At 44.8% G+C, this 288358-nt stretch overlaps 5 protein-coding genes across 5 annotated transcripts; all 5 read right to left on the reverse strand.

The window, feature by feature from the left end:
• Nucleotides 1-22214: 22214 nt before the first annotated feature.
• On the reverse strand, nucleotides 22215-148697 carry LOC115075644 (IgGFc-binding protein-like). The gene is made up of 19 exons (XM_029576218.1): nucleotides 148397-148697; nucleotides 134870-135443; nucleotides 128225-128817; nucleotides 120363-120930; nucleotides 118232-118827; nucleotides 116778-117357; nucleotides 111665-111864; nucleotides 102696-102837; nucleotides 100365-100705; nucleotides 99072-99167; nucleotides 90823-91396; nucleotides 74606-75198; nucleotides 68416-68983; nucleotides 57786-58381; nucleotides 55916-56495; nucleotides 45371-45570; nucleotides 36390-36764; nucleotides 31927-32213; nucleotides 22215-22484 (listed from the first exon to the last, which is right to left on the reverse strand). The coding sequence occupies exons 1-19, from the start codon at nucleotides 148679-148681 to the stop codon at nucleotides 22475-22477; spliced, it is 7758 nt and encodes a 2585-aa protein (XP_029432078.1). The 5' UTR covers nucleotides 148682-148697; the 3' UTR covers nucleotides 22215-22474.
• Nucleotides 148698-150170: 1473 nt separating this feature from the next.
• LOC115075646 (IgGFc-binding protein-like) lies at nucleotides 150171-173656 on the reverse strand. The gene is made up of 6 exons (XM_029576219.1): nucleotides 173299-173656; nucleotides 171156-171751; nucleotides 169702-170281; nucleotides 164603-164802; nucleotides 150644-150887; nucleotides 150171-150178 (listed from the first exon to the last, which is right to left on the reverse strand). The coding sequence occupies exons 1-6, from the start codon at nucleotides 173648-173650 to the stop codon at nucleotides 150171-150173; spliced, it is 1980 nt and encodes a 659-aa protein (XP_029432079.1). The 5' UTR covers nucleotides 173651-173656.
• Nucleotides 173657-181254: 7598 nt separating this feature from the next.
• LOC115075647 (IgGFc-binding protein-like) lies at nucleotides 181255-188201 on the reverse strand. The gene is made up of 3 exons (XM_029576220.1): nucleotides 187802-188201; nucleotides 181352-181747; nucleotides 181255-181259 (listed from the first exon to the last, which is right to left on the reverse strand). The coding sequence occupies exons 1-3, from the start codon at nucleotides 188199-188201 to the stop codon at nucleotides 181255-181257; spliced, it is 801 nt and encodes a 266-aa protein (XP_029432080.1).
• Nucleotides 188202-203445: 15244 nt separating this feature from the next.
• On the reverse strand, nucleotides 203446-225028 carry LOC115075648 (IgGFc-binding protein-like; the record flags this gene model as incomplete). The annotated part of the gene is made up of 4 exons (XM_029576221.1): nucleotides 203446-203453; nucleotides 203924-204167; nucleotides 217942-218141; nucleotides 224542-225028. Coding segments are annotated over 4 exons (939 nt in total), but the record flags the coding sequence as incomplete, so codon positions are not given.
• A 1664-nt stretch (nucleotides 225029-226692) lies between these two features.
• On the reverse strand, nucleotides 226693-228752 carry LOC115075649. Its single transcript, XM_029576223.1, has 2 exons — nucleotides 228462-228752; nucleotides 226693-227007 (listed from the first exon to the last, which is right to left on the reverse strand). The coding sequence occupies exons 1-2, from the start codon at nucleotides 228750-228752 to the stop codon at nucleotides 226693-226695; spliced, it is 606 nt and encodes a 201-aa protein (XP_029432083.1).
• Nucleotides 228753-288358: the final 59606 nt, after the last annotated feature.

A 288358-nucleotide genomic window follows, 5' to 3' on the forward strand; every position in this document is an offset into this window, starting at 1 on the left:
CCCTCTTCACAATCTTTTACAATGAATGTGTTCAGCAAGCTTCTGATCACCCAGAACATGAAAGTGACTCCAAATCTGAGATTCCTTTCTAGTCCCCCTATACTGCTTGTTTACTGCAGGGGAACCTTGTCCTTAGAAACACCACTACTAGTGGCACTAGTTGGCCGATGATCAGATGGTAAAGGGGTGCCGCACTTGGTTTTTGCACTCTTTCTACCATCTGCAACTACATTGCCATTGCCATTGGTCTCATCCACCTCAGAAATCTGAATACCTGCAGTTAAAGCCTCATTTCCTTCCTCTTCTGCCTTGCTAGCAAGTTCACTCAAGATAGGGATAATGATATCATCAGATTCATCATCAACATCTGGATCTGAATGTAAGATCTTATCTAGAACTTCTTTTTGGTCAAAGAATAAGGTGTATTTACTGCACTGCACAAATTTGGCTTTTAGATGTACTTCATCAGGTTCAAGTATTCCTTCCTTGCTGCTGACGAGTCTCCAAACAACCTTGATCTTCATCCTCCAAACCTTCCAAAATAATCTCAGTTTCTTGCTAGGGAGACTTCTTCATGGTGCCCATAGTCCTAGTGCCTAATATTGCTGCCTTACTTCCCCTTTCAGTACTCTTGCTACCATATTTTATCACCTGCCCAGTACCACATTTTCTTCTCAAAGGAAAAGGCATGATTTTATATAGAAATGACGGCAGAAAATGACCAATCGGCCCATCCAGTCTGCCCAGCAAGCTCTCACACTTATTTTCCCATACTTATCTGTTTCACCAACCACCAAGTTCAGGGCCCTTGTTGGTAACTGTTTGATTCAAATTTCCTGCCACCCCCTGCCATTGATGCAGAGAGTAATGTTGGAGTTGCATCAAAGGTGAGCATAAGGCTTAATGGTTAAGGGTAGTAACCGCCGCATCAAGCAAGTTACCCCAATGCTTGGTTACCCAGACTGCACAGATCAATGCCTTGTTGGATGTTGTCTGAATGTAAATCCTCTTTTCCATATTTCTCCCTGCCGTTGAAGCAGAGGGCAACGCTGTATATGCATTCAAAGTGAAGTATCAGGCTTAATTGGTTTAGGGTAGTAACCGCCACATTAAGCAAGCTACCCCCACGCTTGTTTGCCAAGATTGTGAAGTTCAGTCCTTGTTGGTTGTTGTCTGAATGCAAATCCTCTTTTCCACATTTCCCCTTGCCATTGAAGCAGAGAGCAGTATTGGAGTTGCATTAACCTTGTGAAGGCTTATTGAGTAAGGGTAATAATCACCAGGTAGTAGCCTCCATTCCAGCAAGCCACTCCCATCTTCTAGCCTTTATGGTCATTCCCATCTTCTTTATGGATCCACAGTGTATATCCCATGCCCCTTTGAAATCCTCACAATTTTAGTCTTCACCACTTCCTCCAGAAGGGCATTCCAGGCATTCACCACCCTCTCCATGAAGAAATACTTCCCGACATTGGTTCTGAGTCTTCCTCCCTGGAGTTTCAAATCATGACCCCCTAGTTCTACTGATTTTTTTCCAACAGAAAAGATTTGTTGTTGACCATGGATCATTAAAACAATGACCATGATGTAGTGTTCATGCAATTCATGTAGGAGTGGGCAAACACAGAAAAAGCGAGAAAATAAAGATTTTTTTTCACACAAAAAGCTAAAAAGAAAGAAAACAGTACACACACCCCATCACATTAAAATAATTTGCAGCATACACAGAGTCACACTAACAGAATCACTATAAGCAGTGTGAGCAAACCCTGAAGTGAGTTTTGTCTAGTGCTTCAGGATTAACACAGAAAAGTGAGTGATGATTTAACCAAAAAATATCCAATAAGGAAAGAAACCCACAGGCTGTCACTGAAACAGTATGGTGAACCTTAGTCTGCACTCTGCAGAGGCCAAAATTCTGACTGTGATTGAAATAATAATGAAATTATGACCCCCACTGCCAATACTACACTGAAATAAGACTGATGTGCACTGCACCCTGAATTCAGTGGGCTTCTGGCCAAAAACCACACACCAGAGCACCAATGCACATACAGTGATAACTTAGTATAGCAATGATACTCCCTCCAATAGCAATGACAGCAAACGCTAAACCAAGAAAAATTAATTTTCACACTAAAGGCAATATATGTACCCAGTGTGAGAGCAGTCAGATCAGATGGAGAAGGAAAAGCAACAGTGAGTATAAGAGGGTGCCTACCTGCCAATGCGTCACTGCGACCATGTGGTGTATGTGGAAGGAGAGGTGCTCTTCAATTAATTATTGAGAAAAGAGAACTGGCACTGGGTGTAGCAGTGTGAACCCACCACCAGCACCATCACTGAGATATTATCATCTGGAGCACTCTCTGAGATCAGGGGGCCAGAGGACAGAGGCCAGGCCACAAAATGGAGGTCAAATACACCCACTGACGCCTAGCAAAGTATGCGTGATACACTGATACTCCCTCCGATAATCTCAATGATGGCAAAACAAAGCATAAACCAAGAAAATTTAATTTTAACATTGAGAACAATGCATGCAGCCAGTGTGACCAGTCAGCAAAAGTAAGGGTAAGTGCCAGTGCACTACTGCTGCTATGTATGTTGTGTATGTAAATGAGAAATGACAACTGACAACTGGAACTGTGTGTGGCTGGCTGCATGAAGTTTGCAGTGAAGTATGAACCTGAGATGTTATAAACTAGAGCACTCATTGAGGTCAGTGGGCCACTGGCCACAGTTGCCAATAACCAGAGGACAGAGGCCAGGCCATATGACCGAGAATAAACACACATACAGTGGGCTCCTTAGTGCAATGGAAAAGTTTACCATGAGGACAACGGAGACAGTGTATTTCTAATGATCAAAAGCCTTTATTTCTTATGCGCATAAGGAAGTCAGCTCCTAAGTTTGAGAGCTGACTTAATCAGGTATCCAATTGACTTTACTTAAATACACTTTTGCCCAGGAGATTAGTACAACCCTCCTTTGATTTAAGATCACAAGGTGAAAAACATTTGCTGACATTAACATTCCTAAGTGTAAGTGTCCTGAGAAACCTAACTAACCTTGAAGACATGCATTTTTTATAACTCTTCATTGTGTTGCCTAAAACTACAAAGAGATACATTTGTCTTTCTGTTATCTAAGTGTGAGACAGTTTCAAGACCTAGAAGTGCCTCCTGGAACCCTTCTGGTAAATTTCCATTAAACAGATGCCCCTAATAAATTTTATTATCACAGTCCCTCCTTTTGGTCCAGGGGGCAGTGCTTGTCTTAAATGTCTATTATACCTTTCACCCATAGTGCATAACCTATTACATTCTTCATCTGAGGATACATTTTGGGGCACTGCAAGTGTGGCTGAGACCATTACTTTTTTGGAATACTTCTTTTACACAACACAAAAAAGGTATTGTACAGATACACACAGAATAATTTATTTATTTATTTATTTTCAATTTTTATATACCGAAATTCTTGTAAGAACTACAAATCATTCCGGTTTACATAAAATGATAAACTGCCCCACAGAGAGAGGGGCTTTACATAGAACCGTAGAACAGATAGAACGATATAATTGGCTTTACATAGAACCGTAGAACAGATGGTACAATATAACTGTATGTTAATTTAACATAGTAATAAATAAATATTATAGTTTAACATAGTAATAAATAAATATTATAAATACAGTTTAACTATTTAACGTAGAAATATTGACATATTAACGCTGCAAAATAGATACAATAAAATGTGATGAGCTTTTGGACTCAGAGATTGTTGTACAGTTGCAGGGTCCTGAAAGTAGGACTTGGTGCGGTGTCCATAATTTGGAGATACTTCATATTTAGGATGTTTTTCTGTCTGAGTAGAACTAAGAGTTTGGGAAGGCTTGTTGGAAAAGCCAGGTCTTCAGTCTTTTTTTGAATTCTTGATGACTGGGTTCGAGTCTTAGATCTGGGGGGAGCGAGTTCCACTGGAGGGGGCCTGCTGAAGATAGTGCTCGTTTGCTCAATGATGATTTTATTTGTGGTGCATGCAGTGTTCCTTTGTATGCGCTTCTAATAGGTCTAGAAGATGTGTGCGGTTGGAGTTGAGAGCTTAACATAATAGGAGCTAGTTTGTTTATCGCTTTGTGGACGATTGTGAGTACTTTATAGAGTATCCTGTGTTTAATAGGAAGCCAATGTAGGTTGCGAAGGATTGGGGTGATAAGAATAAGAAGGAATACTATTATTATTATAAGTAGTATTAATAACCTAGCACCATACGATTATCTAAAACTATTTCTTTAAGAGACTTAACTTCTTGTTGTATTAGTCCCATAATCTTCATTGTCTCATTCATTGTGACTTCCACAGAGGCAGAAAGATTTTTTAAAGTACTTTCAAGTTTAAAAACTCCTAAACCAGGAAAAAGGGTTCTCAAAACACGATGAAAGGGATCACTGTCCATCTGAAGGTCAAGTAGTGACCTGCGCCTTGTCTTAGGGGTAAACCAGTTCTGATGATGCTTGTTTAGGAAAAACAATGGTACAATGTATCCGAGCAGGTCCCATGGATCTTTTTCCCAGCCTCCATAGGGCACAGCTGGCAAACCACATGGACTGACTGGCTGCTTTTACTGTAGTCGCAACAAGGTAAAGTCCTGTTGAAGCATGAGAGATAGGTGGGACACTTATGTTTATAGTCTCCACAGTATGAAGGATGTGCCCCGGGGAGAGCCACCACCTTGTTGTTGACCTTGTACAGATGAACAGTCATGTTTAGTTCATGGTCAAAGCATTCATGCACAAAGCTCCACCATGCAGACAAACGATATTTCACCACGCAGTAATAACCCTTCTTATAGGTGACGGTCATCATGTCGGTACAGTTTGTCCAAGGTGTGGCACCGTCCAGTTTAAAACATCACCCTTCCTGTTTGGTGCGCAGGGGTAGGGCATAAGGGTTAGCGTGGGTAAGAGAGACAGCAGTAGGTGCAATATAAGTATCCCGATTGATGATTCATGAAAAGGTACAGGAACAAATGCAGAGCCATCCGGCTTTAAATGATAGCATAGCCAGCAATCTGAAAGACTGAAAGATTTCTGCAGTGTTTTAGTATGGGCCAGACAAGTCTGTACATGGGGCCCCAGACAGGGCCGTGCCTCTGTGAAATGCAAATGAATCGGAAACAAAAGCAGCATCGTCCTCGTGGGAGAGTTCTATGCCCCGGAGCTTCCTGCTGTTGTAGTACTGTAGGCCGTTTTATGGTGAGAAAGGTGTACCCAGGTAGGGTGTCCTCTAATTTTACTGCGGAATGTGAGGTTAAAAGTACCTGATAGGGGCCCAAGAAGTTCTTTCATCGGAAAATCCGTAGAAAAACAAAATCACCTGCTTGCACACGCTCAGTAGGCGCAGGGTCCACTGGAGTAAAAGATGCTCGTACTTTCTGCCAGTGTGAAGTCAGTGGACTCGGAGAGAACATCCTAAACCCCCTACTTACCCTGCCTGCCTTTTCCCCTGTTCTCCCTGACCCCTTAACCCCTTTTTTTGTTTTTCGACTTTCCTGCTCTCCAGAGCAGCAGTAAGTTGTGCGGGAGGACTGGCTGCCAGCGCGTGCTCCTATTGGCCCGCCCATGCCCTACCCAGACCCCACTCCGACTTGCCCTGGCCCACCCCTTTTTTCAAAGTTGGCTGTTCTGCATGTGCCAGGAGATAGTCACGTGGCCACGGTGCTTTGAACATGCGCACGGCGCATGCGCAGCCCAGGCACGCATGTATCTCCCGGTACTGGCGCACACCAGCCTTTTCAAATTAACCCATTAATGTCCAAAAAAGAAACTGTAGTGGAATGAAATGAGGCTGAAAAACATAATGTTTGTTACATGACTTTAGCCAGTCTAATAAAAATAGAAGTTTCAGTGCCCTCCCAAATTAAAAATGTATCAGCAATATACCGTAGCCAGATTTTGATGAAGGGCCAGAAAGCTAAGGGATACAAGGTTCCAGTATGAAAATCAGTGACATACAGACAAGCAACATCGGGGGACAGAGTGGCCCCATGGCTGTACCTTTAATCTGCTGCTATACGGTCCCACAGAACATATAGATAGACATGGTTTCATGGGACACAGCCAAAATGGATTTAAGCAAGGGAAGTCTTGCCTCACAAATCTGCTACAGGGTGAATAAACATGTGGATGAAGGTGAACTGGTAGATGCGGTGTATTTGGATTTTCAGAAGGCGTTTGACAAAGCTCCTCATGAGAGGCTTCAAGAAAAATAAAGTCATGGGATAGTATTGGGATCTAAGGCTTCGCTATCTGTTGAGGGTCACAGGGCCTTGCAATCTTCTGCAATCTGGCTCCAGGCCTGATTGATAGGAGAGTGTGAGCCCTTGGGCCACAGCACAAACCCAAGGTACATGCTGTGGTCCGAATTTTAAAAAGGTTATGCGCTTAAATCTGTAGGATAGCCAGCTAACTCTGAATAACTAATCCAATTACTCACAGTTATACTCCCAGAATGCTGCAAATGAGAAAAATAGGAGGAGTTTGGGGCCAAGCTCACAGATTTGTGAAGCCATATTGCATGGCTTTAATTATGTTGCAAATGCTGTTTAGAGAGAGAGAGAGAGCACACCTAGCTATAATGCCCTCATCCTAGCTAGGTATTTATATCTCTATAGGAGGCCCACCTAGCAACTCGAGGTGAAGTTTAGGTATTAGTGTAGGGGTTAGGGGCCACTTTGACATTCAAAGTGAGATGTATAAACAGAACAGTGCTCTCTTGTGAAGATTTGATGACCTTCAGAGTGAGGAAACTCACCCAAAGATGAGATTTGTGCAATGTTCTCTCAACCTAGCTTGATGGAATCTCTACCTGGTGCAGCAGGAAAGGATCCTGTAGCAAGGACCTGCTCTCCAGGTGATGCATTGTCCTTTCACATCGAGGATATCTCCCCAAGGCCTACTGCCCAGGAGGGAAGGGTTAGGTCAGCCGTCATAGTTGGTGATTCGATTATTAGGAATGTAGATAGCTGGGTGGCTGGTGGGCGTGAGGATCGCCTGGTAACATGCCTACCTGGTGCGAAGGTGGCGGACCTCACGCGTCACCTAGATAGGATTTTAGACAGTGCTGGGGAAGAGCTGGCTGTCATGATACATGTGGGCACCAATGACATAGGAAAATGTGGGAGGGAGGTTCTGGAAGCCAAATTTAGGATCTTAGGTAGAAAGCTTAAATCCAGAACCTCCAAGGTAGCATTCTCTGAAATGCTCCCTGTACCACATGCAGGTCACCAGAGGCAGGCAGAGCTCCGGAGTCTCAATGCGTGGATGAGACGATGGTGCAAGGAAGAGGGATTCGGTTTTGTTAGGAACTGGGAAACCTTTTGGGGAAGGGGGAGTCTCTTAAGAACATAAGAAATTGCCATGCTGGGTCAGACCAAGAGTCCATCAAGCCCAGCATCCTGTTTCCAACAGAGGCCAAAACCAGGCCACAAGAACCTGGCAATTACCCAAACACTAAGAAGCTCCCATGCTACTGATGCAATTAATAGCAGTGGCTATTCCCTAAGTAAAACTGATTAATAGCCATTAATGGACTTCTCCTCCAAGAACTTATCTTCTGAAGGAATGGGCTCCACCTTAACCAGGGTGGAACCAGACTGCTGGCGCTAACCTTTAAAAAGGAGATAGAGCAGCTTTTAAACTAGAACAAAGGGGAAAGCCGACAGTCGCTCAGCAGCACATGGTTCGGAAAGAGGTATCTTCAAAAGATACTAATTGCGCATTAGAATTAGGGCATCCTGACAGTGAGGTTCATATAATAAGAAAAGAAGTCCAAGTGCCTGTAACTAAAAACTCTCCTGAGCTAAAAAGATTCTGCAAACAAAAAACAAACTTTGAAATGTTTATATGCTAATGCCAGAAGTCTAAGAAGTAAGATGGGAGAATTAGAATGTTTAGCAGTGAATGATAAACCACAATTTGAACCCTCCAAATCAATTTTATAACAGGTATATGATCTTCATAGACCCCAATGCCGGGTGACACATTTCAAACAGCGTGTGAACAATATTTTATGATGAAAAAAGTTTTTTAGGAAAAGAGAGGAACTTTTCATATATTGATATCATAAATCCCCCAAAAGGGTAATATGATTATAATTATAATCATAAACAAACCTCCCCCATCCAATGTTTTTCTTGAAAAAGATATGAAACACCAAGTGTGAACCTCTCTTGTGTTTTTTTTTTATAAAATCTTCATTGTTAACGACGGTGAAAATTCACTCCATCAATCATGAAAACAATAAATATAAGTGTCCCGGTGGAATTGTAATAATCCCAAAAGGTATTTATGAGTACTTAACTTGCTTATGTAGGACCTATCAGGCATAAGAAAACATGAAAAAGGCTTAAATTCTAAGCTCCTTCAACATCCCGACTTATCTGATGTTATCAATGGATAACCCGGATAGAGTCATTCGACTCATGTTTGAGACCTCATAAAAAATCTATTAGGCAACATCTCAACACCCACCGACCGAGGATTGAAGGAGGACAAATTCCCTGATGAAAGGTCCCTGGACGGACTTGAAACGTAGCTGCGTCGGTCATCCATTGATAACATCAGATAAGTCGGGATGTTGAAGGAGCTTAGAATTTAAGCCTTTTTCATGTTTTCTTATGAGAGAGAGAGTAACTCTCTTAATATTTTAATATTAAGATTAAAAAAAATTGGCCTTATAAATAAAACCCTTGATTGGATAATGTCTTTCTTACAACAAAGATCCTTTCAAGTGAAAATAGGAAATAATTGCTCCGATAAAATTCAACTTCAAACTGGTGTCCCACAAGGGTCCGCTTTATCGGCGACCCTGTTTAATATTTATCTTCTTCCAGTGTGTCATCTCTTAGCAGGTTTAGGTCTAAATTTTTGTATCTATGCCAACGACATTCAGCTTCTTATACCTATTCTTGGCACTATTGAACAAACATTTAAATTAATAAACATCTATCTCGGAGCCATCAACCAATTACTATGCCATATGAAATTAGCCCTAAATATGGAAAAAACGGAAATGATTCTCCTTGACAGAAAAGTAAAAGACAGCTTCGCTAGTACCCTTTTATTACCCAATAATATTAAACTAGTATTATCTGAATCAAAGACTTAGGAATTACCATCGATTGTCAGCTAAATTTTAAAAAACATATTTCTCTTAAATTACGAGAAGGATATTATAAATTGTTGGTGTTGCGAAAGTTGAAATCGCTTTTAGATGTTAATGATTTCCGATTGGTGCTGCAAGCTTTGATATTTTCATCCTTAGACTATTGTAATTCCCTTCTCTTAGGCCTTCCACAATCTACTAGGGATGTGAATCGTTTTTCAACGATTAAAATTATCGTCCGATAATGTTTATATCGTCTTAAATCGTTATAGAACACGATACAATAGAAATTCTAACGATTTATCGTTAAAAATCGTTAAATCGTGTTAGTGCGCACTAACTCGAGTTAGTGCGCACTAACTCCCCGTTAGTGCGCACTAACTCGATTTAGTGCGCACTAACTGAAAATGATACAAATAAACACTTTCCAGGTCACTGAAGGTCAGTTAGGAATGAATATGTGTTCCTATTGGCTGGCTGCCCTCTTATCTATTGATATTACCAAGGTTACCACTGAGGTGATGGTTGGGGAGATGGGAAATGGAACTGGAAACTAACGAACACCAACAGAAAATGAAACAAAGTGTTCACACTTCCCAGGTCAGCAAAAGGTCACTTAGGAATGAATATGTATGTATGTATTCCTATTGGCTGGCTGTGCTCTTATCTATTGATGTTACCAATATGGTTGGGGGGATGTGAAATGGAAACAGTTGGAAGCTTGACAAAAAAAGTAATGTAATGATCAGCACTCACGTGACTAGAACTTGTTTGTTTATTATTTTTGTTAGCAGGCACCTGAAATGCTAGTGCATGTTGAATTTGCCAATCACTGTGCATTTTAGAAAGGTGGTCCTGGCTGGAACTGTACACAGTTCAAATATATGTAATTGATTGTTGGTAAGTGTATTTTTTAAGTAGCTACACTGGCACCAGTATGTTTACTTTTCCTCCTACTTAACTCACTAGCTCAGCTTTGTAAGAAGGGCTTCTCTGCTTGTGTGTTGTTTTTGTTTGGTGTGAGGAGAGCAGAAACATCAGATCTTTATTCAATCTACTACAGTCATCTCTTACAGTGCCCTATCCCTATTAATACCAGGAGTGTTGTGATCTTCCTGCACACAGTGCCCTAACCCTGATACCAGTCTGAGACAGCTCCCTCCCTGCATTACTAGTGAGAGGCTGGCTTCACAGACAGGGGGGAGCTGCCTGACCCTCACTCCTGACTTCCCCCATGTCCCAGCTAGTGAATGGTGTGTGGGTGAGGGGGGGGGGGGGAGGATGGTGAAGTCTGAGACAGCTCCCTCCCTGCATTACTAGTGAGCGGCTGGCTTCACAGACAGGGGGGAGCTGCCTGACCCTCACTCCTGACTTCCCCCAGGTCCCAGCTAGTGAATGGTGTGTGGGTGAGGGGGGGGGGGGGGAGGATGGTGAAGTCTGAGACAGCTCCCTCCCTGCATTACTAGTGAGAGGCTGGCTTCACAGACAGGGGGGAGCTGCCTGACCCTCACTCCTGACTTCCCCCATGTCCCAGCTAGTGAATGGTGTGTGGGTGAGGGAGGGGGGGAGGATGGTGAAGTCTGAGACAGCTCCCTCCCTGCATTACTAGTGAGAGGCTGGCTTCGCAGACAGGGGGGAGCTGCCTGACCCTCACTCCTGACTTCCCCCATGTCCCAGCTAGTGAATGGTGTGTGGGTGAGGGGGGGGGGGGGGAGGATGGTGAAGTCTGAGACAGCTCCCTCCCTGCATTACTAGTGAGAGGCTGGCTTCACAGACAGGGGGGAGCTGCCTGACCCTCACTCCTGACTTCCCCCATGTCCCAGCTAGTGAATGGTGTGTGGGTGAGGGGGGGGGGGAGGATGGTGAAGTCTGAGACAGCTCCCTCCCTGCATTACTAGTGAGAGGCTGGCTTCACAGACAGGGGGGAGCTGCCTGACCCTCACTCCTGACTTCCCCCATGTCCCAGCTAGTGAATGGTGTGTGGGTGAGGGGGGGGAGGATGGTGAAGTCTGAGACAGCTCCCTCCCTGCATTACTAGTGAGAGGCTGGCTTCGCAGACAGGGGGGAGCTGCCTGACCCTCACTCCTGACTTCCCCCATGTCCCAGCTAGTGAATGGTGTGTGGGTGAGGGGGGGGGGGGGAGGATGGTGAAGTCTGAGACAGCTCCCTCCCTGCATTACTAGTGAGAGGCTGTCTTCACAGACAGGGGGGAGCTGCCTGACCCTCACTCCTGACTTCCCCCATGTCCCAGCTAGTGAATGGTGTGTGGGTGGGGGGGGGGGGGGGAGGATGGTGAAGTCTGAGACAGCTCCCTCCCTGCATTACTAGTGAGAGGCTGGCTTCACAGACAGGGGGGAGCTGCCTGACCCTCACTCCTGACTTCCCCCATGTCCCAGCTAGTGAATGGTGTGTGGGTGAGGGGGGGGGGGGGGGATGGTGAAGTCTGAGACAGCTCCCTCCCTGCATTACTAGTGAGAGGCTGGCTTCACAGACAGGGGGGAGCTGCCTGTCCCTCACTCCTGACTTCCCCCATGTCCCAGCTAGTGAATGGTGTGTGGGTGAGGGGGGGGGGGGGGTGGATGGTGAAGTCTGAGACAGCTCCCTCCCTGCATTACTAGTGAGAGGCTGGCTTCACAGACAGGGGGGAGCTTCCTGACCCTCACTCCTGACTTCCCCCATGTCCCAGCTAGTGAATGGTGTGTGGGTGAGGGGGGGGGGGGGAGGATGGTGAAGTCTGAGACAGCTCCCTCCCTGCATTACTAGTGAGAGGCTGGCTTCGCAGACAGGGGGGAGCTGCCTGACCCTCACTCCTGACTTCCCCCATGTCCCAGCTAGTGAATGGTGTGTGGGTGAGGGGGGGGGGGGGGAGGATGGTGAAGTCTGAGACAGCTCCCTCCCTGCATTACTAGTGAGAGGCTGGCTTCACAGACAGGGGGGAGCTGCCTGACCCTCACTCCTGACTTCCCCCATGTCCCAGCTAGTGAATGGTGTGTGGGTGAGGGGGGGGGGGGGGGGGGGAGGATGGTGAAGTCTGAGACAGCTCCCTCCCTGCATTACTAGTGAGAGGCTGGCTTCACAGACAGGGGGGAGCTGCCTGACCCTCACTCCTGACTTCCCCATGTCCCAGCTAGTGAATGGTGTGGGGGTAAGGGGGGGGGGAGGATGGTGAAGTCTGAGACAGCTCCCTCCCTGCATTACTAGTGAGAGGCTGGCTTCACAGACAGGGGGGAGCTGCCTGACCCTCACTCCTGACTTCCCCCATGTCCCAGCTAGTGAATGGGGTGTGGGTGAGGGGGGGGGGGGGGGAGGATGGTGAAGTCTGAGACAGCTCCCTCCCTGCATTACTAGTGAGAGGCTGGCTTCACAGACAGGGGGGAGCTGCCTGTCCCTCACTCCTGACTTCCCCCATGTCCCAGCTAGTGAATGGTGTGTGGGTGAGGGGGGGGGGGGGGTGGATGGTGAAGTCTGAGACAGCTCCCTCCCTGCATTACTAGTGAGAGGCTGGCTTCACAGACAGGGGGGAGCTTCCTGACCCTCACTCCTGACTTCCCCCATGTCCCAGCTAGTGAATGGTGTGTGGGTGAGGGGGGGGGGGGGAGGATGGTGAAGTCTGAGACAGCTCCCTCCCTGCATTACTAGTGAGAGGCTGGCTTCGCAGACAGGGGGGAGCTGCCTGACCCTCACTCCTGACTTCCCCCATGTCCCAGCTAGTGAATGGTGTGTGGGTGAGGGGGGGGGGGGGGAGGATGGTGAAGTCTGAGACAGCTCCCTCCCTGCATTACTAGTGAGAGGCTGGCTTCACAGACAGGGGGGAGCTGCCTGACCCTCACTCCTGACTTCCCCCATGTCCCAGCTAGTGAATGGTGTGTGGGCGAGGGGGGGGGGGGGGGAGGATGGTGAAGTCTGAGACAGCTCCCTCCCTGCATTACTAGTGAGAGGCTGGCTTCACAGACAGGGGGGAGCTGCCTGACCCTCACTCCTGACTTCCCCCATGTCCCAGCTAGTGAATGGTGTGTGGGTAAGGGGGGGGGGAGGATGGTGAAGTCTGAGACAGCTCCCTCCCTGCATTACTAGTGAGAGGCTGGCTTCACAGACAGGGGGGAGCTGCTTGACCCTCACTCCTCCGGGGTATTGTGATCTTCCTGCACACAGTGCCCTATCCCTGATACCAGGGGTGTTGTGATCTTCCTGCATGCAGTGCCCTATCCCTATTAATACCAGGAGTGTTGTGATCTTCCTGCACGCAGTGCCCTATCCCTGATATCGGGATGTGTGCAAGAAGATCACAACACCCCCGGTATCAGGAATAGGGCACTGTGTGCAGGAAGATCACAACACCCCCAGTATCAGGAATAGGGCACTGTGTGCAGGAAGATCACAACACCCCTGGTATTAGGGATAGGGCACTGTGTGCAGGAAGATCACAACACTCCTGGTATTAATAGGGATAGGGCACTGTGTGCAGGAAGATCACAATACCCCTGGTATCAGGGTTAGGGCACAAGTTCTAGTCACATTGACTGATCACATTACTTGTTTTGTCAAGCTACCAACTGTTTCCATTTCCCATCCCCCATATACTGTCAGTAGGAAACTTGGTAACATGAATAAATAAGAGGGCAGCCAATAGGAATACATATTCATTCCTAAACTGACCTTAACTGACCTGAAAAGTGTCAAATTGTATCATTTTCAGTTAGTGCGCACTAACTCCCAGTTAGTGCGCACTAACTCGAGTTAGTGCGCACTAATCGGAAAAAAACGATTTTTAACAATTTTTTAACTAAAAAATCGTGCCTAAGACGATTTTCTTGCCCTGCCACACGATTTCTATCGTTAAGACGATATGGAAAACGATTCACATCCCTACAATCTACTTTGCACCCTTTACAGGTGCTTCAGAACTCTGCAGCAAGGGTTTTAACTTGTAAAAAATGTGAACATATCACCCCTGTTTTAATCAATCTGCACTGGCTGCCAATAACACAAAGAATACAGTACAAAACTTGTATACTACACAAAGCGATTTATGGACAAAAAACAGACTGGCTGAATTTTCTAATCCGGTTACATGTCCCGCAGAGATCCTTAAGATCGGCGAATAAAGGACTGCTTCAAATTCCATCTGTGAACTCTGCCCATCTTATATTAATCTGAGAGAGATCCATTTCAATTGCCGGTCCATGCATTTGGAACACTATACCTGTGGCATTGTGTTTAGAGACAGAGTTTAAAGCTTTTAAAAAAGCTCTAAATACATGGCTTTTCGAACAGACATATTGATTATCTTGAAAAAAAGGACTAAGTGGTTTAAAGAAACATTATTTTTATCTTTGTTTTATGTTCATTTATTAATAATTGATTAACAATTTTATTTTTTATCATATTTTACTGTACCTTTTAGATATTTTAGTGTGATTTTATGATTTTGTAACATGTAAACCGTTGTGATGTATATTATGAATGACGGTATACAAGAATCTTTAAATAAATAAAAATAAATAAATAAAATCTCCAGAAAGGCTTTATCCGACCATGAAAGTCACCGGCCGGCGCAGATTTTTTTTTTTGTGGGGAAGAAGGACGGTACCCTACGTCCATGTATCGATTACCGAGGTCTAAACGAAATCACGATCAAAGATCGTTACCCCTTGCCATTAATCTCGGAACTGTTTGACCGAATGCAAGGGGCCAAGATATTTTCAAAGCTTGATCTGAAGGGGGCCTACAACCTCATTCGCATTCGGAGCAGCAATGAATGGAAAACAGCCTTCAATACGCAAGACGGCCACTTCGAGGATCTTGTAATGCGTTTGGATTGTGCAATGCACCCACCATTTTCCAAAATATGATGAACGACATCTTGTGGGATCAACTGTACAAGAACGTTGTGGACTACCTGGATGATATACTCATCTTCTCCCAGGATTTGGACACCCACATTGCAGACGTTAAGCAAGTACTCACCGTCTCCGTGAACACCAGCTGTACGCCAAACTCTCTGGTGAATTTCACAAAGACTCAGTGCCTTTTCTAGGCTACATCGTGTCCAAAGAAGGTTTCCAAATGGACCCTCACAAACTTGAAAGTATCAAGAATTGGTCCCAACCTACCAGCTTGAAGGCTTTAAGGAGATTCCTGGGGTTCACCAACTATTATCGAAGCTTCATAAAGAACTACTCTTCTTTAACCATACCCTTAACTGCAATGACCCGCAAGGGTGCCAACGCTTCAAAATGGTCAGCAGAGGCCATTTCCGGTTTGAGAAACTGAAGAATGCCTTCTCAACAGAACCGTGCTTGCGGAATCCAGACTCCAATAAGCCTTTTATCGTCAAAGTCGATGCTTCAGATGTGGGTGTAGGGGCTGTGTTAAGCTAAACAGGAAACTTGAAAGCCTTACATCCCTATTCGTTCTTCTCACGAAGGTTTTCTCCTGCCGAGAAAAACTATGGGATTGGCGATAAAGAGCTCTTGGCAATAAAGCTTGCATTTGAGGAATGGCGGCCTTGGCTCAAAGGCACTCAACATCAAATAACCATATTCATGGTTCATGTATTCATGTAATTCATGCACAACGCCTGAATTACAGACAGGCCAGATGGTCCCTATTTTTTAATAGGTTTGACTTTGTGCTCAAGTTTCGCCCTGGAGATAGAAACACCAGAGCAGATGCTCTGTCACGTTCGTTTCATTCAGAGGATGTGCTCGATGAACCACAGCACATAATTGACCCGAAGAAAATCCTCTTGGCATCCACCCAGTCTGTACCCACTGGGAAAACTATCGTTCCAAAGAGACTCAGGAAGAAAGTGCTCTTTTGGGCGCACGATTCTAAGCTGGCTGGCCATCCTGGCCAATGCCGTACCATGCTCAAGATATAGGAGCTGTATTGGTGGCCTACTATCAAAAAGGATACCTATTCCTACGTGGCATCCTGCACCAATTGTGCTAAGAACAAATCTGTTTCTGGACAACCATGGGGTCAGTTGCAACCTTTGCCAGTTCCAGATCGGCCCTGGTCGCACATCGCTACTGACTTTGTAGTCGATTTATCTACGTCTGGAGGAATGAACACCATCTGGGTGACTGTGGATCGATTTAGCAAGATGGCAAACTTCGAGGCACTCCCGGGCATACCTTCAGCCTTGGAGCTTGCAAAGCTCTTCATAAAGCACATATTCCGCCTCCATGGCCTACCTTCACACATCATATCTGACCTTAGGTCCCAATTTACGGCACGATTCTGGAAGGCCTTGTGCAAATTGTTTGACATTACGCTAGACTACACTTCAGCCTACCGTCCGAAGTCGAATGGCCAGACGGAACGGATGAATCGTACAATGAAGCAGTTTATTCGAGCCTATGTCACGTCACGACAGAACAACTGGGCCAAATTGCTTCCATGGGCTAAATTCGCCATCAATTCTCATCCAGCAACTTCTACTGGATTGTCACCGTTTGAAGTGGTTTATGGACGTTCCCCAACACTGCCACTTCCACTTAAACTCGCAGTGACTTCCCCAGCAGCCCAATCCACTGCTGATGATATCCATAATCTGTGGGTTCAGCAAAGGACATGCTAATCAAAGCGAGTGACCGTGCTAAGAAGTACTACGATGCACACCATTCGCAAGCGCCAGTCTTCAAGCCAGGAGACAAGGTCTGGTTGTCAACCAAGCACTTCAGACTTAAACTACCCTCCTCTCGGTTTGCTCCTTGCTGTGTGGGACCATTCCCAGTCCCTTCAATGTACTGGCAATGTCACCTACTGTCTGAAGCTACCGCCTGCGCTCAACATTCATAACGCTTTCCACGTTTCACTTCTGAAACCACTCATTCTCAGCGAATTTTCTTCCAAGTCTCAAGATCCACCTGTCACACTGGGCAACAATGAAAGTGTTACTGACCTAAAAAGGTCCTACTCTGCAGTATCTTGATGTGCTGAACATGAATATGACCATGAAAAGTTTTTATTGGCTCTCGTTTTGGAGATATTTAATATAGTTCACTTTCTATGTTTAGTCATGTAAATTTATCCAGTAGGTCTGTAAATAAGCCTAGAATGATGTAATATTGCATCATATTGCATAATACCATCATGCATACATCATCCAGAGTTTATTACATCATTTTCTGATGCAATGCAGTTCTACTGCCATGCTGCTGCTGAGTAAGCTGACGTCAGCAGTGTACTATATGAAGCCCATTCAGAAAGGGTGAGCATTTGAAATATTCATGCTGGCTGACTACTGCTGGACACTCCGCAGAGATGCTCCCGAACAGGTGTACAAGAGACAAGCAAAGAAATCTAAGGCGTAGTCTATGACTTCATTTTTCAAACGGTATTAACCGTAGGTCTCCTACTATTGGCATACAGTTCAAGATGTATTTATATTATTGCATATTACAAAAAAACTAGAGCCAATTTTGCATTTTCACAGTCACATTCATGTTTAGCACATGGAAATGTATAAGAATTGACTAATTTCATTTCCGTAACATGACTTTTGTGAAAATGTGTTGCCCAGTGGATCATCAATGCAGAAGATGACTTAGAATTTAAAGTCAAATAGGTCCTGGATGTTCGTAAGAGAGGCAATACCTTTGAATACCTTCTGAAGTGGTAAGGTTTCCGCCCCGAAGAAAACTCTTGGGAGCCTCAGACCAATATTCTGGACAAAGAGATGCTTCATCAGTTCCATCTCACGCATCCTTCAAAACCCAAGACTGGTACCTGCAGAGGAATTCACCCTTTGAAGGGGGGTACTGTTGCAACCATCACTGCCCGATGTCTCCACTACACCAACCTTACCGCTTTGGTGACTCCCTCTTTGCCTGTTGGAAGTTTGGCTGCTGCGGCGTCCTCATGCCGTCCTCCTCTGGTGTCCCCGGACTGGCTAGACGCTGCATACCGCCATGTTTCCCAGGAGCCCTAACTGAAGTACCAGCAGTGGCGCAAACCTCAGGGGCGTCCCCCCTGAGGTGATGTCATCCTCACTGGATATTTAAGGTCTCTGAATTCGCTAACGTATTGAATTAGCAAGGGGAAATCCTACGGGATAGGGTTACTCTACCTAAGCTACTCTGCCTCCTCGGACTTACCAGGGGTACCCGCTCCTCGGGGGCCTCACTTTATCTTTGCCTTTCAGATCGCAGTCTGGAACCGCTACTCGTACCTCGAGGGCTCTCGTTCCCGGACTTACTACTGAAGACCACTTCTGCCAGGAAGTCTTCGCTGCCTACAAACATCAGTGAGTTACTCTCTCTCTCAGAGCGTTCCCTGGAACCAGGGACTCGCTCCTCGAGGGCCTACTCCATTCCAGCTCCTGGGCTGCTTCCAAGAGACTATTGTGTGAGTGTTACCATCAAGGTTCTGTTCCTGAACTCTGCATACCCTGCCTACTCACTATATTCAGTTTCTCTACAGCTCAGTTATCCAGGATCGCTGTTCCAGTATCTGAAGGACTACAGCCTAGCCGGGCACTCCAAGCTCGCTACTGCCACCTCTGGTGGTTCAATATACTGTTTAATAAAAGAACTAGTGTGTGTCTGTCTCCATACTCTGACCCTGACCGGTGGTCCCTCTCGGGATCTTCCCCCGAGGGCGTGGTCATCTGCTACCGGCCAAAGGATCCACCCACAACTACCTTAAACACCAACATTTGCATTCAGACAACAACCAACAAGGACTGAACTTCACAATCTGGGCAAACAAACAAGTGTTTGTTACTGTGCAGCCTCTTCCCTATCAATTGTATACACACATCCCTCTAAGACACAATCTCCTCCTGCCATTGATGAACAGGCTCCCATGTCAAAGGCGATCCCATCAGCAGCTGGCAGCAGAGGCTTAAGTGAACATTCAGAAATGTCAGCCAGGTGTTACCTCTCTGAGCCAGTTGAGAACATGGCCACAGGTCCCTTGGTATATTGGCATACAAGGTTTGAGTCTGGCCTGACCTTGCTTTCCTGCTCACCATAGGGATGTGAATCTTTTTTTGACGATTTAAAATATCGTCCGATATATTTTAAATCGTCAAAAATCGTTAGAGGCAATATTTAATAGGAATTCCCCCGATTTATCGTCAAAAATCGTAAATCGGGGGAAGGGGGAGGGGAAGGGGGAGGGCGGGAAAACCGGCACACTAAAACAACCCTAAAACCCACCCCGACCCTTTAAAATAAATCCCCCACCCTCCCGAACCCTCCCAAAATGCCCTAAATTACCTGGGGTCCAGTGGGGGGGTCCTGGTGTGATCTTTTACTCTCGGGCCTCCGGTGCGTTGTAGAAATGGCGCCGGCGCTACCTTTGCCCTGTCATATGACAGGGCAAAGGTAGCACCGGCGCCATTTTGTTTTTTGTCCCCCGACGTCAGGAGCGTAGGAGATCGCTCCCGGACTCCCGCTGGACCCCCAGGGACTTTTGGCCAGCTTGGGGGGCCTCCTGACCCCCACAAGACTTGCCAAAAGTCCAGCAGGGGTCCGGGAACGACCTCCTAAACTCGAATCGTTTTTCCGTACAAAATGGCGCCGGCCATACAGCGTATGGCCGGCGCCCGGACCCCCGCTGGACCCCCAGGTCCAGCGGGGGTCCGGGAGCGATGTCCTACGCTCCTGACGTCGGGGGACAAAAAACAAAATGGCGCCGGCGCTACCTTTGACCTGTCATATGACAGGTCAAAGGTAGCGCCGGCGCCATTTCTACAACGCACCGGAGGCCCGAGAGTAAAAGATCACACCGGGACCCCCCCACTGGACCACAGGTAATTTAAGGCATTTTGGGCCGGTTCGGGAGGGTGGGGGATTTATTTTAAAGGGTCGGGGTGGGTTTTAGGGATGTTTTAGTGTGCCGGTTTTCCCGCCCTCCCCCGATTTACGATTTACACGATATTTTAAAAAACAAAACCGCGACGATAAGATTCCCTCCCCCCCCCAGCCGAAATCGATCGTTAAGACGATCGATCACACGATTCACATCTCTACCAACCAATGTGCCTAGGGTATTTTCTATAGCAGGGAATATTATGAGTTCACACCGCTCGCATTTGTCTCCAGGGTTGGTAGAACAATTAAGACACATTTTAAAAGCTGTGCATATGCCAAAACTTGGAGATATGTGAATACGTCAGGCCGGCGCATGCTGAGTGGATTTTAAATGGTGTGTAAGTCAAAAAACAAAAAGGATTACACAGATCAGTGGGGTTTTAAGGGGAGAAGGGAGGCTATTAAACTAGGGAGGTTAGGAAGTTCTGTCCCTTGCCTGGGTGATTTGGTAATGAATTGGATAAACTGGCCCGCGTGTCTATCAAAATCCCCACTTATGCGCACATAGGCACACATCCACTTAAAATTGTGCACACATGCACGCATTCAGCCTTTTTTATAACATGCGTGTATATACGCATTTATGTTATAAACAGAGCTGTGTGCAAGCCAGCAAATGGGTGCACATGGGTGCCTGCTCACCTGGTTTTCATGAAAAAGAACTTCCTTTCCCTGGTTGCCCAGAAATTCTCTGTGATTGGAAAAGAGGGCCGAGGGTAATTTTCCCAGCGCTGGCAGCGGCATGTAATTACTGATGATGACATACCACTGCAACATGTTTCCTTCCAAATTGTAATGACCTACCCTTCTGAAGTTCCTGGGGTAGAAATCTAGTCTTACATCTGTCCTCTCCATCCTAAGCCTCTCATGATGGATCATTCTCCCTCACATCTGTCCTGGCCCTTCCTGAGTCCTTTGGGATGGAACTCACACTCACACACACACACTCTCACACACACACACTCATACTCTCACACACACACACACTCTCACACACACACACACTCATACTCTCACACACACACACTCTCTCACACACACTCACTCTCACACACACACACTCATATACACACACACACACTCATACTCACACACACACACACTCACACACACATACACACACACACACATATATGAAATGCCTCTTCCTTAGTCCTTTGGGATGGAACTCACACTCTCTCTTACACACACACACACACACACATATGAAATGCCTCTTCCTGAGTCCTTTGGGATGGAACTCACACACACACACACTCATACTCTCACACTCTCTCACACACACACACACACATGAAATGCCTTTCCTAAATCTCTTTATGTTGGAGCTCCCTCTTTCTCATATATGAAATGCCTCTTCCTAAGTGTTTGGAGTGGAACTCCCTCTCTTTTCCATCTGTCCTGTCCCTTTCTGCCCTGCAAATCTAGGGTCAATGGGTTACAGACTCAGTGGCCAGAGCCCCAGAATAGTTTCTGGACTGTGACACTGTCCTTACCCTGAGAACCCTGGGTCACAGACTCAGAGCCCAGATTAGTTTCTTGACTGTGAGTCTGACTCGATCTCAGTCCTGTGATCCTTGGCAGTCATTTCAAGATTCAGGAGGATCCTAAAAGTAAGTGGGAGAACCCTAGGATGATTTGGGTGTTAGATGGAAGTCAACTCAACCCTCCTTATTACTTCAGTTGGTTGGAAGAGTGGATTTTGAGTGCTAGAGTCAAAGCCAGAACTGGCAAATGTGAACCTGCTTTAGAGTTGCCACTCAAGGAAAAGTCTGCAGACGCTCATTTGTATTTTGTTCAAGAAAATATTTCCAATTCCATCTTTTGGACTACATTCCTTATACACAAGCCTGAAATTATACTGAAAGCTTTCAATACAAAAATACTTTCTTAAGCTTGAATAACATTATACTTTAGTGCCATACACTGACATACATAACATGGCAACGCTAGCTGAATTTCTGAGATAGGCTGGAAGTCCTCCCTTATGATCAGATCCACCCCGAGAGGAGAGGAGCCCAGAGAAATATAAGCAGCATACACCCAGCTGCCCACAGCAGAGAGGAGATGGAATCTGAAGGTCAGGATGTTTTATCTGCTGCCCTGCCTTTTGTTCTGACCCAGGACACAGGACAATATATAAGGACACAAGACAATGTTCGCTGCTATAATTTTAGCTACAATGAATCCAGATCACTGAAAGCCCCTTTACCAATAAGCAGTTTATTGTGGTACAGAGTTATGCAGATATATGCACATATTTCTTTCCTCACACTGAACATTTTACAACTCTCATTTTGTTTGTAAAAGCTGCATGGCGGAGGTCCTGGGATTTTTATGCTTGATATGCAGTGGATATAGGGACGTCCACATCATAAACCAAGGCTGGAAACATTTAATGCTCACTATGATAAAGAAGTTTGCTGATACGTAGAAGTAGGAGGATGTAGAAGCTCCAGAAATCCAGAAGGTAACTGTTCAAATGCCACTGAAAGAAAGGAAAAATGAAAGACATAGGGTATCAGTTTCTTGACAGATTAGAACTTGCTAATGGCAGAATTATAGGCTGGCATGCTGTAGGATTGGGTTTTATTCTCAGCTCTGGCTTTCACTCCTTGGGCCAGCAACCTCCAGGAAGAAGAGCGTCCTGAGGAATCCACACTCTGTGCTGTTGTGGTGATGTTCCAGCTACGTGCTGGTGGTGTGTTTGGGTGTGTGTGTGTGCGCATGTGTGTGTGTGATCCTCAAGGGAGATGCAAATGAAGGCTTCTGGCTATTGTGATGCAGTACAACCTGGCCAGAGGCAGAAGCAGCCCAGACATAGCAAAACAGAGGCAGGCAGTACCAAACATGTACACCAGAGGGCGAGCAGGAAGGTGGCAAGAACTACAGTTCCCAGGTTCCCTGAACCGTCACCTGACCCCTGGTTTGGCAGCAAGCAAGAACAGGTGTGGGAAGTGGGGACTGATGATTGAGACTCAGCAGAGTCTATGGAGCTGGAGGAAGAGTGGTGGCGTTAGCCACAAAAGCCCAGCTCCTCAGAATCAGAGGCGGAAGAGATGGAGGTAGGATTGGATGGGGAAAGGTCCACCAGCTCTTCCATGGAGGTGGAATGACTGTGAGGTTGGGGGATGGTAAAAGAATGGTATTTTAAAAAGAATGTTTTTGAGGAAATGTGTGAAAGCAATGTTTGGTGTAAAAGCTTTTCAAACCGCGTTTAGCTGAGGGGTTGTGAAAGGAATATTTTACTAGAAGGGCAGCGCTCCTCAGGCACGAGGAGCTTGGCAGAGGAAGGCCCTAACCGCGCACAACGAGGAGAGTCAGGGGCGAGTTGTGTGTTTCCCTAACAGGCAGCAGTAGTGGCTGGCTAAGGATAGCCTGAGTGTTTGAGACTTGTGCTCGCGAGAACAGCCAGGTATTACCATATGGGCAGCAGCGTGTGAGGCTGGGGAACTGCATTAAGCCTTGTTTTGATAAAGACTTTATGTTGTACTGTTTGGGGAGTGTCGGGGCTAGGCCTGGCACTCTGACTAAAGGAGCCGAGGGAAGCGGTGCAATAAAGGGCCGTACGAGTGGACAGGAAGGGGTGCCAGGCTGAAGAGGTATCCTAGAGCCAGGACGAGCGGCCTAGAAGAGCTGGGAGGAGGGCGTAATCGTGACACTATCTGTTTTCTATTGTTTATAGTACAGACAATCTGATGCCTGAGGAGCGGACTCTGTGATACTCCTGATGCAGGCCTAGATGCTGAAACAGGGCTATGCTGGGTTTTCAAGATCTTGTGTTATGTAGTTATTATTAATTTCTGAATGTTTTTTATGTACATACACATTATTTATTATATGATCTACTTATGAATTTGTCTACCAAATTGTTATAATAAATACATTTTTAATTACGTTAATGCTCAGCACAGTGTTCATTATCTTTTTAAAGTATTTTGTTTCACTACATTTATATTCCTTTATAGCACCCACTCACTATCTGTTTTGTTATCCTGAGCTTTCCTGAATTCGTTTACTGTTTTTGCTCTTTCCATCTCCACTGATTCATGCCTCCAGTGCCCTCCCATGAAGAAATATTTTCTGCGGTGCCCGGAATTTCCTTCCTGAATTGCTGCATCTCTGGCTGTATTCAAGATGCATCTGTGTGAAATTGCTTGTAAAAATCTCTCTACTTGATTTTTATCTCTCCCGTTAAACCTTGTTACCACAATACTTGTGATTACTACAAATAAGTTGTCTTGTCTGTATGTCCCAACCAGATTGTAAGCTCCCTGTAGTAGGGGTGGTCTTCATGTTATGCCTGTTCAGTGCCGCCTACCTCTAGTAGCACTATAAACATGTTAAGTAGTGCTAGTGATAGTAAGCCTGTTCCCCTCACATTATGACCTCTTATTCTAGAGAATTCTTTCCTCGGAAAATGTGTGCTTCTTATGCCTATGTACTTTTGTGGTATTTGTCATTTATTTATTTACATATCTGATTTATATTCAGCCTTTTGGTACTTCAGAGCAGATTAGGTATTTCCCTAATTCCAGAGTATTTACAATCTAAGGGGGTTATTTTCAAAACCCTTATCGCGTGCGTTAGGGCCTTTTTGCATGAGATATGATGCAAATTAGGGGGAGGGGCGGAGTCGGCGGTGTTTTTGCTGCCGGCGATAATGTTACTAACATTATCGTCGGCAGTAATGCGCCGAATAACTACACCTTTTATGGCGTCGCTACTTGCTGGTGCAAAGGCTGCGGGCTTTCGCAGGCCCCCCCCCTTGTTTTCGCAGGGTTCACCATTCTGCGAAAGAATGGTGAATCCAGGCCTAAGAGTCCACTATAATAACGTGTGCTGACAGGCCAGCTTTTTACTCCCATTTCAGTAGACAGTTTTCCGTGGTCAGTTAACGCTGTTATTTAGCAGGTTTTTAACTCTGAAAAAATGGGCCGTAAAACAGGAGTAAAAACCAGGGCTACGATTAGCATGGGTGCATGCAAATCCCACGTAAAAGAAGGCCTTGCTTATTCCCCAGCAATGCAGGGAGGCGCAGCATAGGGCAGACAGCTCAAAGCCCATTTCCTGAACTCCTGGGTCAGAACTGGAGTCCATCTTAACTCACATATCTGAGAGCCCTGTTACACTATTGTGTGCAGCTGCTTCTACCACACTGGGCCCAGCAATAGAATAACTTTGGCCACCAGATATGTGAGTTTACCTCAGATCCAGGAGCTTAATTTTCAGTGTAAGCTCCAATGCTGGGCATCTACAGCGGAGCAGAAAGCTGGCACCGTGCATCACCCCAGAGACCTCACACTTTGTTCTGCTAGCTGTACCAGTTGTCCCAGAGAGTTTACATTTAGATTTTGCTTTCCAGGCCTTGCAAAAATAGAATTGCATGTAAAACTGGTGCTGTATCTCATCCTTTGGGCACATCCAAGGCCATTGTGGCAAGTAAAATCCAAGTGCAAGCTCAGCCAGCTAAACCTACATGTAAGCTCTATGGGATGGGCACCAGCGGCTGAACAGTATGCACTTTGGTGCTGCACATGTACTGTTCAGTTGTTAAAGAAAGCTGGAAAACCTGTGACTGGCACCTTTCCAAGAGAGCTTATGCTACAAATTGAACTCCTGGGTCTGAACTGGAGAAAAATCAGATTTCTGTGGCCAGTGTTCTCTATTACTGTGCCCAGGGTGGTTCTCCACTTCCGACCCAGGAAAGAGTTACCTTTCTTTTCTGACCACCTCGCGATGCACAACATCAGATGGCTGTAGGTGCCCTCCCCAGAGTGCTTACCCTTCGATTTAACCAGGCACGCCTTGTCCAAATTGCCATGCATGCAAGGTTGTGCTCACGGTGGGATGCCTAGCAGCAAGCTTGCATGCAAGGCCATTTTGCTCACACTCCTGTTTTAAAATCAGGATAGCAAAAGCTCAAGTGGAAGGAAAGTGAGGTGACAAAACATTTTCCAGAAATATCAGGGAAAGGAAGAAGGCCAGACCCAGTACTTTAAGACTGAGAGGAGACAACGGTCACTGGGTGGAGAAAGATGAGGAAAAAGCAGAAATATTAAACAAATATTTCAAAAGGATATGGGATGAACACGGAGCACCCTAATGGCTACAGGATGGCAATGAAGAGCAGGGGTAACCTCCATGGAGCGGTGGTCACTCTGCCAAAACCTACGTTTGCTGGGCAGACTGGACGGACCACTTGGGTCTTTATCTGCTGTCACTTACTGGGTTGCTTCCTACATCGGTGTAGATTTTCAGGTCACATTTTTGTGGGTTTGTATGTTTTTTTATTTACTGCACATTTTTTTTTTACTCCTGCTTAGTTTTCATCTCATTGGCTTACTGCATACTGCGGGGTTGCATGTATTTACTGTGCAGATTTGATAAAGCCCACACTAAAATGCAACTCCTGTTTCAGCATGAGTTTTATTTCATTTTTTACTCTGGATCTATAATTGATTGCATTATACGCCCTTGCTAGTTTGACAACCGACGTAATAGGCAGTGTTGCATACTCGTGTAATGGACCCTTCGTGTAATGGACCCATTATCATTAAGGCCCTGATTAATTCCCTTAGCCAGAGCAATGTGGGTCAGAAAATGAGGGGAGAAACCATTCATTACAGCCTTCCCTTTGAGGGTGCAGGGATGGCTATTCCCTTGGGATAGCAGAAGTTGCTTACCTGTAACAGGTGTTCTCACAGGACAGCAGGATGTTAGTCCTCACAAATGGGTGACATCACAGGATGGAGCCCGGCAAGGAAAACTTCTGTCAAAGTTTCTAGAACTTTGACTGGCACCTACTAGGCATGCCCAGCATGGCACTAACCCTACAGCCAGCAGGGGTCCCCCTTCAGTCTTGTTTAAAAGCTAAAGTAAGTGCGAAAAATAAAATAAGAAAACATAACAAACCCAACACCGCAGGGTGGCGGGCGGGTTTCGTGAGGACTAACATCCTGCTGTCCTGTGAGAACACCTGTTACAGGTAAGCAACTTCTGCTTTCTCACAGGACAAGCAGGATGGTAGTCCTCACATATGGGTGAGTACCGAGCTGAGGATGCCCGAGCAAAGCACCAAATGTAACCAAAGGCATGCAATAGGCACCACAACTGGGGTGGAATTTGATAAGGGCATCCTGAACCCCACCGGGTAGGTGGAAGGGTGTTGGTACATCAAGTTGCAAATAGGTTGTGCAAGACAGATTGACCGAAGATGGAATCTTGTCTTCCAGCCTTGTCTAAACAATAATGGACTGCGAAGGTATGGAGAGAACTCCAGGTAGCAGCCCTACAAATATCAGGGAGTGGCACCGAGCGTAGGTGCGCTATTGAAGCTGCCATGGCCCTGACAGAGTGTGCTTTAACACAGTCTTGAAGCGGAATGCCTGCTTGCTGATAGGAAAAGGAAATGCAATCCGCTAACCAGGAGGAGAGAACCTGCTTACCCACAGGTTGACCCAATTTGATGGAAGCGAAAGAAACAAACAATTGAGTGCCCTTCCTGTGGGTAGCTGTACGGTCTAGATAAAAAGCTAGAGCCCGTTTACAGTCAAGGATATGCAGAGCCTGTTCTCCAGGATTGGAATGGGGCCTGGGGAAAAAAGATGGGTAGTATAATGGATTGATTAATGTGAAAGTCAGATACTACCTTAGGCAAAAACTTAGGGTGAGTGCAGAGTACTATCCAGTCGTGCAGAAGTTTACTGTAAGGTGGGTAGGTAACTAGGGCCTATAACTCACTAACTGTGAGTAGATGTGATTGCCAACAGAAAAATCACTTTCCATGTGAGATACTGAAGATCACAGGAATGGAGAGGCTCAAATGGTGGTTTAATGAGCCGACCCAAAACCAGGTTAAGGTCCCAAGAAGGGGCTGGAGGGCGCAGTGGAGGCTTGAGGTGGAGCAAGCCCTTCAGAAAACGTGTTACAAGGGGTTGTACTGAAATGGGTACATCCCCGACACCTTTATGGAAGGCGGCTACTGCACTGACATGCACCCTGATGGAAGAGGTTTTTAGACCTGATTCTGACAAGTGCCAGAGATAGTCTAGAAATTTTGTGGTGGAACAAATGAAAGGATCAAGGGACAGGGAAGAACACCATAACTTAAACCTGTTCCATTTGTAATAAGTTTTTCTCGTGGAAGGCTTTCGTGAAGCAATCAAGACACCGGAAACTGGTTCCGAACGGTTGAGTTGTTGAAGAATTAACCTTTCAACATCCAGGCAGTTAGGGACAAGGCCTGAAGATTGGGGTGGCGTAGGCACCCATCGTTCTGATAGATCAGAAGTGGGTCCTTCCCCAGGGGAATGTGCCTGCGGATGGAGAGGTCCTGAAGAATCGGAAACCACACTTGGCGTGACCAGTGAGGGGCTATCAGGATCATGTTTCTCTTGTCCTGACGTAAGATCATGAGAGTCTTTGAGATAAGCAGAAGTGGAGGGAATGCATATAGGAGACCAGTGGCCCATGAGAGGGAGAACGCATCTCTTGGTGGTGAGTGTTGGCTTGAGTGAGTGAGCAAAAGTTCTCTACTTTGCGGTTTTGAGGTGACACAAAAAGATCTATGTGAGGGTAACCTCAACGTTGGAATATTGAGTCCGCTACTGTGGGGTTGCGAGACCACTCGTGCGGTTGAAAGGTGCGACTCAGCTTGTCTGCCAACACATTGTCCACTCCTGGAACGTAGGTGGCCTTGAGGTACATCGAGTGGGAAAGAGCTTCCTCCCATATCTGTGCAGCTTCCTGACATAGGAGGTAGGAGCCCATTCCCCCTTGCTTGTTGATGTACCACATGGCCACCTGGTTGTCTGTCTGAATCAGGATGACCTGGTTGAAAAGGCGATCCTGAAACACCCTGAGAGCATATCTGATTGCTCGCAGTTCCAAGAAATTTATTTGGTGTTTGGCTTCCTCTGGAGACCAGGTCCCTTGAGTTTGTAGATTGGCAACATGTGCTCCCCAGCCGAGGTTGGAGGCATTTGTTGTCAGGGTTATTTGAGGATATGGAGTCTGGAAAGGAAGGCCTTGGAGAAGATTGGACTGATTTTTCCACCAAGCCAGAGACTGGCGAAGTGGGTTTGTGGTGTGGACAACGGCTGACAGTGGTTGAGATGATTGAATCCACTGTGACCTTAGAGTCCACTGCATGACTCTCATGGCGAGACAAGCCATTGGAGTGACATGTACCGAGGATGCCATGTGTCCTAGCAAGATTAGGAATTGATGTGCAGTTGAACGTTGTCGAGACTGCAGTTGATGGGCGAGAGAAGTGAGAGCACATTCTCGAGGAAGAAATGCTTTTGCTTTGAAAGTGTCCAAGTCTGCTTCTATGAACGACAGGGTTTGTGTGGGACTAAGCTGGACTTTGGGTAATTGATGAGAAACCCTAAGGAGATCAGGATATGTAAGGTAAGACGTAGGGATGTCAGAACAGCTTGCTGGATGGGAGCCCTGATCAACCAATCGTCGAGGTAGGGGGTAGACGTGGACCCCTTGAGTCCTGAGGAATGCTGCTACTACTATGAGGCACTTGATGAAGACTCGTGGAGCAGATGCCAGGCCGAATGGTAGCACTCAATATTGATAGTGCTTTGGACCTACCAGGAATCGCATAAATTTGCGATGAGACGGAGTTATTGCGAAATGTGTGTAAGCGTCCTGTAGGTCTAGAGAGCAGAGCCAGTCTTCCCTTTGCAGAAGGGGAAGGAGGGAACCCAAGGTTACCATCTTGAACTTTCCTCTTTGGATTGCAAGCTGGCTAAAAGACAGGAAACAGAGAGTAGGATTAAATGGGCAATTTTCTCAGTGGAAGGGAGTGGATAGTGGAGTGCCTCAGGGATCTGTATTGGGACCCTTACTTTTCAATATATTTATAAATAAACTGGAAAGAAATACAACAAGTGAGATAATCAAATTTGCAGATGACACAAAATTGTTCAGAGTAGTTAAATCACAAGCAGATTGTGATAAATTGCAGGAAGACCTTGTGAGGCTGGACAATTAGGCATCTAAATGGCAGATGAAATTTAATGTGGACAAGTGCAAGGTGATGCATTATAGGGAAAAATAACCCATGCTATAATTACACAATGTTAGGCTCCATATTAGGTGCTACTACCCAAGAAAGAGATCTAGGTGTCAGAGTGGATAACACATTGAAATTGTCGGTTCAGGTGCTGTGGCAGTCAAAAAAAGCAAACAGAATGTTGGGAATTATTAGAAAGGAAATGGTGAATAAAACGGAAAATGTCATAATGCCTCTTTATCGCTCCATGGTGAGACCGCACCTTGAATATTGTGTACAATTCTGGTCGCCGCATCTCATAAAAGATATAATTGCGATGGAGAAGGTACAGAGAAGGGGAGTTAGTATAGCTGTATTTAAAAAAGGATTGGATACGTTCTTGGAGGAGAAGTCCATTACTTGCTATTAAGTTCACTTAGAGAATAGCCACTGCCATTAGCAATGGTAACATTGCTAAGGCAAGGAGTATCCTTGTCATCTATTCGTCCTCTGCAACTTCTCCAGAATGCGGCTGCTCGCTTGCTATCCAACATAAAGAAATATGATCATATTTCTCCAGTGTTGATGAAGCTGCATTGGCTGCCGGTTCAGTCTCGCATTCACTTTAAGTGCCTTACTTTAATTCACAAAGCTATATATGGAAACAATTCTGAATGGCTTAATGCATCCCTGCGTATTCACGTCCCAGTACGAAATTTGAGATCACTTGGGCAAGCTCTACTTTCAATCCAGTCACCCAAACTAGCCCACTTAGGTTCCGTTAGAGAGAGAGCATTGTCCCTGGCTGGTCCTGGGTTGTGGAACTCCCTTCCGGTTGATATTCGATTGGAGGAGAATATCAATAGCTTTAAAAAGCAGATTAAGACCTGGCTTTTTCAATGAGCTTTTAATGAGGTCAATTGATTCCTTCTTTCTCTTACTTTGCTATTGGATGACAATAGGAGATAAGGGTTCACTGGGATAATAAGCCGTAAAACAGGACAAGAACTGCCAAGGTTTAGGCCTGGTTAATGATAGAGGGGTAGCTAGAAGGGCTTAAATGGGAAAATGTAGGTTTTAAGACTTTTATTTTGTCTTTATGTTTTAAGTTTTTAATCTAATGGATTTTATTTATTTTTAGCTTATTACTATATTGGAATCAACTATGTAATTTTTAGTAAGTTACCTGTTTTACGAGTTCTTGGTTTTTATGAATTTTGCTACTGCAAGTTCTAATCATTGTTAACCGCCTTGATATTATTTTGAAAGTCGGTATATAAAGTTAAATAAATAAATAAATAAATAACATGGAATAGATTTAGTTTTTGGGTAATTGCCAGGTTCTTATGGCCTGGTTTGGCCTCTGTTGGAAACAGGATGCTGGGCTTGATGGACCCTTGGTCTGACCCAGTATGGCATGTTCTTATGTTCTTATGTAGGTACTTGTTTAAGGCGCGAAGATCACTTATTAAAAGAAATTGGGAAGATTACTCTGACATGATCTCCATTTGGTAAAGCCATGCTGTCTCAAATACTGAATTCTGTTGAATTCAAAGTATTTCACTATCCCTTCGTTTAGCAGAGTGTCCATTAGTTTTCCCAATATGGGGATGAGATTAACTGGTCCATAACTTGCAACCTCCTTCCTATTACCACATTGTTGAAAAGAAATGACTTCCATTCTTATCCGGTCCCAAGAAGCTATTCCAGCACCCACTTTTCACCTGCAGTTGCAAATTACGAGGGCTTTTTGTAACCTTGGTGAGTGCCTGGCCCGGAATTTTAAAGAAAAACTCAGTGGATGTTTCCCTTTGTAAATGAGCTTGCTGGCCCATGACTACTCATGGCCTGCAAGCTCCCCACATTTTTCCATTATTGCCCTTCCCAAGATTAAAATCAAGTGCTCAGGAGAAGCCCTCACCAGCTGGTTAAGCCTGGAGCCTTCCAGGGGCTGAAGACTTGAGAGACGTCGCCACCACTTTTTCCACTGTTGAGCTTCAGGTCATCAGAGCTGTCACCATTGAAGTTTCCACAGGCTCCGCACGTAGCATTGGCCATGGCCTCTCTCACTCTTACTGTCACTTCCCCGGTTGTGCTGAAAAGCACCAGCACCTTGTTGGATTGCTCTATCGCCACTCCATTTTCCACCTCCTTCGCAGACACGGAATCTGACACTTGGGCTGGAAGCTGTACCTTATGCCCATTCACCTGAAACATGGAAGTTAGTGCATTAGCATGGTATGATTGGATTAAAACCGATCAATCTTAAATCTCCTTTGTTTAATTGTTTTATTTACTTTTTTATTCATATTTGCTTTCCTACCTTTACATTCTGAGAATCTGAATGCAAGATGCTGGGCTTGATGGACCCTTGGTCTGACCCAGCATGGCAATTTCTTATGTTCTTCTTAATAAGAAATTAACAATTCAATATACAATAATATTATGAATGTTGAAGAAAATGAAAAAAAGAAACAAGAAAAAAGGAAACTCATCAGTATAAAAATAACCTGCAACAAAACATAAGAATAGCCAAGCAGTTCCGACCAACCCAGGCTAAACCACCATCCTGTTTCTGACAGTCACCAGATGAAAACCAGACTTCATTTAAGTGCACTCTGACGGAGAAAAGAAACCTATCAGGATAAAAACCACATGCAACAAAACAGATTACTGGTTCCCCCTCCCTGATTATACCCTCTACCCACTCATAATACTCTATACCCTGGTTATACCCTCTGCCCACTCACAATACTCTATAGCTGTGTTTAAAAAAAGGATTGGATAAGTTCTTGGAGGAGAAGTCCATTACCTGCTATTGTTTAAGTTGACTTAGAAAATAGCCACTGCTATTACTAGCAACGGTAACATGGAATAGACTTAGTTTTTGGATACTTGCCAGGTTCTTATGGCCTGGATTGGCCACTGTTGGAAACAGGATGCTGGGCTTGATGGACCCTTGGTCTGACCCAGTATGGAATATTCTTATGTTCTATCCTTTAATATCTACACTCCTGTTGGAGTTAACCAAGGCAAATTTGATTCTAGCCCATATTAACATTAATGGATACTGGGTTGTAGGAAGGATATTACTGCAGAATCAACAATGGTGTCCGATCTCAGAACAAAATCAAACATGGGTAATAACACAGGACTTCCCAAACCAGACTTGAAAACCTTGCAGTCAGCTGGATTTTCAGGTTACGCACAATGAACATGCATGAAATCAATTTGCATGTGCTAGATCTCCACTCTATGCAAAATAATCTCATGCATATTCATTGTGGGTATTTTCAAAAGCAGATTAGCAGTGGAATCCCTAAGGGAAACGGGTTACAGGGGAGAAACAGAAGGAAAGGAAAGCATCCAGAGTTTAAGAACATAGGAAGGGAGTGCTGGATGAGGTGAGAGGCAGAACAAAGTGAAACAGAGAGAAAAAGTAAGAAAGAAAGATCAAACAGAAATATAAATTCACTTGCTTCTTATATCTTAAAGGAGAAGCAGAATTCCAGTCTTTGCTAAGAATTTATTATATTTTTGGGAGTAATTTGCTAAGGTATTCATGCACATAAAATCCATTTTATGCACATAAAAGGCTGGGCTCAGAATCCAGAGGGAGGGCGGACACTGCTGGGGAAGAGCATTTAAATATTGAGAAAATAGTTTCTCGGAGGATTAAACGATTATTCACTGTTTATATTGTGTGCTAGTTTTAAGCTTAATATTTGATTGTCAGTATTAGATTTGTGTGTACTAGGAAAATAGATTTTGATTAAGTCCATGAGCTAGTAAACGTTAGTATTTGTTGTTCCAGTATTAGAATTATGTATGTACTGAGAAAATAGACTGATTAGTTCTTAAAGCTAGTAAACGTTAGTATTTGTTCCAGTATTAGAATTATGTATGTACTGAGAAAATAGAATGATTAGTTCTTAAAGCTAGTAAACGTTAGTATTTGTTGTTCCAGTATTAGAATTATGTATGTACTGAGAAAATAGACTGATTAGTTCTTAAAGCTAGTAAACGTTAGTATTTGTTTTCCAGTATTAGAATTATGTATGTACTGAGAAAATAGACTGATTAGTTCTTACAGCTAGTAAACGTTAGTATTTGTTTTCCAGTATTAGAATTATGTATGTACTGAGAAAATAGACTGATTAGTTCTTACTGCTAGTAAACGTTAGTATTGGTTGTTCCAGTATAAGAATTATGTATGTACTGAGAAAATAGACTGATTAGTTCTTACTGCTAGTAAACGTTAGTATTGGTTGTTCCAGTATTAGAATTATGTATGTACTGAGAAAATAGACTGATTAGTTCTTACTGCTAGTAAACGTTAGTGTTTGTTGTTCCAGTATTAGAATTATGTATGTACTGAGAAAATAGACTGATTAGTTCTTACAGCTAGTAAACGTTAGTATTGGTTGTTCCAGTATAAGAATTATGTATGTACTGAGAAAATAGACTGATTAGTTCTTACAGCTAGTAAACGTTAGTATTTGTTTTCCAGTATTAGAATGATATATGTACTGGGAAAATAAACTTTGATTAGTTCTGAGATTTAGTGTGGCAATCTTGGATGAGCTGAGGCAGACAGAGAGATACATTGATGAGACCTTCAAAATTAAACTCTGGAATTTGTTGCCAGAGGATGTGGTTAGTGCAGTTAGTGTAGATGGGTTTAAAAAAAGGTTTGGATAAGTTCTTGGAGGAGAAGTCCATTAAATGCTATTACTGGTATCAGGAGCATGGGATCTTCTTAATGTTTGGGTAATTGTCAGGTACTTGTAGCCTGGATTGGCCACTGTTGGAAACAGGATGCTGGGCTTGATGGACCCTTGGTCTGACCCAGTACGGCAATGTCTTATTTTCTTATGAAATTATCCTCCCTAAGACTTTGTGCTGAGAATGCATTACTGTTTATGTTTGATTTGCGTTTTCCAATGGTTTCTCAGACATAGATGTCTTGCTAGGTCTGGATTTGTAAATAAGCACTAGACCTGGGCCTTGTTTGGAAACAATCTGGGTGGGCGGTAGATTTGCTGCCTCCCAGGTTTGCTGAATTTTACTCAACAAGGAAGACATTTCTGCTTCTTTTTCCATCCTCTCACAGGCATTGTGCAAAGAACAGAAGAGCAGGGGCTAGGTTGGAGGGGACAGAACAGAGCAAAGGAACGCAGCTCTGTTCCTTAATCCAGCCCCTCCGCATCCCAGGCAATGTGCAGAGAACAGAGTAACACCTGAAGGGGCAGAGGAGAATATGAAAACACTGCTCGCTCTATCCCCTCCCCTTTTGTTCTATTCATGCCATTTCTCTGCTTGGCAGGATCAGTTGCAATGACAGAAATATGAAGTAAAGATGAGGGGAACCATGTGAGAGGGGGTGGCAAGCTGGAGAGGAAGGAGCGGGAGAGAGATTATTGCGATGGGGATAGAGGAGGGCTTGAGAGATGGACCATGGATGAGGGTTGAGAAGGGGACTGGGAGTGTGTGCATGTGTGGGAAATAGAGGGAGAGAAGGAGAGTCAGTGTTTGAGAGAGGGAAGGGTGAATGTGTGTGTGCAATGGGGTGGAAGGTAGATGGGCATGGGACACCTCTCCTTCCCTCTGCCTCCCCGCACCCTCCCTTTATCTTAGATCCATTCCTTCCTACCTCCCCCTTCTCTCTAATCCTGGATTTACCTAGCTTTCTCTGTAAAAATTACCTGGGGGGAAATTACTCAAAGAGATTTGCACCTGCTTTTTCTGCAAAATGGTTTTTCCCGTGAATACCTAAAATGCAAAAGTATGAACATTGTAGCCTTCCCTGAAGTGACCCCACCGCTGAGCCCCTGGGGTAAATGTCTGTGCATTATTGATCCCTGCACATTCTTTCACCTGGGGAAAGGCTAGGCCATTCACATGGGTAAAAAGCTGGGGAGGGAGATTTTAAAAGCTTTCCCCGCATCTCTTTCTTTGGGGAAAAGCCCTGATGAATATTCCCCACTTCTTCAGGGCAGGTAAAAGGGGCTGAGTCATGGCAGAGGGACACCAGGGGAGAGTCAAGCACACTCTTTCCATGGGCACATCTGTATCGCCACTGATTTACAACAATAAGGTATTGCACTTCATCATGGCAAGAAAATAGTTCTGTGGGAACACTCTTGTAACACTATAGTTGTCCAAGATGTGCTTGTTATCATTCTAGGGTTTTGGGGGGGCATCATAGGCTCCTGTATGGGAAAAGAACCAGAGATTTCTGTTCTTCTGTACGGTCTTGCCAGTAGACAAGACCGTTGGGTCAACAAAGTTGACCCTGCTTGTTGCTTTGCCCCCTCATTTGCTTTTACCACTGACCTCTGAATCTGCCATAAAAATCTGCAAACTTTAAAATAATTGCCTTACCCATGTAGCTTTGTTTTTGAAGACTGTGATGATAGTGTTCTGGAATGAAATGCGGACTTTCAGTGCAGCAGGCGGCCTACCAGAACAGGACTGAATGTCAACAAAGACCCTGAACCAGGAGGGCGACTTCACGTCACAGAGGGAAGCCATCTCAAAGAGTCCAGTGGTTGTCACTTTCCCAGAGATGCCATCAAAAGTCGTCAACTGAGTTTCTTTGGTTAGGGTGCATTGACCTTCCTTCTTGAAGCAGCCGTATACTCCTTCTTTCAGCATGCAAGTCTCTTTATCCTGACAGTACGTTATCTCACACATAATACCAACAGCGGTGCAGGTACATCTCTGCTTGCATTCCGATGATACAATGCTTTGTCCAAACTGAAAGATCAAATGGAAGAGAGTCAACTTCTTGAAACTGGGAAAAATCATGCATTCCATTCTGTTGTTTTCAATAAACATTTGTGACTCCAGTAAAGATACCTCTTAACTGGGAAGCTAGCATGATACAGTGTATTCCTTTCATGTTGTGAAACTTTTTATTTGATCGCTAAATGATTTATCCAAAAATGTAATACATAAACTTTTGAGACCATATGGGGACATCTGAAGAGGTTTTGAAGGTTCAAGCTTTGAAAATTTGCGGGTTTTCTTGGTATACATACGTGCAGAAAGTTATATCTGCTCCTCAGCAGGTGTAACTTTCCCCATGTATATTTATGTGCATTCTTTCAAAACAGAAAATATGCATGTAAATGTTTTCCCTGCCACACCCCCTCCCCCCAATAATTCTCTTCCTTGTGCAGGTAAAAGCACATGCAAAATGGCCAACACCCTAATAGAGTTTTAAAATGCCACTTTTGCATATAAAACATAGACTTATGCATGTAAGTCACTTTGAAAATCAAGCCCATAAAGTATCTGTTTGCCTCTTGATATAGTGAAATAATCTAATTTTTCTTATTGAAAGGAATTTTAAGGAACCTAAGGGCAAATAAGAAGATGCTGATTCAGGTGGTCCAGTGAAATTTGAAAGGATTCTTGTGCATCTGTCTTATTATAGATTGATGGAGAAATTGTCAACCTGCCAGTGATTATGCATGATAGAAAAGTACGGATCAGCCAGGAAGACAACAATATCATCCTGCAGGCGGACTTTGGCCTGAAAGTCCTTTAAGACACCTGGTATGTGGTCGTTGCAATCCCCAGCTCCTACAAGGGTAAAGTGGCTGGTTCCTGTGGCAATTTCAATGATGATACCAAAGATGACTTCATGCTGCCCAACAGTCAAGCCACCAGAAATGTGAATGAGTTTGGCGCAGCTTTGAATGCCCTGATAGTTGTGGTTGCAAATGCCCAATCCATGACAACTCACAAATGGATCCTTACTAAAGAATGTCCTCAGCAGGACCTTTCAAAGAATGTCGTGCCAAAATCAAGCCTGGGAGCTACTCTGACCACTGCCTTTATAACACTCGCACTGTGTAGGGGGCGACAGACGTTTTCCGATGGAGCTGCATGCCAGTCTGCAGGAATGAGAATTAAGGAGTGCAGAACACCTTCATCCCCCTATAAGCACCCTTTGCCCACAGAGAAAGTGGTGTAGTCTATAGATTATAGATTCATGTCAGGGCTCCTAAGTTCCTAAATTTCCATCTTCAGCTCTGCCATTGACACTTTCTGTGACATTGGACATGTTGCTTTACCTTCCTTTCAGTCAGCTGGAATCCCAGCTTTCGATTCTCTGTGCTTAGGCCTTCATAAAGTCACTTTATCTGCGCCTGCAGCCAGCTCTAATAATGAATCTTCTCAATTCTCATCTATTGCATATGTATACAACAAGTGCACTAAATCAGCAGAAAACAGCCTGTATTAACATGGTAGTGCAATTCAATAATATGTTAAGCGATTTGAAAGAACATGGCTCCATGCTGATGAAGGCTTGTGGGTATGATTGGAAGTGAGACTATTTCTCAAACTGCCCACCATGTTTATCCAAAACCATGGCACATTACTATCTCGGAAATATATTCACTCATGTTTTATAATTTAATATGTGTTTCAGAAGGCATATATTATAGTAGAATGGTTATTGCATGCAAATTTGGAGAATAGAGAACCTAGGAAAGAGAGCATTGCTCAGTGAGTACCGAGGCAAGACGCCTAAGAGTAGGGTTGCCAGCTAAGTCCCGGACAAACGAACAGCTGCACCATTGCAAACATGGATTTCTAGCTCTGATTATCTGCTTGGAAAGTTCAGGCTATCCACAGGGCTTGGTTGAAAATTACTCTCCCCATTCTTAGATAAAATATCTCTCTGGTGATGAAAGTGAAAGCAAACGTCTGGGTGACGTAAATGAGTCCTGAGAGAAACAATGTTGAGCAGGAAGCTGAACACTGTAAGGTCTCATTCTCACACAGTCTCTTTTCTTCAGTGGAAAACAAGTAAAGAACTACAGACCCGTTTCATTTTCATTAACTAGGAAGTGCATCAGTTTACTTATTTCCTGCCACTGGAGTTTGGATTTCCTATTTGAATTCAGAAAAGTGTTATCGCTTTACATCATCATAGTCTGATACCCCTAAAAGGTATGAACATGATGGCAGCCCTGGGCGAAGTGGACAATCATCGTGTGTTTTGCCTCGTGTCCCTGTCATGGGTTTTTTCCATGATAAATATTGCAGGGAGGAGCCAAACACTACGGGAATGCCCCCTCCCTCGCAATATTTCTCCTTTCCTGCTGTAAAATATAGCAGTTGAATAAATGAGCCCCCCTATGAGGATAATCATCCAGGGCATTTCAGTGGGTAAGAGAGTGCTTTACCTTTTATAAAACGCCGCCTGATATGCGGGTAAATGTATTCTCATATGTCCTGTTTGCATGCAAGTTCACCTGCACTGAGGGGAGGAGTTCTCAGGGACAGAACTGGGGAAAGGTTTGCACTTATGCACATATTTTTCGATTTTCCATATGAAGGGCCTGATTTTCAAAATAATTTACACCCTTACAATGCGGAGGGGGGTGGACATGTGTAACTGAACTTTACCTGTGTACGTGGGCTACAATCTATGCCATTGAATTGTCAATAGGTTTTACCCAAGTTAGATGCACTTTACATGGGTAACTGGATTTTGAAAATTGCTATATTTACATGCGAAACTCCTTAGAAAATTCTCCTCACTGTTTATAAGCGAGGCACACAAAAACAGAGCAAGTTAAAGTCGCCCCCAATATAACAAGCAAATCTGAAAACAGGTTAAAGAGAGAAAGGTGTATAAAGGAAAATTGGTTCTTATTTGCTAATTTTCCTTCCTGTAGTACCACAGATCAATCCAGACTGTTGGGTTTTGCCTCCCTTCCAGCAGATGGAGACAGAGAAAAACTTGGAGCACCCCCTCTTAATGTGGTGTGCTACCTGCGAACCTTCAGTATAAACATTACCAAAGCATAGCAACCGATTCAAAACCAATGGTTAGATCAAGCAAGGACAATAGCAATAGTAAACTATTTACAGGCAAGAAGTAATATTGGAGCATTATTGGAGGGTTCTATTATCTTCGGATGTAATCGTCCATTTAACCTAGACAGAAATTGCTGTCAATGGAAAAAATCGAGCGGACTCTGAATACTAAATAACCCTCCCAATGGGCAGGCGTCTGGATTGATCCGTGTTACTACAGGAACGAAAATTAGCAGGTAAGAACCAATTTTCCTTTCCTGGAGAGTCCCGCTCGAATGACACTGCTTCCAAAACCGCCAATGCCCAGTGCCTAGACGTCGAAACGATAATGTCTGGGAAAAATGTGCAGAGACTTCCAAATCACTCCTCTGCAGATTTCCTGTGGTGACATAAACTGGGTCTCCTCCCAGGAAGCAGCTTGTGACCGGAGCAAATGAGCTTTTAGGCCATCCGGAACCAGTCATCCGCGGCAAATGTAAGTGGAAGTGATACGGGCAATGGTAGCTTTAGATGCCTTGTGTCCTTTCATAGGACCACTCCACAGAACAAAAAGATGATCCGAAACCTGAAAAGCATTAGTGACCTCAAGGTAACACAAGAGAACCCATTTAACATCCAGACACCATAATTCTCTACCATGAGGGGAATCTCACTCTAAATCCGGAAAGGCCAGAAGTTCCACCGACTGATTTACATGAAAAGCAGAGAACACCTTCGGGAGAAAAGATGGAACTGTTCTTAGCAATACCCCGGAATCCAAAAACCGTAAGAATAGCTCCCGACAGGAGAGGGTTTGAAGCTCAGAATCCTCCTAGTGGAGCAGATAGCCACCAAAAACACTGACTTGAGAGTTAAATCCTTCAAGGTAGCCTTCTTGAGGGGCTAAAAAGGAGGTTTACACAATTCCTGAAGCACCAAGTTAAGTCTCCAAGAAGGACAAACAGAACGTACCAGCGGGTTCAAATGTTTTGCACCTTTTAGGAAACGGACCACATCAGGGTGTGCTGCCAGAGACTCCCCTTCAACTTTGCCTCAAAGTCAGCCCAAGGCTGCAACTTGCACCTGGAGGGAACTAAAGGATAACCCTTTACTGAGACCCTTCTCGAAAAAAGCAAGGATTAGTGGTATCGAAGCCATACAAGGGAGGAACTCCTGCTCACTACATCAAAAATCAAACACTTTCCACACCTGGACATAAGTAAGAGAAGTAGAGGTCTTTCATGCCCCTAAAAGAGTGGATATGACATCCTTGGAATACACTTTCTTTCTCAATTGACTCCGCTCATAAGCCAAGCTGCTAGACAAGAGTGATCCGCCTGATCTAAAAATACCGGACCCTGATGCAGCAGGTTTAGAAGATGACTCAGGCACGGCAGGCGTCCACATCCAGGTTGATGAGATCCGCTAACCATGGTCTCTAGGGCCACTCCGGAGCAACAAGGATAACCCTTCCTGGGTGAGTGTCTATTCTTCTTAGAATCTTGCCTACAAGAGGCCATGGGGGAAACACGTAGAACAGAACGTCGCTAGGCCAAGGAAGGACTAGGCCATCTATCACTTCTGCCCCATGTTCCCTTCTGCGACTGGAGAAGCGTGGGGCCTTTGCATTTTTCTGAGTCGCCATCAAGTCCAAATGAGAAGTGCCCCACTGGCAAGAGAAGAGGGTCATTGCTTCCTCGGATAACTCCCACTCTCCGGGGTCCAGGCTCTGACGGCTCAAGAAGTCTGCTTGTACATTGTCGACCCCGGCTATGTGACAGGCCACCAACAGAGCCAGATGGCGCTCTGCCCAGACCATCAATAGGTCCACTTTCAAAACTACAGGACGACTTTGTTCCCACTTGACAATTGATGTAGGCCACCATTGTCGCATTGTCGGACCCGTACCACCCAATGGTGGACGAGAGGAAGGAACTTCCGCAACGCAAAGTACACTGCTCTTGTTTCTAAGCGATTGATGGACCATTGCGCTTCCTGTCGTGACCACCGGTCCTGGGCCGACTGAGACTGTCACACGGCTCCCCAACCGGAGAGACTGATGTCCGTGGTCACAATCACCCACTGAAGAACCTCCTGTCCATCCCTCGCTCCAAGCGGTCGATCATCAGCCACCAATCAAGACTGGATATGACGGACACCAGGACTGGTAAAGGAACCTGGAATTCTTCTGACATTGGATCCCAGAAGGAAAGCAAGGCTCTCTGCAAAGGTTACATATGAACAAAGGCCCAGAGGACCTACTCCAAAGTGGATGCCATAGAGCCAAGAACCTGCAAGTAATCCCAGACCCTGGGTACTGGCAGTGACAACAGATGTTGAATTTGAGACATCAGCTTGACTATCCGTTCATGCCTGAGGAATACTTAGTGATTCGTGTATCGAATCGCGCACTCAAAAAGTCCAGGACCTGTGAAGGAATCAGATAGCTCTTGGGAGGATTGACGATCTGAGGGAGTGGAGGTGATGCAACACTTTGTGTACCGCCAGTCTGCAGAGGTTTTTTGACTTCGCCTGAATGAGCCAGTCATTCAAATATAAGTGAGCCAGTACCCCCTCCCACCGGAGGGCAGCCGCCACCACCACCATCACCTTGGTGAAGGTACAACGGGCCGTCGCCAAGCCGAACAGAAGGGCCCAAAACTGATAATGCCTCCCGAAGACCATGAAGCGCAGAAATCTCTGATGATCCTTGCAGATTCTGATATTTAGATATGCCTCCGTCAAATCCAGTGAAGTTAAAAAATCTCCATTGCGCACGGCAGCAATGAAGGAGTGCAGAGTTTCCAAAAAAAATGTGGCACCTTGAGAGCTCTGTCACCTTCAGGTCTTTCTGCTGGAAGGTGCCCTCTTTCTTGAGGACCACGAAATAGATGGATTATCTCCTGGTCCTCGTCCGGGGGGACCGGAACAATGTCTCCCAGATCTTCCAGCCGACGGAGGGTCTCGCCCATTATCTGCTTCTTCACTGGGGAGCCGCAGGGAGAGACCTAAAACAGGTCTCACAGAGGCCGAGAAAATTCTAAAGTGTAACCATGTTCTAAGATGTTTAGAACCCACTGGTCCGAAGTTATATTGACCCACTCCTCGTAATACATGGCGAGCTGTCCCCCTATAATTGGGACGGAGGAAAGGGTCGATGCTATCTCATTGGGAGGACTAGGGCAATGAAGAGCCTTGAGCAACTCCGTCGCGGGAAGATCTGCAACCGCGAAAGGCATGAACCCAGGCCTAGGATCTCGCAGTTTATGCACCTTATTATCTCCCAAGGACTTTGAGCTACTCCAGATCTTCTCCAAAAAGGAACTTGCCCTTAAAAGGGAGTCCTCCCAGCTGAGACTTGGAAGACACATCGGCAGACCAGTTCCAGAGCCACAGGAGCCTCCTGGCCGAAACTGCTGATACCATAGTCCGGGACGAATTACGGAGAAGGTTGTATAAAGCATCTGCGTCATACGCCACTGCCACCTCCAAACGCTTAGCCTGCTCTTCTTCTTAAGGAGAAATATCCCTAGCACTGAGAAGCTGTTGAACCCACCTCAGGTTCGCCAATTGCATGAGACTGCACCAAACAGCCGCCCTTACACCGAGTGCCGACACCTCTAAAATCCTTTTAAGATGGACCTCGAGTTTCCTGTCCTGGAGATCCTTAAGAGCCGCCACTCCTGCCACCGGGATAGTTGACCGTTTGGTTACAGCCGACACCCAAGCATCCACATTTGGCACCTTGAGAAGCTCCAAGGACTCCTCGGGCAGAGGATAAAGTTTATCCATTGCTCTCCCCACTCGCAGGCTGTCCTCCAGAGTATCCCACTCCTGGAACATAAGCTGCAGAAGCATCGGATGGAAAGGAAAAGTCTGAGCAGGACCACGTAGGACTGGTAGGACAGGGTCCGCTGAGATGGGACACGGGACCTCCTGAGGAGGCGTAAGCCCAGCTCTGCTAGTATAGGCAGAATTAACAGATCCAATTCATCCCTCTGGAACAAACAGAGTACCCTTGGATCATTACCTTCCACTGGAACTGATGTCCCCAGTTCCTCGTCCTGATCGAATCGCAGAGGATCCAGAAGCATGGGTGACAGCGGATCCAGGGCTGGGAGATTCAGCGGGTCCGAGACCCCCAAGGCAGGACCTCCCTGATCTCGGTTTTTCCGAATCCGAGTAGCCTCCTGCGGATCTAACCGACTGGGTATCTTCCGAGGAGGATGCTTCGCTGGAACGGTAAGTGCCTCCATGCCGCCTGACTCTGGGGAAACCCCCACATGGGGGTCACCAAATCGTCAGGAGAGGCATGAAATGAACCCTGAGTACTCTTCAGACTCAAGTCGGGAGGGGAGAGTGAAAAAGGAAGATGCCCTCCCCCTGCTGATCGAATCGCCACGGCAGCCAAAGTCAAAATGGCCGCCATTCCCGCAGGAATGAGTCAGGCAGACTCTCCCGATCTGGCAGCTGTTGAGCCGCACCGCAGGATCTGCCTTAGGGCCTCGCCGCTGCACTCCTTGCCATCCTCGAAGGACCCTCCCGCCCGGGGAGGCTTCGAGTCCATAGGCCATCGCAGGAGAGCCTTGTAGCCAGCTCCCTGCAGGCCAAACATTGCGTTGCGTGCGGCATGACTGGCTGAGGGAGAGGAGAGACTGCAAGAAAAAGTGCCTCCGGAGCCTGGGAAAAACCCATAGGGAGCTGCCCCGACAACTAAAAACAAAACTGTCTATTTTCTTTTTTCAAACGGCCTCACCAGAGGAATGCCGCCTCTCTGTGAACACGGGGGAGGGATCGGACCACCGGTAATCTCGCGCACGGGGCAGTGCTCTCCGGGTACTAGGGCTAATAGGATCAACAACCCCTAGCTCTGCCTGCAACCAGGGGGGATGGTCCCACAGGGACCTGCCTACCCCCTGGGAGGACAACTATACTACTTGCCTTTTTTTTTTTTTTTTTTAAAGTCCTGCTTGATCAAAACTTGGCTAATGGAGAAAGAAAATTTCTTCCCCTTTATTTTTTTAATTTAGCCAAAACTGCACCTTCATCTGCTGGAGACAGAGAAATACTGAAAGGATGCAGGGGGTGCTCTTCAAGGTTTTCTCTGTCTCCATCTGCTGGACTGATCTGGGTACATACAGGGAATAGCACTTAATAGAAAGGTACATACAGTCAGCAGGATACATCTTAGTGAATGAACCTTCTCCATGTCCAGAAAGGTCCCCAAATAGAATCATACAGGTCGCTCTTATCCCTAAGCATAAAAGTGAGTTTGTCCAGCAAGGCAATCAGAGCAAGAATATTACACCAAGAAGAAATTTCGGGGCAGATTTTCCAACCCTTATGTACATTTTTGGCACCTACTTTAGGCAGCTGTTGAAAATGATCCCCTATGTGGGTGGTATGTGCTTTGTACTTTGTGAGACACCTAACTGAAATGTACCCCTTACAATATGTAAAAAACATTATTCTCTCTGTCCAATATTAGGAATGCACAAACTCTGAAAATTGTGTCCAGTCTAATAAAATAATGATCGGTTCTTTACCCTGTAATATTTTCCACTCTCGAAGCACCCGCAGTTTTCTATGGGTATGCACTGCTGTCCATCGAAGAAAAACCCGTCATTGCACTCGCAGCCCTCCGCACAGGTCGTGGGGCACTGGGCGGGGTCGTTCAGTCCAGCACATGTCATGGTGCAGGTGTCTGCGCAGACTTTGTACTGGCTGTTGGCAGGGCAGGCCAGAGCTTAATTTGACAGGAAAACAAAACAAAAACAAGAGTGAGATGCAAAACCATATATTAGTATAACCTGCTTGTAATTAGAGACCGAGGGCTAAATTTATTTTAAGGGAGAGTCTGCTTACTCAGTTTTGAAATCACAGCTTTTACTCAGCGTGTGGCCATGATTACAACTCTTGTGAGAGAGCTCAGTAGCAGAGCAAGACAGAGAGAAGCTTTGCTGCTGCTTTATTGGGGTCCAGTCAGTGAAAGAGAATCAGGATGATGGATACTGAAGCCTGCTCAGGAGAAAGCAGAGGAGATTGGCAGCCAAAATGACTTATAGCACCAGGCTAGAGGGATGGCAGAGTGCTGCCTGTGGGAAAGGTGACGTCAGGGGCACTTTTGGTAGCCATCAGAGAGCTCCTAGATATGAATGGCAATCTGCTGCTTCTATGCCCACCCCGAGCGGATGCAAGAGCTGATCATGAGAGAGCCACGGTGCTGCTGCAGCCAGTCCATGATCTGGTGAGTGTATGAATGTAGCTCTTAAAAAAAGATGAAAGACAGAGAGAAGAGCTGACGAGAGGGCAACAGAACGAAGGTGAAGCAAAGTAAGAGCAATGTTAAAAGGAGCAATGGCAAAAGGAGGGGGGTGCTAGAGTGCTGGAAAAGATCAGGGGTCATGGAAAAGAAAAGGAGGCCTGTGGATGGGACTGATGTGAAAGGAGGAAGAGAGAGAAAAGTTTGGTGGAGAGATTAGTGGAATTATGGAACAATGGAGGTCGCCCCGTAGACCTGTGCTAAAGTTAGATGGGCTTACTTAACCTGCCAAATTTAGGAAAGCTAAGTTAGCGGGATAAGTTTATTCAGGTAAGTTGTCGAGATCCGCAAAGTGGTCAAATATTGACCTCAAAAGAGTCCAAGAAAATGTAGCAGAAATATGATATATGTATCATCAAAACTTCTAAGGTATCTACGTTTTAAACAAGTGAAAAGACTCGGGTCTTCATACAAAGGCCAACCTTCCAAAGATTCTAGCAGAGGGCTGGGTTATATGATGTAATCATAACATGCTTAAATAAACACTTGTGAAGCTTGCCAATTTCAAAGTAACACCCCTTGAACCCAATATGTCTATCAGAAAATAATGGAGTAAGTAAAAAAAAAAAAGGTAAAATAAAATATTTCACAACTTCACACTGTGAATTCACAACTCATGGACTACATCAAAAATCACGCTATCCTCCACGTTTCCCAGTTCAGATTCCGGAAACACTTCAACACGGAATCATTACTCCTCACTCTAACGGACCACCTCTTTAGGGGTATGGGCCAAGATCATAGCTACCTCCTTGCATTCTTGGATATATCCGCAGCCTTCGACACCATTAGCCACAATCACCACCTGGCCCATCTGGAAAGCATTGGCATCTCAGGCCTTGCCCTCGCATGGTTTAGATCCTACCTCTCGAATTGGAAATTCTCAGTCAAAATCTGTGACGCCATTTCCACCCCGCATTCCCTACAACAAGGAGTCCCACAAGGTTCTTCGCTCTCTTCCACCCTCTTCAACATCTACCTTACCCCCCTCTGCCAGCTCCTCTCCGAACTCAAACAAAATTTCTATCTCTACGCTGATGACGTCCAGATCATCATTCCCATTCAAAACTCCATCTCTGATGCCCTGCAGCACTGGGAACACTGCCATGCAGGCATCAACTCCTGTTAATTAACCTCCACCTTGCACTCAATACCAACAAAACTGAACTTCTACTTATCTCTCCACACTCCACACTTATCTCTCCACACTCCCCCCTCCCCCCCTTTGTCTAATGATCGCACGATTAATATTCCTCTGGCTAAAAGACAGGAAACAGAGAGTAGGATTAAATGGGCAATTTTCTCAGTGGAAGGGAGTGGACAGTGGAGTGCCTCAGGGATCTGTATTGGGACCCTTACTGTTCAATATATTTATAAATGATCTGGAAAGAAATACGACGAGTGAGATAATCAAATTTGCAGATGACACAAAATTGTGCAGAGTAGTTAAATCACAAGCAGATTGTGATAAATTGCAGGAAGACCTTGTGAGACTGGAAAATTGGGCATCCAAATGGCAGATGAAATTTAATGTGGATAAGTGCAAGGTGATGCATATAGGGAAAAATAACCCTTGCTATAATTACACGATGTTGGGTTCCATATTAGGTGCTACAACCCAAGAAAGAGATCTAGGTGTCATAGTGGATAACACATTGAAATCGTCGGTTCAGTGTGCTGCGGCAGTCAAAAAAGCAAACAGAATGTTGGGAATTATTAGAAAAGGAATGATGAATAAAACGGAAAATGTCATAATGCCTCTGTATCGCTCCATGGTGAGACCGCACCTTGAATACTGTGTACAATTCTGGTCGCCGCATCTCAAAAAAGATATAATTGCGATGGAGAAGGTACAGAGAAGGGCTACCAAAATGATAAGGGGAATGGAACAACTCCCCTATGAGGAAAGACTAAAGAGATTAGGACTTTTCAGCTTGGAGAAGAGACGACTGAGGGGGGATATGATAGAGGTGTTTAAAATCATGAGAGGTCTAGAACGGGTAGATGTGAATCGGTTATTTACTCTTTCGGATAGTAGAAGGACTAGGGGACACTCCATGAAGTTAGCATGGGGCGCATTTAAAACTAATCGGAGAAGGGGGCGCTCTTGCGCAACGATCAAAATGGCCGCCTAAGTGTGTAGCTCCGTTCGAGATTTTTTCATTATAGGAAGGAAATACTACTTTTTGTGCGTCTCCAGCTTCCTTTTTTTGCCGATTCAGCTTCGCGAATGTCCAAGCTCCCGATGGCATCCAGTAAACCCGGGAAGATAGAAGCGGCGTTTGCGGCGTCGGCAGGCACTAAAAGATCCAAGGCCGACCCTCCTTCCCCTGACAAGGTCCCGCCAACGAAGGTAATGGCGTCTGCCGATGTTGTTCTCACCGAGCTGCGCCAGCTAAAAGAACTGATAAATGTTAATATTGATGCTACTAATGCGATACGAGGGGAATTAGTAACAGTTTCGGCTAAACTGGAGTCTTACCAATCCCGACTCGATGATGTGGAATCTCAAGTCTCCTCTTTACTGTTAACTACCGCCTCCGTTCCTCAGATAACTAAAGAGATGGAGCAACTTCAAAATAGTATTGAAGACTTATCTAACAGGAACAGACGAAATAATGTTCGACTACTTGGAATTATGGAGGGAGAGGAAGGCAATGATATAACTGGCTTTCTCGTTAAGTTGCTTACCAACAGCCTCAGCGTAGATTTTCAATATCCGCTGGAAATCGAGCGAGCACACCGAGTTCCATTCAAGCCACCTTCTAATCCCAAATATCCAAGACCGATTATATTTAAATTATTACGCTACCCTCAAGTACTGCAAATCCTGGCGGCTGCCAGAACTCAGGCACCTATTCAATATCAGGGCCGTAATATAATATTTGTGCCAGATCTGGCTAAAGCTACTGCGGAGCGCCGGAAGGCCTTTTTGGCGATGCGGCCGAGACTTCAGCATATTGGAGCGAAATATGGTCTCCTGTACCCCGCACAGATGCGTGTTACCTACAACAATCAAACGTGACTCTATCAACAGCCCCAGGCTCTAGAGGATTTTCTTCACACTATTGATATTACGCCTGCTATGGTGACCTGAACAATTAATGGCTTCTACGGAGGTCATGATACTAGCTGGAGACGCTATACGTCGTTGTAAGCACAATTTTTTTTGTTCATTTTTCCTTATCCGGAATCATGTTTCATTATCTTTCTCGAGTGATGAGTTCCACTTGGACTGGCCGTTGGTCCGCCTAGGGGCCCACTAAGTTATCCCTCTTGGGATTCTACCCTTAGCACAGTTAGTGCTAACACCGTTTAGGTCTCTCTTGTCTTATCCTCTTTTTCTCTTCTTTCTCTCTGTTTCTTCTCCCTCCCTTTCTACTCTTTCCAATTCTGTTTTCCCTCTTTCTGTTGCACTTGTGCTTTCTCTTCATCCTATTTCTCAGACGATATCAGTACTACGGTATCGGATATTGCTTGATTTCCTTTTTTCTTTTTTCTCTCTTTTTTCTTCTCCTTTTTTTGCCATATGACTAATATTAAGGCCTCGTTTACAGTGACTTCGTTAAATGTTCAAGGTTTTTCGCACCCCATCAAGCGAAAAAAAATCCTCACTTATCTCCAATCTTTGCATTCTGATATCGCCCTTATACAGGAAACTCGATTAACATCTACTGAGGCTCAAAAACTAAAGCAGCAATGGGTAGGGCAAGTTTATTTTAGCCCTGCTGTCCAAAAAAAACGAGGAACGGCCATTCTCATACATAAAAGACTAGACGCTACGGTGACCCAACAAGCTGCGGACACTGATGGAAGGTGGAATCTCATCCAAGCATCCATCAATAATGACATCTATACGATACTAAATATATATGCTCCGAATCTGGATGAACCTTCATTCTTCCATGATACCTTTGCCCGCCTTTTAGCTCATAATTCTACATCTACCATAGTTGGAGGAGACTTCAATCAAGTCCTGGACCCTTTCATAGATAAGAAAACATCTGCTCGTTTGACTATCTCTAAATCCAGCAAGACACTCAAGCATCTTATGTCTTCTTTTGGCCTATCGGATCCATGGAGACTTCTGAATCCTGCTGAAAAGGAATACACCTTCTTCTCTTTCCCACACTCTTCCTATTCCCGCATTGACTTTTTTTTAACATCTCATCATCTCATATCACAAATTCAATCCGCTTCCATTGCACCCATCTTAGTATCGGATCATGCGGCTATTACTCTACAAATTGACTTGCAATCTCCAATTATGGCGGACAGATTGTGGAGATTTAATTCTTCCTTACTTTCTGACCCGGAATTTCTAGACTACATCAGAGACAAAACTACTGAATATTTTTTGTATAACTCTTCATCTGAAATTTCATTGTCCACTCTCTGGGACGCTTATAAAGCCACTATACGTGGTGATATCATCAGTTTCTCTGCTCATCAACGGAAATTACGAAACGCTGAACTTGATCGTCTCCTACAATCCATCGTTTCCCTGGAAACAGCACATATTCGCTGTCCGACGTCAACTTCATTAGCTGAGGTGCTTAAAGCTAAATTTCAATACAATCAGCAGCTAAGTGCTTCGGTTCGTTTAAATGTTTTTCACTCCAATGCTTTATACTATGCGGAAAACAACAAAAGTGGTCATTTATTAGCTACCTATTTGAAAAAACGAACTGAAAAAAAACGCATTACCAATCTCACATCGGCCACAAACCATACTTTGACTCAAGATGCAGATATCTTACAAGCTTTCAGGGACTTCTATGCGACATTGTACCAAAACGAGGTTGATGTCTCTGAAGCTGAACTGCATTCCTTCTTTTCTTCACTTTCGCATCCCTCAATTTCTTCTACTCAACATCAAGAGCTCGAATCTCCGATTACTGCCCAGGAAATTGACCTCGCCATCAAGTCCCTTCAGACCGGGAAAGCCCCCGGTCCGGATGGCTTCACTACAGATTTCTACAGGGCTTTTAGTCAAGAACTTATTCCATACTTACAAAAAGTGTATTCTATTGCCCCCACTCAACCACAGTGTTTTCCCACATTTTCTGAAGCATGTGTGGTGGTTCTCCCAAAGCCAGGCCGTGCAACAACGGAGGTTGGAAATTATAGACCCATCTCTCTATTAAATACTGACTATAAAATCCTCACTAAAATATTGGCCACTAGATTGTCTAAAATAATGCCACATCTCATTCACCCAGACCAATCTGGTTTCATTAAAAACAGGCTCATCGCCAATAACACCAGACTTTTTTTTCACATTCATGAAGCGGTCCACTCAAGTCCTCTCCCTGTTATTGTGGTATCACTAGATGCCGAAAAGGCTTTTGACCGCGTTGAATGGTCTTTCCTCTTTTATGTCCTCCACAAATTCGGATTTGGCTCACAATTTGTTTCCTGGATTCGGCTCCTATATTACTCCCCTTCTGCATTTTTATATATTAATAATCGCAAATCCCCGAGCTTTTCACTCCATAGAGGAACTAGGCAGGGGTGCCCCCTCTCTCCGTTGCTTTTCAACCTGGCTTTGGAACCCCTTCTTATTGCAATACGTCAAAATTCTCACATTACAGGTGTCTCTATTGGATCTGAAACTTATAAACTATCGGCATATGCTGACGATGTATTATTATTCCTTACTAACCCTGAAGTCTCATTATCTCATTTATTGCAATTAATCAATGTATATTCCTCTTTATCTGGATATAAGATCAATTGGCACAAGACGGAACTATTACCCCTTAATGTCATGGGCTCTATGGTTGACTTATCTACTTCTGTCATACAAAAGGTCCCCCAATGTATTAAGTATTTAGGTGTATACTTTTATACCAATCCTACCTTAACGATTTCTAACACAGAATCTCGTATTTTACAATCCCTTAAGGACTTAACTTTGGGTTGGTCTCCTCTTCACTTGACGTGGTGGGGGCGGTTAGACACTATCAAAATGGTGCTTGCACCGAAAATCATTTACGCTTTGTCAATGATACCGGTTTTTTTCTCCCCCGCTTTTTATCAAAAGGTAGACAGAATCCTTTCCTCCTTTTTATGGAAAAATCGAAATCCGAGAATTGCCTTGACCAAACTAAAACTTGTTAAATCCAAAGGGGGAGTTAATTTCCCTAATTTTCATGCGTACCACCAAGCTTTTATGCTCCAACAGGCCTATCATCATTTTCAGGAGGATACTGATGAATGGGAACAACCGAGGTGGCTAGCCATTGAACGTTCCCTTTTGTCTCCTATCCCACTGTCATGTTTTCCTGGTATGAAACTTCCAGTGAAATATGCCACTAATCCGATACTGAATTCTTTACACGCAGCTTATTGTCTCTGATTCCCTTCGCCCTCGTCAGATATGTTCTTGGAGCCACTCCTGTATGGCCCCCATTTGGTACAACTCATTGTTGCTCATTAACGGTAGTTCTTTCCTATGGCCACTATGGCATACTAAAGGAATATGGTTTTTGTCTTCCATTTTAGAGGATGGTAATCTTCTTCCTTTTTCTACTCTACAAAGCCTTTATGGGCTCCCTAAAACCCAATTTTATGCATGGCTACAGCTTAGGAACGCATTATCCTCCACCCCATTTTTATCCAATCCACTTACTGCTTCTCCATTTCTATTACAAATTTTTCAGGAGTTTGGGACTAAAGGTCATTTAGCTTCCCGCTTATATAAGACTATTGTTGCAACTAATATTAATAAAAATTTTACTAAATTATACCCAATTTGGACACGGGATGTAAACGTTTCTATCACTGCTGCTGAGTGGAATCATCTGTGGTCCATCACCACACGCATCTCACTATCTTCCAGTTTGACGCAGTCCTCTTTTTTCTTTATGCATAGAGCTTTTTGGACTCCCTGGCGGTTGCACCGAGCTGGCCTGCTTCCCACTCATCAATGTTGGTCATGCTCTACCCCCAATGCCACATTTGAACATATGTTTTATTCTTGCCCATACATACATACGTTTTGGTGCCAAACCTGGTCTATTATTTCCTCAATTCTTACACTGGATTCCCCTCTTACATTTGCTATCATATTTCTCCGGGGATCCAATCACTCTTTCCATCTATCATTACCTCACCGGAAATTGATGGATTTCCTCTGCGCTGTTGCGCTTCATACCATACTATCAAACTGGAAGCGTAGTGATTTGCTATCCGTGACTTGGTGGTGGAACTCAGTCTGTATGTATTATAAATATGAAAAAGCAATGGCTATTAAGAGTCATCGATTGGCCTCGTGGGCGCAGGTATGGAAACCTTTAGAAGATTATATTCTTGCTAATGTACCTTGAATATTTACCTGGTATACGAATCTGTCATATCGGCTTCTTCCTCCTCTTTCTGCTCTGATCTCTTCTCTTTTCTTTCCTTTCTCTTTTACCTTCTTTCTCCTCTCTTTTCTTTTCCCTCTATATCCTTTGCTCCTCTAGTCTCTCTTCTCGCTCTTTTCTTCTCCTTTACACCCGCTATCTTCATATTCCATTTACAGCTTCGGTAGGAAGCATTTCTGATTCATTTTGAACTAGCAATCACAGCTGTTTAGTCAGAGTTACCATTTTGTACAAGTTTTGTTGGCAATGTCTTAATTGTCTGTTCTGGGGCGTGAATTTTATGACCCTCAACAATTCATATCGGTTTCGTTGTATATGCTCTTACATCTTCATTTTCTGTTATCAACTGTATATATATGACCAGTTTATGTAACCATGTGATGGCTGTATTGTGAAACCTTTCTTTCAATAAAAATATTGAAACTAAAAAAAAAAAAAAAACTAATCGGAGAAAGTTCTTTTTTACTCAACGCACAATTAAACTCTGGAATTTGTTGCCAGAGAATGTGGTTCGTGCAGGTAGTATAGCTGTGTTTAAAAAAGGATTGGATAAGTTCTTGGAGGAGAAGTCCATTACCTGCTATTAGGTTCACTTAGAGAATAGCCACTGCCATTAGCAATGGTTACATGGAATAGACTTAGTTTTTGGGTACTTGCCAGGTTCTTATGGCCTGGATTGGCCACTGTTGGAAACAGGATGCTGGGCTTGATGGACCCTTGGTCTGACCCAGTATGGCATTTTCTTATGTTCTTATGTTCTTATTCCCACTGCTCAACCTTTCGTAAGGGATCTTGGAGTCCTCATTGATCAACAGCTAAACATGAAGAAATACATTAACTCCATACTTAAAGAAGGTTTTTTCAAACTCAATATCCTGAAAAAACTCAAACCTCTGCTATACACACAAGATTTCCGTACAGTGGTTCAAGCCACCATCTTTGCCAAACTGGACTACTGTAACGCACTTTTCCTAGGGCTCCCCTACTCCTCCATAAAACCTCTACAAGTGCCACAAAATGCCACAGCAAGAATCATCTCAAACACCCGCAAATATGAACATATCACCCCTATCCTCAGTGACCTTTACTGGCTCCCCATCCTCTCCCGCATTCACTACAAAGCCCTTACAATTGTACATAAATCCATGTACGTTCACAACTCCAAATGGCTAGACATTCCCTTTAATATCCCCAATACCACCTGGCCCACCAGATCTGTCAACAAAGGCACTCTAATCGTCCCCTCTCTAAAAACAGCCCACCTTGCATCCACACGTGATCGCGCCCTCTCAATTGCGGGCCCCTCACTCTGGAATTCCCTGCCTCCAAACTTGCGCCTTGAACCCTGTCCTATCAAATTTAAAAAGAAATTAAAAACCTGGCTATTCAAACATGCATACCCTGAATAGTCCCCTACATCCAATGTCTTTCCTTGCTACGATGCTCAAAGAGCTCATCTCCCTACTGCTAATGATCGCCAGGTTCATTTGATGTTATCGTTTTTTAACCTATCTTCCTCGCTGCACTCTTGTTATTCCCCTCCCAGTTGCCTCTCCTTGTTAAAATGTAATTTCTAACCTGATGTTCAATTGTAAACCGGTGTGATGTGCCTACTAACTCTGGTATATAAAAGACTTTAAACAAACAAATAAATAAATAAATAAATAAATAATCTCTGACTTTCATGATGCCACACTATTAAGCAATCTTCAGAAAAAGTTCCTTATCAACCTTTCTGAAGATTGTTTAATAATATGGAATCATGAAAGAAAGAGATCCATGCATATGCCATGGCCAGGTGGAAAGTGCAGGGTCAGAAGTTGGTGGTTGAGGGGAAGGGTAAAGATGAACAGAGGTCACAAGGAAAGGGCATAGTGAGACAGAAGGTAAGAGGGATAATAAGGAGCTGCAGAGTGTATGAGTTTGTAGGGAGTAAGAAAAGCTTGAAAGGATGGGGACCTAAAGAAATGACTTAACAAGGTCCTAGTGAATTTGAAGGAAGGTAAGTGGTACAACTCAGTTTGGAATCGATTACAGTGGAGAAAAATGGGTCAATAGGAGGCCTGCCAAACATTGTAAAGAGCAAGATGAAATAGTCACGGTGGATCGGTATTTTGAAAGCATGCTCATACTTTAGCAATGTTATAAAGGAAGAACTGCCATGCTTTAAATGTGCGAAGAGAAGGAAATAGAGGCATCAACAGGAGGATGAAAACACCATCTACAGAAATAGAAATGAGTCTTTGTAGAATACCCTATTGTGTTTCGAAGTCTTTTGAGTTTTGCCCTTTGCACCATCACCACTGTTTTGTTTTTTTTTTTTTGGAACAATTACTGTTCTTGAAAATAAACAGGATAGTAACAATTAACAGTAGCTTTTGAAGTCTGACCAAACTTACTGCAGAAAGATTCACTCCTCCAAGGTTGGATGGTGATGTCTGCAGCCTGGCATGCAGTCACATAGCTCTGGATGTTATGGCACAGTATTTTGTTGTCTCCATTGCCCATGCAGAGATCATAGATGCAGTTGTTGTAATAGAAATCAGGGCTAACTGTGGCGTAGCAGGCACTGAAGGGGCCATTCGATCTTTTAAGAATGCCACAATAGTTGTCATTCTGGAAGACTTCCTTCTTCTTGTCCTCACAGACAGGGCAGGCATTGCCAGGTGCTCCACAGCCATGGTCACAGGTCACCCTGGCAATCTGGACTTTCCAGGCAGAGCCAAATGTGGTGGCATCAGCAGCCAGTGTCTTATCAGGCAGCTGAAACTCATCTTTCTTGTCCCCATTGTAGTTCCCACACAAGCCACCCAACTGGTTCTTGTAGTTCCCTGGGACAGTGACCAGAACGAAGTAGACCAAGTCATAGCTCAGTTCCAGGTTAAAATTGGTTCTCACAATGATGTTGTGACCATGCTGATAAGCACGGATCTTTCCATCTTCAATGGTAAGGGGGAGATTATTGAGCACCCCATTCACCTAAAAGAGAGAGAACATTTTGGTTGCTATTTTTTGAGCTGTGACATGTACTCAGTAGTGAAAAGGCATATAAGAGAGATACTCAGTCCACTGTTGAAGCCCTGGTGCATACCCTGAGATCATCTATGGATTGTATTTCTTATTGCTCTACCAGAATAAATTGCATGTTGTTGGATATTTTTTATTATAATTATTCAGGCATGTGTTCCCAGTGCTTAGGTTCTTTCTAAGATCTGCAATAGCAGAAAGATGCAGCACTATATTAATAGCAGGGGGATTTGTCACATCTAGGGCTATGGAGAAAAGAAGTGGGTCACTCATTGAGCAACTGAAAAAAAAAGGTTTGTTAAGAGGAAAGATTTTTTTAGAGGCAATTTTAAAACTTTTAGCAATGGGACAAAGATCAAATCTACTTTTTATCTGCGGGATTTGCACCAGTTCTTAAAGTGGAAATCTGAGCATACAGATACAAAGTACAGAGGATCACTTGCACCTGCTTTTAGTGAGGACAATTTTCAAAGTGTTTATGCTAATAAAAAGCATTTGGCCACATTCAGTGTTAAAAGGCCATGTGTAGTTGCAATGCACAGACCTTTAGGGCGTGTTTAGGTTGGAGATGGAAAAGCACGTGCACAGATTGCACTTTCAAATCTGTACACTTACCTTTTCAAGTCAACTTCTATTTGCATGAACAGCAAGTGCAAGGAACTGCATGGGCTTTGTAACTGTGCCAATTTTCAGAGTGGCCATGCTTGGATAATTTATCTTTGAAAATTAGAGCAAAGGCTGCGGATTGAAAATTGCCCCCTCTGTGAGACGTTCTTGCCTCTGACCTGAGCAGACTCTTCTCAATGTACAATCATTGCGGAACAACGTGCACACGTTTAGCTGATTTAAGGAAAGGCTATTTCCAGACAGCCGAGTAACACGGCTAAAATGCTTTATTCCCAAATAAATTGCTTTGAAAATGGATGGCTTTGTGCTGGGATTGATTTAAATTATGGAATAGGCAGTTTCAGAGGCATCTTTAATATGTAATCTGGATAGGACCTTAGATCAATGCCTCACCCAAAAGCCCAGCATCCTCAGTGGACTCTATCATTATGATGGCTCTTTGGTTGAGTTCAGACTCAGCAGGAAAACTATTCCCAATGAGTAAGCAAAACCAGCTCATAAACTCTTAGAATAATAGGGCCAGAGGGGGCACTCTAGAGGGCATTTGGTCCATAGCCCTGCCTCCAGGCAGGATCCATTTCCCTCAGCCCAAAGGACATCCTTTCCATGGCTTACCAAGATGAACCCTTTCTTCTTCTGAAGGAGAGTGATTCTGTAACCATAAACGTCAATGGATACCAGCTTGGTGACTGCTACTTGTCCATTACCATACTTCTCATTTTCCACATTGATAGCAAAGGGGACCAGGTTGCTGCTCTCAGTGATTGTCTTTGTTAGCGTGTACGTACAGGTGCCTTGGAAATCATAGGCCAGACCATCGTATGTCAAGTAATGTGGGTCACCAGCAGCTTGGCACTTCGCTGAGCCAATTGGTTGGCATTTCTGGATGCCATCTATCACTTTGCACTCCTCGTTGGGTCCACAGGAGAAGGCCTTACATTCAACGACTCCACCAGCCTTGCAGGTGCATTGCTGACTGCACAAGCCATTGGGAAAGAACATCTCTCCGGATGCGTAGTAAATACCATTGTAGGCATATCCACACTGGGCCATGGGAACACATTGGCCACCACTAAAGACAAACCCTTCGTCACATGTGCATCCTTCTTTGCAGACAGCACTGCATGCAACTGGGACCAATAAGCTGGCACACGAGGGGGCACAGCCACTTGGGCATATTTCATAATGGCTGTTTTTAGGGCAGCTTCGACCTGTAATTAAAAATTAAAGACATTATACGCATGACTAAAGTACTTTCACCAGCAGAAGCATGGCTGTATCTTGGACAGAACATATGCTATTAGGATGCGGAAGATAAACCATGTATGTGAGTACTTTCAGTTTTCAAAAACATGGCATGTAAATGTTCATATGAAGATGTACACCTGCTTCCTAGCCTTTGCCGCACAAGGCTATGCACAGTCCTCTAATTTTCAGCTCACGTAAGGTCTGCTTTGAACGTTTGGGCTGAAGTCCGCTTGTACTTTATATGCGGGGACCTTCGGCCCTAAGTTTGCTGTTGTAAATTGGCCTCTAATTGTGTAGCTATGGTAGAGATGTTGGGCGTCTGGTTTCCATATAAATAAACTGAATTATAATCTAGATTAACGTCTGGCACCAGTGTGATCTATGCCTCTTTCTCAAAACAGTGTTTTTGTGCATTTTTAGTAATTGCTCTGTGAGCAATGAATTGTGGATATTTTTGTGAGTGGTCATATAATTGTAATTGGCTATACGTTGATAGAAACTGACAAACCATATTTTGCTATTATAAAAGGACTTTTCATGATGCATATTAGGGATGTGAATCGTTTTTTGACGATTTAAAATATCGTCCGATATATTTTAAATCGTCAAAAAATCGTTAGGGCCACGATACAATACCAATTCCCCTGATTTATCGTAAAAAAATCGTAAATCGGGGGAAGGGGGAGGGCAGGAAAACCGGCACACTAAAACCCCCTAAAACCCCCCCCCGACCCTTTAAATTAAATCCCCCACTCTCCTGAACCCCCCCCCAAATGCTTTAAATTACCTGGGGATCTGGCGGTGGTCCAGAACGGCGGCGGTCCGGAACAGCCCCCTCAATAGGATCGTGTTGTCTTCAGCCGGCGCCATTTTTCAAAATGGCCGCCGCAAAATGGCGGCGGCCATAGACCAAAACGATTCGACGGAGGAGGTCGTTCCGGACCCCCGCTGGACTTTTGGCAAGTCTTGTGGGGGTCAGGAGGCCCCCCCAAGCTGGCCAAAATTATCCTGGGAGTCCAGCGGGGTTCCGGGAGCGATTTCTTGCCACGAATCGTTTTCGTACGGAAAATGGCGCCGGCAGGAGATCGACTGCAGGAGGTCGTTCAGCGGCGGTCCGGAACCCCCGCTGAATGACCTCCTGCAGTCGATCTCCTGCCGGCGCCATTTTCCGTACGAAAACGATTCGTGGCAAGAAATCGCTCCCGGAACCCCGCTGGACTCCCAGGATAATTTTGGCCAGCTTGTGGGGGCCTCCTGACCCCCACAAGACTTGCCAAAAGTCCAGTGGGGGTCCGGAACGACCTCCTCCGTCGAATCGTTTTGGTCTATGGCCGCCGCCATTTTGCGGCGGCCATTTTGAAAAATGGCGCCGGCTGAAGACAACACGATCCTATTGAGGGGGCTGTTCCGGACCGCCGCCATTCTGGACCACCGCCGGATCCCCAGGTAATTTAAAGCATTTGGGGGGGGGGGTTCGGGAGGGTGGGGGATTTAATTTAAAGGGTCGGGGTGGGTTTTAGGGGGGTTTAGTGTGCCGGCTCACGATTTTAACGATTTTTCACAATAGTTTACACACCCAAACGGCAACAATACGATTCCCTCCCCCTCCCAGCCGAAATTGATCGTTAAGACGATCGAGGACACGATTCACATCTCTAATGCATATAATTGCGATTGGCTATACGTTGATAGAAAATGACAAACCATATTTTCTTATTATAAAAGGGCTTTTCATGATGCATACTTTTATTGGTTACCTGGCTAAATCAAATCCATTTGAAAAATGTCCTTCTTATGTATCTTGGTAAAAATAAGATCTTTGGGTTAACTATGTGTGGGTAAGCACTGACTTCCATGTCAAATCTATTAAGTGCACTGAATATATCTATTTTGAAAATATACAGCTATGTCATATTCACATTTGAAAATTGCATAACTGCCCTTCCAAATTCTAGCCCTCGAAAAGGACTGTGACTGTATCAACACCAAAGGAAAAGAGTAAATAAATGTCACCTGCTAATTGATAGGCTAGTCTATTATATAACATGAGAATGTACCTTCCAGCTTTTCTTTCATTATGGGAATCCTAATACATCCTATGATATCACAGAAGGAAAAACACAACAAAGTATGGTTTAAAACCAGAAGGGAGCTTGCAAAATATCTGTGGACCTGCAAGCAAATTTGTAAACTTTGTATCTGCTTTATAGCAGGTGTAAAATATGCATGGAATATTATGGGTGAAGTTTCAAAATGAAAGCCTCTATCTCCCCGACCTCTCCCACAGCTTTTTCTGTATTAAATTTAGCTTCGTTGTGAAATTTGGTGGCTATATTTAGCTGCTGAGAGGAGAGAAAATTTCATTGAAAATTGTCTTTTCCCATGGCGTCTTATCAAAAACTTTTTTTTTATTACAAAGCACTTTAACAACAGAAGGTGTAATTAATATTAGGTTGAAGCTCTTGTTCACTGAGGATTTCTCTCTTCTAAACTAATATTGTTTGACACAGAGAATATAAAGAAAGCTATAGACATAATAGACACAATTTCCTAACATAACCTAAAAAGTCTATCAAATTCCTTCACTCACTACCCAATCTTCAATCAGCATCATTCATTCATCTGCCAGCATTCAATCACTCAGAACTCATTCAATCTCACTAATCTTCCAGCTTTCTTTGCCCGGACATTATCTAACCGTCATACATCTTACCGCCCTCAATAATACATCATCTTTCAACCTTATGCAACCCCCAACTTGCATTACCCGATCAACATTCATCATAAATCAACCTAATTTCAACCCAACTCAACCTCTTTCTACTATTAGCAATCTTCACTCGATTCTCTTTCAACCTCCAGCAACTCCCAGCTATCATCAATAGGTCATCATTCAGACTTCAACTCATATCTGATTCAAGCCGTCACTGTCGCCACTACTGCTATTACTGCTGTGTTACGAGCACGCGCGGGCGTCTCGGGCGGGTGGTGAGCCCTTGGGCCACGGCAGGACCCCAGGAGGAGCCCAAGGCCACACCGTGGGAGGTGAGCTGAGCAGGCATGGTGAGCCAGACAGGCAGGAACAGAAGTAGGGAGTCCGACCCTCAGCCGGACCTGCATGCCCATGGTAGCCAACACGGGGAAGTTGACTAATGAACGGTCCTCCGACTGTTCCCGGCCCTTTCGGACCTGCCGCAGGGAACGGCAATGGGCAGCAGGCCGGACAGAGGCAAGGGCAGACAGAGTCCTTAAACAGCAGACATCAGACGGGGCAGAAGCAGGCTGAAGCAAGACGGAGACATCAGGACAAGGGCTGAAACGAGACACAGGAAAGGTCCAGGCGAGCAGGAACTCCGATGCTGGGATACTCACATCCGAAGCCCCCTCGGCTGGCAGAAGCTCAAGAGCCCGTGGGACGAATCCCTCCTGTTGGCCACGCCAGGGCCCAACAGGACAGAAGGCTCAGGAACCAGGTCAAGGCAGAGACAGGAAGACATCCGGGCAAGGGCTGAAGCAGACACTGTAGACAAGGCTGGACGGGAACATTGCACTGTCCATCAGGGCGCCCTACTCAGCCCACCCGTGGGACTGAGTCGCGGACCACCCTGTCCCAGACGCGCCCTACACAGCCTAGGAAGGCTGGTCGCGGACCACGCTGAGAAGGAGGGCGCGGGGAAGACCCAGGCGAACAGGATCTCCGATGCTGGGATACTCACATCCGAAGTCCTTACGGCTGGTAGGCACAGGAACAAACATCTAGGCAGAGACACTGGACAGGGATCCATCAAGGCAAACATCAGGCAGCGGATATCCAGACAGAGACAAGACAAGAAGCCATCAAAACATGGAGGACCTGTATCGGCAAGGTTACAGGCAACTGTAATGCACAATCCGAAGGCCAAGACACAGTGAACAGAAAGTCCTTAAGTACTGGAGGTAGAAGGCAACTCCCTGGGAGGAGTTTGCCAGGACCGCCCACCGCTGGTCCTATAACTAGGGTAGAGAGCTGCGGGCCAGCCCCTAGGGAAATGGGCGTGGCTGGTAACAGGAAGTCCAAACGCTGAGGCATGCAAGCCACAGGCATGCCTCAGGAGCAGCTAGGCCTCTCAAGCCCTGGAGCAAGTCCCGGATGGAACGTAGGCGAGGCCCTGGCTTCAGAGCGGCCTCTGGAGGAAGGTAAGAGACCTCCTGCAGTGCAGCAGCAGGGGGGATCGTAACAGTACCCCCCCCCCCCTCAAAGAATCCCCCCCCTCACAGAGGGATCAAAACAAAAGCCAAGCAAGAAAAGCGCACAACCACACACCACAGGCAAGCAAGCAAGCAAGCAACAACAACCACACACCACAAGCAAGCAACAACAACCACACACCACAAGCAAGCAGGCAAGCAAACAAAAACAAACAACCACACACCACAAGCAAGCAACAACAACCACACACCACAAGCAAGCAGGCAAGCAAACAAAAACAAACAACCACACACCACAAGCAAGCAGGCAAGCAAACAAACAACCACACACCACAAGCAAGCAGGCAAGCAAACAAACAACCACACACCACAAGCAAGCAAGCAAACAAACACGACGAGAGACCAACCAAAACCAAGGAAACACGGGACCACGCGAACACGAGACTGAGGGAACAAGAGACTGAGGGAACACGAGAGCGACCGAACGAACGGAGACCGCGCGAGCAGCGACCGAACGAACGGAGACCGCGCGAGCAGCGACCGAACGAACGGAGACCGCGCGAGCAGCGACCGAACGAACGGAGACCGCGCGACCGACACACACAAACAAAAGAGGGAGCAAGGGAACAGAGAGCGAGAGAGCGGCGAGCAAGGGAACAGAGAGCGAAGGAGCCCAGGAGCGAAAGAGCAGAGAGTGAAAGAGCGGAAAGCGAGAGAGCGAAGGGGGAAAGAGCGAAGGGCGAGAAACAGGAAGCAGGGAAGAAAACGCGGGAACGAGGAGGACGGGAGCCCACAAGTGGAAAACAACAAGCGGGAACAGAACAGCACAAACGAAAGACAGAAAACAGCACAGACGAGCAACACAGGGAAAACAGCACAAACGAGCAACACAGGGAAAACAGCACGGACGAGCACCCACGCAGCACACAGCACAAACAAGCACCCACGCACACCCACAGCAGAAACAAGCACACCCACAGCAGAAACAAGCAGAAACAGGCAAAAGCAAGCAGAAGCAAGAGCAAGAACAAGAGGGGGGGAGGGCGGGCAGAAACTATAGCAACATCAGGAGGAGCGCAGGCGCCTCCTGCAGGTCGTGGAACTCCATCCTGGGAACAAGGAAACAATGGTTTGGGCGCAGGCGCCTCCTGCAGGTCGTGGGAACCCAAACAGCTGGCGCCTCCAGCAGGTCGTAAGCAAAGCAGAAGCTGGCGCCTCCAGCAGGTCGAGAAACAAAAGCAGACAAGAGAAAAAATCCTGGAACTAGACAAGTCCATCACGAGCACAGCTCACCGAGCTCATGGCCTTCGGATTCTGTTACAAGCACGCGCGGGCGCGGTCGTCTCGGGCGGGTGGTGAGCCCTTGGGCCACGGCAGGACCCCAGGAGGAGCCCAAGGCCACACCGTGGGAGGTGAGCTGAGCAGGCATGGTGAGCCAGACAGGCAGGAACAGAAGTAGGGAGTCCGACCCTCAGCCGGACCTGCATGCCCATGGTAGCCAACACAGGGAAGTTGACTAATGAACGGTCCTCCGACTGTTCCCGGCCCTTTCGGACCTGCCGCAGGGAACGGCAATGGGCAGCAGGCCGGACAGAGGCGAGGGCAGACAGAGTCCTTAAACAGCAGACATCAGACGGGGCAGAAGCAGGCTGAAGCAAGACGGAGACATCAGGACAAGGGCTGAAGCGAGACACAGGAAAGGTCCAGGCGAGCAGGAACTCCGATGCTGGGATACTCACATCCGAAGCCCCCTCGGCTGGCAGAAGCTCAAGAGCCCGTGGGACGAATCCCTCCTGTTGGCCACGCCAGGGCCCAACAGGACAGAAGGCTCAGGAACCAGGTCAAGGCAGAGACAGGAAGACATCCGGGCAAGGGCTGAAGCAGACACTGTAGACAAGGCTGGACGGGAACATTGCACTGTCCATCAGGGCGCCCTACTCAGCCCACCCGTGGGACTGAGTCGCGGACCACCCTGTCCCAGACGCGCCCTACACAGCCTAGGAAGGCTGGCCGCGGACCACGCTGAGAAGGAGGGCGCGGGGAAGACCCAGGCGAACAGGATCTCCGATGCTGGGATACTCACATCCGAAGTCCTTACGGCTGGTAGGCACAGGAACAAACATCTAGGCAGAGACACTGGACAGGGATCCATCAAGGCAAACATCAGGCAGCGGATATCCGGACAGAGACAAGACAAGAAGCCATCAAAACATGGAGGACCTGGATCGGCAAGGTTACAGGCAACTGTAATGCACAATCCGAAGGCCAAGACACAGTGAACAGAAAGTCCTTAAGTACTGGAGGTAGAAGGCAACTCCCTGGGAGGAGTTTGCCAGGACCGCCCACCGCTGGTCCTATAACTAGGGTAGAGAGCTGCGGGCCAGCCCCTAGGGAAACGGGCGTGGCTGGTAACAGGAAGTCCAAACGCTGAGGCATACAAGCCACAGGCATGCCTCAGGAGCAGCTAGGCCTCTCAGGCCCTGGAGCAAGTCCCGGATGGAACGTAGGCGAGGCCCTGGCTTCAGAGCGGCCTCTGGAGGAAGGTAAGAGACCTCCTGCAGCGCAGCAGCAGGGGGGATCGTAACATGCTGCACGTAAGAAGAAGGCCTCCGCGTTCAGCTGTTTAATCTTAAACCTTTATCCAAAATGGATCACCCCAAGTGCTACAAAAAAATCAAAAAATCACCTAATAAATATCCCACTTCTCAAACAAGCAAAAAACCTTCTCTACCTCACTTTCCTCCTGATAAATGCTCAATCGCTAACAAAGAAACTAATGCTCATATCAGACCTGATAAACACAAAGAACCCTGATTTCTTCGCAATAACTGAAACGTGGCTTAAAGAAACTGATACGGTTCTCACAAATCAACTAACCAACAATGATTATGACTTATTCTCCATCCCACGAAAATCATGCAGAGGTGGCGGACTTCTACTCCTTATAAAAAAAAAAACATTATAACAGGAAACTGATACCTCAAACCCTCCCTTCAAAATTTGAAATTGCACTACTGGAATCGAATTCTCTTCAAATCTGCTTGATATATTGCCCCCCAAAACTCCTTGACACTGAGATCTCCACCCTGATGGAATTTCTCATAACCAATATCAATGTTAAAAAACCTTCCATTATACTTGGAGACTTTAACCTCCACACCAATAACTCTCCCAGATCCCAAAATTATCAAACACTTCTTGACATGCTCTCCAGCCTCAACATGACTCAAATTATAAACAACCCTACTCACAAAGCTGGTAACACCCTAGATCTAATTTTCACCAACCATTACTTTTATAATCTTACTACATCTATCAAACCCATTCCTTGGTCTGATCACTTTCTCATTAAATGTAGTGCTCAAATTATCTCAAACAATTTATCTGAATACAACACACCACTATCTTTCAAATACAGACCCCCCTTCCAACTCAACTCCCTCAAACAAGAACTGGGAAAACAACTCACAAATTTAGACTTATCCAGTATCCATAATGCTACCCAGTCCTGGTTTCATCTAACAAAACAAACTGCAAATAACATAAATCCAGAGAAAACAAAAATTATAAAACACAACAGAGTAAAAAACAATCCCTGGTTCAACTCTGAACTCTCGAATTTAAAATCTAACCTCAGAAAGTTGGAAAAAGAATGGCGCAAATCCAAATGCCAAACAACCATTCAAAGATATCATTCAAAACTCTCTGAATACAAGAAAGCAATCCTAAACGCCAAACGTGATTATTATAGCAGAAAGATCAAAAACGCCACAAATAAATCAAATTCCCTCTTCAACATAGTAAAGAACCTCATAGAAAGCAGCAACACTAGCAAACCAACCTCCAATACTAACAACCTGAGCCAAGACCTAGCAAAATTCTTTAAAAACAAAATTGACAAAATCTCAGACTCCTTTAACAACACTCCTTCTTTTTTATTATCCCTCACAATACTTCTCCATCAACTTCCTGGTCAAAATTTGAGCCAATTTCCAGCATTAAATTAGAAAAGATGCTTCAAAAAATAAACCCAGCTCAACATGAACTAGATTCTATTCCTACCCGTATTCTAAAGGAAATATCACATATTATTTCTCCACACTAGCTGCAATTATTAACAAATCACTTGAAGAGGGTCTTCTTCCATCTAATCTGAAAACTGCAACTATTACTCCTATCCCAAAGAAAAAGAACCTAGATCCCAATGATCTAAACAACTATCGACCAATCTCAAACCTTCCTTTACTTGCTAAATTGAGAAAACAGCTTTGCTTCAACTAAATGAGCATCTTGAATACAACAACATACTTCACCCTGCTCAACATGGCTTCAGAAAGAACCGCAGCACTGAAACCCTTCTGTTAAACCTAACTAACAAATTAATAAGAGGCTTTGATAACAATCTGAACCACTTACTAATTATGCTCGATCTATCTGCTGCCTTCGATACAGTCGACCACAATTTACTAATATCAAGCCTTGCCAACATAGGACTTGCCGGAAATACCCTTGATTGGTTTACTTCATTTCTAAAAGACAGGTTTTCAAAGTCACCTTTAATAACATATCATCTGATCCCTACCCTCTAGATACAGGAGTGCCACAAGGATCTGCCTTATCTGCCATCCTCTTTAATATTTATTCTACCACTCTGTCATTTCATCTCCAATCTTGGCATCACCTTCTTTCTTTATGCTGACGATATTCAACTACTTATCCCCATAACATCTACCATTGAAGAAGCAATATACCTCACAGTAAAATACCTCAATTCAATCGAAATTTTTCTCAACCAACTAAAACTATGCTTAAATATGAACAAAACTGAATGGATCTTAATAAAAAGAAACTTCTCAACTCATTCTTCTCAAATTCCCTACATTCAAATCGACAACTCCAACATTCAAATGAAAAATCCAATAAAGGATCTTGGCATCTGGATTGATTATGATCTGAGTCTTAAGAATTGCATAGCTATAAAAACGAGAGAAGGCTTTCATAAACTCCAGATCCTCAAACTTCTCAAACCATTACTGTACCCGAATGACTTCAGAACAATTCTTCAAACCCTCATTTTCTCAAGCCTAGATTATTGCAACGCAATTTTCTTAGGACTACCTAAATCCTCCCTAAAACCACTACAATTACTTCAAAATGCTGCTGCACGAGTGCTCACCAGCAAAAGGAAGTTTGATCACATCTCCCCAACCCTAAAAAACCTTCACTGGCTACCAATTTCACAGAGAATTAAATAAAAATCCTTAACCATTCTACATAACGAAATTTACAAAGACAACAATTCATCTCTGGACAACATGATTGCAATTCACAAATCACCCCGCCCTTCAAGGTCTTCTGACAAATTACAGCTAATCATTCCTCCTCTCTCATCTGCGAAACTATCCTCTACCAGACATAGAGCCTTCTCTATAGCTGGACCAACAGAATGGAACTCTATCCCAGAATACCTAAGTTCCATCAAAGATTCCAAAACATTCAAAAAAGAACTAAAAACATGGTTGTTTAGACAATCATTCACAGACTGATATGATCAATTTATATATCAATATCAACCTTCATCTTGAACTCTAATACTTCTTTAATAAGTTTCTTCTAAATTAAGCCTTAAATTGTCTCATTCTAACATGTTATACTCTGCTGCTGCCGATATGTTATAACTATGTTTATATTGTGTTATAATTTATAACCTGTTCATTGTATGAAGTTGTTACACTGTAAACCGGGGTGAAGGCACTCAGCTATACTTCGGTATAAAAAAGAATATAAATAAATAAAATAGACTACTCACTGCAAAGTTTGACAGACCTCCATGCATAGACAGTGGCACCAGCATCTTGGCAAGCTGCGGAATAGCTGGAAATGACTTTGCATATAGCATCTTGACGACCTTTGTAGAAGCAATAGTCATACACACAGTCTTTGAAAGAGCCCTGGGGATTAATTTTGGTATGACACTCCCTAAAGGGGCCATCCTTATCCAAGAGGATTCCGCACTCCCCTTTGCTTTCTCTCTGGCGGCTTTCGACTGAGGCCCTATCAGAGCAGTCTCCCTTGTCTTCCTCTGAGCATCCACGGACATCTTTCATCTTCCAGCTCTTCCCAAAGACAGTCGCATCTGTTGTGGTAATGCCGTTCTTCATGATCAGGTCATTGCCTGGGTCTCCATTGAAGTCTCCACAGAGACCACCAACAGCCCCGGCGTAAGTGCTTGGGATGGTTACTGAAACTCGAGAATCATAGTTGAAGGTTGTTCTGAATCCAAAGTTAGTCTGGATTATTGCATCGAATCCTTGTTTGTAGATTATGATTTCCCCATTGTTGATGCTGTATGGCAGATTAATCAGCAACCCATTCACCTGTAGAAAATAGCATTGAAAATCTAAGTCAATCAACATATAGGGCTGTGCAATGACATACTAAGGACGTTTTCCAGAATCCAGAAATAACAAAAAACTGTTCTTTTTTTTTCAGACTAGTGATTTTTGTGTTTGTGATGTTGTATGTATTGGTTTTATGTTGTTTTAAATTGTGAATGTTCTTTGTTTTGTAAGCTGCCTTTAGACGTGTGAAGAGCGGCATATCAATAAGAGAAATAAAATCAATTGGGGAATAAACACTCTTTTATGTTTATGGTTTTCTAATTGATAGAGTGGCAGGGGTAATTTTGTATTTCTAAAAAGGGAGCAATGGCTGAACAAATTTTGTTATACTGATATATATCAATGCTTGAACATGATCACAATGATGGACCGCTATCTCTTACCATTGATATCAGAGCTCTTCGACCGCCTCCAAGGCGTGAAAATCTTCACCAAACTTGATCTCAGAGGGGCATACAACTTCGTACGAATCAAGGTGGGTGACAAGTGGAAAATGGTTTTTAAAACTCAGGATGGCCACTCAGAGTATTTAGTCATGCCCTTTGGCTTTTGCAATGCTCCAGCAGTTTCAAAAAGATGGTTAATATCATCTAGGTACACTATACTTGTGTAGTTGTGTACCTATATGACATACTAATATTCTCTCAAGACCTCCGCACAGTCCTGCAACGCCTGCAAGAGAACAACTTGTTCGCTAAGCTGGAGAAATGTGTTTTCTTGGGGTACATCATCTCACTTAACAGATTCCACATAGATCCTGACAAAGTAAAAGCAATCAGAGATGGGCCTCATCCAGTAGGGCTCCGTGCACTGCAAAGATTCTTGGGATTTGTTAACTATTATAGCCAGTTTATCCCAAACTATTCCACCATAGCCGCTCTTCTCACCGCTCTCAAATGAAGGGTGCTAACACCAAGGATGGCCCTTCGAGGCCATAGAGACATTCCAAAGACTAAAGAACATCTTTTGGAAGGGTCATGTTTGCACTACCCAGACCCATGCAGCCATTCATCCTGGAAGTTTATTTCTCCACCCTGGGCATAGGAGTAGTCTTAAGCCAACATTCACCAGAAAGAGTGCTTTGTCCCTGCTAGTTTTCCTCACAAAAGTTCTTGCCTGCAGAGCACAATTATGGCATTGGTGACCGAGATCTCTTGGCTGTGAAACTGGCTCTTGAAGACTGTTGGCATTTACTTGAAGGAACTCAACAACGTTTCACAATATAGACAGACCATAAAAACTTCAAACATCTTCACCAAACTCAGCAATTAAATGCCTGCTTTGACTTCAAACTGCGGTACTGCTCCATGCTCAAGAACCAATGGGCAACTGCTCTCTCTCACTCCTTCCAGACTGAGGATACTTCAGAAAATTCCAGGCATATAATTCACCCTGCCAAGGTACTCCTAGCTACCTCCATGACCGTCCCTATAGGGAAGATGGTCGCACCATCCTAGCTGCATGAAGTTATTAAAATGGGCACATGACTCCCGTGTCTCAGGTCACCCTGGATGGCTTGGACCTTTGAGATGCTTCAGCACTACTACTGGTTACCTCAGATGAAGCAACACATCAAAGTCTATGTTGATTCATGCCTAACCTGTTCACAATGAAGTAACTGGATTGCTGACCCTGGGGGCTGTTACAGCTGTTGCCAGCCCCCAGGAAACCCTGGATCCACTTGTCATGGATTTCATTATAGAGCTTCCCCTCTCCAACGGTGCCACCATGATCTGGGTAGTCATAGATCATTTCTCTACTTTATCCCACTACCGGGCCTCCCATCTGCACTCAAGTTTGCATGCATCTTTACTCTTCATGTCTTCCATCTGCATGGCATACAAAAGCATATCCTGTCAGAGGAGTACAATTTACAGCAAAATATTGGCGTTACCTATGCAAGAAATTTGGCCTTACGCTAGATTTCACGATTACATAAGGAAATGGGCAAGTGCAGTGTACCAACCGGACTCTCAAAGCATTTTTCCATTCATCCAATGAGCACCACCAATGAGCACCAGGACAATTGGGCCACTCTCTTACTCTGGGCTGAGTTTTCCCACAATTCCCAAGTTAGCACAGCTACCGGATCCTCTCTCTCTTTGCTGATCCACAGGAAACAACCACTGCCTCTGCTTCCACTGCCGGAAACCGTGCCTTTGCCAGCGGGCCAAAGGTCGGCCCACTGATTGCAAGAACTATGGGTATGAGCCACCCTCCTAATCCAGAAGATTGGCAGGCGCCCACAAAAGACCAGCTCTGCAGTTTAAAACAGGAGAGAAAGTGTGCCTCAGTACATATCATCTATACTTGCGAGTACCCTCCATGAGCCTGGCTCCACGCTACATTAGCCCCGTCCAGTACTGCAAGAATTACTAATCAATTGAAGCTGCCAGCAACTCTCAAAATGAACAATGTATTCCATTTCTCATTACTTATGCCCTTGATACTCTCTTGGCTCTTTAGTAATTTAGCAGAACCTCAAGAGCTAATCATTGATTGGGAAACAATATACGAGGTCAAGGAGATCCTGGACTCCCACCGCAGGGGTAAGAAACTTGAATATCTCATCATCTGGAAGGATTACGGCCCAGAGGATAACTCCTAGAAGCCATCTTCCAACATTCTAGACTGTAATCTACTGAAGGAGTTCCATCTACACTACCCCAAGAAATCCCGAGCCTCAGTCTTAAGAAGGGAGAAACTGTTGCATTTGTCAGTTTGCGGGCTCCTCCTGTGAACCGTCACACTCACCTTTCAGGCTGGGCCTTTCCCCTTATGCCAGGATACCGGCAAGCCGCCTCAGCTTCCAGTAAGGCAGGATGCTGCTAGAGATCCCCACAGCAAAAAGCCGATGACAAAGTCGGGCTCCGCTCCTCCTAAAGCACACGCGCATCCAATCCAGGAAAGAGAGGGTGCCAGTATGACCATTTGGCTAGGGCCTACAATGTTCAAGGGGCCTACTTTTGTTGGGCAAAATTTAAAAAAAAGTTAAATATATCTATTTCTAACATGTATAAATAAAAATTTCAATTGTAATTGAAGACTTTGCTAACAAAAAAGCTCGTAAAGCCTTTTTAAATAAATAAAAATTATTTGGGAAATTTACAAAACAATTTCTCTTATTAAGTATCACATCAGAACCTTACATAGGGGCCTACTTTTCTTAGCTGGCACGGGCCTAATTCCTGCTATGTTTGGCCCTGCGTGCGTCCGACGCCCCTATTTTTAAAGGGTTAGCAGTGGGAAAACCCAGCAGGCGCCCTCTGATAACATCACATTCCTTGGATTATATAACGCCACTGAAGACATCTTTCCGATGTCTCTGCAACAGATCTCCCTACAGCCTAGTAGGGTGAGTTGCCTTAGTGGTCCTGTTCCTGTATTCTCCAGTTCCAGTGTCTTTGGTCCCAGTGTCTTCGTTATCCTGCTCTTGTGGTCCTCGTCTCATTCGTCAGTCCCATGCTCAGTTCTCCAGTATGCCTTGCCTCCTCTGCTGTTTCTTGCCTTCCTGCCTTGCCTCTCTGCCCCACTTTTTCTATGGACAGACTCCCAGTATTGACCTTGGCCTTTCCTCTGGACCTCCTCGAATGCCACCTGCCTCTGACCATTGCTTGCCTCCTAGACATCTTTGCCTGCTGTCTGACACTGACCCCAACATGCTTCTAGATTCACCTGCAATATCCATCAACCTTGATGGATCCTCTGATCAGCAGCAGAGGCCCCTACCTAAGACCTGCTGCCTTGGCACCCAAAGGATCAACTCAAGGGGATTGTGGGCAGGTATAGGTGAAGCTCCAGTTAGGCCCCTACCTCCTCCAACTCCGCATGCCGATGGTGGGGACCTGCAGGGTTCCTCCCTGTAATTTGCGCCAACTCCACCTGAGTCCAAGGGTCCTCGATTCCAACAGGTAGATAAAGTTAAAATCTTACTGTTTAAGGTTCTATACTGTAAAGTCCTCTCTGTATTATTTATTTATTTATCTAGAGCTTTTTTATACCAGTATTAGTAATTACATCATACCGGTTTACATCATAACTGCAGGTTGAAATTACATTAAACAGGTGCAGGGTATGGGACTAGAAGGAACAAGAGTGATAGCGAGGAGCTAACAAACAAGTGCAGAAACAAATGCAAAGACAAGTGATTTATGTGCCTGCTCATCAATTAAGATCACATCTTTCTGGGGATTTTGCCTATGTGAGACAAGAGAGCGTGTGTTCACAGTAGCAAGTTAAACAATTTGCAGCTCATTGCTGGAAGAACTGCGACAAGAAGTATGCATCAAAACGTTCAGGAAAAAAGTGAAGTTCTGATTTATGCAGGCATATAAAGAGTAGTGGAATGAAAAGGATATTTGATTAATAGACATTTGCAAATTAGAGCACAATGTTGGAAGGCCGCTTGAATAATTTTGCTATGTATTTTGTTTTACATTTTTGGTTAAGGAGCCAACTCATCCTCATATAGGAGTGGGGAAGCCACAACCAGGGAGTGCTCCAGCTCTAAATCTCAAGGCTGGGTCAGGGAGAGACAGGTTAGGCTAAGGGTTGGCTGTTATCACAATATAAGTGTGGGTCAGCCCACCCAGCAGCCTCTTCTTTGGGGCACGGTAGGGCACGGGTATGGCACAGTGGCAGTGGCAGAATACCAAACAGTCGTAGCTACTGCGCTGGGGTTGACTATGTCCAGGGGCACAGCAAGGAATGAAAAGTGTTAAAAGCTGGTCGGGCAGGAAACAGCAAGTAACCAGACTTCCTGTCCTTACGTTGCATGGGTGGGTGAGAGCTGAGTCTAGTTACCTGTCACGTCTTTGGCTTTGACAGGTGGAAATGGTCTAATCACCACCTGGAGATCATGTTGCATATTCATAAATGACTCCTGCGATGTCACTGCACTGCAAATAATGTTTTACCTGGTAATCAAGGATCAAAATGCAGGATAACTTGAGATTCAAGGTTTTGATGGCTCTGCATCCCAGACAGCGAAATGCTGGAATGGGGGTTGGCTTCAACGGTCAACCCTGTGGCAGCATGATGCTTATTGTTTGTGAAGTGAAATTTCAGCAGATGAGGGTGTGGTCACCCTATGGTTATTTGAGACGTTGCTGGAATATTTGATTATATTCAGTGATTAGTATCACAGTAACATAGTGAATGACGGCAGATAAAGACCACAACGATCCATCTACTCTGCCCAGCAAGTTTTTTATTTTATTTTTAATTTAATTTTGTTTTTTAAGGGTTGTAGCAACTGCTGCTCTTTGCAGGGTAACCCCACGCCTTCTGTTAAGGGTAGCAGCAACAAAAACATTTCACCAAATTATTGAATTATTGTATGTAATTGACCTATGCTGCGACCATATATTTCCATTAAAGATCATCATTCATGAATAGTGGTGCAATATAGAGATCATTCCTAGGACCATTTGAAAACAGAGGTAGAGGGGGGAGGGAGACTGGGAGAGGATGCAAGTAGTACCTGTCATAGCAATCTCACCTAGGATCAGAGATAGCATAGGTTAAAAATATTTAAATAAATAAACCAGAAAATAAATACATAAAAAAACTACACAACAATTGATATTTCTAACTTACCATCACTTTGTCAGGATTCGCTCTTCTGAGTATGAAGTCAAAATTGAAAACTTGAATTTGAACAAGAGTGGTATAGGACACAGCTTTATTGCCTCGGTTGTCATTCTGGACATAGACTTGGAAGTCATTCAAGTCTTCGCTCTTTCTCAATAGCCCAGTAAGAAGGTAGATGCATGTACCTTGAAAGTCATATTTACGATTGTCAAAGGTGAGATAGTGAGGGTCTCCTGAAGCTGAGCATTTACCGTAGGTCATAGGATAACAATCTTGGATGCCTTTAACCACATCACATTTCTGGTTGGCTTTGCATTTGGTGGCCTTGCATTCTACTTTCTTGGTCTTTGGGTCACAAATGCACTGCTTCTCACACTTCTTATCTCCCCAGAATTTCTCATTGGCTTCATAGAGTCGGCCCTCAAAGATGCAGCCGCAGATGCTCTTAGGAGCACATTTCCCCTCATCCAGCACAAAGCCATCGTTGCATTCACAGGTTTCCACACAAGACTCAGTGCATTTGACTGCATCATCATTACAAGTGGTCGGGCATGCACTACCACAGATCTTGTACTGGCTGTTGTCAGGACATTGCATTGCTAGGAAAGAAGAATCAAAAGAGGGTTCTTGTGAACAAGATGTCTTCTCAATCATTTTAAGACAGGGCAAATTAACCAGATTAATACATCTCCATCAGTTTCACTACCTTTGACTATATCCCCAGAAGAATCTTAAGCCAGAATTCTTAATTGTGTACAGCAAGCCGAACAAAAAACCATAAATTCATTGTGAGATTCCCCATTCTAATCAGCAAAGGTTTACACAGCTTAGGTGAATGATGATATGCTTGGGAGGAACAAGTCTTGGTTTCCCACACATTTCTCCATGTCTTACAATCTCCCTTAGCTGTGGTGTCATGAGAATACTATTTATTTATTTATTTTATTTAAGAGCTTTTATATACCGATGTTCATGTACTGGTACATATCACGTCAGTTTACATAGAACCAAAGTTGGAAATTACATAGAACATTCTATCGAACAAGAGGGTACAAATAACAGGTCTAACATCATGAGAACTTATTGATAACGCTGAGAACTGATAGGTAGAGCTGAGGACAACTTAGAATTTAAGATTTAAAATTATAAAATTATTACAAATAACAATCAACAAAGTCGGAATTACAACCAACTTAATAAGCATGGGTGCATATTGAAGTAGAGTAGAGCTAAACAGGAGAATTAAGGGCTACGGTGACAGACTTCTAACGTGGTGGGGTATGAAAATGAGTGAATCAAAAACCTAGGAAGAGACTGTTAAGTGAAGGCTTTTGTAAAAAGCCAAGTTTTTAGCTTTTTTCTGAACGTTCGACTACAGGTTTCTAGATGAAGGTCTGTGGGGAGGGCATTCCAGAGAGCAGGGCTGGCAGTCGAGAAAGCTCATTTCTTAAGTAGTGACTTGGCTGGAGGTGCATATAAAGTGCCTAAGTAGCTGGTTCTGATAGGTCTTAGTGATGCGTGGGGACGAAGTGGCTCGCTTAGATCTAGCGAAGTTTGGGAATGAATGGTCTTGTGGGTTATGGTTAGTACTTTGAAAATGATTCTATGTTTAATAGGGAGCCAGTGAAGGTTTTTTAGTATTGGTGTGATGTGTTCACCTCTCCTAGAGTTAGTTAGAATCCTGGCAGCCGAGTTCTGCAACATGTGTAATGGTTTGGTTGTGATAGCTGGTAGGCCAATTAGCAGAGAGTTGCAATAATCGATTTTTGAGAATAGAATTGTTTGGAGGACTGTTCTAAAGTCCTGAAAATGGAGGAGAGGTTTCAGCTTTTTCAATACGTGTAGTTTGTGAAAGCATTCTTTCGTTGTGTTTTTTACAAATTGTTTGAGATTCAGCTTATTGTCAATGGTGACGCCAAGGTCTCTGACATGTGTGGGTGGGATCCAACATGGTGTGATTAGATTGTTGGCAGCCTGAAAGTTGTCATCAAAATTGATCAGCATAAGTTCTGTTTTTGAAGTATTGAGAACTAAGTTGAGGCTAGTGAGGAGGGAGTTTATGGACTGAAGACACTTGTTCCAGAAGTTGATGGTGTTGGATAAAGATTCAGTGATTGGCAGCAGAATCTGGACGTCATCGGCATATATAAAGTGAGTGATCTTTAGGCTTGAGAGCAGATGACACAGGGGGAGAAGGTAGATGTTAAACAGGGTTGGGGAGAGGGAGGATCCTTGAGGGACTTGACCGGGTGAGAATCCTTGTTGCTTATTCTAACCTTGTATGTCCTGTTGGTAAGGAATGATCTAAACCATTCGAGGGCTGATCCAGAGATGCCAATGTCTGAGAGCCAGGTGATGAGGATCGAGTGCTTTACGGTACTGAGGGGTTTGCGGAATCCGAATTGGGTTGTTGTGAGAATCTTGTGGTCTTCTAGGAATTCTGACAACTGTTTATTAACTATTCTTTCCATAAGTTTGGCGATAAACGGTAGGTTAGCGATGGGGCGAAAATTGGTTGGGTCTGCTGGGTTCAGGTTGGGTTTTTTGAGGAGAGGTTTGAGGGTGGCTGTTTTTAGCGTGTCTGGTACTTCTTCTTGGGTTAACGAACGGTTGATGATCTCTGCTAAGGGCTTTGCAATGATGTTTGGGATGGCGAGTAGAAATTTGGATGGAATGGCATCTATCAGATGATTGGAGGGTTTCATCTTTTTGAGAATAGATTCAATTTTGAGTGTGGAAGTGGGTTCGAAGGATTCTAGGTTTGCTTTCTGGCTGGAGGGGGGAGATAAGAGAGAAGGAGGTTCTGTATTATGCATAGCCAGCGGTGCTATTAACTTCAGGATTTTGTTTTCGAAGAATTGTGCAAGTTCAGTGCATCTGGATTGAGCTTGATTGTCAGGGATAACTGGGGAGGTGGGTTTAGTGAGCTCTGAGACATATGAGAACAGTGCTTTGGTGTCAAAGGAAAAATTGTGAATTTTATGGGCATAAAAATCTCTCTTTGTGCGAAGGATGTTATTTCTGTAACTGTGCATCAGTGTTTTGTATTCATTTAGTGTAGCGTTGGATGGCCTCTTTCGCCATGCGTGTTCTTTTTTTCTCAGTTCTAGTTTGATGTTTTTTAGTTCTTGAGTGAACCATGGTTTTTTGTTTTTACAGGATGGGTCAAGCTCTTTAGTTTTTAAGGGGCAAAGTTTTTCTGCCACCTTGTTTGTGATGCTGTGCCATGTAGAGATGGCTGCTTCTGCATCTGAAAGGTCAAGGTTAGTGAGTTCCGATGATAGGTGAGAGGTTAGGTTTTCCATAGAGCAAGAGTTCCTATAGTGGATTGTGGTTTTAGTGGTTGTTGACAAAGGGTTGTCTTTGATACAGAGATCCGTTGTGATCATTAGATGGTCTGACCATGGGATCGGGGAGCAAAGAGGGGGGGAAGAAGGTGTAAGGCCAGAGTTTATGAATATAAGGTCCAGTGTGTGCCCCGCTTTGTGCGTGGGGCTTTTAACGATTTGTGAGAAGCCCATAGCCTTGAAGGAAGATAATAGTATTTCGCAGTTGGAGGATAGGGGGATCACATCAATGTGCAGGTTAAAGTCTCCCAGGATGACATTTTTTATGTGTTTGGCAATGAGCTCGATGAGAGGAGATGGATCAGAGTCTAGGAGGCCAGGCGGAGCGTAGAGTAAACAAATTTGGAGATGTTTAGAACTAAAGAGGGCAAATTCCAGACGTGAGGTATGTATAGAAATCTGTAGGGATAGACTCAGCTCTTTTTTTGCAGCTAAGCAGAGTTCCCCCCCCCCCCTCTTTTTTTAGGTCTCGGAATTGAATAGATATCATAGAGGTGAGTGGGTAGTTGATTTATAAGGGCTAGGTCTGTGGGTTTCAACCAGGTTTCAGTTATTGCACATATATCTGGTTGTGAGTCCAGGAGATAGTCGTTGATTAAATGTGTTTTTTTCGAAATTGTGCGTTAAAGAGTGTTAGTGTGAAAAATGAAAGCCCAAGGAATTGAGTGAGTGGGGATGTCATAATTGGTAACAGACGCTGAAGTTGGGGGACTGTAGGATCAGAGCGTTTTATATAGCGTTTTCACACAAGGTGAAAAGATTGGAATATAACCTATTAGAAAATGCAGAAAGATACATCCATGCTTTATTTTATTTATTTATTTATTTATAGGTTCTTCTATACCGCGGTACGTATAGTAATACATCACCTCGGTTTACAGTGAAACATTAATTTAGCAACAGGCTTTACATGAAACAGTATAAAATAAACAGTAAAACAATTAATAGCAACAGGCTTTACAGAGAAACATGGGTTTCAAATAATATGCATAAATATCGCACAATAGAATATTAATAACCATGTATTTGCAGGAGTAAATAATCTGTCCGAGGCAAACCAACGTCTCATTATATATAATCGCCTGAGTTGATAAACCAGGTGGGGGTATGGAGTTGCAGATAGTAAATACCATTGTCGAGTATAAGAACTTGGAGAAGGTAAGGAATCATATGGTATAGCTGAAATTTAGGTTAGATGAGATTCATAGTGTGAATGCTTGTTCAAACAACCATGTTTTAAGGTTTTGTTTGAAAGTTTTGTGACAGGATTCAAGCCGCAGGTCCAACGGCATGTTATTCCAGATTTTTATACCAGCTATGGAGAATGATCGGTCTCTGGTGGACACATGTTTGATGTGTTTTAGTGGATGGACAGTTAATTTCGCTTGGTGAATGTTTCTAATTGGTCTGTTGGAGGTGCGAAAAATGAACTGATCAGAGAACCATTGCATCTCTTGGTTGTGAATTGATTTGTGGATGAGTGAGAGAACTTTAAAAGTAATTCTAAATGATACGGGTAGCCAATGTAGGAACATTAGTGCTGGAGTAATATGCTCATGCCGTCGAGTATTAGTGATTAAACGAGCAGCGGCATTCTGCAACATCTGAAGAGGTTGAATTGTGCTTTTAGGGAGACCCAGTAGTAGTGCGTTACAATAGTCAATCCTTGGTAGAATTGTGGCTTGTAACACAGTCCGGAAATCCTGAGGATGTAATAACTGTTTAATTCTTTTCAATGTATGTAATTTGAAGAAGCCATTCTTGATTGTGGTTGAGATGAAATTATTCAAAGTAAGGTGATTATCAATCATGACCCCAAGGCTGCGGACTTGCTTCAGCTTGGAGTGGTCTGTTGTTGAGGAAGGATCAGGTTGCGAGTTTGTTGAGGTGTTCTTGTGTGGCGTTATGATGAGTAGTTCGGTCTTATTGGTGTTGATTGCAAGAAAGTTTTCCATAAGTAGATTTTTTATTTCAGTAAGTGCTGATTCCCAAGTTTCCATGGCCTTGGCAAGTGAATCCTTGATTGGTATAATGATCTGTACGTCATCGGCGTATATGAAATGACGGAGATCCAATTTCTTTAGTAGTTTACAGAGTGGAGATAGATAAACATTGAAAAGCGTTGAGGAAAGGGCGGATCCTTGAGGGACACCTTGTGACAGATTTCTCGGTTTTGACGAATGGTGCCCCACTTTGACGCTGTAAGTTCTATCTTTCAGGAATGATTGTATCCAGGATAGGGCAGTGCATGTGATTCCAATTTGTGAAAGAAGAGAGAGGAGTGTGTTGTGGTTCACCATGTCAAATGCTGCGGAGATATCAAGTAGGGCCAGAATATAAGAGTTACCAGTATCCAGGGATTTTAGAATGGAGTCTGAAAGGGACACTAGTAGTGTTTCAGTGCTATGGTTCTTCCTAAATCCATATTGCGAAGGGAAGAGTAAATGATTTTCCTCTAGATAGTCAGTTAGTTGTTTGTTTATGACCTTTTCTAGTATTTTTGATAATAGTGGGAGGTTCGATACTGGTCGATAATTCGCAGGTTCAGAAGGATCCAGGTCTGCTTTTTTAAGGGTAGGCTTAATAATGGCATGTTTGAGTTGTGTGGGAAAGACTCCCTCTGTTATAGATGTGTTAATGATGTTGGTGATCGCCGGGGCTATTCTAGTAGGGATAGCCAGGAGCATTTTTGTTGGCATAATATCCACAGGGTGTAATGCTGGTTTAATTCTTCTTAGAATTGCTTCAATCTCCGATACAGTAGATAATTCAAAATTTGTGAGTGTGGGTGAATCATTTTGGGGGTTTGTTAGTGCTGGAGTTGTTGGTTGATCTGGAGATGAAAAGCGAGCCATGATATTTGATATCTTGTCCTGGAAATAGGTGGCTAATTTCTCACATTTATTTTTGGTCTCAATATCGGGGTCGATGTTCGTTAAGGGGGAGATTAGATTAGACACGTATTGAAAAAGGGCACGTGGATTAAACTGGTATTGATGAATTTTGGTTGAGTAATAGTTTTTTTATTGCTTCATCGGTTGATTTACGGTACTTGTTGAGTAGGGATTTGAATTTTTGTTGCTGAGACGAGTCGTGGTTTTTGATCCATCTTTTCTCCATTTTACGAAGCTCATGTTTCATCTTTCTGAGGTCAGTGGTGTACCAAGGTTTCTTGTTTTTCTTCTCAGAGTTGATCTCTTTAGTTATAAGCGGACAAAGACGATTGGCGATGTCACTGGTGATTTGATGCCAGGTCATACATGCTGAGTTGGTGTTCGAGAGATCTAATTTGTTGCTCTCATCCGTTATAGCTTCTATAATGTCTTCCATTTGGCATTTCTTCCTGAATTCAATGGTTTTGTTTTTAGGGTATGTTTGGGGTATATTATTGCTCACGGTACATCTAGTGTCAACTCTGAAGTGGTCTGACCATGGTATGGGAGTGCATTGAGGAGGGTCTGATATTATTAGAGTGTTCGTGAAAATTACATCTAGAGTATGGCCTGCTTTATGAGTTGGGCCTGTAACCTCTTGTTTAAATCCCATTGCATTCAAAGAAGATAGTGTTGCTTCACATGCTGAGGTAAGGGGGGTGCGGTCGAAGTGCAGGTTGAGGTCACCTAGTATAATGGTGGGTGTATTAATGTTGATATATTTCGTAATATATTCAGTAAGGGAGGATGGGTTTTTTCTAATATGCCCGGGGGAGCATAAATTAAACAGATCTGGAGGCTCTTTGATTTAAAAAGGCCAATTTCTATTTTGTGGGGTGGATGGCATGGTTGTAGTGTGAGTTTAAAAGACTTCTTTGCTGCTAATAGAAGTCCCCCTCCTTTCTTTTTGGATCTTGGTATAGAGAATAAGTCATATGACTCTGTAGGTAGTTGGTTAATTATTGAGACGTCTGTGCTTTTAAGCCATGTCTCTGTAATGGCACAAATGTCAGGAGACTCGTCTGTCATGATATCTCCTAGTAGAATGGCTTTTTTTAGAAGAGATTGTGTGTTCAAAAGGAGAATGGAGAATGTCATTAGACCCATTATTTGTGTCAATGGAGAAGTCATGATGGGAATGAGAGAACTGTAGCATGAATTGACTGTCTTCGATCTCGTAATAGTGGAGGTGAAGTTCGAGTATTTTAGTACTGGAATGTGGGACACAATCATGCTGATGTTTGAAATATGTAATTGTACTAGCTGATTGAGTGCTGGGTGATTGTTTGCTGGTTGAGTGTTGGGTGGTTGTTTGCTGGTTGAGCGCTGGGTGTTTGTTTGCTGGTTGAGTGCTGGGTGTTTGCTTGCTGGTTGAGCGCTGAGAGGTTGTTTGCTGGTTGAGCGCTGGGTGATTGTTTGCTGGTTGAGCCCTGGGTGTTTGTTTGCTGGTTGAGCGCTGGGTGGTTGTTTGCTGGTTGAGCGCTGAGTGGTTGTTTGCTGGTTGAGCGCTGGGTGTTTGTTTGCTGGTTGAGCCCTGGGTGTTTGTTTGCTGGTTGAGCGCTGGGTGCTTGTTTGCTGGTTGAGCGCTGGGTGATTGTTTGCTGGTTGCTGGTTGAGCCCTGGGTGATTGTTTGCTGGTTGAGCGCTGGGTGATTGTTTGCTGGTTGCTGGTTGAGCGCTGGGTGATTGTTTGCTGGTTGTGCGCTGAGTGGTTGCTTGCTGAATGCGAGGTATAGTATTTTAGGTCAGATAAATGTCTAATTTTATAGTCACTTCCTATCTTCTTCAGATCATTTGCTAATTAGCAATGACGACTGGGTTGTGTAGGGTGAGATCTACTTGCGTATGTTGAGCAATGTGGCAGTGCTGTGTCACTAGCCTAGTAAATGGCTAGTCGTGCGGGTTACCTAGGTCTCCTTAATAGCAGGAGAGATAATAAAGAAACATGCCACTTACAGTCTTGTTGATTCAAAGTCTGCCGTACATGCACATTAGCGGCGATCTGCTGGACTGTCTGAAGGGCTGCTCGAAGGGGCGCTCAAAGGGGCAGGCCCCTTTTTCGCGCTCCTTCGGCGCGTGACGCCTAACAGGGCATAGATTTGAAGCCCATCCGGGCTGTAGCTGGTTGGCTGGCTTCTGGTGTAGGGCGGGACTTGGCGCGGTTCGCGGGGTTTTTTTGTCTGTTTTCGCCGCGTTTCTTTGGGCGGATTATGCCTTCAGACTGCATTAGAATAGCATATCTGAGTGGAGAAAAAGGAAGACACAATTTTATATGACTGACAAGCTACCATTTAGTCTTTGCCTTGTGCAGCAAGTAATCATACATTTAAAATGCTTGAAGAAATTAAAGTACAGGAATTTTGAATTCATTCTTCTATCCCTAATTCATTGTGGTGTGCACTGTTTTTTTTTTACCAGTGCCATTTTGTATTATTGGACCAAATTAAAAGGAACTATTTCAAAAGCTACAAATCTCTGTAAGAAAAGTATTCAAGAGAAGAGGAAAAAGGAACCGATCTGATTCTCAAAGCAGTTGGCTAATAAAATAAAGGCAAAAAGAATGGCATCTGGTGAAACTGAGAGAAACAAGGAAAGCAAAAGGACAAGTGGAATAAAAGATTGCGAAAGAGGTAAAGTGAGGTGACAAAACAGTTTTCAGATATATTAGTAAAAGGAGGAAGACCCAAGGTGGTCGAGTACAACTGAAAGGACACAAGGAGCAATGTGTGCAGAAAGATGATGAAATGGAAATATGGGCCAGGTCACTGCTGAGAGATGATTTACTACTCTTCAGATTGTCAATCAGGTCTACCACATCTTCTAGGTTCACCGTGATTTGATTCAGTCCATCTGAATCATTACCCATGAAAACCTTCTCCATTACGGGTACCTCCCCAACATCCTCTTCAGTAAACACCGAAGCAAAGAAATCATTTAATCTTTCCACGATGGCCTTATCTTCTCTAAGTGCCCCTTTAACCCCTCGATCATCTAACGGTCCAACTGACTCCCTCACAGGCTTCCTGCTTCGGATATATTTAAAAAAGTTTTTACTGTGTTTTTGCCTCTACAGACAACTTCTTTTCAAATTCTCTCTTAGCCTGTCTTATCAATCTCTTACATTTAACTTGCCAATATTTATGCTTTATCCTATTTTCTTCTGATGGATCCTTCTTCCAATTTTTGAATGAAGATCTTTTGGCTAAAATAGCTTCTTTCACCTCCCCTTTTAACCATGCCGGTAATCATTTTGCCTTCTTTCCACCTTTCTTAATGTGTGGAATACATCTGGACTGTGCTTCTAGAATGGTATTTTTTAACAATGACCACGCCTCTTGGACATTTTTTACTTTTGTAGCTGCTCCTTTCAGTTTTTTTCTAATAATTTTTCTCATTTTATGAAAGTTTCCCTTTTGAAAGTTTAGCACGAGAGCCTTGGATTTGCACACTGTTCCTCTTCCAGTCATTAAATCAAATTTGATCATATTATGATCACTATTGCCAAGAGGCCCCATCACAGTTACCTCTCTCACCAAGTCCTGTGCTCCACTGAGAATTAGATCTAAAATTGCTCCCTCTCTCGTCGGTTCATGAACCAATTGCTCCATAAAGCTATCATTTATTCCATCCAGGAAAGTTATCTCTCTAGCGTGACCCGATGATACATTTACCCAGTCAATATTGGGGTAATTGAAGTCTCCCATTATTACTGCACTACCAATTTGGTTAGCTTCCCTAATTTCTCTTAGCATTTCACTGTCCGTCTCACCATCTTGACCAGGTGGACGGTAGTATACCCCTATCACTATAGTCTTCCCCGACACACAAGGGATTTCTACCCATAAAGATTCAATTTTGTATTTAGTCTCATGCAGGATGTTTATCATGTTGGACTCTATGCCATCCCGGATATAAAGCGCCACACCGCCTCCCAGGTGCTCCTCTCTGTCATTGCGATATAATTTGCACCCCGGTACAGCACTGTCCCATTGGTTATCCTCTTTCCACCATGTCTCTGAGATGCCAATTAAGTCTATGTCATCATTCACTGCTATACATTCTAATTCTCCCATCTTACTTCTTTTTTTTTAATTTTATTTTTCTAATTTAACATTACAGCAAGACATCATCTTACTAAAAGAAAATGGATATGCAAGTTCAGTACTTAACAAGAAAAATAAGGAAAGAAGAAAACAATTTCACATTCATCTTATTACAGAACAATTGCATTTCCCCTTAAAGAAACTTTGACCTGAGGGCTGAAAAATAATTGGAGACTAATAAAGCAGAAACATCCTTAACATAGGGCTTTAACGTGTCACAAGAGCTTATTACTGCATGATCCACTCTAGTGCTAATTATTAGAGGGAGTTTTAACTACCCTCCTAGCATTAAGGAAAGATTTTAATTGTTCCGGATAGAAGAAAATAAAGCATTCTGTTGAAGACTTAATTACGCACTTACAGGGGTATTTTAACACAAATGAAAACCCCAAAGAGACTACTTGGTCTCTTAGTACTAAAAATTCTCCTCTCTTCTCCTGTGTTACTGGGGCAAAATCTGGATATATACGAATCTGTGTACCCCTAAAGGGCACTGCCATATTCTTAAAGTATCTTTTCATAGTTTCACTGACATCCCTCTCAGTAATAAATGATACCATTAACGTAGCACATTCATAAAATTCAGAAGTTGAGTCTTCTAAAAATTGTGTAAGGTTCACTTTGGCAGCAATACTTTGAGAAATTTCACGGTTTTTAGCAGAAACTGGTAAATAAAAAAGCTTATTAACTGAAGGGATTTCTCCCTCCTGAAATTTCAAAACCTCAGAAATATTTTCTCAATGAAACATAGGGAAGTTCTCCCACAATCAGGGAAATTTATAGTCCATGCAAGATGGCGGCGTGAACAGGTTGTGTGAACGCTGAGCTCCTATTTCTGCAATAAGATTTTTGGTAACAATGCCTGCAAAAAGGAAGGGAAAGCTCCGTGTCTTTCCTTCGGACCCAGAGCTAACGACTCAGCGGCTGATAACATCTTACGCACCTGTGAACAAGCTTCAAACGGGAGGTGAAACCCCTGCTGCTGGAACAAGCGGTGGAGCGCTTGTCTCGCTGGGGGAAATCACGCTCAGCCCCCCGGATCCTCGTAAGCCCGTGATAGCAGCTCTCCCTGACCTCTCTCAGGCAGTTGAGTCACTGAGCTCCGAAGTGACTCAGGCAGACCCGACGAAAGGATGCCAGAGAGATGGAGCAACTGTGACTCCGATACAGAGCTCTGAAGAGCAGGAAACACCAGGGACAGAGCGTCTGGCCCCGGTCTCCCCCCCCTCCCCCCCGAGTCAACACCTACCCGGGAGAAAGAGGAGGAAGCTTCGGAGAGATCAGTTGCTGGAGCTGGGAGGAACTTGCTGGCTGGAATTTCACCTGTGCTGAAAGTGGGTGAGTTTATCCAGCGTCCCCGCTTCCAAATGCCGTTAAAGCCAGCTACAATCACGCTGGATGCTATATGGGACCTAGTGACTACATTAGGGAACGTTGTGAGTGAAATTAATGATAAAATGGATATTTTTGCTCAGAAGATAGACTCACGTGATGTACAGATAGAAGAATTAAAGCCGCGAATGGAGACACTGGAAGCAGAGTTGGTGAGGAATCAGGAATATAAGGCCAAGATGGTGAAAGAGTTCAGCGCTGTATCATGCAGGCTGGAACACTTGGAAAACCACTCGAGACACTTGAACTTAAGATTTATAAATTTCCCTCCCATCTTACTTCTTAGACTTCTGGCATTAGCATACAAACATTTCAAAGTTTGTTTTTGACAACATGTAATGGTAAACGGAACATACTCTGATGAGAGAATGGTGTTATGTGGAGTGCCTGAAGGATTGTTTTTGAGACTGGTTCTGTTCAATGTCTTCGTTAGCAACATTGTGGAGGGATTAGAAGGAAAAGTTGCCTTTTTTGCGGATGATACCAAGATATGCATCAGAATGGACATGCCTGAAGGAGTACAGAGAATGAAAATTGATTTAAGAGAGCTTGAAGAGAGGTCGAAGATTTGGCAGCTGGGATTCAGTGCCAAGAAATGCAGAGTCATATACCTGGGATGCGGAAATCTAAAAGAGCTATATGTGATGGAGGGTGAAAGACTATTGTGCACAGACCAGGAGAGGGACGTTGGGTGATTGTGACTGTTGATCTGAAGGCAACGAAGCAATGTGACAAGGGGTTAGCTAAAGCCAGAATGATGTTGGGTTGCATAGAGGAATAACTATCAGGAAAAGGGAAGTGAAAATGCCCTTGTACAGGTTCTTGGTGACCATATCTAAAAAATAATAGATAGGAATGCCTTCCCAGAAGAGGTGGTGAAGACAAGAACAGTAAATTAATTCAAAAGGGCATGGGACAAACACTGCGGATCCCTAAAGGCTTGAGATTGGAAATGAAGAAAGGGGGTGGTGTAACATTTCCACATAGGGGTAACTTGCCTAGAGTGGCAGTTACTATCCTTAACAGGACTCATGGGGGTAACCTGCACAGAGCAGCAGTTGATACCATAAGCAAATTGCTGGGCAGACTGAATGGACCATTTAGTCTTTGTCTGCCATCATTACTATGGTTACTATAAATCGAGACAAGACCAAGTGGAGATCACCCCAGTCTATGAAGATACAGAAGAAGGGATAAGATCATAGAGAGTAGGCACAGAGTTAGAGAAGAGGGAAGAGAACTCAGGAATATTTTTAAAAATATTTAGGCCGGAGTTGGCTTTTGGTACCTTTTTAAAAGAAATTAACTGAGGCAGGGAGACTTTGCCCGCCGATGTGTCGAAACAAGCGCCCAGAAACTCCAAGATTTGAGATGAGACCTGCTGGCTATTGGCATAATTGACCACCCAGCCTAGCGAGTGTAGACGGCGTATGACCGACTGAACCGCCTCCTTGCAAAGATCTGCTGATTTCGCCCGAATGAGCCAGTCATCCAGCTACAGGTACACTAGGATCCCCTCTCATCGGAGGCAGGCCGTGACCACTACCATCACCTTGGTGAATACTCGGGGAGCCGTCGCGAGTCCAAACGGAAGAGCACAAAGCTGGTAGTGCTCTCCCAGCACCATGAACCTCAGGAAATCTCTGATGGTGCTCTTGAATTTCTATATGAAGGTAAGCTTCCATCAGATCCAAAGAGACCAAATATTCGCCTCTGTGCACGGCCGCTATGACGGACCTTAACGTCGCTATATGAAACCAAGGGACTCGTAAAACCTTGCTGACCTCCTTTAGATCTAAGATAGGTCGGAACGTGCCTTCCTTTTTTGGAACCACGAAGTAAATGGAGTATCGACCGGTTTGACATTCCCATGGTGGAACTAGAACAATCACTCCTAGGGCCTTCAACCGAGTCAGAGTTTGAAGAATCAACTGACTTTTTGCTGGCACCCCGCCGGGAAACACAAGAAACAAATCCCAAAGAGGCCGAGCAAAATCCAAAGCATAATCGTGATTTATAATATCTAGTACCCATTGGTCCGACATGATTTTGGCCCATTCCTCGCGAAACCAGGACAGCCGTCCCCCTAGCCTCGGGACGGAGGAATGGGCCGGCTCGTCTTCATTGGGGAGTTATGTTGGCGGTGAAACTCTGAGAGGAGCCATCCCCCCCCCCCCCCCCCAAAAAAAAAAAAATCAAACCTGGTACCCCAGATAGGGAGTAATAGAGCGAGGACCAGGACCACAGGTTATGTCTCTCTTTCATCTGCTGGAGTCAGAGATATACTGAGGGATTGCAGGTGGCACAGCAGGTTATATAGGGAGTGTCCTTTTGGTTTGTTTCTCTGACTCCATCTGCTGGAAGGGAGGCATAACCCAGCAGTCTGGACTGATCCTGGTACGTACAGGGAAATAACAAACTGGATTTCATATTTTGTTTCAAATGAAAGTGCCTCCCTATTGATTCATGGAAGCACAAACCTACTTGAAAAGTTACAGCAAAGTGGTAAGGAGAAGGAGGTAAAAGAGAAGGGGATGATTATAATAAATGCTAAGACCAGATTTAAGACTCAGACGAACACATTTTCAAACTTCTAACCATTTTGTATGTCTCCATCGCTTTTGTGTATGAACCAAATTTAAGACTCTTGCCAAACAAATCCCTCCTTAAAATGAGTCACTGAAAATTGTGCGAAAAAAATCTGCAAAATTTCCACAAAGCTTTTATTTTATGGAATTCTGAAATAGTGCAGATTTTGCTTAAGGCATAAATTTGGAGCCAGCAAAAGGCAGCATGCATGTTAAAAGATGTACATAGGGTGCTGCTGGACTGTTGCCTACTCCTCTGATGTGGACCATGGTCCTTTCTGGCCAATGTAACCCCAATATTTAAAAAAGGCTCCGGGGCGATCCGGGTAACTATAGACCAGTGAGCCTAACTTCAGTGCCTGGAAAAATAGTGGAAACTATTCTCAAGATCAAAATCGTAGAGCATATAGAAAGACATGATTTAATGGAACACAGTCAACATGGATTTACCCAAGGGAAGTCTTACGTAACAAATCTGCTTCATTTTTTGGAAGGGGTTAATAAACGTGGATAAAGGTGAACGGGTAGATGTAGTGTATTTGGATTTTCAGAAGGCGTTTGACAAAGTCCCTCATGAGAGGCTTCTACGAAAACTAAAAAGTCATGGGATAGGAGGCGATGTCCTTTCGTGGATTACAAACTGGTTAAAAGACAGGAAACAGAGTAGGATTAAATGGACAATTTTCTCAATGGAAAAGGGTAAACAGTGGAGTGCCTCAGGGATCTGTACTTGGATCGGTGCTTTTCAATATATATATAAATGATCTGGAAAGGAATACGATGAGTGAAGTTATTAAATTTGCGGATGATACAAAATTATTCAGAGTAGTTAAATCACAAGCAGACTGTGATACATTACAGGAGGACCTTGCAAGACTGGAAGATTGGGCTTCCAAATGGCAGATGAAATTTAATGTGGACAAGTGCAAGGTGTTGCATATTGGGAAAAAATAACCTATGCTGTAGTAACATGATGTTAGGTTCCATATTAGGAGCTACCACCCAGGAAAATGATTTAGGCATCATAGTGGATAATACTTTAAAATCGTCAGCTCAGTGTGCTGCAGCAGTCAAAAAAGCAAATAGAATGTTAGGAATTATTAGGAAGTGAATGGTTAATAAAACGGAAAATGTCATAATGCCTCTATATCGCTCCATGGTGAGAACACACCTTGAATACTGTGTACAATTCTGGTCACCGCATCTCAAAAAGATATAGTTGCGATGGAGAAGGTACAGAGAAGGGCAACCAAAATGATAAAGGGGATGGAACAGCTTCCCTATGAGGAAAGGCTGAAGAGATTAGGGCTGTTCAGCTTGGAGAAGAGATGGCTGAGGGGGGATATGATAGAGGTCTTTAAGATCATGAGATGTCTTGAACGAGTAGATGTGACTCGGTTATTTACACTTTCGAATAATAGAAGGACTAGGGGGCATTCCATGAAGTTAGCAAGTAGCACACTTAGGACTAATCTGAGAAAATTCTTTTTCTCTCAACGCACAATAAAGCTCTGGAATTTGTTGCCAGAGGATGCGGTTAGTGCAGTTAGTGTAGCTGAGTTCAAAAAAGGTTTGGATAAGTTCTTGGAGGAGAAGTCGATTAATGGCTATTAATCAAGTTTACTTAGGGAATAGCCACTGCTATTAATTACATCAGTAGCATGGGATCTTTTTAGTGTATGGATAATTGCCAGGTTCTTGTGGCCTGGATTGGCCACTGTTGGAAACAGGATGCTGGGCTTGATGGACCCTTTGTCTGACCCAGCATGGCAATTTCTTATGTTCTTATGCCTGAGTCACTGAGTCATTTTCTCATGTAAAATGCCTGCTATTATACACTATATTTAATGCTTTACTCACGGCATCCAGCTGTTTTCCTCCATTCATAGATGGTAATGTTCTTCCTCTGGCAGGCTTCCCCATATGTCTTCAAAGCCTGGCACAGGCTTTGCTTGTAGCCATCAGTCATGCACATGTCGTACACACAGTTATCCAGGTAGATTTTGGGGTCAATCACAGGATGGCACTGCCTGAAAGGACCATCCACCTGCTTGGTGATCAAGCCACAGAGGAGCTCGTTCTCATACTTCTTCTGCAAATCCTGGCTGCACGTTTGGCATTCTCCATCGCAGTTGTGCCAGCAAAACCTGTCACCATCTTCTACCTTCCAGCTTTTTCCAAAATCAATAGCATCGGGAGCTGCCACCCTCTGTGGAGTCATAAAATCGTCATTAGGGTTCCCGTTGTAGTTGCCACACATGCCGCAGATACTCTCAAAGTAGCTGCTGGATATCTCCAGTTTTAAGTGGAAGTACCAGTCAAAGTACACTTTCAGAGTGAAGTCAGTCTGGATGAGAAGAGAGTCCCCTGTCTGGTAAAGTTGGAGTTTCCCGCCATTCAAAGTGATAGGCAAACGCAAGAACTGATTGTCCACCTACAAGAAGAAGAACATACCAATGGCCATTGTCAGCTTCTGTAGTGTCACAAAGTTGATAGACTGCATGAAAACTTGCATGCATTGCACATAGCCATTATTTTGTTATGAACAGCATTTTAATCCTTTGCCACTGCAAATATCTTTACTAGTATCTTTTTTTTATCCCCCAAACATTACCATTATCATTATTATAGATATCAGGTATCCAATATAACTGTTATTCACTGAAAGGGGTAATTTGGTAACAGTCTGTATAAAACGTTGGCACAAATACACACAAGATAAGCCAACTTACATGCACATTGCTGCTTTGAAAATGAGTCCACCAAAATTGCTAATTTGAATGCTGAAATTTTTCATGAAAATGTAAACATCTTTTGAAATATGCAAAAGTATGTATGTAAATGCAAACCCCTCCCCAACCCCGCCCCCCGGGAATTCCTCTGCTGAGTCTGGGTAAATGTCCATGCATACAGGACATTTGAGACCATGTTTACCCATGTATTAGGCAGGAAATTTTATAACAGGCAAAGCCTAGGAATTGCCAGATATCTTTTACACACTGGGATTCTGGCCAAGTATTCAGAGCAATAGTTTTGGACGTGTCTAAGCTATTCCTTCCTTAGAAACTATGTAGCCTAAATAATTCACTTCCTGACATAAAAGTTTGCATTTAGTAGATTTTAATTTCAGTTCTGTTTTTGTCAATCATTAGAAGACCTGGTCTGTGATCTAAATAGTTCTCAACGTTTTTGGTGAATACAAGGATATCATCTAGGTAGAGAAGAAGTATATTAAACATACAGTCATTCAGGTGAGTTCCATCAACCTCTGAAATATCGTAGGAGCATTAGTCAAGCCAAATGGCATTTGAGGCCACTCAACTGTCTGAAAGGAGTGGTCATCACTGTCTTTGCCTGATCTTGTGGGTCCATTGCCACCTAGAAGTATCCGGATGTCAAATCCAGGGAAGAGAACCATGTGGCTTGACGTAGGGCATCTAGGGTTTCATTGATCCATGGGAAAGGATAGGCATCTCCGATTATGATCTGATTTAGCTTCCGATAATAACTGCAAAAGTGTATAGAGCCATCCTTTTCTTAATAATAACAGCAGGTGAGGCCCATGGACTGTTATTCTTTTGTAGAATTATTTGGACTGCCAGATCATGTACATGCCATTTAAATTCATCGTACATGTGTGGTGAAACCCTTCTATATATCTGTTTTATTGGTACCTGATCATCGGTCTTTATTGAATTTTATTTTATTTTATTTATTGTTTTTATATACCGACATTCAACATATGTCATCACATTGGTTTACATATAAGAGTTGATAAAGAAAAACAGAAAAAAGTTACATTGGAATAGAAAGTGGTAAATGAGAAAGTAAAACAAAGGGAGGGATATTTAATTAATAGATAAGGGAAAGAAAGAAAAATAGAAGAAGCAAATAAATTAGGTAATGAAAAGATTTGAGAGGGAGGTTTATCTTATGTGCTTTTAGGTGTGTAGAAGAGAGGTATTCTGTGTAATTTAATATAGGATTGATGTAGGAGTGCATTAGACAGATTGGGATGGATTTGAGATTGGATATATTGTGGAAGAGATAGTGGTGGGTATGGGAGAGTTGAGTGGTCATTTTTCTCATTATGTTGTGAATGCCTTTTTAAACAGCCATGTTTTGTTTCTTTTTTTTGAAAGTTTGTGATGTCTGCTCAAGTCTTAGGTCACTGGGAAGGGTGTTCCATAGCAGTAGTCCGGCTATTAAGAAAGCGCACTCTCTAGTTGAGTTGAGGTGGGCTAATTTTGGGGAAAGAGTAGTGAGAAGACCAGTGTGTTGCTGCCCGATGGCTTCACTCCGCCTACCTTTCTTTTTCTGCGAATCTTCCTGCTTCTTGTGGACGTCTGGCTGCCATGGCGTCTGCCCGCCATATCCCTGGACCGGCTTGGGCGCTGCCTCCCGCCATGCTCCTCAGGGACCTTAGGGAGTGCGCGCCGCGCAGCCCTCATTCTTATTTCTTCTATGGCGCGAACCTCAGGGGCATCCCCCTGTGATGACGTCACACTGCCTGGATATTTAAGCCTACTGTTTATTGCTAGCCATTGAGTTAGCAAGGGATTTCCTAAGGATGGGATTCGCTCTCCGTACCCATCTACTCTGCCTCCAACTTCTATTGGACTCTTTTCTGCTAACGGGGTACCCGCTCCATGTGGACCTCTCTGCTTCTTTCAGGTCGCTATCAGGAACCGATACTCGCTCCTCGAGGGCCCATGTTCCCTGACTCGCTGCCTGTGTCCATCTCCTCTTCTACTTGAAAGAATTCACTACAGACACCATCTGTGAGTACTACTACCATCTACTCCTCAGAGCTGTTTCCCTGGAACCAGGTACTCGCTCCTCGAGGGCCTGCCTCCATTCCAGCACCCTGAGGAATACTAGCCCAGCCAGGCTCCATCTTCTATTCACTGCCGCCACCTCTGGTGGCTTCACAAACTGTCTAAATAAAGATATAATCTGTGTTTGTGTGTCCAGAGCTGAGCCTGACCTGTGGCCCCTCACGGGACTTCCCCCCGTGGGCGTGTTCAGCTACCACAGTCTCCAAGGGTCCACCCAAACCTTACAAAACATAATAGATTGCTAACTCCATGGATCCGGCACAGCTCAATTCTCTGCAGGCCATTCTGGGCCTGGCCTTGCGCATTGCTGAACAACAAGACGCATTGGGGAAACTCACTTTTGCGTTCCATCAGCTACACGCACAGAAGAATCAAGGCGCTGCTTCCAGTAATGAAGGTCAGTTACCTGAAGTAACTATAAAGACTACTGTACCTCTGGCTGCTCCAGTTCGTTTCTCTGGAGAGATTCAAAAGGACTAGAGGTTTTCTAAATCAGTACTGCATGCATTTTGCATTACAGCCTTCTCGCTTCCCCACGGCCTACACCAAGACTACTTATATGCTATCTTCTCTTGATGGAAGGGCCTTGTCTTGGGCCTCAATGCTGTGTGAACATAAGGATTCAATTCTGCAGGATATTGACGGATTTTTGGATTTAAGTCTGTTTTTGACGATCCTGCTCGAGTGACTGTTGCTGGTTCTACAGTGGTGAACCTGAAGCAAGGCAACCGACCACTGGTTGATTTTGCAATAGAGTTTGACTCTTGCTACGGAACTATACTGGGATTCCAAATGCCTGAAAACCCTCTTCTTCAGAGGTCTGGATACTCACTTGAAAAATGAGCTGGCCGCTAGTGAGACACCTGACTCGCTGGATGAACTAGTGGCTTTGGCTACTAGAATTGACCACCAGCTCCATGATAAGGTGAAAGAACTCAAGCCTACCACTAGACCGGTTCAGAAGGAGGTTCGTGCTAAACCTGCTCTCCAGATAGTCCCAATAATACCTGTTGCTAGTGGAGAAGAACCGATGCAACTTGGTCGCAGTGACCTGACTTCAAAAGAGAGAAGACTTCGGAAGAGGCATGGCCTGTGTATGTACTGTGGACAGACTGGTCACGATGTCCCAAGTTGCCCAACTCTTCCGGGAAATGGACAGGCCTAAGTCCTGCGGGAGGACTGTTCTTAGGCCTTACCATGACCTCTCCTCTGCTCTCTCTCCCATTCTCCCTGATCTGCGGACCAACAAAAGTTCAAACTCTTGCCCTGGTGGATTCAGGGGCAGGAGGCAATTTTATACTTCGACGCCTAGTGAAACATTTGAGGATTCCCCTCGTCACTTTGGAAGTTCCACTGCTCATATCATCTATCCATGGAGAGCCTTTGCTGGGTGATGTGACCTCGCAAACCGAACCGATAACCCTTCACACCGAAGCCCTTCATAGTGAGTACATAAGAACATAAGAACATAAGAAAATGCCATACTTGGTCAGACCAAGGGTCCATCAAGCCCAGCATCCTGTTTCCAACAGTGGCCAATCCAGGCCATAAGAACCTGGCAAGTACCCAAAAACTAAGTCTATTCTATGTAACCATTGTAATGGCAGTGGCTATTCTCTAAGTGAACTTAATAGCAGGTAATGGACTTCTACTCCAAGAACTTATCCAATCCTTTTTTAAACACAGCTATACTAACTGCACGAACCACATTCTCTGGCAATAAATTCCAGAGTTTAATTGTGTGTTGAGTAAAAAAGAACTTTCTCCGATTAGTTTTAGCCCTATGCTAACTTCATGGAGTGCCCCCTAGTCTTTCTACTATCCGAAAGAGTAAATAACCGATTCACATCTACCCGTTCTAGACCTCTCATGATTTTAAACACCTCTATCATATCCCCCCTCAGTCGTCTCATCTCTAGAGAAGACTATGCACCCTATCGTTCTGGGGTTACCTTGGTTGCAGTCGCATCAGCCTCAATTCGACTGGAACCAGTGTACTCTCCCACTGGGGCCCAGGTTGTCATGGCAAGTGCCTTAAGGAGATTTCTCCTATCCTCTGCATGCTTACAACTCCAGTGATGCCAGGACTGCCGCCTCAATACGCATCATTCAGTGATGTGTCTCCAAAGAAGCTGCTGACATCCTTCCTCCACACAGATCTTATGACTGTGCCATAAGGCTGAAACCTAACACTGAACCTCCTAAAGAATGTGTCTATCCACTCTCTGCTATAGAGAATAAGCCTATGTCCGAGTACATCGAGGAAAATTTACAGAAGGGATTCATTAGACCATCAAAGTCTCCAGCCGGCGAAGGTTTCTTCTTCGTGAGGAAGAAGGACAGTACCTTGCATCCTTGTATTCCTATCGAGGTCTGAATGAGATCACGATCGAAGACCGATACCCCCTGCCTTTAATCTCAGAGCTGTTCGACCAGCTTCAAGGTGCCAAAATATTCTCGAAACTTAACCTGAAGGGGGCCTACAACTTAGTTCGCATTCGCAGTTGTGATGAATGGAAAACAGCCTTCAACACTTGAGATGGTCATTTTGAGTACTTACTAATGCCCTTCGGCCTGTGCAACGCACCTGCCGTGTTCCAGAATATGATGAATGACATCTTGCGGGACCTGTTGTACAAGAGTCATGGTGTACCTAGATGATATCCTGATATTTTCTCAGGACTTGTCTACCCATCTAGAGGATGTCAAACAAGTACTACGAAGACTACGAGAACATAGGCTCTACGCCAAGCTATCCAAGTGCGAATTCCATAAGGACTCTGTGCCTTTTCTTGGCTACATTGTGTCTAAAGATGGCTTCCAAATGGATCCCCAAAAATTAGAGAGTATTTAAAATTGGTCCCAACCTACCAGCCTAAAGGCCCTGAGACGATTTTTGGGGTTCACCAATTATTATAGAAGCTTCATAAAGAATTATTCTTCTTTAACTGTGCCCTTAACGGCAATGACCCGGAAGGGGGCCAATGCTTCTAAATGGCCTGCGGAGGCCATTTCCACGTTCAAGAACTTAAAGATTGCCTTTTCGAACCAAGTCTGTGTCATCCAGACCCAACAAGCCATTCATCATGGAGGTCAACACCTCTGACGTCGGTGTGGGGGCCTATGTGAGTTGCCGTCAGAATAACGGGGCCGAACTGTTACCATGGACTGAATTCGCCAATAATTCTCATCCAGCAACATCCACTGGATCAACACCTTTTGAAGTGGTATATGGATGGTTACCATCTCCGCCACTTCCACTGAAGCTCTCAGTGACGTCCCCAGCAGCTCAATCCACTGCTGATGATATCCATCAATTATGGATTCAGACGAAAAAATGCTACTCAAAGCGAGTGATCGAGCCAAAAGATGTTATAACGCTCACCATTCAAAAGTGCCTATCTTTCAACCTGGAGACAAAGTCTGGATTTCCACTAAGCACATTAGACTGAAGTTACCCTCCACTCGATTTGCTCCTCGCTACGGTGGACCATTTCCAATCCTCTGACATCTTGGCAACATCACTTACAGTCTGAAGCTACCACCTGGATTGAACATCCACAACACTTTTCATGTTTCACTTCTGAAACCACTCATTCTCAGTGAGTTCTCTTCCAAGTCTCAGGAACCATCTCCCATCAATGCAGAAGATGACCTAGAATACAAGGTCGTAGCCGTCCTTGATGTCCGAAGATGAAGCAAGACTTGGGAATACCTTCTTTCATGGGAAGGTTTCGGCCCCAAAGAAAATTCTTGGGATCCTCTGGAAAATATCCTTGACAAAGAGAAGCTCCATCAGTTCCATCTCTCATATCCTTGGAAACCAAAGCCTGCTACCTGCAGAGGAGACCACCCTTTGAAGGGTGGTACTGTTGCAACCATCGCTGCCCGACGACTTCACCCCACCTACCTTTCTTTTTCTGTGATTTCTCCTGCTCCTTGTGAATGTCTGGCTGCCACGGCGTCTGCCTGCCATCTTCTCCGGCGTCCCCGGACCGGCTTGGGCGCTGCCTCCTGCCATGCTCCTCAGGTACCTTAGACGTGCGCGCTACGTGGCCCTCATTTTTATTTCCTCTATGGCGTGAACCTCAGGGGCGTCCCCTGTGATGATGTCACACTGCCCGGATATTTAAGCCTACTGTTTATTCCTAGCTGTTGAGTTAGCAAGGGATTTCCTACGGATGGGATTTGCTTTCCGTACCCAGCTACTCTGCCTCCAACTTCTATTGGACTCTTTTCTGATAACGAGGTACCCGTTCCTCGGGAGCCTCTCTGCTTCTTTCAGGTCACTCTCAGGAACAGGTACTCGCTCCTCGAGGGCCCATGTTCCCTGACTCGCTGCCTGTGTCCATCTCCTCTTCTACTTGAAAGAATTCACTACAGACACCATCTGTGAGTACTACTACCATCTACTCCTCAGAGCTGTTTCCCTTGAACCAGGTACTCGCTCCTCGAGGGCCTGCCTCCGTTCCAGCGCCCTGAGGAATACTAGACCAGCCGGGCTCCATCTTCTACTCACTATCGCCACCTCTGGTGGCTTCACAAACTGTCTAAATAAAGATATAATCTGTGTTTGTGTGTCCAGAGCTGAGCCTGACCTGTAGCCCCTCACGGGACTTTCCCCCGTGGGCATGGTCAGCTGCCACAGTGTCCAAGGGTCCACCCAAACCTTACAAAACATAACACAGTGTTAGTGGAGCATAGATTTCTCTGTGAAATTTGGAAATGAAGTACTACATCCATCCATTCCATTTTGTTGTTATATAATGCTTTATGGATGAGGAATAAAGCTTTATATTGAACTCTTTAGGGGATCGGTAACCAATGTAGCTCCTTGAGAATTGGAGTAATGTGGTCAGATCTTTTGCTGTTGTTGAGTGACCTTGCTGCAGCATTTTGTAGAAGTTGAAGTGGTTTAATAGTGGAAGCCGGTAGACCATCAGGGATGCCTTCATGGAGTCCCATGTCACCTCTTGCAGCAAGCGGTAGGAGGTGTTGGGGACCCTAGAGCGTTTCCTCACCCTGGAGGCCATTGTTCTCGTGCTGCCTCAGGAACGGGGACAGAGGCGGTACTCTGTATACTTTGTGTTTCCGAAAAAGGAAGGTACATTTTGCCCCATACTTGACTTGCAGAAGGTAAATTGATTCCTGCGAGTTCCGTGCTTCGGCATGGAAACCCTGTGCACGGTAGTGACCGCAGTACTCACGGGACAGTTCTTGGCCTCCCTGGACCTCACGGAGGCGAATATGCACATTCCTATTCAACCGTACCATCAAATGTTCCTTCATTTCATGGTACTGGGGCAACATTTTCATTTCCGAGCCCTTCCCTTTGGTCTGGCAACGGCTCCCCACATTTTCACCAATCTAGTTTGGAAAACAAAAGGGCTTGTAATAGGGATGTGCAGAGCAAAAGTTTATGTTCATAAGTCCATAAGTCGAAAAGGGGGTCCCATTTGCGGTCAATATGGACATATGGAGAATTCCATAAGTTGAGTCTATGTCCATATGTTGCACCCAAAAGGAACTTTTGGCCAGCTTGGGGGGGCCTCCTGACCCCCCCAAGCTGGCCAAAAGTTCCTTTTGGGTGCAACGAGGGTCCCCCGGAGCGATCGCGTGGGGAATCACGTGACGCCGACGTCACGTGCTCCTCGCAAAGGAGTTCAGAAATGGCGTCCTGACTCCCTGCTGTACCACCAGGGAGTTTTGGTAAGTCTTGGGGGGGGATTAAGGAGGGTGAGGGGTTTAAATTTTTATTTAGGATCAACAATCGCGATTTCCAACTTATTCAACATAGCTATGTTGAATAAGTTGGAAATCCGATCGTTTTCGCCTCATCACTTTTTTAAGTTAAAAAAAAAAAAAAAGTTGCGTTTTACATTTAAGTTCAAAACGAATGCACACCCCTAGCTTGTAATGCTATACGATAGTCTTGAGGGTGTAGGAGGGGTTTGATCCTCTTTACTACTTGAAGCTTCTAGAATCCTTCTTTTATTATGTTATTGATATGCTTCTTAAAGTTATTTAGAAAGTATGTGATTTACATTAGAGATATGTTGGCACCAGGAAACATGATGTGCCTCTCAAGGGTCAGCTTGGCATGCTTTTGAGAACTGTTGAAGCATGCGTTGCATAGAAAGCACACAAGATTATCAGACATACAACCCGTGGGCCTGTTCTGAAAAAATCCCCTGGGCTGATATTTTCCTACAATCTGCCCCTGTTTGCTGAAGTTAACAAATACCTTTCCACAAATTTAGATGAATACTCCCAAATTTAGATGAATTGAGTCATCATTGCAATTATAGTCCAGCCTGGTTTTCTAACACTCATCGACTTCATTGACTCTCATTGTCCTATAAAATGCATTAAGACAAAAGCTAGAAAGCAAGGCCTGGACCAAAATCTCATGATAACACTGAATTAGGTTGCTAACCAGGCATTCAACTGATATGAAGGCACATCTCTTCCATATAAGGTAATGGTGTGACCTTTCTAAGGACACGTTAGAAATGCAGAAATTATAATTCAAAATACAAAAGAACCAAATTTTTTTAACCTTACCCGTACTAGACCGTTTTCAAATCTCACTAACGAGATGGTGTATCCATAGATGTGGACTGTCACAAAACTGGTATAAGAAACCTTAGTGGTACCCCGGTTCTCATTCTTGGCTACTATGTTGAAATCTGGAAGTGTGGCATCATTCCCACAGTTCTTGGCGATGGTGTAGGTGCAGGTGCCCTGGAAATCAAAATTCTTGCCATCGAAGGTGTGGTAGTGGGGGTCACCCCAGGCCCAGCAGACTGCTTGTGATTCTGGCACACACACCGGCTGACCATTCACCATCTTACATGTCTCCTTCTTTCTGCACCTCACTGTGTTGCAGGAAGGCACAGGTTTACCTAGAATAAAATGTTTAGAAAAGCAGGTGTGAAAAAGAGAAGGTAAAAAGCAATAGTATGACCATCCAGCAATAGCAGTGATTTGCAGAGGAAAAGTTTTCATTTTGGTTTCTTTATTCATTTCATAGGCCATAATCATTCATTTGGTTTGTTTCAGATAAAAAATGTCTTTGTAATTATTCATTCTATTTGTTCATTTGTTTCTCATTAATGTCAATGAGGTCTTCAAAATTGGGATTTTCTAATCAGTTCTAATAAAATGTATGGGTAGATATCATCAGACGTGAGAGGAGCACTCCAAGACTGTGTCTAAGAGCGTGAAAAGTCTCATGAATAGCCCAAAGCATCGTAGGGGTAAAATGGTATCAAAAACGGCAAGAACATCCCAAGGTACCATGAAGAGGAACTAAAGCAGCAAAGGTGGCAGAAAAATGCCAAGGCACTGAGACAGGGTTAAATCAGCACAAAATGTCTCATGAAGACCCCAAAGCACCATTAGAGGTGCAGGTCAGCCATTGACAGTGGTAGGAACATCCCAAGGCTTCAAATGAGGTGCCAAGTGCACCAACCAAATTGGTACAAAAGCCCTGGGTAGGAGGTTTATTTTGATCATGATGTACAAATTGGATTTCAGACCTGCATCTATACAGCACAAAAGAGTAACTGAGATATCTAGAAGCAGGGAGATGGGGAACTTACTATCCTTGGGTAGGAAGAAGTTAGAGGAAATCTTTCAGGAGGCCGGTGGTGCTCCTGATGTGCAAATCAGACTTCATACCTGCATATAATATATAGGGCAAGAAACTAATCGAACCATCAAGAAGCTAGCAGATGGGAACATTACTGACCCTGGGGAGGGAGAAGTGAGAGGAAATCCCTGGAGAACACCTGCTATAGTTTTCATTTGGCATCATTTGGGAAAGGGGCAAGGGGTTCAGGCTTGGGGTTGGTCTTCCATTTTCTGTGGTATAATCCATCAAAGGCTAATTTCAGGATAAGACCAATAGTAAGAACGGTGAGGGAAGGATTGAGAATAGTCCAAGAGGGCATGAAACCATTAAACATAACTCAGTAAGGTCCATGTAAAGCATTCGATTGTCACAAATACCATAGGGAAATCTGAAAAGAACCTAGAACTCAGCTGGAGCAGAGGTAGAAATACTGAAAGGTCCAAAGAGAGACTTGGAGCAGCAGCAGCACTGGCAATTTAAACCATAAATTGTAGGTGTAGAACAACACAGCAAGAGGAATGGCATCAAAAGACTAAGGCAGGAAGAAGACAACAGGATAAAGATCATATAAGAGATTAAATGCTCAGTAGAATCTATATCAGGGGTCGGGAACCTTTTTGGCTGAGAGCCATGAATGCCACATATTTTAAAATAAACTTCCGTGAGAGCCATACTAACTACAACCCCCCACCCTGCTGACTCCCCCAAGACCTACCAAATTATTTTACTACAACCCCCCACCCTCCTGACCCCCCCAGGACCTGCCAAAAGTCCCTGGTGGTCCAGCCGGGGCCCAGGGCTCGCAGACAAATCTTTAATAAAAAAGTAAAAAATCTAACAAAACCCCCCACCCTCTGATGCCCCCCAAGACCTCCAAAATTAATTTACTACAACCCCCCACCCTCCTGACCCCCCCCCCCAAGACCTGCCAAAAGTCCCTGGTGGTCCAGCGGGGGTCCAGAAGCCATCTCCTGGACTTGGGCTGTCCGCTGCCAGTAGTCAAAATGGCGCCGACGGCCCTTTGCCCTCACTGTGTCACTGGGGTCGACCAATGGCGGCGGCAGCCCCTGTGACATAGTAAGGGCGAAGGGCCGTCGACGCCATTTTGATTACTGGCAGCCGACGGCCCTTCGCCCTTACTATGTCACAGGGGCTACTGCCGCCATTGGTCGCCATCTCAAAGAGTCCACTGGTTGCCACTTTCCCAGAGATGCCATCAAAAGTCATGAACTGAGTTTATTTGGTTAGGGTGCATTGACCTTCCTTCTTGAAGCAGCCGTATACTCCTTCTTTCAGCATGCAGGTCTCGTCATCCTGACAGAACGTTATCTCGCACATAATACCAACAGCGGTGCAGGTACATCTCTGCTTGCATTCCGATGACACAATGCTTTGTCCAAACTGAAAGATCAAATGGATGAGAGTCAACTTCTTGAAACTGGGAAAAATCATGCATTCCATTCTGTTTTCAATAAACATTTGTGACTCCAGTAAAGATACCTCTTAACTGGGAAGCTAGCATGATACAGTGTATTCCTTTCATGCTGTGAAACCTTTGATTTGATCGCTAAATGAGTTATCCAAAAATGTGATACATAAACTTTTGAGACCATATGGGGACATCTGAAGAGGTTTTGAAGGTTCAAGCTTTGAAAATTTGCGGGTTTTCTTGGTATACATACGTGCAGAAAGTTATATCTGCTCCTCAGCAGGTGTAACTTTCCCCATGTATATTTATGTGCATTCTTTCAAAACAGAAAATATTCATGTAAATGCTTTCCCTGCTACCCCCCCCCCCCCCCCCCCATAATTCTCTTCCTAGTGCAGGTAAAAGTACATGCAAAATGGCCAACACCCTAATAGAGTTTAAAAATGCCACTTTTGCATATAAAACATAGACTTATGCATGTAAGTCACTTTGAAAATCAAGCCCATAAAGTATCTGTTTGTCTCTTGATATAGTGAAATAATCTAATTTTTCTTATTGAGAGGGATTTTAAGGAACCTAAGAGCAAATAAGAAGATGCTGATTCAGGTGGTCCAGTGAAATTTGAAAGGATTCTTGTGCATCTGTCTTACTTTAGATTGATGGAGAAATTGTCAACCTGCCAGTGATTATCCATGATAGAAAAGTACGGATCAGCCAGGAAGACAACAATATCATCCTGCAGGCGGACTTTGGCCTGAAAGTCCTTTAAGACACCTGGTATTATGTGGTTGTTGCAATCCCCAGCTCCTACAAGGGTAAAGTGGCTGGTTCCTGTAGCAATTTCAATGATGATACCAAAGATGACTTCATGCTGCCCAACAGTCAAGCCACCAGAAATGTGAATGAGTTTGGTGCAGCTTTGAATGCCCTGATAGTTGTGTTGCAAATGCCCAATCCATGACAACTCACAAATGGATCCTTACTAAAGAATGTCCTCAGCAGGATCTTTCTAAGAATGTCGTGCCAAAACCAAGCCTGGGAGCTACTCTGACCACTGCCTTTATAACACTGGCACTGTGTAGGGGGCGACAAACGTTTTCCGATGGAGCTGCATGCCAGTCTGCAGGAATGAGAATTAAGGAGTGCAGAACGCCTTCATCCCCCTATGAGCAGCCTTTGCCCACAGAGAAAGTGGTGTAGTCTATAGATTATAGATTCATGTCAGGGATCCTAAGTTCCTAAATTTCCATCTTCAGCTCTGCCACTGACACTTTCTGTGACATTGGACATGTTGCTTTACCTTCCTTTCAGTCAGCTGGAATCCCAGCTTTCGCTTCTCTGTGCGTAGGCCTTCATAAAGTCACTTTATCTGCGCCTGCAGCCAGCTCTAATAATGAATCTTCTCAATGCTCATCTATTGCATATGTATACAACAAGTGCACTAAATCAGCAGAAAACAGCCCGTATTAACATGGTAGTGCAATTCAATAATAAGTTAATCGATTTGAAAGAACATGACTCCATGCTGATGAAGGGTATTATTTAAACATTTTATTTATTTAAACATTTTTATATACCGGCATTAGTTGTGGACATCATGTCGGTTTACAATAAACAGGTTAAGCTTGGAAATTACATTTTAACAGGGAAGTCAAACTGGGAGAGGGGATAGTGAAAGATAGCTGAGAAAGGATAGGTATGATTGGAAGTGAAACTATTTCTCAAACTGCCCACCATGTTTATCCAAAACCATGGCACATTATTATCTCGGAAATATATTCACTCATGTTTTATAATTTAATACGTGTTTCAGAAGGCATATATTATAGTAGAATGGTTATTGCATGCAAATTTGGAGAATAGAGGACCTAGGAAAGAGAGCATTGCTCAGTGAGTACCGAGGCAAGACGCCTAAGAGTAGGGTTGCCAGCTAAGCCCCGGACAAACGAACAGCTGCACCATTGCAAACGTGGATTTCTAGCTCTGATTTTCTGCTTGGAAAATTCAGGCTATCCACAGGGCTTGGTTGAAAATTACTCTCCCCATTCTTGGATAAAATATCTCTCTGGTGATGAAAGTGAAAGCAAATGTCTGGGTGACGTAAATGAGTCCTGAGAGAAACAATGTTGAGCAGGAAGCTGAACCCTGTAAGGTCTCATTCTCACACAGTCTCTTTTCTTCAGTGGAAAACAAGTAAAGAACTACAGACCCGTTTCATTTTCATTAACTAGGAAGTGCATCCGTTTACTTATTTCCTGCCACTGGAGTTTGGATTTCCTATTTGAATTCAGAAAAGTGTTATCACTTATCATCATAGTCTGATACCCCTAAAAGGTATTAACATGATGGCAGCCCTGAGTGATGTGGACAATCATCGTGTGTTTTGCCTCGTGTCCCTGTCATGGGTTTTTTCCGTGATAAATATTGCAGGGAGGAGCCAAACACTACGGGAATGTCCCCTCCCTCTTCTTTCCTGCTGTAAAATATAGCAGTTGAATAAATGAGCCCCTATGAGGATAATCATCCAGGGCATTTCCGTGGGTAAGAGAGTGCTTTACCTTTTATAAAACGCCGCCTGATATGCGGGTAAATGTATTCTCATATGTCCTGTTTGCATGCAAGTTCACCTGCACTGAGGGGAGGAGTTCTCAGGGACAGGACTGGGGAAAGGTTTGCACTTATGCACATATTTTTCAATTTTCCATATGAAGGGCCTGATTTTCAAAATAATTTACACCCTTACAATGCAGAGGGGGGAGGGATCATGTGTAAATGAACTTTACCTGTGTACGTGGGCTATAATCTATGCCATTGAATTGTCAATAGGTTTTACCCGTTAGATGCACTTTACATGGGTAACTGGATTTTGAAAATTGCTATATTTACATGCGCAACTCCTTAGAAAATTCTCCTCACTGTTTATAAGTGAGGCATCCAAAAACAGAGCAAGTTAAAGTCGCCCCCAATATAACAAGTCAATCTGAAAACAGGTTAAAGAGAGAAAGGCGTATAAAGGAAAATTGGTTCTTACCTGCTAATTTTCATTCCTGTAGTACCACGGATCAGTCCAGACTCCTGCATTTTGCCTCCCTTCCAGCAGATGGAGACAGAGAAAAACCTGAAGAGCACCCCCTCTTAATGTGGTGTGCTACCTGCATCCCTTCAGTATAAACATTACCAAAGCATAGCAACCGATTCAAAATCAATGGTTAGATCAAGCAAGGACAAAAGCAATAGTAAACTATTTACAGGCAAGGAGTAATATTGGAGCATTATTGGAGTGTTCTATTATCTTCGGATGTAATCGTACATTTAACCTATACAGAAATTGCTGTCAATGGAAAAAAACGAGCGGACTCTGAATACTAAATACCCTCCCAATGGGTGGGCATCTGGACTGATCCGTGTTACTGCAGGAACGAAAATTAGCAGGTAAGAACCAATTTTCCTTTCCTGGAGAGTCCCACTCGAATGACACTGCTCCCAAAACTGCCAACGTCCAGTGCCTGGACATCGAAACGATAATGTCTGGCAAAAGTGTGCAGAGACTTCCAAGTCGCCGCCCTGCAGATTTCCTGCGGCGACATGAACTGGGTCTCCTCCCAGGAAGCAGCTTGTGACCGGAGCAAATGAGCTTTCAGTCCATCCGGAACCAGTCGTCCACGGCAAATGTAAGTGGAAGTGATATGGGCAATGGTAGCATTAGATGCCTTGTGTCTTTCTTTGGACCACTCCACAGAACAAAAAGATGATCCGAAACCTGAAAAGCATTAGTGACCTCAAGGTAACACAAGAGAACCCATTTAACATCCAGACACCACAATTCTCTAGCGTGACTGGAATCTCACTCTAATTCCGGAAAGGCTGGAAGTTCCACCAACTGATTTACATGAAAAGCAGAGAACACCTTCGGGAGAAAAGATGCAACCGTTGTTAGCAATATCCCGGAATCCAAAAACTGTAAGAATAGCTCCCGACAGGAGAGGGTTTGAAGCTCAGAAATCCTCCTAGTGGAGCAGATAGCCACCAAAAACACTGACTTGAGAGTTAAATCCTTCAAGGTAGCCTTCTTGAGGGGCTCAAAAGGCGGTTTACACAATTCCTGGAGCACCAAGTTAAGACTCCAAGAAGGACAAACGGAACGTACCAGCAGGTTCAAATGCTTTGCACCTTTTAGGAAACAGACCACATCAGGGTGTGCTGCCAGAGACTCCCCTTCAACCTTGCCTCAAAGTCATCCCAAAGCTTCAACTTGCACCTGGAGGGAACTAAAGGATAACCCTTTACTGAGACCCTTCTGTAAAAAAGCAAGGATTAGTGGTATCGAAGCCATACAAGGGAGGAACCCCTGCTCACTACATCAAAAATCAAACACTTTCCACACCCGGACATAAGAGAAGTAGAGGTCTTTCATGCCCGTAAAAGAGTGGATATGACATCCTTGGAATACACTTTCTTTCTCAATTGACTCCGCTCATAAGCCAAGCTGCTAGACAAGAGTGATCCGCCTGATCTAAAAATACCGGACCCTGATGCAGCAGGTTTGGAAAATGACTCAGGCACAGCGAACCATCCACATCCAGGTTGATGAGATCCGCAAACCATGGTCTCCGGAGCAACAAGGATAACCCTTCCTGGGTGAGTTTCTATTCTTCTTAGAATCTTGCCTAGAAGAGGCCATGGGGGAAACACATAGAACAGAACGTCGCTAGGCCAAGGAAGGACTAGGGCATCTATCCCTTCTGCCCCATGTTCCCTTCTGCGACTGGAGAAGCGTGGGGCCTTTGCATTTTTCTAAGTCACCATCAAGTCCAAATGAGTAGTGCCCCACTGGCAAGAGAGGAGGGTCATTGCTTCCTCGGATAACTCCCACTCTCCGGGGTCCAGGCTCTGATGGCTCAAGAAGTCCGTTTGTACGTTGTCTACCCAAGCTATGTGAGAGGCCACCAACAGAGCCAGATGGCGCTCTGTCCAGGCCATCAATAGGTCCACTTCCAAAACTATGGGATGACTCTTTGTTCCCACTTGACAACTGATGTAGGCCACCATTGTCGCATTGTCGGACAAGACCCGTACCACCCAATGGCGGATGAGAGGAAGGAACTTCCGCAACGCAAAGTGCACCGCTCTTGTTTCTAAGCGATTGATGGGGGGCGACCATTGTGCTTCCTGTCGCGACCACCGGTCCTGGGCCGACTGAGACTGTCACACGGCTCCCCAACCGGAGAGACTGATGTCCGTTGTCACAATCACCCACTGAAGAACCTCCTGTCCATCCCTCACTCCAAATGGTCGATGATCAGCCACCAATCAAGACTGGATATGATGGACACCAGGACTGGTAAAGGAACCTGGATTTCTTCTGACATTGGATCCCAGAAGGAAAGCAAGGCTCCCTGCAAAGGTTACATATGAGCAAAGGCCCAGAGGACCAACTCCAGAGTGGATGCCATAGAGCCAAGAACCTGCAAGTAATCCCAGACCCTGAGTACTGGCAGTGACAACAGATGTTGAATTTGAGACATCAGCTTGACTATCCGTTCATGCCTGAGGAATACTTAGCGATTTGTGTATCGAATCGCGCACTCAAAAAGTCCAGGACCTGTGAAGGAATCAGATAGCTCTTGGGAGGATTGACGATCCAACTGAGGAAGTGGAGGCGATGCAACACATTGTGTACCGCTAGTCTGCAGAGGTTTTTTTGACTTCGCCTGAATGAGCCAGTCATCCAAATACGGGTGAACCAGTACCCCCTCCCATCAGAGGGCAGCCGCCACCACCACCATCACCTTGGTGAAGGTACGGGGGACCATCGCCAAGCCGAACAGAAGGGCCCGAAACTGATAATGCCTCCCGAAGACCATGAAGCGCAGAAATCTCTGATGATCCTTGCAGATTCTGATATGCAGATATGCCTCCGTCAAATCCAGTGAAGCTAAAAACTCTCCATTGCGTACGGCAGCGATGATGGAGTGCAGAGTTTCAAAAAAAAATGTTGCACCTTGAGAGCTCTGTCACCGTCTTCAGGCTTTTCGGCTGGAAGGTGCCCTCTTTCTTGAGGACCACAAAATAGATGTATTATCTCCCTGTCCTCGTCCGGGGGGACGGGAACAATGTCTCCCAGATCTTCCAGCCGACGGAGGGTCTGGCCCATTATCTGCTTCTTCACTGGGGAGCCGCAGGGAGTGACCGAAAACAGGTCTCGCAAAGGCCGAGAAAATTCTAAAGTGTAACCGTGTTCTATGATGTTTAGAACCCACTGGCCCGATGTTATATTGACCCACTCCTCGTAATACAGGGAGAGCTGACCCTATAATTGGGACGGAGGAAAGGGTCGGCGCTATCTCATTGGGAGGACTTGAGCCCTGAAGAGCCTTGAGCAACTCCATCGTGGGAAGATCTGCAACCGCGAAAGGAGTGAACCCAGGCCTAGGATCTCGCTGATGCTTGCTGCTGAGCAAAAGGCGGTGCCCTGTTCTGACGAAAATGGCGCTGACCCCGAAAATGGGAGCAGGAAGGAACAAAATTACTGGAGGCCTTAGGCTTGTCTTCCAGCAGTTTATGCACCTTATTATCTCCCAAGGACTTTATGAGCTGCTCCAGATCTTCTCCAAAAAGGAACTTGCCCTTAAAAGGGTGTCCTCCCAGCTAAGACTTGGAAGAAACATCAGCAGACCAGTTCCAGAGCCACAGGAGCCTCCTGGCCGAAACTGCTGATACCATAGTCCGGGACGAGTTATGGAGAAGGTCGTATAAAGCATCTGCGTCATACGCCACTGCCGCCTCCAAATGCTTAGCCTGCTCTTCTTCTTAAGGAGAAAGATCCCTAGCACTGAGGAACTGTTGAATCCACCTCAGGTTCGCCAATTGCATGAGACTGCACCAAACAGCCTCCCTTACACCGAGCGCCGACATCTCGAAAATCCTTTTAAGATGGACCTCTAGTTTCCTGTCCTGGAGATCCTTAAGAGCCACAGCTCCTGCCACTGGGATAGTTGTCCGTTTGGTGACAGCCGACACTGAAGCATCCACCTTTGGCACCTTGAGAAGTCCAAGGACTCCTCGGGCAGAGGATAAAATTTATCCATTGCTCTTCCCACTCGCAGGCTGTACTCCGGAGTATCCCACTCCTGGAACATAAGCTGCAGAAGCATCGGATGGAAAAGAAAAGTCCAAGCAGGACCATGTAGAACTGGTAGGACAGGGTCCGCTGAGTCGGAAACCGAGACCTCATGAGGAGGCGTAAGCCCCAGCTCTGCTAGTATAGGCAGAATTAGCAGATCCAACTCATCCCTCTGGAACAAACGGAGTACCCTCGGATCATTACCTTCCACTGGAACTGATGTCCCCATTTCCTAGTCCTGATTGAATCGCAGAGGGTCCAGAGGCATGGGTGACGGCGGATCCAGGGCTGGGAGATTCAGCGGGTCCAAGGCCCCCAAGGCAGGACCCGCCTGATCTCGGTTTTTCTGAATCCGAGTAGCCTCCTGCGGATCTAACCGACTGGGTGTCTTCCGCTGGAACGGTACGTGCCTCCATGTTGCCTGACTCTGGGAAACCCCCACGTGGGGGTCACCAAATCGTCAGGAGAGGCATGAAATGAACCTGAGTACTCTTCAGACTCAAGTCGGGAGGGGAGAGTGAAAAAGGAAGGTGCCCTCCCCCTGCTGACCGAATCGCCATAGCAGCTGTTGACCCGCGCCACAGGATCTGCCTTAGGGCCTCGCCGTTGCATTCCCTGCCGTCCTTGAAGGACCCTCCCCCCCCCCCCCCCCCCCCCCGGGGAGGCTTTGAGTCCATAGGCCATCACGGGACAGCCATGTAGCCAGCTCCCTGCAGGCTAAACATTGCATTGTGTGCGGCATGACTGGCTGAGGGAGAGGAGAGACTGCAAGAAAAAGTACATCAGGAGCCCGGGAAAAGCCCACAGGAGCTGCCCCGACAACTAAAAACAAAACTGTCTATTTTCTTTTTTCAAACGGCCTCACCAGAGGAATGCCGCCTCTCTGTGAGCACGGGGGAGGGATCGGACCACCGGTAATCTCGCGCACGGGGCAGTGCTCTCCGGGTACTAGGGCTAATAGGGTCAACAACCCCTAGCTCTACCTGCAACCAGGAGGGATGGTCCCACAGGGACCTGCCTACCCCCTGGGAGGACAACTATACTACTTGCCTTTTTCTTTTTTTTTAAAGTCCTGCTTGATCAAAACTTGGCTAATGGAGAGAGAAAATTTCTTCCCCTTTATTTTTTTAATTTAGCCAAAATCGGAGTTTTAGACCAGGACCGCAGGTTCTGCCACCTTCATCTGCTGGAGACAGAGAATACTGAAAGGATGCAGGGGGTGCTCTTCAAGGTTTTCTCTGTCTCCATCTGCTGGACTGATCTGGGTACATACAGGGAATAGCACTTAATAGAAAGGTACATACAGTCAGCAGGATACATCTTAGTGAATGAACCTTCTCCATGTGCAGAAAGGGCACCAAATAGAATCATACAGGTCACTCTTATCCCTAAGCATAAAAGTGAGTTTGTCCAGCAAGGCAATCAGAGCAAGAATATTACACCAAGAAGAAATTTCGGGGCAGATTTTCCCTTATGTACATTTTTGGCACCTACTTTAGGCAGCTGTTTAAAATGATCCCCTATGTGGGTGGTATGTGCTTTGTACTTTGTGAGACACCTAACTGAAATGTACCCCTTACAATATGTAAAAAACATTATTCTCTCTGTCCAATATTAGGAATGCACAAACTCTGAAAATTGTGTCCAGTCTAATAAAAGAATGATCGGTTCTTTACCCTGAAATATTTTCCACTCTCGAAGCACCCGCAGTTTTCTATGGGTATGCACTGCTGTCCATCGAAGAAAAACCCGTCATTGCACTCGCAGCCCTCTGCACAGCTCTTGGGGCACTGGGCGGGGTCGTTCAGTCCAGCACATGTCATGGTGCAGGTGTCTGCGCAGACTTTGTACTGGCTGTTGGCAGGGCAGGCCAGAGCTTAATTTGACAGGAAAACAAAACAAAAACAAGAGTGAGATGCAAAACCATATATTCGTATAACCTGCTTCTAATTAGAGGCCGAGGGCTAAATTTATTTTTAGAGAGAATCTGCTTGCTCAGTTTTGAAATCACAACTTTTACTCCGCGTGTGGCCATGATTACAACTCTTGTGAGAGAGCTCAGTAGCAGAGCAAGACAGAGAGAAGCTTTGCTGCTGCTTTATTGGGGTCCAGTCAGTGAAAGAGTATCAGGATGATGGATACTGAAGCCTGCTCAGGAGAAAGCAGAGGAGATTGGCAGCCAAAATGACTTATAGCACCAGGCTAGAGGGATGGCAGAGTGCTGCCTGTGGGAAAGGTGACGTCAGGGGCACTTTTGGTAGCCATCAGAGAGCTCCTAGATATGAATGGCAATCTGCTGCTTCTATGCCCAGCCCGAGCGGATGCAAGAGCTGATCATGAGAGAGCCACGGTGCTGCTGCAGCCAGTCCATGATCTGGTGAGTGTATGAATGTAGCTCTTAACAAAAGATGAAAGACAGAGAGAAGAGCTGACGAGAGGGCAACAGAACGAAGGTGAAGCAAAGTAAGAGCAATGGTAAAAGGAGCAATGGCAAAAGGAGGGGGGAACTAGAGTGCTGGAAAAGATCAGGGGTCATGGAAAAGAAAAGGAGGCCTGTGGATGGGACTGATGTGAAAGGAGGAAGCGAGAGAAAAGTTTGGTGGAGAGATTAGTGGAATTATGGAACAATGGAGGTCGCCCCGTAGACCTGTGTTAAAGTTAGATGGGCTTACTTAACCTGGCAACTTTAGGAAAGCTAAGTTAGCGGGATAAGTTTATTCAGGTAACTTGCCGAGATCCGCAAAGTGGTGAAATATTGACCTTAAAAGATCCAAGAAAATTTAGCAAAAACTTCTAAGGTATCTACATTTTAAACAAGTGAAAAGACTCGGGTCTTCATACAAAGGCCAACCTTCCAAAGATTCTAGCAGAGGGCTGGGTTATATGATGTAATCATAACATGCTTAAATAAACACTTGTGAAGCTTGCCAATTTCAAAGTAACACCCCTTGAACCCAATATGTCTATCAGAAAATAATGGAGTAATTAAAAAAAAAAAAAATCATAACTTCACACTGTGAATAATCTCAGACTTTCAGGATTCCTCACTATTATTTTTTTATTTTATTTCTTTAAAAAGTTTTCTATACCGTCGTTTAGAAATGCACCATCACAACGGTTTGCAATTACGCACGTAAATAAGTCTGGTTTGGTTAATGAATTATCTAGAGGATGCCAATAAATTTTTCTGTTACATGTTACAATATACTCTATATGGGAAGTGGATTGGAATTTCCATTTGTATGATTAATAGGATAATCATATACTTTTTATACTGTCCTCTTAAATTAATACTTAGTTATAATAAAAATATTAAAGAAAGCAATTACGCTTTTAGGTGACTTTCAGCTGTGTCTGTGTTCTTACTCATCGATCTCACTGTGAAAGGCTTTTTTGAAGAGTTTTAAATCTTTCATAATCTTATTTCGAGTGGCATTGTGTTCCATAATATTGGACCCGCTAGAGATAGTGCTCTCTCTCTCTAACTTGGGTCAGTTTTGTTGTTTTGACTGAGGGTATGGTTAGTAGAGCTTTATTGGCTGATCTGACATTTCTTTGGGGGACGCAGTCGTAATGCAGTGTTTAGCCAATCAGAATTTTCGTCATTGATGTTGTGGAGCGCTAGGAGAGCGATCCCACTCCTGGGTGATGTGTGTCCTTGGGCCACGGCTCGACCCCAGAGGGCTCTGAAGAGGTGCCGAGGGAGGCGTGGCATGCCCGAGCATGGGCTGGACGGGAGCAGGGCTGGAGTGACATGGAAGACAGGCCCTCCTCCGGATCTGCACGCTTCGGAAGACCCAACAACGCAATGTTGGTCTTGTGAACAGTCCTCTGACCGATCCTAGCCCTTTCGGACCTGCCGCAGGGTACGGCACGAAGCGGCAGGCCAGATGGAGGCCAGGGCAGCGAAGACTGGAACATGGATTCAGACGAGACTCAGGACCGACGTAGACTCAGGCATAGACGTGGACTTCAGGAACAAGGTGCAGGATGCAAAGACGTGGACAGGCACAGACGTGGACTCAGGACGAGGTACTGGATGCACAGAGGTGGAGTCAGGAACGAGGGCTGAAGGAAGACATGGGCACTGTCCCTCAGGGCGCCCTACTCAGACCACCCGCGGGACTGAGTCGCGGACCACCCTGTGAGCGGGAGAGCACAGGGAAGAGCAGGTTGCTGCACTCCTGGCAGCTTCGAGGCAAGGATACGCTGCACTCCTGGCAGCTTCGAGGCAGGTTAAAGCATCAAGATCAGGAACAAGGATTAAGACAGACCTCGGTGCTGGAACAAGGACATCTGGAACAGCGGGAACACGGATACTGGAACAGGAGACACACCTCAAGGCTGGAACATGGACATCTGAAACAGCAGGAACATCAGGACTGGAACACAAATACTGGATCAAAAGACAGACCTTGGGACTGGAACGGCAAGCAGACATCAGGACTGGACGAGGAGCTCTGACAGGTAACATGAAACACAGGACTTTGCAGAAGTGCTGGAACACGGACGACTTCCTGGAGCGAAGGATCTCAGGAGTGACCAACTCCTTGCGAAGGCAAACACAAACTGAAAGCTGAGCCCTTTATTAGAGCTGAAGTGGAGGCCAGGGAGGGGTCAGCAGGACCCAGGAAGGGGTCAGCAGGAGGCCACACCTGGCTGGCCCTTGAAGAGGAGCAGAGAGAGACACGCGCTCACGCCCTAGGGAGCTGGAGAGAAGAGCTGGAAGCTGGTGGCGTCCTCAGCCACGTGGAAGGCCAGGGAAGCAGTGGAGCAGCCCTGGGCTGGAGCTGGGTGAAGGCAGGTCAGTGGAGCAGCTCCCAGCTGCAAGGACAGAAGCAGGAAGAAGCAGAGAGAGGTAAGGCTGGCTGCAGGCACCGGCAGAGAGAACAGAGAGCTGCAAGGACTGAAGCAGGAGAAGGGCTGACTGCAGGAACGGCTCCATGCCGTGAAGACAGCCCCAGGAGGAGAGGTAAGACTGCAGGCAGAGCAGAGAGCTGTAGCAGGCTGCAAGCACGGCTTCCCAGCCAGGCAAGGACCCGGGCTGTAGCAGGCACCAGCAGAGACGGCCTCCCTGCTGGCTGAAGGGCCCAGGATCACAGCAGCACGTCGGGGGAAGGCAGGAACAGAGGAGCCGGCCGCATGGGAACAGCTGCGGGGACAGCCCCAGCTGATTCAGGGAGAAAGCAAGCAGCAGCGTCAGCAGCCTGACTGGCTGTCTGTGAGAAGGTAAGAGCCTGCCCACGTTTCTTGCGGGCAGGAGCATAACAATTGATTAGTTTATGAATTGAGCGTAGCGTTTTAAATTGTACTCTTTGCTCTATTGGCAGCCAGTGTAAATCGGCAAGTGTTTGAGTGATATGATCCCTTCTGCTTTTTCCAGTAAGTATTCTGGCAGCCGAGTTCTGTAGTATTTGTAGTGGTAACGCTAGGAAAAGTGTTTTACAATAGACTGTGCTAGCGAATATTAGGGATGTGAATCGTTTTTTGACTATTTAAAACAATCGTCAGATATATTTTAAATCGTCAAAAATCGTAAGAGCCGAGATATAATAGCAATTCCCCCGCTTTATCATCAAAAAATCGTAAATCGGGGGAGGGCGGGAAAACCGGCACACCAAAACAACCCTAAAACCCACCCCGACCCTTTAAAACAAATCCCCCACCCTCCTGAAATGTTTTAAATTACCTGGGGTCCAGTGGGGGGGTCCCAGTGCGATCTCCCGCTCTCGGGCCACGGCTGCGTTAATAGAAATGGCACCGGTGGCCCTTTGCCCTTACCATATGACAGGCCAAAGGTAGTGCCGGCGCCATTTTGGTTCCTGTCACCCGACGTCACGAGTGCAGGAGATCACTCCAGGACCCCCGCTGGACCCCCAGGGACTTTTGGCCAGCTTGGGGAGGCCTCCTGACCCCCACAAGACTTGCCAAAAGTCCAGCGGGGGTCCAGGAGCGACCTCCTACACTCGGGCCGTATTGCCAATATTCAAAATGGCGCCGGCGCTACCTTTGCCCTCACCATGTTCCTTATCAGCTTTTCTGAAGGTTGTTTAATAATATGGAATCATGAAAGAAAGAGATAATTTAACAATGTGAAGTTATGAAATTATTTTTATACCTTTTTTAAAATGTAATTACTGAATCAGGATGTCTATTCCATGCATATGCCTTGGCCAGGTGGAAATTGCAGGGTCAGAAGTTGGTAGTTGAGGGGAAGGGCAAAGATGAACAGAGGTCACAAGGAAGGGCGTAGTGAGACAGAAGGTAAGAGGGATAATAAGGAGCTGCAGAGTGAATGAATTTGTAGGGAGTAAGAAAAGCTTGAACTATAAGCGGAAAAGGATGGGGACCTAAAGAAATGACTTAACAAGGTCCTAGTGAATTTGAAGAAAGGTAAGTGGTGCAACTCAGTTTGGAATCGATTGCAGTGGAGAAAAATGGGTCAATAGGAGGCCTGCCAAACATTGTAAAGAGCAAGATGAAATAGTCACGGTGGATCGGTATTTTGAAAGCATGCTCATACTTTAGCAATGTTATAAAGGAAGAACTGCCATGCTTTAAATGTGCGAAGAGAAGGAAATAGAGGCATCAACAGGAGGATGAAAACACCATCCACAGAAATAGAAATGAGTCTTTGTAGAATACCCTATTGTGTTTCGAAGTCTTTTGAGTTTTGCCCTTTGCACCATCACCACTGTTTTGTTTTTTTTTTTTGGAACAATTACTGTTCTTGAAAATAAACAGGATAGTAACAATTAACAGTAGCTTTTGAAGTCTGACCAAACTTACTGCAGAAAGATTCACTCCTCCAAGGTTGGATGGTGATGTCTGCAGCCTGGCATGCAGTCACATAGCTCTGGATGTTATGGCACAGTATTTTGTTGTCTCCATTGCCCATGCAGAGATCATAGATGCAGTTGTTGTAATAGACATCAGGGCTAACTGTGGCGTAGCAGGCACTGAAGGGGCCATTCGATCTTTTAAGAATGCCACAATAGTTGTCATTCTGGAAGACCTCCTTCTTCTTGTCCTCACAGACAGGGCAGGCATTGCCAGGTGCTCCACAGCCATGGTCACAGGTCACCCCGGCAATCTGGACTTTCCAGGCAGAGCCAAATGTGGTGGCATCAGCAGCCAGTGTCTTATCAGGCAGCTGAAACTCATCTTTCTTGTCCCCATTGTAGTTCCCACACAAGCCACCCAACTGGTTCTTGTAGTTCCCTGGGACAGTGACCAGAACGAAGTAGACCAAGTCATAGCTCAGTTCCAGGTTAAAATCGGTTCTCACAATGATGTTGTTACCATGCTGATAAGCACGGATCTTTCCATCTTGAATGGTACGGGGGAGATTATTGAGCACCCCATTCACCTAAAACAGAGAGAACATTTTGGTTGCTATTTTTTGAGCTGTGACATGTGCTCAGTAGTGAAAAGGCATATAAGAGAGATGCTCAGTCCACTGTCGAAGCCCTGGTGCATACCCTGAGATCATCTATGGATTGTATTTCTTATTGCTCTACCAGAATAAATTGCATGTTGTTGGATATTTTTTATTATAATTATTCAGGCATGTGTTCCCAGTGATTAGGTTCTTTCTAAGATCTGCAATAGCAGAAAGATTCAGCACTACATTAATAGCAGGGGGATTTGTCACATCTAGGACTATGGAGAAAAGAAGTGGGTCACCCATTGAGCAACTGAAAAAAAAAAGGTTTGTTAAGAGGTAAGATTTTTTTAGAGGCAATTTTAAAACTTTTAGCAATGGGACAAAGATCAAATCTATTTTTTATCTACAGGATTTGCACCAGTTCTTAAAGTAGAAATCTGAGCATACAGATACAAAGTACAGAGGATCACTTGCACCTGCTTTTAGTGAGGACAATTTTCAAAGTGTTTATGCTAATAAAAAGCATTTGGCCACATTCAGTGTTAAAAGGCCATGTGTAGTTGCAATGCACAGACCTTTAGGGCGTGTTTAGGTTGGAGATGGAAAAGCACGTGCACAGATTGCACTTTCAAATCTGTACACTTACCTTTTCAAGTCAACTTCTATTTGCATGAACAGCAAGTGCAAGGAACTGCGTGGGCTTTGTAACTGTGCCAATTTTCAGAGTGGCCATGCTTGGATAAACTCTTAGAATAATAGGGCCAGTGGGGCACTCCAGAGGGCATTTGGTCCATAGCCCTGCCTCCAGGCAGGATCCATTTCCCTCAGCCCAAGGGGCATCCTTTTCATGGCTTACCAAGATGAACCCTTTCTTGTTCTGAAGGAGACTGATTCTGTAACCATAAACGTCAATGGATACCAGCTTGGTGACTGCTACTTGACCATTACCAGTCTTCTCATTTTCCACATTGATAGCAAAGGGCACCAGGTTGCTGCTCTCAGTGATTGTCTTTGTTAGCGTGTACGTACAGGTGCCTTGGAAATCATAGGCCAGACCATCGTATGTCAAGTAATGTGGGTCACCAGCAGCTTGGCACTTCGCTGAGCCAATTGGTTGGCATTTCTGGATGCCATCTATCACTTTGCACTCCTCGTTGGGTCCACAGGAGAAGGCCTTACATTCAACGACTCCACCAGCCTTGCAGGTGCATTGCTGACTGCACAAGCCATTGGGAAAGAACTGCTCTCCGGATGTGTAGTAAATACCATTGTAGGCACATCCACACTGGGCCATGGGAACACATTGGCCACCACTAAAGACAAACCCTTCGTCACATGTGCATCCTTCTTTGCAGACAGCACTGCATGCAACTGGGACCAATAAGCTGGCACATGAGGGGGCACAGCCACTTGGGCATATTTCATAATGGCTGTTTTTAGGGCAGCTTCGACCTGAAATTAAATAATAAAGACATTATACGCATGACTAAAGTACTTTCACCAGCAGAAGCATGGCTATATCTTGGACAGAACATATGCTATTAGGATGCGGAAGATAAACCATGTATGTGAGTACTTTCAATTTTCAAAAACATGGCATGTAAATGTTCATATGAAGATGTACACCTGCTTCCTAGCCTTTGCTGCACAAGCCTATGCACAGTCCTCTCATTTTCAGCTCACGTAAGGTCTGCTTTGAACGTTTGGGCTGAAGTCCGCTTGTACTTTATTTGCGGGGACCTTCGGCCCTAAGCTTGCTGTTATAAATTGGCCTCTAATTGTGTAGCTATGGTAGAGATGTTGGGCGTCTGGTTTCCATATAAATAAACTGAATTATAATCTAGATTAACATCTGGCACCAGTGTGATCGATGCTTCTTTCTCAAAACAGTGTTTTTGTGCATTTTTAGTAATTGCTCTGTGAGCAATGAATTGTGGATATTTTTGTGAGTGGTCCTATAATTGTGATTGATTGGCTATACGTTGATAGAAACTGACAAACCATATTTTCTTATTATAAAAGGGCTTTTCATGATGCATATAACTGTGATTGGCTATACGTTGATAGAAACTGACAAACCATATTTTCTTATTATAAAAGGGCTTTTCATGATGCATACTTTTATTGGTTACCTGGCTAAATCAAATCCATTTGAAAAATGTCCTTCGTATGTATCTTGGTAAAAATAAGATCTTTGGGTTAACTATGTGTGGGTAAGCACTGACTTCCATGTCAAATCTCTTAAGTGCACTGAATATAATTTTAATTTTAATCAAATTAAAATTAAAAAATTAAAAAATAAAAAATAAATAATAAATAAATAAATAAATCTATTTTGAAAATAAACAGCTATGTCATATTCACATTTGAAAATTGCATAACTGCCCTTCCAAATTCTAGCCCTCAAAAAGGACTGTGACTGTATCAACACCAAAGCAAAAGAGTAAAACAATAGAAGTCACCTGCTAATTGATAGGCTAGTCTATTATATACCATGAGAATGTACCTTCCAGCTTTTCTTTCATTATGGGAATCCTATGATATCACAGAAGGAAAAACGCAACAAAGAAATTATGGTTTAAAACCAGAAGGGAGCTTGCAAAATATCTGTGGACCTGCAAGCAAATTTGTAAACTTTGTGTCTGCTTTATAGCAGGTGTAAAATATGCATGGAATATTATGGGTGAAGTTTCAAAATGAAAGCCTCTATCTCCCCGACCTCTCCCACAGCTTTTACTGTACTAAATTTAGCTTCATTGTGAAATTTGGTGGCTGTATTTAGCTGCTGAGAGGAGAGAAAATTTCATTGAAAATGGTCTTTTCCCATGGCGTCTTATCAAAAACGTTTTTTATTACAAAGCACTTTAACAGCAGAAGGTGTAATTAATATTAGGCTGAAGCTCTTGTTCACTGAAGATTTCTCTCTTCTAAACTAATATTGTTTGACACAGCGAATATAAAGAAAGCTATCATAATAGACTACTCACTGCAAAGTTTGGCAGACCTCCATGCATATACAGTGGCACCAGCGTCTTGGCAAGCTGCGGAATAGCTGGAAATGACTTTGCATATAGCATCTTGACTACCTTTGTAGAAGCAATAGTCATACACACAGTCTTTGAAAGAGCCCTGGGGATTAATTTTGGCATGACACTCCCTAAAGGGGCCATCCTTGTCCAAGAGGATTCCACACTCCCCTTTGCTTTCTCTCTGGCGGCTTTCGACTGAGGCCCTATCAGAGCAGTCTCCCTTGTCTTCCTCTGAGCATCCACGGACATCTTTCATCTTCCAGCTCTTCCCAAAGACAGTCGCATCTGTTGTGGTCATGCCGTTCTTCATGATCAGGTCATTGCCTGGGTCTCCATTGAAGTCTCCACAGAGACCACCAACAGCCCCGGCGTAAGTGCTTGGGATGGTTACTGAAACTCGAGAATCATAGTTGAAGGTTGTTCTGAATCCAAAGTTAGTCAGGATTATTGCATCAAAGCCTTGTTTGTAGATCATGATTTCCCCATTGTTGATGCTGTATGGCAGATTAATCAGCAGCCCTTTCACCTGTAGAAAATAGCATTGAAAAACGAAGTCAATCATCATATAGGGCTGTGCAATGACATACTAAGGACGTTTTCCAGAATCCAGAAATAGCAAAAAACTGTTCTTTTTTTTTCAGACTAGTGATTTTCATGTTTGTGATGTTGTGTGTATTGGTTTTATGTTGTTTTAAATTGTGAATGTTCTTTGTTTTGTAAGCTGCCTTTAGACGTGTGAAGAGCGGCATATCAATAAGAGAAATAAAATCAATTGGGGAATAAACACTCTTTTATGTTTATGGTTTTCTAATTCATAGACTGGCGGGGTAATTTTGTATTTCTAAAAAGGGAGCAATGGCTGAACAAATTTTGTTATACTGATATATCTCAATGTATCTTATTTCTTATTTCAGACTTCAAACAAATGTCATACACAAAACTGTTTACCACAAAAACTCTTGTCACTTAGATTTTTGAATTTAAATTTTTTTGTGGTAAGGGCATCAAACGGACCAGTCAAAGGACTACTTCAAACCTTTGACTTCCTGTCCTGACCATCATCACAAGCCCTTATGTCCCAATTTTCTTTGTATCTTTTCTTCAATGATACTTCAAATTTTTCAAAAGCAATATGTGCCCAACACTTCTGTGGAATCATTCTGAAATCAATGTATAATGTCTTGAAACAACCGAATAGAAAGCTGTACTTATTGGGTTTTTCTTGTTTCTTGCACAATTCGCTACGTTGCAAACACCTTTGGTGTTTCAGCTGGAGCTGCATTAGGGGACATTTAAGCGGAACACATTGCAAGAAACCTGGATGGCCCATCCCTGTTCCCCGGCCCTCCCATTTGTCAGGGTCCAAGCACTTATGCACGTATGGCTACTTCCACGTGTGGCTGGGCCTTTTTTAAAATGCGTGCAGCGTGTGCAGGGCCTGGCCGTGCGCGTAAGAGGCAATGTCTACGCACGTGGTCGATTTAAAATCCGGCCGTATGTGCATAGATCTGTTTTGCAAATTATCCTGGCAAAACTATGCTTACACATTTGGTAGCAATGACTTATGTTCCACATTAGCTCTATCGTTCATTGTTAAACCATTGGACAGGCTCATTCAGCACGCATTTTTAGGTTATATAACTGTATCATTCCAGCCACGTTAAGAAAATTGTCCAGAGCTCCTTTTACAAATTTCGCCTATTATTAGATTAAAACCTAATGATTTTTGAACCAGGATAAATGTGCTTGTTAACAATGGTATTGCTTATTGTAGTTTGGTATGTATTAGTGGCCTAATTTATCTCTAGAAGCGCTACAATTATTTCAAAATGCAGCAGTGCAGTTACTAGTAGGGGCTTCTTTCCATGAGTATATTACACCGATTTGAAATCTCTGCACTGGCTTCCAATTGTTTGGTAGTGTTGCATTTGGTGGTCCATAGGCTCCTTCCACGAACCGTCACACTCACCCTTCAGGCTGGGCTTTTCCCCTTATGCCAGGGTGCGGCCAAGCTGCTTGAGCTTTCAAAGCAGCAGGATGCAGCTGGAGATCCTCGCAGCAGGATGCCACTGTCACAGCCGGGTTCCGCTCTTATTCTTAAAAGACCAGAGGCAGGAAAATCCACTTGGCACCCTCTGATGACATCACACTCCCTGATCTATATAAGGCCCCTGCAGACATCACTTAATGCCTCAGAAGCAGGTCTCCCTATTGCCTAGTAGTGTGAGTTGCCTCAGTGGTCCTGTTCCTGTGTTGTCCAGTTCCTAAGCCTCTGTCCTTGAGTTCCAGTGTCCTTCAGTTTCAGTGTGCTTCTTGGTATTCCTCCGCAGTACATGGACTTCAAGGATATTTTCTCCAAACGAAAAGCTTAGACTGCTCCCTCACCGGTCATTTAACTGGGAGATTAAGCTCCTTCCAGATGCTATGCCCCTTCCAGATGTCACTTTCCAAGGCTCAAGCCATGACTGACTATCAGAGAAAACTTACAGCTTGGTTTCATCTGCCCGTCTTCCTCCCTGGCTAGAGCTGGATTCTTCTTTGCTGGCAAAGAAGGACATCTCCCGTAGGCCATGTATTGATTATCAGTGCTTGAACATGATCACAATGATGGACCCCTTTTTCTTACCATTGATATCAGAGTTCTTCGACCACCTCCAAGGCGTGAAAATCTTCACCAAATTGGATCTCAGAGGTGCATACAACTTCGTACGAATCAAGGTGGGTGACAAGTGGAAAATGGCTTTTAACACTCAGGATGGCCACTCCGAGTATTTAGTCATGCCCTTTGGCTTTTGCAATGCTCTAGGAGTTTCAAAAAGATGGTTAGCATCATCTAGGTTCACTATACTTGTGTAGTCGTGTAACTAGATGACACACTAATATTCTCTCAAGACCTCCGCACAGTCCTGCAACACCTGCAAGAGAACAACTTGTTTGCTAAGCTGGAGAAATGTGTTTTCTTGTGTACATCGTCTCACATAACAGATTCCACATAGATCCTGACAAAGTAAAAGCAGAGATTGGCCTCGTCCAGTAGGGCTCCGTGCACTGCAAAGATTCTTGGGATTTTCCAACTATTATAGACAGTTTATCCCAAACTATTCCACCATTGCTGCTCTTCTCACCGCTCTCAAATTAAGGGTGCTAACACCAAGGATGACCCCTCGAGGCCATAGAGACATTACGTAGACTAAAGAACGTCTTTTGGAAGAGTCATGTTTGCACCACCCAGACCAATGCAGCCATTCATCCTGGAAGTTTATTTCTCCACCCTGGGCATAGGAGCATCTTAAGCCAACATTCACCAGAAAGAGTGCTTTGTCCCTGCTAGTTTTCCTCACAAAGGTTCTTGCCTGCAGAGCACAATTATGGCATTGGTGACCGAGATCTCTTGGCCGTGAAACTGGCTCTTGAAGACTGTTGGCATTTACTTAAAAGATCTCAACACTCTTTCACAATATAGACAGACCATAAAAACTTCAAACATCTTCACCAAACTCAGCAATTAAATGCCTGCTTTGACTTCAAACTACGGTACCGCCCCATGCTCAAGAACCAACGTGCAACTGCTCTCTCTCACTCCTTCCAGGCTGAGGATACTTCAGAACATTCCAGGCATATAATTGACCCTGCCAAGATACTCCTAGCTACCTCCATGACCATCCCTATAGGGAAGACGGTAATTTGTAAAATGGGACTCTTGTCTCTCAGATCACCCTGGATGTCTTGGACCTTTGAGATGCTTCAGCGCTACTACTGGTGACCTCAAATGAAGCAAAACATCAAAGCCTATGTTGATTCATGCCTAACCTGTCCACAACGAAGAGACTGGATTGCTGATGCTGGGGGCTGTTACAGCTGTTGCCAGCCCCCAGGGAACCCTGGATCCACTTGTCATGGATTTCATTATAGACCTTCCCCTCTCAAATGGTGCCCCCATGATCTGTGTAGTCATAGATCATTTCTCTACTTTATCCCACTACCAGGCCTCCCATCTGCACTCAAGTTTGCATGCATCTTTACTCTTCATGTCTTCTATCTGCATGGCATAAACAAGCATATCCTGTCACAGTGGAGTACAATTTACGGAAAAATACTGGCGTTGCCTATGCAAGAAATTTGGCCTTATGCTAGATTTCATGATTACATAAGGAAATGGGCAAGTGCAGTGTACCAACCGTACTCTCAAGGCATTTTTTCATTCATCCATCAATGAGCACCAGGAAAATTGGGCCACTGTCTTACTCTGGACTGAGTTTGCCCACAATTCCCATGTTAGCACAGCTATCGGATCCTCTCTCTCTTTGCTGGTCTACAGGAAACAACCACTGCCTCTGCTTCCACTGCTGGAAACCGTGCCTTTGCCAGCGGGCCAATGGTCGGCCCACTGATTGCAAGAACTATGGGTATGAGCCACCCTCCTAATCCAGAAGGTTGGCAGGTGCCCACAGAAGACCAGCTCTGCAGTTTAAAACAGGAGAGAAAGTGTGCCTCAGTACATATCATCTATACTTGCGAGTACCCTCCATGAGCCTGGCTCCACGCTACATTAGCCCCGTCCAGTACTGCAAGAATTACTAATCAATTGAAGCTGCCAGCAACTCTCAAAATGAACAATGTATTCCATTTCCCATTACTTATGCCCTTGATACTCTCTTGGCTCTTTAGGAATTTACCAGAACCTCAAGAGCTAACCATTGATCGGGAAACAATATACGAGGTCAAGGAGATCCTGGACTCCCACCGCAAGGGTAAGAAACTTGAATATCTCATCACTTGGAAGGATTACGGCCCAGAGGAGAACTCCTAGAAGCCATTTCCAAAATTCTGGACCGTAACCTACTGAAGGAGTTCCATCTACACTACCCCAAGAAATCCCGAGCCTCAACGGGGGTCTTAAGAAGGGAGAAACTATTGCATTTGTCAGTCTGTAGGCTCCTCCTGTGAACCGTCACACTCACTTTTCAGGCTGGACCTTTCCACTTATGCCAGGATACCGGCAAGCCGCCTCAGCTTCCAGTATGGCAGGATGCTGCTAGAGATCCCCACAGCAAGACGCCGAAGACAAAGTCGGGCTCCGCTCCTCCTAAGGCACACGCGCGTCCACTCTAGGAAACAGAGGGTGCCAGTATGGCCATTTGACTAGGGCCTACAATGTTCAAGGGGCCTACTTTTGTTGGGAAAAACTTTAAAAAAAGCTAAATATATCTATTTCTAACATGAATGAATAAAAATTTCAATTGTAATTGAAGAATTTGCTAACAAAAATGCTCGTAAAGCCTTTTTAAATAAATACAATTTATTTGGGAAATTTAGAAAACGATTTCTCTTATTAAGTATCACATCAGAACCTTACATAGGGGCCTACTTTTCTTAGCTGGCACGGGCCTAATTCCAGCTATGTTCGGCCCTGCGTGCAACCGACGCCCCTATTCTTAAAGGGTCAGCAATGGGAAAACCCAGCAGGTGCCCTCTGATAACATCACATTCCTTGGATTATATAACGCCACGGAAGACATCTTTCCGTTGCCTCTGCATCAGATCTCCCTACAGCCTATTAGGGTGAGTTGCCTTAGTGGTCCTGTTCCTGTATTCTCCAGTTTCTGAACCTCTGTCCTTCAGTTCCAGTGTCTTTGGTCCCAGTGTCTTCGTTATCCTGCTCTTGTGGTCCTCATCTCATTCATCAGCCCCCATGCTCAGTTCTCCAGTATGCCTTGCCTCCTGTGCTGTTTCTTGCCTTCCTGTCTTGCCTCTCTGCCCTGCTTTTTCTATGGACAGACCCCCAGTATTGACCTTGGCCTTTCCTCTGTACCTCCTCGAATGCCACCTGCCTCTGACCATTGCTTGCCTCCTGGACCTCTTTGCCTGCTGTCTGACACTGACCCCAACCTGCTTCTAGATTCACCTGCAATATCCATCAACCTTGATGGATCCTCCGATCAGCAGCAGAGGCCCCTACCTAAGACCTGCTGCCTTGGCACCCAAAGGCTCAACTCAAGGGGATTGTGGGCTGGTATAGGTGAAGCTCCAGTTAGGGGCCTGCCTCCTCCAACTCCGCATGCCGATGGTGGGGACCTGCAGGGTTCCTCCCTGTAATTTGCGCCACCTGAGTCCAAGGGTCCACGATTCCAACAGGTAGATAAAGTTAAAATCTTACTGTTTAAATTTCTATACTGTAAAGTCCTCTCTGTATTTATTTATTTAGTTATCTAGAGCTTTTTTATACCGGTATTGGTAGTTACATCATACCGGTTTACATCATAACTGCAGGTTGAAATTACATTAAATAGGTGCAGGGTATGGGACTAGAAGGAACAAGAGTGATAGCGAGGAGCTAACAAACAAGTGCAGAAACCAATGCAAAGACAAGTGATTTACGTGCCTGCTCATCAATTAAGATCACATCTTTCTGGGGATTTTGCCTATGTGAGACAAGAGAGCGTGTGTTCACAGTAGCAAGTTAAACAATTTGCAGCTCATTGCTGGAAGAACTGCGACTAGAAGTATGCATCAAAACGTTCAGGAAAAAAGTGAAGTTCTGATTTATGCAGGCATATAAAGAGTAGTGGAATGAAAAGGATATTTGATTAATAGACATTTGCAAATTAGAGCACAATGTTGGAAGGCCGCTTGAATAATTTTGCTATGTCTTTTGTTGCTTTACATTTTTGGTTAAGGAGCCAACTCATCCTCATATAGGAGTGGGGAAGCCACAACCAGGGCAGTGCTCCAGCTCTAAATCCCAAGGCTGGGTCAGGGAGAGACAGGTTAGGCTAAGGGTTGGCTGTTATCACAATATAAGTATGGGTCAGCCCACCCAGCAGCCTCTTCTTTGGGGCACGGTAGGGCACGGGTAGGGCACAGTGGCAGTGGCAGAATACCAAACAGTCGTAGCTACTGCGCTGGGGTTGACTATGTCCAGGGGCACAGCAAGGAATGAAAAGTGTTAAAAGCTGGTCGGGCAGGAAACAGCAAGTAACCAGACTTCCTGTCCTTACGTTGCATGGGTGGGTGAGAGCTGAGTCTAGTTACCTGTCACGTCTTTGGCTTTGACAGGTGGAAATGGTCTAATCACCACCTGGAGATCATGTTGCATATTCATAAATGACTCCTGCGATGTCACTGCACTGCAAATAATGTTTTACCTGGTAATCAAGGATCAAAATGCAGGATAACTTGAGATTCAAGGTTTTGATGGCTCTGCATCCCAGACAGCGAAATGCTGGAATGGGGGTTGGCTTCAACGGTCAACCCTGTGGCAGCATGATGCTTATTGTTTGTGAAGTGAAATTTCAGCAGATGAGGGTGTGGTCACCCTATGGTTATTTGAGACGTTGCTGGAATATTTGATTATATTCAGTGATTAGTATCACAGTAACATAGTGAATGACGGCAGATAAAGACCAAAATGATCCATCTACTCTACCCAGCAAGTTTTTTATTTTATTTTTAATTTAATTTTGTTTTTTAAGGGTAGTTGCATCTGCTGCTCTTTGCAGGGTAACCCCAAGCCTTCTGTTAAGGGTAGCAGCAACAAAAACATTTCACCAAATTATTGAATTATTGTATGTAATTGACCTATGCTGCGACCATATATCTCCAATAAAAATCATCTTTCACGAATAGTGGTGCAATATAGAGATCTTTCCTAGGACCATTTGAAAACAGAGGTAGAGGGGGGAGGGAGACTGGGAGAGGATGCAAGTAGTACCTGTCACAGCAATCTCACCTAGGATCAGAGATAGCATCGGTTAAAAATATTTAAATAAACGAGAAAATTAATACATAAAACTACACAACAATTGATATTTCTAACTTACCATCACTTTGTCAGGATTCGCTCTGCTGAGTATGAAGTCATAATTGAAAACTTGAATTTGAACAAGAGTGGTATAGGACACAGCTTTATTGCCTCGGTTGTCATTCTGGACATAGACTTGAAAGTCATTCAAGTCTTCACTCTTTCTCAATAGCCCAGTAAGAAGGTAGATGCATGTACCTTTAAAGTCATATTTACGATTGTCAAAGGTGACATAGTGAGGGTCTCCTGAAGCTGAGCAGGTACCGTAGGTCATAGGATAACAATCTTGGATGCCTTTAACCACATCACATTTCTGGTTGGCTTTGCATTTGGTGGCCATGCATTCGACTTGCCTGGTCGATGGGTTACAGATGCATTGTTTCTCACACTTCTTATCTCCCCAGAATTTCTCATTGGCTTCATAGAGTCGGCCCTCAAAGATGCAGCCGCAGATGCTCTTAGGAGCACATTTCCCCTCATCCAGCACAAAGCCATCGTTGCATTCACAGGTTTCCACACAAGGCTCAGTGCATTTGACTGCATCATCATTACAAGTGGTCGGGCATGCACTACCACAGATCTTGTACTGGCTGTTCTCAGGACATTGCATTGCTAGGAAAGAAGAATCAAAAGAGGGTTCTTGTGAACAAGATGTCTTCTCAATCATTTTAAGACACGGCAAACTAACCAGATTAATACATCTCCATCAGTTTCACTACCATTGACTATATCCCCAGAAGAATCTTAAGCCAGAATTCTTACTTATGTACAGCAAGCAGAACAAAAAAACCATAAATTCATTGTGAGATTCCCCATTCTATTCACCAAAGGTTTACACAGCTTGGGTGTGAATGGTGATATGCTTGGGAGGAACAAGTCTTGGTTTCCCACACATTTCTCCATGTCTTCCAATCTCCCTTAGCTGTGGTGTCATGAGAAGACTAGACCTCATACAAGGTGAAAAGATTGGAATATAACCTATCAGAAAATGCAGAAAGATACATCCATGCTTTATGCCTTCAGACTGCATTAGAATAGCATATCTGAGTGGAGAAAAGGTAGACACAATTTTATATGACTGAACGCTACCATTTAGTCTTTGCCTTGTGCAGCAAGCAATCATACATTTAAAATGCTTGAAGAAATTAAAGTACAGGAATTTTGAATTCATTCTTCTATCCCTAATTCATTGTGGTCTGCACTGTTTTTATTTACCAGTGCCATTTTGTATTATTGGACCAAATTAAAAGGAACTATTTCAAAAGCTACAAATCTCTGTAAGAAAATTATTCAAGAGAAGAGGAAAAGGGAACCGATCTGATTCTCAAAGCAGTTGGCGAATAAAATAAAGGCAAAAAGAATGGCATCTGGTGAAACTGAGAGAAACAAGGAAAGCAAAAGGACAAGTGGAATAAAGGATTGCGAAAGAGGTAAAGTGAGGTGACAAAACAGTTTTCAGATATATTAGTAAAAGGAGGAAGACCCAAGGTGGTCGAGTAAAACTGAAAGGACCCAAGGAGCAATGTGTGAAGAAAGCTGATGAAATGGAAATATGGGCCAGGTCACTGCTGAGAGATGGCAGCGTGAGACAGGCTCCCTGACCTTATTCAGAATCCAGTTGTTTCTTCACATATTCCCTGTTTAGAACTGTAGGAAAATGTCTAAAGATGGGTGTAAGAAATCGCTGCCTGATTGTAGGCTGATAAACCTTCAAAAAGTCCAAGGTTGAACTGTTCTCAAATGCTGGGTAAAAATTCTCAAGGAGGAGACTCCATTTTGGAGGAGGATTGGCCCATACCAGCGACTCCTTTAGAAACTACAAAGATCAATCAAGACATGTTTGAGAAGTTTTCTACCAAGCTTACCTCAGACATCACCACTAAATTAGCAGTGGTGGTGGAGAAAGTGGATCAACTCGTTGCTACAGCACAGGATAATTTGGCGCGCATTTCAGAGACTGCCGGCCTCGTGGAGGAGGTGGAGCTCTCCCTGAGGCCAACAAAAAATAGATGGACTTGAGCGCAATCTTAATGGTTTTTAGGAAAAATGACATAAAAAAACAGTCAGTGAAAAAATGTGCGCATAGTGGTCCTCCTGGTGTTATCATAGGTTAAAGATGCAGTTTCCTTCTTCTCCACTTCGATTCCAAAAGAGCTGAATTTAAATGGTAAGGGAGGCCACATAAGAATTGAACAAGCATATTGGGTCTTGGCTCCTCTGCCTATTTCAGGAGGTAGGCACCGCAAGTTAATCCTTAAATTACACATCTATCTAGACAAAGCTTGGGTCATAGATAGGGCAAGGCAAGTATCCACAATATTCTACGATCAACAGCAAGTTATTTTCTTCCAAGAGTTTTCACAAGTTGTTCAGAAGAGGTGCCCAAGTTATGCAGAGGTCAAACAATTGTCGAAACAGTGAGGCATACCGTGTAACTTGCTAAATTCAGCTCGTCTCAAGATTACTATCAACAAGAAAAATCATGTATTTGGCCAGAATTTCTACAATGAGAGGAGAGGATCACCTTGCTGGTGGCTGAAAGGAATCAGTAAGTCTTTGCTTTGGACATTGTCTTTTTAAAAGTATTCGGGCAAAGTTAACTATTTGAGAATATTATTTAGTGCGTTTGTGTGCGTGTGCTTTTAATAGTCAGAAAGGCAGGGAATAAACAAGTTAGACTGTTTGTATTTTTAAATAGTCAGTCAATAAGCTAGCTAGTAAGCAGTAGGTAGTGTCTTAAGTTTTAAAAGTCTGCAGAACTGAGTGCTCTGCAGACTTTTAAAGAACTGAGTGTTTGTATTTAAAAAAAAAAAAAAAAGAACCCCCCCCCCCCCAAAAAAAAAAAACCAAAAAACCCCAAAAAGTAGCCAGAAGCTAGAAATAAGCTAGGAGCAGTGTATATCTAAAAAGGTTGAAAGATTCAGCTCAGTTACTCACCTTGGAAAGGTGTTGAGATAGTGTGATTGGGTTGAATAGGTATCAACATTTGTTAATCAAGAGAGCAGTAAGTCACACTGGCTAACTAACTGAAGTTAGACTGTTTGTATTTCCCAATCCTCCCACCCCTAGCTCATCCCTTAATTTATAGGCAGGTGCCACTTTCACAAAAAAAAGAAACCCATCAACAAAAACTTTATTGAGAATTCGATCAGACCCCGGTAGGCCACTACCAGACATATAGTTAATTCATTAATACATTTAAAGGACGTTAGACACATTCCTACTCCCATAGCATCCTAAAACTTAACTAGGAACTGATCAAAATTGAGATGAAGGTAGCAGTCCAGCAGCAAGAGGGGGGCTTCCCAGTCTTTTGCATCGATTGTCACATGTATGATTTTTTACCCACCGGTGAGAAGTTGTACATGTGCATGTGATGCAAAGAGCTCCTGGTTCTCAGAGAACGAGTCCGATCTCTGGAGGCTAGAGTGGCAAACCTGGAGGAGCTGAGGCAGACAGAGAGGTATATAGATGAGACCTTCAGGGACATAGTAGCCAAGTCCCAACTTCAGACTGGCAGCTCTGGTGCTGCCTTGGAGGAAGAAGGTCTCATGATGGGAAAGCATCAACCGGGTAATGTAGGAAAGGATCCTGCAGCGAGGACCTGCTTTCCAGGTGATGCATTGTCCTTTCGCACTGAGGATATCTCCCCAAGGCCTACTGCCCAGGAGGGAAGGGTTAGGTCGGCCGTCATAGTCGGTGATTCGATTATTAGGAATGTAGATAGCTGGGTGGCTGGTGGGCATGAGGATCGCCTGGTAACATGCCTACCTTGTGTGAAGGTGGCGGACCTCACGCGTCACCTAGATAGGATTTTAGACAGTGCTGGGGAGGAGCCTGCTGTCATGATACATGTGGGCACCAACGACATAGGAAAATGTGGGCGGGAGATTCTGGAAGCCAAATTTAGGTTCTTAGGTAGAAAGCTTAAATCCAGAACCTCCAGGGTAGCATTCTCTGAAATGCTCCCTGTTCCACGCGCAGGTCCCCAGAGGCAGGCAGAGCTCCGGAGTCTCAATGCATGGATGAGACGATGGTGCAAGGAAGAGGGATTCAGTTTTGTTAGGAACTGGGGAGCCTTTTGGGGAAGGGGGAGTCTCTTCCGAAGGGATGGGCTCCTCTGTAACCAGGGTGGAACCAGACTGCTGGCGCTAAACTTTAAAAAGGAGATAGAGCAGCTTTTAAAGTAGAACAAAGGGGAAAGCCGACAGTCGCTCAGCAGCGCATGGTTCGGAGAGAGGTATCTTCAAAGGATACTAATGATGCATTAGAATTAGGGCATCCCGACAGTGAGGTTCAAATAATAAGAAAAGTAGTCCAAGTGCCTGTAACTAAAAACTCACCTGAGCTAAAAAATTCTAACTTATCCCTATCAATTAAAAAGCAGAATGAAAATACAAACAAAAAACAAACTTTGAAATGTTTGTATGCTAATCCCAGAAGTCTAAGAAGTAAGATGGGAGAATTAGAATGTATAGCAGTAAATGACATAGACTTAATTGGCATCTCAGAGACATGGTGGAAAGAGGATAACCAATGGGACAGTGCTATACCAGGGTACAAATTATATCGCAATGACAGAGAGGAGCAGTCGGGAGGAGGTGTGGCGCTTTATGTCCGGGATGGCATAGAGTCCAACAGGATAAACATCCTGCATGAGACTAAATACAAAATTGTATATGAGTAGAAATCCCTTGTGTGTCAGGGAAGACTATAGTGATAGGAGTATACTACTGTCCACCTGGTCAAGATGGTGAGACGGACAGTGAAATGCTAAGGGAAATTAGGGAAGCTAATCAAATTGGTAGTGTGGTAATAATGGGAGACTTCAATTACCCCAATATTGACTGGGTAAATGTATCATCGGGACATGCTAGAGAGATAACGTTCCTGGATGGAACTCGATCCCAAATACACTAAGATCAATTACTGATCACAATGAATTCAAGAAGGTTTTGAAAACCTATCTATTTAAAATGGCCTTTGCAGGAATTAAGGAAACAAATATCTTTCCTCAAAGATCTTCATATTAATAGTGGATGTATATTATACATACATAGAGCTTATAGCTTGTTTTTGCTAACCGTGTGATAACACTGGTCTCTGGTTTCTTAACCTTTTCTGGCTTTTCTCGTTTTTTAGTTATAAATTTTAGCATAAGTTATGTTAAAGAATTAGGGATTATAATTATACATTGTATTTTTTTTCCATCTTTTTTACTTATTTTATTTATTGATTTTGTTTTTATTATGTAGTTTTTTTGTTTAATTATCTTTTTCAGTTTTTCTTATATTTTGAAGTTGTGAACCGTCTTGGTCAGACTTTGTCTGTGAAAGTCGGTATATAAAATGTTTTAAATAAATAAAATAAATAAATACATGATAGCTTTATGGAGCAATTGGTTCAGGAACCAACAAGAGAGGGAGCAATTTTAGATCTAATTCTCAGTGGAGCACAGGACTTGGTGAGAGAGGTAACGGTGGTGGGGCCGCTTGGCAATAGTGATCATTATATGATCAAATTTGAATTAATGACTGGAAGAGGAACAGTGTGCAAATCCATGGCTCTCGTGCTAAACTTTCAAAAGGGAAACTTTGATAAAATGAGAAAAATTGTTAGAAAAAAAGTGAAAGGAGCAGCTAAAAAAGTAAAAAAATGTGCAAGAGGCGTGGTCATTGTTAAAAAATACCATTCTAGAAGCACAGTGCAGATGTATTCCACACATTAAGAAAGGTGGAAAGAAGGCAAAACAATTACCGGCATGGTTAAAAGGGGAGGTGAAAGAAGCTATTTTAGCCAAAAGATCTTCATTCAAAAATTGGAAGAATTTCATAGTGGATAACACATTGAAATCGTCGGTACAGTGTGCTGCGGCAGTCAAAAAAGCAAACAGAATATTGGGAATTATTAGAAAGGGAATGGTGAATAAAACGGAAAATGTCATAATGCCTCTGTATCGCTCCATGGTGAGACCGCACCTTGAATATTGTGTACAATTCTGGTCGCCGCATCTCAAAAAAGATATAATTGCGATGGAGAAGGTACAGAGAAGGGCTACCAAAATAAGGGGAATGGAGCAACTCCCCTATGAAGAAAGACTAAAGAGGTTAGGACTTTTCAGCTTGGAGAAGAGACGACTGAGGGGGGATATGATAGAGGTGTTTAAAATCATGATAGGTCTAGAACGGGTAGATGTGAATTGGTTATTTACTCTTTCGGATAGTAGAAAGACTAGGGGGCACTCCATGAAGTTAGCATGGGACACATTTAAAACTAATCTGAGAAAGTTCTTTTTTACTCAACGCACAATAAAGCTCTGGAATTTGTTGCCAGAGGATGTGGTTAGTGCAGTTAGTGTAGCTGAGTTCAAAAAAGTTTGGATAAGTTCTTGGAGGAGAAGTCCATTAATGGCTATTAATCAAGTTTACTTAGGGAATAGCCACTGCTATTAATTGCATCAGTAGCATGGGATCTTTTTAGTGTATGGATAATTGCCAGGTTCTTGTGGCCTGGATTGGCCACTGTTGGAAACAGGATGCTGGGCTTGATGGACCCTTTGTCTGACCCAGCATGGCAATTTCTTATGTTCTTATGCCTGAGTTACTGAGTCATTTTCTCATGTAAAATGCCTGCTATTGTACACTATATTTAATGCTTTACTCACGGCATCCAGCTGTTTTCCTCCATTCATAGATGGTAATGTTCTTCCTCTGGCAGGCTTCCCCATATGTCTTCAAAGCCTGGCACAGGCTTTGCTTGTAGCCATCAGTCATGCACATGTCGTACACACAGTTATCCATGAAGATTTTGGGGTCAATCACAGGATGGCCCTGCCTGAAAGGGCCATCCACCTGCTTGGTGATTAAGCCACAGAGGAGCTCGTTCTCATACTTCTTCTGCAAATCCTGGCTGCACGTTTTGCACACTCCATTGCAGTTGTGCCAGCAAAACCTGTCACCATCTTCTACCTTCCAGCTTTTTCCAAAATCAATAGCATCGGGAGCTGCCACCCCCTGTGGAGTCATAAAATCGTCATTAGGGTTCCCGTTGTAGTTGCCACACATGCCGCAGATACTCTCAAAGTAGCTGCTGGATATCTGCAGTTTTAAGTGGAAGTACCAGTCAAAGTATACTTTCAGAGTGAAGTCAGTCTGGATGAGAAGAGAGCCCCCTGTCTGGTAAAGTTGGAGTTTCCCGCCATTCAAAGTGATAGGCAAACGCAACAGCTGATTGTCCACCTACAAGAAGAAGAACATACCAATGGCCATTGTCAGCTTCTGCATTATCATCACTAGGGCCACATTTACTATAGTGTCACAAAGGTGATAGACTGCATGAAAACTTGCATGCATTGCACATAGCCATTATTTGGTTATGAACAGCATTTTAATCCTTTGCCATGATGCCACTGGTGCCACTGCAAATATCTTCACTAGTATCTTTTTTTTCATCCCCCAAACAACTATTACCATTATCATTATTATAGATATCAGATATCCAATATAACTGTTATTCACTGAAAGGGGTAATTTTGTAACAGTCTGTATAAAACGTTGGGACAAATACACACAAGATACACCAATTTTCAAAGCCAACTTACATGCACATTGCTGCTTTGAAAATGTCCACCAAAATTGCTAATTTGAATGCTGAAAGTTTTCATGAAAATGTAAACATCTTTTGAAATATGCAAAAGTATGCATGTAAATGCAAACCCCTCCCCAACCTTGCCCCCCGGGAATTCCTCTGCTGAGTCTGGGTAAATGTCCATGCATACAGGACATTTGAGACCATGTTTACCCATGTATATGGCAGGAAATTTTATAACAGGCAAAGCCTAGGAATTGCCAGATATCTTTTACACACTGGGGTTCTGGCCAAGTATTCAGAGCAATAGTTTTGGACGTGTCTAAGCTATTCCTTCCTTAGAAACTATGTAGCCTAAATAATTCACTTCCTGACATTTTTTATTTATTTATTTATTTGCACATTTTTGTATACCGACTTTTCTCCCAAGAAAATCAAGACGGTTAACAGAACGTCTAAACAGATCTAAAAGATCATAAAGACGCAAACATTTCCATACATAATGCCATTTCCAAAATAACAACAATACATAACAATAATAAAATAAATCATATAATGACTATCTAAAACACATTTCCAATTGTCAATCTAAAACAATACTCAGATTATAAAATACAATCTAAAAATAACTAATAGTAATTAATTATTAATTAAAATAAAACATAATAAAATACAGTACTGCTAAATCGTAAACATAAAATCTTACTAAAATTAAATCATAATAGTAACTTAATGTAATAACACTGGGCTTATTTCTTATTGTCTAGTGGATCTAAGATGTTAAATATATCAGCTTGTCTCTAAAAAGGCCTGTTCAAATAGCCAAGTTTTTATCAATTTCTTAAATTTCTGAATACAAGTTTCTGTTCTAATATCCACAGGAAGGGAATTCCAGATTTTTGGACCAGCCAAAGACAAAGTCCTGTCCCTGACTGAGTTCAGATGTGCCAATTTTGGAGAGGGAATTGTGAGCAGTTTTGCATTTAGTAGGTTTTAATTTCAGCCCTGTTTTTGTCAATCATTAGAAGACCTGGTCTGTGATCTCAATGGTTCTCAACGTTTTTGGTGAATACAAGGATATCATCTAGGTAGAGAAGAAGTATATTAAACATACAGTCATTCAGGTAAGTTCCATCAACCTCTGAAATATCGTAGGAGCATTAGTCAAGCCAAATGGCATTTGAGTCCACTCAACTGTCTGAAAGGAGTGGTCATCACTATCTTTGCCTGATCTTGTGGGTCCATTGCCACCTAGAAGTATTCGGATGTCATATCCAGGGAAGAGAACCATGTGGCTTGACGTAGGGCATCTAGGGTTTCATTGATCCATGGGAAAGGATAGGCATCTCTGATTATGATCTGATTTAGCTTCCGATAATAACTGCAAAAGTGTATAGAGCCATCCTTTTCTTAATAATAACAGCAGGTGAGGCCCATGGACTGTTATTCTTTTGTAGAATTATTTGGGCTGCCAGATCATGTACATGCCATTTAAATTCATCGTACATGTGTGGTGAAACCCTTCTATATATCTGTTTTATTGGTACCTGATCATCGGTCTTTATTGAATTTTATTTTATTTATTGTTTTTATATACCGACATTCAACATATGTCATCACATTGGTTTACATATAAGAGTTGCGCAAGGAACCTGGGGGTCCTAATCGACCAACAACTGAACTTCAAAAAACATATCAGTGCCATACTCAAAGAGGGTTTCTTCAAACTTAAAGTCTTAAAAAACCTGAAACCTCTCCTTCACGCTAGTGACTTCCGCACTGTCGTCCAGGCTACACTGGCATCCAAGATGGATTACTGTAACTCCCTCTTACTTGGCCTACCCTACTCCTCCTTAAAGCCCCTCCAAATGCTACAGAACACTGTAGCCAGAACCCTCTCCAACGCTCACAAATACGACCATATTTCCCCTATACTGAAGGACCTACACTGGCTCCCTATTCCCTCCCGCATCCTCTTTAAATCCCTGACCATTATACATAAAGCCTTATATTCCCATCACTCCAACTGGCTGGCAGATCCCCTCCAAATTGCCTGCTCGAATCGACCGACAAGGACCACTAACAAAGGGTCCTTCCATGTGCCATCCCTAAAGAAAGCGGACCTCACAGCTACAAGGGATCGGGCGCTCTCCATTGCTGGACCTATGTACTGGAATTCACTCCCAACCCACCTCAGACTTGAACCTTGCATCACCAAATTCAGAGCCCAGCTCAAAACCTGGCTATTCAAACAAGCCTTTCCCCCAACACCCTTGATGAATATTGAATTGTGATGGATCATGACCTGAATTTGACTATGACCTTGTTCCTATGACATTATAGTTCACTTGTTGTTTGTTCCTATGCTTCTCTGCTCTCCTTATGGTTTTTTGTACCCCTTACCCTTCCCCTGTTACTTGTAATTTCCGTTGCTTTTGTTCCATGTAAACCGAGGTGATGTTTCGACTAACATCGGTATAGAAGACTTTTAAATAAATAAATAAATAAATAAATAAGAGTTGATAAAGAAAAACAGAAAAAAGTTACATTGGAATAGAAAGTGGTAAATGAGAAAGTAAAACAAAGGGAGGGATATTTAATTAATAGATAAGGGAAAGAAGGAAAAATAGAAGAAGCAAAGAAATTAGGTAACGAAAAGATTTGAGAGGGAGGTTTATCTTATGTGCATTTAGGTTTGTCGAAGAGAGGTATTCTGTGTAATTTAATATAGGATTGATGTAGGAGTGCATTAGACAGATTGGGATGGATTTGAGATTGGATATATTGTGGAAGAGATAGTGGTGGGTATGGGAGAGTTGAGTGGTCATTTTTCTCATTATGTTGTGAATGCCTTTTTAAACAGCCATGTTTTTGTTTGTTTTTTTAAAGTTTGTGATGTCTGCTCAAGTCTTAGGTCACTGGGAAGGGTGTTCCATAGCAGTAGTCCGGCTATTAAGAAAGCGCACTCTCTAGTTGAGTTGAGGTGGGCTAATTTTGGGGAAATAGTAGTGAGAAGACCAGTGTGTTGCAACCGTTGCTGCCCGATGGCTTCACTCCGACTACCTTTCTTTTTCTGCGAATCTTCCTGCTTCTTGTGGACGTCTGGCTGCCACGGCATCTGCCCGCCGTCCTCTCCGGCATCCCCTCCATTCCAGCACCCTGAGGAATACTAGCCCAGCCGGGCTCCATCTTCAATTCACTGCCACCACCTCTGGTGGCTTCACAAACTATTTAAATAGAGATATAATCTGTGTTTGTGTGTCCAGAGCTGAGCCTGACCTGTGGCCCCTCACAGGACTTCCCCCCGTGGGTGTTTTCAGCTACCACAGTCTCCAAGGGTCCACCCAAACCTTACAAAACATAATAGATTGCTAACTCCATGGATCCAGCACAGCTCAATTCTCTGCAGGCCATTCTGGGCCTGGCCTTGCACATTGCTGAACAACAAGACGCATTGGGGAAACTTACTTTTGCGTTCCATCAGCTACACACACAGAAGAATCAATGCGCTGCTTCCAGTAATGAAGGTCAGTTACCTGAAGTAACTATAAAGACTACTGTACCTCTGGCTGCTCCAGTTCGTTTCTCTGGAGAGATTCAAAGGACTAGAGGTTTTCTAAATCAGTACTGCATGCATTTTGCATTACAGCCTTCTCACTTCCCCACGGCCTACACCAAGACTACTTATATGCTATCTTCTCTTGATGGAAGGGCCTTGTCTTGGGCTTCAATGCTGTGGGAACATAAGGATCCAATTCTGCAGGATATTGACGGATTTTTGGATTTAAGTCTGTTTTTGACGATCCTGCTCGAGTGACTGTTGCTGGTTCTACTGTGGTGAACCTGAAGCAAGGCAACCGACCACTGGTTGATTTTGCAATAGAGTTTAAGACTCTTGCTACGGAACTATGCTGGGATTCCAAATGCCTGAAAACCCTCTTCTTCAGAGGTCTGGATACTCGCTTGAAAGATGAGCTGGCCGCTTGTGAGATACCTGACTCGCTGGATGAACTAGTGGCTTTGGCTACTAGAATTGACCACCAGCTCCGTGATAAGGTGAAAGAACTCAAGCCTACCACTAGACCGGTTCAGAAGGAGGTTCGTGCTAAACCTGCTCTCCAGATAGTCCCAATAATACCTGTCGCTAGTGGAGAAGAACCGATGCAACTTGGTCGCAGTGACCTGACTTCAAAAGAGAGAAGACTTCGGAAGAGGCATGGCCTGTGTATGTACTGTGGACAGACTGGTCACGATGTCCCAAGTTGCCCAACTCGTCCGGGAAATGGACAGGCCTAAGTCCTGCGGGAGGACTGTTCTTAGGCCTTACCATGACCTCTCCTCTGCTCTCTCTCCCAGTCTCCCTGATCTGCGGACCATCCGAAGTTCAAACTCTTGCCCTGGTGGATTCAGGGGCAGTAGGCAATTTTATACTTCGACGCCTAGTGAAACATTTGAGGATTCCCCTCGTCACTTTGGAAGTTCCACTGCTCATATCATCTATCCATGGAGAGCCTTTGCTGGGTGATGTGACCTCACATACCAAACCGATAACCCTTCACACCGAAGCCCTTCATAGTGAGTCAATTTCCTTCTTTGTGTTAGAGAAGGCTATGCACCCTATCATTCTGGGGTTCCCTTGGTTGCAGTCGCATCAGCCTCAATTCGACTGGAACCAGTGTACTCTCCCACTGGGGCCCAGGTTGTCATGGCAAGTGCCTTAAGGAGATTTCTCCTATCCTCTGCATGCCTACAACTCCAGTGATGCCAGGATTGCCGCCTCAATACGCATCATTCAGTGATGTGTCTCCAAAGAAGCTGCTGGCATCCTTCCTCCACACAGATCTTATGACTGTACCATAAGGCTGATACCTAACACTGAACTTCCTAAAGAACATGTCTATCCACTCTCTGCTATAGATAATAAGGCTATGTCCGAGTACATCGAGGATAATTTACAGAAGGGATTCATTAGACCATCAAAGTCTCCAGCCGGCGAAGGTTTCTTCTTGAGGAAGAAGGACGGTACCTTCCATCCTTGTATTCCTATTGAGGTCTGAATGAGATCACGATCAAAGACAGATACCCCCTGCCTTTAATCTCAGAGCTGTTCGACCAGCTTCAAGGTGCCAAAATATTCTCGACACTTAACCTGAAGGGGGCCTACAACTTAGTTCGCATTCGCAGTGGTGATGAATGGAAAACAGCCTTCAACACTTGAGATGGTCATTTTGAGTACTTACTAATGCCCTTCGGCCTGTGCAACGCACCTGCCGTGTTCCAGAATATGATGAATGACATCTTGCGGGACCTGTTGTACAAAAGTCATGGTGTACCTAGATGATATCCTGATATTTTCTCAGGACTTGTCTACCCATCTAGAGGATGTCAAACAAGTACTACGAAGACTACGAGAACATAGGCTCTACGCCAAGCTATCCAAGTGCGAATTCCATAAGGACTCTGTGCTTTTTCTTGGCTACATTATGTCTAAAGATGGCTTCCAAATGGATCCCCAAAAATGAGAGAGTATTAAAAATTGGTCCCAACCTACCAGCTTAAAGGCCCTGAGACGATTTTTGGGGTTCACCAATTATTATAGAAGCTTCATAAAGAATTACTCTTCTTTAACTGTGCCCTTAACGGCAATGACCCGGAAGGGGGCCAACGCTTCTAAATGGTCTGCGGAGGCCATTTCCGCGTTCGAGAACTTAAAGATTGCCTTTTCGAAGCATGCCTGTGTCATCCAGACCCCAACAAGCCATCATCATTGTTGGAGGTCGACACCTCTGACGTCTGTGTGGGGGCTGTCTTGAGCCAAACAGGAGACTCTAAAGCATTACGTCCATGCTCTTTCTTCTCACGACGTTTCTCTCTGGCACAGAAGAACTATGGGATCGGAGATAAAGAGTTCCAGGCTATTAAGTTGGCATTTGAGGAATGGCAGCCTTGGCTCGAAGGTGCTCAACATCAAATTACCATGTTTACGGATCATAAGAATCTAGAGAATCTCCGCCATGCACAACGTCTTAACCATAGACAAGCCAGATGGTACTTATTTTTTAACCGTTTTGACTTTGTGCTCAAATATCGCCCCGGAGACAAGAAAATCAAAGCTGATGCCCTGTCACGCTCCTTTCTCTTGGAGGATGTTCCAGAAGAACTCAGCATATAATCGACCAGAGGAAAGTCATCTTGGGTGCTACCCATTCTGTGCCCGCTGGTAAATCCATCGTGCCTAAACATCTCAGGAAGAAAGTGCTCTATTGGGCTCATGATTCCAAGCTCGCTGGCCATCCTTGTCAATGTCGTACCCTGCTGAAGCTCCAGAAGTATTATTGGTGGCCAACTACCAAGGAAGATACATTCTCCTACGTAGGATCTTGTGCCAACTGTGCCAAGCACAAACCTACTTCTGGCCAACCGTGGGGATTTCTGCAACCGCTTCCAGCTCCGGAGGAGCCCTGGATGCATATCGCTACTGACTTTGTAGTTGATCTTCCCCTCTCTGGAGGTATGAATACCATTTGGGTCACAGTCAACCGTTTCAGCAAGATGGCCCATTTCGTGGTGCTGCCTGGCTTACCTTCAGCCTTGGAGCTTGCGAAGCTCTTCATAACCCACATCTTTCGCCTTCACGGCCTACTGAAGCACATAGTATCGGATCGAGGATCACAATTCACGGCAAAATCCTGGAAGGATTTGTGCAAACTTTTCGACATCTCTCTAGACTATTCATCAGCGTATCATCCTCAATCAAATAGCCACACAGAACGGGTGAATAGGACCCTGAAACAGTTCATTCGGGCCTATGTGAGTTACTGTCAGAATAACGGGGCTGAACTGTTACCATGGGCTGAATTCGCCAATAATTCTCATCCAGCAACATCCACTGGATCAACATCTTTTGAAGTGGTATATGGATGGTTACCATCTCCGCCACTTCCACTGAAGCTCTCAGTGATGTCCCCAGCAGCTCAATCCACTGCTGATGATATCCATCAATTATGGATTCAGACGAAAAAATGCTACTCAAAGCGAGTGATCGAGCTAAAAGATGTTATGACGCTCACCATTCAAAAGTGCCTATCTTTCAACCTGGAGACAAAGTCTGGCTTTCCACTAAGCACCTTAGACTAAAGTTACCCTCCACTCGATTTGCTCCTCACTACGGTGGACCATTTCCAATCCTCCGACATCTTGGCAACATCACTTACAGTCTGAAGCTACCACCTGGATTGAACATCCACAACACTTTTCATGTTTCACTTCTGAAACCACTCATTCTCAGTGAGTTCCCTTCCAAGTCTCAGGAACCATCTCCCATCAATGCAGAAGATGACCTAGAATACAAGGTCGTAGCCGTCCTTGATATCCGAAGATGAAGCAAGACTTGGGAATACCTTCTTTCATGGAAAGGTTTCGGCCCCAAAGAAAATTCTTGGGAGCCTCTGGCAAATATCCTTGACAAAGAGAAGTTCCATCAGTTCCATCTCTCATATCCTTGGAAACCAAAACCTGGTACCTGCAGAGGAGACCGCCCTTTGAAGGGGGGTACTGTTGCAACCGTTGCTGCCCGACGAGTTCACTCCGCCTACCTTTCTTTTTCTGTGATTTCTCCTGCTCCTTGTGGACTTCTGGCTGCCACGGCGTCTGCCTGCCGTCCTCTCCGGCGTCCCCGGACCGGCTTGGGCGCTGCCTCCTGCCATGCTCCTCAGGTACCTTAGAAGCGCGCGCTGCGTGGCCCTCATTTTTATTTCCTCTATGGCGCGAACCTCAGGGGCGTCCCCCTGTGATGATGTCACACTGCCCGGATATTTAAGCCTACTGTTTATTGCTAGCTGTTGAGTTAGCAAGGGATTTCCTACGGATGGGATTTGCTCTCCGTACCCATCTACTCTGCCTCCAACTTCTATTGGACTCTTTTCTGCTAACGGGGTACCCGCTCCTCGGCAGCCTCTCTGCTTCTTTCAGGTCACTCTCAGGAATTGGTACTTGCTCCTCGAGGGCCCATGTTCCCTGACTCGCTGCCTGTGTTCATCTCCTCTTCTACTTGAAAGAATTCACTACAGACACCATCTGTGAGTACTACTACCATCTACTCCTCAGAGCTGTTTCCCTTGAACCAGGTACTCGCTCCTCGAGGGCCTGCCTCCGTTCCAGCACCCTGAGGAATACTAGCCCAGCCGGGCTCTATCTTCTACTCACTATCGCCACCTCTGGTGGCTTCACAAACTGTCTAAATAAAGATATAATCTGTGTTTGTGTGTCCAGAGCTGAGCCTGACCTGTAGCCCCTCACGGGACTTTCCCCCGTGGGCATGGTCAGCTGCCACAGTGTCCAAGGGTCCACCCAAACCTTACAAAACATAACACAGTGTTAGTGGAGCATAGATTTCTCTGTGAAATTTGGAAATGAAGTACTACATCCATCCATTCCATTTTGTTGTTATATAATGCTTTATGGATGAGGAATAAAGCTTTATATTGAACTCTGTAGGGGATCGGTAACCAATGTAGCTCCTTGAGAATTGGAGTAATGTGGTCAGATCTTTTGCTGTTGTTGAGTGACCTTGCTGCAGCATATTGTAGAAGTTGAAGTGGTTTAATAGTGGAAGCCGGTAGACCTTCAGGGATGCCTTCATGGAGTCCCATGTCACCTCTTGCAGCAAGCGGGAGGAGGTAAATTAATTCCTGCGAGTTCTGTGCTTCCGCATGGAAACCCTGTGCACGGTAGTGGCCGCAGTACTCACTGGACAGTTCTTGGCCTCCCTGGACCTCACGGAGGTGAATATGCACATTCCTATTCAACCGTACCATCAAATGTTCCTTCATTTCATGGTACTGGGACAACATTTTCATTTCCGAGCCCTTCCCTTTGGTCTGGCAACGGCTCCCCACATTTTCACCAATCTAGTTTGGAAAACAAAAGGGCTTGTAATGCTATACGATAGTCTTGAGGGTGTAGGAGGGGTTTGATCCTCTTTAGCACTTGAAGCTTCTAGAATTTATTTATTTATTTATTTATTTATAGTTCTTTATATACCGCGGCACCTAATGCACATCACCTCGGTTTACAGCAAACAGTAATTCAGCCAAAGGCTTTACAATGAACATAAGTGGAATAAGTAAAGTGCTAATTTAACAGAAAAACTAGGAGTATACATACCAAATATATATGAGTAATAATATTAACAAAAGTCTGATTTGAAGGGAGTTATTTGTAAGGGAAAATGAGGGTAAAGGGAAAGGGGGAATCATAGAAGGGGGGAAGGGAGTCATACCCGCACTACTAGTCTGACTCTCTTGTCTTCTCCCCACCCCCCCATATCAGGGAGGAATGGGAGTCAGTGGGAAAGGCAAGGCAGTATACAGGAATCAGGAGTAAGTTGAGAAGCGAAGTATGTAATTGCATAATTTACATCCTTCAAAGGAAGGCCTTTCTAAACAGCCATGTTTTTAAGTTCTGCTTAAATTTTCGGTGGCAGGGTTCTTGGCGAAGATCCGTGGGCATACTGTTCCACATTTTGGTTCCTGCTATGATGAGGGAATGTTTTTTAGTGGATGTAAGTTTGGTTAGTTTAGGAGAAGGGATCGGCAGTCTGGCCTGATGTTGAGATCTGATTGGACGGTTTGTTTTTTTGAAATACAGGTGCTCGGGAAACCATTGCATGTTTTGGTTGTAAATGGCCTTACGAATCAGAGTAATCGATTTGTAAATGATCCTGGATGCAACAGGTAGCCAGTGAAGTGATTGAAGCACAGGAGTGATGTGATCGTAGCGGTGCGTGTAGGTGATAATGCGCGCCGCTGCATTTTGAAGCATTTGTAATGGCTGCAATGTGTTTTTTGGTAGTCCTAATAGCAAAGCGTTACAGTAGTCAAGTTTTGATAGAATTGTGGCTTGTAGAACCGTGCAGAAGTCGTATAGGTGTAGTAGAGGTCTGATACGCTTTACTGTGTTAAGCTTAAAAAGTCCGCTTTTAACAGTGTCAGCGATGAATTTTTTAAAGGTAAAATTGTCTAAAATAACGCCAAGGCTGCAGACTTGTTGTGCCGACGGAGGGTAGCCTTGGGGTAGGACTGTTATGTTCAGTGTGGAGTTGTTTGCAGGTGATATGAAGAGAAGTTCAGTCTTGTTAGTATTGATAGCTAGAAAGTTGTCGGTGAGTTTTTTTATTTCAGTGAGGGCTGCATTCCAAGTGTTCAGAGCATTTGAAAGAGAGTTTTTTTATAGGTATGAGAATCTGTACATCATCCGCGTAAATAAAGTGTTGGAAACCCAGTTTTGATAGAAGGCGGCATAATGGAGTGAGATAAATATTAAACAGCGTTGACGAAAGTGCAGATCCTTGGGGTACTCCTTGTGTGAGGCTTCTAGGTTTAGATTCACATTGTCCACTTTTAACACTGTAAGTCCTGTTGCTCAGGTATGATTGGAACCAGAGTAGTGCAGTGCTGGAAATACCTATTTCAGAAAGGCGTGTGATAAGTGTGTTGTGATTAACAGTGTCAAAGGCAGCAGATCTATCAAGTAGGGCAAGTATGTATGCATGGCCAGAGTCTAGGGCTTTTTGGAGTGATTCTGATAGTGATAGGAGGAGAGTTTCCGTGCTGTGGTGCTTTCTGAATCCATATTGTGATGGGAAGAGTAATTGATGTTCGTCAAGATATTCGGAGAGTTGTTTATTGACGATTCTTTCCATAATTTTGGAAAGGAAAGGGAGGTTCGAAACTGGCCGATAGTTCGCTGGGTCCGAGGTGTTTAGGTTTGATTTTTTAAGAGTTGGTTTTATGATGGCATGTTTAAGTTGAGAAGGTACTGTACCCAGTGTGATCGATTTGTTGAGTATCTTTGCTATGGGTTTCGCTATGATAGAGCGGAAAGATAGAAGTGTTTTTGTGGGCATAGTGTCTGAGGGATGTAGAGCTGGTTTAATTTTCTTTAGTATTGATTCTACTTCTATTTGAGATGTATTTTCAAGAATGGTAAGCCTTGCTTCAAAATTTCTTTCTCTATGTGTGGTTGGTGATGGTTGTATGGTGGAGGTAGACAGAGTAGCTGGAGATTGTTTGTTGTTGTGGGTGCAGTTGGTCATTGCTGATGAGTAGGGTAGACTTGGTGAATTAAAGCGAGACATAATAGATTGTATTTTGTTGCTGAAGTAAGCGGCAAGTTGCTCACATTTTGATTCGTCCTTGTTGTTTGAGTTTGTGTTGACTGGAGCAATAACGAGGCTTTTTACGTATTGGAATAGTGCGTGTGGATTAAATTGATATTGGTGGATTTTCGCTGCATAATAGTCCTTCTTTACTTTATCAGTGATTTGGTGGTAGCGGTGGAGTAAAGCCTTGAATTTTTGAAGAGTTGTTGTATTTTGGTTTCTGCGCCACTCCTTTTCAGATTTGCGGAGCTCCATTTTTATTGACTTTAATTCCGGTGTGTACCATGGTTTTTTGTTAATCTTTTCTCTGTTGATTTCTTTGGTTTGTATGGGGCAGAGCTTATCTGCTATATTGCTTGTAATTTGAAACCAAGATGAGGCGGCGGTGTCTGCATCAGTGAGGTCTAATTCTTTTAGGTCTTCCATTTGTCCCTGTTTTCGGAAGGAGATCGTTTTCTTGCCGAGAGATGTAGGTGGGGGATGTTTGATAGTGCAATATGTATCGATTCGGTAGTGGTCTGACCAAGGTATTGGGGTACAGCGGGGCAAGTCTGTTTGAATGATCGAATTGGTAAATATAACATCAAGTGTATGGCCAGCTTTGTGTGTAGGACTTGTCATTGCTTGTTGAAATCCTAGTGCATTTAGTGAAGTCATGAATGCTTCGCAGGCTGGAGATAGTGGGATGCGGTCGATGTGCAGGTTCAGGTCTCCCAGGATAATAGCTGGAATATGGATTTCGATGTGTTTGGCAATGAATTCTGTGAGTAGAGATGGATTATTTTCAAGAATGTTTGGGGGAGCATAGATTAGGCAGACTTGAAGCGTCTTGGATTTAAATAGGCCAATTTCAAGAAAAATCCTTCTTTTATTATGTTATTGATATGCTTCTTAAAGTTATTTAGAAAGTATGTGATTTACATTAGAGATATGTTGGCACGAGGAAACATGATGTGTCTCTCAAGGGTCAGCTTGGCATGCTTTTGAGAACTGTTGAAGCATGCGTTGCATAGAAAGCACACAAGATTATCAGACATACAACCCGTGGGCCTGTTCTGAAAAAATTCCCCAGGCTGATATTTTCCTACAATCTGCCCCTGTTTGCTGAAGTTAACAAATAACTTTCCACAGGAAATATTGCTAACTCCCAAATTTAGATGAATTGAGTCGTCATTGCAATTATAGTCCAGCCTGGTTTTCTAACACTCATCGACTTCATTGACTCTCATTGTCCTATAAAATGCATTAGGACAAAAGCTAGAAAGCAAGGCCTGGACCAAAATCTCATGATAACACTGAAAAGGTTGCTAACCAGGCATTCAACTGATATGAAGGCACATCTCTTCCATATAAGGTAATGGTATGACCTTTCTAAGCACACGTTAGAAATGCAGAAATTATAATACAACAAAATACAATAGAACCAAAGTTTTTTCGCCTTACCCGTACTAGACCTTTTTCAAATCTCACTAACGAGATGGTGTATCCATAGATGTGGACTGTCACAAAACTGGTATAAGAAACCTTAGTGGTACCCCTGTTCTCATTCTTGGCTTCTATTTTGAAATCTGGAAGTGTGGCATCATTCCCACAGTTCTTGGCGATGGTGTAGGTGCAGGTGCCCTGGAAATCAAAATTCTTGCCATCGAAGGTGTGGTAGTGGGGGTCACCCCAGGCCCAGCAGACTGCTTGTGATTCTGGCACACACACCGGCTGACCATTCACCATCTTACATGTCTCCTTCTTTCTGCACCTCTCTGTGTCGCAGGAAGGCACAGATTTATCTAGAATAAAATGTTTAGAAAAGCAGGTGAGAAAAAGAGAAGGTAAAAAGCAATAGTATGACCGTCCAGCAATAGCAGTAATTTGCGGAGGAAAATTTTTCATTTTGGTTTCTTTATTCATTTCATAGGCCATAATCATTCATTTGGTTTGTTTCAGATAAAAAATGCCTTTGTAATTATTCATTCTATTTGTTCATTTGTTTCCCATTAATGTCAATGAGGTCTTCAAAATTGGGATTTTCTAGTCAGTTCTAATAAAACGTATGGGTAGATATCATCAGACGTGAGAGGAGCACTCCAAGACTATATCTAAGAGCGTGAAAAGTCTCATGAATAGCCCAAGGCATCGTAGGGGTAAAATAACATAAAAAACGACAAGAACGTCCCAAGATAGCATGAAGAGGAACTAAAGCAGCAAAGGTGGCAGGAAAAATGCCAAGACACTGAGACAGGGTTAAATCAGCACAAAAGTCTCATGAAGACCCCAAAGCACCATTAGAGGTGCAGGTCAGCCATTGGTGGGGGTGGAAGGGGAATAGAACAAGGAGCTAAGAGTAACAGATAAGAATGAGAGAAAAAATGTGTGAGGCTTGCTGGGCAGACTGGATGGGCCATTCGGTCTTCTTCTGCCGTCATTTCTATGTTTCTATGTTTCTATGTTTCTATGACAGTGGTAGGAACATCCCAAGGCTTCAAATGAGGTGCCAAGTGCACCAACCAAATTGGTACAAAAGCCCTGGGTAGGGAGAAATCAGAGGAAATCTCTGGAGGATGTTTTCTTTGATCATGATGTACAAATTGGATTTCAGACCTGCATCTATACAGCACAAAAGAGTAACTGAGATATCTAGAAGCAGGAAGATGGGGAACTTACTATCCTTGGGCAGGAAGAAGTTAGAGGAAATCTTTCAGGAGTCCTGTGGTGCTCCTGATGTGTAAATCAGACTTCATACCTGCATATAATATATAGGGCAAGAAACTAATCGAACCATCAAGAAGCTAGAAGATGTGAAAATTACTGACCCTGTGGAGGGAGAAGTGAGAGGAAATCCCTGGAGAACACCTGCTATACTTTTCATTTGGCATCATTTGGGAAAGGGGCTAGGGGTTCAGGCTTGGGGTTGGTCTTCCATTTTCTGTGGTATAATCCATCAAAGGCTAATTTCAGGATAAGACCAATAGTAAGAACTGTGAGGGAAGGATTGAGAATAGTCCAAGAGGACATGAAACCATTAAAAATAACTCAGTAAGGTCCATGTAAAGCATTCGATTGTCACAAATACCATAGGGAAATCTGAAAAGAACCTAGAACTCAGCTGGAACAGAGGTAGAAATACTGAAAGGTCCAAAGAGAGACTTGGAGCAGCAGCAGCAGCACTGGCAATTTAAACCATAAATTGTAGGTGTAGAACAACACAGCAAGAGGAATGGCATCAAAAGACTAAGGCAGGAAGAAGACAACAGGATAAAGATCATATAAGAGATTAAATGCTCAGTAGAATCTATATCAGGGGTCGGGAACCTTTTTGGCTGAGAGAGCCATGAATGCCACATATTTTAAAATATAATTCCATGAGAGCCATACTAACTACAATCCCCCACCCTCCTGACCCCCCCAAGACCTACCAAATTAATTTACTACAACCCCCCACCCTCCTGACCCCCCCCCAAGACCTGCCAAAAGTCCCTGGTGGTCCAGCGGGGGTCCAGGAGCCATTTCCTGGACTTGGGCTGTCCGCTGCCACTAGTCAAAATGGCACCGACGGCCCTTTAACCTCACTATGTCACTGGGGTCGACCAATGGCGGCGGCAGCCCCTGTGACACAGTAAGGGCGAAGGGCCGTCGATGCCATTTTGATTACTGGCAGCCGACGGCCCTTTGCCCTTACTATGTCACAGGGGCTACTGCCGCCATTGGTCGCCATCTCAAAATGTCCACTGGTTGCCACTTTCCCAGAGATGCCATCAAAAGTCGTGAACTGAGTTTCTTTGATTAGGGTGCATTGACCTTCCTTCTTGAAGCAGCCGTATACTCCTTCTTTCAGCATGCAGGTCTCGTCATCCTGACAGAACGTTATCTCGCACATAATACCAACAGCGGTGCAGGTACATCTCTGCTTGCATTCCGATGACACAATGCTTTGTCCAAACTGAAAGATCAAATGGAAGAGAGTCAACTTTTTGAAACTGGGAAAAATCATGCCTTCCATTCTGTTGTTTTCAATAAACATTTGTGACTCCAGTAAAGATACCTCTTAACTGGGAAGCTAGCATGATACAGTGTATTCCTTTCATGCTGTGAAACCTTTGATTTGATCGCTAAATGAGTTATCCAAAAATGTGATACATAAACTTTTGAGACCATATGGGGACATCTGAAGAGGTTTTGAAGGTTCAAGCTTTGAAAATTTGCGGGTTTTCCTGGTATACATACGTGTAGAAAGTTATATCTGCTCCTCAGCAGGTCCCCCCCCAATAATTCTCTTCTTAGTGCAGGTAAAAGTACATGCAAAATGGCCAACACCCTAATAGAGTTTAAAAATGCCAGTTTTGCATATAAAACATAGATTTATGCATGTAAGTCACTTTGAAAATCAAGTCCATAAAGTATCTATTTGTCTCTTGATACAGTGAAATAATCTAATTTTTCTTATTGAGAGGGATTTTAAGGAACCTAAGGGCAAATAAGAAGATGCTGATTCAGGTGGTCCAGTGAAATTTGAAAGGATTCTTGTGCATCTGTCTTATTATAGATTGATGGAGAAATTGTCAACCTGCCAGTGATTATGCATGATAGAAAAGTACGGATCAGCCAGGAAGACAACAATATCATCCTGCAGGCGGACTTTGGCCTGAAAGTCCTTTAAGACACCTGGTATTATGTGGTTGTTGCAATCCCCAGCTCCTACAAGGGTAAAGTGGCTGGTTCCTGTAGCAATTTCAATGATGATACCAAAGATGACTTCATGCTGCCCAACAGTCAAGCCACCAGAAATGTGAATGAGTTTGGTGCAGCTTTGAATGCCCTGATAGTTGTGGTGACAAATGCCCAATCCATGACAACTCCCAAATGGATCCTTACTAAAGAATGTCCTCAGCAGGATCTTTCTAAGAATGTCGTGCCAAAATCAAGCCTGGGATCTACTCTGACCACTGCCTTTATAACACTAGCACTGTGTAGGGGGCGACAGACGTTTTCCGATGGAGCTGCATGCCAGTCTGCAGGAATGAGAATTAAGGAGTGCAGAACGCCTTCATTCCCCTATGAGCACCCTTTGCCCACAGAGAAAGTGGTGTAGTCTATAGATTATTAGGGGTGTGCATTCGTTTTGAACGGATATGTAAAACACGACTTTTTTTTTTTTTAACTTAAAAAAGTGATGAGGCGCAACGATCGCGATTTCCAACTTATTCAACATAGCTATGTTGAATAAGTTGGAAATCGTTGATCCTAAATAAACACTTAAACCCCCCACCCTCCTGACCCCCCCAAGACTTACCAAAACTCCCTGGTGGTCCAACGGGGGGTCCGGGAGCGGAACCGTGGTGGACCACGTGACGTCCACGTCACGTCGGAGTGGCGCGGAGTGGCCGGAACTTTTGGCCAGCTTGGGGGGGTCAGGAGGCCCCCCCAAGCTGGACAAAAGTTCCGGTTGGGTCCAACGAGGGGTCCGGGAGCAGAACCGCCGTGGACCACGTGATGTCCACGTCACGTCGGAGTGACGCTGACGTCACGTGCTCCTCGCAAAGGAATACAGGAATGGCTTCCTGACTCCCCGCTGGACCACCAGGGAGTTTTGGTAAGTCTTGGGGGGGAGGGATTAAGGAGGGCGAGGGGTTTAAATTTTTATTTAGGGAACCGGTGCACGTATGGACATAGCCTCAACTTATGGAATTCTACATATGTCCATATTGACCTAAATTGACCCTCACCTTCGACTTATGGACTTATGAACATAAACTTTTTGTCTGCACATCCCTATAGATTATAGATTAATGTCAGGGATCCTAAGTTCCTAAATTTCCATCTTCAGCTCTGCCACTGACACTTTCTGTGACATTGGACATGTTGCTTTACCTTCCTTTCAGTCAGCTGGAATCCCAGCTTTCGCTTCTCTGTGCGTAGGCCTTCATAAAGTCACTTTATCTGCGCCTGTAGCCAGTTATAATAATGAATCTTCTCAATGCTCATCTATTGCATATGTATACAACAAGTGCACTTAATCAGCAGAAAACAGCCCGTATTAACATGGTAGTGCAATTCAATAATAAGTTAATCGATTTGAAAGAACATGACTCCATGCTGATGAAGGCTTGTGGGTATGATTGGAAGTGAAACTATTTCTCAAACTGCCCACCATGTTTATCCAACACCGTGGCACATTACTATCTCGGAAATATATTCACTCATGTTGCTGTCTTCAGACTTATAATTTAATATGTGTTTCAGAAGGCATATATTATAGTAGAATGGTTATTGCATGCAAATTTGGAGAATAGAGGACCTAGGAAAGAGCATTGCTCAGTGAGTACCGAGGCACGACGCCTAAGAGTAGGGTTGCCAGCTAAGTCCCGGACAAACAAACAGCTGCACCATTGCAAACATGGATTTCTAGCTCTGATTTTCTGCTTGGAAAATTCAGGCTATCCACAGGGGTTGGTTGAAAATTACTCTCCCCATTCTTAGTTAAAATATCTCTCTGGTGATGAAAGTGAAAGCAAACGTCTGGGTGAAGTAAATGAGTCCTGAGAGAAACAATGTTGAGCAGGAAGCTGAACACTGTAAGGTCTCATTCTCACACAGTCTCTTTTCTTCAGTGGAAAACAAGTAAAGAACTACAGACCCATTTCATTTTCATTAACTAGGAAGTGCATCCGTTTACTTATTTCCTGCCACTGGAGTTTGGATTTCCTATTTGAATTCAGAAAAGTGTTATCGCTTTACATCATAGTCTGATACCCCTAAAAGGTATGAACATGATGGCAGCCCTGGGCGAAGTGGACAATCATCGTGTGTTTTGCCTCGTGTCCCTGTCATGGGTTTTTTCCGTGATACATATTGCAGGGAGGAGCCAAACACTACGGGAATGCCCCCTCCCTCTCCTTTCCTGCTGTAAAATATAGCAGTTGAATAAATGAGCCCCTATGAGGATAATCATCCAGGGCATTTCCGTGGGTAAGAGAGTGCTTTACCTTTTATAAAACGCCGCCTGATATGCGGGTAAATGTATTCTCATATGTCCTGTTTGCATGTAAGTTCACCTGCACTGAGGGGAAAAGTTCTCAGGGACAGGACTGGGGAAAGGTTTGCACTTATGCACATATTTTTCGATTTTCCATATGAAGGGCCTGATTTTCAAAATAATTTACACCCTTACAATGGGAGGGGGGGGGGGGGCGGACATGTGTAAATGAACTTTACCTGTGTACGTGGGCTATAATCTATGCCATTGAATTGTCAATAGGTTTTACCCAAGTTAGATGCACTTTACATGGGTAACTGGATTTTGAAAATTGCTATATGACTCAGGCACAGCGGACCATCCACATCCAGGTTGATGAGATCCGCAAACCATGGTTTCCGGGGCCATTCCGGAGCAACAAGGATAACCCTTCCTGGGTGAATTTCTATTCTTCTTAGAATCTTGCCTACAAGAGGCCATGGGGGAAACACGTAGAACAGAACGTCGCTAGGCCAAGGAAGGACTAGGGCATCTATCACTTCTGCCCCATGTTCCCTTCTGCGACTGGAGAAGCGTGGGGCCTTTGCATTTTTCTGAGTCGCCATCAAGTCCAAATGAGGAGTGCCCCACTGGCAAGAGAGGAGGGTCATTGCTTCCTCGGATAACTCACATTCTCCGGGGTCCAGGCTCTGACGGCTCAAGAAGTCTGCTTGTATGTTGTCGACCCCGGCTATGTGAGAGGCCACCAACAGAGCCAGATGGCGCTCTGTCCAGGCCATCAATAGGTCCACTTCCAAAACTACGGGACGACTCTTTGTTCCCACTTGACAATTAATGTAGGCCACCATTGTCGCATTGTCGGACAAGACCCGTACCACCCAATGGCGGATGAGAGGAAGGAACTTCCGCAACGCAAAGTACACTGCTTGTGTTTCTAAGCGATTGATGGGCCATTGCGCTTCCTGTCGCGACCACCGGTCCTGGGCCGACTGAGACTGTCACACGGCTCCCCAACCGGAGAGACTGATGTCCGTGGTCACAATCACCCACTGAAGAACCTCCTGTCCATCCCTCGCTCCAAGCGGTCGATGATCAGCCACCAATCAAGACTGGATATGACTGACACCAGGACTGGTAAAGGAACCTGGAATTCTTCTGACATTGGATCCCAGAAGGGAAAGCAAGGCTCTCTGCAAAGGTTACATATGAGCAAAGGCCCAGAGGAGGACCTACTCCAGAGTGGATGCCATAGAGCCAAGAACCTGCAAGTAATCCCAGACCCTGGGTACTGGCAGTGACAACAGATGTTGAATTTGAGACATCAGCTTGACTATCCGTTCATGCCTGAGGAATACGTAGTGATTCGTGTATCGAATCGCGCACTCAAAAAGTCCAGGACCTGTGAAGGAATCAGATAGCTCTTGGGAGGATTGACGATCTAACTGTGGGAGTGGAGGCGATGCAACACTTTGTGTACCGCCAGTCTGCAGAGGTTTTTTGACTTCGCATGAATGAGCCAGTCGTCCAAATACAAGTGAGCCAGTACCCCCTCCCACCGGAGGGCAGCCGCCACCACCACCATCACCTTGGTGAAGGTACAGCGGGCCGTCGCCATGCCGAACAGAAGGGCCCAAAACTGATAATGCCTGTCGAAGACCATGAAGCGCAGAAATCTCTGATGATCCTTGCAGATTCTGATATGCAGATATGCCTCCGTCAAATCCAGGGAAGCTAAAAACTCTCCATTGCGTACGGCAGCAATGATGGAGTGCAGAGTTTCCAAAAAAAATGTGGCACCTTGAGAGCTCTGTCGCCTTCTTCAGGTCTTTCGGCTGGAAGGTGCCCTCTTTCTTGAGGACCACGAAATAGATGGATTATCTCCTGGTCCTCATCCAGGGGGACAGGAACAATGTCTCCCAGATCTTCCAGCTGACGGAGGGTCTGGCCCATTATCTGCTTTTTCACTGGGGAGCCACAGGGAGAGACCGAAAACAGGTCTCACAGAGGGCGAGAAAATTCTAAATTTCCTGGCGTGTAGCCAGATGGACTCAGGACAAATGGGATACTATCCGCGTGCTAGCAGTTGGAGACGGATCTGACGTCAGCACGGGGGCGTGTATATATCCCCACAGGAAGCGCAGCTGTTCAGTAATTTCCGTCTCCAAAGCAGTTTGGAGTGCCTGCACGCTGGTTCAGCGTGCTTTCCAAGACTACTTTCATTTTTGTTTTCTTCTCTTCTAGATTCTACTTTACCTTTCTTCAACACCTTTTTGAGCCCCGCGCTCCTCAGGGGCCTTTCTGGCCGTGCCCCCCAGTTGAGCTTCCCGGGGTGACTGTCGTGGTCCCCCGGAGGTGAAAGTCCTCGGTCCCGCCGAGGCCCTCGCTCCCGGCGTGGACGAGGTGGCGGGTGCAGTGCCTCAACCGCGGCGGTGAAAGGTATCGGCCCTTTCCCCTCGCAGCCGGAGACCGCCTGTGATCCGGCCCGGCAGCGCTGAAGATTTGGTAAGGCGTACGTCTCTTCACCCAGGTCTCCGCTATCTAGAGGACCGGCGGCGTGGCAAGCCGTGGAGGACGCCATTTGTGGCCTTACTCAGGTATTCCGCGCCTGTAATGGGCGCGGCTTTCTTTCCTCCTTGTTCTTGCTTATTGGCTGCCACTGTGAGTATGTGCCGCATATTGCTGCTATATGTCTGCCATTAGGTGTATCTTGCTACCTGCTTAGTATTGTGCGCCTATTCTGCTCGGCGCCTCTTGCGGCCGCACACTGTTGCTATTGTGTGCCTGTTCTACTCAGCGCCTCTTGCTGCCACAGCCTGTTGCTATTGTGTGCCTGTTATTTTCAGCGCCTATTGCTGTCGCATACTCTTGCTATTGTGCGCCTGTTTCTACTCAGCGCCTATTGCTGCCGCTTACTATTGCTATTGTGCGCTTGTTTTGCTCAGCGCCTATTGCTGCCGCTTGCCTTTGCTATTGTGCGCTTGCTCTATTCAGCGCCTATTGCTGCCGCATCCTATTGCTATTGTGCGCCTGTTCTAGCCTGCGCCTATTGCTGCCGCATAAGAAGCGCACGCTTGCTATATTTTGCTCATGGATCAGCTCGCAGCCGCGGCCGCAGCTGCGCCGCCACTTGCTCTAGCCGTTTCAGCTCTGGGCCTCTGCTCCGCATGCCACCTTCGTGCCACGCGCGGGTACTGACCCCCGCCTCCCTGTGTACCCAATGTGCGGCGGCCGGGGGACCCTCCGGCCAGGACCAATCTCAGCCGCAGTTTTTTGACAGTTCACCTGCGGCTACCCCGGATTTGGGAGGCAGTCTCGACCGCTCAGGAATCCCGGGGGATCTGGTACCCCGGCGTTTTGAGGCTGCTTCCATTTCCTGGGTGGATCTTTTTCAGGGAATTCATGCCTTTGTCCAGATGCAGACGGCTTCGCGTCCTGCCCCTACGGTCCTTGCTGCGCCTGTTCTTCCGGCGGTTGCTGCGGTTCCTGCGGTGGCGGCGTCTACGGCGCATGCTGCGGCTGCCGCCATGATGGCAGCCTCTAGGGATCCTGTTCCGGGACCCTCGCAGCCTTCTCGGGAGCGGGACCTCCCGCTATTGGACAGTCCCGATCACTCGGACCAGGAGGTTTCACCGGACGAGTCCGAACTCCCGGACGAAGGGGACCTCCCCCTGGGGATTGCGCCATATAGGACTATGTGGCGCTTTTTCCCTAAGGAGGACCTCTCGGACCTCGTGTCTCAGTGTCTGGCGGAGTTGGATATCACTGGACCCAGTGCTTCGATTCCTTCTGCGCAGAACCCCCTGCTGGAAGGTCTTCGTCCTACAGCCCGCCATTTTCCTTTCTTGCAGGCAGCTCAGCGACTCATTGATTTGGAATGGGCGGCACCGGCGGCCTCATTTCAAGGGGGCCGGGCCCTGAAAGGCATGTACCCATTGGCACCGGCTCTCCAGGACCTCCTGGCATGCCCTCAGGTGGACGCCTTAATTAGCGCTGTGGTCAAGCGCACTACCATTCCTGTGGAAGGGGGTTTGGCCCTCAGGGAGCCCCAGGACAGGCGGATGGACGCCATTCTGAAGCAAAATTTTGAGGTGGCAGCTCTTTCTTTGAGGATTGCGGCCTGTTGCACGGTGGTCACTCGTGCCTGCTTGTCTCAGGTCCGGAACAACGCTCCGGCGGCTGACATGGAGCCCGCTCTTTCCTTCCTCACCGATGCCGCATCGGATTTGGTTCGAACCACGGCTAAGGGGATCTCGTCTTCCGTGGCCGCCAGGAGACACCTATGGATCCAGCCATGGTCCGCTGATACACCTTCAAAGTCTCGCCTCACCAAATTGCCTTTTCAGGGCTCGTTTCTGTTTGGCAGTGACCTTGATAAGCTTGTCGCTTCCTGGGGTGCCTCTCCTGTGCCTCGCCTACCAGAAGACCGGTCCAGGAGGGGACAGCGCTCCGGTCCCCGGCCCTCCAGGGGCAGGAGTTCACAGCGATTTGTTCCATATAGAGGGCGCTACCAGACGCCGCGTCCTCCGGCCAGGAATCAGTCCTTTCGGTCCAGGCTGCGCAGACGGGGGAACGGGCCGGGTGGGGGTCCCGGTCGCATCCCACAATGAGAATTTGCCGATTCATCTGGGGGACGAAGCCATAGGGGGCAGGTTGACCCTCTTCTACCCCAGATGGGTCGAGATCACGTCGGACCAGTGGGTCCTCGCAGTTATCCGAGAGGGGTATTATCTGGACTTTCATCATCTTCCTCCGGACAGGTTTGTGGAGTCTTCATGTTCCCCGCTCAAGAAGGCAGCATTGGAGGCCACCCTGACGAGGCTCCTGACCTTGAACGCCATCCTCCCAGTGCCTGCCTGGGAAGTGAATTCTGGACACTATTCCATTTATTTCATAGTGCCCAAGAAAGGGGGCACTTTTCGGCCTGTGCTGGACCTCAAATCCCTCAATCGGTACTTACGGGTGCCGAGGTTTCGCATGGAAACTCTGCGCTCCGTCAAAGCCGCAGTCCAGCCCGGAGAGTTCCTCACGGCATTAGACCTGTCCGAAGCCTATCTTCATATTCCGATACATCCAGATCATCAGCGCTTCCTACGCTTCAAGGTTCTGGACCGCCACTTCCAGTTTCGAGCTTTCCCCTTCGGGTTGGCCACCTCCCCAAGGACATTCACCAAGGTGATCGTGGTTGTGGCGGCGGCACTCAGGCGGGACGGGATCTTGGTCCATCCCTACCTAGACGACTGGTTGATCAGGGCGAAATCCCGAGTGGAGAGCCTGCGGACAACCGACAGGGTGATCGCCCTTCTGGAAAGCTTGGGCTGGGTCATCAACCTCAGCAAGAGCTGCCTACAGCCTTCCCAGTCCATAGAATATCTGGGGGTACGGTTCAACACTCGGGCGGACACGGTCAGTCTTACGACCAAGAGACAGTTGAAACTTCGGCAGCGTATCCAGTATCTGTTGGGAACCAGTCGGCCGTTAGCTTGGGATTATCTGCAAGTTCTGGGTCTCATGGCCTCCACTCTGGACGTGGTGCCTTGGGCACGAGCCCATATGAGACCACTACAGCATTCCCTGCTCTCTCGCTGGAGCCCCCATCACCGAGCCTATTCCACGCACCTCCCTCTACCGGTCCATGTTCGGACCCAGCTGCGGTGGTGGTTGCGGTCTGACCACCTGAGCAGGGGGTCGCGGATGTCCTCGCCCACGTGGATCTTGCTCACCACGGATGCCAGCCTAAGCGGCTGGGGAGCACATTGCGAAGAACTCACCGCGCAAGGGCGCTGGAACAGGGAGGAGTCCACATGGAACATCAATCGCCTGGAAGCCCGGGCAGTCAGACTGGCCTGCCTTCGTTTCGCTCCACGGCTGCGGCACAGAGCTGTCAGAGTGATGTCCGACAACGCCACCACGGTGGCCTACATCAACCGTCAGGGCGGAACCAGAAGCCGACAGGTATCTCTAGAAATCGCCCCACTCATGGTTTGGGCAGAGGCGAATCTGCGGGACATCTCCGCCGTCCACATTGCCGGGAAGGACAATACCACAGCGGACTTCCTCAGCAGAGGAAGCCTGAATCCAGGCGAGTGGCAGCTGTCCCCCACAGCTTTCCAGATGATTGTCGATCACTGGGGGATCCCGGCCATGGATTTACTGGCAGACAAGTCCAATGCTCAAGTACCCAGATACTTCAGCCGCAGACGCGACCCGTGCTCGCACGGCATCGATGCTCTGGTCCAGCCGTGGCCTCCGGGGACTCTTCTATATGCCTTTCCCCCGTGGCCTCTACTGGGTGCCCTCATCCACAGGATTCGGTCACACCAGGGCCTAGTTCTTCTGGTGGCCCCGGACTGGCCAAGAAGACCCTGGTACGCGGACCTCAGACGCCTGCTGGCAGGGGAGCCTCTCCCCCTGCCTCCTCTCCGGGACCTTCTACGTCAAGGTCCCATTCTGCACGAGGATCCGGCTCAGTTCTCTCTTACGGTCTGGCCATTGAGAGGGCTCGACTGAAGAAAAAGGGTTACTCGGGGCCTGTGATTAATACACTCCTCCGGGCTCGCAAGTTTTCCACATCCCTCACCTACGTACGGATCTGGAGAATCTTTGAAGAATGGGGCGACTCTCATGGCACCAGTCCACATGCTGCCACTATTCCTATTGTGTTGGATTTCCTGCAGGATGGGCTTCAGAAGGGTCTCTCCCTCAGCTCCATCAAGGTTCAGGTAGCGGCACTATCGTGCTATGGGCCCAGGAGAGGTGGCAAGACTATCGCCAAGCACCCTGATGTTTCTCGTTTCCTGCAAGGCGTCAAGCATATTCGTCCGCCACTAAAGTGGCCTATACCCTTATGGAACCTTAATCTGGTTCTGGATTTCCTTGCGGGATCCACCTTCCGACCCCTTCGGGGCTTGTCTCTACGGTCTCTAACCCTGAAGTTGGTATTCCTGCTGGCCGTATGCTCCGCTCGCCGCGTCTCTGAACTACAAGCGCTGTCCTGCCGTGATCCCTTTCTACGTATCACTTCGGAGTCTATCCATCTTCGGACGGTTCCCTCCTTTCTCCCTAAAGTGGTTTCACAATTTCATCTTAACCAAACCATATCCTTGCCTACCACGGTAGGTTTGAAGAAATCTGAAGAAGGCCGTTTATTACGCCATCTCGACATCGGCAGATTGCTGCCCAGGTATCTGACAATGACTCAAGACCTGCGGAAGACAGACCATCTGTTCGTCCTACACAGCGGGAAGAAGCAAGGTGAAGCGGCCTCTCGGCCCACCATTGCCCGCTGGATTAAAGACGTGGTCAGAGCCGCCTACGTGGCGGCTGGGAAGGCTCCGCCTCTACAGGTTAAGGCTCATTCTACCAGAGCCCAAGCGGCGTCTTGGGCTGAATCCCGGATGCTGTCACCGGCGGACATCTGTAAAGCGGCGACATGGTCCTCCCTCCATACCTTTTCTCGGTTCTACCGTCTGGATGTCCAGGCCAGGGAGGACTCGGCTTTTGCGAGGGCGGTACTGCATGGTCCTCAGGCAGCCTCCCGCCCAGGCGGGGTGTAAAGCTTTGGTACATCCCATTTGTCCTGAGTCCATCTGGCTACACGCCAGGAAATGTTGAGATTACTTACCTGGTAATCTTGTTTTCCTTAGTGTAGACAGATGGACTCAGCATCCCGCCCAGCTGCCTGTGTACATGGGTTTTCACTGATTCCAGGTAAGCCTTTGACTTTTGTTTTCCTAAGAGCGTACACTCTGCCTATATCCACGCCTTCCGGTTGGGAAGGCTGGCGGTCTCCAGCCACTGTCAATCGGTCAGGGGAGGCCTGTTTTCACTTTTTTCTTTACTTTTCATTGAGCGTCAGTACACACATCCATAACAGCTTTTGCAAGGAAGATTACTGAACAGCTGCGCTTCCTGTGGGGATATATACACGCCCCCGTGCTGACGTCAGATCCGTCTCCAACTGCTAGCACGCGGATACTATCCCATTTGTCCTGAGTCCATCTGTCTACACTAAGGAAAACAAGATTACCAGGTAAGTAATCTCAACAGTGTAACCGTGTTCTATGATGTTTAGAACGCACTGGTCAGACGTTATATTGACCCACTCCTCGTAATACAGGGAGAGCTGACCCCCTATAATTGGGAAGGAGGAAAGGGTCGGCGCTATCTCATTGGGAGGACTTGGGCAATGAAGAGCCTTGTGCAACTCCGTCGCGGGAAGATCTGCAACCGCGAAAGGAGTGAACCCAGGCCTAGGATCTCGCCGATGCTTGCCGCTGAGCAAAAGGCGGTGCCCTGTTCTGACGAAAGTGGCGCTGACCCCGAAAATGAGAGCAGGAAGGAACGAAATTACTGTAGGCCTTAGGCTTGTCTTTCAGCAGTTTATGCACCTCATTATCTCCCAAGGACTTTATGAGCTGCTCCAGATCTTCTCCAAAAAGGAACTTGCCATTAAAAGGGAGTCCTCCCAGCTGAGTCTTGGAAGACACATCAGCAGACCAGTTCCAGAGCCACAGGAGCCTCCTGGCCGAAACTGCTGATACCATAGTCCGGGACGAGTTACGGAGAAGGTTGTATAAAGCATCTGCGTCATACACCACTGCCGCTTCCAAACACTTAGCCTACTCTTCTTCTTAAGGAGAAAGATCCCTAGCACTGACGAACTGTTGAACCCACCTCAGGTTCGCCAATTGCATGAGACTGCACCAAACAGCCGCCCTTACACTGAGCACAGACACCTCGAAAATCCTTTTAAGATGGACCTCGAGTTTCCTGTCCTGGAGATCCTTAAGAGCCGCCGCTCCTGCCACCGGGATAGTTGACCTTTTGGTGACAGCCGACACCCAAGCATCCACATTTGGCACCTTGAGAAGCTCCAAGGACTCCTCGGGCAGAGGATAAAGTTTATCCATTGCTCTCCCCACTCGCAGGCTGTCCTCCGGAGTATCCCACTCCTGGAACATAAGCTGCAGAAGCATCGGATGGAAAGGAAAAGTCCGAGCGGGACTACTTAGGACTGGTAGGACAGGGTCCGCTGGGACCTGGGACCTCCTGAGGAGGCGTAAGCCCCAGCTCTGCTAGTATAGGCAGAATTAGCAGATCCAATTCATCCCTCTGGAACAAACCGAGTACCCTTGGATCATTACCTTCCACTGGAACTGATGTCCCCAGTTCCTCCTCCTGATCGAATCGCAGAGGATCCAGAGGCATGGGTGACAGCGGATCCAGGGCTGGGAGATTCAGTGGGTCCGAGGCCCCCAAGGCAGGACCCCCCTGATCTCGGTTTTTCCGAATCCGAGTAGCCTCCTGCGGATCTAACCGACTGGGTATCTTCCGAGGAGGATGCTTCGCTGGCACGGTACGTGTCTCCATGTCGCCTGACTCTGGGGAAACCCCCACGTGGGGGTCACCAAATCATCAGGAGAGGCATGAAATGAACCCTGAGTACTCTTCAGACTCAAGTCGGGAGGGGAGAGTGAAAAAGGAAGGTGCCCTCCCCCTGCTGACCGAATCGCCACGGCAGCCAAAGTCAAAATGGCCACCATTCCTGCAGGAATGAGTCAGGCAGACTCTCCCGATCTGGCAGCTGTTGACCCGCACCGCAGGATCTGCCTTAGGGCCTCGCCGCTGCACTCCTTGCCATCCTCGAAGGACCCTCCCCCCCGGGGAGGCTTCGAGTCCTTAGGCCATCGCGGGAGAGCCTTGTAGCCAGCTCCGTGCAGGCCAAACATTGCGTTGCGTGCGGCATGACTGGCTGAGGGAGAGGAGAGACTGCAAGAAAAAGTGCCTCCGGAGCCTGGGAAAAACCCATAGGGAGCTGCCCCGACAACTAAAAACAAAACTGTCTATTTTCTTTTTTCAAACGGCCTCACCAGAGGAATGCCGCCTCTCTGTGAGCACGGGGGAGGGATCGGACCACCGGTAATCTCGCGCACGGGGCAGTGCTCTCCGGGTACTAGGGCTAATAGGATCAACAACACCTAGCTCTGCCTGCAACCAGGGGGGATGGTCCCACAGGGACCTGCCTACCCCCTGGGAGGACAACTATACTACTTGCCTTTTTTTTTTCTTTTTTAAAGTCCTGCTTGATCAAAACTTGGCTAATGGAGAAAGAAAATTTCTTCCCCTTTATTTTTTTATTTTAGCCGAAACTGGAGATTTAGACCAGGACCGCAGGTTCTGCCACCTTCATCTGCTGGAGACAGAGAATACTGAAAGGATGCAGGGGGTGCTCTTCAAGTTTTTCTCTGTCTCCATCTGCTGGACTGATCTGGGTACATACAGGGAATAGCACTTAATAGAAAGGTACATACAGTCAGCAGGATACATCTTAGTGAATGCACCTTCTCCATGTGCAGAAAGGGCACCAAATAGAATCATACAGGTCACTCTTATCCCTAAGCATAAAAGTGAGTTTGTCCAGCAAGGCAATCTCAGCAAGAATATTACACCAAGAAGAAATTTCGGGGCAGATTTTCCCTTATGTACATTTTTGGCACCTACTTTAGGCAGCTGTTTAAAATGATCCCCTATGTGGGTGATATGTGCTTTGTACTTTGTGAGACACCTAACTGAAATGTACCCCTTACAATATGTAAAAAACATTATTCTCTCTGTCCAATATTAGGAATGCACAAACTCTGAAAATTGTGTCCAGTCTAATAAAATAATGATCGGTTCTTTACCCTGAAATATTTTCCACTCTCGAAGCACCCGCAGTTTTCTATGGGTATGCACTGCTGTCCATCGAAGAAAAACCCGTCATTGCACTCGCAGCCCTCCGCACAGGTCGTGGGGCACTGGGCGGGGTCGTTCAGTCCAGCACATGTCATGGTGCAGGTGTCTGCGCAGACTTTGTACTGGCTGTTGGCAGGGCAGGCCAGAGCTTAATTTGACAGGAAAACAAAACAAAAACAAGAGTGAGATGCAAAACCATATATTAGTATAACCTGCTTCTAATTAGAGGCCGAGGGCTAAATTTATTTTTAGAGAGAATCTGCTTGCTCAGTTTTGAAATCACAACTTTTACTCAGCGTGTGGCCATGATTACAACTCTTGTGAGAGAGCTCAGTAGCAGAGCAAGACAGAGAGAAGCTTTGCTGCTGCTTTATTGGGGTCCAGTCAGTGAAAGAGAATCATGATGATGGATACTGAAGCCTGCTCAGGAGAAAGCAGAGGAGATTGGCAGCCAAAATGACTTATAGCACCAGGCTAGAGGGATGGCAGAGTGCTGCCTGTGGGAAAGGTGACGTCAGGGGCACTTTTGGTAGCCATCAGAGAGCTCCTAGATATGAATGGCAATCTGCTGCTTCTATGCCCACCCCGAGCGGATGCAAGAGCTGATCATGAGAGAGCCACGGTGCTGCTGCAGCCAGTCCATGATCTGGTGAGTGTATGAATGTAGCTCTTAACAAAAGCTGAAAGACAGAGAGAAGAGCTGACGAGAGGGCAACAGAGCGAAGGTGAAGCAAAGTAAGAGCAATGGTAAAAGGAGCAATGGCAAAAGGAGGGGGGAGCTAGAGTGCTGCAAAAGATCAGGGGTAATGGAAAAGAAAAGGAGGCCTGTGGATGGGACTGATGTGAAAGGAGGAAGAGAGAGAAAAGTTTGGTGGAGAGATTAGTGGAATTATGGAACAATGGAGGTCGCCCTGTAGACCTGTGCTAAAGTTAGATGGGCTTACTTAACCTGGCAACTTTAGGAAAGCTAAGTTAGCGGGATAAGTTTATTCAGGTAACTTGCCGAGATCCGCAAAGTGGTGAAATATTGACCTTAAAAGATCCAAGAAAATTTAGCAAAAACTTCTAAGGTATCTACATTTTAAACAAGTGAAAAGACTCGGGTCTTCATACAAAGGCCAACCTTCCAAAGATTCTAGCAGAGGGCTGGGTTATATGATGTAATCATAACATGCTTAAATAAACACTTGTGAAGCTTGCCAATTTCAAAGTAACACCCCTTGAACCCAATATGTCTATCAGAAAATAATGGAGTAAGTAAAAAAAAAAAAATCATAACTTCACACTGTGAATAATCTCAGACTTTCAGGATTCCTCACTATTATTTTTTTATTTTATTTCTTTAAAAAGTTTTCTATACCGTCGTTTAGAAATGCACCATCACAACGGTTTGCAATTACACACGTAAATAAGTCTGGTTTGGTTAATGAATTATCTAGAGGATGCCAATAAATTTTTCTGTTACATGTTACAATATACTCTATATGGGAAGTGGATTGGAATTTCCATTTGTATGATTAATAGGATAATCATATACTTTTTATACTGTCCTCTTAAATTAATACTTAGTTATAATAAAAATATTAAAGTAAGCAATTACGCTTTTAGGTGACTTTCAGCTGTGTCGGTGTTCTTACCGATCTCACTGTGAAAGGCTTTTTTGAAGAGTTTTAAATCTTTCATTAATCTTATTTCGAGTGGCATTGTGTTCCATAATATTGGACCCGCTAGAGATAGTGCTCTCTCTCTCTAACTTGGGTCAGTTTTGTTGTTTTGACTGAGGGTATGGTTAGTAGAGCTTTATTGGCTGATCTGACATTTCTTTGGGGGACGCAGTCGTAATGCAGTGTTTAGCCAATCAGAATTTTCGTCATTGATGTTGTGGAGCGCTAGGAGAGCGATCCCACTCCTGGGTGATGTGTGTCCTTGGGCCACGGCTCGACCCCAGAGGGCTCTGAAGAGGTGCCGAGGGAGGCGTGGCATGCCCGAGCATGGGCTGGACGGGAGCAGGGCTGGAGTGACATGGAAGACAGGCCCTCCTCCGGATCTGCACGCTTCGGAAGACCCAACAACGCAATGTTGGTCTTGTGAACAGTCCTCCGACCGATCCTAGCCCTTTCGGACCTGCCGCAGGGTACGGCACGAAGCGGCAGGCCGGATGGAGGCCAGGGCAGCGAAGACTGGAACATGGATTCAGACGAGACTCAGGACCGACGTAGACTCAGGCATAGACGTGGACTTCAGGAACGAGGTGCAGGATGCAAAGACGTGGACAGGCACAGACGTGGACTCAGGACGAGGTACTGGATGCACAGAGGTGGAGTCAGGAACGAGGGCTGAAGGAAGACATGGGCACTGTCCCTCAGGGCGCCCTACTCAGACCACCCGCGGGACTGAGTCGCGGACCACCCTGTGAGCGGGAGAGCACAGGGAAGAGCAGGTTGCTGCACTCCTGGCAGCTTCGAGGCAAGGATACGCTGCACTCCTGGCAGCTTCGAGGCAGGTTAAAGCATCAAGATCAGGAACAAGGATTAAGACAGACCTCGGTGCTGGAACAAGGACATCTGGAACAGCGGGAACACGGATACTGGAACAGGAGACACACCTCAGGGCTGGAACATGGACATCTGAAACAGCAGGAACATCAGGACTGGAACACAAGTACTGGATCAAAAGACAGACCTTGGGACTGGAACGGCAAGCAGACATCAGGACTGGACGAGGAGCTCCGACAGGTAACACGAAACACAGGACCTTGCAGAAGTGCTGGAACACGGACGACTTCCTGGAGCGAAGGATCTCAGGAGTGACCAACTCCTTGTGAAGGCAAAGATAGACTGAAAGCTGAGCCCTTTATTAGAGCTGAAGTGGACAACGCCCAGGGAGGGGTCAGCAGGAGGCCACACCTGGCTGGCCCTTGAAGAGGAGCAGAGAGACGCGCGCTCACGCCCTAGGGAGCTGGAGAGAAGAGCTGGAAGCTGGTGGCGTCCTCAGCCACGTGGAAGGCCAGGGAAGCAGTGGAGCAGCCCTGGGCTGGAGCTGGGTGAAGGCAGGTCAGTGGAGCAGCTCCCAGCTGCAAGGACAGAAGCAGAAAGAAGCAGAGAGAGGTAAGGCTGGCTGCAGGCACCGGCAGAGAGAACAGAGAGCTGCAAGGACTGAAGCAGGAGAAGGGCTGACTGCAGGAACGGCTCCATGCCGTGAAGACAGCCCCAGGAGGAGAGGTAAGACTGCAGGCAGAGCAGAGAGCTGTAGCAGGCTGCAAGCACTGGCAGGGACGGCTTCCCAGCCAGGCAAGGACCCGGGCTGTAGCAGGCACCAGCAGAGACGGCCTCCCTGCTGGCTGAAGGGCCCAGGATCGCAGCAGCACGTCGGGGGAAGGCAGGAACAGAGGAGCCGGCCGCATGGGAACAGCTGCGGGGACAGCCCCAGCTGATTCAGGGAGAAAGCAAGCAGCAGCGTCAGCAGCCTGACTGGCTGTCTGTGAGAAGGTAAGAGCCTGCCCACGTTTCTTGCGGGCAGGAGCATAACAATTGATTAGTTTATGAATTGAGCGTAGCGTTTTAAATTGTACTCTTTGCTCTATTGGCAGCCAGTGTAAATCGGCAAGTGTTTGAGTGATATGATCCCTTCTGCTTTTTCCAGTAAGTATTCTGGCAGCCGAGTTCTGTAGTATTTGTAGTGGTAACGCTAGGAAAAGTGTTTTACAATAGACTGTGCTAGCGAATATTAGGGATGTGAATCGTTTTTTGACTATTTAAAACAATCGTCAGATATATTTTAAATCGTCAAAAATCGTTAGAGCCGAGATATAATAGCAATTCCCCCGCTTTATCATCAAAAAATCGTAAATCGGGGGAGGGCGGGAAAACCGGCACACCAAAACAACCCTAAAACCCACCCCGACCCTTTAAAACAAATCCCCCACCCTCCTGAAATGTTTTAAATTACCTGGGGTCCAGTGGGGGGGTCCCGGTGCGATCTCCCGCTCTCGGGCCACGGCTGCATTAATAGAAATGGCACCGGTGGCCCTTTGCCCTTACCATATGACAGGCCAAAGGTAGTGCCGGCGCCATTTTGGTTCCTGTCACCCGACGTCACGAGTGCAGGAGATCACTCCAGGACCCCCGCTGGACCCCCAGGGACTTTTGGCCAGCTTGGGGAGGCCTCCTGACCCCCACAAGACTTGCCAAAAGTCCAGCGGGGGTCCGGGAGCGACCTCCTGCACTCGGGCCGTATTGCCAATATTCAAAATGGCGCCGGCGCTACCTTTGCCCTCACTATGTTCCTTATCAGCTTTTCTGAAGGTTGTTTAATAATATGGAATCATGAAAGAAAGAGATAATTTAACAATGTGAAGTTATGAAATTATTTTTATACCTTTTTTAAAATGTAATTACTGAATCAGGATGTCTATTCCATGCATATGCCTTGGCCAGGTGGAAATTGCAGGGTCAGAAGTTGGTAGTTGAGGGGAAGGGCAAAGATGAACAGAGGTCACAAGGAAGGGCGTAGTGAGACAGAAGGTAAGAGGGATAATAAGGAGCTGCAGAGTGAATGAATTTGTAGGGAGTAAGAAAAGCTTGAACTATAAGCGGAAGAGGATGGGGACCTAAAGAAATGACTTAACAAGGTCCTAGTGAATTTGAAGAAAGGTAAGTGGTGCAACTCAGTTTGGAATCGATTGCAGTGGAGAAAAATGGGTCATTAGGAGGCCTGCCAAACATTGTAAAGAGCAAGATGAAATAGTCACGGTGGATCGGTATTTTGAAAGCATGCTCATACTTTAGCAATGTTATAAAGGAAGAACTGCCATGCTTTAAATGTGCGAAGAGAAGGAAATAGAGGCATCAACAGGAGGATGAAAACACCATCCACAGAAATAGAAATGAGTCTTTGTAGAATACCCTATTGTGTTTCGAAGTCTTTTGAGTTTTGCCCTTTGCACCATCACCACTGTTTTGTTTTTTTTTTTGGAACAATTACTGTTCTTGAAAATAAACAGGATAGTAACAATTAACAGTAGCTTTTGAAGTCTGACCAAACTTACGGCAGAAAGATTCACTCCTCCAAGGTTGGATGGTGATGTCTGCAGCCTGGCATGCAGTCACATAGCTCTGGATGTTATGGCACAGTATTTTGTTGTCTCCATTGCCCATGCAGAGATCATAGATGCAGTTGTTGTAATAGACATCAGGGCTAACTGTGGCGTAGCAGGCACTGAAGGGGCCATTCGATCTTTTAAGAATGCCACAATAGTTGTCATTCTGGAAGACTTCCTTCTTCTTGTCCTCACAGACAGGGCAGGCATTGCCAGCTGCTCCACAGCCATGGTCACAGGTCACCCCGGCAATCTGGACTTTCCAGGCAGAGCCAAATGTGGTGGCATCAGCAGCCAGTGTCTTGTCAGGCAGCTGAAACTCATCTTTCTTGTCCCCATTGTAATTCCCACACAAGCCACCCAACTGGTTCTTGTAGTTCCCTGGGACAGTGACCAGAACGAAGTAGACCAAGTCATAGCTCAGTTCCAGGTTAAAATTGGTTCTCACAATGATGTTGTTACCATGCTGATAAGCACGGATCTTTCCATCTTGAATGGTAAGGGGGAGATTATTGAGCACCCCATTCACCTAAAACAGAGAGAACATTTTGGTTGCTATTTTTTGAGCTGTGACATGTGCTCAGTAGTGAAAAGGCATATAAGAGAGATGCTCAGTCCACTGTCGAAGCCCTGGTGCATACCCTGAGATCATCTATGGATTGTATTTCTTATTGCTCTACCAGAATAAATTGCATGTTGTTGGATATTTTTTATTATAATTATTCAGGCATGTGTTCCCAGTGATTAGGTTCTTTCTAAGATCTGCAATAGCAGAAAGATTCAGCACTACATTAATAGCAGGGGGATTTGTCACATCTAGGACTATGGAGAAAAGAAGTGGGTCACCCATTGAGCAACTGAAAAAAAAAAGGTTTGTTAAGAGGTAAGATTTTTTTAGAGGCAATTTTAAAACTTTTAGCAATGGGACAAAGATCAAATCTATTTTTTATCTACAGGATTTGCACCAGTTCTTAAAGTAGAAATCTGAGCATACAGATACAAAGTACAGAGGATCACTTGCACCTGCTTTTAGTGAGGATAATTTTCAAAGTGTTTATGCTAATAAAAAGCATTTGGCCACATTCAGTGTTAAAAGGCCATGTGTAGTTGCAATGCACAGACCTTTAGGGCGTGTTTAGGTTGGAGATGGAAAAGCACGTGCACAGATTGCACTTTCAAATCTGTACACTTACCTTTTCAAGTCAACTTCTATTTGCATGAACAGCAAGTGCAAGGAACTGCGTGGGCTTTGTAACTGTGCCAATTTTCAGAGTGGCCATGCTTGGATAAACTCTTAGAATAATAGGGCCAGTGGGGCACTCCAGAGGGCATTTGGTCCATAGCCCTGCCTCCAGGCAGGATCCATTTCCCTCAGCCCAAAGGGCATCCTTTTCATAGCTTACCAAGATGAACCCTTTCTTGTTCTGAAGGAGACTGATTCTGTAACCATAAACGTCAATGGATACCAGCTTGGTGACTGCTACTTGACCATTACCAGTCTTCTCATTTTCCACATTGATAGCAAAGGGCACCAGGTTGCTGCTCTCAGTGATTGTCTTTGTTAGCGTGTACGTACAGGTGCCTTGGAAATCATAGGCCAGACCATCGTATGTCAAGTAATGTGGGTCACCAGCAGCTTGGCACTTCGCTGAGCCAATTGGTTGGCATTTCTGGATGCCATCTATCACTTTGCACTCCTCGTTGGGTCCACAGGAGAAGGCCTTACATTCAACGACTCCACCAGCCTTGCAGGTGCATTGCTGACTGCACAAGCCATTGGGAAAGAACTGCTCTCCGGATGTGTAGTAAATACCATTGTAGGCACATCCACACTGGGCCATGGGAACACATTGGCCACCACTAAAGACAAACCCTTCGTCACATGTGCATCCTTCTTTGCAGACAGCACTGCATGCAACTGGGACCAATAAGCTGGCACATGAGGGGGCACAGCCACTTGGGCATATTTCATAATGGCTGTTTTTAGGGCAGCTTCGACCTGTAATTAAATAATAAAGACATTATACGCATGACTAAAGTACTTTCACCAGCAGAAGCATGGCTGTATCTTGGACAGAACATATGCTATTAGGATGCGGAAGATAAACCATGTATGTGAGTACTTTCAATTTTCAAAAACATGGCATGTAAATGTTCATATGAAGATGTACACCTGCTTCCTAGCCTTTGCCACACAAGCCTATGCACAGTCCTCTCATTTTCAGCTCACGTAAGGTCTGCTTTGAACGTTTGGGCTGAAGTCCGCTTGTACTTTATATGCGGGGACCTTCGGCCCTAAGCTTGCTGTTATAAATTGGCCTCTAATTGTGTAGCTATGGTAGAGATGTTGGGCGTCTGGTTTCCATATAAATAAACTGAATTATAATCTAGATTAACGTCTGGCACCAGTGTGATCGATGCTTCTTTCTCAAAACAGTGTTTTTGTGCATTTTTAGTAATTGCTCTGTGAGCAATGAATTGTGGATATTTTTGTGAGTGGTCCTATAATTGTGATTGATTGGCTATACGTTGATAGAAACTGACAAACCATATTTTCTTATTATAAAAGGGCTTTTCATGATGCATATAACTGTGATTGGCTATACGTTGATAGAAACTGACAAACCATATTTTCTTATTATAAAAGGGCTTTTCATGATGCATACTTTTATTGGTTACCTGGCTAAATCAAATCCATTTGAAAAATGTCCTTCGTATGTATCTTGGTAAAAATAAGATCTTTGGGTTAACTATGTGTGGGTAAGCACTGACTTCCATGTCAAATCTCTTAAGTGCACTGAATATAATTTTAATTTTAATCAAATTAAAAAATTAAAAAATAAAAAATAAATAATAAATAATAAATAAATAAATAAATAAATAAATAAATCTATTTTGAAAATACACAGCTATGTCATATTCACATTTGAAAATTGCATAACTGCCCTTCCAAATTCTAGCCCTCAAAAAGGACTGTGACTGTATCAACACCAAAGCAAAAGAGTAAAACAATAGAAGTCACCTGCTAATTGATAGGCTAGTCTATTATATACCATGAGAATGTACCTTCCAGCTTTTCTTTCATTATGGGAATCCTATGATATCACAGAAGGAAAAACGCAACAAAGAAATTATGGTTTAAAACCAGAAGGGAGCTTGCAAAATATCTGTGGACCTGCAAGCAAATTTGTAAACTTTGTGTCTGCTTTATAGCAGGTGTAAAATATGCATGGAATATTATGGGTGAAGTTTCAAAATGAAAGCCTCTATCTCCCCGACCTCTCCCACAGCTTTTACTGTACTAAATTTAGCTTCATTGTGAAATTTGGTGGCTGTATTTAGCTGCTGAGAGGAGAGAAAATTTCATTGAAAATGGTCTTTTCCCATGGCGTCTTATCAAAAACGTTTTTTATTACAAAGCACTTTAAAGGAGAAGGTGTAATTAATATTAGGCTGAAGCTCTTGTTCACTGAAGATTTCTCTCTTCTAAACTAATATTGTTTGACACAGCGAATATAAAGAAAGCTATCATAATAGACTACTCACTGCAAAGTTTGGCAGACCTCCATGCATATACAGTGGCACCAGCGTCTTGGCAAGCTGCGGAATAGCTGGAAATGACTTTGCATATAGCATCTTGACGACCTTTGTAGAAGCAATAGTCATACACACAGTCTTTGAAAGAGCCCTGGGGATTAATTTTGGCATGACACTCCCTAAAGGGGCCATCCTTGTCCAAGAGGATTCCACACTCCCCTTTGCTTTCTCTCTGGCGGCTTTCGACTGAGGCCCTATCAGAGCAGTCTCCCTTGTCTTCCTCTGAGCATCCACGGACATCTTTCATCTTCCAGCTCTTCCCAAAGACAGTCGCATCTGTTGTGGTCATGCCGTTCTTCATGATCAGGTCATTGCCTGGGTCTCCATTGAAGTCTCCACAGATACCACCAACAGCCCCGGCGTAAGTGCTTGGGATGGTTACTGAAACTCGAGAATCATAGTTGAAGGTTGTTCTGAATCCAAAGTTAGTCAGGATTATTGCATCAAAGCCTTGTTTGTAGATCATGATTTCCCCATTGTTGATGCTGTATGGCAGATTAATCAGCAGCCCTTTCACCTGTAGAAAATAGCATTGAAAAACGAAGTCAATCATCATATAGGGCTGTGCAATGACATACTAAGGACGTTTTCCAGAATCCAGAAATAGCAAAAAACTGTTCTTTTTTTTCAGACTAGTGATTTTCGTGTTTGTGATGTTGTGTGTATTGGTTTTATGTTGTTTTAAATTGTGAATGTTCTTTGTTTTGTAAGCTGCCTTTAGACGTGTGAAGAGCGGCATATCAATAAGAGAAATAAAATCAATTGGGGAATAAACACTCTTTTATGTTTATGGTTTTCTAATTCATAGACTGGCGGGGTAATTTTGTATTTCTAAAAAGGGAGCAATGGCTGAACAAATTTTGTTATACTGATATATCTCAATGTATCTTATTTCTTATTTCAGACTTCAAACAAATGTCATACACAAAACTGTTTACCACAAAAACTCTTGTCACTTAGATTTTTGAATTTAAATTTTTTTGTGGTAAGGGCATCAAACGGACCAGTCAAAGGACTACTTCAAACCTTTGACTTCCTGTCCTGACCATCATCACAAGCCCTTATGTCCCAATTTTCTTTGTATCTTTTCTTCAATGATACTTCAAATTTTTCAAAAGCAATATGTGCCCAACACTTCTGTGGAATCATTCTGAAATCAATGTATAATGTCTTGAAACAACCGAATAGAAAGCTGTACTTATTGGGTTTTTCTTGTTTCTTGCACAATTCGCTACGTTGCAAACACCTTCGGTGTTTCAGCTGGAGCTGCATTAGGGGACATTTAAGCGGAACACATTGCAAGAAACCTGGATGGCCCATCCCTGTTCCCCGGCCCTCCCATTTGTCAGGGTCCAAGCACTTATGCACGTATGGCTACTTCCACGTGTGGCTGGGCCTTTTTAAAAATGCGTGCAGCGTGTGCAGGGCCCGGCCGTGCGCGTAAGAGGCAATGTCTACGCACGTGGTCGATTTAAAATCCGGCCGTATGTGCATAGATCTGTTTTGCAAATTATCCTGGCAAAACTATGCTTACACATTTGGTAGCAATGACTTATGTTCCACATTAGCTCTATCGTTCATTGTTAAACCATTGGACAGGCTCATTCAGCACGCATTTTTAGGTTATATAACTGTATCATTCCAGCCACGTTAAGAAAATTGTCCAGAGCTCCTTTTACAAATTTCGCCTATTATTAGATTAAAACCTAATGATTTTTGAACCAGGATAAATGTGCTTGTTAACAATGGTATTGCTTATTGTAGTTTGGTATGTATTAGTGGCCTAATTTATCTCTAGAAGCGCTACAATTATTTCAAAATGCAGCAGTGCAGTTACTAGTAGGGGCTTCTTTCCATGAGTATATTACACAGATTTGAAATCTCTGCACTGGCTTCCAATTGTTTGGTAGTGTTGCATTTGGTGGTCCATAGGCTCCTTCCACGAACCGTCACACTCACCCTTCAGGCTGGGCTTTTCCCCTTATGCCAGGGTGCGGCCAAGCTGCTTGAGCTTTCAAAGCAGCAGGATGCAGCTGGAGATCCTCGCAGCAGGATGCCACTGTCACAGCCGGGTTCCGCTCTTATTCTTAAAAGACCAGAGGCAGGAAAATCCACTTGGCACCCTCTGATGACATCACACTCCCTGATCTATATAAGGCCCCTGCAGACATCACTTAATGCCTCAGAAGCAGGTCTCCCTATTGCCTAGTAGTGTGAGTTGCCTCAGCGGTCCTGTTCCTGTGTTGTCCAGTTCCTAAGCCTCTGTCCTTGAGTTCCAGTGTCCTTCAGTTTCAGTGTGCTTCTTGGTATTCCTCCGCAGTACACGGACTTCAAGGATATTTTCTCCAAACGAAAAGCTTAGACTGCTCCCTCACCGGTCATTTAACTGGGAGATGAAGCTCCTTCCAGATGCTATGCCTCTTCCAGATGTCACTTTCCAAGGCTCAAGCCATGACTGACTATCAGAGAAAACTTACAGCTTGGTTTCATCTGCCCGTCTTCCTCCCTGGCTAGAGCTGGATTCTTCTTTGCTGGCAAAGAAGGACATCTCCCGTAGGCCATGTATTGATTATCAGTGCTTGAACATGATCACAATGATGGACCCCTTTTTCTTACCATTGATATCAGAGTTCTTCGACCACCTCCAAGGCGTGAAAATCTTCACCAAATTGGATCTCAGAGGTGCATACAACTTCGTACGAATCAAGGTGGGTGACAAGTGGAAAATGGCTTTTAACACTCAGGATGGCCACTCCGAGTATTTAGTCATGCCCTTTGGCTTTTGCAATGCTCCAGGAGTTTCAAAAAGATGGTTAGCATCATCTAGGTTCACTATACTTGTGTAGTCGTGTAACTAGATGACACACTAATATTCTCTCAAGACCTCCGCACAGTCCTGCAACACCTGCAAGAGAACAACTTGTTTGCTAAGCTGGAGAAATGTGTTTTCTTGTGTACATCGTCTCACATAACAGATTCCACATAGATCCTGACAAAGTAAAAGCAGAGATTGGCCTCGTCCAGTAGGGCTCCGTGCACTGCAAAGATTCTTGGGATTTTCCAACTATTATAGACAGTTTATCCCAAACTATTCCACCATTGCTGCTCTTCTCACCGCTCTCAAATTAAGGGTGCTAACACCAAGGATGACCCCTCGAGGCCATAGAGACATTACGTAGACTAAAGAACGTCTTTTGGAAGAGTCATGTTTGCACCACCCAGACCAATGCAGCCATTCATCCTGGAAGTTTATTTCTCCACCCTGGGCATAGGAGCATCTTAAGCCAACATTCACCAGAAAGAGTGCTTTGTCCCTGCTAGTTTTCCTCACAAAGGTTCTTGCCTGCAGAGCACAATTATGGCATTGGTGACCGAGATCTCTTGGCCGTGAAACTGGCTCTTGAAGACTGTTGGCATTTACTTAAAAGATCTCAACACTCTTTCACAATATAGACAGACCATAAAAACTTCAAACATCTTCACCAAACTCAGCAATTAAATGCCTGCTTTGACTTCAAACTACGGTACCGCCCCATGCTCAAGAACCAACGTGCAACTGCTCTCTCTCACTCCTTCCAGGCTGAGGATACTTCAGAACATTCCAGGCATATAATTGACCCTGCCAAGATACTCCTAGCTACCTCCATGACCATCCCTATAGGGAAGACGGTAATTTGTAAAATGGGACTCTTGTCTCTCAGATCACCCTGGATGTCTTGGACCTTTGAGATGCTTCAGCGCTACTACTGGTGACCTCAAATGAAGCAAAACATCAAAGCCTATGTTGATTCATGCCTAACCTGTCCACAACGAAGAGACTGGATTGCTGATGCTGGGGGCTGTTACAGCTGTTGCCAGCCCCCAGGGAACCCTGGATCCACTTGTCATGGATTTCATTATAGACCTTCCCCTCTCAAATGGTGCCCCCATGATCTGTGTAGTCATAGATCATTTCTCTACTTTATCCCACTACCAGGCCTCCCATCTGCACTCAAGTTTGCATGCATCTTTACTCTTCATGTCTTCTATCTGCATGGCATAAACAAGCATATCCTGTCACAGTGGAGTACAATTTACGGAAAAATACTGGCGTTGCCTATGCAAGAAATTTGGCCTTATGCTAGATTTCATGATTACATAAGGAAATGGGCAAGTGCAGTGTACCAACCGTACTCTCAAGGCATTTTTTCATTCATCCATCAATGAGCACCAGGAAAATTGGGCCACTGTCTTACTCTGGACTGAGTTTGCCCACAATTCCCATGTTAGCACAGCTATCGGATCCTCTCTCTCTTTGCTGGTCTACAGGAAACAACCACTGCCTCTGCTTCCACTGCTGGAAACCGTGCCTTTGCCAGCGGGCCAATGGTCGGCCCACTGATTGCAAGAACTATGGGTATGAGCCACCCTCCTAATCCAGAAGGTTGGCAGGTGCCCACAGAAGACCAGCTCTGCAGTTTAAAACAGGAGAGAAAGTGTGCCTCAGTACATATCATCTATACTTGCGAGTACCCTCCATGAGCCTGGCTCCACGCTACATTAGCCCCGTCCAGTACTGCAAGAATTACTAATCAATTGAAGCTGCCAGCAACTCTCAAAATGAACAATGTATTCCATTTCCCATTACTTATGCCCTTGATACTCTCTTGGCTCTTTAGGAATTTACCAGAACCTCAAGAGCTAACCATTGATCGGGAAACAATATACGAGGTCAAGGAGATCCTGGACTCCCACCGCAAGGGTAAGAAACTTGAATATCTCATCACTTGGAAGGATTACGGCCCAGAGGAGAACTCCTAGAAGCCATTTCCAACATTCTGGACCGTAACCTACTGAAGGAGTTCCATCTACACTACCCCAAGAAATCCCGAGCTTCAACGGGGGTCTTAAGAAGGGAGAAACTGTTGCATTTGTCAGTCTGTAGGCTCCTCCTGTGAACCGTCACACTCACTTTTCAGGCTGGACCTTTCCACTTATGCCAGGATACCGGCAAGCCGCCTCAGCTTCCAGTATGGCAGGATGCTGCTAGAGATCCCCACAGCAAGACGCCGAAGACAAAGTCGGGCTCCGCTCCTCCTAAGGCACACGCGCGTCCACTCTAGGAAACAGAGGGTGCCAGTATGGCCATTTGACTAGGGCCTACAATGTTCAAGGGGCCTACTTTTGTTGGGAAAAACTTTAAAAAAAGCTAAATATATCTATTTCTAACATGAATGAATAAAAATTTCAATTGTAATTGAAGAATTTGCTAACAAAAATGCTCGTAAAGCCTTTTTAAATAAATACAATTTATTTGGGAAATTTAGAAAACGATTTCTCTTATTAAGTATCACATCAGAACCTTACATAGGGGCCTACTTTTCTTAGCTGGCACGGGCCTAATTCCAGCTATGTTCGGCCCTGCGTGCAACCGACGCCCCTATTCTTAAAGGGTCAGCAATGGGAAAACCCAGCAGGTGCCCTCTGATAACATCACATTCCTTGGATTATATAACGCCACGGAAGACATCTTTCCGTTGCCTCTGCATCAGATCTCCCTACAGCCTATTAGGGTGAGTTGCCTTAGTGGTCCTGTTCCTGTATTCTCCAGTTTCTGAACCTCTGTCCTTCAGTTCCAGTGTCTTTGGTCCCAGTGTCTTCGTTATCCTGCTCTTGTGGTCCTCATCTCATTCATCAGCCCCCATGCTCAGTTCTCCAGTATGCCTTGCCTCCTGTGCTGTTTCTTGCCTTCCTGTCTTGCCTCTCTGCCCTGCTTTTTCTATGGACAGACCCCCAGTATTGACCTTGGCCTTTCCTCTGTACCTCCTCGAATGCCACCTGCCTCTGACCATTGCTTGCCTCCTGGACCTCTTTGCATGCTGTCTGACACTGACCCCAACCTGCTTCTAGATTCACCTGCAATATCCATCAACCTTGATGGATCCTCCGATCAGCAGCAGAGGCCCCTACCTAAGACCTGCTGCCTTGGCACCCAAAGGCTCAACTCAAGGGGATTGTGGGCAGGTATAGGTGAAGCTCCAGTTAGGGGCCTGCCTCCTCCAACTCCGCATGCCGATGGTGGGGACCTGCAGGGTTCCTCCCTGTAATTTGCGCCAACTCCACCTGAGTCCAAGGGTCCACGATTCCAACAGGTAGATAAAGTTAAAATCTTACTGTTTAAATTTCTATACTGTAAAGTCCTCTCTGTATTTATTTATTTAGTTATCTAGAGCTTTTTTATACCGGTATTAGTAGTTACATCATACCGGTTTACATCATAACTGCAGGTTGAAATTACATTAAATAGGTGCAGGGTATGGGACTAGAAGGAACAAGAGTGATAGCGAGGAGCTAAGAAACAAGTACAAAAACAAATGCAAAGACAAGTGATTTACGTGCCTGCTCATCAATTAAGATCACATCTTTCTGGGGATTTTGCCGATGTGAGACAAGAGAGGGTGTGTTCACAGTAGCAAGTTAAACAATTTGCAGCTCATTGCTGGAAGAGCTGCGACTAGAAGTATGCATCAAAACGTTCAGGAAAAAAGTGAAGTTCTGATTTATGCAGGCACATAAAGAGTAGTGGAATGAAAAGGATATTTGATTAATAGACATTTGCAAATTAGAGCACAATGTTGGAAGGCCGCTTGAATAATTTTGCTATGTCTTTTGTTGCTTTACATTTTTGGTTAAGGAGCCAACTCATCCTCATATAGGAGTGAGGAAGCCACAACCAGGGCAGTGCTCCAGCTCTAAATCCCAAGGCTGGGTCAGGGAGAGACAGGTTAGGCTAAGGGTTGCCTGTTATCACAATATAAGTATGGGTCAGCCCACCCAGCAGCCTCTTCTTTGGGGCACGGTAGGGCACAGTGGGAGTGGCAGAATACCAAACAGTCGTAGCTACTGCGCTGGGGTTGACTATGTCCAGGGGCACAGCAAGGAATGAAAAGTGTTAAAAGCTGGTCGGGCAGGAAACAGCAAGTAACCAGACTTCCTGTCCTTACGTTGCATGGGTGGGTGAGAGCTGAGTCTAGTTACCTGTCACGTCTTTGGCTTTGACAGGTGGAAATGGTCTAATCACCACCTGGAGATCATGTTGCATATTCATAAGTGACTCCTGCGATGTCATTGCACAGCAAAGAATGTTTTACCTGGTAATCAAGGATCAAAATGCAGGATAACTTGAGATTCAAGGTTTTGATGGCTCTGCATCCCAGACAGCGAAATGCTGGAATGGGGGTTGGCTTCAACGGTCAACCCTGTGGCAGCATGATGCTTATTGTTTGTGAAGTGAAATTTCAGCAGATGAGGGTGTGGTCACCCTATGGTTATTTGAGAAGTTGCTGGAATATTTGATTATATTCAGTGATTAGTATCACAGTAACATAGTGAATGACGGCAGATAAAGACCACAACGATCCATCTACTCTGCCCAGCAAGTTTTTTATTTTATTTTTAATTTAATTTTGTTTTTTAAGGGTAGTTGCAACTGCTGCTCTTTGCAGGGTAACCCCAAGCCTTCTGTTAAGGGTAGCAGCAACAAAAACATTTCACCAAATTATTGAATTATTGTATGTAATTGACCTATGCTGCGACCATATATCTCCAATAAAAATCATCTTTCACGAATAGTGGTGCAATATAGAGATCTTTCCTAGGACCATTTGAAAACAGAGGTAGAGGGGGGAGGGAGACTGGGAGAGGATGCAAGTAGTACCTGTCACAGCAATCTCACCTAGGATCAGAGATAGCATCGGTTAAAAATATTTAAATAAACGAGAAAATTAATACATAAAACTACACAACAATTGATATTTCTAACTTACCATCACTTTGTCAGGATTCGCTCTGCTGAGTATGAAGTCATAATTGAAAACTTGAATTTGAACAAGAGTGGTATAGGACACAGCTTTATTGCCTCGGTTGTCATTCTGGACATAGACTTGAAAGTCATTCAAGTCTTTACTCTTTCTCAATAGCCCAGTAAAAAGGTAGATGCATGTACCTTTAAAGTCATATTTACGATTGTCAAAGGTGACATAGTGAGGGTCTCCTGAAGCTGAGCAGGTACCGTAGGTCATAGGATAACAATCTTGGATGCCTTTAACCACATCACATTTCTGGTTGGCTTTGCATTTGGTGGCCATGCATTCGACTTGCCTGGTCGATGGGTTACAGATGCATTGTTTCTCACACTTCTTATCTCCCCAGAATTTCTCATTGGCTTCATAGAGTCGGCCCTCAAAGATGCAGCCGCAGATGCTCTTAGGAGCACATTTCCCCTCATCCAGCACAAAGCCATCGTTGCATTCACAGGTTTCCACACAAGGCTCAGTGCATTTGACTGCATCATCATTACAAGTGGTCGGGCATGCACTACCACAGATCTTGTACTGGCTGTTCTCAGGACATTGCATTGCTAGGAAAGAAGAATCAAAAGAGGGTTCTTGTGAACAAGATGTCTTCTCAATCATTTTAAGACACGGCAAACTAACCAGATTAATACATCTCCATCAGTTTCACTACCATTGACTATATCCCCAGAAGAATCTTAAGCCAGAATTCTTACTTATGTACAGCAAGCAGAACAAAAAAACCATAAATTCATTGTGAGATTCCCCATTCTATTCACCAAAGGTTTACACAGCTTGGGTGTGAATGGTGATATGCTTGGGAGGAACAAGTCTTGGTTTCCCACACATTTCTCCATGTCTTACAATCTCCCTTAGCTGTGGTGTCATGAGAAGACTAGACCTCACACAAGGTGAAAAGATTGGAATATAACCTATCAGAAAATGCAGAAAGATACATCCATGCTTTATGCCTTCAGACTGCATTAGAATAGCATATCTGAGTGGAGAAAAGGTAGACACAATTTTATATGACTGAACGCTACCATTTAGTCTTTGCCTTGTGCAGCAAGTAATCATACATTTAAAATGCTTGAAGAAATTAAAGTACAGGAATTTTGAATTCATTCTTCTATCCCTAATTCATTGTGGTCTGCACTGTTTTTATTTACCAGTGCCATTTTGTATTATTGGACCAAATTAAAAGGAACTATTTCAAAAGCTACAAATCTCTGTAAGAAAAGTATTCAAGAGAAGAGGAAAAAGGAACCGATCTGATTCTCAAAGCAGTTGGCGAATAAAATAAAGGCAAAAAGAATGGCATCTGGTGAAACTGAGAGAAACAAGGAAAGCAAAAGGACAAGTGGAATAAAAGATTGCGAAAGAGGTAAAGTGAGGTGACATAACAGTTTTCAGATATATTAGTAAAAGGAGGAAGACCCAAGGTGGTCGAGTAAAACTGAAAGGACACAAGGAGCAATGTGTGAAGAAAGATGATGAAATGGAAATATGGGCCAGGTCACTGCTGAGAGATGGCAGCGTGAGACGGGCTCCCTGACCTTATTCAGAATCCAGTTGTTTCTTCACATATTCCCTGTTTAGAACTGTAGGAAAATGTCTAAAGATGGGTGTAAGAAATCGCTGCCTGATTGTAGGCTGATAAACCTTCAAAAAGTCCAAGGTTGAACTGTTCTCAAATGCTGGGTAAAAATTCTCAAGGAGGAGACTCCATTTTGGAGGAGGATTGGCCCATACCAGCGACTCCTTTAGAAACTACAAAGATCAATCAAGACATGTTTGAGAAGTTTTCTACCAAGCTTACCTCAGACATCACCACTAAATTAGCAGTGGTGGTGGAGAAAGTGGATCAACTCGTTGCTACAGCACAGGATAATTTGGCGCGCATTTCAGAGACTGCCGGCCTCGTGGAGGAGGTGGAGCTCTCCCTGAGGCCAACAAAAAATAGATGGACTTGAGCGCAATCTTAATGGTTTTTAGGAAAAATGACATAAAAAAACAGTCAGTGAAAAAATGTGCGCATAGTGGTCCTCCTGGTGTTATCATAGGTTAAAGATGCAGTTTCCTTCTTCTCCACTTCGATTCCAAAAGAGCTGAATTTAAATGGTAAGGGAGGCCACATAAGAATTGAACAAGCATATTGGGTCTTGGCTCCTCTGCCTATTTCAGGAGGTAGGCACCGCAAGTTAATTCTTAAATTACACATCTATCTAGACAAAGCTTGGGTCATAGATAGGGCAAGGCAAGTATCCACAATATTCTACGATCAACAGCAAGTTATTTTCTTCCAAGAGTTTTCACAAGTTGTTCAGAAGAGGTGCCCAATTTATGCAGAGGTCAAACAAGTGTCGAAACAGTGAGGCATACCGTGTAACTTGCTAAATTCAGCTCGTCTCAAGATTACTATCAACAAGAAAAATCATGTATTTGGCCAGAATTTCTACAATGAGAGGAGAGGATCACCTTGCTGGTGGCTGAAAGGAATCAGTAAGTCTTTGCTTTGGACATTGTCTTTTTAAAAGTATTCGGGCAAAGTTAACTATTTGAGAATATTATTTAGTGCGTTTGTGTGCGTGTGCTTTTAATAGTCAGAAAGGCAGGGAATAAACAAGTTAGACTGTTTGTATTTTTAAATAGTCAGTCAATAAGCTAGCTAGTAAGCAGTAGGTAGTGTCTTAAGTTTTAAAAGTCTGCAGAACTGAGTGCTCTGCAGACTTTTAAAGAACTGAGTGTTTGTATTTAAAAAAAAGAAAAAAGAACCCCCCCCCCCCCAAAAAAAACAAACAAAAAACCCCAAAAAGTAGCCAGAAGCTAGAAATAAGCTAGGAGCAGTGTATATCTAAAAAGGTTGAAAGATTCAACTCAGTTACTCACCTTGGAAAGGTGTTGAGATAGTGTGATTGGGTTGAATAGGTATCAACATTTGTTAATCAAGAGAGCAGTAAGTCACACTGGCTAACTAACTGAAGTTAGACTGTTTGTATTTCCCAATCCTCCCACCCCTAGCTCATCCCTTAATTTATAGGCAGGTGCCACTTTCACAAAAAAAAGAAACCCATCAACAAAAACTTTATTGAGAATTTGATCAGACCCCGGTAGGCCACTACCAGACATATAGTTAATTCATTAATACATTTAAAGGACGTTAGACACATTCCTACTCCCATAGCATCCTAAAACTTAACTAGGAACTGATCAAAATTGAGATGAAGGTAGCAGTCCAGCAGCAAGAGGGGGGCTTCCCAGTCTTTTGCATCGAGTGTCACATGTATGATTTTTTACCCACCGGTGAGAAGTTGTACATGTGCATGCGATGCAAAGAGCTCCTGGTTCTCAGAGAACGAGTCCGATCTCTGGAGGCTAGAGTGGCAAACCTGGAGGAGCTGAGGCAGACAGAGAGGTATATAGATGAGACCTTCAGGGACATAGTAGCCAAGTCCCAACTTCAGACTGGCAGCTCTGGTGCTGCCTTGGAGGAAGAAGGTCTCATGATGGGAAAGCATCAACCGGGTGATGTAGGAAAGGATCCTGCAGCGAGGACCTGCTTTCCAGGTGATGCATTGTCCTTTCGCACTGAGGATATCTCCCCAAGGCCTACTGCCCAGGAGGGAAGGGTTAGGTCGGCCGTCATAGTCGGTGATTCGATTATTAGGAATGTAGATAGCTGGGTGGCTGGTGGGCATGAGGATCGCCTGGTAACATGCCTACCTTGTGTGAAGGTGGCGGACCTCACGCGTCACCTAGATAGGATTTTAGACAGTGCTGGGGAGGAGCCTGCTGTCATGATACATGTGGGCACCAACGACATAGGAAAATGTGGGCGGGAGGTTCTGGAAGCCAAATTTAGGTTCTTAGGTAGAAAGCTTAAATCCAGAACCTCCAGGGTAGCATTCTCTGAAATGCTCTCTGTTCCACGCGCAGGTCCCCAGAGGCAGGCAGAGCTCCGGAGTCTCAATGCATGGATGAGACGATGGTGCAAGGAAGAGGGATTCAGTTTTGTTAGGAACTGGGGAGCCTTTTGGGGAAGGGGGAGTCTCTTCCGAAGGGATGGGCTCCTCTGTAACCAGGGTGGAACCAGACTGCTGGCGCTAAACTTTAAAAAGGAGATAGAGCAGCTTTTAAAGTAGAACAAAGGGGAAAGCCGACAGTCGCTGAGCAGCGCATGGTTCAGAGAGAGGTATCTTCAAAGGATACTAATGATGCATTAGAATTAGGGCATCCCGACAGTGAGGTTCAAATAATAAGAAAAGTAGTCCAAGTGCCTGTAACTAAAAACTCACCTGAGCTAAAAAATTCTAACTTATCCCTATCAATTAAAAAGCAGAATGAAAATACAAACAAAAAACAAACTTTGAAATGTTTGTATGCTAATCCCAGAAGTCTAAGAAGTAAGATGGGAGAATTAGAATGTATAGCAGTAAATGATGACATAGACTTAATTGGCATCTCAGAGACATGGTGGAAAGAGGATAACCAATGGGACAGTGCTATACCAGGGTACAAATTATATCGCAATGACAGAGAGGAGCAGTCGGGAGGAGGTGTGGCGCTTTATGTCCGGGATGGCATAGAGTCCAACAGGATAAACATCCTGTATGAGACTAAATACAAAATTGTATATGAGTAGAAATCCCTTGTGTGTCAGGGAAGACTATAGTGATAGGAGTATACTACTGTCCACCTGGTCAAGATGGTGAGACGGACAGTGAAATGCTAAGGGAAATTAGGGAAGCTAATCAAATTGGTAGTGTGGTAATAATGGGAGACTTCAATTACCCCAATATTGACTGGGTAAATGTATCATCGGGACATGCTAGAGAGATAACGTTCCTGGATGGAACTCGATCCCAAATACACTAAGATCAATTACTGATCACAATGAATTCAAGAAGGTTTTGAAAACCTATCTATTTAAAATGGCCTTTGCAGGAATTAAGGAAACGAATATCTTTCCTCAAAGATCTTCATATTAATAGTGGATGTATATTATACATACATAGAGCTTATAGCTTGTTTTTGCTAACCGTGTGATAACACTGGTCTCTGGTTTCTTAACCTTTTCTGGCTTTTCTCGTTTTTTAGTTATAAATTTTAGCATAAGTTATGTTAAAGAATTAGGGATTATAATTATACATTGTATTTTTTTTCCATCTTTTTTACTTATTTTATTTATTGATTTTGTTTTTATTATGTAGTTTTTTTGTTTAATTATCTTTTTCAGTTTTTCTTATATTTTGAAGTTGTGAACCGTCTTGGTCAGACTTTGTCTGTGAAAGTCGGTATATAAAATGTTTTAAATAAATAAAATAAATAAATACATGATAGCTTTATGGAGCAATTGGTTCAGGAACCAACAAGAGAGGGAGTAATTTTAGATCTAATTCTCAGTGGAGCACAGGACTTGGTGAGAGAGGTAACGGTGGTGGGGCCGCTTGGCAATAGTGATCATTATATGATCAAATTTGAATTAATGACTGGAAGAGGAACAGTGTGCAAATCCATGGCTCTCGTGCTAAACTTTCAAAAGGGAAACTTTGATAAAATGAGAAAAATTGTTAGAAAAAAAGTGAAAGGAGCAGCTAAAAAAGTAAAAAAATGTGCAAGAGGCGTGGTCATTGTTAAAAAATACCATTCTAGAAGCACAGTGCAGATGTATTCCACACATTAAGAAAGGTGGAAAGAAGGCAAAACAATTACCGGCATGGTTAAAAGGGGAGGTGAAAGAAGCTATTTTAGCCAAAAGATCTTCATTCAAAAATTGGAAGAATTTCATAGTGGATAACACATTGAAATCGTCGGTACAGTGTACTGCGGCAGTCAAAAAAGCAAACAGAATATTGGGAATTATTAGAAAGGGAATGGTGAATAAAACGGAAAATGTCATAATGCCTCTGTATCGCTCCATGGTGAGACCGCACCTTGAATATTGTGTACAATTCTGGTCGCCGCATCTCAAAAAAGATATAATTGCGATGGAGAAGGTACAGAGAAGGGCTACCAAAATAAGGGGAATGGAGCAACTCCCCTATGAAGAAAGACTAAAGAGGTTAGGACTTTTCAGCTTGGAGAAGAGACGACTGAGGGGGGATATGATAGAGGTGTTTAAAATCATGAGAGGTCTAGAACGGGTAGATGTGAATTGGTTATTTACTCTTTCGGATAGTAGAAAGACTAGGGGGCACTCCATGAAGTTAGCATGGGACACATTTAAAACTAATCTGAGAAAGTTCTTTTTTACTCAACGCACAATAAAGCTCTGGAATTTGTTGCCAGAGGATGTGGTTAGTGCAGTTAGTGTAGCTGAGTTCAAAAAAGGTTTGGATAAGTTCTTGGAGGAGAAGTCCATTAATGGCTATTAATCAAGTTTACTTAGGGAATAGCCACTGCTATTAATTGCATCAGTAGCATGGGATCTTTTTAGTGTATGGATAATTGCCAGGTTCTTGTGGCCTGGATTGGCCACTGTTGGAAACAGGATGCTGGGCTTGATGGACCCTTTGTCTGACCCAGCATGGCAATTTCTTATGTTCTTATGCCTGAGTTACTGAGTCATTTTCTCATGTAAAATGCCTGCTATTGTACACTATATTTAATGCTTTACTCACGGCATCCAGCTGTTTTCCTCCATTCATAGATGGTAATGTTCTTCCTCTGGCAGGCTTCCCCATATGTCTTCAAAGCCTGGCACAGGCTTTGCTTGTAGCCATCAGTCATGCACATGTCGTACACACAGTTATCCATGAAGATTTTGGGGTCAATCACAGGATGGCCCTGCCTGAAAGGGCCATCCACCTGCTTGGTGATTAAGCCACAGAGGAGCTCGTTCTCATACTTCTTCTGCAAATCCTGGCTGCACGTTTTGCACACTCCATTGCAGTTGTGCCAGCAAAACCTGTCACCATCTTCTACCTTCCAGCTTTTTCCAAAATCAATAGCATCGGGAGCTGCCACCCCCTGTGGAGTCATAAAATCGTCATTAGGGTTCCCGTTGTAGTTGCCACACATGCCGCAGATACTCTCAAAGTAGCTGCTGGATATCTGCAGTTTTAAGTGGAAGTACCAGTCAAAGTATACTTTCAGAGTGAAGTCAGTCTGGATGAGAAGAGAGCCCCCTGTCTGGTAAAGTTGGAGTTTCCCGCCATTCAAAGTGATAGGCAAACGCAACAGCTGATTGTCCACCTACAAGAAGAAGAACATACCAATGGCCATTGTCAGCTTCTGCATTATCATCACTAGGGCCACATTTACTATAGTGTCACAAAGGTGATAGACTGCATGAAAACTTGCATGCATTGCACATAGCCATTATTTGGTTATGAACAGCATTTTAATCCTTTGCCATGATGCCACTGGTGCCACTGCAAATATCTTCACTAGTATCTTTTTTTTCATCCCCCAAACAACTATTACCATTATCATTATTATAGATATCAGATATCCAATATAACTGTTATTCACTGAAAGGGGTAATTTCGTAACAGTCTGTATAAAACGTTGGGACAAATACACACAAGATACACCAATTTTCAAAGCCAACTTACATGCACATTGCTGCTTTGAAAATGTCCACCAAAATTGCTAATTTGAATGCTGAAAGTTTTCATGAAAATGTAAACATCTTTTGAAATATGCAAAAGTATGCATGTAAATGCAAACCCCTCCCCAACCTTGCCCCCCGGGAATTCCTCTGCTGAGTCTGGGTAAATGTCCATGCATACAGGACATTTGAGACCATGTTTACCCATATATATGGCAGGAAATTTTATAACAGGCAAAGCCTAGGAATTGCCAGATATCTTTTACACACTGGGGTTCTGGCCAAGTATTCAGAGCAATAGTTTTGGACGTGTCTAAGCTATTCCTTCCTTAGAAACTATGTAGCCTAAATAATTCACTTCCTGACATTTTTTATTTATTTATTTATTTGCACATTTTTGTATACCGACTTTTCTCCCAAGAAAATCAAGACGGTTAACAGAACGTCTAAACAGATCTAAAAGATCATAAAGACGCAAACATTTCCATACATAATGCCATTTCCAAAATAACAACAATACATAACAATAATAAAATAAATCATATAATGACTATCTAAAACACATTTCCAATTGTCAATCTAAAACAATACTCAGATTATAAAATACAATCTAAAAATAACTAATAGTAATTAATAATTATTAATTAAAATAAAACATAATAAAATACAGTACTGCTAAATCGTAAACATAAAATCTTACTAAAATTAAATCATAATAGTAACTTAATGTAATAACACTGGGCTTATTTCTTATTGTCTAGTGGATCTAAGATGTTAAATATATCAGCTTGTCTCTAAAAAGGCCTGTTCAAATAGCCAAGTTTTTATCAATTTCTTAAATTTCTGAATACAAGTTTCTGTTCTAATATCCACAGGAAGGGAATTCCAGATTTTTGGACCAGCCAAAGACAAAGTCCTGTCCCTGACTGAGTTCAGATGTGCCAATTTTGGAGAGGGAATTGTGAGCAGTTTTGCATTTAGTAGGTTTTAATTTCAGCCCTGTTTTTGTCAATCATTAGAAGACCTGGTCTGTGATCTCAATGGTTCTCAACGTTTTTGGTGAATACAAGGATATCATCTAGGTAGAGAAGAAGTATATTAAACATACAGTCATTCAGGTAAGTTCCATCAACCTCTGAAATATCGTAGGAGCATTAGTCAAGCCAAATGGCATTTGAGTCCACTCAACTGTCTGAAAGGAGTGGTCATCACTATCTTTGCCTGATCTTGTGGGTCCATTGCCACCTAGAAGTATTCGGATGTCATATCCAGGGAAGAGAACCATGTGGCTTGATGTAGGGCATCTAGGGTTTCATTGATCCATGGGAAAGGATAGGCATCTCTGATTATGATCTGATTTAGCTTCCGATAATAACTGCAAAAGTGTATAGAGCCATCCTTTTCTTAATAATAACAGCAGGTGAGGCCCATGGACTGTTATTCTTTTGTAGAATTATTTGGGCTGCCAGATCATGTACATGCCATTTAAATTCATCGTACATGTGTGGTGAAACCCTTCTATATATCTGTTTTATTGGTACCTGATCATCGGTCTTTATTGAATTTTATTTTATTTTATTTATTGTTTTTATATACCGACATTCAACATATGTCATCACATTGGTTTACATATAAGAGTTGCGCAAGGAACCTGGGGGTCCTAATCGACCAACAACTGAACTTCAAAAAACATATCAGTGCCATACTCAAAGAGGGTTTCTTCAAACTTAAAGTCTTAAAAAACCTGAAACCTCTCCTTCACGCTAGTGACTTCCGCACTGTCGTCCAGGCTACACTGGCATCCAAGATGGATTACTGTAACTCCCTCTTACTTGGCCTACCCTACTCCTCCTTAAAGCCCCTCCAAATGCTACAGAACACTGTAGCCAGAACCCTCTCCAACGCTCACAAATACGACCATATTTCCCCTATACTGAAGGACCTACACTGGCTCCCTATTCCCTCCCGCATCCTCTTTAAATCCCTGACCATTATACATAAAGCCTTATATTCCCATCACTCCAACTGGCTGGCAGATCCCCTCCAAATTGCCTGCTCGAATCGACCGACAAGGACCACTAACAAAGGGTCCTTCCATGTGCCATCCCTAAAGAAAGCGGACCTCACAGCTACAAGGGATCGGGCGCTCTCCATTGCTGGACCTATGTACTGGAATTCGCTCCCAACCCACCTCAGACTTGAACCTTGCATCACCAAATTCAGAGCCCAGCTCAAAACCTGGCTATTCAAACAAGCCTTTCCCCCAACACCCTTGATGAATATTGAATTGTGATGGATCATGACCTGAATTTGACTATGACCTTGTTCCTATGACATTATAGTTCACTTGTTGTTTGTTCCTATGCTTCTCTGCTCTCCTTATGGTTTTTTGTACCCCTTACCCTTCCCCTGTTACTTGTAATTTCCGTTGCTTTTGTTCCATGTAAACCGAGGTGATGTTTCGACTAACATCGGTATAGAAGACTTTTAAATAAATAAATAAATAAATAAATAAATAAATAAGAGTTGATAAAGAAAAACAGAAAAAAGTTACATTGGAATAGAAAGTGGTAAATGAGAAAGTAAAACAAAGGGAGGGATATTTAATTAATAGATAAGGGAAAGAAGGAAAAATAGAAGAAGCAAAGAAATTAGGTAACGAAAAGATTTGAGAGGGAGGTTTATCTTATGTGCATTTAGGTTTGTCGAAGAGAGGTATTCTGTGTAATTTAATATAGGATTGATGTAGGAGTGCATTAGACAGATTGGGATGGATTTGAGATTGGATATATTGTGGAAGAGATAGTGGTGGGTATGGGAGAGTTGAGTGGTCATTTTTCTCATTATGTTGTGAATGCCTTTTTAAACAGCCATGTTTTTGTTTGTTTTTTTAAAGTTTGTGATGTCTGCTCAAGTCTTAGGTCACTGGGAAGGGTGTTCCATAGCAGTAGTCCGGCTATTAAGAAAGCGCACTCTCTAGTTGAGTTGAGGTGGGCTAATTTTGGGGAAATAGTAGTGAGAAGACCAGTGTGTTGCAACCGTTGCTGCCCGATGGCTTCACTCCGACTACCTTTCTTTTTCTGCGAATCTTCCTGCTTCTTGTGGACGTCTGGCTGCCACGGCATCTGCCCGCCGTCCTCTCCGGCATCCCTGGACCGGCTTGGGCGCTGCCTCCCGCCATGCTCCTCAGGGACCTTAGGGAGTGCGCGCCGCGCAGCCCTCATTCTTATTTCTTCTATGGCGCGAACCTCAGGGGCGTCCCCCTGTGATGACATCACACTGCCCAGATATTTAAGCCTACTGTTTATTGCTAGCCATTGAGTTAGCAAGGGATTTCCTAAGGATGGGATTCACTCTCCGTACCCAGCTAATCTGCCTCCAACTTCTATTGGACTCTTTTCTGATAACGGGGTACCCGCTCCTCGGGAGCCTCTCTGCTTCTTTCAGGTCACTCTCAGGAACTGGTACTCGCTCCTCGAGGGCCCATGTTCCCTGACTCGCTGCCTGTGTCCATCTCCTCTTCTACTTGGAAGAATTCGCTACAGACACCATCTGTGAGTACTACTACCATCTACTCCTCAGAGCTGTTTCCCTGGAAGCAGGTACTCGCTCCTCGAGGGCCTGCCTCCATTCCAGCACCCTGAGGAATACTAGCCCAGCCGGGCTCCATCTTCAATTCACTGCCGCCACCTCTGGTGGCTTCACAAACTATTTAAATAGAGATATAATCTGTGTTTGTGTGTCCAGAGCTGAGCCTGACCTGTGGCCCCTCACAGGACTTCCCCCCGTGGGTGTTTTCAGCTACCACAGTCTCCAAGGGTCCACCCAAACCTTACAAAACATAATAGAATGCTAACTCCATGGATCCAGCACAGCTCAATTCTCTGCAGGCCATTCTGGGCCTGGCCTTGCACATTGCTGAACAACAAGACGCATTGGGGAAACTTACTTTTGCGTTCCATCAGCTACACACACAGAAGAATCAATGCGCTGCTTCCAGTAATGAAGGTCAGTTACCTGAAGTAACTATAAAGACTACTGTACCTCTGGCTGCTCCAGTTCGTTTCTCTGGAGAGATTCAAAGGACTAGAGGTTTTCTAAATCAGTACTGCATGCATTTTGCATTACAGCCTTCTCACTTCCCCACGGCCTACACCAAGACTACTTATATGCTATCTTCTCTTGATGGAAGGGCCTTGTCTTGGGCCTCAATGCTGTGGGAACATAAGGATCCAATTCTGCAGGATATTGACGGATTTTTGGATTTAAGTCTGTTTTTGACGATCCTGCTCGAGTGACTGTTGCTGGTTCTACTGTGGTGAACCTGAAGCAAGACAACCAACCACTGGTTGATTTTGCAATAGAGTTTAAGACTCTTGCTACGGAACTATGCTGGGATTCCAAATGCCTGAAAACCCTCTTCTTCAGAGGTCTGGATACTCGCTTGAAAGATGAGCTGGCCGCTCGTGAGATACCTGACTCGCTGGATGAACTAGTGGCTTTGGCTACTAGAATTGACAACCAGCTCCGTGATAAGGTGAAAGAACTCAAGCCTACCACTAGACCGGTTCAGAAGGAGGTTCGTGCTAAACCTGCTCTCCAGATAGTCCCAATAATACCTGTCGCTAGTGGAGAAGAACCGATGCAACTTGGTCGCAGTGACCTGACTTCAAAAGAGAGAAGACTTCGGAAGAGGCATGGCCTGTGTATGTACTGTGGACAGACTGGTCACGATGTCCCAAGTTGCCCAACTCGTCCGGGAAATGGACAGGCCTAAGTCCTGTGGGAGGACTGTTCTTAGGCCTTACCATGACCTCTCCTCTGCTCTCTCTCCCAGTCTCCCTGATCTGCGGACCATCCGAAGTTCAAACTCTTGCCCTGGTGGATTCAGGGGCAGTAGGCAATTTTATACTTCGACGCCTAGTGAAACATTTGAGGATTCCCCTCGTCACTTTGGAAGTTCCACTGCTCATATCATCTATCCATGGAGAGCCTTTGCTGGGTGATGTGACCTCACATACCAAACCGATAACCCTTCACACCGAAGCCCTTCATAGTGAGTCAATTTCCTTCTTTGTGTTAGAGAAGGCTATGCACCCTATCATTCTGGGGTTCCCTTGGTTGCAGTCGCATCAGCCTCAATTCGACTGGAACCAGTGTACTCTCCCACTGGGGCCCAGGTTGTCATGGCAAGTGCCTTAAGGAGATTTCTCCTATCCTCTGCATGCCTACAACTCCAGTGATGCCAGGATTGCCGCCTCAATACGCATCATTCAGTGATGTGTCTCCAAAGAAGCTGCTGACATCCTTCCTCCACACAGATCTTATGACTGTACCATAAGGCTGAAACCTAACACTGAACTTCCTAAAGAACATGTCTATCCACTCTCTGCTATAGATAATAAGGCTATGTCCGAGTACATCGAGGATAATTTACAGAAGGGATTCATTAGACCATCAAAGTCTCCAGCCGGCGAAGGTTTCTTCTTGAGGAAGAAGGACGGTACCTTCCATCCTTGAATTCCTATTGAGGTCTGAATGAGATCACGATCAAAGACAGATACCTCCTGCCTTTAATCTCAGAGCTGTTCGACCAGCTTCAAGGTGCCAAAATATTCTCGACACTTAACCTGAAGGGGGCCTACAACTTAGTTCGCATTCGCAGTGGTGATGAATGGAAAACAGCCTTCAACACTTGAGATGGTCATTTTGAGTACTTACTAATGCCCTTCGGCCTGTGCAACGCACCTGCCGTGTTCCAGAATATGATGAATGACATCTTGCGGGACCTGTTGTACAAAAGTCATGGTGTACCTAGATGATATCCTGATATTTTCTCAGGACTTGTCTACCCATCTAGAGGATGTCAAACAAGTACTACGAAGACTACGAGAACATAGGCTCTACGCCAAGCTATCCAAGTGCGAATTCCATAAGGACTCTGTGCCTTTTCTTGGCTACATTATGTCTAAAGATGGCTTCCAAATGGATCCCCAAAAATGAGAGAGTATTAAAAATTGGTCCCAACCTACCAGCTTAAAGGCCCTGAGACGATTTTTGGGGTTCACCAATTATTATAGAAGCTTCATAAAGAATTACTCTTCTTTAACTGTGCCCTTAACGGCAATGACCCGGAAGGGGGCCAACGCTTCTAAATGGTCTGCGGAGGCCATTTCCGCGTTCGAGAACTTAAAGATTGCCTTTTCGAAGCATGCCTGTGTCATCCAGACCCCAACAAGCCATCATCATTGTTGGAGGTCGACACCTCTGACGTCTGTGTGGGGGCTGTCTTGAGCCAAACAGGAGACTCTAAAGCATTACGTCCATGCTCTTTCTTCTCACGACGTTTCTCTCTGGCACAGAAGAACTATGGGATCGGAGATAAAGAGCTCCAGGCTATTAAGTTGGCATTTGAGGAATGGCAGCCTTGGCTCGAAGGTGCTCAACATCAAATTACCATGTTTATGGATCATAAGAATCTAGAGAATCTCCGCCATGCACAACGTCTTAACCATAGACAAGCCAGATGGTACTTATTTTTTAACCGTTTTGACTTTGTGCTCAAATATCGCCCCGGAGACAAGAAAATCAGAGCTGATGCCCTGTCACGCTCCTTTCTCTTGGAGGATGTTCCAGAAGAACTCAGCATATAATCGACCAGAGGAAAGTCATCTTGGGTGCTACCCATTCTGTGCCCGCTGGTAAATCCATCGTGCCTAAACATCTCAGGAAGAAAGTGCTCTATTGGGCTCATGATTCCAAGCTCGCTGGCCATCCTTGTCAATGTCGTACCCTGCTGAAGCTCCAGAAGTATTATTGGTGGCCAACTACCAAGGAAGATACATTCTCCTACGTAGGATCTTGTGCCAACTGTGCCAAGCACAAACCTACTTCTGGCCAACCGTGGGGATTTCTGCAACCGCTTCCAGCTCCGGAGGAGCCCTGGATGCATATCGCTACTGACTTTGTAGTTGATCTTCCCCTCTCTGGAGGTATGAATACCATTTGGGTCACAGTCAACCGTTTCAGCAAGATGGCCCATTTCGTGGTGCTGCCTGGCTTACCTTCAGCCTTGGAGCTTGCGAAGCTCTTCATAACCCACATCTTTCGCCTTCACGGCCTACTGAAGCACATAGTATCGGATCGAGGATCACAATTCACGGCAAAATCCTGGAAGGATTTGTGCAAACTTTTCGACATCTCTCTAGACTATTCATCAGCGTATCATCCTCAATCAAATAGCCACACAGAACGGGTGAATAGGACCCTGAAACAGTTCATTCGGGCCTATGTGAGTTACTGTCAGAATAACGGGGCTGAACTGTTACCATGGGCTGAATTCGCCAATAATTCTCATCCAGCAACATCCACTGGATCAACATCTTTTGAAGTGGTATATGGATGGTTACCATCTCCGCCACTTCCACTGAAGCTCTCAGTGATGTCCCCAGCAGCTCAATCCACTGCTGATGATATCCATCAATTATGGATTCAGACGAAAAAATGCTACTCAAAGCGAGTGATCGAGCTAAAAGATGTTATGACGCTCACCATTCAAAAGTGCCTATCTTTCAACCTGGAGACAAAGTCTGGCTTTCCACTAAGCACCTTAGACTAAAGTTACCCTCCACTCGATTTGCTCCTCACTACGGTGGACCATTTCCAATCCTCCGACATCTTGGCAACATCACTTACAGTCTGAAGCTACCACCTGGATTGAACATCCACAACACTTTTCATGTTTCACTTCTGAAACCACTCATTCTCAGTGAGTTCCCTTCCAAGTCTCAGGAACCATCTCCCATCAATGCAGAAGATGACCTAGAATACAAGGTCGTAGCCGTCCTTGATATCCGAAGATGAAGCAAGACTTGGGAATACCTTCTTTCATGGAAAGGTTTCGGCCCCAAAGAAAATTCTTGGGAGCCTCTGGCAAATATCCTTGACAAAGAGAAGTTCCATCAGTTCCATCTCTCATATCCTTGGAAACCAAAACCTGGTACCTGCAGAGGAGACCGCCCTTTGAAGGGGGGTACTGTTGCAACCGTTGCTGCCCGACGAGTTCACTCCGCCTACCTTTCTTTTTCTGTGATTTCTCCTGCTCCTTGTGGACTTCTGGCTGCCACGGCGTCTGCCTGCCGTCCTCTCCGGCGTCCCCGGACCGGCTTGGGCGCTGCCTCCTGCCATGCTCCTCAGGTACCTTAGAAGCGCGAGCTGCGTGGCCCTCATTTTTATTTCCTCTATGGCGCGAACCTCAGGGGCGTCCCCCTGTGATGATGTCACACTGCCCGGATATTTAAGCCTACTGTTTATTGCTAGCTGTTGAGTTAGCAAGGGATTTCCTACGGATGGCATTTGCTCTCCGTACCCATCTACTCTGCCTCCAACTTCTATTGGACTCTTTTCTGCTAACGGGGTACCCGCTCCTCGGGAGCCTCTCTGCTTCTTTCAGGTCCCTCTCAGGAATTGGTACTTGCTCCTCGAGGGCCCATGTTCCCTGACTCGCTGCCTGTGTTCATCTCCTCTTCTACTTGAAAGAATTCACTACAGACACCATCTGTGAGTACTACTACCATCTACTCCTCAGAGCTGTTTCCCTTGAACCAGGTACTCGCTCCTCGAGGGCCTGCCTCCGTTCCAGCACCCTGAGGAATACTAGCCCAGCCGGGCTCTATCTTCTACTCACTATCGCCACCTCTGGTGGCTTCACAAACTGTCTAAATAAAGATATAATCTGTGTTTGTGTGTCCAGAGCTGAGCCTGACCTGTAGCCCCTCACGGGACTTTCCCCCGTGGGCATGGTCAGCTGCCACAGTGTCCAAGGGTCCACCCAAACCTTACAAAACATAACACAGTGTTAGTGGAGCATAGATTTCTCTGTGAAATTTGGAAATGAAGTACTACATCCATCCATTCCATTTTGTTGTTATATAATGCTTTATGGATGAGGAATAAAGCTTTATATTGAACTCTGTAGGGGATCGGTAACCAATGTAGCTCCTTGAGAATTGGAGTAATGTGGTCAGATCTTTTGCTGTTGTTGAGTGACCTTGCTGCAGCATATTGTAGAAGTTGAAGTGGTTTAATAGTGGAAGCCGGTAGACCTTCAGGGATGCCTTCATGGAGTCCCATGTCACCTCTTGCAGCAAGCGGGAGGAGGTAAATTAATTCCTGCGAGTTCTGTGCTTCCGCATGGAAACCCTGTGCACGGTAGTGGCCGCAGTACTCACTGGACAGTTCTTGGCCTCCCTGGACCTCACGGAGGTGAATATGCACATTCCTATTCAACCGTACCATCAAATGTTCCTTCATTTCATGGTACTGGGACAACATTTTCATTTCCGAGCCCTTCCCTTTGGTCTGGCAACGGCTCCCCACATTTTCACCAATCTAGTTTGGAAAACAAAAGGGCTTGTAATGCTATACGATAGTCTTGAGGGTGTAGGAGGGGTTTGATCCTCTTTAGCACTTGAAGCTTCTAGAATTTATTTATTTATTTATTTATTTATTTATAGTTCTTTATATACCGCGGCACCTAATGCACATCACCTCGGTTTACAGCAAACAGTAATTCAGCCAAAGGCTTTACAATGAACATAAGTGGAATAAGTAAAGTGCTAATTTAACAGAAAAACTAGGAGTATACATACCAAATATATAAGAGTAATAATATTAACAAAAGTCTGATTTGAAGGGAGTTATTTGTAAGGGAAAATGAGGGTAAAGGGAAAGGGGGAATCATAGAAGGGGGGAAGGGAGTCATACCCGCACTACTAGTCTGACTCTCTTGTCTTCTCCCCACCCCCCCCATATCAGGGAGGAATGGGAGTCAGTGGGAAAGGCAAGGCAGTATACAGGAATCAGGAGTAAGTTGAGAAGCGAAGTATGTAATTGCATAATTTACATCCTTCAAAGGAAGGCCTTTCTAAACAGCCATGTTTTTAAGTTCTGCTTAAATTTTCGGTGGCAGGGTTCTTGGCGAAGATCCGTGGGCATACTGTTCCACATTTTGGTTCCTGCTATGATGAGGGAATGTTTTTTAGTGGATGTAAGTTTGGTTAGTTTAGGAGAAGGGATCGGCAGTCTGGCCTGATGTTGAGATCTGATTGGACGGTTTGTTTTTTTGAAATACAGGTGCTCGGGAAACCATTGCATGTTTTGGTTGTAAATGGCCTTACGAATCAGAGTAATCGATTTGTAAATGATCCTGGATGCAACAGGTAGCCAGTGAAGTGATTGAAGCACAGGAGTGATGTGATCGTAGCGGTGCGTGTAGGTGATAATGCGCGCCGCTGCATTTTGAAGCATTTGTAATGGCTGCAATGTGTTTTTTGGTAGTCCTAATAGCAAAGCGTTACAGTAGTCAAGTTTTGATAGAATTGTGGCTTGTAGAACCGTGCAGAAGTCGTATAGGTGTAGTAGAGGTCTGATACGCTTTACTGTGTTAAGCTTAAAAAGTCCGCTTTTAACAGTGTCAGCGATGAATTTTTTAAAGGTAAAATTGTCTAAAATAACGCCAAGGCTGCGGACTTGTTGTGCCGACGGAGGGTAGCCTTGGGGTAGGACTGTTATGTTCAGTGTGGAGTTGTTTGCAGGTGATATGAAGAGAAGTTCAGTCTTGTTAGTATTGATAGCTAGAAAGTTGTCGGTGAGTTTTTTTATTTCAGTGAGGGCTGCATTCCAAGTGTTCAGAGCATTTGAAAGAGAGTTTTTTTATAGGTATGAGAATCTGTACATCATCCGCGTAAATAAAGTGTTGGAAACCCAGTTTTGATAGAAGGCGGCATAATGGAGTGAGATAAATATTAAACAGCGTTGACGAAAGTGCAGATCCTTGGGGTACTCCTTGTGTGAGGCTTCTAGGTTTAGATTCACATTGTCCACTTTTAACACTGTAAGTCCTGTTGCTCAGGTATGATTGGAACCAGAGTAGTGCAGTGCTGGAAATACCTATTTCAGAAAGGCGTGTGATAAGTGTGTTGTGATTAACAGTGTCAAAGGCAGCAGATCTATCAAGTAGGGCAAGTATGTATGCATGGCCAGAGTCTAGGGCTTTTTGGAGTGATTCTGATAGTGATAGGAGGAGAGTTTCCGTGCTGTGGTGCTTTCTGAATCCATATTGTGATGGGAAGAGTAATTGATGTTCGTCAAGATATTCGGAGAGTTGTTTATTGACGATTCTTTCCATAATTTTGGAAAGGAAAGGGAGGTTCGAAACTGGCCGATAGTTCGCTGGGTCCGAGGTGTTTAGGTTTGATTTTTTAAGAGTTGGTTTTATGATGGCATGTTTAAGTTGAGAAGGTACTGTACCCAGTGTGATCGATTTGTTGAGTATCTTTGCTATGGGTTTCGCTATGATAGAGCGGAAAGATAGAAGTGTTTTTGTGGGCATAGTGTCTGAGGGATGTAGAGCTGGTTTAATTTTCTTTAGTATTGATTCTACTTCTATTTGAGATGTATTTTCAAGAATGGTAAGCCTTGCTTCAAAATTTCTTTCTCTATGTGTGGTTGGTGATGGTTGTATGGTGGAGGTAGACAGAGTAGCTGGAGATTGTTTGTTGTTGTGGGTGCAGTTGGTCATTGCTGATGAGTAGGGTAGACTTGGTGAATTAAAGCGAGACATAATAGATTGTATTTTGTTGCTGAAGTAAGCGGCAAGTTGCTCACATTTTGATTCGTCCTTGTTGTTTGAGTTTGTGTTGACTGGAGCAATAACGAGGCTTTTTACGTATTGGAATAGTGCGTGTGGATTAAATTGATATTGGTGGATTTTCGCTGCATAATAGTCCTTCTTTACTTTATCAGTGATTTGGCGGTAGCGGTGGAGTAAAGCCTTGAATTTTTGAAGAGTTGTTGTATTTTGGTTTCTGCGCCACTCCTTTTCAGATTTGCGGAGCTCCATTTTTATTGACTTTAATTCCGGTGTGTACCATGGTTTTTTGTTAATCTTTTCTCTGTTGATTTCTTTGGTTTGTATGGGGCAGAGCTTATCTGCTATATTGCTTGTAATTTGAAACCAAGATGAGGCGGCGGTGTCTGCATCAGTGAGGTCTAATTCTTTTAGGTCTTCCATTTGTCCCTGTTTTCGGAAGGAGATCGTTTTCTTGCCGAGAGATGTAGGTGGGGGATGTTTGATAGTGCAATATGTATCGATTCGGTAGTGGTCTGACCAAGGTATTGGGGTACAGCGGGGCAAGTCTGTTTGAATGATCGAATTGGTAAATATAACATCAAGTGTATGGCCAGCTTTGTGTGTAGGACTTGTCATTGCTTGTTGAAATCCTAGTGCATTTAGTGAAGTCATGAATGCTTCGCAGGCTGGAGATAGTGGGATGCGGTCGATGTGCAGGTTCAGGTCTCCCAGGATAATAGCTGGAATATGGATTTCGATGTGTTTGGCAATGAATTCTGTGAGTAGAGATGGATTATTTTCAAGAATGTTTGGGGGAGCATAGATTAGGCAGACTTGAAGCGTCTTGGATTTAAATAGGCCAATTTCAAGAAAAATCCTTCTTTTATTATGTTATTGATATGCTTCTTAAAGTTATTTAGAAAGTATGTGATTTACATTAGAGATATGTTGGCACGAGGAAACATGATGTGTCTCTCAAGGGTCAGCTTGGCATGCTTTTGAGAACTGTTGAAGCATGCGTTGCATAGAAAGCACACAAGATTATCAGACATACAACCCGTGGGCCTGTTCTGAAAAAATTCCCCAGGCTGATATTTTCCTACAATCTGCCCCTGTTTGCTGAAGTTAACAAATAACTTTCCACAGGAAATATTGCTAACTCCCAAATTTAGATGAATTGAGTCGTCATTGCAATTATAGTCCAGCCTGGTTTTCTAACACTCATCGACTTCATTGACTCTCATTGTCCTATAAAATGCATTAGGACAAAAGCTAGAAAGCAAGGCCTGGACCAAAATCTCATGATAACACTGAAAAGGTTGCTAACCAGGCATTCAACTGATATGAAGGCACATCTCTTCCATATAAGGTAATGGTATGACCTTTCTAAGCACACGTTAGAAATGCAGAAATTATAATACAACAAAATACAATAGAACCAAAGTTTTTTCGCCTTACCCGTACTAGACCTTTTTCAAATCTCACTAACGAGATGGTGTATCCATAGATGTGGACTGTCACAAAACTGGTATAAGAAACCTTAGTGGTACCCCGGTTCTCATTCTTGGCTTCTATTTTGAAATCTGGAAGTGTGGCATCATTCCCACAGTTCTTGGCGATGGTGTAGGTGCAGGTGCCCTGGAAATCAAAATTCTTGCCATCGAAGGTGTGGTAGTGGGGGTCACCCCAGGCCCAGCAGACTGCTTGTGATTCTGGCACACACACTGGTTGACCATTCACCATCTTACATGTCTCCTTCTTTCTGCACCTCTCTGTGTCGCAGGAAGGCACAGATTTATCTAGAATAAAATGTTTAGAAAAGCAGGTGAGAAAAAGAGAAGGTAAAAAGCAATAGTATGACCGTCCAGCAATAGCAGTAATTTGCGGAGGAAAATTTTTCATTTTGGTTTCTTTATTCATTTCATAGGCCATAATCATTCATTTGGTTTGTTTCAGATAAAAAATGCCTTTGTAATTATTCATTCTATTTGTTCATTTGTTTCCCATTAATGTCAATGAGGTCTTCAAAATTGGGATTTTCTAGTCAGTTCTAATAAAACGTATGGGTAGATATCATCAGACGTGAGAGGAGCACTCCAAGACTATATCTAAGAGCGTGAAAAGTCTCATGAATAGCCCAAGGCATCGTAGGGGTAAAATAACATAAAAAACGACAAGAACGTCCCAAGATAGCATGAAGAGGAACTAAAGCAGCAAAGGTGGCAGGAAAAATGCCAAGGCACTGAGACAGGGTTAAATCAGCACAAAAGTCTCATGAAGACCCCAAAGCACCATTAGAGGTGCAGGTCAGCCATTGACAGTGGTAGGAACATCCCAAGGCTTCAAATGAGGTGCCAAGTGCACCAACCAAATTGGTACAAAAGCCCTGGGTAGGGAGAAATCAGAGGAAATCTCTGGAGGATGTTTTCTTTGATCATGATGTACAAATTGGATTTCAGACCTGCATCTATACAGCACAAAAGAGTAACTGAGATATCTAGAAGCAGGAAGATGGGGAACATACTATCCTTGGGCAGGAAGAAGTTAGAGGAAATCTTTCAGGAGTCCTGTGGTGCTCCTGATGTGTAAATCAGACTTCATACCTGCATATAATATATAGGGCAAGAAACTAATCGAACCATCAAGAAGCTAGAAGATGTGAAAATTACTGACCCTGTGGAGGGAGAAGTGAGAGGAAATCCCTGGAGAACACCTGCTATACTTTTCATTTGGCATCATTTGGGAAAGGGGCTAGGGGTTCAGGCTTGGGGTTGGTCTTCCATTTTCTGTGGTATAATCCATCAAAGGCTAATTTCAGGATAAGACCAATAGTAAGAACTGTGAGGGAAGGATTGAGAATAGTCCAAGAGGACATGAAACCATTAAAAATAACTCAGTAAGGTCCATGTAAAGCATTCGATTGTCACAAATACCATAGGGAAATCTGAAAAGAACCTAGAACTCAGCTGGAACAGAGGTAGAAATACTGAAAGGTCCAAAGAGAGACTTGGAGCAGCAGCAGCACTGGCAATTTAAACCATAAATTGTAGGTGTAGAACAACACAGCAAGAGGAATGGCATCAAAAGACTAAAGCAGGAAGAAGACAACAGGATAAAGATCATATAAGAGATTAAATGCTCAGTAGAATCTATATCAGGGGTCGGGAACCTTTTTGGCTGAGAGAGCCATGAATGCCACATATTTTAAAATATAATTCCATGAGAGCCATACTAACTACAATCCCCCACCCTCCTGACCCCCCCCAAGACCTACCAAATTAATTTACTACAACCCCCCACCCTCCTGACCCCCCCCCCCCCAAGACCTGCCAAAAGTCCCTGGTGGTCCAGCGGGGGTCCAGGAGCCATTTCCTGGACTTGGGCTGTCCTCTGCCACTAGTCAAAATGGCACCGACGGCCCTTTAACCTCACTATGTCACTGGGGTCGACCAATGGCGGTGGCAGCCCCTGTGACACAGTAAGGGCGAAGGGCCGTCGATGCCATTTTGATTACTGGCAGCCGACGGCCCTTTGCCCTTACTATGTCACAGGGGCTACTGCCGCCATTGGTCGCCATCTCAAAGTGTCCACTGGTTGCCACTTTCCCAGAGATGCCATCAAAAGTCGTGAACTGAGTTTCTTTGATTAGGGTGCATTGACCTTCCTTCTTGAAGCAGCCGTATACTCCTTCTTTCAGCATGCAGGTCTCGTCATCCTGACAGAACGTTATCTCGCACATAATACCAACAGCGGTGCAGGTACATCTCTGCTTGCATTCCGATGACACAATGCTTTGTCCAAACTGAAAGATCAAATGGAAGAGAGTCAACTTTTTGAAACTGGGAAAAATCATGCCTTCCATTCTGTTGTTTTCAATAAACATTTGTGACTCCAGTAAAGATACCTCTTAACTGGGAAGCTAGCATGATACAGTGTATTCCTTTCATGCTGTGAAACCTTTGATTTGATCGCTAAATGAGTTATCCAAAAATGTGATACATAAACTTTTGAGACCATATGGGGACATCTGAAGAGGTTTTGAAGGTTCAAGCTTTGAAAATTTGCGGGTTTTCCTGGTATACATACGTGTAGAAAGTTATATCTGCTCCTCAGCAGGTCCCCCCCCCAATAATTCTCTTCTTAGTGCAGGTAAAAGTACATGCAAAATGGCCAACACCCTAATAGAGTTTTAAAATGCCACTTTTGCATATAAAACATAGACTTATACATGTAAGTCACTTTGAAAATCAAGTCCATAAAGTATCTATTTGTCTCTTGATACAGTGAAATAATCTAATTTTTCTTATTGAGAGGGATTTTAAGGAACCTAAGGGCAAATAAGAAGATGCTGATTCAGGTGGTCCAGTGAAATTTGAAAGGATTCTTGTGCATCTGTCTTATTATAGATTGATGGAGAAATTGTCAACCTGCCAGTGATTATGCATGATAGAAAAGTACGGATCAGCCAGGAAGACAACAATATCATCCTGCAGGCGGACTTTGGCCTGAAAGTCCTTTAAGATACCTGGTATTATGTGGTTGTTGCAATCCCCAGCTCCTACAAGGGTAAAGTGGCTGGTTCCTGTAGCAATTTCAATGATGATACCAAAGATGACTTCATGCTGCCCAACAGTCAAGCCACCAGAAATGTGAATGAGTTTGGCGCAGCTTTGAATGCCCTGATAGTTGTGGTGACAAATGCCCAATCCATGACAACTCCCAAATGGATCCTTACTAAAGAATGTCCTCAGCAGGATCTTTCTAAGAATGTCGTGCCAAAATCAAGCCTGGGAGCTACTCTGACCACTGCCTTTATAACACTGGCACTGTGTAGGGGACGACAGACGTTTTCCGATGGAGCTGCATGCCAGTCTGCCGGAATGAGAATTAAGGAGTGCAGAACGCCTTCATTCCCCTATGAGCACCCTTTGCCCACAGAGAAAGTGGTGTAGTCTATAGATTATTAGGGGTGTGCATTCGTTTTGAACGGATATGTAAAACACGACTTTTTTTTTTTTTTAACTTAAAAAAGTGATGAGGCGCAACGATCGCGATTTCCAACTTATTCAACATAGCTATGTTGAATAAGTTGGAAATCGTTGATCCTAAATAAACACTTAAACCCCCCACCCTCCTGACCCCCCCAAGACTTACCAAAACTCCCTGGTGGTCCAACGGGGGGTCCGGGAGCGGAACCGTGGTGGACCACGTGACGTCCACGTCACGTCAGAGTGGCGCGGAGTGGCCGGAACTTTTGGCCAGCTTGGGGGGGTCAGGAGGCCCCCCCAAGCTGGACAAAAGTTCCGGTTGGGTCCAACGAGGGGTCCGGGAGCAGAACCGCCGTGGACCACGTGATGTCCACGTCACGTCAGAGTGACGCTGACGTCACGTGCTCCTCGCAAAGGAATACAGGAATGGCTTCCTGACTCCCCGCTGGACCACCAGGGAGTTTTGGTAAGTCTTGGGGGGGGAGATTAAGGAGGGTGAGGGGTTTAAATTTTTATTTAGGGAACCGGTTGCACGTATGGACATAGCCTCAACTTATGGAATTCTACATATGTCCATATTGACCTAAATTGACCCTCACCTTCGACTTATGGACTTATGAACATAAACTTTTTGTCTGCACATCCCTATAGATTATAGATTAATGTCAGGGATCCTAAGTTCCTAAATTTCCATCTTCAGCTCTGCCACTGACACTTTCTGTGACATTGGACATGTTGCTTTACCTTCCTTTCAGTCAGCTGGAATCCCAGCTTTCGCTTCTCTGTGCGTAGGCCTTCATAAAGTCACTTTATCTGCGCCTGTAGCCAGTTCTAATAATGAATCTTCTCAATGCTCATCTATTGCATATGTATACAACAAGTGCACTTAATCAGCAGAAAACAGCCCGTATTAACGTGGTAGTGCAATTCAATAATAAGTTAATCGATTTGAAAGAACATGACTCCATGCTGATGAAGGCTTGTGGGTATGATTGGAAGTGAAACTATTTCTCAAACTGCCCACCATGTTTATCCAACACCGTGGCACATTACTATCTCGGAAATATATTCACTCATGTTGCTATCTTCAGACTTATAATTTAATATGTGTTTCAGAAGGCATATATTATAGTAGAATGGTTATTGCATGCAAATTTGGAGAATAGAGGACCTAGGAAAGAGCATTGCTCAGTGAGTACCGAGGCAAGACGCCTAAGAGTAGGGTTGCCAGCTAAGCCCCGGACAAACGAACAGCTGCACCATTGCAAACATGGATTTCTAGCTCTGATTTTCTGCTTGGAAAATTCAGGCTATCCACAGGGGTTGGTTGAAAATTACTCTCCCCATTCTTAGTTAAAATATCTCTCTGGTGATGAAAGTGAAAGCAAACGTCTGGGTGAAGTAAATGAGTCCTGAGAGAAACAATGTTGAGCAGGAAGCTGAACCCTGTAAGGTCTCATTCTCACACAGTCTCTTTTCTTCAGTGGAAAACAAGTAAAGAACTACAGACCCATTTCATTTTCATTAACTAGGAAGTGCATCCGTTTACTTATTTCCTGCCACTGGAGTTTGGATTTCCTATTTGAATTCAGAAAAGTGTTATCACTTATCATAGTCTGATACCCCTAAAAGGTATGAACATGATGGCAGCCCTGGGCGAAGTGGACAATCATCGTGTGTTTTGCCTCGTGTCCCTGTCATGGGTTTTTTCCGTGATAAATATTGCAGGGAGGAGCCAAACACTACGGGAATGCCCCCTCCCTCGCAATATTTCTCCTTTCCTGCTGTAAAATATAGCAGTTGAATAAATGAGCCCCTATGAGGATAATCATCCAGGGCATTTCCGTGGGTAAGAGAGTGCTTTACCTTTTATAAAACGCCGCCTGATATGCGGGTAAACGTATTCTCATATGTCCTGTTTGCATGTAAGTTCACCTGCACTGAGGGGAAAAGTTCTCAGGGACAGGACTGGGGAAAGGTTTGCACTTATGCACATATTTTTCGATTTTCCATATGAAGGGCCTGATTTTCAAAATAATTTACACCCTTACAATGGGGGGGGGGGGGGGGGGGCGGACATGTGTAAATGAACTTTACCTGTGTACGTGGGCTATAATCTATGCCATTGAATTGTCAATAGGTTTTACCCAAGTTAGATGCACTTTACATGGGTAACTGGATTTTGAAAATTGCTATATGACTCAGGCACAGCGGACCATCCTCATCCAGGTTGATGAGATCCGCAAACCATGGTCTCCGGGGCCATTCCGGAGCAACAAGGATAACCCTTCCTGGGTGAATTTCTATTCTTCTTAGAATCTTGCCTACAAGAGGCCATGGGGGAAACAAGTGGAACAGAACGTCGCTAGGCCAAGGAAGGACTAGGGCATCTATCACTTCTGCCCCATGTTCCCTTCTGCGACTGGAGAAGCGTGGGGCCTTTGCATTTTTCTGAGTCGCCATCAAGTCCAAATGAGGAGTGCCCCACTGGCAAGAGAGGAGGGTCATTGCTTCCTCGGATAACTCCCATTCTCCGGGGTCCAGGCTCTGGCGGCTCAAGAAGTCTGCTTGTATGTTGTCGACCCCGGCTATGTGAGAGGCCACCAACAGAGCCAGATGGCGCTCTGTCCAGGCCATCAATAGGTCCACTTCCAAAACTTCGGGACGACTCTTTGTTCCCACTTGACAATTAATGTAAGCCGCCATTGTCGCATTGTCGGACAAGACCCGTACCACCCAATGGCGGATGAGAGGAAGGAACTTCCGCAACGCAAAGTACACTGCTTGTGTTTCTAAGCGATTGATGGACCATTGCGCTTCCTGTCGCGACCACCGGTCCTGGGCCGACTGAGACTGTCACACGGCTCCCCAACCGGAGAGACTGATGTCCGTGGTCACAATCACCCACTGAAGAACCTCCTGTCCATCCCTCGCTCCAAGCGGTCGATGATCAGCCACCAATCAAGACTGGATATGACTGACACCAGGACTGGTAAAGGAACCTGGAATTCTTCTGACATTGGATCCCAGAAGGAAAGCAAGGCTCTCTGCAAAGGTTACATATGAGCAAACGCCCAGAGGAGGACCTACTCCAGAGTGGATGCCATAGAGCCAAGAACCTGCAAGTAATCCCAGACCCTGGGTACTGGCAGTGACAACAGATGTTGAATTTGAGACATCAGCTTGACTATCCGTTCATGCCTGAGGAATACGTAGTGATTCGTGTATCGAATCGCGCACTCAAAAAGTCCAGGACCTGTGAAGGAATCAGATAGCTCTTGGGAGGATTGACGATCTAACTGTGGGAGTGGAGGCGATGCAACACTTTGTGTACCGCCAGTCTGCAGAGGTTTTTTGACTTCGCATGAATGAGCCAGTCGTCCAAATACAAGTGAGCCAGTACCCCCTCCCACCGGAGGGCAGCCGCCACCACCACCATCACCTTGGTGAAGGTACAACGGGCCGTCGCCATGCCGAACAGAAGGGCCCAAAACTGATAATGCCTGTCGAAGACCATGAAGCGCAGAAATCTCTGATGATCCTTGCAGATTCTGATATGCAGATATGCCTCCGTCAAATCCAGTGAAGCTAAAAACTCTCCATTGAGTACGGCAGCAATGATGGAGTGCAGAGTTTCCAAAAAAAATGTGGCACCTTGAGAGCTCTGTCGCCTTCTTCAGGTCTTTCGGCTGGAAGGTGCCCTCTTTCTTGAGGACCACGAAATAGATGGATTATCTCCTGGTCCTCATCCAGGGGGACCGGAACAATGTCTCCCAGATCTTCCAGCTGACGGAGGGTCTGGCCCATTATCTGCTTTTTCACTGGGGAGCCACAGGGAGAGACCGAAAACAGGTCTCACAGAGGGCGAGAAAATTCTAAATTTCCTGGCGTGTAGCCAGATGGACTCAGGACAAATGGGATAGTATCCGCGTGCTAGCAGTTGGAGACGGATCTGACGTCAGCACGGGGGCGTGTATATATCCCCACAGGAAGCGCAGCTGTTCAGTAATTTCCGTCTCCAAAGCAGTTTGGAGTGCCTGCACGCTGGTTCAGCGTGCTTTCCAAGACTACTTTCATTTTTGTTTTCTTCTCTTCTAGATTCTACTTTACCTTTCTTCAACACCTTTTTGAGCCCCGCGCTCCTCAGGGGCCGTTCTGGCCGTGCCCCCCAGTTGAGCTTCCCGGGGTGACTGTCGTGGTCCCCCGGAGGTGAAAGTCCTCGGTCCCGCCGAGGCCCTCGCTCCCGGCGTGGACGAGGTGGCGGGTGCAGTGCCTCAACCGCGGCGGTGAAAGGTATCAGCCCTTTCCCCTCGCAGCCGGAGACCGCCTGTGATCCGGCCCGGCAGCGCTGAAGATTTGGTAAGGCGTACGTCTCTTCACCCAGGTCTCCGCTATCTAGAGGACCGGCGGCGTGGCAAGCCGTGGAGGACGCCATTTGTGGCCTTACTCAGGTATTCCGCGCCTGTAATGGGCGCGGCTTTCTTTCCTCCTTGTTCTTGCTTATTGGCTGCCACTGTGAGTATGTGCCGCATATTGCTGCTGTATGTCTGCCATTAGGTGTATCTTGCTACCTGCTTAGTATTGTGCGCCTATTCTGCTCGGCGCCTCTTGCGGCCGCACACTGTTGCTATTGTGTGCCTGTTCTACTCAGCGCCTCTTGCTGCCACAGCCTGTTGCTATTGTGCGCCTGTTATTTTCAGCGCCTATTGCTGTCGCATACTCTTGCTATTGTGCGCCTGTTTCTACTCAGCGCCTATTGCTGCCGCTTACTATTGCTATTGTGCGCTTGTTTTGCTCAGCGCCTATTGCTGCCGCTTACTATTGCTATTGTGCGCTTGTTTTGCTCAGCGCCTATTGCTGCCGCTTGCCTTTGCTATTGTGCGCTTGCTCTATTCAGCGCCTATTGCTGCCGCATCCTATTGCTATTGTGCGCCTGTTCTAGCCTGCGCCTATTGCTGCCGCATAAGAAGCGCACGCTTGCTATATTTTGCTCATGGATCAGCTCGCAGCCGCGGCCGCAGCTGCGCCGCCACTTGCTCTAGCCGTTTCAGCTCTGGGCCTCTGCTCCGCATGCCACCTTCGTGCCACGCGCGGTACTGACCCCGACTCCCTGTGTACCCAATGTGCGGCGGCCGGGGGACCCTCCGGCCAGGACCAATCTCAGCCGCAGTTTTTTGACAGTTCACCTGCGGCTACCCCGGATTTGGGAGGCAGTCTCGACCGCTCAGGAATCCCGGGGGAGCTTGTACCCCGGCGTTTTGAGGCTGCTTCCATTTCCTGGGTGGATCTTTTTCAGGGAATTCATGCCTTTGTCCAGATGCAGACGGCTTCGCGTCCTGCCCCTACGGTCCTTGCTGCGCCTGTTCTTCCGGCGGTTGCTGCGGTTCCTGCGGTGGCGGCATCTACGGCGCATGCTGCGGCTGCCGCCATGATGGCAGCCTCTAGGGATCCTGTTCCGGGACCCTCGCAGCCTTCTCGGGAGCGGGACCTCCCGCTATTGGACAGTCCCGATCACTCGGACCAGGAGGTTTCACCGGACGAGTCCGAACTCCCGGACGAAGGGGACCTCCCCCCGGGGATTGCGCCATATAGGACTATGCGGCGCTTTTTCCCTAAGGAGGACCTCTCGGACCTCGTGTCTCAGTGTCTGGCGGAGTTGGATATCACTGGACCCAGTGCTTCGATTCCTTCTGCGCAGAACCCCCTGCTGGAAGGTCTTCGTCCTACAGCCCGCCATTTTCCTTTCTTGCAGGCAGCTCAGCGACTCATTGATTTGGAATGGGCGGCACCGGCGGCCTCATTTCAAGGGGGCCGGGCCCTGAAAGGCATGTACCCATTGGCACCGGCTCTCCAGGACCTCCTGGCATGCCCTCAGGTGGACGCCTTAATTAGCGCTGTGGTCAAGCGCACTACCATTCCTGTGGAAGGGGGTTTGGCCCTCAGGGAGCCCCAGGACAGGCGGATGGACGCCATTCTGAAGCAAAATTTTGAGGTGGCAAGTCTTTCTTTGAGGATTGCGGCCTGTTGCACGGTGGTCACTCGTGCCTGCTTGTCTCAGGTCCGGAACAACGCTCCGGCGGCTGACATGGAGCCCGCTCTTTCCTTCCTCACCGATGCCGCATCGGATTTGGTTCGAACCACGGCTAAGGGGATCTCGTCTTCCGTGGCCGCCAGGAGACACCTATGGATCCAGCCATGGTCCGCTGATACACCTTCAAAGTCTCGCCTCACCAAATTGCCTTTTCAGGGCTCGTTTCTGTTTGGCAGTGACCTTGATAAGCTTGTCGCTTCCTGGGATTCCTCTCCTGTGCCTCGCCTACCAGAAGACCGGTCCAGGAGGGGACAGCGCTCCGGTCCCCGGCCCTCCAGGGGCAGGAGTTCACAGCGATTTGTTCCATATAGAGGGCGCTACCAGACGCCGCGTCCTCCGGCCAGGAATCAGTCCTTTCGGTCCAGGCTGCGCAGACGGGGGAACGGGCCGGGTGGGGGTCCCGGTCGCATCCCACAATGAGAATTTGCCGATTCATCTGGGGGACGAAGCCATAGGGGGCAGGTTGACCCTCTTCTACCCCAGATGGGTCGAGATCACGTCGGACCAGTGGGTCCTCGCAGTTATCCGAGAGGGGTATTATCTGGACTTTCATCATCTTCCTCCGGACAGGTTTGTGGAGTCTTCATGTTCCCCGCTCAAGAAGGCAGCATTGGAGGCCACCCTGACGAGGCTCCTGACCTTGAACGCCATCCTCCCAGTGCCTGCCTGGGAAGTGAATTCTGGACACTATTCCATTTATTTCATAGTACCCAAGAAAGGGGGCACTTTTCGGCCTGTGCTGGACCTCAAATCCCTCAATCGGTACTTACGGGTGCCGAGGTTTCACATGGAAACTCTGCGCTCCGTCAAAGCCGCAGTCCAGCCCGGAGAGTTCCTCACGGCATTAGACCTGTCCGAAGCCTATCTTCATATTCCGATACATCCAGATCATCAGCGCTTCCTACGCTTCAAGGTTCTGGACCGCCACTTCCAGTTTCGAGCTTTCCCCTTCGGGTTGGCCACCTCCCCAAGGACATTCACCAAGGTGATCGTGGTTGTGGCGGCGGTACTCAGGCGGGACGGGATCTTGGTCCATCCCTACCTAGACGACTGGTTGATCAGGGCGAAATCCCGAGTGGAGAGCCTGCGGACAACCGACAGGGTGATCGCCCTTCTGGAAAGCTTGGGCTGGGTCATCAACCTCAGCAAGAGCTGCCTACAGCCTTCCCAGTCCATAGAATATCTGGGGGTACGGTTCAACACTCGGGCGGACACGGTCAGTCTTACGACCAAGAGACAGTTGAAACTTCGGCAGCGTATCCAGTATCTGTTGGGAACCAGTCGGCCGTTAGCTTGGGATTATCTGCAAGTTCTGGGTCTCATGGCCTCCACTCTGGACGTGGTGCCTTGGGCACGAGCCCATATGAGACCACTACAGCATTCCCTGCTCTCTCGCTGGAGCCCCCATCACTGAGCCTATTCCACGCACCTCCCTCTACCGGTCCATGTTCGGACCCAGCTGCGGTGGTGGTTGCGGTCCGACCACCTGAGCAGGGGGTCGCGGATGTCCTCGCCCACGTGGATCTTGCTCACCACGGATGCCAGCCTAAGCGGCTGGGGAGCACATTGCGAAGAACTCACCGCGCAAGGGCGCTGGAACAGGGAGGAGTCCACATGGAACATCAATCGCCTGGAAGCCCGGGCAGTCAGACTGGCCTGCCTTCGTTTCGCTCCACGGCTGCGGCACAGAGCTGTCAGAGTGATGTCCGACAACGCCACCACGGTGGCCTACATCAACCGTCAGGGCGGAACCAGAAGCCGACAGGTATCTCTAGAAATCGCCCCACTCATGGTTTGGGCAGAGGCGAATCTGCGGGACATCTCCGCCGTCCACATTGCCGGGAAGGACAATACCACAGCGGACTTCCTCAGCAGAGGAAGCCTGAATCCAGGCGAGTGGCAGCTGTCCCCCACAGCTTTCCAGATGATTGTCGATCACTGGGGGATCCCGGCCATGGATTTACTGGCAGACAAGTCCAATGCTCAAGTACCCAGATACTTCAGCCGCAGACGCGACCCGTGCTCGCACGGCATCGATGCTCTGGTCCAGCCGTGGCCTCCGGGGACTCTTCTATATGCCTTTCCCCCGTGGCCTCTACTGGGTGCCCTCATCCACAGGATTCGGTCACACCAGGGCCTAGTTCTTCTGGTGGCCCCGGACTGGCCAAGAAGACCCTGGTACGCGGACCTCAGACGCCTGCTGGCAGGGGAGCCTCTCCCCCTGCCTCCTCTCCGGGACCTTCTACGTCAAGGTCCCATTCTGCACGAGGATCCGGCTCAGTTCTCTCTTACGGTCTGGCCATTGAGAGGGCTCGACTGAAGAAAAAGGGTTACTCGGGGCCTGTGATTAATACACTCCTCCGGGCTCGCAAGTTTTCCACATCCCTCACCTACGTACGGATCTGGAGAATCTTTGAAGAATGGGGCGACTCTCATGGCACCAGTCCACATGCTGCCACTATTCCTATTGTGTTGGATTTCCTGCAGGATGGGCTTCAGAAGGGTCTCTCCCTCAGCTCCATCAAGGTTCAGGTAGCGGCACTATCGTGCTATGGGCCCAGGAGAGGTGGCAAGACTATCGCCAAGCACCCTGATGTTTCTCGTTTCCTGCAAGGCGTCAAGCATATTCGTCCGCCACTAAAGTGGCCTATACCATTATGGAACCTTAATCTGGTTCTGGATTTCCTTGCGGGATCCACCTTCCGACCCCTTCGGGGCTTGTCTCTACGGTCTCTAACCCTGAAGTTGGTATTCCTGCTGGCCGTATGCTCCGCTCGCCGCGTCTCTGAACTACAAGCGCTGTCCTGCCGTGATCCCTTTCTACGTATCACTTCGGAGTCTATCCATCTTCGGACGGTTCCCTCCTTTCTCCCTAAAGTGGTTTCACAATTTCATCTTAACCAAACCATATCCTTGCCTACCACGGTAGGTTTGAAGAAATCTGAAGAAGGCCGTTTATTACGCCATCTTGACATCGGCAGATTGCTGCCCAGGTATCTGACAATGACTCAAGACCTGCGGAAGACAGACCATCTGTTCGACCTACACAGCGGGAAGAAGCAAGGTGAAGCGGCCTCTCGGCCCACCATTGCCCGCTGGATTAAAGACGTGGTCAGAGCCGCCTACGTGGCGGCTGGGAAGGCTCCGCCTCTACAGGTTAAGGCTCATTCTACCAGAGCCCAAGCGGCGTCTTGGGCTGAATCCCGGATGCTGTCACCGGCGGACATCTGTAAAGCGGCGACATGGTCCTCCCTCCATACCTTTTCTCGGTTCTACCGTCTGGATGTCCAGGCCAGGGAGGACTCGGCTTTTGCGAGGGCGGTACTGCATGGTCCTCAGGCAGCCTCCCGCCCAGGCGGGGTGTAAAGCTTTGGTACATCCCATTTGTCCTGAGTCCATCTGGCTACACGCCAGGAAATGTTGAGATTACTTACCTGGTAATCTTGTTTTCCTTAGTGTAGACAGATGGACTCAGCATCCCGCCCAGCTGCCTGTGTACATGGGTTTTCACTGATTCCAAGTAAGCCTTTGACTTTTGTTTTCCTAAGAGCGTACACTCTGCCTATATCCACGCCTTCCGGTTGGGAAGGCTGGCGGTCTCCAGCCACTGTCAATCGGTCAGGGGAGGCCTGTTTTCACTTTTTTCTTTACTTTTCATTGAGCGTCAGTACACACATCCATAACAGCTTTTGCAAGGAAGATTACTGAACAGCTGCGCTTCCTGTGGGGATATATACACGCCCCCGTGCTGACGTCAGATCCGTCTCCAACTGCTAGCATGCGGATACTATCCCATTTGTCCTGAGTCCATCTGTCTACACTAAGGAAAACAAGATTACCAGGTAAGTAATCTCAACAGTGTAACCGTGTTCTATGATGTTTAGAACGCACTGGGCAGACGTTATATTGACCCACTCCTCGTAATACAGGGAGAGCTGACCCCCTATAATTGGGAAGGAGGAAAGGGTCGGCGCTATCTCATTGGGAGGACTTGGGCAATGAAGAGCCTTGTGCAACTCCGTCGCGGGAAGATCTGCAACCGCGAAAGGAGTGAACCCAGGCCTAGGATCTCGCCGATGCTTGCCGCTGAGCAAAAGGCGGTGCCCTGTTCTGACGAAAGTGGCGCTGACCCCGAAAATGAGAGCAGGAAGGAACGAAATTACTGTAGGCCTTAGGCTTGTCTTTCAGCAGTTTATGCACCTCATTATCTCCCAAGGACTTTATGAGCTGCTCCAGATCTTCTCCAAAAAGGAACTTGCCCTTAAAAGGGAGTCCTCCCAGCTGAGTCTTGGAAGACACATCAGCAGACCAGTTCCAGAGCCACAGGAGCCTCCTGGCCGAAACTGCTGATACCATAGTCCGGGACGAGTTACGGAGAAGGTTGTATAAAGCATCTGCGTCATGCACCACTGCCGCTTCCAAACACTTAGCCTACTCTTCTTCTTAAGGAGAAAGATCCCTAGCACTGACGAACTGTTGAACCCACCTCAGGTTCGCCAATTGCATGAGACTGCACCAAACAGCCGCCCTTACACTGAGCACAGACACCTCGAAAATCCTTTTAAGATGGACCTCGAGTTTCCTGTCCTGGAGATCCTTAAGAGCCGCCGCTCCTGCCACCGGGATAGTTGACCTTTTGGTGACAGCCGACACCCAAGCATCCACATTTGGCACCTTGAGAAGCTCCAAGGACTCCTCGGGCAGAGGATAAAGTTTATCCATTGCTCTCCCCACTCGCAGGCTGTCCTCCGGAGTATCCCACTCCTGGAACATAAGCTGCAGAAGCATCGGATGGAAAGGAAAAGTCCGAGCGGGACTACTTAGGACTGGTAGGACAGGGTCCGCTGGGACCTGGGACCTCCTGAGGAGGCGTAAGCCCCAGCTCTGCTAGTATAGGCAGAATTAGCAGATCCAATTCATCCCTCTGGAACAAACCGAGTACCCTTGGATCATTACCTTCCACTGGAAGTGATGTCCCCAGTTCCTCCTCCTGATCGAATCGCAGAGGATCCAGAGGCATGGGTGACAGCGGATCCAGGGCTGGGAGATTCAGTGGGTCCAAGGCCCCCAAGGCAGGACCCCCCTGATCTCGGTTTTTCCGAATCCGAGTAGCCTCCTGCGGATCTAACCGACTGGGTATCTTCCGAGGAGGATGCTTCGCTGGTACGGTACGTGTCTCCATGTCGCCTGACTCTGGGAAACCCCCACGTGGGGGTCACCAAATCATCAGGAGAGGCATGAAATGAACCCTGAGTACTCTTCAGACTCAAGTCGGGAGGGGAGAGTGAAAAAGGAAGGTGCCCTCCCCCTGCTGACCGAATCGCCACGGCAGCCAAAGTCAAAATGGCCACCATTCCTGCAGGAATGAGTCAGGCAGACTCTCCCGATCTGGCAGCTGTTGACCCGCACCGCAGGATCTGCCTTAGGGCCTCGCCGCTGCACTCCTTGCCATCCTCGAAGGACCCTCCCCCCCAGGGAGGCTTCGAGTCCTTAGGCCATCGCGGGAGAGCCTTGTAGCCAGCTCCGTGCAGGCCAACATTGCGTTGCGTGCGGCATGACTGGCTGAGGGAGAGGAGAGACTGCAAGAAAAAGTGCCTCCGGAGCCTGGGAAAAACCCATAGGGAGCTGCCCCGACAACTAAAAACAAAACTGTCTATTTTCTTTTTTCAAACGGCCTCACCAGAGGAATGCCGCCTCTCTGTGAGCATGGGGGAGGGATCGGACCACCGGTAATCTCGCGCACGGGGCAGTGCTCTCCGGGTACTAGGGCTAATAGGATCAACAACACCTAGCTCTGCCTGCAACCAGGGGGGATGGTCCCACAGGGACCTGCCTACCCCCTGGGAGGACAACTATACTACTTGCCTTTTTTTTTTCTTTTTTAAAGTCCTGCTTGATCAAAACTTGGCTAATGGAGAAAGAAAATTTCTTCCCCTTTATTTTTTTATTTTAGCCGAAACTGGAGATTTAGACCAGGACCGCAGGTTCTGCCACCTTCATCTGCTGGAGACAGAGAATACTGAAAGGATGCAGGGGGTGCTCTTCAAGTTTTTCTCTGTCTCCATCTGCTGGACTGATCTGGGTACATACAGGGAATAGCACTTAATAGAAAGGTACATACAGTCAGCAGGATACATCTTAGTGAATGCACCTTCTCCATGTGCAGAAAGGTCCCCAAATAGAATCATACAGGTCACTCTTATCCCTAAGCATAAAAGTGAGTTTGTCCAGCAAGGCAATCTCAGCAAGAATATTACACCAAGAAGAAATTTCGGGGCAGATTTTCCAACCCTTATGTACATTTTTGGCACCTACTTTAGGCAGCTGTTTAAAATGATCCCCTATGTGGGTGGTATGTGCTTTGTACTTTGTGAGACACCTAACTGAAATGTACCCCTTACAATATGTAAAAAACATTATTCTCTCTGTCCAATATTAGGAATGCACAAACTCTGAAAATTGTGTCCAGTCTAATAAAATAATGATCAGTTCTTTACCCTGAAATATTTTCCACTCTCGAAGCACCCGCAGTTTTCTATGGGTATGCACTGCTGTCCATCGAAGAAAAACCCATCATTGCACTCGCAGCCCTCGGCACAGCTCGTGGGGCACTGGGCGGGGTCGTTCAGTCCAGCACATGTCGTGGTGCAGGTGTCTGCGCAGACTTTGTACTGGCTGTTGGCAGGGCAGGCCAGAGCTTAATTTGACAGGAAAACAAAACAAAAACAAGAGTGAGATGCAAAACCATATATTCGTATAACCTGCTTCTAATTAGAGGCCGAGGGCTAAATTTATTTTTAGAGAGAATCTGCTTGCTCAGTTTTGAAATCACAGCTTTTACTCAGCGTGTGGCCATGATTACAACTCTTGTGAGAGAGCTCAGTAGCAGAGCAAGACAGAGAGAAGCTTTGCTGCTGCTTTATTGGGGTCCAGTCAGTGAAAGAGAATCATGATGATGGATACTGAAGCCTGCTCAGGAGAAAGCAGAGGAGATTGGCAGCCAAAATGACTTATAGCACCAGGCTAGAGGGATGGCAGAGTGCTGCCTGTGGGAAAGGTGACGTCAGGGGCACTTTTGGTAGCCATCAGAGAGCTCCTAGATATGAATGGCAATCTGCTGCTTCTATGCCCACCCCGAGCGGATGCAAGAGCTGATCATGAGAGAGCCACCGTGCTGCTGCAGCCAGTCCATGATCTGGTGAGTGTATGAATGTAGCTCTTAACAAAAGCTGAAAGACAGAGAGAAGAGCTGACGAGAGGGCAACAGAGCGAAGGTGAAGCAAAGTAAGAGCAATGTTAAAAGGAGCAATGGCAAAAGGAGGGGGGAGCTAGAGTGCTGCAAAAGATCAGGGGTAATGGAAAAGAAAAGGAGGCCTGTGGATGGGACTGATGTGAAAGGAGGAAGCGAGAGAAAAGTTTGGTGGAGACAATGGAGGTCGCCCTGTAGACCTGTGTTAAAGTTAGATGGGCTTACTTAACCTGGCAACTTTAGGAAAGCTAAGTTAGCGGGATAAGTTTATTCAGGTAACTTGCCGAGATCCGCAAAGTGGTGAAATATTGACCTTAAAAGATCCAAGAAAATTTAGCAAAAACTTCTAAGGTATCTACATTTTAAACAAGTGAAAAGACTCGGGTCTTCATACAAAGGCCAACCTTCCAAAGATTCTAGCAGAGGGCTGGGTTATATGATGTAATCATAACATGCTTAAATAAACACTTGTGAAGCTTGCCAATTTCAAAGTAACACCCCTTGAACCCAATATGTCTATCAGAAAATAATGGAGTAATTAAAAAAAAAAAATCATAACTTCACACTGTGAATAATCTCAGACTTTCAGGATTCCTCACTATTATTTTTTTATTTTATTTCTTTAAAAAGTTTTCTATACCGTCGTTTAGAAATGCACCATCACAACGGTTTGCAATTACACACGTAAATAAGTCTGGTTTGGTTAATGAATTATCTAGAGGATGCCAATAAATTTTTCTGTTACATGTTACAATATACTCTATATGGGAAGTGGATTGGAATTTCCATTTGTATGATTAATAGGATAATCATATACTTTTTATACTGTCCTCTTAAATTAATACTTAGTTATAATAAAAATATTAAAGTAAGCAATTACGCTTTTAGGTGACTTTCAGCTGTGTCTGTGTTCTTACTCACCGATCTCACTGTGAAAGGCTTTTTTGAAGAGTTTTAAATCTTTCATTAATCTTATTTCGAGTGGCATTGTGTTCCATAATATTGGACCCGCTAGAGATAGTGCTCTCTCTCTCTAACTTGGGTCAGTTTTGTTGTTTTGACTGAGGGTATGGTTAGTAGAGCTTTATTGGCTGATCTGACATTTCTTTGGGGGACGCAGTCGTAATGCAGTGTTTAGCCAATCAGAATTTTTGTCATTGATGTTGTGGAGCGCTAGGAGAGCGATCCCACTCCTGGGTGATGTGTGTCCTTGGGCCACGGCTCGACCCCAGAGGGCTCTGAAGAGGTGCCGAGGGAGGCGTGGAATGCCCGAGCATGGGCTGGACGGGAGCAGGGCTGGAGTGACATGGAAGACAGGCCCTCCTCCGGACCTGCACGCTTCGGAAGACCCAACAACGCAATGTTGGTCTTGTGAACAGTCCTCCGACCGATCCTAGCCCTTTCGGACCTGCCGCAGGGTACGGCACGAAGCGGCAGGCCGGATGGAGGCCAGGGCAGCGAAGACTGGAACATGGATTCAGACGAGACTCAGGACCGACGTAGACTCAGGCATAGACGTGGACTTCAGGAATGAGGTGCAGGATGCAAAGACGTGGACAGGCACAGACGTGGACTCAGGACGAGGTACTGGATGCACAGAGGTGGAGTCAGGAACGAGGGCTGAAGGAAGACATGGGCACTGTCCCTCAGGGCGCCCTACTCAGACCACCCGCGGGACTGAGTCGCGGACCACCCTGTGAGCGGGAGAGCACAGGGAAGAGCAGGTTGCTGCACTCCTGGCAGCTTCGAGGCAAGGATACGCTGCACTCCTGGCAGCTTCGAGGCAGGTTAAAGCATCAAGATCAGGAACAAGGATTAAGACAGACCTCGGTGCTGGAACAAGGACATCTGGAACAGCGGGAACACGGATACTGGAACAGGAGACACACCTCAGGGCTGGAACATGGACATCTGAAACAGCAGGAACATCAGGACTGGAACACAAGTACTGGATCAAAAGACAGACCTTGGGACTGGAACGGCAAGCAGACATCAGGACTGGACGAGGAGCTCCGACAGGTAACACGAAACACAGGACCTTGCAGAAGTGCTGGAACACGGACAACTTCCTGGAGCGAAGGATCTCAGGAGTGACCAACTCCTTGTGAAGGCAAAGATAGACTGAAAGCTGAGCCCTTTATTAGAGCTGAAGTGGACAACGCCCAGGGAGGGGTCAGCAGGAGGCCACACCTGGCTGGCCCTTGAAGAGGAGCAGAGAGACGCGCGCTCACGCCCTAGGGAGCTGGAGAGAAGAGCTGGAAGCTGGTGGCGTCCTCAGCCACGTGGAAGGCCAGGGAAGCAGTGGAGCAGCCCTGGGCTGGAGCTGGGTGAAGGCAGGTCAGTGGAGCAGCTCCCAGCTGCAAGGACAGAAGCAGAAAGAAGCAGAGAGAGGTAAGGCTGGCTGCAGGCACCGGCAGAGAGAACAGAGAGCTGCAAGGACTGAAGCAGGAGAAGGGCTGACTGCAGGAACGGCTCCATGCCGTGAAGACAGCCCCAGGAGGAGAGGTAAGACTGCAGGCAGAGCAGAGAGCTGTAGCAGGCTGCAAGCACTGGCAGGGACGGCTTCCCAGCCAGGCAAGGACCCGGGCTGTAGCAGGCACCAGCAGAGACGGCCTCCCTGCTGGCTGAAGGGCCCAGGATGGCAGCAGCACGTCGGGGGAAGGCAGGAACAGAGGAGCCGGCCGCATGGGAACAGCTGCGGGGACAGCCCCAGCTGATTCAGGGAGAAAGCAAGCAGCAGCGTCAGCAGCCTGACTGGCTGTCTGTGAGAAGGTAAGAGCCTGCCCACGTTTCTTGCGGGCAGGAGCATAACAATTGATTAGTTTATGAATTGAGCGTAGCGTTTTAAATTGTACTCTTTGCTCTATTGGCAGCCAGTGTAAATCGGCAAGTGTTTGAGTGATATGATCCCTTCTGCTTTTTCCAGTAAGTATTCTGGCAGCCGAGTTCTGTAGTATTTGTAGTGGTAACGCTAGGAAAAGTGTTTTACAATAGACTGTGCTAGCGAATATTAGGGATGTGAATCGTTTTTTGACTATTTAAAACAATCGTCAGATATATTTTAAATCGTCAAAAATCATTAGAGCCGAGATATAATAGCAATTCCCCCGCTTTATCATCAAAAAATCGTAAATCGGGGGAGGGCGGGAAAACCGGCACACCAAAACAACCCTAAAACCCACCCCGACCCTTTAAAACAAATCCCCCACCCTCCTGAAATGTTTTAAATTACCTGGGGTCCAGTGGGGGGGGTCCCGGTGCGATCTCCCGCTCTCGGGCCACGGCTGCGTTAATAGAAATGGCACCGGTGGCCCTTTGCCCTTACCATATGACAGGCCAAAGGTAGTGCCGGCGCCATTTTGGTTCCTGTCACCAGACGTCACGAGTGCAGGAGATCACTCCAGGACCCCCGCTGGACCCCCAGGAACTTTTGGCCAGCTTGGGGAGGCCTCCTGACCCCCACAAGACTTGCCAAAAGTCCAACGGGGGTCCGGGAGCGACCTCCTGCACTCGGGCCGTATTGCCAATATTCAAAATGGCGCCGGCGCTACCTTTGCCCTCACTATGTTCCTTATCAGCTTTTCTGAAGGTTGTTTAATAATATGGAATCATGAAAGAAAGAGATAATTTAACAATGTGAAGTTATGAAATTATTTTTATACCTTTTTTAAAATGTAATTACTGAATCAGGATGTCTATTCCATGCATATGCCTTGGCCAGGTGGAAATTGCAGGGTCAGAAGTTGGTGGTTGAGGGGAAGGGCAAAGATGAACAGAGGTCACAAGGAAGGGCGTAGTGAGACAGAAGGTAAGAGGGATAATAAGGAGCTGCAGAGTGAATGAGTTTGTAGGGAGTAAGAAAAGCTTGAAAGGATGGGGACCTAAAGAAATGACTTAACAAGGTCCTAGTGAATTTGAAGAAAGGTAAGTGGTGCAACTCAGTTTGGAATCGATTGCAGTGGAGAAAAATGGGTCATTAGGAGGCCTGCCAAACATTGTAAAGAGCAAGATGAAATAGTCACGGTGGATCGGTATTTTGAAAGCATGCTCATACTTTAGCAATGTTATAAAGGAAGAACTCAGTATCTCTCTCCGCTTGTGATGAGAAATCCAAATAAATGTACTCCCAAAATTCTGTGCTCTCACCTACTAAAAATGTGTTCGATAACTATCTTATTTTTATTTGTATTGGCAATCAATTTTAATAAAATATATTGGAGAAAGAGGTAAGTTTCATATTACTGGTGCATGCCTCCACGGCCTTGCGCCCTTCTCGTAGTATAATCATTAACTTGCCTCCTTCCTCCTTTTGTAATTTTTGTGTGTTTTATAAATAATTTTAATATAATATTTATGTCAAAAAAAATTTTTTTAAATCAAACAAGATTTTTAAATTAATTGTAATCTCCACTTTGCATAATCGGGATAAAGCAACTTATATTTTTCTTCTATTGCTTTCAATATCTTATCAACTTTCATTGAATGACTAAAATTCATATATCCCTTATGCTCATGAACAATTAAATTTCAATCTCCTTTCAATTTATACGCCATCTATCTTAAATATCCCTAAAAGGGTTTTGTGAACGCCGAGTTCCTATATGTTAAACTACCACTATCCAAATGGAACTGTTAGAGACTTATCTCCCGACACAGCTGCGTTTCGGTCTTTCTTCCTCAGGGGAGAATGTCCATGTTCCACATGGACTTAACGAAGAGATAGAGTGGGCGAGTCTAATTTGAAATAGAATGGTAATTTACGTATGTTTACGTGGGATAAGCGGCCCTTTAATTTTGAGACCACCAATCAGCATTCGCTGGTGAATATGATGTAACACGTAACACGTATCCAACGCCATTGGTTGAGCAGTGATCTGCTGACTAGCTTTTAAAGCAAAAAGAAAGCGCTCAGAATAACGCCGCCACTCGGAGCTTGTAAGCCGGAGAGAGAGAACGGATAGCCTGAAAAAACGCCATGAACTTTGGATCAACTATGAACTAAGGATAACAGGAATGGACATTCTCCCCTGAGGAAGAAAGACCGAAACACAGCTGTGTCGGGAGATAAGTCTCTAACAGTTCCATTTGGATAGTGGTAGTTTAACATATAGGAACTCGGCGTTCACAAAACCCTTTTAGGGATATTTAAGATAGATGGCGTATAAATTGAAAGGAGATTGAAATTTAATTGTTCATGAGCATAAGGGATATATGAATTTTAGTCATTCAATGAAAGTTGATAAGATATTGAAAGCAATAGAAGAAAAATATAAGTTGCTTTATCCCGATTATGCAAAGTGGAGATTACAATTAATTTAAAAATCTTGTTTGATTTAAAAAAAATTTTTTTGACATAAATATTATATTAAAATTATTTATAAAACACACAAAAATTACAAAAGGAGGAAGGAGGCAAGTTAATGATTATACTACGAGAAGGGCGCAAGGCCGTGGAGGCATGCACCAGTAATATGAAACTTACCTCTTTCTCCAATATATTTTATTAAAATTGATTGCCAATACAAATAAAAATAAGATAGTTTATCGAACACATTTTTAGTAGGTGAGAGCACAGAATTTTGGGAGTACATTTATAAAGGAAGAACTGCCATGCTTTAAATGTGCGAAGAGAAGGAAATAGAGGCATCAACAGGAGGATGAAAACACCATACACAGAAATAGAAATGAGTCTTTGTAGAATACCCTATTGTGTTTCGAAGTCTTTTGAGTTTTGCCCTTTGCACCATCACCACTGTTTTGTTGTTTTTTTTTTGGAACAATTACTGTTCTTGAAAATAAACAGGATAGTAACAATTAACAGTAGCTTTTGAAGTCTGACCAAACTTACGGCAGTGAGATTCACTCCTCCAAGGTTGGATGGTGATGTCTGCAGCCTGGCATGCAGTCACATAGCTCTGGATGTTATGGCACAGTATTTTGTTGTCTCCATTGCCCATGCAGAGATCATAGATGCAGTTGTTGTAATAGACATCAGGGCTAACTGTGGCGTAGCAGGCACTGAAGGGGCCATTCGATCTTTTAAGAATGCCACAATAGTTGTCATTCCGGAAGACTTCCTTCTTTTTGTCCTCACAGACAGGGCAGGCATTGCCAGGTGCTCCACAGCCATGGTCACAGGTCACCCCGGCAATCTGGACTTTCCAGGCAGAGCCAAATGTGGTGGCATCAGCAGCCAGTGTCTTATCAGGCAGCAGAAACTCATCTTTCTTGTCCCCATCATAGTTCCCACACAAGCCACCCAACTGGTTCTTGTAGTTCCCTGGGACAGTGACCAGAACGAAGTAGATCAAGTCATAGCTCAGTTCCAGGTTAAAATTGGTTCTCACAATGATGTTGTTACCATGCTGATAAGCACGGATCTTTCCATCTTGAATGGTACGGGGGAGATTATTGAGCACCCCATTCACCTAAAACAGAGAGAACATTTTGGTTGCTATTTTTTGAGCTGTGACATGTACTCAGTAGTGAAAAGGCATAAAGAGAGATGCTCAGTCCACTGTCGAAGCCCTGGTGCATACCCTGAGATCATCTATGGATTGTATTTCTTATTGCTCTACCAGAATAAATTGCATGTTGTTGGATATTTTTTATTATAATTATTCAGGCATGTGTTCCCAGTGATTAGGTTCTTTCTAAGATCTGCAATAGCAGAAAGATTCAGCACTACATTAATAGCAGGGGGATTTGTCACATCTAGGGCTATGGAGAAAAGAAGTGGGTCACCCATTGAGCAACTGGAAAAAAAAAGGTTTGTTAAGAGGAAAGATTTTTTTAGAGGCAATTTTAAAACTTTTAGCAATGGGACAAAGATCAAATCTACTTTTTATCTGTGGGATTTGCACCAGTTCTTAAAGTGGAAATCTGAGCATACAGATACAAAGTACAGAGGATCACTTGCACCTGCTTTTAGTGAGGACAATTTTCAAAGTGTTTATGCTAATAAAAAGCATTTGGCCACATTCAGTGTTAAAAGGCCATGTGTAGTTGCAATGCACAGACCTTTAGGGCGTGTTTAGGTTGGAGATGGAAAAGCACGTGCACAGATTGCACTTTCAAATCTGTACACTTACCTTTTCAAGTCAACTTCTATTTGCATGAACAGCAAGTGCAAGGAACTGCGTGGGCTTTGTAACTGTGCCAATTTTCAGAGTGGCCATGCTTGGATACTTTATCTTTGAAAATTAGAACAAAGGCTGCGGATTGAAAATTGCCCCCTCTGTGAGACTTTCCTGCCTCTGACCTGAGCAGACTCTTCTCAATGTACAATCATTGGGGAACAACGTGCAAACCTTTAGCTGATTTAAGGAAAGGCTATTTCCAGACAGCCGAGTAACACGGCTAAAATGCTTTATTCCCAAATAAATTGCTTTGAAAATGGATGGCTTTGTGCTGGGACTGATTTAAATTATGGAATAGGCAGTTTCAGATGCATCTTTAATATGTAATCTGGATAGGACCTTAGATCAATGCCTCACCCAAAAGCCCAGCATCCTCAGTGGACTCTATCATTATGATGGCTCTTTGGTTGAGTTCTGACTCAGCAGGAAAACTGTTCCCACTGAGTAAGCAAAAACAGCTCATAAAACCTTAGAATAATAGGGCCAGAGGGGGCACTCCAGAGGGCATTTGGTCCATAGCCCTGCCTCCAGGCAGGATCCATTTGCCTCAGCCCAAAGGGCATCCTTTTCATAGCTTACCAAGATGAACCCTTTCTTGTTCTGAAGGAGACTGATTCTGTAACCATAAACGTCAATGGATACCAGCTTGTTGACTGCTACTTGACCATTACCAGTCTTCTCATTTTCCACATTGATAGCAAAGGGCACCAGGTTGCTGCTCTCAGTGATTGTCTTTGTTAGCGTGTACGTACAGGTGCCTTGGAAATCATAGGCCAGACCATCGTATGTCAAGTAATGTGGGTCACCAGCAGCTTGGCACTTCGCTGAGCCAATTGGTTGGCATTTCTGGATGCCATTTATCACTTTGCACTCCTCGTTGGGTCCACAGGAGAAGGCCTTACATTCAACGACTCCACCAGCCTTGCAGGTGCATTGCTGACTGCACAAGCCATTGGGAAAGAACTGCTCTCCGGATGTGTAGTAAATACCATTGTAGGCACATCCACACTGGGCCATGGGAACACATTGGCCACCACTAAAGACAAACCCTTCGTCACATGTGCATCCTTCTTTGCAGACAGCACTGCATGCAACTGGGACCAATAAGCTGGCACATGAGGGGGCACAGCCACTTGGGCATATTTCATAATGGCTGTTTTTAGGGCAGCTTCGACCTGAAATTAAATAATAAAGACATTATACGCATGACTAAAGTACTTTCACCAGCAGATCATGGCTGTATCTTGGACAGAACATATGCTATTAGGATGCGGAAGATAAACCATGTATGTGAGTACTTTCAATTTTCAAAAACATGGCATGTAAATGTTCATATGAAGATGTACACCTGCTTCCTAGCCTTTGCCACACAAGCCTATGCACAGTCCTCTCTTTTTCAGCTCACGTAAGGTCTGCTTTGAACGTTTGGGCTGAAGTCCGCTTGTACTTTATATGCGGGGACCTTCGGCCCTAAGCTTGCTGTTATAAATTGGCCTCTAATTGTGTAGCTATGGTAGAGATGTTGGGCGTCTGGTTTCCATATAAATAAACTGAATTATAATCTAGATTAACGTCTGGCACCAGTGTGATCGATGCCTCTTTCTCAAAACAGTGTTTTTGTGCATTTTTAGTAATTGCTCTGTGAGCAATGAATTGTGGATATTTTTGTGAGTGGTCATATAATTGTGATTGGCTATACGTTGATAGAAACTGACAAACCATATTTTCTTATTATAAAAAGGCTTTTCATGATGCATACTTTTATTGGTTACCTGGCTAAATCAAATCCATTTGAAAAATGTCCTTCTTATGTATCTTGGTAAAAATAAGATCTTTGGGTTAACTATGTGTGGGTAAGCACTGACTTCCATGTCAAATCTCTTAAGTGCACTGAATATAATTTTAATTTTAATCAAATTAAAATTAAAAAATTAAAAAATTAAAAAAATTAAAAAATAAATAAATAAATAAATCTATTTTGAAAATACACAGCTATGTCATATTCACATTTGAAAATTGCATAACTGCCCTTCCAAATTCTAGCCCTCAAAAAGGACTGTGACTGTATCAACACCAAAGCAAAAGAGTAAAACAACAGAAGTCACCTGCTAATTGATAGGCTAGTCTATTATATACCATGAGAATGTACCTTCCAGCTTTTCTTTCATTATGGGAATCCTATGATATCACAGAAGGAAAAATGCAACAAAGAAATTATGGTTTAAAACCAGAAGGGAGCTTGCAAAATATCTGTGGACCTGCAAGCAAATTTGTAAACTTTGTATCTGCTTTATAGCAGGTGTAAAATATGCATGGAATATTATGGGTGAAGTTTCAAAATGAAAGCCTCTATCTCCCCGACCTCTCCCACAGCTTTTACTGTACTAAATTTAGCTTCATTGTGAAATTTGGTGGCTGTATTTAGCTGCTGAGAGGAGAGAAAATTTCATTGAAAATGGTCTTTTCCCATGGCGTCTTATCAAAAATGTTTTTTATTACAAAGCACTTTAAAGGAGAAGGTGTAATTAATATTAGGCTGAAGCTCTTGTTCACTGAAGATTTCTCTCCTCTAAACTAATATTGTTTGACACAGCGAATATAAAGAAAGCTATCATAATAGACTACTCACTGCAAAGTTTGGCAGACCTCCATGCATATACAGTGGCACCAGCGTCTTGGCAAGCTGCGGAATAGCTGGAAATGACTTTGCATATAGCATCTTGACGACCTTTGTAGAAGCAATAGTCATACACACAGTCTTTGAAAGAGCCCTGGGGATTAATTTTGGCATGACACTCCCTAAAGGGGCCATCCTTGTCCAAGAGGATTCCACACTCTCCTTTGCTTTCTCTCTGGCGGCTTTCGACTGAGGCCCTATCAGAGCAGTCTCCCTTGTCTTCCTCTGAGCATCCACGGACATCTTTCATCTTCCAGCTCTTCCCAAAGACAGTCGCATCTGTTGTGGTCATGCCGTTCTTCATGATCAGGTCATTGCCTGGGTCTCCATTGAAGTCTCCACAGAGACCACCAACAGCCCCGGCGTAAGTGCTTGGGATGGTTACTGAAACTCGAGAATCATAGTTGAAGGTTGTTCTGAATCCAAGTTAGTCAGGATTATTGCATCAAAGCCTTGTTTGTAGATCATGATTTCCCCATTGTTGATGCTGTATGGCAGATTAATCAGCAGCCCTTTCACCTGTAGAAAATAGCATTGAAAACGAAGTCAATCATCATATAGGGCTGTGCAATGACATACTAAGGACGTTTTCCAGAATCCAGAAATAGCAAAAAACTGTTCTTTTTTTTCAGACTAGTGATTTTCGTGTTTGTGATGTTGTGTGTATTGGTTTTATGTTGTTTTAAATTGTGAATGTTCTTTGTTTTGTAAGCTGCCTTTAGACGTGTGAAGAGCGGCATATCAATAAGAGAAATAAAATCAATTGGGGAATAAACACTCTTTTATGTTTATGGTTTTCTAATTCATAGACTGGCGGGGTAATTTTGTATTTCTAAAAAGGGAGCAATGGCTGAACAAATTTTGTTATACTGATATATCTCAATGTATCTTATTTCTTATTTCAGACTTCAAACAAATGTCATACACAAAACTGTTTACCACAAAAACTCTTGTCACTTAGATTTTTTAATTTAAATTTTTTTGTGGTAAGGGCATCAAACGGACCAGTCCAAGGACTACTTCAAACCTTTGACTTCCTGTCCTGACCATCATCACAAGCCCTTATGTCCCAATTTTCTTTGTATCTTTTCTTCAATGATACTTCAAATTTTTCAAAAGCAATATGTGCCCAACACTTCTGTGGAATCATTCTGAAATCAATGTATAATGTCTTGAAACAACCGAATAGAAAGCTGTACCTATCGGGTTTTTCTTGTTTCTTGCACAATTCGCTACGTTGCAAACACCTTCGGTGTTTCAGCTGGAGCTGCATTAGGGGACATTTAAGCGGAACACATTGCAAGAAACCTGGATGGCCCATCCCTGCCCCCCGGCCCTCCCATTTGTCAGGGTCCAGGCACTTATGCACGTATGGCTACTTCCACGTGTGGCTGGGCCTTTTTTAAAATGCGTGCAGCGTGTGCAGGGCCCGGCGGTGTGCGTAAGAGGCAATGTCTACGCACGTGGTCGATTTAAAATCCGGCCGTATGTGCATAGATCTGTTTTGCAAATTATCCTGGCAAAACTATGCTTACACATTTGATAGCAATGACTTATGTTCCACATTAGCTCTATCCTTCAATGTTAAACCATTGGACAGGCTCATTCAGCACGCATTTTTAGGTTATATAACTGTATCATTCCAGCCACGTTAAGAAAATTGTCCAGAGCTCCTTTTATAAATTTCGCCTATTATTAGATTAAAACCTAATGATTTTTGAACCAGGATAAATGTGCTTGTTAACAATGGTATTGCTTATTGTAGTTTGGTATGTATTAGTTGCCTAATTTATCTCTAGAAGCGCTACAATTATTTCAAAATGCAGCAGTGCAGTTACTAGTAGGGGCTTCTTTCCATGAGTATATTACACCGATTTGAAATCTCTGCACTGGCTTCCAATTGTTTGGTAGTGTTGCATTTGGTGGTCCATAGGCTCCTTCCACGAACCGTCACACTCACCCTTCAGGCTGGGCTTTTCCCCTTATGCCAGGGTGCGGCCAAGCTGCTTGAGCTTTCAAAGCAGCAGGATGCAGCTGGAGATCCTCGCAGCAGGATGCCACTGTCACAGCCGGGTTCCGCTCTTATTCTTAAAAGACCAGAGGCAGGAAAATCCACTTGGCACCCTCTGATGACATCACACTCCCTGATCTATATAAGGCCCCTGCAGACATCACTTAATGCCTCAGAAGCAGGTCTCCCTATTGCCTAGTAGTGTGAGTTGCCTCAGCGGTCCTGTTCCTGTGTTGTCCAGTTCCTAAGCCTCTGTCCTTGAGTTCCAGTGTCCTTCAGTTTCAGTGTGCTTCTTGGTATTCCTCCGCAGTACACGGACTTCAAGGATATTTTCTCCAAACGAAAAGCTTAGACTGCTCCCTCACCGGTCATTTAACTGGGAGATTAAGCTCCTTCCAGATGCTATGCCCCTTCCAGATGTCACTTTCCAAGGCTCAAGCCATGACTGACTATCAGAGAAAACTTACAGCTTTGTTTCATCTGCCCGTCTTCCTCCCTGGCTAGAGCTGGATTCTTCTTTGCTGGCAAAGAAGGACATCTCCCGTAGGCCATGTATTGATTATCAGTGCTTGAACATGATCACAATGATGGACCCCTTTCTCTTACCATTGATATCAGAGTTCTTCGACCACCTCCAAGGCGTGAAAATCTTCACCAAATTGGATCTCAGAGGTGCATACAACTTCGTACGAATCAAGGTGGGTGACAAGTGGAAAATGGCTTTTAACACTCAGGATGGCCACTCCGAGTATTTAGTCATGCCCTTTGGCTTTTGCAATGCTCCAGGAGTTTCAAAAAGATGGTTAGCATCATCTAGGTTCACTATACATGTGTAGTCGTGTAACTAGATGACACACTAATATTCTCTCAAGACCTCCGCACAGTCCTGCAACACCTGCAAGAGAACAACTTGTTTGCTAAGCTGGAGAAATGTGTTTTCTTGTGTACATCGTCTCACATAACAGATTCCACATAGATCCTGACAAAGTAAAAGCAGAGATTGGCCTCGTCCAGTAGGTGACCGAGATCTCTTGGCCGTGAAACTGGCTCTTGAAGACTGTTGGCATTTACTTAAAAGATCTCAACACTCTTTCACAATATAGACAGACCATAAAAACTTCAAACATCTTCACCAAACTCAGCAATTAAATGCCTGCTTTGACTTCAAACTACGGTACCGCCCCATGCTCAAGAACCAACGTGCAACTGCTCTCTCTCACTCCTTCCAGGCTGAGGATACTTCAGAACATTCCAGGCATATAATTCACCCTGCCAAGATACTCCTAGCTACCTCCATGACCATCCCTATAGGGAAGACGGTAATTTGTAAAATGGGACTCTTGTCTCTCAGATCACCCTGGATGTCTTGGACCTTTGAGATGCTTCAGCGCTACTACTGGTGACCTCAAATGAAGCAAAACATCAAAGCCTATGTTGATTCATGCCTAACCTGTCTGCAACGAAGAGACTGGATTGCTGACGCTGGGGGCTGTTACAGCTGTTGCCAGCCCCCAGGGAACCCTGGATCCACTTGTCATGGATTTTCATTATAGACCTTCCCCTCTCAAATGGTGCCACCATGATCTGTGTAGTCATAGATCATTTCTCTACTTTATCCCACTACCAGGCCTCCCATCTGCACTCAAGTTTGCATGCATCTTTACTCTTCATGTCTTCTATCTGCATGGCATAAACAAGCATATCCTGTCACAGAGGAGTACAATTTACGGAAAAATACTGGCGTTGCCTATGCAAGAAATTTGGCCTTATGCTAGATTTCATGATTACATAAGGAAATGGGCAAGTGCAGTGTACCAACCGTACTCTCAAGGCATTTTTTCATTCATCCATCAATGAGCACCAGGAAAATTGGGCCACTGTCTTACTCTGGACTGAGTTTGCCCACAATTCCCATAGAAACATAGAATCATAGAAATGACGGCAGAAGAAGACCAAACGGCCCATCCAGTCTGCCCAGCAAGCTTCACATTTTTTTCTCATACTTATCTGTTTCTCTTAGCTCTTTGGTTCTATTTCCCTTCCACCCCCACCATTAATGGAGAGAGCAGTGATGGAGCTGCAACCAAGTGAAATATCAAGCTTGATTAGTTATGGGTAGTAGGGGAAGTAGGGGAAGTAACCGCCGCAATAAGCAAGCTACACCCATGCCCATCTGCTTTACCCAGACCGTGCCATTCAGCCCTTATTGGTTGTTTTTCTTCTCCCCTGCCGTTGAAGCAGGGAGCTATGCTGGATATGCTTGTAGTATCAGTTTTTCATCTCCCCTGCCGTTGAAGCAGAGAGCCATGCTGGATATGTGTGAAGTATCAATTTTTCTTCTCCCCTGCCCTTGAAGCAGGATATGCATTGAAAGTGAAGTATCAGGCTTATTTGGTTTGGGGTAGTAACCGCCGTAACAAGCCAGCTACTCCCCGCTTTGTGAGTGTGAATCCTTTTTTCTTCTCCCCTGCTGTTGAAGCAGAGAGCTATGCTGGATATGCGTGAAGTATCAGTTTTTCTTCTCCCCTGCCGTTGAAGCAGAGAGCTATGCTATCGGATCCTCTCTCTCTTTGCTGGTCTACAGGAAACAACCACTGCCTCTGCTTCCACTGCTGGAAACCGTGCCTTTGCCAGCGGGCCAATGGTCGGCCCACTGATTGCAAGAACTATGGGTATGAGCCACCCTCCTAATCCAGAAGGTTGGCAGGTGCCCACAGAAGACCAGCTCTGCAGTTTAAAACAGGAGAGAAAGTGTGCCTCAGTACATATCATCTATACTTGCGAGTACCCTCCATGAGCCTTGCTCCATGCTACATTAGCCCCGTCCAGTACTGCAAGAATTACTAATCAATTGAAGCTGCCAGCAACTCTCAAAATGAACAATGTATTCCATTTCCCATTACTTATGCCCTTGATACTCTCTTGGCTCTTTAGGAATTTACCAGAACCTCAAGAGCTAACCATTGATCGGGAAACAATATACGAGGTCAAGGAGATCCTGGACTCCCACCGCAAGGGTAAGAAACTTGAATATCTCATCATTTGGAAGGATTACGGCCCAGAGGAGAACTCCTAGAAGCCATTTCCAACATTCTGGACCGTAACCTACTGAAGGAGTTCCATCTACACTACCCCAAGAAATCCCGAGCCTCAACGGGGGTCTTAAGAAGGGAGAAACTATTGCATTTGTCAGTCTGTAGGCTCCTAATGTGAACCGTCACACTCGCTTTTCAGGCTGGACCTTTCCACTTATGCTAGGATACCGGCAAGCCGCCTCAGCTTCCAGTATGGCAGGATGCTGCTAGAGATCCCCACAGCAAGACGCCGAAGACAAAGTCGGGCTCCGCTCCTCCTAAGGCACACGCACGTCCACTCTAGGAAACAGAGGGTGCCAGTATGGCCATTTTACTAGGGCCTACAATGTTCAAGGGGCCTACTTTTGTTGGGAAAAACTTTAAAAAAAGCTAAATATATCTATTTCTAACATGAATGAATAAAAATTTCAATTGTAATTGAAGAATTTGCTAACAGAAAAGCTCGTAAAGCCTTTTTAAATAAATAAAATTTATTTGGGAAATTTAGAAAACGATTTCTCTTATTAAGTATCACATCAGAACCTTACATAGGGGCCTACTTTTCTTAGCTGGCACGGGCCTAATTCCAGCTATGTTCGGCCCTGCGTGCAACCGACGCCCCTATTCTTAAAGGGTCAGCAATGGGAAAACCCAGCAGGCGCCCTCTGATAACATCACATTCCTTGGATTATATAACGCCACGGAAGACATCTTTCCGTTGCCTCTGCATCAGATCTCCCTACAGCCTATTAGGGTGAGTTGCCTTAGTGGTCCTGTTCCTGTATTCTCCAGTTTCTGAACCTCTGTCCTTCAGTTCCAGTGTCTTTGGTCCCAGTGTCTTCGTTATCCTGCTCTTGTGGTCCTCGTCTCATTCATCAGCCCCCATGCTCAGTTCTCCAGTATGCCTTGCCTCCTGTGCTGTTTCTTGCCTTCCTGTCTTGCCTCTCTGCCCTGCTTTTTCTATGGACAGACTCCCAGTATTGACCTTGGCCTTTCCTCTGTACCTCCTCGAATGCCACCTGCCTCTGACCATTGCTTGCCTCCTGGACCTCTTTGCATGCTGTCTGACACTGACCCCAACCTGCTTCTAGATTCACCTGCAATATCCATCAACCTTGATGGATCCTCCAATCAGCAGCAGAGGCCCCTACCTAAGACCTGCTGCCTTGGCACCCAAAGGCTCAACTCAAGGGGATTGTGGGCTGGTATAGGTGAAGCTCCAGTTAGGGGCCTGCCTCCTCCAACTCCGCATGCCGATGGTGGGGACCTGCAGGGTTCCTCCCTGTAATTTGTGCCAACTCCACCTGAGTCCAAGGGTCCACGATTCCAACAGGTAGATAAAGTTAAAATCTTACTGTTTAAATTTCTATACTGTAAAGTCCTCTCTGTATTTATTTATTTAGTTATCTAGAGCTTTTTTATACCGGTATTAGTAGTTACATCATACCGGTTTACATCATAACTGCAGGTTGAAATTACATTAAATAGGTGCAGGGTATGGGACTAGAAGGAACAAGAGTGATAGCGAGGAGCTAAGAAACAAGTACAAAAACAAATGCAAAGACAAGTGATTTACGTGCCTGCTCATCAATTAAGATCACATCTTTCTGGGGATTTTGCCGATGTGAGACAAGAGAGGGTGTGTTCACAGTAGCAAGTTAAACAATTTGCAGCTCATTGCTGGAAGAGCTGCGACTAGAAGTATGCATCAAAACGTTCAGGAAAAAAGTGAAGTTCTGATTTATGCAGGCACATAAAGAGTAGTGGAATGAAAAGGATATTTGATTAATAGACATTTGCAAATTAGAGCACAATGTTGGAAGGCCGCTTGAATAATTTTGCTATGTCTTTTGTTTTACATTTTTGGTTAAGGAGCCAACTCATCCTCATATAGGAGTGAGGAAGCCACAACCAGGGCAGTGCTCCAGCTCTAAATCCCAAGGCTGGGTCAGGGAGAGACAGGTTAGGCTAAGGGTTGCCTGTTATCACAATATAAGTATGGGTCAGCCCACCCAGCAGCCTCTTCTTTGGGGCTCGGTAGGGCACGGGTAGGGCACAGTGGCAGTGGCAGAATACCAAACAGTCGTAGCTACTGCGCTGGGGTTGACTATGTCCAGGGGCACAGCAAGGAATGAAAAGTGTTAAAAGCTGGTCGGGCAGGAAATAGCAAGTAACCAGACTTCCTGTCCTTACGTTGCATGGGTGGGTGAGAGCTGAGTCTAGTTACCTGTCACGTCTTTGGCTTTGACAGGTGGAAATGGTCTAATCACCACCTGGAGATCATGTTGCATATTCATAAGTGACTCCTGCGATGTCACTGCACAGCAAAGAATGTTTTACCTGGTAATCAAGGATCAAAATGCAGGATAACTTGAGATTCAAGGTTTTGATGGCTCTGCATCCCAGACAGCGAAATGCTGGAATGGGGGTTGGCTTCAACGGTCAACCCTGTGGCAGCATGATGCTTATTGTTTGTGAAGTGAAATTTCAGCAGATGAGGGTGTGGTCACCCTATGGTTATTTGAGACGTTGCTGGAATATTTGATTATATTCAGTGATTAGTATCACAGTAACATAGTGAATGACGGCAGATAAAGACCACAACGATCCATCTACTCTGCCCAGCAAGTTTTTTATTTTATTTTTAATTTAATTTTGTTTTTTAAGGGTAGTTGCAACTGCTGCTCTTTGCAGGGTAACCCCAAGCCTTCTGTTAAGGGTAGCAGCAACAAAAACATTTCACCAAATTATTGAATTATTGTATGTAATTGACCTATGCTGCGACCATATATCTCCAATAAAAATCATCTTTCACGAATAGTGGTGCAATATAGAGATCTTTCCTAGGACCATTTGAAAACAGAGGTAGAGGGGGGAGGGAGACTGGGAGAGGATGCAAGTAGTACCTGTCATAGCAATCTCACCTAGGATCAGAGATAGCATCGGTTAAAATTATTTAAATAAACGAGAAAATTAATACATACAACTACACAACAATTGATATTTCTAACTTACCATCACTTTGTCAGGATTCGCTCTGCTGAGTATGAAGTCATAATTGAAAACTTGAATTTGAACAAGAGTGGTATAGGACACAGCTTTATTGCCTCGGTTGTCATTCTGGACATAGACTTGAAAGTCATTCAAGTCTTCACTCTTTCTCAATAGCCCAGTAAGAAGGTAGATGCATGTACCTTGAAAGTCATATTTACGATTGTCAAAGGTGACATAGTGAGGGTCTCCTGAAGCTGAGCAGGTACCATAGGTCATAGGATAACAATCTTGGATGCCTTTAACCACATCACATTTCTGGTTGGCTTTGCATTTGGTGGCCATGCATTTGACTTGCCTGGTCGATGGGTTACAGATGCATTGTTTCTCACACTTCTTATCTCCCCAGAATTTCTCATTGGCTTCATAGAGTCGGCCCTCAAAGATGCAGCCGCAGATGCTCTTAGGAGCACATTTCCCCTCATCCAGCACAAAGCCATCGTTGCATTCACAGGTTTCCACACAAGGCTCAGTGCATTTGACTGCATCATCATTACAAGTGGTCGGGCATGCACTACCACAGATCTTGTACTGGCTGTTCTCAGGACATTGCATTGCTAGGAAAGAAGAATCAAAAGAGGGTTCTTGTGAACAAGATGTCTTCTCAATCATTTTAAGACAGGGCAAACTAACCAGATTAATACATCTCCATCAGTTTCACTACCTTTGACTATATCCCCAGAAGAATCTTAAGTCAGAATTCTTACTTATGTACAGCAAGCTGAACAAAAAAACCATAAATTCATTGTGAGATTCCCCATTCTATTCACCAAAGGTTTACACAGCTTGGGTGTGAATGGTGATATGCTTGGGAGGAACAAGTCTTGGTTTCCCACACATTTCTCCATGTCTTACAATCTCCCTTAGCTGTGGTGTCATGAGAAGACTAGACCTCACACAAGGTGAAAAGATTGGAATATAACCTATCAGAAAATGCAGAAAGATACATCCATGCTTTATGCGTTCAGACTGCGTTAGAATAGCATATCTGAGTGGAGAAAAGGTAGACACAATTTTATATGACTGAACGCTACCATTTAGTCTTTGCCTTGTGCAGCAAGTAATCATACATTTAAAATGCTTGAAGAAATTAAAGTACAGGAATTTTGAATTCATTCTTCTATCCCTAATTCATTGTGGTCTGCACTGTTTTTATTTACCAGTGCCATTTTGTATTATTGGACCAAATTAAAAGGAACTATTTCAAAAGCTACAAATCTCTGTAAGAAAATTATTCAAGAGAAGAGGAAAAGGGAACCGATCTGATTCTCAAAGCAGTTGGCGAATAAAATAAAGGCAAAAAGAATGGCATCTGGTGAAACTGAGAGAAACAAGGAAAGCAAAAGGACAAGTGGAATAAAGGATTGCGAAAGAGGTAAAGTGAGGTGACATAACAGTTTTCAGATATATTAGTAAAAGGAGGAAGACCCAAGGTGGTCGAGTAAAACTGAAAGGACACAAGGAGCAATGTGTGAAGAAAGATGATGAAATGGAAATATGGGCCAGGTCACTGCTGAGAGATGGCAGCGTGAGACGGGCTCCCTGACCTTATTCAGAATCCAGTTGTTTCTTCACATATTCCCTGTTTAGAACTGTAGGAAAATGTCTAAAGATGGGTGTAAGAAATCGCTGCCTGATTGTAGGCTGATAAACCTTCAAAAAGTCCAAGGTTGAACTGTTCTCAAATGCTGGGTAAAAATTCTCAAGGAGGAGACTCCATTTTGGAGGAGGATTGGCCCATACCAGCGACTCCTTTAGAAACTACAAAGATCAATCAAGACATGTTTGAGAAGTTTTCTACCAAGCTTACCTCAGACATCACCACTAAATTAGCAGTGGTGGTGGAGAAAGTGGATCAACTCGTTGCTACAGCACAGGATAATTTGGCGCACATTTCAGAGACTGCCGGCCTCGTGGAGGAGGTGGAGCTCTCCCTGAGGCCAACAAAAAATAGATGGACTTGAGCGCAATCTTAATGGTTTTTAGGAAAAATGACATAAAAAAACAGTCAGTGAAAAAATGTGCGCATAGTGGACCTCCTGGTGTTATCATAGGTTAAAGATGCAGTTTCCTTCTTCTCCACTTCGATTCCAAAAGAGCTGAATTTAAATGGTAAGGGAGGCCACATAAGAATTGAACAAGCATATTGGGTCTTGGCTCCTCTGCCTATTTCAGGAGGTAGGCACCGCAAGTTAATCCTTAAATTACACATCTATCTAGACAAAGCTTGGGTCATAGATAGGGCAAGGCAAGTATCCACAATATTCTACGATCAACAGCAAGTTATTTTCTTCCAAGAGTTTTCACAAGTTGTTCAGAAGAGGTGCCCAAGTTATGCAGAGGTCAAACAAGTGTCGAAACAGTGAGGCATACCGTGTAACTTGCTAAATTCAGCTCGTCTCAAGATTACTATCAACAATAAAAATCATGTATTTGGCCAGAATTTCTACAATGAGAGGAGAGGGTCACCTTGCTGGTGGCTGAAAGGAATCAGTAAGTCTTTGCTTTGGACATTGTCTTTTTAAAAGTATTCGGGCAAAGTTAACTATTTGAGAATATTATTTAGTGCGTTTGTGTGCGTGTGCTTTTAATAGTCAGAAAGGCAGGGAATAAACAAGTTAGACTGTTTGTATTTTTAAATAGTCAGTCAATAAGCTAGCTAGTAAGCAGTAGGTAGTGTCTTAAGTTTTAAAAGTCTGCAGAACTGAGTGCTCTGCAGACTTTTAAAGAACTGAGTGTTTGTATTTAAAAAAAAAAAAAAAGAACCCCCCCCCCCAAAAAAAAACCAAAACAAAAAACCCCAAAAAGTAGCCAGAAGCTAGAAATAAGCTAGGAGCAGTGTATATCTAAAAAGGTTGAAAGATTCAGCTCAGTTACTCACCTTGTAAAGGTGTTGAGATAGTGTGATTGGGTTGAATAGGTATCAACATTTGTTAATCAAGAGAGCAGTAAGTCACACTGGCTAACTAACTGAAGTTAGACTGTTTGTATTTCCCAATCCTCCCACCCCTAGCTCATCCCTTAATTTATAGGCAGGTGCCACTTTCACAAAAAAAAGAAACCCATCAACAAAAACTTTATTGAGAATTCGATCAGACCCCGGTAGGCCACTACCAGACATATAGTTAATTAATTAATACATTTAAAGGACGTTAGACACATTCCTACTCCCATAGCATCCTAAAACTTTAGGAACTGATCAAAATTGAGATGAAGGCAGCAGTCCTGCAGCAAGAGGGGGGCTTCCCAGTCTTTTGCATCGAGTGTCACATGTATGATTTTTTACCCACCGGTGAGAAGTTGTACATGTGCATGCGATGCAAAGAGCTCCTGGTTCTCAGAGAACGAGTCCGATCTCTGGAGGCTAGAGTGGCAGACCTGGAGGCTAGAGTGGCAGACCTGGAGGAGCTGAGGCAGACAGAGAGGTATATAGATGAGACCTTCAGGGACATAGTAGCCAAGTCCCAACTTCAGACTGGCAGCTCTGGTGCTGCCTTGGAGGAAGAAGGTCTCATGATGGGAAAGCATCAACCGGGTGCTGCAGGAAAGGATCCTGCAGTGAGGACCTCCTTTCCAGGTGATGCATTGTCCTTTCGCACTGAGGATATCTCCCCAAGGCCTACTGCCCAGGGGGAAGGGTTAGGTCGGCCGTCATAGTTGGTGATTCGATTATTAGGAATGTAGATAGCTGGGTGGCTGGTGGGCATGAGGATCGCCTGGTAACATGCCTACCTGGTGCGAAGGTGGCGGACCTCACGCGTCACCTAGATAGGATTTTAGACAGTGCTGGGGAGGAGCCGGCTGTCGTGGTACACGTGGGCACCAACGACATAGGAAAATGTGGGAGGGAGGTTCTGGAAGCCAAATTTAGGTTCTTAGATAGAAAGCTTAAAACAAGAACCTCCAGGGTAGCATTCTCTGAAATGCTCCCTGTTCCACGCGCAGGTCTCCAGAGGCAGGCAGAGCTCCGGAGTCTCAATGCATGGATGAGACAATGGTGCAAGGAAGAGGGATTCAGTTTTGTTAGGAACTGGGGAGCCTTTTGGGGAAGGGGGAGTCTCTTCCGAAGGGATGGGCTCCTCCGTAACCAGGGTGGAACCAGACTGCTGGCGCTAACCTTTAAAAAGGAGAGCAGCTTTTAAACTAGAACAAAGGGGAAAGCCGACAGTCGCTCAGCAGTGCATGGTGCGGAGAGAGGTATCTTCAAAGGATACTAATGATGTATTAGAATTAGGGCATCCCGACAGTGAGGTTCAAATAATAAGAAAAGTAGTCCAAGTGCCTGTAACTGAAAACTCGCCCGAGCTAAAAAATTCTAACTTATCCCTATCAATTAAAAAGCAGAATGAAAATACAAACAAAAAACAAACTTTGAAATGTTTGTATGCTAATCCCAGAAGTCTAAGAAGTAAGATGGGAGAATTAGAATGTATAGCAGTAAATGATGACATAGACTTAATTGGCATCTCAGAGACATGGTGGAAAGAGGATAACCAATGGGACAGTGCTGTACCGGGGTACAAATTATATCGCAATTACAGAGAGGAGCACCCGGGAGGAGGTGTGGCGCTTTATGTCTGGGATGGCATAGAGTCCAACAGGATAAACTTCCTGCATGAGACTAAATACAAAATTGTATATGAGTAGAAATCCCTTGTGTGTCAGGGAAGACTATAGTGATAGGAGTATACTACTGTCCACCTGGTCAAGATGGTGAGACGGACAGTGAAATGCTAAGGGAAATTAGGGAAGCTAATCAAATTGGTAGTGTGGTAATAATGGGAGACTTCAATTACCCCAATATTGACTGGGTAAATGTATCATCGGGACATGCTAGAGAGATAACGTTCCTGGATGGAACTCGATCCCAAATACACTAAGATCAATTACTGATCACAATGAATTCAAGAAGGTTTTGAAAACCTATTTAAAATGGCCTTTGCAGGAATTGAGGAAACGAATATCTTTCCTCAAAGATCTTCATATTAATAGTGGATGTATATTATACATACATAGAACTTATAGCTTGTTTTTGCTAACCGTGTGATAACACTGGTCTCTGGTTTCTTAACCTTTTCTGGCTTTTCTCGTTTTTTAGTTATAAATTTTAGCATAAGTTATTTTAAAGAATTAGGGATTATAATTATACATTGTACTTTTTTTCCATCTTTTTTACTTATTTTATTTATTGATTTTGTTTTTATTATGTAGTTTTTTTTGTTTAATTATCTTCTTCAGTTTTTCTTATATTTTGAAGTTGTGAACCGTCTTGGTCAGACTTTGTCTGTGAAAGTCGGTATATAAAATGTTTTAAATAAATAAAATAAATAAATACATGATAGCTTTATGGAGCAATTGGTTCAGGAACCAACAAGAGAGGGAGCAATTATAGATCTAATTCTCAGTGGAGCACAGGACTTGGTGAGAGAGGTAACGGTGGTGGGGCCGCTTGGCAATAGTGACCATTATATGATCAAATTTGAATTAATGACTGGAAGAGGAACAGTGTGCAAATCCATGGCTCTCGTGCTAAACTTTCAAAAGGGAAACTTTGATAAAATGAGAAAAATTGTTAGAAAAAAAGTGAAAGGAGCAGCTACAAAAGTAAAAAATGTCCAAGAGGCGTGGTCATTGTTAAAAAATACCATTCTAAAAGCACAGTCCAGATGTATTCCACACATTAAGAAAGGTGGAAAGAAGGCAAAACAATTACCGGCATGGTTAAAAGGGGAGGTGAAAGAAGCTATTTTAGCCAAAAGATCTTCATTCAAAAATTGGAAGAAAGATCCAACAGAAGAAAATAGGATAAAGCATAAACGTTGGCAAGTTAAATGTAAGACATTGATAAGACAGGCTAAGAGAGAATTTGAAAAGAAGTTGGCTGTAGAGGCAAAAACTCACAGTAAAAACTTTTTAAAATCTATCCGAAGCAGAAAGCCTGTGAGGGAGTCATTTGGACCGTTAGATGATCGAGGGGTTAAAGGGGCACTTAGAGAAGATAAGGCCATCGCAGAAAGATTAAATTATTTCTTTGCTTCGGTGTTTACTGAAGAGGATGTTGGGGAGGTACCCATGATGGAGAAGGTTTTCATGGATAATGATTCAGATGGACTGAATCAAATCACAGTGAACCTAGAAGATGTGGTAGACCTGATTGACAAACTGAAGAGTAGTAAATCACCTGGACCGGATGGTATACACCCCAGAGTATACACAGTCCAGATGTATTCCACACATTAAGAAAGGTGGAAAGAAGGCAAAACAATTACCGGCATGGTTAAAAGGGGAGGTGAAAGAAGCTATTTTAGCCAAAAGATCTTCATTCAAAAATTGGAAGAATTTCATAGTGGATAACACATTGAAATCGTCGGTACAGTGTGCTGCGGCAGTCAAAAAAGCAAACAGAATGTTGGGAATTATTAGAAAGGGAATGGTGAATAAAACGGAAAATGTCATAATGCCTCTGTATCGCTCCATGGTGAGACCGCACCTTGAATATTGTGTACAATTCTGGTCGCCGCATCTCAAAAAAGATATAATTGCGATGGAGAAGGTACAGAGAAGGGCTACCAAAATAAGGGGAATGGAACAACTCCCCTATGAGGAAAGACTAAAGAGGTTAGGACTTTTCAGCTTGGAGAAGAGACGACTGAGGGGGGATATGATAGAGGTGTTTAAAATCATGAGAGGTCTAGAACGGGTAGATGTGAATCGGTTATTTACTCTTTCGGATAGTAGAAAGACTAGGGGGCACTCCATGAAGTTAGTATGGGACACATTTAAAACTAATCGGAGAAAGTTCTTTTTTACTCAACGCACAATAAAGCTCTGGAATTTGTTGCCAGAGGATGCGGTTAGTGCAGTTAGTGTAGCTGAGTTCAAAAAAGGTTTGGATAAGTTCTTGGAGGAGAAGTCCATTAATGGCTATTAATCAAGTTTACTTAGGGAATAGCCACTGCTATTAATTGCATCAGTAGCATGGGATCTTTTTAGTGTATGGATAATTGCCAGGTTCTTGTGGCCTGGATTGGCCACTGTTGGAAACAGGATGCTGGGCTTGATGGACCCTTTGTCTGACCCAGCATGGCAATTTCTTATGTTCTTATGCCTGAGTTACTGAGTCATTTTCTCATATAAAATGCCTGCTATTGTACACTATATTTAATGCTTTACTCACGGCATCCAGCTGTTTTCCTCCATTCATAGATGGCAACATTCTTCCTCTGGCAGGCTTCCCCATATGTCTTCAAAGCCTGGCACAGGCTTTGCTTGTAGCCATCAGTCATGCACATGTCGTACACACAGTTATCCAGGAAGATTTTGGGGTCAATCACAGGATGGCCCTGCCTGAAAGGGCCATCCACCTGCTTGGTGATTAAGCCACAGAGGAGCTCGTTCTCATACTTCTTCTGCAAATCCTGGCTGCACGTTTTGCACACTCCATTGCAGTTGTGCCAGCAAAACCTGTCACCATCTTCTACCTTCCAGCTTTTTCCAAAATCAATAGCATCGGGAGCTGCCACCCCCTGTGGAGTCATAAAATCGTCATTAGGGTTCCCGTTGAAGTTGCCACACATGCCGCAGATACTCTCAAAGTAGCTGCTGGATATCTGCAGTTTTAAGTGGAAGTACCAGTCAAAGTATACTTTCAGAGTGAAGTCAGTCTGGATGAGAAGAGAGCCCCCTGTCTGGTAAAGTTGGAGTTTCCCGCCATTCAAAGTGATAGGCAAACGCAACAGCTGATTGTCCACCTACAAGAAGAAGAACATACCAATGGCCATTGTCAGCTTCTGCATTATCATCACTAGGGCCACATTTACTATAGTGTCACAAAGGTGATAGACTGTATGAAAACTTGCATGCATTGCACATAGCCATTATTTGGTTATGAACAGCATTTTAATCCTTTGCCATGATGCCACTGGTGCCACTGCAAATATCTTCACTAGTATCTTTTTTTTTATCCCCCAAACAACTATTACCATTATCATTATTATAGATATCAGATATCCAATATAACTGTTATTCACTGAAAGGGGTAATTTCGTAACAGTCTGTATAAAACGTTGGGACAAATACACACAAGATACACCAATTTTCAAAGCCAACTTACATGCACATTGTTGCTTTGAAAATGTCCACCAAAATTGCTAATTTGAATGCTGAAAGTTTTCATGAAAATGTAAACTAGGGATGTGAATCGTGTCCTCGATCGTCTTAACGATCGATTTCGGCTGGGAGGGGGAGGGAATCGTATTGTTGCCGTTTGGGGGGGTAAAATATTGTGAAAAATCGTGAAAAATCGTGAAAAATCGAAAAATCGAAAAATCGCAAAACCGGCACATTAAAACCCCCTAAAACCCACCCCCGACCCTTTAAATTAAATCCCCCACCCTCCCGAACCCCCCCCCAAATGACTTAAATAACCTGCAGGTCCAGCGGCGGTCCGGAACGGCAGCGGTCCGGAACGGGCTCCTGCTCCTGAATCTTGTTGACTTCAGCCGGCGCCATTTTCCAAAATGGCGCCGAAAAATGGCGGCGGCCATAGACGAACACGATTGGACGGCAGGAGGTCCTTTCGGACCCCCGCTGGACTTTTGGCAAGTCTCGTGGGGGTCAGGAGGCCCCCCACAAGCTGGCCAAAAGTTCCTGGAGGTCCAGCGGGGGTCAGGGAGCGATTTCCCGCCGCGAATCGTTTTCGTACGGAAAATGGCGCCGGCAGGAGATCGACTGCAGGAGGTCGTTCAGCGAGGGTTCCGGCGCCTCGCTGAACAACCTCCTGCAGTCGATCTCCTGCCGGCGCCATTTTCCGTACGAAAACGATTCGCGGCGGGAAATCGCTCCCTGACCCCCGCTGGACCTCCAGGAACTTTTGGCCAGCTTGTGGGGGGCCTCCTGACCCCCACGAGACTTACCAAAAGTCCAGCGGGGGTCCGGAAGGACCTCCTGCCATCCAATCGTGTTCGTCTATGGCCGCCGCCATTTTTCGGCGCCATTTTGGAAAATGGCGCCGGCTGAAGACAACAAGATTCAGGAGCAGGAGCCCGTTCCGGACCGCTGCCGTTCCGGACCGCCGCTGGACCCGCAGGTTATTTAAGTCATTTGGGGGGGGTTCGGGAGGGTGGGGGATTTAATTTAAAGGGTCGGGGGTGGGTTTTAGGGGGTTTTAGTGTGCCGGCTCACGATTCTAACGATTTATAACGATAAATCGTTAGAATCTCTATTGTATTGTGTTCCATAACGGTTTAAGACGATATTAAAATTATCGGACGATAATTTTAATCGTCCTAAAACGATTCACATCCCTAATGTAAACATCTTTTGAAATATGCAAAAGTATGCATGTAAATGCAAACCCCTCCCCAACCTTGCCCCCCGGGAATTCCTCTGCTGAGTCTGGGTAAATGTCCATGCATACAGGACATTTGAGACCATGTTTACCCATGTATATGGCAGGAAATTTTATAACAGGCAAAGCCTAGGAATTGCCAGATATCTTTTACACACTGGGGTTCTGGCCAAGTATTCAGAGCAATAGTTTTGGACGTGTCTAAGCTATTCCTTCCTTAGAAACTATGTATCCTAAATAATTCACTTCCTGACATTTTTTATTTATTTATTTATTTGCAAATTTTTGTATACCGACTTTCCTCCCAAGAAAATCAAGACGGTTAACAGAACGTCTAAACAGATCTAAAAGATCATAAAGACGCAAACATTTCCATACATAATGCCATTTCCAAAATAACAACAATACATAACAATAATAAAATAAATCATATAATGACTATCTAAAACACATTTCCAATTGTCAATCTAAAACAATACTCAGATTATAAAATACAATCTAAAAATAACTAATAGTAATTAATAATTAATTAAAATAAAACATAATAAAATACAGTACTGCTAAATCTTAAACATAAAATCTTACTAAAATTAAATCATAATAGTAACTTAATGTAATAACACTGGGCTTATTTCTTATTGTCTAGTGGATCTAAGATGTTAAATATATCAGCTTGTCTCTAAAAAGGCCTGTTCAAATAGCCAAGTTTTTATCAATTTCTTAAATTTCTGAATACAAGTTTCTGTTCTAATATCCACAGGAAGGGAATTCCAGATTTTTGGACCAGCCAAAGACAAAGTCCTGTCCCTGACTGAGTTCAGATGTGCCAATTTTGGAGAGGGAATTGTGAGCAGTTTTGCATTTAGTAGGTTTTAATTTCAGCCCTGTTTTTGTCAATCATTAGAAGACCTGGTCTGTGATCTCAATGGTTCTCAACGTTTTTGGTGAATACAAGGATATCATCTAGGTAGAGAAGAAGTATATTAAACATACAGTCATTCAGGTAAGTTCCATCAACCTCTGAAATATCGTAGGAGCATTAGTCAAGCCAAATGGCATTTGAGTCCACTCAACTGTCTGAAAGGAGTGGTCATCACTGTCTTTGTCTGATCTTGTGGGTCCATTGCCACCTAGAATATCCGGATGTCAAATCCAGGGAAGAGAACCATGTGGCTTGATGTAGGCCATCTAGGGTTTCATTGATCCATGGGAAAGGATAGGCATCTCCGATTATGATCTGATTTAGCTTCCGATAATAACTGCAAAAGTGTATAGAGCCATCCTTTTCTTAATAATAACAGCAGGTGAGGCCCATGGACTGTTATTCTTTTGTAGAATTATTTGGGCTGCCAGATCATGTACATGCCATTTAAATTCATCGTACATGTGTGGTGAAACCCTTCTATATATCTGTTTTATTGGTACCTGATCATCGGTCTTTATTGAATTTTATTTTATTTTATTTATTGTTTTTATATACCGACATTCAACATATGTCATCACATTGGTTTATATATAAGAGTTGATAAAGAAAAACAGAAAAAGGTTACATTGGAATAGAAAGTGGTAAATAAGAAAGTAAAACAAAGGGAGAGATATTTAATTAATAGATAAGGGAAAGAAAGAAAAATAGAAGAAGCAAATAAATTAGGTAATGAAAAGATTTGAGAGGGAGGTTTATCTTATGTGCATTTAGGTGTGTAGAAGAGAGGTATTCTGTGTAATTTGATTATAAGATTGATGTAGGAGTGCATTAGACAGATTGGGATGGATTTGAGATTGGATATATTGTGGAAGAGATAGTGGTGGGTTTGGGAGAGTTGAGTGGTCATTTTTCTCATTATGTTGTGAATGCCTTTTTAAACAGCCATGGTTTTTTTTGGGTTTTTTTTGAAAGTTTGTGATGTCTGCTCAAGTCTTAGGTCACTGGGAAGGGTGTTCCATAGCAGTAGTCCGGCTATTAAGAAAGCGCACTCTCTAGTTGAGTTGAGGTGGGCTAATTTTGGGGAAAGAGTAGTGAGAAGACCAGTGTGTTACAACCGTTGCTGCCCGATGGCTTCACTCCGACTACCTTTTGTTTTCTGCGAATCTTCCTGCTTCTTCTGGACGTCTGGCTGCAATAGCGTCTGCCCGCCGTCTTCTCCGGCATCCCTGGACCGGCTTGGGCGCTGCCTCCCGCCATGCTCCTCAGGTACCTTAGGGCACGCGCGCCGCACGGCCCTCATTCTTATTTCTACTATGGCGCGAACCTCAGGGGCGTCCCCCTGTGATGACATCACACTGCCCAGATATTTAAGCCTACTGTTTATTGCTAGCCATTGAGTTAGCAAGGGATTTCCTAAGGATGGGATTCACTCTCCGTACCCATCTACTCTGCCTCCAACTTCTATTGGACTCTTTTCTGCTAACGGGGTACCCGCTCCATGGGGACCTCTCTGCTTCTTTCAGGTCGCTATCAGGAACCGGTACTCGCTCCTCGAGGGCCCATGCTCCCTGACTCGCTGCCTGTGTCCATCTCCTCTTCTACTTGGAAGAATTCGCTACAGACACCATCTGTGAGTACTACTACCATCTACTCCTCAGAGCTGTTTCTCTGGAACCAGGTACTCGCTCCTCGAGGGCCTGCCTCCATTCCAGCACCCTGAGGAATACTAGCCCAGCCGGGCTCCATCTTCTATTCACTGCCACCACCTCTGGTGGCTTCACAAACTGTCTAAATAAAGATATAATCTGTGTTTGTGTGTCCAGAGCTGAGCCTGACCTGTGGCCCCTCACGGGACTTCCCCCTTTGGGTGTGTTCAGCTACCACAGTCTCCAAGGGTCCACCCAAACCTTACAAAACATAATAGATTGCTAAATCCATGGATCCGGCACAGCTCAATTCTCTGCAGGCCATTCTGGGCCTGGCCTTGAACATTGCTGAACAACAAGACGCTTTGGGGAATCTCACTTTTGCGTTCCATCAACTACACGCACAGAAGAATCAAGGCGCTGCTTCCAGTAATGAAGGTCAGTTACCTGAAGTAACTATAAAGACTACTGTACCTCTGGCTGCTCCAGTTCGTTTCTCTGGAGAGATTCAAAGGACTAGAGGTTTTCTAAATCAGTACTGCATGCATTTTGCATTACAGCCTTCTCGCTTCCCCACGGCCTACACCAAGACTACTTATATTCTATCTTATCTTGATGGAAGGGCCGTGTCTTGGGCCTCAATGCTGTGGGAACATAAGGATCCAATTCTGCAGCATATTGACGGATTTTTGGATTTGTTTAAGTCTGTTTTTGACGATCCTGCTCGAGTGACTGTTGCTGGTTCTACTGTGGTGAACCTGAAGCAAGACAACCAACCACTGGTTGATTTTGCAATAGAGTTTAAGACTCTTGCTACGGAACTATACTGGGATTCCAAATGCCTGAAAACCCTCTTTTTCAGAGGTCTGGATACTCACTTGAAAGACGCTAGTGAGACACCTGACTCACTGGATGAACTAGTGGCTTTGGCTACTAGAATTGACCACCAGCTCCGTGATAAGGTGAAAGAACTCAAGCCTACCACTAGACTGGTTCAGAAGGAGGTTCGTGCTAAACCTGCTCTTCAGATAGTCCCAATAATACCTGTCGCTAGTGGAGAAGAACCGATGCAACTTGCTCGCAGTGACCTGACTTCAAAAGAGAGAAGACTTCGGAAGAGGCATGGCCTGTGTATGTACTGTGGACAGACTGGTCACGATGTCCCAAGTTGCCCAACTCGTCCGGGAAATGGACAGGCCTAAGTCCTGCGGGAGGACTGTTCTTAGGCCTTAACATGACCTCTCCTCTGCTCTCTCTCCCAGTCTCCCTGATCTGCGGACCATCCAAAGTTCAAACTCTTGCCCTGGTGTATTCAGGGGCAGGAGGCAATTTTATACTTCGCCTAGTGAAACATTTGAGGATTCCCCTCGTAACTTTGGAAGTTCCACTGCTCATATCATCTATCCATGGAGAGCCTTTGCTGGGTGATGTGACCTCGCATACCAAACCGATAACCCTTCACACCGAAGCCCTTCATAGTGAATCAATTTCGTTCTTTGTGTTAGAGAAGGCTATGCACCCTATCGTTCTGGGGTTACCTTGGTTGCAGTCGCATCAGCCTCAATTCGACTGGAACCAGTGTACTCTCCCACTGGAGCCCTGGTTGTCATGGTCTGCGGAGGCCACTTCTGCGTTCGAGAACTTAAAGATTGCTTTTTCGAACCATGCCTGTGTCATCCAGACCCCAACAAGCCATTCATCGTGGAGGTCGACACCTCTGACGTCGGTGTGGGGGCTGTCTTGAGCCAAACAGGAGACTCTAAAGCATTACATCCATGCTCTTTCTTCTCGCGACGTTTCTCTGGCACAGAAGAACTATGGGATCGGAGATAAAGAGCTCCAGGCTATTAAGTTGGCATTCGAGGAATGGCAGCCTTGGCTTGAAGGCGCTCAACATCAAATTACCGTGTTTACGGATCATAAGAATCTAGAGAATCTCCGCCATGCACAACGTCTTAACCATAGACAAGCCAGATGGTACTTATTTTATAGCCGTTTTGACTTAATGCTCAAATATCGCCCCGGAGACAAGAAAACCAGCGCTGATGCCCTGTCACGCTCCTTTCTCTTGGAGGATGTTCCAGAAGAACCTCAGCATATAATCGAGTCGAAGAAAGTCATCTTGGGTGCTACCCATTCTGTGCCTGCTGGTAAAACAATCGTGCCTAAACATCTCAGGAAGAAAGTGCCCTATTGGGCTCACGATTCCAAGCTGGCTGGCCATCCTTGTCAATGTCGTACCCTGCTGAAGCTCCAGAAGTATTATTGGTGGCCAACTATCAAGGAAAATACATTCTCCTACGTAGGATCTTGTGCCAACTGTGCCAAGCACAAACCTACTTCTGGCCAACCGTGGGGATTTCTGCAACCGCTTCCAGCTCCGGAGGAGCCCTGGATGCATATCGCTACTGACTTTGTAGTTGATCTTCCCCTCTCTGAAGGTATGAATACCATTTGGGTCACAGTCAACCGTTTCAGCAAGATGGCCCATTTCGTGGTGCTGCCTGGTTACCTTCAGCCTTGGAGCTTGCGAAGCTTTTCATAACCCACATCTTTCGCCTTCACGGCCTACTGAAGCACATAGTATCGGATCGAGGATCACAATTCACGGCAAACTTCTGGAAGGATTTGTGCAAACCTTTCGTCATCTCTCTAGACTATTCATCAGCGTATCATCCTCAATCAAATAGCCACACATAACGGGTGAATAGGACCCTGAAACAGTTCATTCGGGCCTATGTGAGTTGCCGTCAGAATAACGGGGCCGAACTGTTACCATGGACTGAATTCGCCAATAATTCTCATCCAGCAACATCCACTGGATCAACACCTATTGAAGTGGTATATGGATGGTTACCATCTCTGCCACTTCCACTGAAGCTCTCAGTGACGTCCTCAGCTGCTCAATCCACTGCTGATGATATCCATCAATTATGGATTCAGACGAAAAAATACTACTCAAAGCGAGTGATCGAGCTAAAAGATGTTATGATGCTCACCATTCAAAAGTGCCTATCTTTCAACCTGGAGACAAAGTCTGGCTTTCCACTAAGCACCTTAGACTGAAGTTACCCTCCACTTGATTTGCTCCTCGCTACGATGGACCATTTCCAATCCTCCGACACCTTGGCAACATCACTTACAGTCTGAAGCTACCACCTGGATTGAACATCCACAACACTTTTCATGTTTCACTTCTGAAACCACTCATTCTTAGTGAGTTCTCTTCCAAGTCTCAGGAACCATCTCCCATCAATACAGAAGATGACCTAGAATACAAGGTCGTAGTCGTCCTTGATGTCCGAAGATGAAGAAAGACTTGGGAATACCTTCTTTCATGGGAAGGTTTCGGCCCCAAAGAAAATTCTTGGGAGCCTCTGGAAAATATCCTTGACAAAGAGATGCTCCATCAGTTCCATCTCTCATATCCTTGGAAACCAAAACCTGGTGCCTGCAGAGGAGATCGCCCTTTGAAGGGGGGTACTGTTGCAACCGTCGCTGCCCGATGATTTAACTCCACCTACCTTTCTTTTTCTGTGATTTCTCCTGCTCCTTGTGGACGTCTGGCTGCCACGGCGTCTGCCTGCCATCTTCTCCGGCGTCCCCAGACCGGCTTGGGCGCTGCCTCCTGCCATGCTCCTCAGGTACCTTAGACGCGCGCGCTGCGTGGCCCTCAGTTTATTTCCTCTATGGCGTGAACCTCAGGGGCATCCCCCTGTGATGATGTCACACTGCCCGGATATTTAAGCCTACTGTTTATTGCTAGCTGTTGAGTTAGCAAGGGATTTCCTACGGATGGGATTTGCTCTCCGTACCCAGCTAATCTGCCTCCAACTTCTATTGGACTCTTTTCTGATAACGGGGTACCCGCTCCTCGGGAGCCTCTCTGCTTCTTTCAGGTCACTCTCAGGAACTGGTACTCGCTCCTCGAGGGCCCATGTTCCCTGACTCGCTGCCTGTGTCCATCTCCTCTTCTACTTGGAAGAATTCACTACAGACACCATCTGTGAGTACTACTACCATCTACTCCTCAGAGCTGTTTCCCTTGAACCAGGTACTCGCTCCTCGATGGCCTGCCTCCGTTCCAGCGCCCTGAGGAATACTAGCCCAGCCGGGCTCCATCTTCTACTCACTATCGCCACCTCTGGTGGCTTCACAAACTGTCTAAATAAAGATATAATCTGTGTTTGTGTGTCCAGAGCTGAGCCTGACCTGTAGCTCCTCAGGGGACTTTCCCCCGTGGGCATGGTTAGCTGCCACAGTGTCCAAGGGTCCACCCAAACCTTACAAAACATAACACAGTGTTAGTGGAGCATAGATTTCTCTGTGAAATTTGGAAATGAAGTACTACATCCATCCATTCCATTTTGTTGTTATATAATGCTTTATGGATGAGGAATAAAGCTTTATATTGAACTCTGTAGGGGATCGGTAACCAATGTAGCTCCTTGAGAATTGGAGTAATGTGGTCAGATCTTTTGCTGTTGTTGAGTGACCTTGCTGCAGCATATTGTAGAAGTTGAAGTGGTTTAATAGTGGAAGCCGGTAGACCTTCAGGGATGCCTTCATGGAGTCCCATGTCACCTCTTGCAGCAAGCAGGAGGAGGTGTTGGGGACCCTAGAGCGTTTCCTCACCCTGGAGGCCATTGTTCTAGTGCTGCCTCAGGAACGGGGACAGAGGCGGTACTCTGTATACTTTGTGTTTCCGAAAAAGGAAGGTACATTTTGCCCCATACTTGACTTGCAGTAGGTAAATTGATTCCTGTGAGTTCCGTGCTTCCGCATGGAAACCCTGTGCACGGTAGTGGCCGCAGTACTCACGGGACAGTTCTTGGCCTCCCTGGACCTCATGGAGGCGAATATTCACATTCCTATTCAACCGTACCATCAAATGTTCCTTCATTTCATGGTACTGGGGCAACATTTTCATTTCCGAGCCCTTCCCTTTGGTCTGGCAACGGCTCCCCACATTTTCACCAATCTAGTTTGGAAAACAAAAGGGCTTGTAATGCTATACGATAGTCTTGAGGGTGTAGGAGGGGTTTGATCCTCTTTAGCACTTGAAGCTTCAAGAATCCTTCATTTATTATGTTATTAATATGCTTCTTAAAGTTATTTAGAAAGTATGTGATTACATTAGAGATAAGTTGGCACCAGGAAACATGATGTGTCTCTCAAGGGTCAGCTTGGCATGATTTTGAGAACTGTTGAAGCATGCGTTGCATAGAAAGCACACAAGATTATCAGACATACAACCCGTGGGCCTGTTCTGAAAAAATCCCCTGGGCTGATATTTTCCTACAATCTGCCCCTTTTTGCTGAAGTTAATAAATACCTTTCCATAAATTTAGATGAATACTCCCAAACTTAGATGAATTGAGTCATCATTGTAATTATAGTCCAGCATGTTTGTCTAACACTCATCGATTTCATTGACTCTCATTGTCCTATAAAATGCATTAAGACAAAAGCTAGAAAACAAGGGCTGGACCAAAATCTCATGATAACACTGAATTAGGTTGCTAACCAGGCATTCAACTGATATGAAGGCGCATCTCTTCCATATAAGGTAATGGTATGACCTTTCTAAGGACACGTTAGAAATGCAGAAATTATAATACAAAATACAATAGAACCAAAGATTTTCACCTTACCCGTACTAGACCGTTTTCAAATCTCACTAACGAGATGGTGTATCCATAGATCTTGACTGTCACAAAACTGGTATAAGAAACCTTAGTGGTACCCCGGTTCTCATTCTTGGCTTCTATGTTGAAATCTGGAAGTGTGGAATCGTTCCCACAGTTCTTGGCGATGGTGTAGGTGCAGGTGCCCTGGAAATCATAATTCTTGCCATCGAAGGTGTGGTAGTGGGGGTCACCCCAGGCCCAGCAGACTGCTTGTGATTCTGGCACACACACCGGCTGACCATTCACCATCTTACATGTCTCCTTCTTTCTGCACCTCACTGTGTTGCAGGAAGGCACAGGTTTACCTAGAATAAAATGTTTAGAAAAGCAGGTGTGAAAAAGAGAAGGTAAAAAGCAATAGTATGACCATCCAGCAATAGCAGTGATTTGCAGAGGAAAATTTTTCATTTTGGTTTCTTTATTCATTTCATAGGCCATAATCATTCATTTGGTTTGTTTCAGATAAAAAATGTCTTTGTAATTATTCATTCTATTTGTTCATTTGTTTCCCATTAATGTCATTGAGGTCTCCAATATTGGGATTTTCTAATCAGTTCTAATAAAACTTATGGGTAGATATCATCAGACGTGAGAGGAGCACTCCAAGACTATGTCTAAGAGCGTGAAAAGTCTCATGAATAGCCCAAGGCATTTTAGGGGTAAAATGGCATCAAAAACGGCAAGAACATCCCAAGGTACCATGAAGAGGAACTAAAGCAGCAAAGGTGGCAGGAAAAATGCCAAGGCACTGAGACAGGGTTAAATCAGCACAAAACGTCTCATGAAGACCCCAAAGCACCATTAGAGGTGCAGGTCAGCCATTGACAGTGGTAGGAACATCCCAAGGCTTCAAATGAGGTGCCAAGTGCACCAACCAAATTGGTACTAAAACCCTGGGTAGGAGGTTTACTTTGATCATGATGTACAAATTGGATTTCAGACCTGCATCTATATAGGACACAAGAGTAACTGAGATATCTAGAATCAGGAAGATGGGGAACTTACTATCCTTGGGCAGGAAGAAGTTAGAGAAAATCTTTCAGCAGGCCTGTGGTGCTCCTGATGTGCAAATCAGACTTCATACCTGCATATAATATATAGGGCAAGAAACTAATTGAACCATCAAGAAGCTAGAAGATGGGAACATTACTAACCCTAGGGAGGGAGAAGTGAGAGGAAATCCCTGGAGAACACCTGCTATAGTTTTCATTTGGCATCATTTGGGAAAGGGGCTAGGGGTTCAGGCTTGGGGTTGGTCTTCCATTTTCTGTGGTATAATCCATCAAAGGCTAATTTCAGGATAAGACCAATCGTAAGAACTGTGAGGGAAGGATTGAGAATAGTCCAAGAGGACATGAAACCATTAAAAATAACTCAGTAAGGTCCATGTAAAGCATTCGATTGTCACAAATACCATAGGGAAATCTGAAAAGAACCTAGAACTCAGCTGGAGCAGAGGTAGAAATACTGAAAAGTCCAAAGAGAGACTTGGAGCAGCAGCAGCACTGGCAATTTAAAGAATAAATTGTAGGTGTCGAGCAACACAGCAAGAAGAATTGCATCAAAAGACTAAGGCAGGAAGAAGACAACAGGATAAAGATCATATAAGAGATTAAATGCTCAGAAGAATCTATATGGATAGAAATCCCATGTGTGTTGGGTTAGAGTACAGTGATATGAATATACTACCGTCCACCTGGTCAAGATGGTGAGATGGACAGTGAAATGCTAAGAGAAATTGGAGAAGCTAAACAAATTGGTAGTGCGGTAATAAAGGGAGATTTCAATTACCCCAATATTAACTGGGAAAATGTATCATCAGGACATGCTAGAGAGACAAAGTTCCTGGATGGAATAAATAACAGTTTTCTGGAGCAATTGGTTCAGGAACCGGCAAGAGAGGGAGCTATTTTAGATTTAATTCTTCGTGGAATGCAGGATTTGGTGAGAGAGATAATGGTGGTGGGGCCACTTGGCAACAGTGATCATAACATGATCAAATTTAAACTAATAACTGGAAGGGGGACAATAAGTAAATCTGCAGCTCTAACACTAAACTTTCAAACGGGAAACTTTGATAAAATGAGGAAAATAGTTAAAAAAAAAAAAAACTAAAAGGTGCAGCTGCAAAGGTTAAAAGTGTTCAACAGGCATGGACATTGTTTAAAAATACAATCCTAGAGGCGCAGTCCATATTTAAATTCCACACATTAAGAAAGGTGGAAGGATGGCAAAATGATTACTGTCATGGTTAAAAGGTGAGGTAAAAGAGGCTATTTTAGCCAAAAAAATATCCTTCAAAATTTGGAAGAAGGATCCATCTGAAGAAAATAGGATAAAACATAAGCATTGTCAAGTTAAGTGTAAAACATTGATAAGACAGGCGAAGAGAGAATTTAAAATGAAGTTGGCCATAGAGGCAACAACTCATAAAAAAACTTTTAAAAATATATCCGAAGCAAGAAACCCGTGAGGGAGTCGGTTGGACCATTAAATGACCGAGGGGTTAAAGGGGCTCTTAGGGAAGATAAGGCCATTGCAGAAAGACTAAATGAATTCTTTGCTTCTGTGTTTACTAATGAGGATGTTTAGGAGATACCAGTTCCGGAGATGGTTTTTGGGTGACTTAGTTTTTGGGTACTTGCCAGGTTCTTATGACCTGGATTGGCCACTGTTGGAAACAGGATGCTGGGCTTGATGGACCCTTGGTCTGACCCAGTATGGCATTTTCTTATGTTCTTATGGGTGATGAGTCAGACGAACTGAATGAAATCACTGTGAACCTGGAAGATGTAGTAGGCCAGATTGACAAACTAAAGAGTAGCAAATCACCTGGACCGGATGGTATGCATCCTAGGGTAATGAAGGAACTCAAAAATGAAATTTCTGATCTATTAGTTAAAATTTGTAACCTATCATTAAAATCATCCATTGTACCTGAAGAATGGAGGGTGGCCAATGTATCCCCAATATTTCAAAAAGGCTCCAGGGGCGATCTAGGTAACTATAGACCAGTAAGCCTGACTTCAGTGCTGGGAAAAATAGTGGAAACTATTCTCAAGATCAAAATCGTAGAGGATATAGAAAGACATGGTATAATGGAACACAGTCAACATGGATTTACCCAAAGGAAGTCTTGCCTAACAAATCTGCTTCATTTTTTTGAAGGGTTAATAAACATGTGGATAAAGGTGAACTGGTAGATGTAGTATATTTGGATTTTCAGAAGGCATTTGACAAAGTCCCTCATGAGAGGCTTCTAAGAAAACTAAAAAGTCATGGGACAGGAGGTGATGTCCTTTCATGGATTGCAAACTGGTTAAAAGACAGGAAATAGAGAGTAGGATTAAATGGACAATTTTCTCAGTGGAAGGAAGTGGGCAGTGGAGTGCCTCAGGGATCTGTATTGGGACCCTTACTTTTCAATATATTTATAAATGATCTGGAAAGAAATACGACGAGTGAGATAATCAAATTTGCAGATGATACAAAATTGTTCAGAGTAGTTAAATCACAAGCAGATTGTGATAAATTGCAGGAAGAACTTGTAAGACTGGAAAATTGGGCATCAAAATGGCAGATGAAATTTAATGTGGATAAGTGAAGGTGATGCATATATGGAAAAATAACCCATGCTATAGTTACACAATGTTAGGTTCCATATTAGGTGCTACAACCCAAGAAAGAGATCTAGGTGTCATAGTGGATAACACATTGAAATCGTCGGTTCAGTGTGCTGCAGCAGTCAAAAAAGCAAACAGAATGTTGGGAATTATTAGAAAGGGAATGGTGAATAAAACGGAAAATGTCATAATGCCTCTGTATCGCTCCATGGTAAGAACGCACCTTGAATACACTGTACAATTCTGGTCGCCGCATCTCAAAAAAGATATAATTGCGAGGAGAAGGTACAGAGAAGGGCTACCAAAATGATAAGGGAAATGGAACAGCTCCCCTACGAGGAAAGACTAAGGAGGTTAGGACTTTTCAGCTTGGAGAAGAGACGGCTGAGGGGGGATATGATAGAGGTGTTTAAAATCATGAGAGGTCTAGAACGGGTAGATGTGAATAGGTTATTTACTCTTTCGGATAATAGAAAGACTAGGGGGCACTCCATGAAGTTAGCATGTGGCACATTTAAAACTAATCGGAGAAAGTTCTTTTTTACTCAACGCACAATTAAACTCTGGAATTTGTTGCCAGGGGATGTGGTTAGTGAAGTTAGTATAGCTGTGTTTAAAAAAGGATTGGATAAGTTCTTGGAGGAGAAGTCCATTACCTGCTATTAAGTTCACCTAGAGAATAGCCACTGCCATTAGCAATGGTTACATGGAATAGACTTAGTTTTGGGGCACTTGCCAGGTTCTTATGGCCTGGATTGGCCACTGTTGGAAACAGGATGCTGGGCTTGATGGACCCTTGGTCTGACCCAGTATGGCATGTTCTTATGGTCTTATGTTCTTAAACTTGCCTCGACTCACTGGTGGCAACTGTGCAGAGGTTAGCGGACCAGGTGGAAGGAGCTGCCGCTTTCGGTTCCACTATACCGGTAGCCATCCCTAATGCCGGGCCGCCTGAGCCCATACAGATGCCAGCACCTTCGCGGTACTCAGGGGATGCAGAAATGTGTCGTGGATTCTTGAACCAATGTTATATCCGCTTCAACCTATTACCAGCGCAATTTCCCACAGACCAGATCAAAACAAGTTACCCTGTTGGATGGGAGGCCCTTGGCTTGGGCCTCTTCCCTATAGGAATGTCAGGATCCCCACTTAGCCACCTTGGTTCAGTTCATCACGTCCTTCCGACGGATCTTTGATGAACCCTCCTGCGGACCCATGGCCGTATCTGAATTATTTATTTATTTATTTATTTATAGTCTTTTTTATACCGAAGTATAGCAATCTGCCTTCACTCCGGTTTACAGTATAACAACTTGATACAGACAACGAACAATATAAATGGGTATCCAGCTACGGCAGGGTAACCGCCCCTTGGCGGAGTATGCTATGGAGTTCCAGACCCTTGCTGCCGAACTGAACTGGAGAAGCGATAGCCTGCATGGCATATTCCTGGAGGGGCTAATGATAATATTCTGGATTTAAACAGTTAAATGATGAAATTAATGAAACAGCTTTGCACAAATGAAAGAATGTGATTTGTCATTATAGGCAAGAAAAACAGTCCTTGGATAACAGGCAGAAGCAGGTTGCGTAGAAACTTGTGTAAGAAACTTGCTGACGCTTCAAGGCCTGGCTACTGAGTGGGGGAAGAAGGATTAGTGTACCAAGATAAAGGCATTGTGACATCATTAGTTTTAGTAGATGTGTATATAAGACAATGATGTATCCTGTAATAACTGAGCAGGCTAGGTAATATGTCATCATTAAGACTATTACGCTGCTCCCAAGAAACCTGTTGTACTTACTCTCACTTTCTTGCTTACTACTAATAAAGATTATTTATTTTAAAGATAAAAAGTAGTTGTTAATTATTAAGAAGGGCCTTCTCTGAACTCTCTGTGAGCATGGAGTACACTGATAATGATTTTTCGTTGAAATCTCTGCGTGCTTAAAGCATTCTGATAAAGATTTGAACTCCGAATAAAAGCAGGTAATGATACTCTTGAACTCCTGGAGCATGGCAGCCCTCCAGTAATGAACATAATGGTGACCCCGACGTGAATAAATGGATATGAGAATCGTGATCTCAGGCTGAAACTGAGGTAAGCAAAAAATTGAAGAAATCGCACTCAATCACCTTGGGGTAAGTTACAGTGGTTTTTTTTTTAATATTTTATATGGTACTAACACATTTGTGTGCCCTTCTTATTGTTTATTGTTTCATTGTTTTCTATTGCGAGTTCTCTATCTCTATTGCTTTTGTAAAATGCATCAGTTTTGTAAAAAGAAGGTTTCAGCTCCGGCTGAAACACAGCTGCTTACACCAGTAGCACACGTGATTAGTTATCATAAACCTAATGAGAAGCAAATCTTGAAGTGTCATGATAAGTGGATTAATTGGTCTATTAGAGATGCTTTATTAGCGTGGCCTGCTGAGGGAATGTTCACTGATGACCAGTTGTCTCAAATCTTGACTTACATACTGCACAGATACGCTGATAACGAAATTAAAATGAATTAACACAGGCAAGTGCCTAGTTAGTTTGTTATGACCAAGATTTATTTGAATTCCGATAGTGCATGCCAGTTTCCAGATGTTTTCTCTCAGCAAGAGACTTTTAGTTTGTCTCCCCAGCTCCCGATGCTTCCCTTCCCCCACCCTACGCTGCTGCGTTTCCTGCTGTACAAACACAGCCACAGACACAGACACTGACAAAACCTAGTGAGTTTCGTGACCCGCCTTTAACGGCAGCAGGATACAATTCTATTTACCCTGATTTAACTAATTTAACTTCAGAGCGCCAACTCCCCACCCCCACAATCCCCCTGCTGAATCGCACAGGAAATTCTGCTTGGGTTGATATCACGGGGAGAGGTCAGTGTACTCCTGTTATGGAATCGAGCATAGGAATGAAGTCTGCGTCAGACCCTGAATTAGATCCCCCATATTGTGAACTGATTAATGAACTATTTGACACCTGTGGCTATCGGCATGACCACCCAGAAGCTGTGGAAGCATTCGATCAGTATCTTATGCAGATTGAGCCTCAATTAAAGTCAGAAATTGGGACAGATGGCCCACTAGGAGCGTTAACCTTACATCCTTTGAGACCCCATCCGCAATGGAGATCGCTACCATCCTCAAAAAGCTAAAACCTTCTTCTCACCCGTTGGATGCCATACCCTCTAATCTTCTACTCTCCATTCCCAACACAATTTCTCAATCGTTAGCAGACTTCATCAACTGCTCTCTAACACAAGGCAAGGTTCCAGATCAATTAAAACTAGCCATACTAAAACCCTTATTAAAAAAACCTAAGCTTCCACCAACTGACCCTGCCAACTACCGTCCAATAGCCAATCTTCCCCTGACCTCAAGAGTGATGGAAAGATTCGTAAACAAACAACTGTCCGATTATCTCGAGGAGAATAACATACTCTCTCCCTTCCAGTTTGGATTCAGAAAATCTCAAAATACTGAAGCCCTACTTTCAACTCTATCTGACACCATCCTTCTCAACCTGGAAAAAAAACAACCCTACTTTCTCGCACTTCTCGACTTATCCGCAGCCTTCGATACGGTCAATCACTCCATACTACTGGAACGCCTAGCAGATATCGGCATTCTAGGAGAGGCACATGATTGGTTCATATCGTTCCTAGAGGATAGGTTCTATAAGGTCAGAATTAATAACAAAGAATCTCTTCCAATCAAATCAAACCAGGGAGTCCCACAAGGTTCATCCCTCTCCCCTACGCTCTTCAACATTTATCTACTACCTCTCTGCCATCTACTCTCCAACCTCAAACTAACATACTACATTTTCGCTGATGATGTCCAAATTCTTCTTCCAATCACCGAATCCCTGCAAAAAACCTGGGCACACTGGAATTGCTGTTTACAATCCATCACTAACCTGCTTACCAGCCTGAACCTCATCCTTAACTCAAATAAAACCGAAATCCTCATCATCTCTCCAGATGAAAAACACAATCTCCTCAATTCACAAAGCGCATCCCAATTCACAAATACATTCATCAACCACACATCCTCCGTCAGAGACCTTGGGGTTCGGCTCGACAACCTATTCAACTTAAAATCGTTCGTTCACAACACAACCAAGGAATGTTTCTTCAAACTACAAGTTCTGAAAAACCTGAAACCCCTTCTACATTTCAGTGACTTCCGGCTAGTAGTCCAGTCTATCATCCTTACAAAGTTAGACTACTGCAATTCTCTTCTCCTAGGCTTCCCTGCAATAACCACAAAACCTCTACAGATGGTCCAGAATGCTGCGGCCAGGTTACTCACCAATTCAAACAAAAGAGCGCACATCACACCCAAACTCCATGGGCTTCACTGGCTTTCCCATAAAATACAGGATCACCTTTAAAACACTAATGATGATTCACAAGGACATCCACGGCATTGCCCACCTCAAACTAAACTCTCAACTTCGCACTCAAACATCGGCCAGACCAATCAGAAACGCCTATAAAGGATCCCTATATGCACCCCCAACCAAAACCACCTTAAGAAAACGCGCTCTCTCCACAGCCGGGCCCAGCCTTTGGAACTCGCTACCACCCGAGCTTCGCCAAGAGCCCTCTCTCCAAATTTTTAAGAAACACCTCAAAACCTGGCTCCTTAGACAAGCCTTCCCAGATTCTCAACATTACTCAGACACTGGTCAAAAGACTTAACAGGCTACCAGGGAACCTCCAGACTTAAGACACATCAGGACTCTAAAGAGATACTTGCCCATCCATTATTTCCTTAACATAGTCCTCCGATCATGACTATATGCCCCACTTCCTTCCCCCTCCCTCCTCCCCCTTCCCTCCATCCTCTAGCCAAATTCTCATTGCTACCCCATGCCTTAAAGCCCCTGCCACGCCCTACCCATGATGCAGCCCCATAATGATACTCCATTAAACGTATTATTGTATGTTACGCCCACAGCTGCCCCAGTTGCTGCGGCTCTATATGTTATGTTATCATGTGGCTCTATTTATTATGTTATTCTCTGACAAATTATTTTACTGTTGCCTGTTATTGTTGACTTGTTACTGTTGACTTGTTCTATGTTCATTGCACAAATGTTCAATTGCTCAAATGTTCTATGTAACGCCATAGCCGCGACTGTTCTGTTCTATGGAAACCAATATGATTTGATATTTTGTTCAAGAATGTCGGTATAGAAAAATTCTAAATAAATAAATAAATGGGTCTGCCCCTACAGCAATGAATGTTAGAATTGAGGGAGAGGTATGTCATGTGCAGGATAGACAGGAATCCGGAACCTGTGGCTATCCGCATTATGGCCGAGCCTCTTTAAAAACTTTGGACAAGTGTTTAAGGGCAGTTGAGGGAGAGATTGAAAAGATTGAAAGATGTTGTGAGACAACAGCAGATGGTATGAATGCCCCAGTAGCACACCATACCCCAGTATCACACAATACCAGGTCTAGAAGAAGGAGGGTGCCTGGTAGCGCTCCAGCACATCTTGTTGCCCCAGTCACTACTTTAAAGCCAAGAGATTATGTAGCTACCAAAGAGCAGTCTTATGAATATGTGACCTCATGGATTGCTAATGTTAATAGGCGGTCTGCTGCCTTAGCTCCCCGCAAGAAGACATATTCTCCAGATGGAGACCTGACACATGAAGGGATGAATACTAGGGATGTGCAGACAAAATGTTTATGTTCATAAGTCCATAAGTCTAAGGTGAGGGTCAATTTCGGTCAATATGGACATATGTAGAATTCCATAAGTTGAGGCTATGTCCATACGTGCACCGGTTCCCTAAATAAAAATTTAAACCCCTCACCCTCCTTAATCCCCCCCCCAAGACTTACCAAAACTCCCTGGTGGTCCAGCGGGGAGTCAGGCAGCCATTCCTGTATTCCTTTGCGAGGAGCACGTGACGTCGGCGTCACGTCAGAGTGACGCGGATGTCACGTGATTCACCGCGCCTCCGCTCCCGGACCCCCGCTGGACACAACCGGAACTTTTGGCCAGCTTGGGGGGGCCTCCTGACCCCTCCAAGCTGGCCAAAAGTTCCGGTTGTGTCCAGCGGGGGTCCGGGAGCGGAGGCGCGGTGAATCACGTGACGTGGATGTCACGTCGGAGTGACGCGGACGTCACGTGATTCACCGCGCCTCCGCTCCGGGACCCCCGCTGGACACAACCGGAACTTTTGGCCAGCTTGGGGGGGGGTCAGGAGGCCCCCCCAAGCTGGCCAAAAGTTCCGGTTGGGTCCAACGAGGGGTCCCAGAGCGGAGGCGCCGTGGACCACGTGACGTCCGCGTCACTCCGACGTGACGCGGACGTCACGTGGTCCAGTGCGCCTCCGCTCCCGGACCCCTCGTTGGACCACCAGGGAGTTTTGGTAAGTCTTGGGGGGGTCAGGAGGGTGGGGGGTTTAAGTGTTTATTTAGGATCAACGATCGCGATACCAACTTATTCAACATAGCTATGTTAAATAAGTTGGAAATCGCGATCGTTGCACCTCATCACTTTTTTAAGTTAAAAAAAAAAAAAAGTTGCGTTTTACATATGTGTTCAAAACGAATGCACACCCCTAACGAATACAGCCCACAGTTGTATCAGGAACAGCCCAGATCCCAAATAGGATCCCAAATAGGATCCCAAAAGTTGATGTATATGTTACAGGTATTGGCTGTTTGGGAAAAGTATGAAGGGACTTACCTGACCCCAACAAACACCCTAGATTCCTCCAGCCCTGATTCTACCATTTTGCCCCTCACCATAAAGGCAAAGTCTATTTTATACAGCCCTTGGTCCTTTACTGATTTACAGACCTTATTGGATAAACTGCCCAGCATCATACGTGGTGCTGGTCCTTGGATTAGTGAAGTTGAGAAACACACGAGTGGGTATCATTTAGCTATAGGAGATATCAAAGCAGTATTTGCCCAGACTGCCGGTTTAGTCCCTGTTACTGTATGGACTGCTGCAGGATTAGGGCAAGTATTATCTACCTCTTTGTATGATGGAGATGGGTTTAATCAACACCGCACTACCTTATGGGGAACCTTGAGACAATTGTTTCCATTAGAGCGAGATTTTACTCGACTCACTGCGACATGCTGGGACCATAAGTCCGTGTCCTTTGAGAAACATTTACAAAATTTTCAGACTATTTTTGAATAAGAAATGGGTGAGACATTTACAAGCCTTAATCAGTTACCCATCTTTTGTCACATGTTCCTGCAGACTTTACCTGAGAAAGTTAGACAGCCCCTGTTGAATATAGTGGGATTGCAAAATATGTCATAGGCCAAAATGAATACTCACATAATACATCACATTCAAAGATTTGAAGCGGGACAGACCAAGCCTGCAGATGATTTGGTAAAGTTACAGACTAAATTGTGTTCCCTTGAGATAGCCCAGAAGCAGCAGAGTAGTGGTATAGCTGCCGGTACGCCTAAGACGGACAGTGACTATAGCGCCATACACAGTGATCAACATGCCCCCACTGTCCTATATGAGACTGCTCAGAGTAGACCTCCTCGCGGAGCCTTTGGTCCGCGAGGCAGAGGCTTTGATCGGCGTAGAATGGAACAATGGAACCCTACTCCTGATTGGCCATCATCTCAGAGAAGAGACCCTAATTTGATATGCTGGCGCTGCTGTAAGCGAGGACACTTTTCCCGTGACCAACCCCTACCAGGACAGGGATCTTCTGCATCCCAAGGATGGGATCCAAATCAATGGAGACCTACCCCAGCCCCACGTCGATATCCCCCGGCCCAATGACCACCACTGGGACAAGCCTTGGTGGTACATGCTCAGATAGGCTTGCCAGAACCTCATATAGAATTACTCGTTGAAAACACTCCTGTCACTTTTTGATCGATACTGGAGCATCGTACTCTGTGCTACAGACCCTGCCATCTAATGTTAAACTGTCCCGCAATACGACTGAAGTAACAGGTTTAACTGGTGTACCTGTGAAATACCCCTTTTACTGAGCCTTGTCAAATCACTTACCAGGGAATAACAGTAAGTGCTCCATTTTTGCATGTGCTGCAGTGTCCTATTAATTTACTTGGTCGAGACTTACTGCAAGCTTTTCAGTTTGAATTGCATTGTGATGCGATAGGAAAATCAGACAGTTTGGTACTAGCAGTTGCAGCTCATACCCAGTCACAGATAGACCAAATGTTAGCGGAAATTCCCACATCTTTATGGGCAATGGGAGGGAGTTCCAATTATGGACTCAGCACAACTGCAATTCCACACAAAATTACATTGAAAGATGAAGCCAGAGGTTCTATGCAAGAACAATACTCTTTGCCCTTCGATGCCCTTTCATCAGTACAGAAAGAAATTACAAAGTTAGTTGAAGCTGGTGTTCTAGAAGTTTCTAGCTCTCCATTTAATACACCCCTGTTTCCGATCAGAAAGAAAGATGACAGTTGGCGAATGGTGCAAGATTTATGATTGCTTAATGAGTTAACAGTGCCAATTCATCCCAATGTTCCCAACCCCATTACTCTTCTCCAGAACGCCACCATACATCCCTATAAAACTACGATTGATTGACATCAGACTTGAAAAGACACTGGCAGTTAAGAGGTTAGTAGTAGAATCTTAAGCGGGAGGTGGGATGAGCCAGCGTGGGGAAATGCAGCGAAGTGCTTTCTCAAGAAGAAGACGAACAGAAAGAAGAGGGGGAAAAAAAAACCCCAAAACTCCATTTTAATGAATTGCTTTGTTGGTTTAAAATCAGGAATTTGTGTGTTTAGTTTAAAAACAGATTGGTGAGGAAAAAGAAAAAAGGTTATGAATAATAATGGTAATAGCCTTGATTTAGTAAGGATGTTTAATTTCAGTTGCAGTGAATAAACTGTTTCGTTTGTTTAAACAGAGCATTATTCGATGTTATTTGAAGATGTGCGTATATGAATAAAGATGGAGTTGGGTATTGTTTTTCCAAATTTTTTTCAATTTATTTTCTTTTTCAATTTTAAACAGAATTCTGATTTTTGTTTTACCCTGGCCAATCCAAACATTTTCCAGACATTTTTTTCAAACACCTTTTTTTGGTCTAATTTTACTTTTTGATTTAATTTTTGAGCTCAAAAATATGTGTTAAGTGTTGTCTGTCTTGGTATTAAGAAGGCAATGAATGAGGGGTGGCGTCAAGATGGCGCCCTGATCGGCAGCACCGTTTGTTTGCTCCATTAGAATTTCTTGGTAAATTTGTTTTTCCTGCTTTGTAATGCCGCCAAAAAGAAAGGGTAGGGTGAGGAACTACCCCTCCATGACCACCCTACCTCCCAGGCAAAGGACCATCTTACAGTGCGCCCAAATATCCACACCACAGGGGATTAGTGTTCCGGCTGTTGGACCCGCAGTAGGAGGAGCGGAGCTAACCACGGATGAAATATCACTATCCCCACCTGATGAGAGGTCTCCACCGGAGCATAGAGGGACTTTGATCCCGCGCTCGAGGACGGACTCTGAAGAGGAGATCAATCGCTCGCAGGAGGAGGGAGCTGTGTCGCAGGACCCTCTAGCCACCAGCCTCCAAGAGACGGAGGCGGCTCAGCCCGGTGAGTGCAATCGGGATGGTGGAGAAGTGCAGGCAGGAAGTAGTGAAGGTAGGCCTGCAAGATCTCCCGTTCCTTCCACCGGAGTACTGATAGGCTTGCAAAAGCCTGAGGTGGTGACTTTAGACGCTCTCTGGCACCTAACTTCTGCCATAGCAAAATCATGTGGAGACTGTTCTGATAAAATTAACAACTTGTCTCAACAAATGGATTTGTTGAATACAAATTTTGAAACACAAAAGCAGGAGGTAACTGGGAAATTTGAAAAAGCGGAAAATGAGATCAAGCAAGTGAAATCTGTGCAAAATGTGATAATTCAAGATTGCGGTAACATCAGTAGAAAAATAGAAATGACTGAAAATGCGTTGACATCTAAATTTACGTATACTGAATTTTCCTAGGATAGTGGGGGAATTTCCTCGTGGTACAATTAAAAGATATTTCACTGAAATTTTGGAATTTCCATCTCAAGAAACCCCACCCCTAGACAAAGTATACTTTTTGCCAAGTAAGAATAGACAGAATGTACAAGAAACCCCAAGAGACTTTGCCAATTTGACGGAGTTTCCAGAATCTTCGGGATTTGAAATAACTGAAAGAAGTACTTTATTGATAACATTCTACAATGAGAAAGATCTTACAGATGTAATGAGAGCATATTTCAAAAAGATGGAATCATTATTTATGGGTGCAAAATTGAGAATATATCCGGATTTAACGAAAATTACACAGATGAAAAAGTTTTTTGGTATTGAAGCAGGAAACATTGGCGTTGGGAGCGTCATTTTTCCTGAGATTCCCCTGCAAGTGTGCAGTGAAGTATAACCGAGATAGTTATATTTTCTTCCAACCCGAACAGTTGAAGGACTTTATACAATCAAAAAGAGTCCAGTTGATGCTAGAGAATTAAGGAATACTCATTATTTGTTATTTGGGGTTATTATAGGGTAGCCTTTATTTGTTTTAGAATTTGAGATAATTACCTATATACTCCTACTGTTTCTTCCACCCCCCAATGTGATAGTGGTCTAAAAGGTAACAAAAGTGAGATTTGCTGATTTAGATATTTCTTTGTATAATTATTGCGATTATGATGCCATGTTTCTGTACAAAGTGTAATACTTTGATGTTCATTTTGAAAAAGTTAATAAAGTATAAAAAAAAAAAAAAAAAAGGCAATGAATGAATATTTGTGCAATGAATGGATGTGTGTCAGTTCAGTGAAAAATGTGTTCTATGTAATGTCTTACCTGAATTGTTTGTTGTCCTGATTATTGCAAATCACCTTATAGTGAAGTTCGAACCTTATATAGATTATGATGTCTTCTAATTGATTAATTTGAATTTGTGTTGCTCTATTACATTAGGTATTTGAATCCATAAACACACACATATCACTTATGCCTCGATGAAAGAAAGAATAATACATCCTTTGCCGAGATGTTATATATATATATATTCTCTCTTTGTTTTGTTTTGTGTTGTGTTATATTTATAATTTATAACTGTTCATTGTATGAATTTGTTACACTGTAAACCGGAATGAAGGCACTCAGCTATATTTCGGTATAAAAAAAGAATATAAATAAATAAATAATAAATCCTACAGAAAGAACTGAATACGCCATTGATTTTCATTCCATCTTTTCCATCCTTTGTCTTTGCCACTGAAGTCATGCTTTTGCCACAGAATTCATCCTGCACCCGTCATTATCTGAACTGACATATCTACTAGGGATGTGAATCGTTTTTCAACGATTAAAATTATCGTCCGATAATGTTTATATCGTCTTAAATCGTTATAGAACACGATACAATAGAAATTCTAACGATTTATCGTTAAAAATCGTTAAATCGTGTTAGTGCGCACTAACTCGAGTTACTGCGCACTAACTCCCCGTTAGTGCGCACTAACTCGATTTAGTGCGCACTAACTGAAAATGATACAAATAAACACTTTCCAGGTCACTGAAGGTCAGTTAGGAATGAATATGTGTTCCTATTGGCTGGCTGCCCTCTTATCTATTGATGTTACCAAGGTTACCACTGAGGTGATGGTTGGGGGGATGGGAAATGGAACTGGAAACTAACGAACACCAACAGAAAATTAAACAAAGTGTTCACACTTCCCAGGTCAGTAAAGGTCACTTAGGAATGAATATGTATGTATGTATTCCTATTGGCTGGCTGTGCTCTTATCTATTGATGTTACCAATATGGTTGGGGGGATGTGAAATGGAAACAGTTGGAAGCTTGACAAAAAAAGTAATGTAATGATCAGCACTCACGTGACTAGAACTTGTTTGTTTATTATTTTTGTTAGCAGGCACCTGAAATGCTAGTGCATGTTGAATTTGCCAATCACTGTGCATTTTAGAAAGGTGGTCCTGGCTGGAACTGTACACAGTTCAAATATATGTAATTGATTGTTGGTAAGTGTATTTTTTAAGTAGCCACACTGGCACCAGTATGCTTACTTTTCCTCCTACTTAACTCACTAGCTCAGCTTTGTAAGAAGGGCTTCTCTGCTTGTGTGTTGTTTTTGTTTGGTGTGAGGAGAGCAGAAACATCAGATCTTTATTCAATCTACTACAGTCATCTCTTACAGTGCCCTATCCCTATTAATACCAGGAGTGTTGTGATCTTCCTGCACACAGTGCCCTAACCCTGATACCAGTCTGAGACAGCTCCCTCCCTGCATTACTAGTGAGAGGCTGGCTTCACAGACAGGGGGGAGCTGCCTGACCCTCACTCTTGACTTCCCCCATGTCCCAGCTAGTGAATGGTGTGTGGGTGAGGGGGGGGGGGGAGGATGGTGAAGTCTGAGACAGCTCCCTCCCTGCATTACTAGTGAGAGGCTGGCTTGACAGACAGGGGGGAGCTGCCTGTCCCTCACTCCTGACTTCCCCCATGTCCCAGCTAGTGAATGGTGTGTGGGTGAGGGGGGGGGGGGTGGATGGTGAAGTCTGAGACAGCTCCCTCCCTGCATTACTAGTGAGAGGCTGGCTTCACAGACAGGGGGGAGCTGCCTGACCCTCACTCCTGACTTCCCCCATGTCCCAGCTAGTGAATGGTGTGTGGGTGAGGGGGGGGGAGGGGAGGATGGTGAAGTCTGAGACAGCTCCCTCCCTGCATTACTAGTGAGAGGCTGGCTTCACAGACAGGGGGGAGCTGCCTGACCCTCACTCCTGACTTCCCCCATGTCCCAGCTAGTGAATGGTGTGTGGGTGAGGGGGGGGGAGGATGGTGAAGTCTGAGACAGCTCCCTCCCTGCATTACTAGTGAGAGGCTGGCTTCACAGACAGGGGGGAGCTGCCTGACCCTCACTCCTGACTTCCCCCATGTCCCAGCTAGTGAATGGTGTGTGGGTGAGGGGGGGGGGGGGAGGATGGTGAAGTCTGAGACAGCTCCCTCCCTGCATTACTAGTGAGAGGCTGGCTTCACAGACAGGGGGGAGCTGCCTGACCCTCACTCCTGACTTCCCCCATGTCCCAGCTAGTGAATGGTGTGTGGGTGAGGGGGGGGGGGGAGGATGGTGAAGTCTGAGACAGCTCCCTCCCTGCATTACTAGTGAGAGGCTGGCTTGACAGACAGGGGGGAGCTGCCTGACCCTCACTCCTGACTTCCCCCATGTCCCAGCTAGTGAATGGTGTGTGGGTGAGGGGGGGGGGGGGGTGGAGGGTGAAGTCTGAGACAGCTCCCTCCCTGCATTACTAGTGAGAGGCTGGCTTCACAGACAGGGGGAGCTGCCTGACCCTCACTCCTGACTTCCCCCATGTCCCAGCTAGTGAATGGTGTGTGGGTGAGGGGGGGGGGGGGAGGATGGTGAAGTCTGAGACAGCTCCCTCCCTGCATTACTAGTGAGAGGCTGGCTTCACAGACAGGGGGGAGCTGCCTGACCCTCACTCCTGACTTCCCCCATGTCCCAGCTAGTGAATGGTGTGTGGGTGGGGGGGGGGGGGGGGAGGATGGTGAAGTCTGACACAGCTCCCTCCCTGCATTACTAGTGAGAGGCTGGCTTCACAGACAGGGGGGAGCTGCCTGACCCTCACTCCTGACTTCCCCCATGTCCCAGCTAGTGAATGGTGTGTGGGTGAGGGGGGGGGGGGGAGGATGGTGAAGTCTGAGACAGCTCCCTCCCTGCATTACTAGTGAGAGGCTGGCTTCACAGACAGGGGGGAGCTGCCTGACCCTCACTCCTGACTTCCCCCATGTCCCAGCTAGTGAATGGTGTGTGGGTGAGGGGGGGGGGGAGGATGGTGAAGTCTGAGACAGCTCCCTCCCTGCATTACTAGTGAGAGGCTGGCTTCACAGACAGGGGGGAGCTGCCTGACCCTCACTCCTGACTTCCCCCATGTCCCAGCTAGTGAATGGTGTGTGGGTGAGGGGGGGGGGGGTGGATGGTGAAGTCTGAGACAGCTCCCTCCCTGCATTACTAGTGAGAGGCTGGCTTCACAGACAGGGGGGAGCTGCCTGACCCTCACTCCTGACTTCCCCCATGTCCCAGCTAGTGAATGGTGTGTGGGTGAGGGGGGGGGGGGGGAGGATGGTGAAGTCTGAGACAGCTCCCTCCCTGCATTACTAGTGAGAGGCTGGCTTGACAGACAGGGGGGAGCTGCCTGTCCCTCACTCCTGACTTCCCCCATGTCCCAGCTAGTGAATGGTGTGTGGGTGAGGGGGGGGGGGGTGGATGGTGAAGTCTGAGACAGCTCCCTCCCTGCATTACTAGTGAGAGGCTGGCTTCACAGACAGGGGGGAGCTGCCTGACCCTCACTCCTGACTTCCCCCATGTCCCAGCTAGTGAATGGTGTGTGGGTAAGGGGGGGGGGGGGGAGGATGGTGAAGTCTGAGACAGCTCCCTCCCTGCATTACTAGTGAGAGGCTGGCTTCACAGACAGGGGGGAGCTGCCTGACCCTCACTCCTCCGGGGTATTGTGATCTTCCTGCACACAGTGCCCTATCCCTGATACCAGGGGTGTTGTGATCTTCCTGCATGCAGTGCCCTATCCCTATTAATACCAGGAGTGTTGTGATCTTCCTGCATGCAGTGCCCTATCCCTGATATCGGGATGTGTGCAAGAAGATCACAACACCCCCGGTATCAGGAATAGGGCACTGTGTGCAGGAAGATCACAACACCCCCAGTATCAGGAATAGGGCACTGTGTGCAGGAAGATCACAACACCCCTGGTATTAGGGATAGGGCACTGTGTGCAGGAAGATCACAACACTCCTGGTATTAATAGGGATAGGGCACTGTGTGCAGGAAGATCACAATACACCTGGTATCAGGGTTAGGGCACAAGTTCTAGTCACATTGACTGATCACATTACTTGTTTTGTCAAGCTACCAACTGTTTCCATTTCCCATCCCCCATATACTGTCAGTAGGAAACTTGGTAACATGAATAAATAAGAGGGCAGCCAATAGGAATACATATTCATTCTTAAACTGACCTTAACTGACCTGAAAAGTGTCAAATTGTATCATTTTCAGTTAGTGCGCACTAACTCCCAGTTAGTGCGCACTAACTCCCGTTAGTGCGCACTAACTCGAGTTAGTGCGCACTAATCGGAAAAAAAACGATTTTTAACGATTTTTTAACTAAAAAATCGTGCCTAAGACGATTTTCTTGCCCTGCCACACGATTTCTATCGTTAAGACGATATGGAAAACGATTCACATCCCTAATATCTACCCCATTTGCCTGATTTTCTCTTTGTAATTGTTTTGGTCTGCCTTACCCAGATGCAGTTTTTCTTGATTGTATGAATCAATGTACTTTTATCTGACATGTGATAATTGATTGTCATATATACCGAGTCAATATGCCTTTTTGCAGATGCCATTGTTTGGATTTTCAAGTTGATGATACAGTTTTATTAGTCCCTACATTCCAAGAGTTTTGCAGCATTTTAAAGCCAGTCTGATCACATTTAAGGTTCCAGAGGGGAATATATCATTCTTTCTCCTTATTTCTTGTTTTTATTTTCTTGAATTTCTTCACTTTCCTGTACAAAGACTCACACTGATGGTTTAGTAGCCCTACGAAGTATATTAATTTGCATTTGAACACAAAGCATGCTGACTTTCCCATAGACTGAGCTGTCACTTGTTTCAATGAAAATGTTTTTCCATACACACACATTATCTGAATTTGTCTATAGCTCCAAATGTTTATTTACTTACTCCTGGTTACAGGTTAAAGAGAGAATTGCAACAGTCATTAGATTTTCTAAATCTTAACACCTCCTTATTAGCAATTATAGGTGTCCTTACACGCCATTTTTTTTTAGTTATAGAGTCTGAGAATATGTTTTAACAGAACTATTGATGAATTATCACAGTCATATGTACAGATGATTGTTATTATCCCAAAGTGAAGTATGTGCTATTTTAAAAAAGGACAAGGTTGTATTTCCATTGAATTTGGTCTAATTGGTGGGAATAACTGTTAAATTGGCTCACATTTCTAGAGGTAATTGGCAGTGACTACTTGTGGTTTGCTCTGATCCTTTGCTTGTGAATGTGGAAGCAGTATGAATGTGTTTGCCTACCTGTTTATTGTTTTATGGACCTAAAACAACGTCTTCTATCACCATGAATACAGTCAATGCTAGAGGTCAAGTATGACACAGAACCTCTATGCTTACTTTAATACAGCAGCTTTCCTGGAAAGAGACCTCCTCAGGATGTCATGTTTAACAAGGACGGGTAAGATCTAGCTAACCAATCACTAGCAGGCCAATACAGTAAGGGCACGTAAGAAAAAGTGCGGCAGTGTCGGGCGCCCGCTCGTTTGCCGCGCACACAGTTCAGATCACATATCGCTCGATACAGTATTTAAATGGCATGCAAATGCAAGCCGCGTCCATGAAGCGCAATCCATTTTACTGTATAGAGCGCTATATAGCGCCTATACAGTATCCTGGGTGCGCTGGTACCTGTCATTTCAAATGTCATTTCAAATGACATTTGAAATGACAGGAACCAGGAAGTGGATGGTTCTCCTACGCTCAGGCATCGGGGATTGCCAGTCCTCTCTCCCCCCCTCCCGAAGCAAGGCGCAGGGCGAAAATCGACTCGACATGTTATTAAAGCAAATAGAAATTGTAACAAAAGTAAACTTACTGCATGCTTCCAGCAGCCCCAGTCCTCTCTCCCCTCCTCCCGAGGCGCCCACCGCGGCTCCCCTGCCTCCCGGGGGCAGCTGGCGGCGAAAGCGGCTTCCAGCAGCCCCAGTCCTCTCTCCCCTCCTCCCGAGGCGCCCACCGCGGCTCCCCTGCCTCCCGGGGGCAGCCGGCGGCGAAAGCGGCTTCCAGCAGCCCCGCCGGCGAAGGTGCATGAACGCACGTCCAATTTGGGCGCTCAAGCAGCGAAGGCGCATGAGGGCAAGCCGTGACCTCGGACATCCATCCGGCCGCTCAGGTCACGGAATGCGCTCATGCGCCTTCGCTGCTTGAGCGCCCAAATTGGACGTGTGTTCATGATTCTCCCCTCCTCCCGAGGCGTCCACCTCGGCTCCCCTGCCTCCCAGGGAAAGCCGGCAGCGAAAGCGGCTTCCAGCAGCCCCGCTGGCGAAGGTGCATGAACGCACGTCCAATTTGGGCACTCAAGCAGTGACGGCGCTTGAGCGGAATGAAGAGCCGCGGGGGGGGGGAGAGCGTTAGTGTGTACCTGGGCGCATCACGGCAGTGCATTTTCACCTGTTGCGGCCACGGTGCACACTATCGTTCACATAGCGCCCCTGCAAAAGGTGTAGTTATTTCCGGTGCTACTGCAGGCGGTAATGTGTAAAACATTATCGTCTGCAGCAACTGGCCCCCGATTTTTTAAAATCCCACCCAAACCCTTCTCCTTTCCTTCATTTGAATTACATCATCGCGATGCGATCATTATCGCGTGCATTAGGGCGTTATCACATTCGATAACGCCCTAATGCACGCCAGTTAGGTTAACTGGATAACTCCAATATTCAGAGATATCCAATTAACCTAACTGGCTAACCTAGCTGCGCTATAAGAACATAAGAACATAGGAAATTGCCATGCTGGGTCAGACCAAGGGTCCATCAAGCCCAGCATCCTGTTTCCAACAGAGGCCAAACCAGGCCACAAGAACCTGGCAATTACCCAAACACTAAGAAGACCCCATGCTACTGATGCAATTAATAGCAGTGGCTATTCCCTAAGTAAACTTGATTAATCGCCATTAATGGACTTCTCCTCCAAGAACTTATCCTATCCTTTTTTGGATTTAGGAGCTAAAATAACTTTGGCTGACCAGCTTACAGCATTTTAAAATGGATTTGTCAAATAACAGTATCTCTTATGGCAAGAAAAGACTACTGTCATTCACTTTTGATTGGTTTGCCTCAAAAATGTTGAAATGATTGCAAATATTCCAAAAAAAATGCATCAGCAAGGATTATTACTGGATTGAAAGCCAGCAATTCTGGCACACAAGTCATTTAAGGTCTTCACTGGCGCCTGCTTAAAGCTAGGATAATATTTAAGGTCCTTATTATGATGCTTAAAGGTCTTCATGGCTTGGAGTCATTGCAGGAGATATTGGCAAGAATAGGCCAAATCACCAAATGTGGTCCTCGCAGCATAATCTGTAAGTAGATCTAGAAAAAGGGAACCACACTTCAGAATGCTCCTAAGTTATGGAATAGTCTCCTGAATGAATTGTTAATGCAACAATATTATCTAACTTTTAGAAAAGATTTTAAAAAACCCTGGATTTTAAAGAAATGTTATAAGTAAAAAGTAGATTAGATAGGAGAGCATTAGCTGTATTATGAAAATACTTTATTAATATTTTTATATTTTTTAGTTTTATTGTACATTTATAATTAATTGTTGTATTATGTATTGTTCAGAAGCCACTGCTGTAAATTACCTTGTTTTTTTCTTTAAAGAGAAGGCCATTTAGAATAAATAAATAATAAATCCTTGACAAAGAATAAACTAGGAGGTCATATCACTTGATAAGACATGTGCAAATAAATTAATATTATCCCATCAAAGCCTAGATCTTTAAGGTGATTTAATAACAATATATGATTAACCCTATCAAAGGCTACAGTCATGATAATACCATCTGTAACCTAATCAGCTTTCAACCAAATATCGTTCTTCAATGGAAGACATATGGCTTCCATACTGAAACTCATTCAGATGCCCCACGGTTTGGGAAGAAGTACATTTTGCCTTTTCTAAAAAAAAAGCTGAAAACTGATAAAATATAGTCTTCAGAGGATCCAAGATGGCTGTTGGGTCCGGACATGGGTAACCAGGGCTCTGAGGAATAACGTGTTTTTGTGAAGGAAAATGCCCCATACCGGAAGAAAACGAAGAGCAAAAGAAAGAGAAATGCTGGGAGAATCTACTGAGGGTCGAATTCAGGGCCCTATGGATTCCCACGTTATACGGGAGAAAGCTCACAGCGAGGAGAGCGGGTGGAAGAAGAAACCGCCTCCACACATGAGCTCCAGATGACCTTATCCCCAGTAATGCGGATTCCCCCAGGAAACCCTGCAGCCCTGCGAGGGACGAACTGGAGCGATTTCAACCGTGGTAGCGAGAGTGAAACCACCAGAGACTCGTGGCTGCACGACAAAGGCGGTGGGGAGGAACAACAGAGGCAACAGTTTTCAGAAGAGAACGGCCTGGGAGATGCTGAGGGTTGTACGACACAGCCTCCAACGGAAAGGAAAGTACTTTTTACTCTACCTAAAAAGAAGGAATTAACTAAACCAGATACCTTCTCCTTGGAGAAGATTTGGGAAGCAATACAAATTGTAAATGACAATCTTTTTAGTCAGATAAATCCTTTGGCTTTAGTGTTAAACACAACAATGGAGAGAATGGGAAAACTAGAGAAAGATATGAATATACAAATGGAAAAATCTGAAAAATTTGAGATAGAATTGAGAGATGAAAAATCTTCAATGCAATATTATAAAAGAAAATTCTGTATTAACGAATCGCTTAGAAAATATGGAAAATCAAATAAAGGGGAGAAACTTACAATTAATAAATTTTCCCAGAGACCCAATGGTGACCTCACGTGATATGTGGAGGCAATACTTGTTGCAGACATTGAAGATTTCAGAGGAAATGATTCCCCCTACAGCTAAGATGTACTACATACCAACATTTAAAAAAGTTGAGAAGGAAGGAGAAAAAGAATTTCAAATTTTAACTCCTGTGACATCAAACAAAATGGAAACACCAGTTCTAGACGTAACAAAACTACTGGAAACAACTCAGAGTGAACAAGTAAAGCCAGCTACTCTTATAGTGACGTTTTTACTTGAATCGGATAGAGATTGGATTTTGAGATCATATTTTTGACACAGGACTGAGACTTTTCTTGGTTTGAATGTTGGTATATTCCCCGATCTGGCGAGAAGCACTGGGCTCCGAAGAAAATTATTTTTGAGATTGAGACCTCAAGTACAAAAAATGGGAGCTATGTATATTCTTAAATACCTGTGTAAATGTTGTGTAAAATATAAAAATGTTTCGTATATATTTTTTCAACCAGAGCAGCTGGAGAATTTCCTAAAAAAGTATTTGTTAGAGATAACAACTTCCTCTCCTGTAATGGAAGGCTAAGTACTATTACCCCTCAGTTGGATCCGTAATAAGGAATTCTCCTGTATAGGATCTCGGCAATTTCAGTATTGTATAATGTTTATTCCTGAGGTTGAGTAATGGATTTCTCCCCGATATGAGGACTTTAAAGCAGAATGTTTAGGAAAAAGAGGATATTGTGTTTAATTCTAATAATGTTTATTGTTTAAAACTGCTATCTATACAAGAATGTTTTTCTTGATGTATTTTTGGATAACTGCAAAAATTTAAAAAAATAATAATTAAAAAAAAAAATATATATATATATATAGTCTTCAAAAATGTCCAAAAATGGGATATTTATATATATATATATATATATATATATATATAGTCTCCAAAAATGGGATATTTGAGACTGATCAATAATGGGTTTCAATTGCAGGGTCAAAACCAGGCTTTTTCAACATTGAACATAGGAACATAAAAACATAGGTTTTGCCATCCTGGGACAAACCAAAGGTCCATCGAACCTAGTATCCTGTTTCCCAAAGTGGCCAATCCAAGTCATAAGTACCAGGCAAGTACCCAAACATTAAACAGATCCCATGCTACTAATGCCAGCTATATTTTGCCTTTTCAGTCATTTCAAAGAAGACTGCTGAATAATACAATTCAGTATTGAACTGCTCTCTAGTTTTCCTCCCTTGAGTAGAGGGAAGCAGATGTAATAATGAAGTGGTTGATTCATTTCTTTTAAATGCTTTTCTATAATAATATGCACAGTTACATTGTTAAAAGCCATAAGCTTACTACCTAGCTTAATAGCAAGCTTTTGGTTGTAATGTATTTTAGTCATGTACCATGTATTTTAGTCATGTACCATGTTTTGTTTTTAGTATATATGTGTTTGAAGGTTGCTACTGCAACTTCAATCAATGTAAACCGCCTTGAAATGAACTTGAAAGCCGGTATATAAGATTGAATGAATAAATAAATAAATAAATAAATAAATAAATAAAAGACGTGAAGAATCTGTACTAGCCAGTAGAGATGTGAATCGGAACTGGAATCGGTTTGGTTCCGGTTCTGATTCAAATCTTATAATTTTTATCGTCAGGCCCGATTGGTTTTTTGTTTATCGGCTGCGCCCGATCTGATAAACAAAAAACCCACCCGACCCTTTAAACCTGACCCCTTAGCCTCCCCTACCCTCCAAAACCCCCCCAAAACGTTTTAAAATCACCTGGTGGTCCAGTGGGGGCACAGGGAGAAATCTCCCGCTCTCAGGCTGTCAGCTGCACTAATAAAAATGGCACCGATGGCCCTTTGCCCTTACCATGTGACAGGGTATCCGTCCCATTGGCCGGCCCCTGTCACATGGTAGGAGCACTGGATGGCCGGCACCATCTTTAAAAATGGCGCGGGCCATCCAGAGCTCCTACCATGTGACAGGGGCCGGCCAATGGGACGGATACCCTGTCACATGGTAAGGGCAAAGGGCCATCGGTGCCATTTTTATTAGTGGCAGCCGACAGACCGAGAGCGGGAGATCGCTCCCGGCGCCCACACTGGACCACCAGGTAATTTTAAAATGTTTTGGGGGGGTTTGGGAGGGTGGGGGAGGCTAAGGGGTCAGGTTTAAAGGGTCGGGTGGGTTTTTTTTATCGGGCCATCAGTGCCATTTTTATTAGTGGCAGCCATCGGCCCGAGAGCGGGCGATCGGTCCCAGGGCTTCCACTGGACCACCAGGTGATTTTAAAACATTTTGGGGGGGGTTTGGGAGGGTAGGGGAAGGTAAGGGATTTGTTTTAAAGGGTTGACGTGGGTTTAGGGGTTGTTTTGGTGTGCCGATTTTCCCGCCCTCTCCCCAAATAACTCCCGTTAGTGGACACAAACCCACTTAATGATTTTTCACGATAAATCGGGGGAATTTCTATTGTATCGCACTCTTTAACGATTTTTGACGATTTAAAAAATATCGGACGATATTTTAAATCATCAAAAAACGATTCACATCCCTACTAGACAGCCCTTGCAAATTAGCTTCTGGAAACTCTTTTTGAATGTCTAATATTATAGTCTAAATATCATTTGCCATGTCATCTGCTGTGCATATTCCAACTTTGTGATCCATGTCTTTCTCATCCTTGTCACATAAATGTCTTAACACTTTAAAAAGTTCTCACAGATGGTTTTCAGTCTTAGGCCTGGATTTATCAAAATGCACTAAATATTGCATGTGATAGGGGTCTGACCTAGGGTAATAGGTATTACTGCAAACTGTGATAACTTTTTTGCACTTTGTGATAAGTGCCAGAATTGTAACTCCTACTTACAACCAGGGGGGGGGGGGGGGGGGGGAGAGGAGGGAGAGAGAGAGAGAGCACCTAGCCATAATGGCCTCATACTAGGTATGTATTTATATCTCTATGGGAGGCCCACCTAGTTACTCGAGGTGAAGTTTAGGTATTAGTGTAGGGGTTAGGGGCCACTTTCACATTCAGAGTGAGACATACGAACAGAACAGTGCTCTCTTGTGAAGATTTGATGATCCTCGGAGTGAGAAAAATCACCCAAAGATGAAATTTGTGCAATGTTCTCTCAACCTAGCTTGTTCTCTCTCACTCATATGAGGGCCCTGATAGCTAGGCAGTCTCTCCAGCAGCTTAAAATACTAAAAACATCACAAAGCACAATAAAGCTATATCGCACGGCTTATCGCAAATGAAAAAGATGTAGTTAAAGCTTTGCAAAATTGCGAAACTTGGCCATAAATCCCGCCACAAACTCCTCCCCTTTTTCTGATTTGCATCGCACCATGTGTTATGGTGCTTTCACATGCATTAAAGGTGCTTCTCGCATGTGAAAACGCCATATAGCACTTTGATAAATGACCCCCTTAGCTAGCTATGACTTGAACACATTTCTCTTCCCTTATTCATGGCCAGATTGTATATTGCAATAAAGGATCTACATTTTTGATAATTTTCTGATTTTTTAGTTTTTGGCCATTGTCATTTTAGTTGTCTGTTTTGTCTTTTTAGCAATCCTGAATGATACCACAGTAAGTTTATTTTTGTAGATGTGGAGATATCTTTAACGGGGCAACTTTTATTATTTATTTATTTTATTGTAGCGCCCTTCCATAAAAATTCCTATCTATCACTACGCTATAGGCCTTCCTCCCTCCCCCAGATCTTCAACTGTCAAAATCAACTGCACGGGTTGCAGGAAATTTTGACAGGTGGAGCTTTTGGGGAAAGAAGGGATGGCAGTGATGAGTCCAGGGGTATTTCTTGTTGTGTCCGTCGGTCTCAGATGGCTTCACCCGACATGCCTCACCTCTATTTCAGCCTTCTCCACCAGCTTCGGGACAACGGCGTCCGTAGCGTCTCCTTGCCGCACCCTCCGGCTTCCCCGGAGCGGCATTGGCGCGGTGTCCCGCCATGTTGACCTGAGGTCTCCTAGGGCGCGCGTGCGCATGCCTCACATCTTGTAGCAGTGTTGGCGCGAACCTCGGGGGCGTCCCCCTTGAGTGATGTCACTGATTCCTATTTCAAAAGGTTGCCCATTTGCTGACTCTCAACAAGTTAGCAACAGATTGGATTTGTTCCGGTCTGAAGCTGCTCTGCCGCTTCTACTGCTGCTGGAAGCTTCCTTCACCCTCCGGGGTTCTAATAACCTGGGTACCCGCTCCTTGAGGGCCCTTTGCTTATTTCCAGGTGCCTATCCTAAATACAGGTACTCGCTCCTCAAGGGCCTCTGTGTCTATCCTGATGCCTGCTACCAATTCTTCAACCTGCTGGAACACTACCTATCAGCTTCAGAGAGTGAGTACTACTTCTTCCAGTCTGTCCATCTACAGCTTCTCGCTATCCATCTGCATCGGTCCCTACACCACCATTGTGGAATGGGTCTCCTCTGCTGAGGATCACAGACTGTTGATACCTATCCTCTCTCTACTGCTCATTGGGAACTCTATCTACTCAGCTACAAGGGAGTGTTATAACATCTGCCAGTCTGTCTCTCCTACAGTGCCTTACTGGATATCTGCAACGGGGCCTTATACCACCATTGTGGGACGGGTCTCCTACGCCGAGGATCACAGACTATTGCTATCTAATCCACTCTCTACTGCCACCTCTGGTGAACCATACAAGCTGTATAATAAAGATATATTCTCTGTGTTTGTGCATCTGAGTCTAGCCCGGAGCTACAGTTCCCTACGGGGCTCCTCCCTGTGGGAGATACCATCGCTGTTGACCCTGAGAATCCACCAAATACCTCGATATCATAACATTTCTGTTGCGGCTTTGGAAGATGAGAGAGATTGTGACCACAAGGTTGGTTGGGGGAGTGGGCTGAGGATAGGTTTTCTTCATCGTGGCTAAAATATAGCTAGTTAAGTCACTACTGAGCAGCTTATTGAAAATTGAGTTGTTTGCAAACAGAAAGCTAAAGAACATCTATACTGTATTACTGTATACTTTACTTACTTATTGTGCAAACTGCAGGTGATCCATATGCATTCATGTGAGCAGTTCCGAAACTGAGCAGTCCAAAGGGTGTGTTATCATGGTCTAGTTGGTGGAAACTGAATCCTGAGCCAGTGATGTATTCACCCCAGCTGTACTCAGTACCTTCGACCTGCTGCCATTTCACACTGGTAAGGGGCTTCTTATCATAGTTGACTTGGGCAGTTGCTGAGGTCTTAATTATTATAATAGCATGGTTTTCAAAATCCTGCTGTCCATAGATGTAATAGGCTCTGCAGTACGATGCAATGTCTGGGATAGTCATGAGGAATGGGTCATACTGAACTCCCTTTCCACTATCCCAGCCTGTGCTGAAGAATGTGACCTGAATGCCCACATTAGCGGAAATGAAAATGGCTGAATGCTCTCTAACTTCCAGCTTCAGGAACTGTCCAGCTTCCAAGTTCCTGCTCTCCTTGGTGTTCCCAGTCTGGTAGTCCACCCGTGTGGGCTGAGATGCAACAACATAGGCTATGTCTACATTTGTCTGATAGGACAGAGAGGGCACAATGAAACTGGTTCCCCATTTTGAGACTGGCTGGAGTTGCTCAAACACATGGTTACATTTGGTACGTATCATGGTACAGGAATGCCCCGTGAAGACGGCTACCGGCTTCTGTGCTACAATTCTGGTGCCTGTCAGGTCGTCTTTGCTTTGGAGCTGGACAGCCTCTAAAGCTTGCAGCGTGATGGTAAGTTTGCTCCCTGCATCGTAGTTCTGCTTCTCGTATCTAACAGACCCTTTCAAGTACACCTCAATTGTGTTCGTTTCCTGGTATGCTGCAATGGCAAATTCTTTGGAGAATTGTTGAGGTTCGCCATTGGGTGTTACAATGTAGTATTCAGTGCCAAGCTCTGGCACAGGATACACTATGCTTGTGTCAGTACTAAGCAGCTTATAGTTGCTGGATACAACTGTTATGTCCTTGTCAGCCTGAATGATAACAATCTTGAAGGACTTGGTGCACCCAAATATTTCTGCTGTTATGGGAGTCTGGACGGACATGGTTTGACGCTCATTGAGTCTAATCTCTTTCTTAAAGTAAGACTTATTTAAAGAGACGGTAATAGAAGTTTCAGAGTGGTAGCCAGTGATTATGACATGGAATTTGGTTTGTTGGAAATTTACCAGGTAGTTCTCTATGAAGACTGTGATGAACTCCTTTCCCTGGGGACCTGCTAAGCAGGGACCTATAGAAGAGAAGCAGAAAAGCTGTTTAGCATTATTTACAGAGTTGTATGCATGAATAAATAACAACATCAAAAATAGGTATAAAATATCCTTGGATTAGATCTTTATGGACCTATATGACCTTATACACTTCCATAAGGGACTTCTCAAGCAAAGAATCTCTCTCCTCACTCCTTAACATCTGTTTTCATTGGGAATCATAATAATCAGCCTCTGTCCTTTCTCCTTGTTATATGACTCTCATCCAATAGTCAACATGAATAACCTGACTCCTCACTGCTTTCATTCCCCTTTATTCATTATGATACAGCCTTCATTGAAGATTCATAGTGCATGTCCTCTCTACTCCTTTCTGTCCAGCTTCTTGAGCGAGCTTGTCTTTCTCCTTCCCAGGACTTTTTTTCCTGGCTGTACGTGATAGTACCATGTACGGACACGTTTTCTGACCCTCGATCCCATGCCCCGCACATGGCAGTGCAAATCCCTGTGGGTGGGACTCAGTAGCATAGGCAGGAGGCTGCCACACGTGCAGCTTCTGGTAAAGGGACTGAATCTCATTCTCTCTATTCCCAGCTCCTGAAAAACAAAAATGTCCCCACAGCTCTGCATTACTGCTCGAGGAGAAAAGGCAGCTCCCATCCCAGCAACTCTTCCCACCGGCCCCTGCCCCTGCACTCAAGAAAGCTCTGCAGAGGACGAGGAAGCCCGGCACATCCCAACTCCCAGACAGCAGCTGAGCTCGGAGGAAAGAAAGAGGGAATTCTGCCATCCTGTAGGGAGGAGGAGGAGAGGGAGCTGCTGCCTGGACAGGGACGTGAGGGGAAGAGAAGAGGAGATGCAGCTTAATCCCCCTCTCGCTCTCTTTTCAGTGTCACAGGAAATGGGAAAGAGAGGCAGAGAGGAGACGCTGCTGATCCTGGGTCCAGGAGAAAGAGAGAGGGAGCCGGGCGGGATATGAGGGAAAGAAAGAGGGGCAAAGTGTTATATTGAGGCCACTGAGAGTCTATCACTGTTGGGTGGGTGCAGGTGTTACCCCACTCATCGTCATCATCACTTTGTGTGTGTGTGTGTGTGCGCTTAAGGTTTTATATTGGGGATGCTGAGCCTCTGTTGCTCTTCTGTTTGTGTGGGGTTTCTAGTTCTGTTTGTCTGCACATTTCTATTTCTGATTTGTGGTCACTCATTCTGTATTTCTATCTTCCCCCTCCCTTCTCACTAACGCCCCTTTTTTCCCCACCTCATTCCTTCCTCATCTCTTACACTCTGCACCATTTCCCTGGGCTTCTAATTTTGTCTTTTTCACTGCACCTTCATCTCTCTCCGCTGTCTCACTTCCCTATCAAAGTTTAGTTTTGCACGTTCCTCTTGGTTCTGTGCGGGACTCAGAAAAAACCCTCTGCTCTTCTTAAGAAGCACCCATTGCACCGTGGTCTGAGAACATGGACTGTACTGAGCCAAGCTTTCTTGCTTTCATATTTGAGCATCGGTAGCTATTTTATGTCATTGAACTTGATAATCGCATTAAGCTCACTGATGAGCATTTGAGTTACTTATACAGGATATTTTAAGAACATAAGAACATGCCATACTGGGTCAGACCAAGGGTCCATCAAGCCCAGCATCCTGTCTCCAACAGTGGCCACTCCAGGCCATAAGAACCTGGCAAGTACCCAAAAACTAAGTCTATTCCATGTTACCGTTGCTAGAAATAGCAGTGGCTATTTTCTAAGTCAACTTAATTAATAGCAGGTTATGGACTTCTCCTCCAAGAACTTATCCAATCCATTTTTAAACACAGCTATACTAACTGCACTAACCACATCCTCTGGCAACAAATTCCAGAGTTTAATTGTGCGTTGAGTAAAAAATAACTTTCTCTGATTAGTTTTAAATGTGCCATATGCTAACTTCATGGAGTGCCCCCTAGTCTTTCTATTATCCGAAAGAGTAAATAACCAATTCACATCTACCCGTTCTAGACCTTTCATGATTTTAAACACCTCTATCATATCCCCCCTCAGCCGTCTCTTCTCCAAACTGAAAAGTCCTAACCCCTTTAGTCTTTCCTCATAGGGGAGCTGTTCCATTCCCCTTATCATTTTGGTAGCCCTTCTCTGTACCTTCTCCATCGCAATTATATCTTTTTTGAGATGCGGCAACCAGAATTGTACACAGTATTCAAGGTGCGGTCTCACCATGGAGCGATACAGAGGCATTATGACATTTTCCATTTTATTCACCATTCCCTTTCTAATAATTCCCTACATTCTGTTTGCTTTTTTGACTGCCGCAGCACACTGAACCAACGATTTCAATGTGTTATCCACTATGACGCCTAGATCTCTTTCTTGGGTTGTAGCACCTAATATGGAACCTAACATCGTGTAACTATAGCATGGGTTATTTTTCCCTATATGCATCACCTTGCACTTATCCACATTAAATTTCATCTGCCATTTGAATGCCCAATTTTCCAGTCTCACAAGGTCTTCCTGCAATTTATCACAATCTGCTTGTGATTTAACTACTCTGAACAATTTTGTATTATCTGCAAATCTGATTATCTCACTCTTCGTATTTCTTTCCAGATCATTTATAAATATATTGAAAAGTAAGGGTCCCAATACAGATCCCTGAGGCACTCCACTGTCCACTCCCTTCCACTGAGAAAATTGTCCATTTAATCCTACTCTCTTGTTTCCTGTCTTTTAACCAGTTTGTAATCCACGAAAGGACATCGCCTCCTATCCCATGACTTTTTAGTTTTCTTAGAAGCCTCTCATGAGGGACTTTGTCAAACGCCTTCTGAAAATCCAAATTCACTACATCTACCGGTTCACCTTTATCCACATGTTTATTAAACCCTTCAAAAAAAATGAAGCAGATTTGTTAGGCAAGACTTCCCTCGGGTAAATCCATGTAGACTGTGTTCCATTAAACATATCTTTCTATATGCATTATGATTTTGATCTTCAGAATAGTTTCCACTATATTTCCCGGCACTGAAGACAGGCTCACTGGTCTATAGTTACCCGGATCGCTCCTGGAGCCTTTTTTAAATATTGGGGTTCTTCAATCTTCAGTTCCAGTCTTCAGTTCCACTCTTCAATTCCAGTCTTCAGTTACAATGGATGATTTTAATGATAGGTTACAAATTTTATCTAATAGATCTGAAATTTAATTTTTGAGTTCCTTCAGTACCCTAGGGTGCATATCATCTGGTCCAGATGATTTGCTACTCTTTAGTTTGTCAATCTGGCCTACTACATCTTCCAGGGTCACAGTGATTTCGTTCAGTTCGTCTGACTCATCACCCCTGAAAACCATGTCCGGAACTGGTATCTCCCCAACATCCTCATCAGTAAACATGGAAGCAAAGCATTCATTTAGTCTTTCTGCAATGGCCTTATCTTCCCTAAGAGCCCCTTTAACCCCTCGGTCATCTAATGGTCCAACCAACTCCCTTACAGATTTCTTTCTTCAGTTATATTTTAAAAAGTTTGTATTATGAGTTTTTCCCTCTATGGCCAACTTCATTTCAAATTCTCTCTTCGCCTGTCTTATCAATGTTTTACACTTAACTTGACAATGCTTATGTTTTATCCTATTTTCTTCAGATGGATCCTTCTTCCAATTTTTGAAGGATGTTTTTTTGGCTAAAATAGCCTCTTTCACCTCACCTTTTAACCATGACGGTAATCGTTTTGGCTTCCTTCCACCTTTCTTAATGTGTAGAATACATATGGACTGCGCCTCTAGGATTGTATTTTTAAACAATGTCCATGCCTGTTGAGCACTTTTAACCTTTGCAGCTGCATCTTTCAGTTTTTTTTCTAACTATTTGCCAAGAAAACTCAAATTGGCTAGTGGACTGTACTATGCACTGTTGTATACCTTCTGTCTTACAGATTTCATTCTCTGTCAAGGCTAATCAAGTGAGAGCTATGCATCTTCCGTGGTTTATCTCATGTCCACTTCCATTGAAAGCATCTGCAAAGCTGTAACTTGGTCGTTTATGCACACCTTTATATCCCACGGCTGGTTAACATGCCGAGAGGTGACAGCCAGGGCCGGCGCTAGGTTTCTTGCTGCCCTGGGTGAACAATTACTGTGCTATACCCCCCCCCCCCCCCCCCCCCACACACACACACACACACAAGATTCATAAAGCCCAGCTCCCTCCAACAATCTATACTTTTAAAAACTGACACGCCCCTACCCCTTCACCTCAGCCACATATGCAGAACACAGACAGACCCTGACCAAATACAATGAAGAGATCAGAAAGTATAAACAGGAACATACTGAGAAGAACTGAACTGCAACCCACATCAAGCTAGCCTCTACATGCAGAGCAACAATGGAAAAACAGGAACATTACCATTCTTCATAAAACATTAAATAATAAAATCAAGAAATATAAAACATCAATCATAAAAGTAAAATCATATTTGTAAAAAGAATAAATATTTCAAACCAGTTAATGAATATCCAAAATTTCCCAAACACCAATAAAATATTTCAAAACATCTGATGAATAAAAAAACCAATAATTAAAAAATGTTCTATTTCCTCCCCAAA

The sequence above is a fragment of the Rhinatrema bivittatum genome, chromosome 14, assembly GCF_901001135.1.
Source record: "Rhinatrema bivittatum chromosome 14, aRhiBiv1.1, whole genome shotgun sequence".
Classification (NCBI taxonomy): domain Eukaryota; kingdom Metazoa; phylum Chordata; class Amphibia; order Gymnophiona; family Rhinatrematidae; genus Rhinatrema; species Rhinatrema bivittatum.

Coding starts and splice junctions, on each gene's coding strand:
- LOC115075644 (XM_029576218.1), bottom strand. CDS start 148,681: ATGGTGAATGGTCAGCCGGTGTGTGTGCCAGAATCACAAGCAGTCTGC. Junction 58,382..68,415: donor GAGGTCTGTCAAACTTTGCA/GTGAGTAGTCTA, acceptor TTTTAATTACAG/GTCGAAGCTGCCCTAAAAAC. Junction 32,214..36,389: donor TCAAAAACAAAGCTACATGG/GTAAGGCAATTA, acceptor TCCATGTTTCAG/GTGAATGGGCATAAGGTACA.
- LOC115075646 (XM_029576219.1), bottom strand. CDS start 173,650: ATGAAGAACGGCATGACCACAACAGATGCGACTGTCTTTGGGAAGAGC. Junction 171,752..173,298: donor GAGGTCTGCCAAACTTTGCA/GTGAGTAGTCTA, acceptor ATTTAATTACAG/GTCGAAGCTGCCCTAAAAAC. Junction 150,888..164,602: donor AGAGTGGAAAATATTTCAGG/GTAAAGAACCGA, acceptor TTGATCTTTCAG/TTTGGACAAAGCATTGTGTC.
- LOC115075647 (XM_029576220.1), bottom strand. CDS start 188,201: ATGTGTGGCAACTACAACGGGAACCCTAATGACGATTTTATGACTCCA. Junction 181,748..187,801: donor GAGGAAAACAGCTGGATGCC/GTGAGTAAAGCA, acceptor CTTCTTTCCTAG/CAATGCAATGTCCTGAGAAC.
- LOC115075649 (XM_029576223.1), bottom strand. CDS start 228,752: ATGTCCGTGGATGCTCAGAGGAAGACAAGGGAGACTGCTCTGATAGGG. Junction 227,008..228,461: donor GAGGTCTGCCAAACTTTGCA/GTGAGTAGTCTA, acceptor ATTTAATTTCAG/GTCGAAGCTGCCCTAAAAAC.